We start from the raw sequence: 238,312 nt of genomic DNA, 5'->3' as shown, positions 1-238,312 counted from the left end.
TGGAAGGTTTAAATGCAGGAAAGTGACTGAGGACTGAAGTTTTGGATGGTCCTGAAAGAGGGAGGAGAGGAGTACCTGAAGCAAGATCGGTTGATGGTCTAGGTAAGGAATAGGGCCTGCCCTAGGGTTAAGCCCAGGGCTGGGAAAGGGGGGCCAGGGTGGATATGAATATCTGAGGAAAAAACCCAAGTAAGTGGTAAGATGATTTAGAGAGGAAGAAGGCATGTGTATCCCCCCCACCTGCCCCCACTTTTTTTTTTCAACTAGGTATCTATTGATGCTATTAACTGAGAAATGGAGGAAAGGAGGAATGGAGTGGTGGGGGGAGAGAAAGATGACTTCAATTTTGAATACACTGAACCCGGTTGGAACCTAACAAGTAGACACTATTTATATAGCACTAGAATGCAGGAGAAAGGTCTGGAATGGAAATACATGGAGACACACTTGCATGTGTATTATATTCAATTTGAAGATTTGACCAAGAGGAAAGGAGAAAGCAGTGAAGTCCATCCAGCTTTTGAAGATTGAGCAGAAGAGAAACTTAAACAGGTGAGTGATGTAAATAGTTTGATAGGAAGAACCCCACCCCCACCCCCCACCCCCGCCCTGCCCAAAAGGAAAAGAGGTGACCAATCCTGTCAGACTTAGTGGTTAAGGAGGTGGATTGAAGGTGAATTGAAAACAACCTTTTGATTCTGGTTGTTGAATCACGGAGCATTTTCTGTAGGAGCAAATGAGGGATCCCAGGTAAGATTGCATTGGGTCAGTGAAAGACAAGTAAGAAAGTACTGGCTTTTCTCAGTACATCTGGAGATGAAGAAAAGGAAGGGAAGAATTCCCAGAGGAGACATGGTGGTAGGATGTTTGCTTGAGTCAGGTATAGAGATAGTAGATCTGTAGGCTGGCTAACAGAAGAGCACAAAGGGAAATACTAAAGGCACAAGGGAGCAGAAAAATACTGGAGTAAGACCCTGAAGGGATATATGTTAAGGACTTCGAGGGGAGATTGACCTTGAAAAGGGAGAGAAGGACTTTTGGAGCCATTATGCAAACCCAAATGTTCATGATAGGAAGTGGAGAGGTAGGCAAGGAAGGGTCAAGAGAGGCCAATTAGGAGTGAAGGAGTGAGAAGTTGAGGAAATCCAAGTCTGATAGACTGTTCTCTCTGTAAAGATGAGGTCTTTGAATACAAAGATGGTGTAGATGCTGAAGGAAGATGGGATTGTTCTCCATCAGTATCTCTTGATCTGAAAGGGGAGTGGAACCAAAGCTGAGATTCTTGAAGCCTTGTAATTGCTCCTGCCATTATTCTTCAGTATAAGCCAAAGCATCAGTCCAGTCAACCCAGACTAGGTTCCCACTTTTCAGCCTGACTTGAAGCTTTTGAGCTTCAGCTGCCTTAGATTGGACTAAGTGATCTCTTGGGACCTTTTTTTTTTTTTAAGATTTTATTTATCCATTCATGAGAGAGACAGAGGGGCAGAGACACAAACAGAGGGAGAAGCATGCTCACTGCCAGGAGCCTGATGTGGGACTCGATTCCAGGACCCCAGGATCACGACCTGAGCCAAAGGCAGACGTTCAACCACTGAACCACCCGGGTGTTCCTCTTGGGACCTTTAATTCTGTCATTGCTACTAGTAAACCACAATCTAAAAAGCAGGATTGAGAATGGCTGAATTAGGTATAGCCATTCTGGAATCTTAGAAGTAATACCTTATATTTGGTAGTAGAACAAGAATGTGTTTGTTTATTCTAAATGTCTCCTTTATGCCTTTTGTTAAACAGACCAAGATAACCAGAATTCAGGGAAAAAGCTATAAATTCTAAGTTTAGGTAAGCTAACATTACAAATCCAAATGAATAATCCTCAATAAACTATTAAGCCCCATTTGTGACATTTTAACTTTTAGGTGTTTTAGCCCTGAAATGATTTTTGTACTTCTGCTCCATGAGGGGTAGAAGTTCAAAGTATTAACCACTTTTGTAGACTAATAATAAAATTTAGTGAAATCCTTGTTTAGAATGTGAAGAGCAGTTTGTAAAGATGAACATGTCCTCTGCTTCATTTATTATTATTTCCTACTTTACTTTGGAATGGTAGAAATACAAATACCAAGGTCATGAAATGAGCCAGTTAATTCAGGTAAAGGTGAAAAGTTTTGACAAAGTTTTTATTTCTGCAGCTGAGAAGACAGAGCTCATCAGAAGTTAATAGACGATAGCAAGTTTTATAAATGACTGCTTCTCCCTCTGCCTATCCCCTGCTCATGCTCTCTGTATCTCTCTGTCTCAAATGAATACATGATAAAAAATCTTAAAAAAAAAAAGAGGGTGCCTGGGTGGCTCAGACGGCTAAGCATCTGCTTTTGGCTCAGGTCATGATCTCAGGGTCCTGGGATCGAGCCCTGGTCAGGCTCCCTGCCCAGTGGGAAATCTGCTTCTCCCTCTCCCTCTGCCGCTCCCCTGCTTGTGCGCTCTCTCTCTCTCTCTCTCCTCTCTATCTCTCTCCCTCTCTCTCCCTCTCTCTCCCTCTCTGTCTCAAATGAATAAGTAAAAAGAAAATCTTATAAATAACTGAAAAAAGTTTGGGTGTATTTCAAGGGGTTTTGAAGAAGTGCTAACGGCTGGTGAAGCTGCTGATCAATTCTTACACTTTGAAATGCAAATTTGAAGTTTGCTTAAGTGGGATGGTGTTGAAAACTTGGGCTGAGGGAAACAGTACAAATCATATTAAAATTAATTGGTTACTGCTTAGTAAAAGATACACCTCCTCTGCAGTTTGTATCATTTTTTGAAATGCTCAAGAAACAAAAAGTCAAAGCTTTATTTCCCCAACCTCAGTGAGTTTTACCTGTACTCCACTCCAGCACTGTCCTGTCCTCCACTCCCAGCATGAGTACAGAAAAATTGTGGATATATTTTATGAAACAAATGGCTTTTTTTTTTTAAATGCTCCCAAAGTGATTGTGACGCTCAGCCTTGGTGTGTGTGTCACTGACCCATGGGTAAATGACGGTGATGCCTACAGCTGTAATCAAGCCAGGTCTGTGTTGGGCTCCAGACCCTTCTGTCCAACTGCCCGTTAGACATGGCTATTTCAAACTTCGCACGTCCTGAACTTGTCATCCCCATCTCTTCTTCTTCCTTTCATGCACCCCTCTTCTTGTCATTTTTTTGTCAATAGCACAAGTATTCCTTCAGTTGCCCAAATCAGAAACTTGCCTGTTCTCCACCCATGCATCCAGTCACCATGCCTGTTAATTCCACCTTCAAAATATCTCAGCTCCAGCTGCTGCTTCCCACCTCTGCTGCCTTAATCCATGCCACTGCCCCAAGGCTTTGTGGGTCACTACAGGAGCTTCCCAGCTGGTCTCTGTGGCTCTATATTCTAAGCAGCCATAGTAACTGTTCTAAAATTCAAATCAAGAGGCACCGGGTGGCACAGTCGGTTGAGCATCTGACTCTTGGTTTTGGCTCAGGTCATGATCTCAGGGTTCGCACTGAGTGGGGAGTCTGCTTGGGATTCTCTCTCCCTCTCCCGAACCCCTGCCCCGCCCCCGTCACCTGCGTGGTGAAATAAATAAATTAATTAATTAATTAATAAAATAAATAATTTATAAATAAATTAATTAATAAAATAAATAAATTAATAAAATAAATAAATTAATAAAAAATTATAAATAAATAAATTTATAAATAAATAAATAATTTATTTATAAATAAATAAATAAATAATAAAATCAAATAAATAAATTAATAAAATCTGATCCTATCACTATCACTTAAAACTATTAAAGGCCTCCCTATTGTCCTAAGGATAAAGTTCCTAAATTTGCTGCCTAGTCTTCATCCTTTGGCCCTGATCGTCTCTGGCCTCACTTCACAGTTGCCCCCCACCACCTCCCCCACTTGTGAACGTACCTTCGTGCTCTGCTAGCCGGTGGCCTTTGTAAGTGCTCTTTCCTGAGCCAGGAATCTCCTTTCCCCAATCCCTCATCCTCCATATTTTACGGCTCAGCTCACAGTTCACTTCCTCTGGGAAACCTTCTTAACAACCATCACACACACCTCCACACCCAGCCTGGTTAGGTGCCTCTCCAGAAATCCCCCAGAACATCTGGCATTTACTCCCATTTGCCCTGAATTAGGATTCTTTTCCTCTTGTCTGTTTTCCTCATGGGCTGTGAGGTCCTCTAGACTAGCGGCATATCATTTCCCCACCATCCCAGAAATGACACAATGGTTGTCATATGATGCATGCTAAAAATACTGAAAAATGACTGAATTTTATTTTTGACACACAAAAAACTACAAACCAAAAACCAACCTGGTTTTGGGCTAGTTTTAGTTAATTTACCTTAAGTGGAATAGCAAGAATAGAGTATTTTGAAATAACCCAGGAGTCAGGAGGGATTGCACTTTTAAGAAGTGTTGCATACAATGGCACCAGATTTTTGAAGTTTTATTTTTGAGACAAAAGAGGAAAATGCTTAAGAAATAGTTAAGGAAAAGAATAGAGCTCACAGACACATGTAATCTCCTGAAGTGGCACAGGTCAAAATGATTACTTAAGATTCTGGCTAAACCCAGAATGTTCTCTTCACTCTAGCTGGGAGGGTGCCCTGTGAGTCCTGTATTAGAATTGTCACATGCAGAAGTGACTCTTGTGGCTGTTTGTTTCAATAATGGTATTAGGGTTACTGCGGGATTGGCCAGCATGACGTTAAACATGAGGTTGATTCATTTTTGCCATGTAACCTTGTTTATGGGATGGGATTGAATTAGATGTCTTGCAATGAGATGACTGCGCGTGGGAGGTGTCTGAACTAAAATTCAGCCTACAGAGAAAGGTGGGGCGAGTTTCCTACAACTTATCTCCACTGCCTGTTGAGAAAAACTGCATCTGTTGAGGATTTTCTTTTTGCTGAGCTTTGTGGTGGCTGTCAGTTAATAGAGTGCTTTAGGTAATTTTATTGTCAAAGGAACCAAGGCTCAGAGGTGTTCAATAACTAGCCCTCATCCCGCCTTAATAGATGACAGAGTCAGGATGCCAATTTGAAGCAAAAGCACTTTCCAGGGCCCCCGTCTCTTTTTAATCAAGCATCTGGGGTGTCTTGGTGTTCTTGAAATAATCCTGCAATATCAATTTATATCCTGAAAAATCACAGCTTCTAACCAAAGTGTTATGCAATCATTAATATTCTTGAAAATACTTGTCAACGGTTTTACCAGTAGATGTAGGAAATAAGCAGAATGGGATCAAGCACTGGGCAGTGTTGTCAGCGTGGCACATTTTATTACATTTGGCAACACTTATGATCCTTGGGTAGAGGCAGATTTTTGAGCTTCAAGCTATCCATTTGGGCATCACCAGGTTCAGCATCATGAATAAATCCGAAAAAGGAAATTCATGAACATTTTAACCATTTCTGAAAGTTAATCTTCATATCATCTGTGCTTTTAGAAATGCTCCCATGTTCCTGCCAAAGAATCCATGTTTGGGGGGATGTAATTCAGGGTGAGAATCTCATGACAAACTGTCAGTATCTCTGGTTTCTTAAACATTGCTGCGCTTGCCATATAATTTAATAAACAGATCACTGTTTTGAGTGAAGAGAGAGAAGCAGAGAAGGGAGGAGTAGAGAGAGGGAGGAAATATGGAAACATGGAGGGAGTGGTAAGCATGGGCCAGACATGGACTTTGGAGATCTTAACATTCTTTAAACCCCATAACAATCTATTTGAGGTGATTGCTCTTTGGGTTTTACAGAAAAGAAAATCTAGGTTCAGTAAATGAACCAGGTCTCTGCCCTGCATTCTTTCTCATAGAACATCTCCTGAATACCTTTGGGTTTCAGCCCATAGCTAGGTGACACTTTCCTCCAAGTGAACTGTCCTTCACATAATGCATGCTCCCTGGTTGCTGGGCCAATTCAATTCTTTGGCGTCTGGGACTTTTTTCTAGTGGGGAAAGAAACCAAATGGTAATGCGGTGGGTGCAATCTTTAAGGAATTTTCAATATCAGCCAATACAGCATTTTCCAAACTGGCTTAATATTTGTGATTTTTGCCATTTAAATGTAAGGAGAATGGCTGTCTTAAAAATTGTTCTCTGTAAGAATAAGGGTGCCTCAGTCCACAAAGGCACACAGGACCCTTTAAAAAAATTTTTTTTAAAGATTTTATTTATTTATTCATGAGAGGCACAGAGAGAGATGCAGAGACATCATGGAGAGAGACGCAGGCTCCCTATGGGGAGCCCAGTGTGGGACTCCATCCTAGGACTCGGGAAGAGGACCTGAGCCAAAGGCAGACACTCAACCACTGAGCCCCCCAGGTGTACCAGGACCGTTTTGTTTCATGCATTCTTTAAGCCAGCAAACATTCACTTTATACATGCTGTGTGCCAGGGACTCTTCCAGGACACCAGATTTATAGCTGTCGTATTAGTCAACACTGACTAGTAGTTTCTGGTACAGTCTCACTCGGGTGCTATAGTGTCTATTAAAAAGTTAAAGCACAAGGGGAAGTGCTTTTTAATTCTATCCCCAGGACCTCATTGGGTAGCCATGGCTGCTGCCACCACCAAAACTTCTTATGTCCCAGGAGCCACCACACCACTGCTTCTACCTGAAAGAAGTAAATTTCCTCATTCCTCCTATGTTCCCAGTCCCTGAGCCAAAATCCTTTAAGGATATGTCGACTGGGAGATTGTGTCCCATCCCCAGGAGGGGCTGGGAAAGTGAGTCGAGCTGGGGATGGTCTCTTACACTCCTCTCTTCCACCAAGATTTGTAAAGTGGTCGACTGTTCCGACATGGAAAGGAGTGCAAGTGCAGGGTCACCACGAGACAAGGCAGAGGGAGAAGCAGACTCAAACTGATGTTTGCTTAGTCCCTCAGAGACCAAAGGAGTGTTGTTTTTTCATTATAGTAAAACACACAACTAAATCTACCATCTTAGCCACTTTTTCAATGATTTTTTAGTATACTTTATTTTTTAGAGCAGTTTTAGGTTCGCAGCAAAACTGAGTGGGAGATACCGAGTTCCTGTATGCCCCCCAATCTACATATGCACAGCCTCCCCCACTCTCAGCATCCCCCAGCAGAGGGGTCCATTTGTTCCTGTTGATGAACCTACAGTGACATCATCATCCAATGTCCATAGTTCACATTAGGGCTCACCCTTGATGTATGTTCTGTGGGTTTGGACGAACGTACACTGACATGGAACGGTCATTACAGTATCACACATTGCCTTAAAATCCCTGTGCTCCTCCTACTCATCCCTCCCTCTCCTGACCCTGGCAACCACTGATCTTCCTACTGTCTCCATACTTTTGCCTTTCCCAGAACGTGATATAGTTGGAATCATACTGTACATAGCATTTTCAGATGGGTTTCTTTCACTCAATAACATGCATTTAAGTTTCCTTCTCTCTTAATGGCTTCAGAACCCATTTTTAAAGTTGCTGAATAGGGGCACCTGGGTGTCTCTGACTCTTGATTTTGGCTCAGGTCATGATCTCTGGGTGGTGGGATTGAGCCCCATGTTGGGTTCCATGCTGCTTCTCTCTCTCTCTCTCTCTCTCTCCCTCCCCCCTCTCTTTCCCCATCTCTCACACTGTCTCCCTAAAATAAATAAGTCTTTTAAAAGAGGCTTAAAGTCACTGAATATTCCATTGTCCGAATGTACCACAGTTTCTCTCTTCATCTACTGAAGGACATCTTGGTTGCTTCTGAGTTTTGGCAATTATGAACAAAATTGCACAGACATCAGTGTGCAAGTTTGTGTGGGCATAAGTTTTCAGCCCCTTTGGGTAAATACCAAGCAGTGTGACTGCTGGATCATACAGTAAGAGTATGTTTAATTTTGTATGAAACTGCCAAACTGCCCTCCAAAGTCCCTGTACTATTTTGTATTCCAACCAACAATGAATGAGAGTTTCTGTGGCACCACATTCTTACCAGTGTTTGGGATGGGCAGTGTTCTGGATTTTAGCCATTTTAATAATTGTGTAGAGGTACTTACTGTTCTTTACATTTGTCTATCTCTGATGACATATGATGTGGATTACATTTTCACATACTTATTTGCCATCTGTGTATCTTCCTTGGTGAGGTGTCTGTTAAGGTCTGGCCCATTTTAATTGAGTTGTTTGCTTTCTTATTGTTGTGGTTAAAGAGTTCTTTGTATATTTTGGCTAGCAGTCCTTGTCAGATGTGTCTTTTGTAAATTCTTTTTCTCAAATCTATGGCTTGTCTTTTCATTCTGTTGACATTATCCTTCACAGAGCAGAAAATTTTAATTTTAATGAAGTCCAGCTTATTAATCCTTTCTTTCAAGGACTGTGCCTTCGGTGTCTTATCTAAAAAGTCATCACCAGACTCAAGGTCATCTTGATTTTCTCTTATGTTTTCTCAGCTTCTGTAAGGTTGCATTTTACATTTAGATCTGTGATCCCTTTTGAGTCATCTTACCTCTTTTAAGTGTGCAGCTCGGTAGTCTTAACTATATGGACGTTGTTGTGCAACAGATCTCTGGAACTCTTCCATCTTGCAAAACTGAAACTCTGCACCCATTAACCAACGTCTCTCCATTTCCCCCAACCCCCAGTCCCTGCAACCGCTGTATTTTCTCTATGTATTGCATTGTCTCTATGAATTTGACTATTCTAAACACCTCGTATTATCATATGGAAGTATTTTTGTGACTGGCCTATTTTCCTGAATGTAATGTCCTCCAGGTTCATCCATGTTGTAGCTTATGACATCCATGTTTTAGCTTAAAAAGAGTTTCCTTCTTTTTTAAAAAAAGATGTATGTATTTATTTATTTATTTTATTTATTTATGATAGATACAGAGAGACACGCAGAGACACAGGAGGAGGGAGAATCAGGCTCCATGCTGGGAGCCCGACGTGGGACTTGATCCCGGGACTCCAGGATCGTGCCCTGGGCCAAAGGCAGGTGCTAAACCGCTGAGCCACCCAGGGATCCCAGTTTTTTAAGGCTGAATGATATTCCATCGTGTGTGCGTATGTGCATATATCACATCTTTATCCACACACCACATTTTTCTTTATCGGTTCAAATGTTGATTGGCACTTAGCTTTACCTCTTGGCTATATTGTGAATAGTGCTAAAATGAACATAGGTATACAAATTTCTTTGAGAACTTGTTCTCAGTTCCTTTGGGTATGCACTCAGAAGTGGGATTGCTGGATCATATAGTAATTCCATTTTGAATTTTTTGAGGAACCTCCATGGTATTTTCCATTGGAGCTGTACCAGTCTACATTCCTACCAATGATCCAGAAGGGTTTCAATTTCTGTACATCCTTGCCAACACTTATTATTTTCTAGGGTTCTTTCCCTATTTTTTGTTGTTACAGTAGCCATCATAAATGGGTTTAAGGAGACCAATATATAGATATATAAATACTTTCTAAAGATTTATTTATTTTAGAGAGAGAGAACATGCACATGAGTGGGAGGAGGGGCAGGGAGAGGGTGAGAGAGAATCCTAAGCAGATTCCCCACTGAGCTAGGAGCCCAACATGGGGCTCTATCCCACAAGCCAAGACCATGGCCTGAGCTGAAATCAAAAGTCAGATGCTTAACCAACTGAGCCACCCAGGCACCCCTCACCAAGATTCATAGTTTTAATTTTGACCTGAAAATATTGTATATCTAGTAAGCTGCATCGTAGTTAAAAGTCATGTGTATTTTGCATGTCTAAGAGTGAGAAACTACTGCACAGGTGTACACTGTATGGTTTTGCTAAATGGCAGTGAGAATATAATTGGAATCATTTGGGAGAGGAGGAGTCAACGTGGTGTGGTGGCAAAAGCCTGAGGAATAGAGACAGGAGCTTTTATCTACTTTGCCTGTGACACGGAGTTGGTGATGTTCACATCAACTCCACATCTCTGTCTCTTTGTAGTGAGGATGGAAAGAACATACGTGTAGGAGAGCTGGCTGACACACTCAGACACTTCACCATGTGGCCAGCTAGGAGAGACAAAGTTCAGCATGGAGCTGAGTTCTAACGATTACATGCAGATGTTGCTGGACCTGGGTAAATCTTTTGAAATACAGATGAAATTCGCCTTACACAGCAGACATGTTGGAGAGATGCTGTGCCTATGAGAAACTGCTTTTTAATAAAGCAAATGAAAATGTAAATGTTTTCAGGGAATTCTACATGAAGGAACCCCATGTGAAGTTAAATGTAATTTGGTAATGTAAATAATGAATGTGATTGCTAAGTATATGTCTTGGGAGAGTTTGTTCCTTACCTCCCCCCTCCCCTCTGTCTTTCTCCTTTCTTTTTCTTTCTTTCTTTCTTTCTTTCTTTCTTTCTTTCTTTCTTTCTTTCTTCCTTCCTTCCTTCCTTCCTTCCTTCCTTCCTTCCTTCCTTCCTTCCTTAGAGAGAGAGAGAGATCACGAGTGCATGTGAGGGGTGGGGGGCAGAGGGAGAGAGAATTCTAAGCAGGCTCCACTCCCAGCGAAGAGCTGACTCAGGGTTGATCTCATGACCTTGAGATCATGACCTGAGTTGAAGTCAAGAGTTGGATGCTTACCTGATTGAGCCACCCAGGTGCTCCTTTCCTATCCCCTTTCAATAAGGATCTATTATGCTGTATTAAAGACAAATAAAAAATTAAAAGAGAAATTGGAGGAAGAGAAATAAAAGAAAAATTTTAAAGTAGAACAAATATTAATTCCCCAAACACACACTTTGGGAAGATCAACTTTTTGTTAAAGGAAGCATAAACAAGTTGGATCTGAGCATCCTAGCATCCAGTGCAGAGGGAGAAACATAATCTAATCCAGCATTTGCACAGTCCAAAAACTGAAACAAGCCAATTGCATAGATCTGATTAGTGATGCCTGGAAGGTTTTTTTCCTGGGAGGAATTAAAAAAAAAAAAAAAGACACAGTGTCTTGTAAATACCTGCATCCTCAATTAACTCTAGAATAAACATGGGCAACCTGGGTGGCTCAGCGGTTTAGCGCTGCCTTCAGGCCCAGGGTGTGATCCTGGGAACCCAGGATTGAGTCCCACATCAGGCTCCCTGCATGGAGCCTGCTTCTCCCTCCACCTGTGTCTCTGCCTCTCTCTCTCTCTCTCTCTCTCTCTCTCTCTGTTTCTCATGAATGAATAAATAAAATCTTTTTAAAAAAACTCTAGAATAAACATAATACTGAATTTTTAAAATTCAGTGGGGCATAGCCTGGCTTGTGTAGAATGTAGAGTTCTTTGCCTAAGATATTGCTGATCCTGTCTTGTCCTTGTGAGTTCTTTGGGGTTTTTTTGGTTTGTTTCTTAATAATCCTCAGAATTGACTCATAAAGAACAAAGAAAAAGGGCGTTTTATTGAACAGTGGGAGCCCCAGGGTTAACCTCAAAATCCTAAAAGAAATAATTGATGATGTAAATTTGATTCCTGAAAGCATTTATACTTTTGTGTGTGAACAATGCCATAAGCGGGAAGAAAAAGAACCCTCATGCACTGTTGGTGGGAATGCAAACTGGCAACACCACTGTGAAAGACAGTATGGAGTATTCTCAAAAAAGTTAAAAACAGAACTGCCTCATGATCCAGTAATTCCATTTCTGGGTATTTATTCAAAGAAAATGAAAGCACTAACTTGAAAAGATAACTACACCCCCATGTTCATTGCTGCATTATGTACAATGGCCAAGATAAGGAACAGCCCAAGTGTCTACAGATAGATGAACGGATAAAGGAAATGTGGTATATAAATAGTGTAGTATCATCCAGCTACGTAAAAGAATGAAACCTTAAAAAAAAAAAAAAAAAGAATGAAACCTTGCCATTTGTGACAATGTAGATGGACCATGAAGGCATCATGCTAAGGGAAATAAGTCAGACAAGGACAAATACCATAGAATCTCATTTGTATATGGAACTTTAAAAAAAAAAAATAGGCTCATAGATACAAGTCCTGGGTCACCTTAGCACCCTACATGGGTGTTCCATCCCAACTATAGATTTTGGCTTCCACTTAAGACTTTATATAGATAATATCTATATGTTGCCTCCTGGGACTTCTCCATGGGGATATCTCCTAGTACTTCAAACTCAATGTGTTTAAGATGGAAATTTACCTCTTCCCCTCAAACTCCTCCTCCTGTTCCTTTATCTCCCTTGGAAAATATTACCCACTCAACTCCTCCAGCCTAAAACTAGATCGCACCTATATTCCCTTCTCTGCCCCTTCCCCCAAGGTCGAATGTATTGCAAGTCTATTGATGGCTGACTGTGATCTTTTTCCAGGGTCCACCTACTTTCTCACTCCCTACTGCTCCTCATCTGGTTTGGTGACTGTCATCTTTGGTCAGGTTATCAAGCAGCCCCCTGATGTGCCTCCCTACTTCCACCTTTCAGAAGATTTTACACACAGTAGCTAGAGTGATCTTTCTCAAACGCACATCTGACTATCTCACCTTCTGCTCAGAACCCTTCAGTGGCTTAAAACTGCTATTGGTAAAAAGACCAAGCTCTTATTCTCGTTGAGTTGGGGAAGAAACAAATATATTAACAGATATTTAAATAAGTTGTATAAAGGCCATTTTGATAATGATAAGTTGCAATTGGGAAAATAAACCAGGGTGATGCATTAAATGTTAATGTAAATGTTGATGCAGTGGGATCTGGGGAGGAAGATGACATTCTTGGTCATCTTGACCTTGGTCTAAGAGGGACAGCATGATGGGGCCCCTCCCCTCCTTTCTCTCCCACCTCTCTGAAGGCACCATGCTTTCTGGCTGCCAGGCCTTCACACAAACTGCTGTTTTCTCTGCTTTATTTGCTCCTCTCTCCTCCTTCACTTGACTAAGACTACCCTTCAGGTCACTTCTTTAAGGATGTCTGCTCACCTGCTGGAACGAGGTACTTCAAAAAAATGATGCTAAGTTGCTTTGCCCAGGGTGTGTTCCAAGTCCATTCTCACTAGCAGGATAACAAAGAGCTGGTCTCCCCATACCTGTACTCCTCTGGGTGGCTATTGTCCGTTCTTTATCATCTTGGCCATTTTGATAAGCATAATGATATTTCAGTGTTGTCTTAACTTGTGTTTCTGTGATTCCAGTGAGACTGGACACATTTTTATGTGCTCAATGTCCATTTGAGTTTTTCTTTTGTGATTTTCCAGTTTATTTCCTTCACTTATTTTTCTACAGTTTTATCATTTTCCCAGCACATTTGTTGCAAGCCTACTATATATTAAGCAGTTGCTCTGAGCTGACGTACATCCTCCCAAAATTCATATTGAACCGACTGTGGTTGGGGTTGAAGCCTGAATCCCCAGACCTCAGAAAATGACTGAATTTGGAGATAAACCCTTTACAGAGATAATTAACATAAAATGAGGTCAGGGGGGTGGAACCTAATCCAGTCTGACTGGTGTCCTTATAAGAAGAGATTAAGACACAGACACACACAGAGGGAAGACCATCTGAGGACATAAGAGAAGAGAGCCATCTACAAATAAGGAAAGAAGAAAAAGAAGCCAAACCTGCCACCACCTTGATCATGGACTTCCAGCCTCCAGACTGTGAGAAAATAAATTTCTCTTCTTTAAGTCACTCAGTCTGTGCTTTTATCTTATGGAAGTCCTAAGAAAATAATACATCAGTGTTCTGGGCACTGGAGTGATACATAAATTTATTTTATGCTATATCTTATTATATTTCAAACTTACTATAAGTGGTGAAGTTCCAACCAGAGTGCAGAAGGTCAATGTACCAGCTTGAAAAAAAGCAGAGAGTAAATTCTTCCTTCCTCCACCTTTCTTTTCTATTCAGGCCTTCATCAAATTAGATGAGGCCTACCCATATTGGGGAGGGCAATCTGCTGTACTTGGTGTCCTGATTTACACTATAATCTCCCCCAGAAACACCTGCACAGACACACCCAGAATCACGTTTAACCAAATGTCTGGACATCTGTTGGTCCAGTCTAGCTGACACACAAAATTCTCAACATCGCAAGTCTCACGGATAAGTGAGAAAAATGTCCTGGCTACAGAGAGTTCAGGACCTGGAAATGAGTTCAAGGTTGACATCAGTACTTCATGACTCATGTAATTCTAGGTCCAGAAAGGACTTCAGAGGGCATCCTACTGAACCTTGTGTTTAAGAGTGTAAAGTGCTTAGGTGTTTTGCTCGGGTACATAGAGCAAATTAGTGGTGGAGACCCTAAGGGCCCTCAAATGAATGAGCAATTACTTATTACTATAATAATAAGTTCACATGTGCCAAACACTGTTCTCAGCTCATCCCCTGTATTGATGCATTTAATAACACACGAGCCCTTACTCAGACACACGGGGACACTAAGGCAAGGCCATACAGTCACCAAGGAATCAAACTTAGGCATGTTGATTCCAGAGCTTGTGTCATTAACAACCATGCTAGAACATCTGAAAGACATGCCTGACAACATTTCAGGGGCCCAGGAGAGCTTTCCATTAGACACAGCTCTTACTGGGTCACCTCGGTTGGAGCATGAGTGGCCACTGTGGGCTGGGGGAGTTTGGCTAGTTTTGGCCTCTGCAGCCTTTTTGAATTGGACTCTTAATAGATCAGCCTGATTTCCTTTTTTCCTTTTTTTTTTTTTTTTTTTTTTTAAGATTTTACTTATTTATTCATGAGAGACACACAGAGAGAGGCAGAGTTATAGGCAGAGGGAGAAGCAGGCTCCCTGCGGAGAGCCTGATGCGGGACCTGATCCCAGGACCCGGGATCATGACCTGAGCCGAAGGCAGATGCTCAACCGCTAAGCCAACCAGGCATCCCATCAGCCTGGTTTCTAAAAGAAAAACACCACATTCACTATTGAAGTTTCATTAGAAGGGGCTCCTGCCCCTTGCCCTATAGCTTTTCAGAGAGGCCCATTCAAGAAAGGAGAGAACACTTGCATGAGTCAAGTAAGTCACAGATGGTGGCTGTTCAAGAAAACGGGACCGATCTTGATTTGGGGAGCTCTCGCATGTCCTGTGATGTTTAGAAAAAGCAATAGGTAAAGCAATGTTTTGATGTCAGGGAAGGGAATGAACTACTCCACCTACTGCTCTCCAGGGACAGCCAGGAAGCTGGTCTTTGCTTCCTTCTCCTACTAACAGACTTGTTGCAGACTTTTCTTTTTTCCTTTATTAAAAAAATGAACCTGGGAGTCTATTTCCCATACTCTCATACATGTTTTGTCTAACATTTGTGTTTTTACCCATTAATGGCATTTTACTTTTATTTATTAAAAACAGCAGTGTCCTGAATCAAGTCCCTAGAAGCAGGACCTGAGACAGATGGTCTTGTGAAGGTGATTTACTCAGAGGGTGGGCTGTAGGAAAACCCTGTACGGGACAGAGGGGGAAGGGCTGGGAGCCAGGCAAGGATGCAGTCTCAAGTGAAGTTTAGGTTTGAAACAACAGAAAGAAGCAGAAACAGACCTATAAATGTAGAGAACAAACTGGTGGTTGCCAGGGGGAGGAGAGGTGGAGGATGGGCAAAATGGGTGAAGGTGAGTGGGAGGTACAGGCTCCAGGGATGGAACAAATAAGTCATGGGGATGAAAAGTAGGGCAGGGAATAGAGCTGGTGGTATTATAACAGTGTCACATGGTGACAGGCGGTATAGTAGCTACTACACTGGGTGAGCACAGCATAGTATAGACTCGTGGAATCGTTATACCTACACCTGAAGCTCATGTAACATTGTTAACTCTCTTTCAACTAAGAAAATTTTAAATTTAGGCTTGGCTTAATGCACAGGGGGAAGATTCTAGAATATCAACTGACCGTAGAACTGACTGACCTTGAAGGTCTGTTGATGACATCAGTTTGTGGCTGTGGGCAGCCCTCATGGTGAATGGTCTCAGTGGAGGTGCGGGGGTGGGGGTGGGGGTGCTGCGGGCTACCAGCTGCCACTCTGCACAATGGGCTGGTTCTGAGCAGCACCCTGCAGCTTCTACTTCACAAAAGCAGTTTGACTCCCCAGTGTCGACACCATTTCCCAATAACTGTCCTCCCTTCCTCCTCCTGCTCATTGCACAGCACCATCAGCGGCGGCATGGAGAAGGCCTGGGAGAGACAGGACTGGCAGCTGTTGGGGAACAGACTCCAGGTGGCCGTTTTGCCCTTGTCCTAACTCACCACATGCCTGGCCTGGTATTTGCACACTCATGGGCAGAGACTCAGAGTGGAAAAGCAGGAAAAGACTTGGAAGACATCTGTCTGTGTGTCCTTTGCTCAAGGGCATGTGGTAAATTAGTGATGCAATCAGGACTGGAACTTGGATCTTCGGATTCAAGGGCCAGGGCTCTTCCCCCAGCAGTACACCGCCTGTTCCGGCTCCCAAGCACCTGCTCCTGGAGCAACCAATTTGCTGCCTGAGGACCCTGGGGAAAGCCCCAGAGTGTGGGCTTGGCAAGGCTGGGAGGAACGAGGGACTGGTGGGACATCTGGTGGGATCGAGACCAAATGAAATTTGTGTTTTCATTTCATTGGTTTGGAACCCATGCTAGGTCTTGAACAGCAAGGAGCTGTTGGGTTTTTCTCATGGACACCTTGGCACTGGGCATCTTGAGCACCTCCTCATTCTCATCGGCTAGAGATGAGGCAGGTGGGATGCCCCTCAGCAGCCCCAGAATCCAAGCTGGATAGAGCACTGGTTGTTATTAATCCCACCGCCCAGTGGGGTCCAGACCAGGTGAAGCTCAGACCCCCAGGGGCCCTCAGAGCTACAACTTGGCTCTGACACCAGCTGTGATGGCCTTGTCCTTCCACTGGGGATGTGGGCCCCGGTTCTGTTTGGCAGCTCAGATTTGGTCTGGACCTGATGCCCTGCTGAGCTCTTGGATCGTTCCCCATGGCCAGAACCCTCCCGGGCAACTAAGTAGCTGGAATTTCCTTTTTTTTTTTTTTTTTAATATTTTATTTATTTATTCATGAGACACACAGAGACATAGACAGAGGGAGAAGCAGGATCCCTGCGAGGAGCCTGACTCGATCCCGGGACCCCAGGATCATGACCTGAGCCAAAGGCAGACGCTCAATCACTGAGCACACAGGAGCCCTGACCCCCATTTTTAAGATGCGGTTCCATTTCCACCTGTTCTGCTTCTCTGCCACGTGGACACCGCCCGTGCTGGGGCCCTCCCAACCTTCCCAAGTTTGGACTTCTCAGCTATTGGCTTAAATCAATTCCTGCTGCTTCACCACAGCCCCTGGAATGTTCTGTTGTACAATCTTCTGCTCATAGCTGAGACCAGCCCAATGGCTAGTTATTTCTTTCAGCTCTGACTGGTCTGGCCTTCTCTTCCATTTCTCTACTATCCCACATTTCTGAGATCCCAGCATGCCTTCAGCTGAACCTACTGGAGTCATGTGGTGGGTTCCCTCCTCTCTGTAAGCATTTCTTGAGAACCTGAAAGGTGCCAGGCACTGTGATGTGCTATGATAGGCATTAGGCATAAAAGGATGAAAGAAACCTGAGGGCTGATGAAAGGAACTCCAGAGAAACCTGGGGTTCTCTTCAAAACATTGTTTAGGTCTGAGCATGTCTGAACTGGACAAGCACTGCTGGTGGAAGTTGTGGGAAGGCAGGTTAATCTGGGAGCACCGCAGGTCTACAGGTAACCTCACGGGTGGCTGCGTTAGCTTGAGTTTAATTATCCTAACAGACTGTATCATTGGTTACTAATTCACACAGCCTTATTCCTCCTGCATGCACAATTTCTTCTTAAATTTCTCTTTGAGGGATCCCTGGGTGGCTCAGCTGTTCAGCGCCTGCCTTTGGCCCAGGGCATGATCCTGGAGTCCCCGGATCGAGTCCTGCATCAGACTCTGGGCATGGAGCCTGCTCCTCCCTCTGCCTGTGTCTCTGCCTCTCTCTCTCTCTCTCTATCATGAATAAATAAATAAAATCTTTAAAAATTTTTTCTCTTTGATCACACTACTTTCTCTTTTTTTTGGTTAGTTCTTTTTGTAGGGTTTTGTTTTTGTTTTTGTTTTAAATAGGCTCTATGCCCAGCATGGAGCCCAACATGGGGCTTGAACTCACGACCCTGACATGGAGACCTGAGCCGACATCAAGAGTCAGATGCTTAACCAACCGAGCCACTCAGGTGACCCTGATCACGTTACTTTCTTAGCATAAAAATCTCCATCCGAATGGCAATCCTTGCCTTCAGAATGGCCTAACCTTGTTGGTCTGGCCTTCGAGGCCTTTCCCACACACTCCCACTTCTATTTCACCTCCCAGTTATGGCCCATTAGAACTCTCTTCTGCAACTCGTCTGGTTGACTGGCTGACACCTAGACCGCTGCTGCTCCTCAATCCTAGATTCCCCAGCTCCTGCTGTCTAACCTTCCCTATAGCTCAAGGTTTGGCCCAGAGACCACGGCCTCCAAGATGCTTTCCTAGTCCACATCTCTCCTTTTAAATCAGTGGTTCTCACCCCTGACTGGATATTAGAATAACCTAGGGAACTTTAAAAAATTAGATGGGGTGGGGAAAGGAGCAGCAAACCAATTTCATCAGGCTCTCCAGGGTGAGTATCTGGGCATTTGTCTTTAAAAAAAAAAAATTTATTTGAGAGAGAGAGAGAGAGAGAGAATGTGTGTGTGCATGAGCCGGGGGAGGGGCAGAGGAAGGAGAGAATCTCCAGCAGACTCCACGATGAGCCCAACACGGGGCTCAATCTCATAACCCTGAGATCATGACCTGAGCCAAAATCAAGAATCAGATGCTTAACTGACTGAGCCACCCAGGTGGCCCTGAACATTTTTATTTTTTGAAAGCTCCTACCCAGGTCATTCTAACATGCAGCCAGGGATGAGAACTACCGTTGCAAATAAATATGTATTTCTTCCACCCCTCTGGCTGCATTGTTATTTAAGACATATACAAGAGAAACATTAACTTTCTTGTCAAGGTATTGCTTTAAAACACAAGATAGCCCTTTCTTTTCTTTTTTTTTTTTAAAGATTTTATTTATTTATTCATCAGAGACATACAGAGAGGGAGAGAGAGGCAGAGATACAGGCAGAGGGAGAAGCAGGCCCCATGCAGGGAGCCTGACATGGGACTCGATCCTGGGTCTCCGGGATCATGCCCTGGGCTGAAGGCACTAAACCACTGAGCCACCCGGGCTGCCCTTTTCTTTTCTTTTCTTTTCTTTTCTTTTCTTTTCTTTTGTTTTCTTTTCTTTTCTTTTCTTTTCTTTCTTTTTCTTTCTTTCTTTTTTTTTTTTTTATCATGTTCACAGCATCTTTTTCACGAAAGCAGAGCAAGTATCTGCTAGAGGGATTAACCTGTAGAACACAAGCTGCCTAGACGGAATGTGGAAATGACCTAGTGAGGTGGGTCAGCCATTGTCTTGTAGCTCTCAAAAGGTGAGAATCCTTGCCAGTGGCAACAATACAGTGATGAGCTCCTGTGAATGAAATCCTCCACTTGCACTGTGTTTTTGGACTGCTTACTCTGTGCAGGCCACTCTGTGAGGTGCCAGCATGCCTTGGGCAGATACATGCAAGACAGACCAGAGCTCATAGCCTACTGCGGGAAGGAAGCAACTCATTCTAATGTGATGTGTACTGCGACTAAGATAAGTCCCCAATATCATGGGTGCTTAGAGGAGGAAGTCACAGTCTGACCAGGACATCTGGGACTGCTTCTCATAGCAATCAACAATTTAACTAGAAAGGTCTAGTGGTTGAACAGCTTACCAGTGTATCCATTAGCAATGTCCTCGGCTGCAAGTAACAGAATGCTTAGCTAACAGTGGTATAAAAAATAATAATAACAAGGGCACCTGTGTGGCTCAGTTAAGTGAGTTAAGCGTCCGACTTGTGGTGTCAGGTCAGGTCATCACCTCAGGGTTGTGTGATCAAGCCCTACATCGGGCTCCATGGTTAGTGCAAAGTCTGTTCAAGATTTTCTCTCTTCTTCTGGCTCTCCTCACACTCACGCTCTCACTCTCTCTGTCTCTCTCTCTCTCTCCCAGGTGCCCCTGATCACACTAAATAATAATAAGCAAATATTATATATCAATAATATAAATAAATAAAAAATCTTTGAATAATAATAAATATAAATATGTATCACAATTATAAATAAACATAATAATAAATATTAAATAATAAGTATAAATAAGTAAATATATAATAAATATATAATATATATGATATATACAATACATGTTTATTATAACAAGATGACTCATTAGTCAGCAATGTCAGGGCTGAAGTTTCTGGAATTCTTTTGACCTTTTAGTCATAGTCACAGGTTAGCTACAGCAGCCCAGGCATTGTGTTCACACTTAAAGGAGAAAAATGAGAAGGAGGGCAGGGGTTACCATGTTTTCCTCTTCTATCAGGAAAGGAAAAACTCCCAGAAACCTCCCAGCAGATTTCTCCTTATAGCTCATTGGCCAGCACTGTGTCACATAATTATCCTCAGCAGTAACAGAAGCTGGGAAAGAGACAATTTGCCTTTTCCAGCTTCTATATAGCCAGCCAGGTCGAAGAAGGGGGTTAGAATTGGCTCCTGAGTGAGCCAGCTAACAGAAAGATCATTTTAAGCAGAATTGGATTTACAAAAATATGCAGCTGGGAAAGTATGTGGAATACTTAGGCTCAAATAATTTGGAATGGCCGAAGTATAGGACAGTTGGCAAGGGGATGATGGGTGACATTGAGAGAAGTTGAAATGAGATCCTTCAATTTATTTTTTTTAAGATTGTATTTATTTATTTATTTATTTATTTATTTATTTATTTATTTATTTATTTATATATTCATGAGAGACACGAGAGAGGCAGAGACACAGGCAGAGGGAGAAGCAGGCTCCCTGCAAGGAGCCCGATGCGGAATTTGATCCCAGGACCCTGGGATCACGACCTGAGCCAAAGGCAGACACTCAAGCACTGAGCCACCTAGGTGTCCCAGACATCCTTTAAATTCTTGAATGGCAGGGAGCCAGGGAGCTTGGAATTTTTCTGTAGAGCCTGGGTAACTGATGATGAAATCAGTATGTTTGGGGGGGAAAGTAGCTATAGGGTGGAGGAAGTTAAGAAAGAGAAAGATAACAGACTATAGCAATCCAGGCAAGATATGATGATGGGCCTACACTAACATTTCTTTTAGCACAGTTGCTGGGGAGTTAGCAGGATAGCCAAGAGACCAGGGATCTGATGAAAAGGAGCTGCCAAAACTTTATCTTTTGGTAAAATATGGCATACTGCTGATTCTACTTTGTAAAAGTCTCTGGGGTGTGTTTCTTGGAAGGAAGGGGAAGGAGGTGATACTACACGCAACACTGTCCCTTAGGGTTATATCAGGTTTCTAGGGCCGCTGTAACAAAGTGGCACAAACTAGGTGGCTTAAAGCAACAGAAATTTATTCTGTCATGGATCTAGAAGCTGGAAGTCCAAAATCCAGATGTCAGCAGATTTGGTTTCTTTTGGAGGTTCTGAGAGAGAATCTCAGGAGGAATTTCCTTGCTTCTCTCCTGGCTGCTGGAGGTTCCCGATTATCCATGGTACCACTTGGCTCGTAGACGCATCACACCAATCCCTGCCACCACTGTCACATGGTGTTCTCCCCAGCGTGTGTCTATGTGCTCAAATTTCCTTTGTCTTATAAGGCCCACCCTAATCCACTATGACCTCATTTTAGCTTGATCACATCTGTGAGGACCCTAATTCCAAATAAGACCATATTCGCAGGTATTGGAGGTTAGGACTTGAATGTTTCTTTTGGGTGGACACAGTTCAGCCCACTGTAGAAGTATTAGTGCTGCTCTGGTTCAAAGTGTCAGATAAGCTCTGAAGGATCCTCCCCAGAATCCTGAGATCACCCTCCATCCACCCTGGTTACATTCAGGTTTACAAAATGTGATCTCAGACCAAGGTGTCCCCCAAGTCTATGGCAACCCCACCAGAGGAGACACAGGTCACATGCCCAACCTTGTGGGTATGGAGGCAACTTGCCCAAATTATAACAATTGAAGAGGAGTATCGTGGAATGTGGGGAATGATTCCCCAGAGTGCTGCCAGGCAATGTTCTCTCTGCCTCTACCCAGATGAGGGCAGGAGGGTAAGGAGAGAAAGCCCCAGCTGGAAATACCTGCCTCTTCCTGGCAATCTCGTTCTTGCGGGCAGCTTACACAGTGGATGGGCACGGCATCTTTTGACTTACTGTTTGTGTGGTTTTGATGGACACATACCAGATGGCAATCGTGTGCTTTATTCTGTTCAGGAACCTGGCATTTCCCATCATGTCCTCACTTGCCCACAGGAGACAAAAGGCAGCAAACCAAGTTGCCCAAGTGAGGAAGCTAGACTCAGCACCTAGAACTTCTTAACCATGCTGTGCCTCCCAGGCCATGATAGGGAGGATGGCCAGCCACTGAGCACTGCGCCTCGTCCTGTGACCTTTGGGACTCCTTGCACAGAGCAGGTTCTCCCTTGACAAGCTCCTCCAGATGTAGAGAACCCCTGTCTGCCTGGTGCTCCAAACTGACCTACCTCTCCCAGCACAGGCAAGCAAAAAGCTACACGCATGCAGAGGTCCACACCTGGGTGGCAACTCCATCAACCTCCTGTTATTGCCCCCATCAGCACTCCCGGCATCTAAGCTGGGAAACTGCTCACTTCCCTCCAGCTGGCTTCCCTTCTGTGTTGTTCAACCTCAGATCTGACCACAGGCCGGCAGAGCTAGGAAAAACCCCAGGAACAACTAATCTAGGTCCCTTTCTGTATAGATGGCGAGACCTTCACTTTCACCCTCATCCATCTGTGGGGAGATGTTGGGGGAGGAGGGAGCTCATGTGCCTTGACCAGCATGGGCCTGCCGGGCCGGGTTGACCTACTGCTCCGTTGGATGCCTTTCTTCCCTTTGTCATAGGTGCACAGGGTCCCCGGATTGGCAGTCAGATATCTACCCACATATCCTTCTTTAGGACCTCGCATAGGGTGGAACGGGATATTATCATTCTCACTAACAATTTCATTATTAACCAATCGTAACAACCATCTCCACGTGCATGCCCTGTATTTAGTTCTTTCTGATCGATAGAAAAAAGTAGGTATCGCTGAAAAAGTAGGTATCCCCCTGCTATTGAGAACACACTGAAGTTCAGAGAGAGGCTGAGTATCTGTTCGGGCTCACAGACCTAGCGAGTGATGGGCTGTAGAAGTGACCTCTGTGGGGTGGCCTGGGGCTACCAGGCAGTGGCGGGGGAGGGGGTGGCAGGGGTGCTTTGACTCTTTCTCTCTTCTCCTGGCACCACCTGCTTGCTCTTCTCCCCCAGTTCCTGGCCATCTGCTACAGCCAGTTTTCTTAACCAAAAAACCCTCTATTTTTTATTCGTTTACAAGGATTTTTTAAATTTTGTAAATAATCAATTTTTGTTTTATCCTCCTCAATTTCTTCCTCTTATTCCTTAAGTTTCTTTTTTCTTTTTCTTTTTAATATATTTATTTATTTATTCATGAGAGACAGAGAGAGAGAGAGAGGCAGAGACATAGGCAGAGGGAGAAGCAGGCTCCTCACAGGAAACCCGATGTAGGACTCGATCCTGGGACCCCGGTATCAAGACCTGAGTCGAAGGTAGACGCTCAACCACTGGGCCACCCAGGTGCCCCAAGTTTCTGCTTTTTGTTTTATTTTGATGGTGGAGTGAGGTGTGGGCGGGCAGGCTGTTTGTGTTTGGCAATGTTTAGGAAAAACGTGTTTTTTTGACCTGAATTGACTGACACCGACTGTGGGAGGGCATTATGTTCAACTCCACAGGAAACACAGAGGTAGGTCAGAAACTGCTGTAGAGAATCAAGTCCCAGTTACTTGCTCTAGTGTTTAGTGCCTCTGGTTTTCTTTTCTTTGTTAGTTGAGATATAACTGACATGTCACATTGCATTTACTCTTAGTTGTAAACATGATTTGACTTATGTGTATCTTGCAAAATGATCACCACAAGTTTGGTTACCACCCATCACATAGTTATACATATTTTTTCCTGTGATGAGGACTTTTAAGATCTACTCTCTTCGAAAAAAAAAAAAAAAAAAAGATCTACTCTCTTCGCAGTGCTCAAATATATAATTATTAGAATATTAATTACTAGTTTTTACTGCACTGCAACTGGATACTGTGGCCTATACAATTTCTCCTTTTGAATTGTACGGAGCTTTTAAAAAGAATATATCTTCACTGTAGAAGTCCATCGAGAGTTCTTAAAACTATAAATCTCTTGAGAAGAAAACAGGGGAAAAGCTTCCTGACATGGGGTTTGCCAATGATTTCTAGGGTATGACACCAAAAACATGGCAACAAAAGAAAAAATAAATTGGACTTCATCAAAATTAAAAACTTTTAGGTCACCTGGGTGGCTCAGTCAGTTGAGCATCAGATTCTTGGTTTCAGTTCAGGTCCTGATCTCAGGGTCAGTGGGGAGCTGCTTATCTCCCCCCTCAATAGATAATCTTTAAAAAAGAAAAAAAGCTTGACCTCAAAGCATACTACCAACAGAATGAAAAGGCAACCTATAAAATGGGAGAAAATATTTGTAAATCATATATCTGATAAGGGATCAATATCTGGAACACATAACAAAGTCTTAAAATTTGGAATGCCTGGGCGGCTCAGTGGTTGTGTCCGCCTTCGGCTTAGGGTGTGATCCCAGAGTCACAGGATCGAGTCCCACATTGGGCTCCTTAGGGGAGCCTGCTTCTCCCTCTGCCTATGTCTCTGCCTCTCTCTGTCTCTGTCTCCCATGAATAAATAAATAAAATCTTTTTTTAAAAAAATGTCTTAAAATTCAGTAACAAAAACCAAACAGTCCAATTCAAAAATGGGCAAAGGACTGGAATAGACATTTCTCTACAGAAGATATGCAAATGACCAATAAGCACATGAAAAGATGCCCAGCATCACTAAGCAATAGGGAAGTGAAAATCATAACTATAATGAGATACTGCTTGGCACCCAAAAGGATGGATACTATAAAAAAAACAAATAAAGTAACAAGTGTAGATAAGGATGTACACAAATTGGAATCCTTGTGTTTTGCTGGTAGGGATATAAAATGGTAGAGCTCTGTGGAGAACTGTATGGTGGTTCCTCAAAAAGTTAAACAACTCGGGGATCCCTGGATGGCTCAGTGGTTTAGCACCTGCCTTTGGCCCAGGGCGTAATCCTGGAGTCCCAGGATCGAGTCCCACATCAGGCTCCCTACATGGAGCCTACTTCTCCCTCTGCCTGTGTCTCTGCCTCTCTCTCCCTCTCTGTGTGTATCTCATGAATAAATAAATAAAATCTTTAAAAAATATTTTTTTTAAAGTTAAATAGCCATCCATCCATCTCATTCTAGCCATCCCACCTCTGGGTATATACTCAGAAGAACTGAAAATATATTTGTACACCCATGTTCATAGCAACATTATTCACCATAGCCAAAAGGTAAATACAACCCCTGTGTCCATCAAGTGAAGAACAGATAAATAAAATGTGGTATGTTCATTAAATGGAATATTATTTAGCCTTAAAAAGGAATGAAATTCTGACACGGGGAAAAAAAAATTCTGATACGGTGCCACAAGATGGATGAGCCTTGGGAACATTGTGCCAAGTGAGACAGGCTGGTTAGAGATGGAAACATGCTGTACCATTCCACTTATATGAGGTACCTTAAGTAGTTAAATTCAGAGATAGAGATTAGGATGGAAAAAAAAAAAAGGATGGGGTTGCCTGGGGCTGAGGGTAAGGGGGAATGGGGGCAGAGTTTCAGTTTGGGGAGATGGAAAGTTCTGGAGATAGATGGTGCTGATTGTTGCACAACTATGCAAACATGCTTAATGTCCCTAAACCCTTCATTGAAAAATGGCTAAAATGCTAAATTTTATGTTATGCATATTTTACCACAAAAACAAGTAAATAGCTCTGAAATTAAGTTAATTTCTTTCTACAAGTCTTCCATGTCACCTTCTGCCTATGAGATGTGACCAAGAGACAGGGAGTTAAAAGTTTCTAAAATCAATGTGATATTTGCCATTTTTTTGTTCTTTGGACAGTTTTTACTTCAAATTAGTTGACATCATACTATTCAAGACCTCAGAGTCTGTGGCTGTTATTTCTTCCTTTTTTTTATTTTATTTTTTTATTTTTTTTATTTTTTTAATTTATTTATTTACGATAGTCACACTCAGAGAGAGAGAGAGAGTCAGAGACACAGGCAGAGAGAGAAGCAGGCTCCATGCACCGGGAACCCGACGTGGGATTCGATCCCGGGTCTCCAGGATCGCGCCCTGAGCCAAAGGCAGGCGCCAAACCGCTGCGCCACCCAGGGATCCCTCTTCCTTTTTTTTTAAATAAATGCAAAATATGCCTTTGTTCCATTTATACTTTTCACCTCGATTTCTACTTAGGTAGACACATTTTATCTCTCTGCTCTCGCTCTCTCTCTCTTTTTTTTTTTTTTTTTTTGGCTTGTCTTTCATTTACTCCTTCATTGGGAATTATTGCCCCTCCTGACTGCCAGGTATCCTTGTAGGTGCTGAACTTACCCTTTTGAACTTACCTTCTAGTACAGGGAGGAAGGAAGTAAAAAAGATCAATATGAAAGTATAGTATAATGTTTTCTCATCTTTTCTATTTAAAGTGCCCTCCACAGATTCACAGGCAGCAGGGCAGCAGCAACACAATGTGGGAACCCGTTAGAAACTTGGGGATCCATTCTGAGCCCGCTGAATGGGCATTTTTGTTGTAGCAAGTTACCCAGATGATTCATAGGCATCTTAAGGTTTGCGAAGCCCTGCTTGGGCCCTGCTGAGCACTAGGGTTTTAGAAAAATCAGGCAGGGAAGGGGTTGATGTGGGAAACAAAGAGGCAAAAGAAAAATTAAATTTCCTTACTACTTACAGCCCATGGACAAGTCCTTGAAACAGGCAGAGTGACCTTCCTCTAGGAACTCAGCTGCCAGGATGCTAATAACTTTGCTAAGGGCAAAAGGCAATTTTAGCCTGGACCCCAGGATCCTGTAAGTCTTCTTTAACATATAAAAGTTCCTTTGGAAATTTTCTCTATCTTTATCCTCCAAGACACACGTTGGTAAACATCCCCCAAGCAAATGGTCCACCGATAGATATATCAAGGATCTCACTATGGGGGATCCCTGGGTGGCTCAGCGGTTTGGCGCCTGCCTTTGGCCCACGGCGCGATCCTGGAGACCCGGGATGGAGTCCCACATCGGGCTCCCTGCATGGAGCCTGCTTCTCCCTCTGCCTGCCTCTTCCTCTCTCTCTCTATCATGAATAAATAAATAAATCTTAAAAAAAAAAAGATCTCACTATGAAGGTTTTATTAGAAATAAATGACCTTTTCCTAACAATAGCTAACCCCATCAAGGTCCTGGAACCCTTGCTTCCAAAATTCCTTAGGGACTGACGCTATCCCTAACCCCCTCCCAACTTGAAAGTATATAACCTGTCATCCCACCAGACCCCAGTGCTTTCTGCCAACAGGCCCTGTCTGGGGGGTGGGGGTGGGGGTAATAAAACCACCGTTTTGCACCAAAGATGTCTCAAGAATTCCTTGTTGGCCATGGGCTCCGAACCCCAACCTTCCCTACATCAGGGCACTGGAGGCCTCGCTAGGAGGGAGTCCTTGGGGTACCGGATCTGAGTTCTGCAGGTATCTGGAGGAAGAAGCTGCAGCTCTTGCTCAGGCCCGAGGGCACAGCGAGCTGCTGAAGGAGCGCCCGGTTGCACAGGACTCACGCTCCAGATTATTCCAGGCCTCCCGCTGGGGGTGTGCCCGAGCTGCCAACCGGCCAGGCCCGGGATGCAGGAGGCACCCTGCCCTGTGCTTACCTGGGGGCTCTCGCAAGTAAAGCATTTGATTTGCCTAGGGTCCCTGCCATTTGGTCCAAAGCCCCCAAGGCTTTTCTATCTTTGGCCTTCCTTTCAAAATGCAAATTCTCTGCAAATTAGTCAGGCTTGAAGCCGAAGAAATTGCGCAAAGTAAACCCTTTGAATTTACTCCTTTCTCCGGCCTTCCGCAGCCTCAACGCCTTCCGCTAACTCCGCCTCTCCCGCCAGCCCCTTCCCCTTTTCTCCCGGCCCCAGCCCTCCGCGCTCTTCAAAGAGCAGAGCACCCCAGGGGATCTCAAACCGAGCTGGGGCCCAGGGAGGCGCCCCCCCCCCCCCAGGGCTTCAACCCGCCTGGGTTCGGGCGGGAGGGCGGCGAGCCGGCTCGCATCTGCGTCTGCCCCGCCGCCCGGCTGGGACCTGGGGCGAATTCCTCTACCTCCTGCAGCTCTCATTTCCTCCCGAGCGAAAGGGGGTATCACCATCCTCCCGAGGGTGTGTGGAGGCCAAAGCGAGGTCATCCTAGAAAAACATTCCCCCTTTTATTTATTCATGAGAGACACAGAGCGAGGCAGAGACACAGGTGGAGGGAGAAGCAGCACCCCCTCCGCGGGGAGCCCCACCCAGGACTCGATCCCACGTCCGGGGGTCACGCCTCGAGCCAAAGGCAGACGCTCAACCACTGAGCCACCCAGGTGTCCCCAGAAAAGCGTCTGGGAGGTCATAAAGTGCTAAGTAAAACACACGTGACAGTGGCAGCGCCACGGTGACAGCCCAAGGGCTGGTGTCGCTCCCCCAAGCCCCCACCCCCCAGTCTTCTGGCGTCCTCCGCACCGGAGCCGCACCCGCGCTCGGCCACTGCACACGCGGTCCCGGATTCCGCGGATCCGGCCCCAGGTCCCCCCCCTCCCCGAGGACCGGCCGGTGCGGGGCACAGCACTGATTGGCTGCGGGGCAGGTGGGCCGAGCGGTGACGCGGGAGCCGGGAGACTGCGCGGCGGGGCGCGCGGGGGCCCGGGCGGGGCGGGCGGGGCGCCAGGGACCGAGGGGCGGGGCGGGGATGGGGGAGCGGAGGGGGAGGGGCGGGGCCCGCGGCGGGAGCGCGGACGGGGGGGGCGCGGGGGGAGAGTCGGGGCGCGGTGCGGAGGGGTCCAGGCGGGGGAGGGGCCCGCGGCGGGAGCGCGGACGGGGGGGCGCAGGGGGAGGCGGGGCGCAGCGCGGAGGGGTCCAGGCGGGGGAGGGGTCCAGGCGGGGGTGGGGTCCGCGGCAGGGGCGCGGGGGGGCGGGGGGAGCGCAGGGGGAGGGGCAGGGGCGCGGACAGGGGCGCAGGGGGAGGCGGGGCGCAGCGCGGAGGAGTCCAGGCGGGGTGGGGCCCGCGGCAGGGGCGCGGACGGGGGGGGGGGGGCGCAGGGGGAGGCGGGGCGCAGCGCGGAGGGGTCCAGGCGGGGGCGGGGCCGGCGGCAGGGGCGCGGACGGGCGGACAGTGGGGGTTGCGGAGGCCTGATCTCAGCCCCGGTGGCCGCGCCTCTGTTCCCGCGGAGGACCGTGGCCCTGGGGAATCGCGACTGGCCCATCGGGCAGGGGTCGGTGCGGGCGTTCCCGCGCCCGCCGAGCCTTGGCTGCTGCACTGTCGCCGCGCCCAGGAGGTTTCCGGCCTCAGCACGTTTCTGGGCGTCTCGGGGCTTCCCAGGCCGTTCTCCAGCCGCCGCCCTTCCGTCCCCGGGCGGCTGGACCCGGCGCCCCAGGTGGGGGGGACGGCGGGGTCGCGCCCCGTAGCGCCTGCTGGCTCGCTCGGCTCGGACCTCCTGCGTGCCGGTGCGGTGCGGGTGGCCGGGGTGGGGACTGAGGTACCGGCCGCCAGGAGGACTCCCGAGAGAGGGGCAGCTCTAGGGGGTCCCATCAGGGGTGCGTGAGCTCCAGCGCCCAGGAGGCGCGGGCCTTGGGGGCGACCTGGCCGATGGAGAGGTGGATGCCCGGGGCAGAGGGAGAGAGGTGATGGAGGCGGGGACTCGGGCCTGCTGGGGTGACTGGAGGAGTGGGAGGGGAGCGGGGGCTCCAGGTCAGCCCACTGCCCTGCGGAGCCTGCCAGGTGCCAGGCGACGCCCCCACACGTGGCAGTGTGACCTGGCAAACGTAGGCGCCGAGTGCTGGCGGGTAGGTGGGACAGCAGCTCACCGCTGTAAGGGTCTGTAAGGGTCTGCAAGGCACGCGGACGGAATTGTGGCGCTTTCCCCCGCATCCTGCAGCTGAATCAACTTAGCCCGTTTCCCTTCTAGAAGGAGAAAGACGTCAACTTGCGAGGCTTCTGGGGACCCTAGGAACACAGCTAAGAGCCTAATAGACCCCAACAGAATCGCTGAGTCCTCCGGAATGGGTGCCTGGCCTAGCTGGCCATGTTTCTGGGATGCACATCCCCTACAGACTGGGTCTACATGAAGGCCGGGGTCTACATGTTTATTCTTTTTAGGGAGTCTTACACATCACAACGGGGGGTAACTTACTGAACTGACTGCGCCAGCACGGACACACACACACACACACACACACACACACACGATGGCATTCTCTCTCTCATAGTTACACAGAACAACCCAGGTTATCCTCCTGGATACTCTGTTCTATTTATTGAGCTTTAACGGTAGAGACCTAACCTCGGAGAGGTGGGTGCTGCTATGTCAGAGCCCTAGACAAAACTTAGGGTACCAGCTGGGCCCGCAGTCATTGATACAGCCACAGAGCAGAGATACGTGCCTGAAGTCACACAACTTGTAGGTTGGGCTTTGTGGGATTTTGACCCTTTGTGGGATGAGTCACTGGAGTGTTGAGAATGCCCTGGTAAATCATTTCCGTGACTCAGTATCTCTACCTATAAATTAGGAGCAGGGATACTGGCTGTATAGCTTCCCTTAGGGTAGGTGCAGTCTTAAATAGCTCCTCCCACCCTAAGGCAGTTGGTGGGTGGACTGTCATTTTTGTGGGATGGTGTGATGTGCAGCCTTCCAGTGAGTTCAGTGCCCTGGTATGGCTGAGGCAACACGGAGGAGCCAGGAGAAGCCTGGCAGGGAGGGTGGTACCCCTCAAAGGGAGGGGAGGAGGAAGGCTGGAGAGGTGTGGCAGAGTTGGTGGAGAGACACATCATGATACTGGGGTCCCAGTGTTCTCCTCCCAGGGGCAGAGCATGGCTGTGTGAATGCCCGGATGCTGGCCAGGACAGGCGAAGCCCCCCTTTGTAACCGATGGGGACCCTGATGTAGGAAGTATTTGACGATGGCACACGCAGGGCTGAGCCACGTTAAATGCAAGCAGGTGTGCACCTTCTTCCTGCCTGGGTGCACGAGTCAGCCGAACCCTCCTGAATCTGGCCCCTGCCTCGTTTCCTCCTGCAGGTGGGCCCTGCTCTGACGAAAGGCTCATTCTCGGAGCTCTTCCACGGGGCTCTGCAGAAGGCCGCGCTGAGGGGGCTTGGCTGATGTCAGCTCTTGAATGTCATCGAAACACCCCAGGGAACTCTAGACACAGCACTGGCTGTGAGACCCTCTCCATTCTGGCCTGGCTGTGGTCTTCCCGGCCGTGGGTCCTCTCAGCACGATGCTGCCGCTCCTCCCAGCCAGCTCACTTCTACCTTTCGACCTATAGTTGGAACAGCCTCATGTGCACACCTAGAATATTCTATCCCTTCTCGGTATGTCCTGCCCATGCTCAAGGGCTAGTGCAAGCTCCGTCATCTTCAACCCTTTCCCGACACCTCCCAGCCTTGCTCTGGGAGCTGATGGAGCACTCAGAGCCCCTTCACACCTCGTCTGTGATCCTGGGGGGCCTGCCATTGTTTTATGTTTATGAATTTTAGTTTTTCATCCGAGTGTAGCTTTCCTGGTGGCAGAGATGCCTTTGTATTCCTACAGAGCCCAAGGTGATGTTGAATGTGTTTTGGGCTCTCACTAACTACTTCTAGGTTTAACTTCCTTCTCCCCTTCCCGGGGCCCTGGGCCATGCCCAGCGAGGAAGGTGAGGCAGGGGTACACTAGCTCCTGGGGCCCTGGGCCACCCCAGAGGTAAGATGGAGGAAAGGGGGACACTAACACGCTGGGGCCATGCTAGGAAAAGCAGTTTTTGTTATCTTTCCAGTGAAATCAACGTCCTATTCTCAAAACTTCGTGACTTAAAACCGTTTGTTTGCTCATGAACCTGCCAGCTGGGCTGGGCTCAGGCGGGTGCTTTGGCTGCCCATTTTTGCCTGGGGTCGCTTGTGTAGCTGTAGTCAGAGGGGACCCCATCGGCGTGGGTTCAAGATGGTTTCAGTCATGTGGCTGCCGTTGGTGGTGGCCCTTGGCTCTCCATGGAGCCCCTCAGCCTTTCTGTGGGCCAGGCCCACTTTTACCAGCATGGCTGCTTGTTTCTGAGAGGACTTTCTAGGAATCACTCGGTGTCACTTGTGCATTCTATTGACAAAAAAAAGTCACAGGGCCAGCCAGGACTCTGGAGGAACATGGGCCCCATCTCTTGATAAGAGGAGCAGCAAAAAGTCACACTGCAAGAAAGGCATGTGGGATGGGACAGATTATTGTGGCTGTTTTTAAAACCATACTACCTCATCATGAGGGGCAGGTCTTCTTCTTCTTCTTCTTCTTCTTCTTTTTTTTTTTTTTCAGATTTTATTTATTCATGAGAGATAGAGAGAGAGAGAGGCAGAGACACAGGCAGAGGGAGAAGCAGGCACCCTGCAGGGAACCCAATGTGGGACTCGATCCCAGGACCCTGGGATCACGACCTGAGCCAAAGGCAGATGCTCAACCACTGAGCCACAGAGGTGCCCCGAGAGGCAGGTCTTTTAGAAATACTGCTGTGCAATGGCCCGGCGGGTGGGGGCCCATTTCCCTACACATGACACTCCCTTGCACCCCGTGCTCTTAGTTCACCAGATCCACGTCCAGTGCCACGGGCTGGAAACCAGGAGGACCTGATCCACTGCCTGAGCCAGAGGCTCATAATTCTGGCTGGATTGTGTGGGGAGGGCCCCAGGTGGAGAGAGGGAGGCTCCACAGGGGATGAGGGGAAGAAGAGAGATGAGAAAGGGCTGATGCTGCCCACCTGGAACAGTTTGGTGCCAACCTGTGTGATCCAGAGGAAAAGTTAGCAACTGTTGGGTGCCATCCTGTGGTCTCTGCATCAGATGAGGACCACTTTCTTTCTGGCAGTCGAGTTCACTTTCCAGGTTTTCATCCACTAGGGGCACAGGTTCAACAAATATCTTCGTGGATGTTAAGAATTTCCTTCTAATAGAAAATCCAGAATTGCTGTGTGTTGAAATGGTTGCTTGAGACTTTTCAGGAAGGAGAAAACCTGTTGTCCCTCATCCTGATTCTTACTGAGAATCAGAAAGCAAGGCTGTTAGGTGTAGCTGTGTGATTCCAAGCCCCCTCTGTGGTGGGGAGGGCCCTTCGGAGCCAGCTCCCAGCACTATTATTCCCTCCCTGTGTCTGCGGCCTTCTGGGCCTTAACCTGCAGGTAGGAAGAGGCCGGATCCCTGTCAGGGCCCAAACGCAGCTCAGCTATCTCTGGGGTAAGATCTGGAGCAGCCTAGAAAGCTGTAATACTGCTAAGTGCTGGGGCACCTGGGTGGTTCAGTCGGTTAAGCGTCTGCCTTTGGCTCAGGTCATGATCCCAGAGTCCTGGGATCGAGCCCCATTGGACTCCCTACTCAGCAGGGAGCCTGCTTCTCCCTCATCCTCTGCCCCCTGCCCAACTTTCTCTGTCTCTCTCATAAATAAATAAAATCTTAAAAAAAAAAAAATACTGCCAAGTGCCAGAAAATGTGCTTTCCTTGGCTCAAGGAGCAAAGGAAATAATACCATCAGGCTCAGTGACTGAGTGGCATGTGAAAACTTTATTCACCAGTTGGGAACATGTGTGCAGATGTTGACCACCTGCAGCGCCTGGGGCAGGCCAACCAAGGGGAAAAGGGCCTGGCTGCGTTCTTTTTCTGTGGGGCACCGTCCTGGCCATGTGCTCTTGCTTCTGATATTTTACATGCCACACACGTGCCACCAGGTGGATATAACTATATGCTTTCACATGTAGTATCGAGGCTGGTGCTGGACATGTGGTGCTTGAAGGCGAGCGAGAAAGCCTGGCCGAAAAATGAATACAGTGCGGTCCTATTGGGTACAGGCCATCCAGGGCTCGCTCTTGTTGTTGCCCTCAACAAGCCAAGAGGAACCACTGCTCCTAGGGCAAATGGCTGGAGCAAGAAAGGACAAAAGGAGCCCACAATATTCTATTATAGGGAAGTGCTCAAAGGTCGATGGGGACATTTCAAAAGACACAGAAGCCAGCTCAACGGGGCTCCCACCCCCAGTGAATGAACAATTTAGAGATGGAGAGCTTGATTTCTTGACCTGGATTTGAATCCTGCCTCTAACTAGTTAGGTGGCCTTGGATATGTTAATTCATCTTAAAAAAAAAAAAAGTAAAAAACTCACAGAAAAGTTGCAAGTAAAACAAAAATTCCTCTTTTTCCCTGCTAAGCCTTTGAGAATAAGGTGCTCTGCTGCACCATGCCCCAGTGCTTTGGCATGTACTTGCCACAAATAAGGATCAGTCACTTGCGTAGGACACAGCCATCAAAGTCAGGAGATTAACACTACCTTACTAATATCTAATCTTTAGGCTGGAGAGTTATCTTTTGTTCTAATAACGTTCTTTATAGCAAAAGATCCAATCCAAGCTCCCATGTTGCATTTGGCTCAAAGTGGAACTGCTTTTCAGCCTTGATCTGCATAAGCTTAAAACTTCTGTAGATTACACGTCAGTTGCTTGGTGGAATGCCCTCAGTTTGGGTTTGTCTAGTGTTTCCTCTTCACTGGATTCAGGCTATGAACCTTTGGCAGGAACATCACACAAGTGACTGTGTTGCTTTCACATTGTTTCACCTATCAGGCTGCTCCTGATTTCAGTTCGCACCATTACTGGGATGATTGCTTTTGCCATTTGATTAAGGTGGTGCCTGCCAAGCTTGCTCCACAGTAAAGTTACTTTTTCTTTTTTTAAAGATTTTATTTATTTATTCATGAAAAACCCACAGGAGCCTGATGTGAGACCACTGAAGGCAGACACTCAACTACTGAGCCACCCAGGTGCCCCTAGAGTTATTTTTTCCATTGTAATTATTACATATTTTGTGGGGAGTTCCTTTGAAATCTGTTCTACATGAAACTTTAGTTCATTTATCTATTTACATGAGTGAGGGATCATGGATTCCTATGTTCAATAGGTTGTATGTAATCCATCACTACAGATTTTTTTTAAGACTTTATTTATTTATTCATAAAAGACACACACAGAGAGAGAGGCAGAGACACAGGGAAAGGGAGAAGCAGGCCCCATACAAGGAGCCCGACATGGGACTCAATCCCAGGACTCCAGGATCACGCCCTGGGCTGAAGGCAGGTGCTAAACGGCTGAGCCACCCGGGCTGCCCTGTTTTTTAGTTTTGATACTCACTCATACTGTCCTCTGTTGGGCCAGCAGGAGCCTCTCTGAGCTGACTCCTATGACTGTTGAAATATCTCACGTCCTTATATGAATGGCATACGAATATTCTAGACACATCTTATCGTCTCTTGGTCATTTGTCCCGGTAGCACTGATTCTTTTTAGCAGAGAATGAATTCAGAAACCAAGATTCGGGTGGTAAATGTGCTTGTCACTGTTAGGGTGTTGTGGCTCCCAGGCCCTCTCAGTGAACAAAGCTAGGGATACACATGAAGATACATTCATATGTTTACACCTATACACATATATTTCTGTGTCTACTGTTGAAAACAGCGACCTCACACCAATACCTCAATGCCAGTCTATCTAGCACTGTGGGATTCACTCTCTAGTTGCCTCCCTTTACTTATTTGTGGCTCTTTAACAGACACATCTGGCTTGTGTTGTGTGTCATAGGACTATTTATTGATTGCCTCCCCTTCCTGTCACTGATATCCCCTTGCCACTGTATCCCTCCTCCATGTGGATGCCATTTTCACCTGGCTTGGGTTCCAGCACCTTACTCCCACCTGCAGTCCCCTTCTTCACCCTGCTCGGGATCTCATACCTCATGCTGCCCACCCCCTACTTCCTGCAAGGTCTCCCTCCTCAATCCACTCAGGTTCTGACAACCCCCACCCCCAAGCTGGGGCACCCTCCCATACCACCGTTGACTCTTTTCACCCTGTTCTGGGTCAAATACGCCACACTGAGTCATCCCCTGAGCCAAGAAGCTCTTCTACCCTCCTGCAGACATGCTGTACATCTGCTTGGGGTGGAAGTGAAGGCTCTGACAGCCCAGTCTTGACCCTTTGCTACCCACCCCACCCCGAGTGGACACATACCTTTCTAGGTCTCAGCTAGGGGTGTTAGGAATGAGCTCTTCAGGAAAGAAAGGGGAGGAGGAAGAGCCACATGTGTTAAATGTTAGAAGTCTGATTCCTCATCCAGTAAAATGAGTGTAACAATGGCTCCCACCTAATACGGCTGCTAGGAACCACATGAGCTCAGGGTGCTTCTTCAGCACAGGGCCTGGCTCATGGTGGGCACTCACTGTCAACTGCCATCATCGTTACTATACATTAACGTTCCCATCTTTACTGCATCATTTGTCAGGAATGCATTAGAGACGCTCAAGAAAGAAGGCAGAGGTGCAAATGGCAGATGTGTCAAGAGGACTGATGCCTCTTAAGAGAGTGAAGACGCTCATATCAACTGAATTAAAATATATAAGTAAGATTAAAAAAAACTGGGAGGAAACATTTTAATGTGTTAAGAATGATTATCTTTTTTTCGGTAGGCTTATGTGACTCAAAGGTTTTTAATGTGTTTTCCAAAACATATTCAGTAAATATTAATCAAACTTAGAAAAAAGTGTTTTTAGAAAGACCCTGGTTAACTTCAACATAATTCATTGCGAACTGCTTTCAGCCTGAGTGGTTGGTTGTGGGTTGTTTTTTGTTTTGTTTTGGTTTTTTGTTTTTTCCCCTTCTGCCTGGTAGGTTCTGGAGAAAAGAGCCTGGATTCAGATCCTGGCTCTTCCATTTCTTAGCTTACCATGGGTAAGTTGATTAACTTCTCTGTGCCTTTGTTTGTTTCTTTTATAAAGTGAGGAATCTTACAGTGCCTAACTCGGGGCTGTTTATCAGTTAAATGAGATACTGCTTCTAGAGCACCTGACACAGAGCAAGCACACAAATATGTTAGCTGTTGATATTGTTATGATCTCATGGGAAGAAATGCAGTGAGTGGTTCCCCAGATGTCTCAGAGGAAATAATTCCTTCTCGGGAGTAGCCTCAGCTATGCCTCCCCCTGAGTTAGTAGCTCATGACTAACCCAGAGACTTCAGGCAGCTGGGCCTCCCATGGGGCAACAAGTGGTGGCAAGGGTGACAAACCAAGTCAGAGGAAGTGTTTTCTTCACTTCTTGGAAGGGATTCAAAGAGATTGGCTTCTCCACAGACTCAGCAGCCTGGTGTTAGGACTCCGTGACTGACACCTACAGGACGAACGATGCAGCTGTGTGTGATCTGGCACCCAGGGTGGGAATCACCCATATATGCACTCAGTCAGTCATTCATTCGGCTAGTAATTTCACAAACATTTATTAAATGCTACATGTCAGGCTCTGTGGTAAGCAATGGGATGCAAACATTAACATGCAAGTGAGAGGGGTGCCTGGGTGGCCCAGTCAGGTAAGCATCTGACTCTTAATTTTGGCTCAGGTCATGATCTCATGGGTCATGAGATGGAGCCCCGCACGCAGCTCCCCACGCAGCAGGGAGTGTGCCTGAAGATTCTCTCCCTCTCCTTCGGTGCCTCCTCCCATTCACGCTCTCCCTCCTTCTCTCTCTCTCTCTCTCTCTCAAATAAATAACAAATCTTTTTAAAAATGCAGCTGAGGGAAGCTTGGGTAGCTCAGTCGGTTAAGCATCTGCCTTTGGCTCAGGTCATGATCCCGGGGTTCTGGGATCCAGCTCCATGTTGGGCTCCCTGCTCAGCATGGAGTCTGCTTCTCCCTGTGCCCCCACACCCTGCATGTACTCTCTCTTGCTCTTTCTCTCAAATAAATAAATAAAATCTCAAAAAATTTAAAAATTGCAATTAGATAAAAAAAATACTAAAAAAAAAATACTGCAAAATTTAAAATGCAATTAATAAGGGACTCAGATATCTGTACACCCGTGTTTGTCACAGCATTATTTCCAATAGCCCAAAAGGTGGAAGCAACCCAAGTGTCTGTTGATGGATAAATGGATAAACAAAATCTATATACCACAAAAGATTATTATTCACCCTTAAAAATATCAACTGGGTTGGCATACAATAGAATACTACTTAATAATAAAAGAAAAAGCGTAAACATTGCTATCACATGGATGAATCTCAAAATAATTATGCTGGGAAAGAAAAGCCAGGCAAAAAAGAGTATATACTGTATTATTACATGTATACAAAATTCTAGAAAATGCTAGCTAATATACGGTGATAGTCAATCAGTGGTTGCCTGCAAATGAGAGAAAGGTCAGGGAAGGCTGGAAGAAAAGATTACCAGGTGGTGCAGGGAGATTTGGAGGGTGATAAATAAATCCTTTCTCTTGACTGTGGTCATTCTTGCATGGGTGTTTATGTATGTCAAAAATTCGATTATATACTTACGTATGTACGGCTTATTACATGTCAATTGCACATTAGTAAAGTTGTTAAAGCCAAAGTTAAAACAAAATTAATGTGTAGAAAAAATCCAGGAAATAAGAGGCAGGAAAATCATAGGGTTCCCCAGGGGCACGAAATGGGGCTGTGCACACAAGTGTTGGTGGTCAGATGAGGCTTCACAGAAGAAGCTACCTGAGGAAGAATAAGAGTTGTCAGGCAGAAGGCGGACTAGGACAGGGTCTTTGCTAAGGAGGAGGAAATGATTGTGGGGAGACTCACAGGCCCAAAAGAGCCTGAGGCTGGAACTCTACATGGCTGGAACTCAGGCCATCAGGGCAGTAGTGACACAGGAGAACCAGAGAGAGAAGCCGGAGTCCAACTAGAAATGTGCATTTTCTCCTGAAGTCAATGGAGAAAGACTACAGGCAAGCAGGAGGTTGTCACATGTGCAGTTTATTATTTTTTTTGAAATATTTTATTTATTTAGAGTGAGCCAGCTAGCAGGGAGAGGGACAGAGGGAGAGAGAGAGAAAAATCTCGAACACTACCTGGCACTCGAAATCTGTGCTGAGCGTGCAGCCTGATGCAGAGCTCAATCTCATGACCCTGAGATCGTGACTTGAGCCCAAATCAAGAGTTGGAAGCTTAATTGACTGTACCACGCAGGTGCCAGGCATATGCAGTTTAGAGATGCTCCAACTACAACCTGAGAAGTGGGCTGGAGGGAGAGTAGAGGGCAGGTAGGAATCTGGGAGTTAGGTGAGGACATTTAACCAGTGAGGAGTGGCCCAAGACAAGAACAGTTGGGATATGCCACCCCTCCAACCCCCAAGTCTCCTTTCAGCACCCTGGGGAGTTAAGACATTTGATCCTGGCTTTATAGAAGAGGAAACAGACTTGGAGCAATTAAGTAGCTTGCTTATGGTTACACAGCTGGTGAACAGGACATCTGGGGTTTCCAGTCGATGGGTTCTGAATCCGAAGTCCATTATGTTCACAGACTCTGTCTAATTTAAATGAAAACATCTGAATGACTCCCCCTCTCCTGCTGCCTGATTTTCTCTTTCAATGTGGTTTGTTCTACAGGAGCATGGAACATAGGATATAACATCACCTGGGCATTCAGGAGAGGATGTCTTCCTGGAGGAAAAGACATCTCACCTGAGCCCTGAAGAATTCTGAGGAGGAGGAAGAGCTAGTAAAGGAACATGGTAGGGGAGTGGGGCAGGAGAAGAAGGAGAAGATGTCCTGGAGCGGAAAGAAGAGTGTGTGTGACTGGCTAGGAGCAAACTATCATGTCGAATGCTCAAAGAACCGAGCCTCAGAGTGGCTGAGGATGGGATGCAGAGAGACACACAATTTGACACTGATTTTTAGCTCTCTGTGGAGCAGCTTAGAGAGTGGAGCACGTAGGAGAGAGGCCAGTACGGTGAACCCTGCTGATCTGATGGTGAGATCCTGCCCACCAGGTGTCTATCTGCCTTACAGTGGTTACCATGGGAACATTAGATCGTAGACCAAGAAACAGCTAGTCAGCCCCTCTTGTTAGAGATGATGACAAGGACATGATGCGGAAGTGATTTGCTGACTTTCCTACTGGCAGCAGGGTAAAATGCGTAACATCAAATTTACCCCTCTAGCCATCTTAAGTGTATGGTTCTGGGGCAGTATATACATTCATAATATTGTGCAGCCATCACCACCATCCATCTCCAGAAATTTCTCATCATTCTCATAAACCAGAACTCTGTCCCCATTACAATAACTCCCATTTTCCCTTCCCTCCCCAGACCCTGGTAACTACTATTCCTACTTTCTGTTCCTATGAATTTGACTACTCTAGGTGCCTAGAATCCTATATTCATATGTAATGGAATCATATGACATTTGTCTTTTTGTGACTGGCTTATATCACCTAGCACAATGTCTTCAAGGTTTGTCCATGGTGTGGCCTGTGACAGCATTTCCTTCCATGGTAAAGCTGAATGAGATTCCATTGTATGTAAATACCATAATTTGTTTATCCATTCATCTGTTGATGGACATTTAGGTCCTTTCTACCTTTGGACTATTGTAAATAATGCTGCTATAAAGGTGAATATACTGGAAACCTCCTTTATAGAAGTAGATTATTGGTATTTAGTGAAGAAAACAGATTTGGCTGATGAGTTTCAAGTAAAAGGGAAGGAAAATAGGGAGAAAGAAATGCTTTCCTGAAAAATCAACTTTCAGTATGCTTTGTACCTAAATACTTTATGGACTTATTCTGGGCAGTGCTCTCCTTTGCTGTTGTCCTGAATATGGTCTGTCAAGACTGCAAGTGTGTCCAACTTGAGTTAACGTGACAAAAGGAGCAGAACACCTTTCTCTTCAAGACACAGATTTGCCTTGGGACACTTCTCCTGGGAATACTTTGGGCAACAGCCAAAGACCCTTCTCCTGGGAATTCTTGGAAAACTGCGAAAAGGCTAGTTGGTTTGTTCCACCATCTACAAGAATATAGGCTCCATGATGGCAGGATCGTGTCTATTCTGTCTGTTTTATTAACTAGTGAATCTCCAGCACCTTGAACACTACCTGGCACTCAAAATTTGTCCAATGAGTGAATGTGCCTTCCACTGATCGGACCTCTGTGTGCTCCTAGGCAAGTCTTATCTCAGGAAAAGAAAAGGCCAATTAATTAGAAGCAGACTCAGGAGCTTACCCAGGCTCTGATGCGGTCTGATGTATGATGTGGCCTTGGCTTGTCCCTTGTACTACCTGATTTCTCACTGGTCAGCTGATGGAAATGACATCTGCTTGGACTGACCTTACCAGATGTCATGAGCATCGAGGGGCTCATGTAAATAAAAGTGCTATACAAATGAATGCCATGATTGGGTCTAGCCCTGGACTCTCTTTGGGACACCAGTCCTGCATCAACAACTAACCTGTCACCTGCAGGCACCTTTCACATCTCAACATTTCCCTACAAGCAGCACCCTCTCCCAACTTCCTACTTTTCTCACTGTATTGGTATTTTCTCAGTCTTTTTTTTTTAAAGATTTTATTTATTTATTCATGAGAGACACAGAGAGAGGCAGAGACATAGGTAGAGGGAGAAGCAGGCTCCCTGTGGGGAGCCTGATGCAGGACTCGGTACCAGGATTTCAGGATCATGACCTGAGCCAAGGGAGACCCTTAGCCATTGAGCCATCCAGGTGCCCAGGTGCCCCTCAGTCTTTTCTTTCTTTTTTTTGTTTTTAAGATTTTATTTATTTATCTTTTTTTTTTTTTGACAGAGAGACAGATTGAGTATAAGCAGGAGGAGCAGCAGAGGGAGAGGGAGAAGCAGACTCCCTGCTGAGCAGGGAGCCCTATATGGAGCTTGATCCCAGGATCCTGGGATTCTGACCTGAGCCAAAGGCAGACTCCTAATTGACTGGGCCACCCAGGCACCCCTATTTTCTCGGTCTTTTTGTTTGCAACTAGAGTCTCATTTAGCTCCTCCATCTCTCTAGCATCCCATCTCCTGCTCTGAGTCTGGCTACTTCTTTTCTTCGGTGGCTCTGATTTTCTCTGTTGCCAGGCCTCGTCAAGAGTCCCTCCCTCCAGTTCCACCACTGTCAAAACCTTGACCATCTTCTGCCTGTCAATTTTTCTGCTGCCAGAGAGAACCTCTGACATGCAGCTCTGGTTCATCATGCCTCTACTCAGAAATGACTAATGATGCTCAGACACAGGAGGATGCCTACTATCAAAAACAGAAAGTAACAAATGCTGGTGAGGATGTGGAGAAATCCGAAGCCTTCTGCAGTGTGGGTGGGATCATACAATGGTGCAGCCACTATGGAAAACAGTGCTGTGGTTCCTCAAAAAATTAAAAATAGAATTACGGTATGATGCAGCCATCTGAGTCTATATGCCTAAATAGTTAAAAGCAGGGACTCAAAAGAGATTTTGCACACCCATCTTCATGGCAGCATTATTCATAATAGCCAAGAGGTGGAAGCAACACAAGTGTTTATCAACAGACGAATAGATAAACAAAATATGGTCTAGAGCTATAATGGAATATTATTCAGCCTTAAAAAGGAAGGAGAATCACATGTTACAACATGGATGAATCTTAAAGATATGTTAAGTGAAGAAAGCCAGTCACACCAAAAAGCAAACTCTATGTGATTCTGCTTAAATGAGGTACCTAGACCAGTCGAATTCATAGAGGCAGAAGGTAGAATGGGAGTAACCTGGTGTTAGGGTGTAGGGAGGGAAGAGGATTTGTTGTTGACTACGTACAGTTTCAGATTTGAAAGATGAAAAAATTCTGGAGATCTGTTTCACAATAATGTGAATATACTTAACACTACTGAACTGTACTTAAAAATGTTTAAGATGGTAAATTCTAGGTCATGTGCTTTTCACCACAATGTTAAAAAATGACTGGTGGATTGAGGGAATAAATATTTCTCCTGCACCCTGCCTGGCCTTTCAAGCCCCTCCTATGTCTGTTCTCTCAATTACCTAACCTGGACATGCCCTGAACATCCTGGCCTTTCTGTCTTGGCAAGCACTGCTCCCTCTGGCTAGAGCATCAATTTTCACTCCTTCCCACTCTGTTGAAGTCCTATGCTTTATTTATTTTTTTTATATTTTATTTATTCATGAGAGACACAGAAAGAGAGAGGCAGAGATATAGGCAGAGGGAAAAACAGGCTCACTGCAGGAGGCCTGATGTGGGACTCAATCCCAGGACCCCAGGATCAGGACCTGAGCCAAAGGCAGTCGCTCAACCTCTGAGCCACTCAGGTCCTTTGGTCCCCACACTAGACTGAATTCCCAAGGGTGGAGAGGGTATACTTGCTCTGGCTCCCAGCACAGTCCAGTCCAACCAGCAGTAGGGTGTTGCTGGGTGGGTTTAGGCCGCCCTGTGAGGCCATTTCTGACTCCCTTTCCCCATCCGTCTGGGTCTTGTGTGCTGACCTCATCCCCTTTCTGGTCTGTGAGCTTGCAAAGGGCAGAGCCTGGATTTTATGCTTTGAGTGTCCAGTGCCCGGCTTGCGGGGGCCTTAAAAATGTTTGATGGTTATAAAAATGGGTGAGAATCCATAGCCACTGGTTTTGTTGCCTCTCCCTGATGGGAAGCTGAAAAGGAATCAACAGAGCTCTTCTTTCTCCTGCCCTCTCTGAATTGTAAACTCTGGGTCATAGCTCTCCTGCTGCTTCAGCATTTCATTGTGCTGGAGCAAAGGCAGCTGCCAAGACTGCAGGGGAAGGGAATGAAGGAGGCGCCTCAGACATCTCAGAGGATTGTACTTGTAGCCTCTAGTGCTACCAGCCAAAGGCCTTTTCATTAGACCAGACGTGTTGGCTCTGGGCTGGCCGGGCTTCCTGTCACTGATGGGTTCTGTTTAACATCTCAGCTGGATTTGGCTGAGTTAGAGATCCCCGGGAACCGGCCTGGTCCACCGCGGTGGGTTTGCACATTAGCCTCTTGTGTGTGTGCCCGTCTGCTGGCCTGGCGGCTTCCCTCTGCGGCTGCCTTCTCCTCGGAAGCTCATCAGCAGGGGGAGCTGGACCTGTCCATCACCTAGTGGAAACCAGACCTCCACGTACCCAGAGGAACAGGCTGAATTAGGTCTGGATTTTCCTGGAATAGTTCAGATGATGGTTAGTTTATTCATTGGAATGGAGATTAAGAGCTAAACTTAGCAGTTAAACATGATGTAAATGTTATATCTTTGTAAAGTATTTTTAAATGTAAATTCACTAATTTAAAAAATCCTTCAGACAGCCCCTTGCCCTTCCTTGTTTTTGTGTTACCTAAGCTACGTGGAAACTGAGAGATAAGATGTTCCAGCTGGGAACACAACTTCGCATTTCTGAGCAACATCAGGCATTGCCTTTAAGACAGACAGACAGCAGAGGCAACAGTGAGCCCATGTGTGGGCCGAGTTTTGAAACATTCCCAAGGTCCTTTTTGGTGAATAGTAGGTCTCTACACAAACATTTCTTATCTTCCAGTCTGCTGGCACTTTGACTTAGTTGCTGGTTCTTGTTCCTCAATCCCCACTTTGAACTGAGACTTTTGTATTAATCATGCTTTTTATTTTCTGATGTTTGACATCTGGGGCCTTGCTGATGCTGGAGGGATTGCTGCACCCAGGGCTGGCCAATTTCTAAAGAGAGCAAAGACCTGCCTGCAAGTTCGCCTTCCATAAGCAATCTGACCAATCCAAAGCCCACACCTCAACCTCCTTAATCAGATTCTCACACTTGGGGCCACTATCCACTTACCCTAATCACCCGAGGGCCAGGTATTGGACAACTAGGAACAGCTCCTATGCCCCAGAGCCACCCAAATTACTCAGATTAGCCAATCCTAAACCTACTTCTTTGCTTTGCATTTCCAGCAAAAGCCACAATAAATGCTCTTGCCCACATTTCTCCCTTGCTGCTTCTCCTTCTTGTCTGACCCTGGTGCTTCCCACTGTGGCCCTGTATGCATGCTGTGTCCCCTCGCTTTACATGTGTGTGAGTGTGAAAACTTCTTCCTCATGACAGTCACTATACCTGATTTTTAAAATCCCAGAAAAAACAAAAAACAAAAAAAACAATCCCAGATACAATTTACAACATCTTATAGCTTCCCTTTGGCTCAAATCTTGGCAGTTCCTGGTGACGCTCAAAATAGAACTTGGCTGCTTGCTCTTGGCCTCGACTCTTTAGTCAGAGATTAAGCCTGTCACCTGGCTCTTCAGACTATCTGCTTTTTTTTCAGCCTGTGTCAATCCAGACACAATAAGCAGAGCTGAACTTACACTTGGAAGAGAAGTTTACCTTCACAGGGTAATTGAAGTTGCCTTAGAAAGGCTCCAAGCCCCAAATAAACTCACCCTGATGCTTAAAATTTTCCCGTCACCAAATCATTTCTTTTGCCTTGAGCATCATCCTCTGTTTACTCTCTCTCTGTCTTTTTTTGTTTTGAAATATGCTTTCTCAATTGCTTTTCCCCTTAAAATAAAAGAATAGAGATAGGATCAAAGTGATATATGGATCTATTTCTTCTCTTATTCCAAATGCAGTGAAGTGAAAAAAAAAATGTCTTTACCAGGGAAGGCCTCCAAGTACAAACATACTAGTTCCCCTCTACCTGAATCAAGAGCATTTAGAAGAATGATGTATTTCTGGGGCACCTGGGTGGCTCAGTCGGTTAAGCATCTGCCTTTAGCTCAGGTCACAAACCCAGGGTCCTGGGATTGAGCCCACTCAGAAGGTCCCTGCTCAGTGGAGAGTCTGCTTGACCCTCTCATTCTGCTCCCCCATCCCCCCACACTGCTCCTGCTCTATAGCCCTCTCTCAAATAAATAAAATCTTTTCAAAAATGATATATTTCTGATTAGCACTAGATTTTGATGGGAAAAAATCAGTTAAAGGATATCAGTCAAAAAATAGAATCATCATGTAAAATTTCCAAATCCTTAGAAGCAAAATGCAATCTCATAAAAGCCAGAAAAGAAATAAAATGAAAACCAGAAAGCATGGCAAGTAAAATACATAAAAAATAATCAGGAACAAATCTAAGTACATCAGTAATCATAACAAATGAAATGAAAGTGGGTTAAAAAAATTCTATTAAAAGTCTCTCAGATTGAGTTAAAAAAAGAAAATCTCAAATCCAGGAATATACACTTTATAAGAGAACTTCTTAAAATAAAATATCTTTAGGATAGTTGAAAATAAAACGTGCAAAAAGATGTTTTAGGCAAATGTTAATAAAATGTATCAGACTAAAATAGAATTCAAAGTGAAAATTATTGGGAGCCTGGGTGGCTCAGTTGGAAAATTATTGGGATGCCTGGGTGGCTCAGTGGGTTAAGTGCCTGCCTTCGACTGGGGTCATGATCCCAGGGTCTTGGGATCGAATCCCACATTGGGCCCCTTGCTCTGCAGGGAGCTTCGTTTTCCCTCTGCCTGCTGCTCCCCTGCTTATGCTGTCTCTCTCTCTCTCTCTCTCTGACAAATAAATAAATAAAATCTTTAAAAAAAACAATGTGAAAATTATTATGAGAGAAGTTTTTTTATTTGTAAAAGTTATAATTCATCAAGGAATTATAATAGTTCTAAACACACAGCTAATAGTGTAGTTTCAAAATATAGTAAGCATAAACTGACAAGTATACAGAGAAATGAGAGAATTCATAATCATAGTGAGAGATCAAAAACATCTCTTTCAGATATTGACAAAGTAAGCAAAACTTAAATGAGGATGCAGAGGGTTTGAATAAATGGACACATTTTACAAATGACTATATGTTGAATTTTATACATAACAAAGAGAAACTACATTATTTTTACACACTTAACATACATGAATAAAAATTAGCTACCAAATCCCAGAGAAAATCTCAATACCAAAAATGCAGGATGGCCACAACAATGAAAATGATTGCAAATGAAAACATTCATATGTTAATTTAAGAAAGAATCAAAACCTGTTGGTAGTGATTGTTTCCGGGGGAAGAATTAGATGTGGGTCTGGAAATTTTTACATTTAGCCTCATGCATGAAGTATTTGCTTGAATTTTTTATTAGGTACAAGAGTAATCTAAGTACATCAGTGTGTAAAGTATGTAAAGTATTCTGAAGCACCTAAAGTAACAAATACATGAAGTAATAAATGAATAAGGTATATAATGAGCAAAATGCCATTCTCTTTCTTTTTTTAATTTTTATTTATTTATGATAGTCACAGAGAGAGAGAGAGAGAGAGAGAGAGGCAGAGACATAGGCAGAGGGAGAAGCAGGCTCCATGCACCGGGAGCCCAACGTGGGATTTGATCCCGGGTCTCCACGGGTCTCCAGGATCGCACCCTGGGCCAAAGGCAGGCGCTAAACCACTGTGCCACCCAGGGTTCCCTGCCATTCTTTTTCAAAACCTGAGGATGAATACAAAGCAGTAGCCAGAGGGAATGTATAGCTTCAAATGCACATATTAAAAAAAATAGTGAACATTGAGGATAAGGGAACTAAGCATTCAACTGAAAAAGGCTTTTTAAAGGCCCCCTCAAAACTAAAAGAAAGGCTAATCCAAATAAAAGTTTCAAAGGTTGAAGAGAGAAGATCATTATTTGCAGTTACTATAATTATCTACTACAAATATCCTAGAGAATCTGTTGAAACACTCACTAATCCAACAAATAAGAATAAAACAATGTGATGTTTCTACTCCTTATTTGGATAAAATTTAGAAATGTCCTCTGTAGTGATATGGGAAACGGGCACTCACACAGTATTGGTGGGGACGTAAATCGGCCCATTTTTAAGGGCAATTCAGCAGAATCTATCCAACATTTTAAAAACGCTTATCCTTTGACAAACAATTGCATTTGTAGCTAATCCTGGAATGATACTGTCGCCTGTTCCCAAAGAAACTTGTACAAGGAGTTCGTTCCAGCATTGTTTGAAATCAGGAAATTTAAGTCATCTCAATATTTATCAACATGAAATAAAAATCATCATGCATTTATTTATTTTTCTTTTAAAGATTTTATTTACTTATTCATGAGAGACACACAGAGAGCGAGACAGACATAGGCAGAGGGAGAAGCAGGCTCCTTCCAGGGAGCCCCTTGTGGGACTCAATCCCAGGACCACGGGATCTGAGCCAAAGGCAGACCCTCAACACCAAGCCACCCAGGCATCCCTCATCATGCATTTATCCTATGGAATATCATGCAGAATTTAAAAGAATGATATAAATGCACTTGCAGAAAATCTCCAAGATGTATTATTAGTTGAAAACATACATGAATAAAAAAAATAGCTGTTTTGTCAGATAAAAAATAGCTGTTTTGTCTGTCTGTTGGCAGACCCCAAAGCAATCGCCATACTGCCTCCTTGATGCCAACTGCTCTAGTGGTTGGAAGAGTGAGGTGCTTGCCTTTCAGTCTTCTGTGGCTAGAGATGGCGACATGACACATTTAGCAAATGAAACTTATTTGGAATTCTGTTGGTAGGCTTCTGGGAAATTTTTGCTTTTCTGATCAAAAAGTCAGATACAGGGGCATCTGGATGACTCAATCAGTTATGTGACTGCCTTTGGCTCAGGTCATCATCTCAGGGTCCTGGGATCGAAGCCTGCATTGGGCTCCCTGCTTGGCAGGGAGTCTGCTTCTCTCTCTCCCTCTCTCTCCTTCTGTGCTCTCTCTCTCTCTCTCAAATAAATAAATAAATAAATAGGAAAAAAAAAAAAAGATCAGCTGCAGCAGCCCTTTCCTCTTCTTCCAGCCTGAACACAGACATGTAGCAGGGGGGCTGTGGGAAGAGGAGAGTCCTCTTGCAGCTACAAGGTCACAAACATGGGTGAAAGTTCCAGAGAATCATCAGGACAGTGGTGCTGCCTAATGTCATGGAGCCATTGAGCGAATTCTAGGACTACTTGTGTCCAGAATTCTTGGATTACAAATCAAATAAAATCTCCATTTTTAAAAAATTTACTTTTTGTAAAAACTTCTAAATGACCACATTTCTAACTGATACAATAGACGTGCAACTGGATCCCTGGGTCTCCAGGATCATGGCCCGGGCGGAAGGTGGTGCTAAACTGCTGAGCCACCCGGGTTGCCCTGTTTCAAATATTTTCTTTTTTTTTTTTATTTTTTTTATTTTTTCTTTTTTCAAATATTTTCAATAAGGAAGTATTTGTGTATGAATCAGGTAATTAACAATTTTTAAGATACATAGCAACAAAATCTATTTTTTTTTAGACGGGTGTGGGGGTGAGGGACAGAGAGAGAGGGAGAAAGAGAAGCCTATGGCAGGCTCCCCATCCAGCATGAGCACCACATGAGGCTCGATCCTACAACCTTGAAATCATGGCCTCAGTGGAAATCAAGAGCCAGAGGCTTAAAGGACTGAGGCCCCCAGGTGCTCCAACAATAAAACCTTTTTTAGAGATTTAATTTTGAGATTATAGCCAAATATAAAAGAAAAACATGTCACAGTTTCAGCACAGATATAAACATTGTCTATTTGCTCTCTTTTTTTTAACTAATTGATTTTATGTTTTAGGAGTTTTAGGTTTACAGAAAAATTGAGAAGAGAGCACAGAAAATTCCTATATGCTACCCCCATCTTCCAGTTTCTCCTATTTTTAACGTCTTACATTAGTGTAGTACATCCCTGACAATGAACGAACCAGTATTGATATACTATTATTAACTAAAGTCCGTAGTTCACATCAAGTTTCACTCTTTGTGTTGTACAAAGAATCCCATGAGTTTGAACAAATGTATAAAGACATGTGTCCACTAGTGGAGTGTCATACAGATGAGTTTCACTGCCCTAAAAATTGCCTGTGCTTCACCTACTCATCCCTCTCCTCTTCCTTGCCACCATCTAACCCTTGGGCAGCCACTGATCTTTTTACTGTCTCCATAGTTTTGCCTTTTCTGGAATGTCAAATAGTTAGAAACATACAGTGTGCACCTTTTCAGATTGGCTTCTTTCACTTAGTAATATGCACTAATCTTCCTCCAGGTATTTCATGGTTAGCAAGCTCATTCTTTTTAGCATGAAACAATCTTCCATTGTCTGGATGCACAATGTATTTATCCCTCCCCCTACCAGAGGACATCTTGGTAGTTTCCAAGTTTCAGCAACTATAACTATAGCTGCTATAAATATCTGTATGCAGGTGGACACGAGTTTTCAACTCACTTGAGTGTGAATACCAAGAAGCATGATTTCTGGATGGTATGGTAAGGGTAGGTTTAATTTTGTAAGAAACTGCCCAGCTGCCTCCCAAAGTGGCTGCACCATTTTGCGTTCCCACCAGCAATGGATGACAGTTCCTGTGGCTCTGTCAACATTTGATATTGTCAGATTTTTGGATGTTAGCCATTCTAATAGGTGTGCAGTGGTGTTTCCTTGTGGCTTTAATTTGAGGTTGCCTCATGACATATAATGTTGTGCATCTGCTCATATGCTTATTTGCCATCTGTCTCCTTCCATAAAATGTGTAACCGGCTGACAGCTGGGGCTTCTGGTCCCTTGAAGTCCGATAAGATTTATTAATCCCCTTATTCTAAGCTCTGTGAAAGTGCTAATTCCTCTTTGAGAGAAATATAAACTAGATTAGACAAGGAAAGTCTGATAGAAGTGAAGGAATTTTTTTTAAAGATTTTATTTATTTATTTGAGAGAGAGCACAAGCCAGGGGGAGAGGCAGAGGGAGAGGGAGAAGCAGACTCCCTGCTGAGCAGGGAGCCTGATGAAGGACTCCATGCCAGGACCCTGGGATCATGACCTGAGCTGAAGAAGGCAGATGCTTAACCGACTGAGCTACCCAGACACCCCAGAAGTGGAGACATTTCTAATGCTCAGCACCCAATCCTGGCCCTCCTCTGGCACTCCCTGTGCATAGCACCATCCACTTGGGTACCAGAGCCCTCAGAGCCACCCTCACCTCCTTTCCCCTCATCCTTGTATTCAAGGTGTGGTCAATTATACCTCCAGAATACTTCTCAAATCCACTCGTCTCCAGTGCCACCCCCACAATCAAAACAATAACAACCTTGTTCAGGACATATTTTTTTCTCACCTGAATTACTACAAGTAAGACAATAGCTAGATTCAACATGCAAATCTCTTCATGTCACCCTCCTGCTTCCAGAATATGTAAAACCCCTAACATGGTCCCTGCTCCACAACTACACCTCCCCACTCCACTCACCGCGGCCTGATTTAGTCCCTCCTTTCCATGTCCCTCAGACCCCAGGCCCTTTGCAAGTGTAGTTTCCTCTACTTAGAATCCTTCCTTGCTTCAATACCTGAGGACACCTAATCAGTATGCATAACTCAGCTCAAGCAAGTGTCACTTGACAAGGAAGCTGACTCCCTGAGTGGGACAAGGCTCCCTCTTACAGCTCAGGCTCCCTCTCCGGTGGGACTCCTGTCACAGCTGCAATTTTGTAAAGCTTGTGTGATTAATGTAGTGCACTTTCACCATTAGACAGTGAACTCTATGAAATTGGAGATTTTGCCTGCTTTTGCTCATCATTTTGTCCCCAGTGCTTAATACACTGTCATACTCATGGTAGGCACTCAATAAATATTTGCTGAATGAACGAGGGAGTAAATGAATCACTTCTGCCTAGAATTCTACATACAGGACTGAGCCTCTCGGCTGCTGGAAAATACAGGTAAACCACCACCCCAAGGGCAGCTGGGTAGCTCAGTCGGTTAAGTGCCTGCCTTCAGCTCAGATCATGATCCTGGGGTGGAGCTCCACATCGGGTTCCCTACTCATTGGGGAGTATGCTTCTCCCTCTGCCTGCTGCTGCTCTTCTTGTGTTCTCTCTCACTCTCAAGTAAATAGATAAAAATACTTAAAAAAAAAAAAAAAACACTGCAAAATGTGAGCGACTCTAAAACACATAAATCCTATTAAACTCTGCTATGAAGAATGGCTTTTGGCTTTCTGTGAAAGGATCCAGTACAACCAAATACAGTTTCTTTGTCTCAGCACACAACTGTACCTGGAATCTAGCGCATACTTTACATCATCACCGTTTCCTCAGAGCTTAAGGAAAGCTCTCAGTATTCCAGATGTCAACATTTGGGCACATTTGTAAGATCTGCATCTCTGCACCCTACCATATGACCAGCAGGAGGGAAGTTCCTGGGTTTGGCTCTGTCTGCCTCCTCTTGCATATGGATGATGTGGACATATGATGAGTACAGATGGGCGCCTCTATTTCTTCCAGGAACTCACAGCTCGTCTCATCCAGGACAGGGCATGTGTTAGGAGAAAGTCTGGACCAGAACCTTCCTGCTGAGTCATCTGTCCTAAGACTTAGGAGCAAATCCACTAAGACAGGGCCAGTTGTGTGTGTGTGTGGCGGGGGGGCTTTGAAGAACCAAAGAATACTCTGGGTGGCTGCTCCTTTTCGTGTTCCTTCTCTATAAATTCCTCCTGCGAAAGGGGAAGGTCTGACCCTTGGTCCTGTCTGTGGCCATGATTGAATGGACCGCAGGGGGACATGTGACCAAGTGTGGGTAAATGATCTTCCTGGAACTGGGGGCTGGCATTGAGATTCTTGTAGTTGCCATCGAACAGACAAGTCAGAAGGCCGTGGAGTCAGGGCTGGTGTGACTGTTTCTTCCACGTGCACAGAGAGGTGGGGCAGGCGGACAAGCAGAGAGAAAGAGGGAAGACAAGGGACCGTTTGCTCCACATCCCCGGTTCTGGGCCTTTATGAGGCCTGGCTCTGTTTCCCATCCCAGTATTCAAGAGAGCCCTGCTTCCTTCCATAGATGCTAATTTGCACTTGAGCACTTCCTTGGCAGATGCCTGTTCCCTGTGAGCAGATACAGAGCAGGCGGGGAGGAGGGCCGTGCTGAGAGGCCTTTCAAGGAAGAAGCTCCAGTTCCCCCGACAGAGTGGACGGCGGCGCGCAGGTGGCACGGGAAGAGGACACCAACGTCGGCCCAATGCTTATTCGTACCCAGTCCCGTGCCCGGAACCTCCTGTTTATCAACTCTGTTTCGAATTTCAAGAACCTTATGCTGCGGATCTTATTATCCTTGTGTGGCCGACAAGGAAACAGGGGCTCGGAGAGGTCATGCCACGTCCCAAGGTCACACAGCTAGTAGGCGGCACGGAAACAGAGAGGGGGGTGGCATCAGAAACAAAGACGGGGACGCCTGGGGGGCTCAGTGGTTGAGCATCCACCTTTGGCTCAGGGCATGATCCTGGCGTCCCAGGATCGAGTCCCGCGTGGGGCTCCCTGCATGGGGCCTGCTTCTCATCCCTCTTCCTATGTCTCTGCCTCTCTCTGTGTCTCTCATTAATAAATAAATTCTTTAAAAGAAAGAAAGAGAGAAAGAAAGAAAGAAAGAAAGAAAGAAAGAAAGAAAGAAAGAAAGACAGTGCCCCCAGGGGCTCTTGCCTAAAAGCCCGATGGACTGACCAGAAGTGGATGGGGACAGCTGGGTGGCCACTGTCTCCCTGTCCAGGAAGGCAGTGGCATGTCTCTCTTGTCCTGGGAAGGCCTGACCGTCATCTGTCCAGGCCACACGATGCCTCAGTCACTGCCCCGTGCGGAATTCCTTCTCTGCTCCTCAGCCCCGGGTCTTTCCTCCTCTGACATGACAGGTGCAATTACCTCGGAGCCCTCGTAAGCAGATGCCTGCGTGACCGTCACTCAGTCCAGGGGAGGTCTGTGCTCAGTGTCCTTGAGGGCCTGGCACGATTCCCACTGGGGTGTCGGGGAAAGGGGGCGGGGGAGGGAAGTGGAAGGTGTGTGTTCTGGGGACAGAGCAGCAATCTTTTTGCTTTTCCCTCCTCGTGGCTTGTCTGCAATCTCCCACCTCAGGCACTACATTCTCTCAGGAGCCGGAGCTGATGGCGCTAGAAGTCGCCCTTCTGTATGCACAGCACAAGCATGGTTTCCATGGGAACGACGCAGAAGGAGGATGCTGGCATTCTGGGCTCTTTGTGGCCTTGGATAAACAATGGACTGGATGCTTCTGAGAAGCCCAGAACCTTCTCTCTACCTTCTCCAGCACTGTTTACAGCCCCTCCCACCGCACATGCAAAAAAGCCAGTGAAATGAAAAATTAAGTCAATTTGGTCTTCAGCATGTCAAAAAAAAAAAAAAACCCAAATCTGTGCTTATTTTTATAAACCGAGTATGTGTGGGTTTTAAAAACTCATATCCATCAAACCCACGTAAGAGTACAAGGAGTCCTAGGAGAGAATTTGAATGAGGGCCACTGATATTCGTGCAGACAGTTGACACCTGGTCTGCCCAGGCACTCCCTGATCTCTGTGGTGCTGCCCCTCAGCTAAGGACTCATCAATCATTCATTCATTCATTCATTCATTCCATCATCCCTTAGGGAGCACCCAGCCAGTGCCAGATACTGTACCACAAAGAACATGTACGGAACTCATGACTTAGTAAGGAAGACACACAATGGGAAAATATAAGTTGCAGGGGATTCAGACCTAAGGCAGGAGGGATTTAAGCAGCTCCAGCCCCACGTTATAACTGGACCATTAGGGGGTCTGCCCTTTGCTTCCTGTCCTGGTGACTCTTGAGTACATTGGTCCCATAGCTGGAGGAGAATGATCTTTCTCTTTCCAGATTTCCTCATAAGGACTGGAACCTGCCATTAAGCCCCTGTGTTTCCAGTACCTTTCAGCTCACTTCTCAGTACTGCGCAGAAAGATTCTGGGCTCTGAGTCAGGAATCTGGGTGGAATTTCAACCCTGTCACTTACCAGCTGGGCGAGCTGTGGGTCTGAGTGTCCTCGTCTATAAAACGGGAACTCTCTCATCAAGATTTCCATGAGGTTAAATGAAGTAGTATCTGCAAAGTTGCCGGCACAGTGTTTGGCATATGGGAAGAGGTAAATAAGGATCGGTCCCTTCCTTTCTACTTTTTAGACCCCACCCACCCACTTCCAACTTCCTGCCAACTGCTTGCCTGGCTCCCCACCTGGAACAGTTGTCATCTGGGAACCAACTTGACAACCAGATTGCACTTTCCTTCCACTGACACCCCTCCGCCGTGCAGCAGAGAGGTACCCCCAGCCTCTGGTGGACCCCACAGGTAGACTGCTTCTTGCATGTTAGCACTCACCCCTCCATCCTGCCTCGGTCCTCTCTGCTCTCTTTTGTTGCAAGAAGATGTGCAAGTATGAGGTTCCTGTGGGGGAAACCTGGTAAAATATAACGGGAGCGACAATAAAGTATGTCGAGAAGGCAGAGCAACCTAGCAAAAGTAAGTTGATGTTCTTCCCCTTTGTGAATTCAGTTGTGTTGATAACTTATGTTTGTCCAATGCCTTAATTGATCCTCCTGTTCCACTTCCCTTGGTGTCGGTTCTCCGTCTGTTACAAGGCCTTTAACTCAACGTGTACAAAGTCCTTAATTTTAAGAGAAAGCCAAAGCCCCACTGAAGTCACTTCTGGTCTCCAAAAGGGCTTGGTGTTGGGATCAGGGCTGCAGTCTGTGAGGCAGCACAGGGAGCCTCGTGTGAGGTGTGATCTCCAGCCCCCAAATCTCTCTCCTCACCAGCTGTCCTAGTGTCTAGCATTTCCGAATGAGACGACTGCCCTTCTGCTCCCCCTATTAAAATGTCTTGGCTCTGGCAAATTCAAGTAGATGAAGTTGGCATGGGAGGGTGAGCAGGGCCAGCCCGGGGCCTCCCTAGGGAGCATGTGGCAGTTCAGATGGCTTTGGTGACCCATCCCTTTCTGGGGTACTGTTCCATCAGCGGGGAGCCTGGACCCAGGGAGCAGAGGGCTCCATCCCGGTGGAGGAAAGGGTGGACACCCAACCACCTCACTCTGAATGGGAGGACACAGCTTAGTACAGACCGTGTTCATGTTTGACCATTCAGGACAGAAGCTAGGCGAGGGGACCTCTGAACTCCCTGAGGTGGCCCATGAGTGTCTTGAGGCCAGGAAAGCTAGTGTGAGGGAAAAAAAGGATACATGGGAGCCCTCAGCCAGGGCAGAGGGACAAACTCCTGAGCTAGCCAGGGACCCAAAGTCTAGGTGAGCCTGAGCCGGGTGGTGGTGGGGAAGGCTGAGCAAAGCAGAAACCAAGGCCGATCTCCTGCTGTGTCACTCTCCTTAAGGAACTGAAGCAGGGATGGCCAATAGGGTCATAAGAAGGTACTGCAAACCGAGTGGCTTAACAACAGATGTTTATTTTATTAGTTTCAGGAGTAGAATTTAGTGCTGCATCAGTTGCATTTAACACCCAGTGCTCACTACATCACGTACCCTCCTTAATGTCCATCACCCAGTTACCCCATCCCCGCCAGCAATCCTCAGTTTGTTTCCTAGAGTTAACAGTCTCTTATGGTTTGGCTTCCTCTTAATTTTCATCTTATTTTATTTTTTCTTCCCTTCCCCCATGTTCATCTGTTTTGTTTTTTTTTTAAATTCTACATGAGTGAAATCATAAAACAATAGATGTGTATTGTATCCCAGTTTGAGAGGATGGAAATCTGAGATCAGGGTGTCTGCAGGGTTGGCACCTTCTGGGGGCCGTAAGGAAGAGGCTGCTTCATGCCTCTCCCCTAGCTTCTGGTCGTTCCCGACAATCCTTGATGTTTTTTTTTTGACTTACAGGTGGATCTTTCCAGTCTCTGCCTCTGTGTCTCCCCATATGTCTGTTGTTAGGATACCAGTCATATTGGATTAAGGGTTCATCCTGCTCCAGTATGACCTCTTCTTAACTAATTCTATCTGCAATGATCCTATTTCCAAATAAGGTCACTTCCTGAGATACTGGAGGTTCAGATTTCAACATATGAGTCTTGGCTGGGGGAGGGGGGGACTTGATTCAACCATAACACCCACCTTTCCTCTTCCTGGTTCATTGGGGGTTCTAACTGAAGCAAGCATGTACCCAGCAGTCAGAAGGAAATGTAGGTGGGGACTCAGGCTCAATGAGTTGGGAAAGGCAGGAGATGAAGAGAACTGTATTGCCTATCTTTGATAATTCAAATGCATCCTTTCCCAAAGAAGCTCGGACGGATTGGCTTTGAACATTTGAATTATTAGACTTCCTTATAATTAATATTGACCTTGTATATGATTAATACTGTTGTACTTCAGGAGTACCTGGCTGGCTCAGTCAATAGAACATGGGGCTCTTGATCTCCGGGTTATGAGTTCAAGCCCCACGTCGGGCTTAGAGTTTACTTAATAAAAAATAAAAATAAAAATCAATAATGCTGCACTTTAGCACTTCTCTGTGGGACTCGCCTCATCCCCAGTGTCTTCAGATACAGAGTTTGCTGCTGCCTTATGAGAGAAAGTCATTTCCTGTAACCCACTGTCCCCTCATTCCCAAATTATAAAGGTTCTTAGTGGCAGGCAACGGAACCCATATCTGGATAACTTAAGAAAGAAATTGAGGGACACCTGGGTGGCTCAGCAGTTGGGCGTCTGCCTTCAGCTCCGGGCATGATCCTGGAGTACAGAGATCCAGTCCCACATCAGACTCCCTTGATGGAGCCTGCTTCTCCCTCGGCCTATGTCTCTGCCTCTCTTTCTGTGTGTGTCACTCATGAATGTATAAATAAAATCTTAAAAAAGAAAGAAAGAAAGAAAGAAAGAAAGAAAGAAAGAAAGAAAGAAAGAAAGAAAGAAAGAAATTGAGTGGAGGCATTTCCTCCCTTGCCTCTGACACTGTATGGACACACTTGTTTTCCAGATGCTGGGGAGTGCCTGAACCCCAGAGGGTAAGCACATCTGAAGCTACAGAGAGCTACAACCAGATAGAGTTTCCAGGGGCAGTTGTGGAAACGCCTGGTGTCCGGGCTGGAGAGGCCCAGTGGGGCGCCTGAGCCCAGGGGCAGGGAGGGGGAGGCCTTCCTCTTCTCTGCTGCTTGCTTCTCCTTCCCCAGGAGCCCACCAGCTCTCCAAAGCTGCAGACTGTGTCTGACTTTCTCAGTATCCCTGACAGAGACTGGGCCCAGGCTGAGCACAGAGCAGAAGCCCTGGGAACGCTTTCTGATCCATCTCAGGTGGCTTCCCACCGCTTCCTCGCCCTGTCCTGCGCCTCCCCAGCCGGGTCCCTAAGCGCTGCGGTGTGAAGGCTCCGTTAGAGCAGCCCATACCTTCAGCCCTGGGGCTCCCTTTCAGGGCGAGTTCCTGACACTTGAGTGCTTTCTTCCCCAACCCCCTCTCCAATCATTCATTGTTCTGGTTGCAAATGAAGGAGCAAAGCCGGCAGCGCTTAGGGAAGGCGGCTGGGCCCCGCTCTTGACACCTCCCTCGCAGAAAAGCATTTGACAACCGGTTCCCATGGCAACGGGCTTTCTTTGAAATAATTTCTTGTTCGGAGTGCCAGGCCCCCGCCTTTCTCTTCTTGAGCGAAATGGCCAGCATTGAAAATGAGATGGGATGAGACAAGGAGGGAGCGCCCAGACGGCGGAGCCAGCAGGCCGCAGGGGGCTCTCCTGGCCCTGGACGCACATCTATCTCCCGGGGCCTCCTGAGGGCCACGCTGGTGGTCACCAAAGGGTTAAAAGACGAGGTCTGTAAAAAAGCTGACAGTGGCATCAACAGGCGCTATTTAGAGCAGCATAGTAGCAGCAAGAGCTCTCTAATTTTGGAAGAGGGCCACGTTCCCGCACATTCTGAGCATCAGCTCCGGCCCTGGAACCGGCTGCCTTCCCCCTTTTTGGTTCTTTGTCAATCTTGACACATGGGCAGTGCTTTTCCCTCAGAGAAGAGCTGTCCCTGGCCCCTGCCCCCTATCTTTGTCTCCACAGTGGGGAGCAGTGACAGACCCAAACATGACTCCTGTTACACGTGGAGGTGCCCCTCACCCCCAATCTTAGGTCAAAGCCCAGGACCTTCAGATTGTGACCTGGGGAGACAGGGCCTTTCAGGAAGTCCAAACAAAGCTATCTGGCTGGGCCCGAATCCCATCTGAGTGGTGTCTTCATAAGAATAGGAAATTTGAACACACAGAAGAGACACGAGTGGTGTGCAAGCACATAGCAAAGGCCGTGTGAGGACACCGAGAGAAGACAGCCATCAGCAAGCCAAGGAGGGAGGCCTCAGGAGAAAACAAACCTGCCAGCATGTGGATCTCGGATTTCTAGCCTCCAGGGCTGTAAGAAATAGATGGTTAAGGTGCCCAGTCGGTGGTACTTGGTTATGGTGGCCCAAGCACATGCATGACTTCCCTCTGGGTTGCAGACTTAGGAAAGTCAACCTCAAATCATTCTGCTTTACAGTCCAGTTCAGAGAGGGATGGGGACCACCAGGTGCACCAGCTCGTTCACTGCCTTCACTGTAGGACATGATACACTTGTGTTTTGACATGGCTAAAGGTCTTTCTTCTCCCTGGAGGCAGCATCCTGTGACGTTGTTGATGAAGGCCCAGCCATCCACCATTCACAGCAAAAGGAGGCAAAAAGGCAGGTCTGAGGGACTCAGCTTAGGGAGGCCTGGACCACATAAATGGTCGTATCCTTGGTTCTTCCACGTACCCACCTCTCCCATATATTTAATGTATGTGAAATCACATGATGGGGTTCCTGAAGGCTGGGATGCTATCTTTTTCCCCTTTGTACCCTGGCCACTGGCACTGTACTTAGCATGAAGACACTGAGTAAGTGGTTCTGAATACATGAGTGGATCTTCTTCTGGCCAAGAGAAAGAAAATTGGTGGTATTGGGGCACCTGGGTGGCTCAGTGGTTGAGTGTCTGCCTTCAGTTCAGGGTGTGATCCTGGGGTCCTGAGATTAAATCCCATATCAGTCTCCCTGAAGGGAGCCTGCTTCTACTTCTGTCTCTGCCTCTCTTTCTGTGTCTTTCATGAATAAATAAATAAAATCATTTAAAAAGAAAAGAAAAGAAAATTGATGATCTTTTGTTCCTAATCTTTTGGGGTTTTTTGTTTTGTTTTATGTGTTTTTTGTTTTTATAAGAGAAGAGAAAGGCTTAGGGAAGTGAAATGGCTTGCCTAAGGCACCAAGAGGCAGAACCAGCACTAAAACCAAGATCTCCTGGATCTCAGCTCAGGAATCTTTCTGCTCTGCCATTTAGTAAGCCTAATGCACGGCTCACTGTGTGTACACCCGCTTCAGGAGGACAAGAACAACACCTATATTTTCAGTCAAGGATTGTCTCAGGAACAGCAAATGAGTGTGAACATATTTGTTGTATCTCAAAGGACCTACTATTACTCTGTGTACTTACCAGGAGTTACCAGTTCCATCTTTGCATTCCCTTCATTCAAACTCTTACTGACCACCAATGTCCATAGTTGCAAGCGAAGAGATTGCATATAGTAAGCTCTCAGTACAGTTAAGAAATGAATTAGTAGAGAAATGAAAGCAGAAATAATTCTTGGGGCACCTAGGTGGCTCAGTGGTTTAGCATCTTCCTTCAGCTCAGGTCATGATCCCGGGGTATCCTAGGATTGAGTCCCCGCATCGGGCTCCCCGCGGGGACCCTGCTTCTCTTTCAGCCTATGTCTCTGTCTCTCTCTCTTTCTATGTCCCTCATGAATAAATAAGTAAAATCTTTTTTTTTTTTTAAAGAAAGAATTCTTCATTCCCCACCTCCCCACCTGGCATTCACCGTTCTCCAGAACCTGCTCCCTAATTTCTAGTCTTCACAGATAGAATCTTTTGCTCTAGCTGGCTCAGTTTCCTCTCTAGTCTCAGAAAAATGCATCAGTGGTAACTCTGCTCTGCTTGTTCTCCCAGATTTGGATCACCCTTCTCTTCATTGGTTGTCCATCCTGAAGAGGCTCACATCTTCAAGTTTAACTGAAGCCTCCCTCTGCCCACCCCCCTTCTGGCCTGGTGCATAAATAAAAGCAGGAGGATTTGGGATCTGGAAGCACAGGTGGAGGGAATGGAACCTATGGGTCATCATGAAATAGGGCTGTGAGTTAGAAAGAAAGCCTGGAGAGACAGACACAGAGGTATTGCCTTTGACTTTGCCACTCAGAGAAACTATGACCTTGGGCAAGTCATAAACCCTGTAGCTGAAATTTCTTCATTTATACAATGAGGTTTTGGACTGAACAGTCTCTAACACACTCTGGCCTTGACACTTTGAGCATCAGCCCAAATAGCTGCTGTTTTCAATGCTCTTTCTTTCTTCCTCCCCAAGGCCTTGTGCACAGAGATTCCTACTCTTCAGAGACCTTTACCCTCAGTCACTCCTTTTCTATCTTCCTCTCTAATGGTTCTTTCTTATCAGCATTTAATATACTGGATACTTTTTATGTCTTTCAAACAAGAAGGTGGACTTATACTTTTGTCCATGAGGTAACACCATGACTTGTTTTCCTGCTGTAATCATCAATAAACTGGATAAAATATATTTTAAAAAATGTGTTTTCAGACATTAGATTGTAGGCAGTGCAGGATTCTGATTCCTGATAGATAGGAGACAAATGAGATGAGCCCTAGGATTGCCCTGGCTTTCTTCCCAGAGACACTTTCTTGATGAAGGACAAGGAAGGGTAGTTAAGCAGAGACAGCAGTCTCATTGAATTGAAGGGGGCCAAGGTATTGGAATTTGTCAGGCAGAGTATTAGAAGGGAGCTGTGTGGAGAAACAGCTCCAGATATAAGCATAGTATCCTCTTGAATCTTTGGCTAAATAGTTATGTTTCCACATCACCAGGCAAAGAAAGCTGCAGTCCCTAAAACTAAACATTCCTAGAGCTCACACAGGGCTTGGAGTTAAGTTATGACTAACTGAAAAAGAGAAATCTCTTTGAGCACCTGGATCATTCAGTAGATTCCAGAGGATCATGTATTTCCTTCTAGGTTTAAATTAACCCTAGTTGACTCCCTTTAAAAAAGTTTAAAAACAAGCCTCAAAAAAAAAAAAAAAAAAAAAAAAAGCAAGCTGTTTCACAAAGAATTTATCTATCTGCCAGAACTAACTTCAACACCCTTTAAAGGAAGTGAACAAAATCCAGACATTCAACAACCTAACATTCACAATGACCAGTGTATTGTCAGGGTTAAGTAGTCCAGAGAAAAAGACTGAGTAGGAGAATATCATGTATCTATCATCTATCTATCTAATTGGCTGTTGAATAATATGAGTTTGAACTACATGGGTCCACTTATACACAGATTTCTTAAAAAAATAAATACAGTACACTATTATAAGTATATTTTCTCTTCCTTATGATGTTCTCTTTTTTTAAAAAAAGAGATTTTTTAAAAAGATTTTATTTATTTATTCATGAGAGACACAGGGACAGAGAGAGAGACAGAGACACAAGCAGAGAGAGAAGCAGGCTCCATGCAGGGAGCCCAGCATGGGACTCGATCCCAGACCCTGGGATCATACCCTGAGCTGAAGGCAAACGCTCAACCTGTGAGCGACCTGGGCTTCCCCAAAATATGTGTTTATCAACTGTTTATGTTACCAGTAAGGCTTCCAGTCAACAATTGGCTATTAGTAGTTAAGTTTTGAGGAAGTCAAAAGTTTTATACAGACTTTTGGCCATGCAGGGAGTTGGCATCCCTAACGCCTGCATTGCTCAAGGGTCAGTGTGTAAGAAATCTGTATGTGTGCCTTTCAGCTGGAACCACCATCTTCCAGCAATTTGCCAAAATGACCAACACAAAGGGAAAGAAGAGAGGCAGCCACCATATGTTCTCTAAGCCTTTTAGAAAACATAGAGTTTTTCCTTTGGCCAATACATGCAAATCTACAAGAAAGGTGATATTGTAGATGTTAAGGGAATGGGCACTGTTCAAAAAGGAATACCCCACAAGTGTTACCAGGGGAAAACTGGAAGAGTCTACAATGTTACCCAGCATGCTGTTGGCATTGTTGTAAACAAACAAGGGCAAGATTCTTCCCAAGAGATTAATGTGCATATTGAGCATATTAAGCTCTCAAAGAGCCAAGATAACTTCCTGAAGTGTGTGAGGTGAAATCATTAGAAAAAAAGAAGAAAGCCAAAGAGAAAGATATTTGGGTTCAATTGAATCACCAGCCGGCTCCACCCAGAGAAGTGCACTTTGTGAGAACCTGAGAAAGGAGCCTGTGCTGCTGGAACCCAATCCTTATGAATTTGTAGCATGATAGGTATAAAAATAAAAACAAACAAATAAAAACTCTCAAGACTGTAATAATAATAATAATAAAAAAGAAGTGTGTGTGTATGTGTGTGTGTGTATGGATTCATTAGAAGAGGGTTTACATAATTATGGGAACTGGCTAAGCAAGCTTAATGTCCATTGTGCAGACAGGAAGGAGAGATCACAGCAGGCTAGAAGCAAGAGAAGAAAGAACAAAGAAGAATAATTTCAGATCCCGCTGTTGTTTGGAGCCTCTGAGGTCAGGGAGGTCTGAGCCCTCTTTTAAAGGCTTCCAAATGATAAAGTCAGGCCAACTTGTAATAATCTTCTTTTTATTAACTTAAAGACAACTAAATAGAGACTTGAATTACATCTGTAAATTTTTTTCAAAACAGCACCTAGATTTGTGTTGGATTGAATAATTTGGAAAAGGTGTTTGTGTCTTACAAAATCACCACTACTTTCCTTCTATACTCCAACTTCCATGAGACAATATGCCCTGTACCCTGCCCTAATTGGAAACATACTAGAAAAACAATTCTGGGGAGTGTAGTTCAGCCTAGCCAACCTGACATATCACAAAGCCACCTCATTCAGCAGCATCCATTAAAAAAAACTTAGACATTCAATGAAGCAGGAAAATGGGGCCCATAACCAGGAAAAAATATATTACAAACCTAGATATGATAGAAATTATGGAATTAATAGAAAAGGACTTTTAAAAATCCATAATAAACATACTTTAGAATTTAAAGAAGGCTGGCTCAGTTGGTAGAGCATGTGACTCTTCATCTCAGGGTCATGAGTTGCATGTAGAGATTACTTTAAAAAAAAGAGATAGATACATAAAACTACTTTATTTTAAAAAGATTCATAAAATTCATAAAGTTTTAAAGGAAAAACTGAAGATAATAAAATAAATAGAAGACATAAAAGGAACCAAATTAAACATCTAGAGCTGAAAATAAAATATCTAACATGAAAGATTCACCAAATGGGCTTCTTTATAGATCAGAGACCACAGAAGAAAAAAATTGATAAACTTGTAGACATAGTAACAGAAACTCTCAAAGTCGAAGCACAGAAAGAAAAAAACAGCTGAACAAAAGGAACAGAGTCTCAATGACTGCAAGTACAGTATCAAGTGGTCTAACATATGAGCAACTGGAGTTCCAAAAAGAGAGTGAAATCAGAAAATAGTTTGAAAAAATAGTCAAAAATTTTCCAAATTTGATGAAAAATATAATCCTTAATATTCAAGAAGCTCAACAAATGCCAAGCAGAATAAATACCACATCACAGCACAGTGTAATCTAACTGATGAAAAACAGTGAGAAAGAGAAAATTTTAAAGAAACTAGAGAAAAAAAATGTATTATATACAGGAGAACAAAATGAGATCTACCACAGTATTTTTGTCAAGAACAGTGCAAGCCAGAAGATAAGAAATGGCTTTTAGTGTGCTACAATAAAAAAATTACCCACCTTGAATTCTATATCTAGTAAAAATATTCTGTAAAAGTATAGATAAAATACATTTTCATATAAACCAGCTAAGATAGTTCATTGCCAATAGACTAGCACTAAAGAAACTGTTGTGTCCTCAAGCTGAAAGAAAAGGCTATTAGATGGAAACTCAACTATACACAAAAAAATGAAGACTGCTGAAAATATTAAAACTAAAAGACATTTGTTCTAATTTTTAAATCTACATAAAAGAAAATTGAACCCAGAAGACCTTTGTTTTCAACCAAGATGGATTAACAGGGATTGGATTTACTTTTTCTTTTGGTCTGAAAGAACCAGAAAAAAAAAATGAAATAACAATTCATAGGATATTGACTACCAGGTATCAAAGGCCAGTGATCCCTGAGAATTAGGAAACAAATGAAGTGATCCCCATAATTGCTCCAGCTTGCTGCCTGAAGAGAAATTCAACTGCAGTTTAGGGAGAAGGAATCCACGTAGAGCTTGGTGGGGTGGGTTCCAAGTTAAGTACATGGAGCTGGGACCACAGAGAGAATTCATAAAATTCATAAGCTGGGGTATTGCAGTTAAGAAAGCTTTCACACAGGGTGAATTCCAGAGATCTGCAGAAGGTCCCCCCAAGGATACAGCTAAATATCAATTAGTACATGTGTGTGAAGAAACTATCTAATGCTGAGAAAAGGATTACAGAGAACAGTCATAGTCCTCCTACCAGGTCCAGGAATAGTGCCTGCTTCCACAAGCCAGAGTAGAAAGTCTCTTAACTCATGGGGACTTAGGTAGAGTACTTCTAAAGGTTTTGCCTTGGTATTGGGTTAAGTTAGATTAAGCTCTATTCTTCTGGTGTTGCCTAACAATGTTTAAAAGCAAAGATCAAAAGGATAAAGCTCCTACCAGGTAACTTGTCCATATCCCAGAACAAAGCTCAATACTATTTGTAATATTAAAAAATTATTCACCAGGGAAAACTCAGAATGTTTGTCAAAAATCATCAGGCATACACAGATTTAGAAGTATTTGAGTTACAACGAGAAGAAAATAAATTGAAACTAACCTAGAAATGACTCAGAAGATAGAATTAGTAGAAGAGATCATTTTTTTTTTAGAAGAGATCATTAAAGCAATTACTAGGACTGTTTTCCATATGTTTAGGAAGCTACAAGAAAGATTAAAAATAACAAGTGGAGATATGGAAGATATAAAAAAGGCCCAAATTAAATTTTTAGAGATGGAAAACTAGAAATAAGCTGAAATAAAAAAAAATAGACTGAGATCAGTATAAGATTAGCTATTGCAGAAGAAAAAATTAATGAACTAGGAGACACAGCAATAGAAACAAACCAAAAAGGAACCAAAGAGTAAAAAGGTCACAAAAAGGGCAACCTGGGTGGCTTAGCGGTTTGGCGCTGCTTGTGGCCCAGGGCCTGATCCTGGAGACCTGGGATTGAGTCCCGTGTCAGGCTCCCTGCATGGAGCCTGCTTCTCCCTCTGCCTGTGTCTCTGCCTCTGTGTGTGTGTCTCTCTCATGAATAAATAAATTGAAAAAAATTTTTTTTAAAAAGGTCACACACACAAAAAAGCAACAATGAGTTGGGGCATAGTTTTATGTGGCCTAAAATACATACAATTGGAATCACCAAAGGAAAGAAGAAACAGACAAAATACTTGAGGAAGTGATGGTCAAAAATTTCCAGGGGTGCGTGGGTGGCTCAATCAGTTAGGCATTTGCCTTCAGCTTGGATCATGGTTCCAGGGTCTTGGGATTGAGCCTTGCATCTGGCTCCTTGCTTGGCAGGGAGCCTGCTTCTCTCTCCCTCTGCCTGCTGCTCCCCCTGCTCTCTCTCTTTCTTTCTCTCTCGTCAAATAAATAAAAATCTTTAAAAAATGTTTTCCCAAATGTAATGAAAGTTATTATATGCTTATAAATAGATCAAAGACATTTAATGGACTGCAAGCACAAGAAATATGAAGAATCTGGGGTGCCTGGTGGCTCAGTGGGTTGATGTCTGCCTTCTGTTCCGGTCATGATCCCAGAGTCCTGGGATCCATCCCTGCATTGGGCCCTCTGCTCAGCAGGGAGCCTGCTTCTCCCTCTCCCTCTGCCTGCAGCTTTGCCTGCTTGTGCTCTCTCTCTCTCTGTCAGATAAATAAATAGAATCATTTTTTTAAAAAGAAGAATCTACATGAAGGCATATAATAAAATTGCTTAATACCAGAGATAAAGATAAAAATCTTAAAAGTAGTCACAGGTAAAAGAAACATTACATGTGAAATGTGAAATGTGAAATGATGTAACATCAATTGAAGTTAGGTTGTTGTAAGTTGAAGATGGATATGATAGACCCTAAAACAACCACTAAAAGAATGCAAAAAAATAGTTTTATTTAATAATAAGCCAACAAAGGAAATAAAATGAATTATTAAAAAAAAAAACTCAATCCAAGAGGGTAGGAAAAGAGGGAAAAGGGAACAGAAAATATTTGGTCAAATAAACACCATACACCAATACCAACAATCACATTAAATGCAGATCATTTAAATGGCTAAAGAAAAGCTGAGATTGTTTGATTAAGATCCAGCTACATGAGGGCAGCCCGGGTGGCTCAGTGGTTTAGTGCTGCCTTCAGCCCAGGGCGTGATCCTGGAGACCTGGGATTGAGTCCCATATCAGGGTCCCTGCATGGAGCCTGCTTCTCCCTCTGCCTGTTTCTGTCACTGTTTCTCTCATGAATAAATAAAATCTTTTTTTTTTTAAAAGAAGATCCAGCTACATGATACATTGCAAGTAACATACATTAAATTAAAAAGATGCAGTAGGTCATAAGTGAAAGGATAGGAAAAGATCTACTGTGCTAGCACTAATCAAAGAAGGCTGGAGACAAAGTAGATTTCACAGCAATGAATACTACCAGAAATAATTACAGTAATTTCAAAATGATAAAGGGCTCAATTAATCAAGAAGACAACAATCCTATATTTTATAAACCTCCTGGCAGGGCAGCAAAATGGATGGAGCAAAATTGATAGAATTGCAAAGAGAAATAGACAAATTCATAGCTTGGTCAAAGTTTTAAAACTTTTTCAAAAATTCATTTAAAAAGTAGACAAGTTCAGCAAGGCTAGAGACAATTTGAACAATATTATCAACTTTTTGACTTAATTGACATTTATAGAACACTCCACTTAATGAGTGCCGAATTCATGTTATTTTTAACTGCAAATGAAACATTTACATATTATTAGACATAAATTAATGCCAATAAATCTGGAAAGAGTTTACCAGCATTTCTATTTATTTAAGTTTTTAAAGTAATCTCTACACCCAAAGTGGGGCTTGAACTCATGGTCCTGAGATCAAGAATCAGATGCTCTACTGACTGAGCCAGCCAGATGCCCTTGAAAAGACTCTAAATAACCATAAAGGAATTAAATTATAAACCGCAAGCAGAAAATATCTGAAAAAAATTCATAAATATTTGTAAATAAAATAATACACTTCTAAAAAGCCCATGAGTCAAAGAAAAAGTAAAAAAAGAAATGAAAAGTATTTTGAACTGAATGAAATTCAAAATACATCACATCAAAATTTGTGAGATGCAGCACAAGCAGCAAAATTTATAGTCCTGAAAGGAAAATTTATAGTACTTATATTATAAAAGAATACAAGTTTCAAATCAATGATCTTAGCTTCCACCTCAAAAAAAAAAAAAAACTAGAAAAAGAAAAATAAATAAAATCCATGTGAGCAGAAAAGAAAGTGAAGAATTTAGTAAAATCAGAGCAGAAATAAGTGAAAGACAAAGTGGAAAAACATTAGAGAAAATAAATATATAATTTAAAGTTGCTTTTTTGAGAACAGCAATAAAATTGATAAACCTCTTGCTAAACTGATCAGGAAGAGAGAAGACACAATTAACCAATGAAGTGATTTCACAGATACTAAAAGGACAGTGAGGATATTTTGAAAGATCTATGACAATAAATTTGACAACTAAGATAAATGTTAAAAAAATTCTTGAAAGAGACAAAACCTGAAACTTCCACAAGAAGGTATAGATAATCTATGTAGACCTACATATATTAAAGGAATTAAATTTGTAGTTAAAATCTTTCCTACATGTTTCCATAAAGGACGCTCCAGTCCAAGAAGATTTAACTGGTGAATTCTACCAAATATTTAAGAAAGAAATAATGCCTATTCTAACCAACTTCTTCCAGAAAACTCAAAAAGAGGGACTATACGGTCAGCATTGTTGTCATTTTTGAAACTAGACAAAGAAATTACATATAGGTGAGGAAATTCTTAAAATTTTAGCTAATCCAATTCAGCAATTTATAAGATATATATGAAGTCTAGTGCATTATAACCAAGTGAGATTTTTTAATTACTTATTTTTTTTATTTTTTTAAAAAGCTTTATTTATTCATGAGAGACACAGAGAGAGAGGCAGAGACATAGACAGAGGGAGAGGCAGGCTCCCCGCAGGGAGCCCGATGTGGGACTTGATGCTGGGACCAGGATCATGCCCTGAACCAAAGGCAGACGCTCAACTGCTGAGCCACCGAGGTGTCCCCAAGTGAGATTTTCTTAAATAAAGATTTTATTTATTTATTTGTTTGTTTGTTTGTTTGTTTGTTTATTTGATAGAAGCTGAGAGAGAGCATAAGCAAGGGGGAGTGGCAGGCAGAGGGAGAGGAAGATCATGACCTGAGTTGAAGGCAGATGCTTAGCCGACTGAGCCACCCAGGTGCCCCAACCAAGTGAGATTTATTCCAGGAATGCACGGTTGGTTTAAAATTTGCAAATCACTGAAGGTAACTCCCTACATAAACAGACTAAAAAAGAAAACCATATGATTATGTGAATAGATGCAAATGACAAAATCCAACATTCATTAGTGTTAAAAACATCCTCAAAGTGAGAGTGTATGGAATTAGTTTTCTGTTGATGTGTAGCAAATTATCACAAACTTAGAGACTTAAAATGCCACCCACTTATTACCCAACACTCCATAGATCAGAAATCAGAGTGGGCCAGCATAGATTCTCTGGAGAATCTCACATTCACAGTATTGGCTGGGCTGGGTTCTCATCTGGAGGCTCTGAGGAAGAATCTACTTTCAAGCTCATTCAGGTTGTTGGCAGACCCCAGTTTTAGGTTTTAGGTTGTAGGTAAAGATCTATGTTTTATAGCTGACTGATAGGTAGCTAGGGCCTGCCATCACCTCCCTGAGGTCCATGTTTCTTCTCAATGGCCCCTCCATCTTCAAGGCAGCAATCATTTGTCAAGTTCCCACTCATACTTTGAATCTGACTTCTCTTTTTATCAACCATAGAAAGGTCCCTAACCTTTTGAAAAGATTTTTTTTTTTAAGAATAGTTTTGGATTCATAGCAAAATTAAGGAGAGGTTACAGGGATTTCCCATAACTTTCTGCCACACTCATACAAAACCTCTCCCATTACCAACATCTCTTATCAGAGCCCCTCCTGTCAATAGCCTCTATCATTATCAACATTCCCTACATTTGTGGCAATTGATGGATCATTACTGACACATCATTAGCCCATTGTTTACCTTATACTCACTCTTGGTGTTATACATTCCATGGGTTTGAACAAATGTATAATGATATGTATCCACCATTATAATATCATACAGAGTATTTTCATGGTCCAAAAATGTCCTCTGTGTTCTGCCTATTTATCCCTCCCCTTCACCCTAACCCCAGGCAAACATTGCTTTCTTTCTTTCTTTTTTTTTTTTTTTAGGTTGTTTCCATAGTTTTATATCCAAGAATGTCATGTTGGAATCATACAGTAAGTAGTCTTTTTAAACTGGCTTCTTTCACTTAGTAATATGCATTCAGTCTTCCTCCATGTCCTTTACAAGGTTTGGAGAGCTTATTTGTCTTTTTGGCACTGAATAATAGTCCATTGTCTGGATGTGCCACAGTTTATTTACTCATTCAACTACATAAAGATATCTTGGTAGCTTCCAAATTTGGACAATTATGAATAAAGCTGTTATAAACATCCGTGAGCAGGTTTTTGTATGGACATAAGTTGTCAACTCCTCCAGAGAGTTTGATTGCTGGTGAGTATGTTTAGCTTTGTAAGAAACTGCTAAACTGCCTTCCAAAGTGACTGCACTCATTTTGCATTCCCCCCAGCAATAAATGAGAGTTTCTGTTGCTCCACATCCTCTTCAGCATTTGGTATTGTTAGTACTCTGGATTTTGGCCATTTTGATGGGTGTGTAAAGGTATCTTGTCACTTTAATTTTCATTTCCTTGCTGACATTATGTGAAACATCTTTTTACATGCTTGTCGTCTGTATATCTTCTTTGGTAAAGTGTCTGTTAAAGGTCTCTAATTTTAGGGGCTCATGTGATTAGATAAGGCCCACAGATAATCTCCCTCTTAAGGTCAATTGTGCCATATAGCATAACATAATTTCTGGAGTGAGATCTCATTATAATCACCGGTGCCAGGGCATGGGAGTAAATGAAGAATACCCAAATAAGAACAAACAAAAGCTATTTACTTAGCACTTGCAGGGGATCAGACACCATCATTTGCATTTAGCAGACATTCCAAGTCAGGCTGGGGAAGTGGAAGGCTTTATAGTGGAAAAAGAGATGGCTTAAGGTATGCTCTGACTGGAGACTTCTGGTAGAGGAAACCTGGAAGTAGGCCAAATAGAAGCAGAACATTCTATGTGGCTTCTTAGGGGAGCATATTTGGCTCATTGTTTTTAATTTGGAAGTGGGAAATAATTAGGGAAGCTGCAGTTACTGACCAAGCGTTGACTATTTTGGTCTAGTTGCTGCAGAAGTTATGGGTCAGAGTTCTACTTTTATTCATGGTCTGGGTGTTGTTTATTCAGTTTTTCAAAGGATTAGGAGGAACATCTTTGGGGAGCCATTTTAGAAATTATTCCTACTACAAGTATCTATGAAAAACCTAGCTAACATCAAACTTAATGGTTAAAAAAATGGAATGCTTTCCCCTTAAGATCAGGAACAAGACAAGAAATTTTGTTATCACTACTTCTATTCATTATGGTACTGTAGGTTCTAGCCAGTACCATAAGACAAGAAAAAGTAATGATACCCAGATTGAAAAGAAGTCTTTAATCTAAGATGACATGATTTTTTTCTGTAAAAAAATCCCATAGGAGCAGGCCAGGTGGCTCAGCAGTTTAGCGCCGCCTTCAGTCCAGGGCCTGATCCTGGACACCCAGGATCTAATCCCACCTCTGGCTCCCTGCATGGAGCCTGCTTCTGCTTCTGCCTGTGTCTCTGCCTCTCTCTCTCTCTCTCTCTCTCTCTCTGTCTCTCATGAATAAATAAATAAAGACATAAAAAAAAAGTCCTATGAAATCTTTAAGAAAGTGACTACAGGGTGCCTCAGTGACTCAGTCAGTTAAATATCAGGTCATGGTCTCGGGGTCCTGGGACTGAGCCCCATGTTGGGCTCCCTGTTCAGCGGGAAGTCTGCTTCTTCCTTTCCTTCTGCCTCTCCCCCCTGCTCATGTAATCTCTCACTCTCTCTCAAATAAATAAAATATTTTTTAAAAAAAGAAAGCTACTGGGGATCCCTGGGTGGCCCAGTGGTTTAGCATCGCCTTCAGCCCAGGGCATGATCCTGGAGACCCAGGATCGAGTCCCGCGTTGGGCTCCCAGCATGGAGCCTGTTTCTCCCTCTGCCTGTATCTCTGCCTCTCTCTCTCCTCTCTCTATGTCTATCATGAATAAATAAATAAATAAATCTTAAAAAAAAAAAAAAAAGAAAGCTACTGCAACTGATAAGTGAGTTTAGCAAGCTTGCAGGATACAAACTGATATATAAAAATTAACTGTTATTTCTATATACTAGCAACAAACAAAAGACAATATGACTTAAAATGGCATTAAAAAATGAAATACTTAGGGATATAGTTGGCACAATATGCATTAGACATCAATACTCAAAACTATAAAACATTGCTATAAAAAATTAAATATGACCTAGTGAATGAAGAAATATACCGAATTCATAGATCAGAAGTTAACTATTGTCATGATGTCAACTATCCCCAAATTGATCTATAGATTAAAAGCAATCCAGGGATCCCTGGATGGCTCAGTGGTTAAGCATCTGCCTTCGGCCCAGGGTGTGGTCCTGGAGTCCCGGGATCGAGTCCCACATCAGGCTCCCTGCATGGAGCCTGCTTCTCTCTCTGCCTGTGTGTCTGCCTCTTTCTCTCTCTCTGTCTCTCATGAATAAATAAATAAAATCTTTTATAAAAACAAAAACAAAAACAAAAACAAAATAAAATAAAAGCAATCGAAACAAAATTCCAGAAGTCTTTTTGGCTAGAGATTGAAAAGCTGGTTCTAAAATTCACATGGAAATGCAAAGGATCTTGAATAGCTGAATTGACTTTGAAAAAGAAGAACAAAATTGGAGAACTTACACTACTTGATATCAAGACATTATATTACTACAGTAAATAAGACAGTGGATACTGGTGTCAAGATAGACAAATAGATAAACAGGATACAATAGAATCCAGAAACAGGCACCTCCCTATATGGTCAACTGATTTTTGATAATGATTTAAAGGCAATTTAGTGGAGAAATGATACTCTATTCAACAAATGGTGCTGGAACAATTGGATATCCATATGCAAAAGAGATAAAAAAAGAAGCAAAAACTGGAAGAACTAAATGAGAGAAATCGACAAATCTACAATTATAATTGGATATTGTAATACTCCTTTCTCAGTAATTTGTAAAACATGTAGACAGAAGATGAGTAAGAAAATAGAAAAATTGTCAATCTTTTCAGCCAACTTGACTTAATTAAAAAAATGAAAATTAATAAAAAGAAAACTCATTTGGAATGGCATCAGGAAGCTAATAGGGGGAGCGGTCATGTCCAGCACTTGTTGTCAATTGTAAATCCAAGAGGAAGAGATAGATCTTGCAAGTCAACAGCACTATTCTGCAGGAGAAGAAAGACTTCTTCCTACCCTGGTAACAGCCCAGCTAGTGAGAGACAGTGACAGCTCAGCCAATGAGAAACAACTATAGTCTGACCTCCCACTTTACTCCAATGAACTTTTAGTTTATAATAGTCCCCCCAGACCCCCTTTTCCTCATAAAAAAAGCATTTCTCTGCTTTGTTCTCTGGGACTTGCCTATGGTTTAGCATAGTTTGCTTGTTCTAGATTCTAATTTATATAAAAACAGAAATCTATGAAATAGAAAATGAGCAAATAGAGAAATCAATAAAACCAAAATCATCTTGTTAAAATGGTCAATAACACTGACAAACCTCTAGGGAAAAAAGTAGATGCAAAATACTAGTATCAGGAATGAAAGTGGGAGGAATATTAGGGCTCCTATGGTTTTGGAAAAGGGTGTATTGTGAACAATATATTTATTATGACAATAAATTTTTTGACAAATTTGAACACTTAGATGAAATGCACAAATTTCTTGAAATTGCCAGAATTGACTCAATACAAAATAGAAAATTGGAATGACTTGAATTTCTTTTTTTTTTTTTTTTAATTTTTATTTATTTATGATAGTCACAGAGAGAGAGAGAGAGGCAGAGACACAGGAAGAGGGAGAAGCAGGCTCCGTGCACCGGGAGCCCGACGTGGGATTCGACCCCGGATCTCCAGGATCGCGCCCTGGGCCAAAGGCAGGCGCCAAACCGCTGCGCCATCCAGGGATCTGAATTTCTAATTAAAACCTTTCTCTAGGGATACTGGCTGGTTCAGTGGGTAGATCATGAGACTCTTAATCTCAGCGTCCTGAGTTTAAGCCCCAGGTTGGGCAGGGAGCCTACTTTAAAAATAATAATAATATTTAAAACCTTTCCCTAAGTCAGTTTCCAAGTCCTGTTGGCTTCACTGGTACAGTCTAGCAAACTGAAGCAAAATTTGGGTTTGAGGAGCCTGTGGAAGGTTTAAAGCCATTACTGTTGTATAGGTTGTATAGATCTTGACACTACCAAATACTTATTGAACATGCCATGGGCTGTGGAATTAGAATATCTAGTTTCTCATCTACTTCTGCTACTTCATAGTTATACAACCTTGGAAATTATTTCAGATCTTTCAGAAAACATCTATGTCACAGGCTACTGGGGAGAACCAAAGTATACATAACAGTAGTTTTATACTCTAAATTATTCACATATATGATGATACTAACATTAAAAATAACAAGCTGGGGGATCCCTGGGTGGCTCAGCGGTTTGGCGCCTGCCTTTGGCCCAGGAGTCCTGGAGTCCCGGGATCGAGTCCCGCGTCAGGCTCCCTGCATGGAGCCTGTTTCTCTCTCTGCCTGTGTCTCTGCCTCTCTCTCTCTCTCTTTATCATAAATAAATAAAAATAAATCTTAAAAAAAATAACAAGCTGTCTTTTCACAGGCTTTACCATAATTTTTTATTGATGGTGGTTGTTTGGGGGAACTTATGATAATCTTGCCTGGGCTTTTCCAGAGAAGAAATAGGATTTCTGCACAGTCAACTTTAGGAACTCGAGTTGGCTTGGATGTGCAACACAAAATACTCAGGAAGATACCTGACCTAAACTCCCTAGAAAATTATATCAAGCCAGAGGCAGGTTTTTCTTTTTAAGTTTCCTAACACAAGGGGCCGTGTCATCATATAAATGGCCAGGATCACGTTTCACTTTCAAAGAGTCCTTTTGTGATTCTGCTTTACACTGTGACTGGATATTTGTGCCTTAGGAATTTATTTTGATGTTTTTGGCACGAGGAAGCATTCTGGTTCACCACCCTGGAAAGTCTCTGAACCCTCTCCTTTTCTTTTGTTTGTGGAGGCTTTATCACATAGGCACAATTGATTAAGTCCTTCCATTGGTGATTGATTCAACCTCCTGCCCCTATCCCAGCCTGGAAATCTGGGGGCAGCACTGAAAGTTTCAACCCTCTATTCATGGTTGGTTCCCCTGGTAGCCAGCTCCACCCATCTTCAGGGGATTTTCAAAAGTCATATTATTAACATAAACTCAGTTGTTGAATGGAGCTTGTTGTGAATGAGATACCCCTTTCGCCTTTATGGCTCTGAAGTCACTTAAGAAACAGATGACAAAGAGATCAAATAGAAAGAACAAAAGATGCTTCCCGTTGTTCTTATCAATTAGGAAATTCCAAGGGTTTGGCGAGCTGTAAGCAAGAAACTGTGGCTGGAGGACCAAAATATATATTTATTACCAATCACAATATCAATAATACCTTTAATTACTTCACTTCCCTCCAAAACTAATTCATGCCTTAATGAAAAAAGTCATAATGAAAATATTTAAAATATCACTTAGCAAAATAATGGCATATAATTAAAGTTGTACTTAAACATAAATTTCTACATTTAAGTACATTTATTGAAACATCATGAAACACAGAAAACAAGGAAGAATCCTCAAGGAGATAGAAATGAAATGGGGGGGGTGGGGCAAGATGGTGGAAGAGTAGGGTCCCCAAGTCACCTGTCCCCACCAACTTACCTAGATAAATTTCAAGTCATCCTGAAAACCTATGAATTCGGCCTGAGATTTAAAGAGAGAACACTGGAATGCTACAGAAAGAAGAGTTTGTGCTTCTAAAAGTACAACTTGTTTTTAGCCACTCTACATTGAGCAAAATGACTAGAAAGAAAAGCCACAAAAGAAAGAATCAGAAACAGTCCTCTCTCCCACAGAGTTACAGAATTTGGATTACAATTCAATGTCAGAAAGCCAATTCAGAAGCACAATTATAAAGCTACTGGTGGCTCTGGAAAAAAGCATAAGAGATTCAAGAGACTTCATGACTGCAGAATTTAGATCTAATCAGGCCAAAATTAAAAATCAATTAAATGAGACGCAATCCAAACTGGAGATCCTAACGACGAGGGTTAATGAGGTAGAAGAGTGAGTGAGTGACATAGGAGACAAGTTGATGGCAAGGAAGGAAGCTGAGGAAAAAAAAGAAAAACAAAAGACCATGAGGAATGGTTAAGGGAAATAAATGACAGCCTCAGAAGGAAAAATTTACGTTTAATTGGGTTTCCAGAGGCAGCTGAAAGGGACAAAGGACCAGAAAGTGTATTTGAACAAATCATAGCTGAGAACTTCCCTAACTTGGAGAGGGAAACTGGCATTCAGATCCAGAAGATAAGGAGATCCCCCCTAAAATCAATAAAAACCGTTCAACACCTTGACATTTAATAGTGAAACTTGCAAATTCCAAAGATAAAGAGAAAATCCTTAAAGCAGCAAGAGACCAGAAATCCCTAACTTATATGGGGAGACGTATTAGATTCACAGCATACCTCTCCACAGAGACCTGGCAGGCCAGAAAGGGCTGGCAGGATATATTCAGGGTCCTAAATGAGAAGAACATACAGCCAAGAATACTTTATTCAGCAAGGCTCTCATTCAGAATAGAAGGAGAGATAAAGAACTTCCAAGATAGGCAGAAACTGAAAGAATATGTGACCACCAAACCAACTCTGCAAGAAATATTAAGGGGGACTCTGCAAAAGAAAGAGGAAGTCCAAAGAAACAATCCACCAAAACAGGGACTGAATAGGTATTACGTTGACACTAAATTAATATCTTTCAATAGTAGCTCTGAACGTGAATGGGCTTAATGACCCCATCAAAAGGTGCAGGGTATCAGACTGGATAGAAAAGCAGGACCCATCTATTTTCTGTCTACAAGAGACTCATTTTAGACCTAAGGACACCTAATGCCTGAAAATAAAAGGTTGGAGAACCATTTACCATTCAAATGTTCCTCAAAAGAAAGCAGGGGTAGCCATCCTCATATCAGATAAGTTAAAGTTTATCCCAAAGACTGTAGTAAGAGATGAAGAGGAACACTATACCATACTTCAAGGATCTATCCAACAAGAGGACCCAACAATCATCATTTATGCCCCTAATGTGGGAGCTGCCAATTATATCAATCAATTAATAACCAAAGTTAGGACCTACTTAGATAATAATACACTTATACTGGGAGACTTCAACACGATGCTTTCTGTAAATGACAGATCTTCTAAGCACAACATCTTCAAAGAAACAAGAGCTTTAAATGATACACTGGACCAGATGGACTTCACAGATATTTACAGAACTTTACATCCAAACGCAGCTGAATACACATTCTTCTCAAATGCACATGGAACTTTCTCTAGAATAGACCACATACTGGGTCACAAATCAGGTCTTAAATGACACCAAAAGATTGGGATTGCCCCCTGCATATTTTCAGACCATAATGCTTTGAAACTAGAACTAAATCACAAGAAGAAATTTGGAAGAAATTCAAACACATGGAGGTTAAAGACCATCCTGCTAAAAGATGAAAGGGTCAACCAGGAAATTAGAGAAGAATTTAAAGATTCATGGAAAGTAATGAGAATAAAGATACAACCATTCAAAATCTTTGGGATACAAAAAAAAAATCTTTGGGATACAGCAAAAGCAATTCTGGGAGGGAAATACATCACAATATAAGCATCCCTCAAAAAACTGGAAAAAACTCAAATACAAAAACTAACCTTGCACCTAAAGGAACTGGAGAAAGAACAGCAAATAAAACCTACACCCAGCAGAAGAAGAGAGTTAATAAAGATTCGAGCAGAACTCAAGGAAATCGAGACCAGAAGAACTGTGGAACAGATCAACAAAACCAGGAGTTGGTTCTTTGAAAGAATTAATAAGATAGATAAACCACCATTAGCCAGTCTTATTAAAAACAAAAGAAAAAAGACTCAAATTTATAAAATCATGAATGAAAAACAAGAGATCACCACCAATACCAAGGAAATACAAATGATTTTAAAAACATTACGAGCAGCTATACACCAATAAATTAGGCAATCTAGAAGAAATGGACGCATTTCTGGAAAACCACAAACTACCAAAACTGGAACAGGAAGAAATAGGAAACCTGAACAGGCCTATAACCAGGGAGGAAATTGAAGCAGTCATCAAAAACCTCCCAAGACACAAAAATCCAGGGCCAGATGGCTTCCCAGGGTAATTCCTTCAAACGTTTAAAGAAGAAACAATACCTATTCTACTAAAGCTGTTCTGAAAGATAGAAAGAGGGGATCCCTGGGTGGTAGGTACAGTGGTTTAGCGCCTGCCTTTGGCCCAGGGCGTGATCCTGGAGACCCGGGATCGAATCCCACATCAGGCTCCCGGTGCATGTAGCCTGCTTCTCCCTCTGCCTGTGTCTCTGTCTCTCTGTCTCTCTCTCTCTCTGTGACTATCATAAATAAATAAATAAAAATTTTAAAAAAATCTGTTGAAAGATAGAAAGAGATGGAGTACTTCCAAACTTGTTCTATGAGGCCAGCATCACCTTAATTCCAAAACCAGACAAAGACCCCACCAAAAAGGAGAATTATAGACCAATATCCCTGATGAACATGGATGCAAAAATTCTCAACAGATATTAGCCAATAGGATCCAAAGTACATTAAGAAGATTATTCACCATGAACAAGTGAAGTGGGATTTATCCCTGGGATGCAAGGCTGGTTCAACACTCATAAAACAATCAATGTGATATATTATATCAACAAGAGAAAAAACAAGAACCATATGATTTCTCAATAGATGGGGAGAAAGCATTTGACAAAATACAGCCTCCATTCCTGGTCAAAACTCTTCAGAGTGTAGGGATAGAGGGAACATTCCTCAGCATCTTAAAAGCCATATATGAAAAGCCCACAGCAAATATCACTCTCAATGGGGAAACACTGGGAACCTTTCCCCTAAGATCAGGAACACGACAGGGATGTCCACTCTCACCACTGCTCTTCAACACAGTACTAGAAGTCCTAGCCTCAGCAATCAGGCAACAAAAAGAAAAAAAAAAAAAAAAAAAAAGAAATAAAAGGCATTCCAATTGGCAAAGAAGAAGTCAAACTCTCCCTCTTCGCAGATGGCATGATACTGTACATAGAAAACCCAAAAGATTCCACCCCAAGATTGCTAGAACTCACACAGCAATATGGCAGTGTGGAGGGATACAAAAATCAATGCCCAGAAATCAGTGGCATTTCTATACACTAACAATGAGACTGAAGAAAGAGAAATTAAGGAGTCAATCCCATTTACAATTGCACCCAAAAGCATAAGATACCTAGGAATAAATCTAACCAAAGAGGTAAAGGATCTATACCCTAAAAACTACAGAACACTTCTGAAAGAAATTGAGGAAGACACAAAGAGATGGAAAAATATTCTATGCTCATGGATTGGAAGTATTAATATTGTGAAAATGTCAATGCTACCCAGGGCAATGTACACATTTAATGCAATCCCTATCAAAATACCATGGACTTTCTTCAGAGAGTTGGAACAAATCATCTTAAGATTTGTGTGGAATCAGAAAAGACCCCAAATAGCCAGGGGAATATTAAAAAGAAAACCATAGCTGGGGGCATCACAATGCCAGATTTCAGGTTGTACTACAAAGCTGTGGTCATCAAGACAGTGTGGTACTGGCACAAAAACAGACACATAGATCAATGGAACAGAATAGAGAATCCAGAAGTGGACCCTGAACTTTATGGGCAACTAATATTCAACAAAGCAGGAAAGACTATCCACTGGAAAAAGGACAGTCTCTTTTTTTTTTAATTTTTATTTATTTATGATAGTCACATACAGAGAGAGAGAGAGAGAGGCAGAGACACAGGCAGAGGGAGAAGCAGGCTACATGCACCAGGAGCCCGACGTGGGATTCGATCCCGGGTCTCCAGGATCGCACCCTGGGCCAAAGGCAGGCGCCAAACTGCTGCGCCACCCAGGGATCCCAGGACAGTCTCTTTAATAAATGGTGCTGGTAAAATTGGACAGCCATGTGCAGAAGAATGAAACTAGACCACTCTCTTACACCATACACAAAGATAAACTCAAAGTGGATGAGAGATCTAAATGTGAGACAAGAATCCATCAAAATCCTAGAGGAGAACACAGGCAACACCCTTTTTGAACTTGGCCACAGCAACTTCTTGCAAGATACATCTACGAAGGCAAGAGAAACAAAGGCAAAAATGAACTATTGGGACTTCATCAAGATAAGAAGCTTCTGCACAGCAAAAGAAACTGTCAACAAAACTAAAAGACAACCTCCAGAATGGGAGAAGATATTTGCAAATGACATATCAGATAAAGGGCTAGTATCCAAGATCTATAAAGAACTTATTAAACTCAACAGCAAAGAAACAAACAATCCAATCATGAAATGGGCAAAAGACATGAACAGAAATTTCACAGAGGAAGACAGACATGGCCAACAAGCACATGAGAAAATGCTCCGCATCACTTGCCATCAGGGAAATAGAAATCAAAACTACAATGAGATACCACCTCACACCAGTGAGAATGGGGCAAATTAACAAGACAGGAAACAACAAATGTTGGAGAGGATGTGGAGAAAGAGGAACCCTCCTGCACTGTTGGTGGGAATGTGAACTGGTGCAGCCACTCCGGAAAACTGTGTGGAAGTTCCTGAAAGAGTTAAAAATAGAATTGCCCTATGACCCAGCAATTGCACTACTGAGGATTTACCCCTAAGGTACAGATACAGTGAAACGGCAGGACACCTGCACCCTAATGTTTAGAGCAGCAATGTCCGCAATAGCCAAGTGTGGAAGGAGCCTCAGTGTCCATCGAAAGATGAATGGATAAAGAAGATGTGGTCTATATATACAATGGAATATTACTCAGCCTTTAGAAAGGATGAATACCCACCATTTGCTTCAACATGGATGGAGTTGGTGGGTATTATGCTGAGTGAAGTAAGTCAATCGGAGGACAAACATTATATGGCCTCATTCATTTGGGGAATATAAGAAATAGTGAAAGGGAATAAAGGGGAAAGGAGAGAAAATGACTGGGAAATATCAGAAAGGGTGACAGCACATGAGAGACTCCTAACTCTGGGAAACGAACAAGGGGTGGTGGCAAGGGAGGTGGGTGGGGGGATGGGGAAACTGGGTGATAGCCATGGGGGGGATACTTGACGGGATGAGCACTGGGTGATATGCTATATGCTGGCAAATTGAACTCCAATAAAAATTTTTTTAAATAAATAAAAATTTAAAAAATGAAATGGTATATTAATTCTAATCATGGGTGAGAGGAAAGAAATAATAAAAATAAGGTAAGAAATTAATGAAGTAATGAGAGAGAAGTAATGAAAATAACAATAAAATAAGAACTTTATTTATCAATAAAGTGATAAAAATATAAAACCAGCCCAAAAGCTGATTCTTTGAAAAACATTAATGAAATAGGTAAATTTCTGAGAACATTAACCCAGAAAGAAAGATAAAAAACTAACAACAAATAATATTAGGAATGAAAAGGGAGCCATAACTATAGAATCATTGATAATTAAAACTTGTGAAGAGAACACTGACTATATACATTTGAAAAACTTACATGAAATGGGAAAAAGTAGAGTATGTGAACTATGAAAGTTGAATTTAGAAAAAAATAGAAAATCTTAATATTCCAAAAACCATTAAAGAAAGTTAATCAATAGGAGAACCTGGGTGGTTCAGTGGTTGAGATGCCTTTGGCTCAGGTCTGGTCCTGGGATCAAATCCCACATCAGTCTCCCCATAGGGAGCCTGCTTCTCCCTCTGCCTAGGTCTCTGCCTCTCTCTCTGTGTGTTTCTCATGAATAAATAAATAAAATGTTTAAAAAAAAATCGAATCAGTAGTTACAAGTTTCTCCCCAGCTGTCCCAACACCCCACGTTGTCAACCACCTCCATATATATTTCAGGTTCAGATGATTTTTTTTTAATTTTTTTTTTAATTTATTTATGATAGTCACAGAGAGAGAGAGGCAGAGACACAGGCAGAGGGAGAAACAGGCTTCATGCACCGGGAGCCCGATGTGGGATTCGATCCCAGGTCTCCAGGATCGCGCCCTGGGCCAAAGGCAGGCGCTAAACCGCTGCGCCACCCAGGGATCCCGAGGTTCAGATGATTTTAAAGGCAAATTATTACCAAACCTTGGCTGAAAAACAACAAAATATCCGGTGGTTTAAAGATGTTATTGCCCTGTCTTTTGGTCTCCACGTTTTCTCATGAGAAGTCAGCAGAATTCCTATTAAAATTCTTTTGTGTGTAATATCTCATTTTCCTCTGGCGGATCTCAAGATTTTCTTGGTTTATAGCAATTTATTTTTGGTTACAGCAGTGTGACTATCATGTGCCTATATATGATTTTCTTCATACTTATTCTATTTGGGTTGTCTGTTTGTTCTTGCTTATGTTTTGTTCTACTCCTTAGGGTTTAATTTCTGTTGCTCTCTCCTTTGTTTCTGACATAGATTGGAAGTGTCAGGAGTTGGGGTGAGGGATCCCTGGTGGCTCAGCGGTTTGGCGCCTGTCTTCAGCCTAGGGTGTGATCCTGGAGTCCCGGGATCGAGTCCTGTGTTGGGCTCCTTGCATGGAGTCTGCTTCTCCCTCTGCCCGTGTCTCTGCCTCTCTCTCTCTCTCTCTCTCTGTGTCTCTCATGAATAAATGAATAAAATCTTAAAAAAAAAAGGAGTTGGGGTGAATGTGTAGGAGACAATAAGCAAGATCCCTTCTCCTCCTCTTTTTATTCCTCAATATCTATCAGTTCCAATTCTTGTGCCTATGGGGGTTTTGTCTACTTCATAAACAAAAGCCAAATTTGGGTTAATGTGCCCTCTCCTGGCATACACCACAGCCTGCCTTGTCGCAGAGGAAATGCATGTGCTCAACCCATGTGTCCAAAGTTGCACTACAACTTTGATGGATTCCTCAGCTGAGCCAAAAATATTCTAGTTGCCAGTGGATAACACTTCAGATCCATACCATTCCATGTTCTAAAGCATCAAAGAACTTTTGGGTGGGCCCTAGTCAAGGAGGAATAGCTCCCAGACAGTTCAATGACTGATAAAACTTAGTGGTCCTTGGGGGGAGTGGAGATTCCATGACTCTGCCAAATCGTCCATTTGGCGATCTATAAAAGACCATGCAAGGGCCTGAATGTGGCCTGTGGGAACCTCTAATGACTGGGTCCTCACCCTACATTGCCACTTGAAGGTCATAAACCCTGGCAGGTGACAGGAGTTGGGAGTCCAAAGGATTACTACCTTAATTTTAGACCCATAAATCACCCTATAATTTGAAACAGTAATTGGCAGTTCTGGATTGGTAGATGGCAGCACATCTAGCCAGATTTTTTAATTGTCTTAGGCTCATGCAGAAACTTTCTGTTTAGAACCTTTAAAATGTCCACTGGCTACTATTTGGAATAGTAGGGTTCCCAAGCTCAACAAATGTCATCAGAGGGGATGCCTGGGTGGCTCAGTGGTTTAGAGCCTGCCTTCGGCCCAGGGCATGATCCTGGAGTCCCGGGATCGAGCCCCACATCAGGCTCCCTGCATGGAGCCTGCTTCTCCCTCTGCCTGTGTCTCTGCCTTTCTCTCTCTCTCTCTCATTAGTAAATAAATAAATAATCTTAAAAAAAATGTCATCAAAGGTTTGCCATTCCTTGTGTAGGGTTTTACCAGGGAATGCAATGTGATGACTAGTTAGCAGAACTCAGTGTCCCTTATTCCCTAACTGGTTTCCACTGCCTTTCTTATGTTCGCTCACAATATAAAGTTTCCTTTTGTAGAAGGAAATCCTGCCATGTGTGAGCCTGGAGGACACTATGCTAAATGAAATAAGCCAGACACAGAAAGACGAATACTGCATTATCTCGCTTACATATGGAGTCTAAGAAAGAACTCAAGGAGATAGATAGTGGAATGGTGGTTACTAGGGGCGAGAGGTGAGAGAAACAGGAATATGCTGCTCAAGGGTACAAACTTTCACTTATACAGGATGCAGAAGTTCCTGAGATCTGATGGACAACATGATGACTATAGTTAATAATAATATGCTGTGTGCTTGAGATTTGCTATGAGAATAGATAGAAGTGTTCTCACCACACACACATGTGCCCATGCACATAGTAACCATGGGAGGTGATGAATGTGCTAATTAGTTTGATTGTAGGGATCATGTCACAATTTATGAATACATCAAAACATCACATTGCACTCCTTAAATATACACAATTTTTGCTTGTCAATTATACTTTAAATAAAGCTGGAAAAAAAGGAAGTTTATTTTTGTGACAATTGCTTGTTATTTCAAGAAAGCTATATTAGTAACTAAGTTAGTTGGGAAAGCTGTCGTACCAAGAAGACAAAGAAAGCCATCAGCAGGACTGCCTTTTCGCTGTGCAGAGCAGGGGCATTTCTGGGACATGATGGGATGGAGGTGAACCTTCCCTGCCTTCTCTGGGGACTTCCTGCCTAGGCTCCTAGCCTCCAGTACCACTACATAGTCTGGGTCATGCCTCCCTTTGGTAATCTTTCCCTTCAAGGGTGGGTGGGGGTGGGGCAGATTGGGAAAAAGTCTCAGCTGCTGCTTTAAGCACACCACACATTTAATGGGCATCTCCAGCTGGTGTCCTGAAAGATTGAAATCCTACACCTTTTTTTTCTTATGATTGAATTGATTTTGGCATCTACTTCTGGGGTTACTCTAGTTTTTAAGAAAATGTTCATCTGGGATGTCAAAGACCACTTGGGCACAGCGAAGGTTGTATAATACAGGTCAGGACCAGGGACAACTCCAGAGCCTGCTACAGTGGGGGAGGCTAGCTTCTGGGAAGCCCATCTATGGACACCATCTTGCACCCCAAGAGACTTTTTTTTTTTAAGATTTTATTCATGAGAGACAGAGAGAGAGAGAGAGGCAGAGATACAGGTAGAGGGAGAAGCAGGCTCCATGCAGGGAGCCTGATGTGGGACTCGATCCCAGGTCTCCAGGACCAGACTGGACCGCAGGCAGTGCTAAACTGCTGAGCCACACGGGCTGCCTCCCAAGAGACTTTCTCAATGAGTATAAGTCTTCCCTGAGCAACTCAGGGAGCTTCTGGCCCACCCTGAAAGAAAGGAGATAAGAAAGATATCTGCTCTGATCATGAGTCTTTAGACCATCTAACGATCATGCTGGTGGTCAACAAAAAATGAACTCTGAGTGTATTTGACAATACTGTCTCAGATCCTCTTGCTTAATTTCTATGTTTCATTTCAGGCTCCACTCCTTCAAAATCTAACTTCCAACACCTTTGCTTTCTCAGTCTTGACTTGTAGGATTCCCTTAGATATGGCTTACATTATCTTTTTCTTCCTACTTATTGTTGCTAGAGATAACATCTAGCCAGATGACATCCTAAATACACTCTTCACACACTGGGTTGCTTTGCCAATGTTCTGTCCAGGCTTGTTAGGACTGACCCACAGTGAGCTGTGGGGCAGAGGGGGTCAACTTATGCCAGGAAATATGTTTGCAAGTGAGGAAGTGATGATGTGAAATAAAAGAAGTGACTCCAGCACTCTTCAGTCTTTCCTGAGATGGAAGACTGAGCAGCTTCCACTCAAGAGACGTGAGAGCAGCAGGTTACCAGGAAAACCCAGGGTTCAATTAAGGAATATGGTGCCAGAGTATTTTGCAAGGACTCTAATGATGTAGGCTCATTTGTCTAGGGCTTCGTGAGTATCAGGAAGGCACACTGGAGGACCTTGAAGATCAGCACTGGGAGAAACACAATGTAGCATGGACAGGAGAAAAAATATGAGAACTAATGATCAGAGTCTTGCATTTGGGGTCGACAGTGATGACCACAGGATATGAGGCTTGGCAGTACTGGCTGGTACAGATGGAGAAGTCCGATGACACTAAGGCCTGAAGAAGCTGATGGCCATGGTGAAAAGTTGTTTTCAGCAGTGTGCTATGTAATTTTGGAAGCCTCAGACTCCAAGGGTCAGGACCAGAGACATAGTAAGTATAAGATGAGGCCAATTTTTAAGAGGTTTTTCTCAAGTGATTGGGAGAGGGTGTTGGGCATCCCTTAGGACACTCATCTTGTAAAAGGCTGATCTGCACTGTGCACAGCCCAATGATGACTATAGTTAATAATAATATGCTGTGTGCATATCTATCTCCCCCATTGCACTGTAGAAAAGTGGAAGAGAAACAATTTCAAAAGCCCAATGGCAAGAGGAATTTTACTCCTACACATTTGTAAGGTAAAAAAAGGACTTCATCCAAAAGACACAATATTTCACCTCTAGGTTATTTCACTCTTGGCAAAATAGACATGGCGAATTTATCTGTACAGTAACTTGCCCAAGATGAGTTGGAGGTCTCTGAGGGAATAGGCCTCCATATGTTGTCTCCATGTATTTAAAAAGGAAAATCGATCATGGTGGACTGTGCTCTCTCTCTCAGCCCTGGAGACAAAGCTCAAGTATTTCAGCATTTTGTTCTTAGGTTTTCCTATCTAGATGAGTTCAAGACCTTTTGGCTTTGGTTTGATTTTCTAACCTTGTCCATTAATTTTTTTTTTTAGTAATGAAACTTCTTCAAGCAATAGCTAATACAGAATCACAATACATGAAATACACAAAAAAACCCTCAGAATTTTATTAGCTTGTATTTATTTTATAACTTCATGTTTATAACATTTTACTTTGTACATGCCATTTTCATGAATACAAAAAACATGAAATTATGGTATACTGGACAACTGTATCGTTTTGGTTGAACAGCATTGAAAAATTATAACTTAGAAATGATTACAAATGGTAGTTTTAACAAAAATACTTTTCTTACAATCTCAGGATATTCTTCCTTTAAAATTATCCACAATCAGAAAGAATAATGTATTGTTTCCAAGTCAAATCACTAACAATAGTCAACAGCTGCTGGAATGCTTATCGCAAAGGTAACAGGCAGCAAGCACTGGAATATACCAGAGAAGCTAAAATGGTTTCTAATGCAACGTTGTCACAACTTGACTGACAGCTGACATATTTACTTATTACTGCATAACTGTTAGAACAATAAAGAGAACATGCGTTGAACAGACAGTAAGTATCATGAAAACCATGAGTCTTAATATATTGAAGACTTTCTATGTTCCAGACATCATACTAAGTGATTCAAAGGCATTATGTCATTGGAGCCTAACAACAACCCTATTTTGTTATGTTCCCATTTTCCTGATGAGGAAACTGATGTTTAGAGAAGTTTGTTGTATACAAAAAGCTACCGTGATGCTGTATATCAACTAGCATTTACTGAATGGTGCTCACTTATGCTCTATTGGCACACATTACATCACAGGGCATGCATGGACATGATTTAAACACCTGTCAGGTGCCATAACTCCTTAAATCTATGAACAATTAAGAGAAGTCCAGATATGTGCTCAGATATCACAAGGGAACCTTACTTCCAAGGCCTGCACAAAACAAGTCAATCTGGAAACATAAGGGGATCCCTGGGTGGCTCAGTGGTTGAGTGCCTGCCTTGGGCCCAGGGAGTCCTGGAGTCCCAGGATCGAGTCCCACATTGCTCTCCCTGCATGGAGCCTGCTTCTCCCTCTGCCTGTGTCTCTGCCTCTCTCTCTCTAGCTCTCTCTGTCTCTCATGAATAAATAAATAAAATCTTAAAAAAAAAATCTGGAAACATAAGTGAGCCTGCGGATGAATGCCAATGTGTGAACATCTGGATATCGACGCACTTGAATCTACCTATCCTTCAGTAGAGATGTGAAGAGTTTAAAATACATTTTAAAGATGGAACTGCTGAAAAAAAATCTGCAGAACTATACAGCACGACTTGAAAACCATGATTGTAGTGGCAAGAGGATTAGCCAGAGTCAGAGTTCTGTGTCCGCTCTGCTGCTTGTCAGGATTTCGATATTGACGAGACCACTTGACTCTTCTGAGTTTTGTCTTCGTTCTCCTTCAAAAAGGGCAAAATGATACCCTACTGATGTTGCTGTCTACATTAAATGAGATATGTGTACAACACCTGGCACATAATAGACCCTCAATAAATAACGAGCTCCATTCCTCTCTTCTGTCCCCTTTGTCACCACTAAAAATATTCTCTGATCAGAATGGTCTGCTCATAAAATCCAATCCTCCCTCTCTAGCATGCCTTCCCATAATGTGTACACTTTTTTGAAGGTGTCTTGCACACTGTAGATCTCTTGAAAGCAGGGATTAGGCTGAGTCATGGGTATCTTGAGGGCCTATCATAGTGCCTGGAACCAACCATCTGACACCTAGCGGACAAGTAGAGGAGTGCATCCGAAGTAAAGAAAAAGAAACATCATAGCGGAAGTGGTTGTATTCATTTGGCAATGGCGCTTCTATTGGGGTTGTGACTTTTTTACACATTAGGTCATTTAGCTTCTCCCATGCAGAGGCCACATCCTCAATGAGGTGGTAAAGCTCCTTGAGAGCATGGCCCATGCTCCTGGGTGTAGGACTCTTGCCTGCTTGACCAGTACTTCACACTGCTAGGTACTCAGAAAGAATGTGCTGATTTGAGAAAGGAAATCCACCTGACAAGTCAAAAAGCTCGGATTTTTAAATAGATTACAAAAGATATTTTGTTCCTCATGTCATTTCTTTCTTTCATGGTATGGGTAAACTTTGGTCTATTGGGGAAACTTCAAGTGCTTCAGATTCCTTCAGACTTCCTATCTCATATTTGGAATTGAATCCAGTGTTTAGTCATCATCTATATTGGGTCCAAGAAACTCTGGGATACTTTTTTTTTTTTTCTTAGAAAGAAGAATCAAGACCTGGCTTGAAAGCTTCGATTTCAGTTGCATCCATTTAAAGACAAAAATAGCCACCCGGTCTTAGCCGGATAAAAGGAAATGTCCCGAGGTGCACTGGCTGTGCACTGGCTCCAAGCTGGTTTTTAGTCATCTGCCTCGTCATCCCAGTGGCCATAGCCATCCCCTTCATCTGGCTCTTCAATATTCTCATTTTCAAAAGAGGCCTCTTCCTCCTCTTCCTCCCGGATTATCTTCATTAACTCAAGGAAGTTGGGAGGTGGGCCCTGATCCTTCAGCTCCCTCAGCCTGCACCAAAGGACTTCGCTAAGGCTGGCCCCTGCCATGACCTGCTCCAGCCGGACCTGATCTGCGATATTCCTGGGGATGGCTCGTTTCTCTACGGCCCGCCGGAGCAGGGTTTCTAACCGCAACAGGTAGGCTGAGACCTTCTCCCCCTCCTCCTGATAGGTCTTCAGGTACTTCACCTGGGAGGTCCTGCGGCTCTCGAGGCTTCCAAACACTTGCTTAAACGCCTCCAAACACTCTTCCACGCTTATGGCCGCATTGTCTGCTTGTACTATATGCATGAGGTCCAGGGCAGGGCCACGCAGGCTTTCCATCAACCACCTTTTCTTTTCTGCCTCTGCAACTGGCCACTCTTTGACGATCTCAGTGGCCTGTTCCAACCAGATTTCAAAGGGCTCTTCTTCCGGGGCAGGCACAGCGCTCCCTGAGAACACTCTCAGTTTCCGGTATCTCATGGGGAGCAGAGGCTGAGGGGCATGTGCCATCGCCTGTCCCAACAAATGAGCCAACAGCTCTGGTGATACGCAGGGCACTGTGGCTGGAGACATTCCCTCATGCCCGAGGGCTCGGAACATACCTGAGACCGTCTGCCCCTCTTTTTCCAGAAAGAGGTTCAGTCGTTCCAGAAACTCAGTGTCCTGGTTAGGGGTCTTAAAGATGACTTTCCAGATACCCCCCTTTCCCCGTACCTCACTGGGGATCACCGAGACGTCAACATCCTCCATAAGCTCCAACAAGACAGCATTGGCATTGTCCTGCTTCCTGAATATTTTGCCAAGCAGTCTATACCTGCCCAGAGACTTTAGGGTCTCCTGGAGAACCTCCTGAATCTCAGCCTCATCACAGTCCACCGGTATCCCCATAACCACCAGTGATTTCTGTTCATCCACGCTCATGATCCTGCACCAGTCCTCCAACAGCGCCAGCGCCATCGTCCAATTATCACTCACCCTAACTCTCTGGCCACCCAATAGTTTGTGGTGTGGCGAGGCACTGCCTTAGGACTCAGAGTATCCTGGGTGAGCTCCTGATCTTATTATACTCTACCAGCGACTGGGGCCTGGCCACTCCAACAGCAGTCCCAAAGGCTTCTGGACCAATAACCCTTACTTGCCCAGTGGCAAGAACTCAGCACTTCCAGTTATGTCTCTAGACCTGACCCAAGGCAGGTGGTTCCTATCAAGGTTATGACCGTGCCACTGCCTGTTGCTCTGCGGTCCAGTGGCTGCTGTGGCTCTCCCCGATGCCAGCAGCCACGTGGTGGTGTTGACCCTCCTCCGACTGCCCGAGGCACCTGCAAGAGCTGCTTTTGCCACTCTCCCAAGTCTTGGCTGCCTCGCTTCACCTCTCCTCTCGCACTAGTCACTGGGAGAGGCCTCCACTCTGGCACCCAGAACTCCTGGAGAGAAGTGTCACCGCAGGGGTGCTTGGACTCCTAGTGAAACAATGGCCAGTTTTACCACACAGCCCTTTCCTTCTGGGGGAGCATCGTGCTTTGGTTCAGGATGGAAGTAGGGGTTCCATCTCACATTGGATTTGCACCTACCCCACTGTTAGACCTCTTCTTTGCATAGGGTGACTTTTTTCTCTTGGGGACCCTCCTGCAATCTGGCTTCCCCACCATTTGCTCATTAGACATGCCAATTAATGTCTGAGCCCCAATTGTGGACAGGACTCAAGATGTTCCCCATGTTAAGAGCAAAGTCAGGTGTGGCTAGATACCTGTTACGCGATCCAATTGTTCCGTGAGAGTCACGAGCTTATTTATTCAGCTTCTAGAAAAGGAAGATGTCACCCAACTCCACACAATGGTGTGTCTGGGTCTTTCTTAGCTCCAGCCAAGCCAAACTGCCCTGTTACACATAGATAATAAGAGTATATATTTATGGCTTGATAATATCCAGTGATGAGGACTGTTAATGCACTTATTAAAAAAAATGACAGTCTTTTACAACTTAGTTAAATCTACGAATCGATATCAAGTTGCTGCATTTCTTTAATTAAAAAAATCCAGTTAGAAATCACTCAAACATTTAAAACCAATATAGGTATAACAATTTAATTTACATACTACACTTTAATATAATATAGTATAATATAAAGTAATATAGGCATAATAATTTAGTATAGGTTTAACAATTTTTTAAAAAATTGGACCAAATAAATCAAACCTGGAATTACAAGTCAATTCCCTTTTGTTATGTCTGGGCAGGCTTTACAAATGCAATGTTTTGTTTTCTTTCTTTTTTTTTTTTTTTTTTTGCGATCAATGTTAAAAATGCTTCATAGCATTTAGGCTTGAATGGGTCATTTGAAGAAAAAGAAAAACAGGAAGCCCATCCATGGAGAGTGGTGGAGTCTGGGTAACCTAGAAAGGGAAGAGCTCCTACTGTCTCCCAGTTACAGCTATGGGGTATGTGTTAAGGGGCTACGAATATTCTTCTGTAGGTCTCAAAGATCCCCATCCATCCAAACGGGGTTCATATGCCCCAGACATCAACTTGCAGCTATAGAGGCAGCTGCTCCTGCTGCAGACACATTTTCCAAGTCCTTCTAGAAGGTGCTGAAGGCCTGGGGTGTGCCGGAGGGCCAAGAGAGCAAAATACTGGGTCCCACCTTCAACCAGCAGCCCCAGGGATCTGAACCCAGTGAGCTTCTCCATGCTGCACTCTCCCTTCAGAGATACGGGGGTAACATTCCTTTCCTTGTGATATTTAAAGGAAATACGAGATGTAAAAAGGCACTGAATGCCCAGGAAGAAACATCTCCAAGGTCTACATAATAACGGCCATGCTGAGGTTAGGCTACCTGTGGGTGGCTGCTTCTTCCAAAGGCAATCTCTACCTGCAATGAAAATATTGGCACATTAAAAAAAAAAAAAAAAGTAAAATTTTGTATTTTCTTAGGTAAAGATGGGATAAGTTGGAAAAGGAATCAGATTTTCCGGGCAGCCCGGGTGGCTCAGGTGTTTAGCGCTGCCTTCAGTCCAGGGTGTGATCCTGGAAACCAGGGATCGAGTCCCACATGGGGCTCCCTGCATGGAGCCTGCTTCTCCCTCAGCCTGTGTCTCTGCCTCTCTGTGTGTGTGTCTCTCATGAAGAAATAAATAAAATCTTAAAAAAAAAAAAAAAAAAGGACTCAGATTTTCAGGTGTCGTTGTTGGCTGGATCATTTAGCTACATAGTGACCTTAGCCAAAGTGTCTCAATCTCTCTAGATCTATTTCCTGCTCTGGAAATGGGTGATGATAAAAGCACTCCTATCTCGCGTGCCTGCTCTGGGTAGGAAATGATGTAATTCGTGTGGAAGCACTTTATTCAAATGCGAAGCACATCTGGTGCAAAGTCCTGGCCCCTCCACACAAATATTCCTCTCCTTCCTCAGTCTCCCGTTCTCAGCAGGGTCCTCCTTCCCACCTGCCATGGTGGGCTCGTCTTCAAACTGTGACCGGTTGTCCTCCAAATGCAACTCCATTCCCCAAACTGTCCCTCACGATTGGGGGTGGGGGGAGCGTATCCGAACTTAATCCTTGCAGGGGCAAGAGCTGACAATGGGAGTGAATCCTTGGTCACGCTGCCCTGCACGCGGGTCTTGCGGTAAACAGCTTCTCCCAGCCCAAACCCACCCTGGTTACTGAGCATGCCCAGATCTCCGTCTCCAGTGGCCAAAGGATGGGCATCATTTCTGCAGGATTTTGCCACTATGGAAAGAGGGGCGGGGTTGTAATCGGCCAGAGGCAGGGACTGATGCATGGAAAGGACGTGGGGACAGGAACAAGCAATGAAGGACTCTCAGAGACCGCGTTCCCGGCACAAATCTAAATGCTCCTTATCTGCCCGCCAACCCAGTAGCTGTGGCTGGTTTAGCCGCCCGCACACACCCAGCCCCACGCACCCTCGCGTGGCCTCACACCATTCAAGGCACAGTCACAGGCGGCACCCGATCTCCCACCCCATCAGCGGACTCGCGCCCCAGCACTTTACATCCCAGGCACTGGGCTTCGGGCCACCTGGGGGACGCCGCGGCTCTGGCGCAGTGCGCAACGCGGGCGGGGGATCGAGGCGGGGCGCTCCGGGCGCGAGGAAGGGCCGGGGACTTGGGGAATGGGCTTCAGTCTGCGTCTTACCCTCTTTTTTGGCAGGGAAGGTGGAAGATAGCAAATGAAGGCATTCTCCCGGGCCCTTCTTGGTGCAGTGGCGCAGCTACGGCACGCGGCGCCTTCGGGCACGAGAGCAGGTCCCTCCCTACCCACTCTTACTACGAGTTGCCGTCCGTGCCAGAATTTGCAGACTGCACTTTTTGCTACACTCCCACAGCCCGCAGGCCTATGTCTTTATCCCCCCCCCCCCCTCCACGCACACACACTGGGCTACGCCCCTCTGTATTTCCCCCCGCCTGGCTGGGCGCCCCCCACCACTGTGGGTGCTGCGAGTGAGGAGAACCTTTGCGTTTCGATCTCTGCGTGGCCCCCCCAGGCCCGTGGCTAACAAGGCTCGGTGTCCCGTGCCTCGTAAGGCCCCCACCTTCCTAAACCGACTGCGCCACCCCTTCCCCATCGTCAGCGCCGCCCCTTCCCCTGCCCGCGGGTGTCCGGGCCTCACTGGGCTCGCCCCTCTCTGCCCATCCATCAGCTCACACCCCGCGTAAGGGGGAGGGCGCCCTCCCTCGCCCCGGGCCCACCTCTGCAATGCGGTGGGGGTGGGGGACAGGGGCGCGGAGGCCAGGGACTGCGCCCTCGGGTCTCCGCCCCTGCGTGCGCTGCCCCACACTTACCCCGGAGCGGAGAGCGGTCGGCGGGCCCTGCGCTCCGCATCCATTAGCGGGTGGTCTGGCCGCTCCACTTCCGGAGCGCGGGGCTCTCGGCGGCCCGGCCCTGCTCTCCGCTCCCGGGCCCGCGCTCCGCTCCCCGCCCCGCCCCGCCCCTCCCCTCCCGGCGCGCGCCCCGCCCCGCCCCCGCCCGCCCGCGCCTCCCTGCCGCCGCCGCTGCCGGGAAGCTGGCAGCCTCTCCTCCTGCTGCCGCAGCGGCCGCCCTCCCAGACCCAACTTTGCTGCTCGCGGGCGCTGGCGCGGCGGCGGGGGGCGTGGGCAGGGAGGGGAGAAAGCGGGGTCAGAGGGAGGGGCCGGGAGGGGTGGGCCGCTGCTCGCCAGCCCTCCTTCCTTTCTGTACACCTTGCGGTAGGCAGAGAGCGGCAGCCTCGGCGGCAGCCCGGGGGTTTGTGCACAGAGAGGCCGACTTAGGGACCTGCAGACGGACGCACCGCGAGGACCCTCCCTGAGCTCCCGCGCCATGGCCGAGAGGAAGCAGTCCGGGAAGCCGGCAGAGGATGAAGAAGTCCCTGCCTTTTTTAAAAACCTGGGCTCGGGCAGCCCCAAGCCCCGGCAGAAATTCTGTGGCATGTTCTGCCCAGTGGAAGGGTCCTCCGAGAACAAGACCATCGACTTCGACTCGCTGTCTGTGGGCCGGGGCTCGGGGCAGGTGGTGGCTCAGCAGCGGGACGTCGCCCACCTGGGCCCGGACCCGCAGCAGCCGCACCCCCGGCAGGGCCGGCGCGCCGGCGGGGAGCCATCTGTTGAATCGAGCCGGAAGGTGGAGATCCGGCGGGCCTCGGGCAAGGAAGCGCTGCAGAACATCTACGACCAGGTTGGTGTGGGGGTGGGGGTGTTCGAGACGCGGGACCAGAGGCGGGGGTCGCCCCTCCCAGCTCGGTGGAGAACCGAGGATGCCAGCGTGCCCTCCTCCGTCCAGCCTCGCTGGGATATTGCATCCTCGAACCCGCACAGGCACCCCACCCTCCTTGCCCCTCTTCCGTGCAGGGCGCGGAGAGGCTCGGGCTCGGCGATGGGCGGCTGTGCGCCCACAAAGGCTGCCCGCGCCTCCCCGGGCCTGGGAGGTGGGGGGTGCGGGTGAAGGAAGAACCGATCCCGGGTTGCGGGGGGGTCGTATGGCGATGCAGGGGGGGAGGGTTGAACCGATTCCATTCTTCTTAAACCCTTCTGGGCGGCTTCCGATTGCAGTTGTGGCTGGGTGCCCCACCCTTTTTTGATGCATCTGGGAGCGTGCAGTGGAGGGTTCGCGTGCAGGCCCGGGGGCTCCCCGGGGTTCGGGAGGGGCGGGGGCTTCCACAGCCGCTCCCCGCCGCGCCCTGCGCGCCCTCCCACCGGTACCTTCTCCCGCGCCCTCGGCGCCCGGGTCGGGAGCTCGGAGGCCAGGACCATGGTCAGCGCCTGGGCGGACCGCCTGGGAGGATCCGCTCGCCCTGACTCCTGCTCGCGGCGTGAAACGAGGGAGGCTGTGGAGTCACCCAAGGAACCCGAGACGCTCCAAATAGCCCATGTGGAGAACAAAGTTCCGCTAAGTATCTCAGCAAGGGCTTCCCAGAGTGCTCCCCCCGCCACTATTGGGGAGGTGCTTTGGGGATGGAGACTTAGTGGATTATGTTCAAAGGGTCAAAAGAAAAGAAAAGGGAAAAATCCCTCACATTTTGAATACATTGTCAAAGATGGACTGGACCCCCTATACCGTGTTAATGTAGAAACAAAGGAGACCGATTTGGCAAACCTTGATTTTACAAAATATTTGTTATCTCTGGCCATTGTGAACAGTGTGCATTTTAAGTGCGGTAGTCTTCTCACACCACATTTTCTTCTTTATCAGGGTGACCTTCATACTTGTGCATTTTTTTCCCCACATCCTTGATTTCTCAATCGATAAATTACGGTGTGAAATGTTTTAACACTTGTTTGCTGTTTCTCTCCCATGCCTACTGGTGAAGATGGAAAATCAGTCAATGATTGATTATTGAATACCTATTGTGTGCCTTGCCTTGTAGGGCAGGGAGAAGGTTAGCTATAAAAAGTTCAAGGTGATTTCTTCTTAAGGGGCTTTCAGACTAGTTGGGAGTGGTCTATACACATTCCCTGAATGATTCCACTAGCATTTATTTGGTATTCAGATTGTGTGCTTATAGTGAACGCATGGAGAACAATTAAGAGTTGGTGATAATGGCCAGAACACATTGCCGTTTCCTGACATGGCATAGAGTTTTGCAGCTTTTGACTTTTATTGCACCAATCCTAGGAAAGATAAACCATTAATGTCATTTTCAAAAGGTGGGGCCATTAATTACTTAGTTGATTCCTCCTCTCCCAGCTCTGTCTTCTAATTCAGTGATATAGAGGGTACCTGATATCCATATTTCAGTATGGATATTTCACAGCCAACCTGAAGGACTCAATCCAAAAAACTCACCTGAACCCAAATGATCAGACAGTTGAAACAAAAGTTTTAAATAATGTAATTTACACTGAAATGTGAGTGTGAGATACTTTCCCATGTGCATACATTGGATGAGGGCCAAACCATGATCATATAGCATCATGGTTGTGTGAGTATCCTCATCTTCAACAAGTTGTGCTGGTAATTTTACTGTCCTAAAGGGAGCAGAAAAATGCCTTGAGGTAAGGAAGAGATTATTTTAAAAATGGCAGATCAGGGGGCAGAGTTTGAGAATGGCCACCCCTATAATGATGGCAGTGAATTAGAACTTAAGTTTGAAAGGCAAAGTTTCATTGGATTGAATAATATATCTCTTTTCCTGTCCATTTGGAAGCTTAGACGTTTAAGCATCAGCTTCTTGTTTGAACACTCCCTAATTTTAGTAGAAATTTGAAATTGTAAACCTAGCATGTGTGGACGGGGAGATTTGAAGAGGAAATACCCATCCAGAACCCCAGCCACTTTTAGCCTCTGCAAACCCACATTTGCTTTAGTTGCCCAGTTATTAGCAACAGAGGATGATTCCGGCTTGGGCTTTCTGCAGCCTTCCCTGGATTTTCATTCAGTCTTGCCTTACCACATAAGAGCTGTTCCTATGGGATTGTTTTCATTCATGACTAAGAGCACTTACCAAGATCAATACTTACAGTGGTTGAATATTTCATGTCTATACAAGAGAGAAAAGGTATTTGGGGTGTGTGTGTGTGTGTGTGTGTGTGTGTGTGTGTGTGTAACAATGGTGATATTCAAAAGCACACCTAGGCCCACCATTTTGATTGACTTGAATAACCATCACTTTAATTTTTAGCTAATGAGCAGTGTGACTGCCAACATCTCAGTGCATTCCTGTCTGAAGCCCTGGGACAGAGAGAGGAAGAGAACTAGAGTGAGTGGGTCCTGGGGCCCCTGACTTGCACCCACTCTCCTCCCCTAAATCTGTATTTATAGGTTTTGTTAAAGTATGGTCGGTCAGAAGTGGTTTTGTCTACCTGTCACCCTAAGGGCCTGCTGTTCCTCTAGTAAGGATTTGGGAAAGGAGGGAACAGGCTTCCTCAGCCCAGATACCCAGATGCGGCTTGTGGGACATGGATGTTTGCATTTGCATTTACAGGTGCTAGCAGATAATCACTAGAGGTCAATGGGTGTGGCTTGGGCTGGGATGTTAGGTTTTGGTGAAGGGAAAGAGCCAGTGTAGTGAATATGAATGAGGAAAGCTACTTCTTTACTCTTTTCCTTTGTGTCTTTGGCAAGGTCCACTTTGGGCTGCAGTGGGGTTAGGTTAGATTGATTACTATCTGTGAAGGACTCTGAGCCTCTTGGAAGAGAGAGCATAGGGGAGTATTGTTGGCCTAATTCTCCCTTGCCGTGCCCAGGGGTCCCTCAGCCTCCTTCCTTCCTCTTAGGAACTCCCTCTATTCTACCTCAGACATAGTTTGAGGATGCTGGATCATGAGCATCTCTTCCAAAGATGCTCCCAGGCCTTTCTTCCCACAGCAAACCTGTGTGGCTGAGGAGTGATTCTCCATTTCTCCAGGGCAGATGCCAGTGAATGAAATATAATAGGAATTCCACTGAACTTAACAAAATCCCCTAGTCTGTAAAATGCTTTTTGGTATTCCCTGCCATTGTGTCGCCCCCCAATCCCCTCTCCAAATTGGCTAACTCCAGCCCTAGATGCCCAGTGACCCTGCTGTCTTCTTACTATTCAATGCCACCGTAACCCCATCCTGATGGTGATGCCCATTCTAGATCCTTCTTCCTCCAAAACAATGAGTTCTACAATCACTCTTCTCCTTTGCCCTCACTTCTCCCATTCAAAAATCTCTTCCTTGTGTGTTTATCTTAGCAAGAGAGAAATCCCAATGATTGAAGACTTCCATCTGTTATGTGAGCGACTGATACAGAAATTGTCCCCAGAGATACTTGTTTGATAGTAGGCTAGCCTGTTCAACAAAATGAACATCCAGTTAGCCAGGTATGTGGTAGAGATTTGGCTGAAAGCCAAGAACAAGGGCATTCATTTGATACTTTAGAGGCCACGTTGTTTCCAAAGAGGAGACATAACTATGAACATTTGTATGTTCAGGATTCCAAAAAGCCCAAGACCCATCTGGGATCACAGGGAAGAGAAGGAAATGATGATAATCCACAATTATCGGTTGCCCTTTACTTCCCAAGTCATATGGAAATAATCATGTCATTAGTTAGACTAAAAAAATGATTGTGGTGAAATACACATAACATACAATTTATCTTAATCATTTTTAAATATACAATTCAGTAGTGTAAACATACTCCTATGGTTGTGCAACCAGTCTCCAGAACTTTTCATCTTGCAAAAACTGAAACTCTGTTAACATTAAACACTAACTCCCTTGGGACGCCTGGGTGGCTTAGCAGTTGAACGTCTGCCTTTGGCTCAGGGCATGATCCTGGGGTCCTGAGATTGAGTTCCACATTGGGCTCCCTGCATGGAGCCTGCTTCTCCCTCTGTCTGTGTCTCTGCCTCTGTGTGTGTGTGTGTGTGTGTGTCTCATGAATAAATAAAAATGAAATCTTAAAAAAAAAAACCCAAACCACTATCTCTCCATTTCCCCTCCCCCCAGATCCTGGTATCCACCATTTTACTTTCTGTTTCTATGAAATTGATTACACTAGATACCTCCCATAAATGGAATTGTACAGCGTTTGTCTTCTTGTGACTGGCTTACATCACTTAGCATAATGTTCTCAAGGTTAAATCATGTTATATATAGCACGTGACAAGATTTCTTTCTTTTTTTAAGATTGAAGAAATCCCTATAATTAGTTACAAATTTTTTAAAAAGACTTTATTTATTTATTCATGACAGACACAGGGAGAGAGGCAGAGACACAGGCAGAGGGAGAAGCAGGCTCCCTATGGGGACCCCGATGTGGGACTTGATCCCAGGACCCCAGGATCATGCCCTGAGCTGATGGCAGACGCTCCACCACTGAGCCACCCAGGCATCCCAATTAGCTAAATTTTAGTAAGTCAATGATTGAAAATTTATTGCCCAATTAATAGATCTGCAATGAATTAATTATGGAAAGAAGTAAGAAGGATTACACGGGATGAGAGAGACTCTTCCAGCTTGGGGCCGGAGACCTGAATAGAAGAAAACTCTCATCAGCTAAACAGCCTTTACCATCTGTCTCCCTTGTGGCTCAAGGGTGGAGAAGAAAACTGCTGTCATTGAATTTCCAGTGGCAACATCCGGTTGGATGTTGCATAGTTCACAAACCCGTGCGCCATGGGAATCAAGAATGGCCTGGGCATTTTCTGACCCTTGGTAGAGACAGGCCAGTTTTTCTTGTGGGTCCTTTAATAGCAGTGTCTCTCTCCTCTTTCTTGAGAAAGAAAAGAGAGTCAAAATTGATCATGGATTTGAATATACACTGCCATTGGATCTCAGAGCTTGAAAGAGACCCCCTCAGTCTACGAGTGATGATTATTCAACCCCCTCAGTCTAGCAGTGGAGCAAGCGATACCCAGAAAAATCGTGCTTCCTCTCATGGAATTCAGGTGATGGTTTCTGGTTTAGGATGGAGACCTCTCACTGCCCAGTCTCACTGCAGTCCTATCCCAGTAAAACCTTGTTATTTTAGTTTCATTATATAATTCTAGAATGTACGTTTATATTCTAGAGCCAATATTTTAAAATGTGTAGAGGATAGTATTTTGAAACACATTCTGATACAGGCATTTTCCCTTTTTGTAAGTAGGGACACTGAGATTTAGTGATATTTACTGAGCAGTCCCAAGACCTTGCTCTTTAGTAAGTGTATAACCTAGGATTTGAACCAAGGTTTCCTGATTCAGTGCTGTACTACTTCTTTTTTTTAAGATTTTATTTGTTTATTTGAAAAAGAGAGTGTTAGTGGGGAGGAGGGAGGAGCAGAGGGAGAGGGACAAGCACACTCTACACTGAGTATGAGCCCAACACAGGGCTCCATCCCACAACCCTGAGGTCATGACCTGAGCTGAAATCAAGGATGCTCAACCAACTGAGCTATCCAGGTGCCCTGCTAGTTCCATACTTCTTCCAATACACCATTCTGTGACTCCATTCCACTGCCAGAGATAGTGAACTAATTTTTTTTTAAGATTGTATATATTTATACATGAGACACACACACACACACACACACACACACACACACACACACAGGCACAGGCACAGACACAGGCAGAGGGAGAAGCAGGCTCCATTCCATGCAGGGAGCCCAACATGGGACCCGATCCCAGGTCTCCAGGACCACACCCCGGGCCGCAGGTGGCGCTAAACCGCTGAGCCACCCAGACTGGCCTAGTTAGTGAACTTAAAGGTACAATTTAGTTTTGCAGGCAAAATATTTCACATCCCATTAAACTTCATATGTTCTATGCTGTAGGTTCTGTGCTAAATGCTTTATGTATGCTATCTTATTAATCCTAAGGTAACTCTATTAAGTAGGTACTACTGTTATCCTTATTTTGCAAAAGAAATATCTGAAGGTAAAAGAAACATGCAAAGCAACCTGCTAACTAAAAGCCTGAGGCAGGGTTTGAACCCAGGTCTATGTGACGAAATAGTCTTTTCCTCATTGTGAATTACTGAATTGCTTTCTACATTAATTATTTTTTTCTCGGGGATCTCTGGGTGGCTCGGTGGATTAGCCCCTGCCTTTGGCCCAGGGCGTGATCCTGGAGTCCCGGGATCAAGTCCCACATCAGGCTCCCTGCATGGAGCCTGCTTCTCCCTCTGCCTGTGTCTCTGCTTCTCTCTCTCTCTCATTCTCTCTCTCTCTCTCTGTCTGTCTCTCAGGAATAAATAAATAAAATCTTTAAAAAAATTATTCTTTTCTCATTTTATCTCCAAAGAATTAGCTATTACAAAATAGTTCTGAGTGCCTACCTTTGTTTTCCATTTTGCAGTGTACTCTTTGAAGCCATTTATAAAAAGGGCTGTTGATCTGTCTTTATCAATGTGTCCTAAACTGCTGATATTCTGTCCATTTTTTTTTTTTTAGTACAAGAAATGTCTTCAGATATCACTGGGACAGAGGCCAACTTTGATAATGTGAATGACATGCTTTTTTAAGATTAGAGCAATGTGATGACAATGTGATTTTTCCACTCAATGTAAATCATGAGCTACAAGCAAATAATGAGGGAACCATCAATAAAAGCATTGGCAGGTGGGCTGACGTACACTTGACTTTGGTTGGCTGCTGCCCATGGCAAAGGCTGATGCCACAGGTCAAGAGCTCCGCACAAATACTGCATGGAAAGGGAAGCACCTGATCTTGAAGGTGCTGGTGGCTTGGGGTATGTTTTCCAGACATTATAGACAACCTGCCTGGTCTCTGATTTCAAGGCTGCTTTCTGGCAGAAAGAACTAGGGGGTGCCAGGTGGCTCAACCAGTTAAGCATCTGCCTTGGGCTTAGGTCATGATCCTGGGATCCAGTTCATGATCTTGGGGTCCTGGGATCAAGTCCCACGTCGGGCTCCCTGCTTAGTGGGGAGCCTGGTTCTCTCTCTCCCTTCCCCCTGCTCCTGTTCTCTCTTTCTCATAAATAAATAAAATCTTTAAAAAAGAAAAAAAAAAAAACAGAAGAACTCTGAACCAGGCATCAGGAAATCCAGCTTGTAGTTCTGGCTCTGTTGTTCACCAGGTGTGTCACCTGCACAGTCTCTTAACCTGAGCTGTCATCAGGTAGGGCCTTAATCTCCAAGACTTCATCTCTCATTTCCACTAAAGAAATGAGAGAAAGCTATGCTGTCCCTGGCTGTACTTTTTTGTTTTTTCAAAACTGAAGTAAAATTCATATAACATAAAATTCTCATTTAAACCATTTCAGTCTACAATCCATTGACTTCTGATATGCAACCATCTAATTCCAGAACATTTTCATCACTACAAAAAGAAACCCCGTATTTACTCCCTAATACCCTCCCATCCCAGCCTCTGGTGACCACAAATCCATGTCCTGTCGCCATGGATTTGCCTATTCTGGACATTTTGCATAAATGGAATACTATGAAATGTGGCCTTTTGTGTCTGGCTTCTTTCACTTGGTGTAATGTTCTTCAGGTGAACCCACATGATAGCCTGTGTAGTCCTTCATTCCTTTTCCTTACAGGACAATAGTCCATTGTTTGTATGTGTTACATTTCACTTATCCATTCACCAGTTTATGGACATTTGAGTTGTTTCCATTTTGGGCTTTTATGAATAATACTGCCATTATCATTTTTTAAAAGGCTTTATTTATTAATTCATGAGAGACACAGAGACTGGCAGAGACATAACATAGGCAGAGAGAGAAGCAGGCTCCATGCAGGGAGCCTGATGTGGCCTAGTTCCCAGGACCCTGGGATCATGACCTGAGCTGAAGGCAGACACTCAACCACTGAGCCACCCAGGCGTTCCCCTATTATCATTCTTTTACAACTTTTTATTTAAACATATGTTTTCAGTTCTTTTAGGTATATACCTAGCAGTGAAACTGCTAGATCATATGGTAATTTTATGTTCAGCTCTTTGAGGAGCTGCCAAACTATTTTCCACAATTTTACTACCATTTTACATTTCCACCAACAATATACAACGGTTCCAGTTTCTTTCTGCACATCCTCCACAACACGCTATTTCTCCCTTTTTTTGATTATAGCTGTCCTAGTGGTGGTGAAGTGGTATCTCATTGTGGTTTTGATTTCCATTTCCCTAATGACTAACGATTTCAGCAGCTTTTCATGTGCTAGTTGGTCATTTGCATACATTCTTTGGAAGAATGTTTATTTGAATTCTTTGCCACTTTTAAAAAAAATTGAGTTGTTTGTCTTTTTATGGTTGAGTTGTACAATTTTTTTTTCGTTAAGATGTCTTTTTAAGTAATCTCTACACCCAACATGAGACTTGCACTCACAAACCCGAGACCATGCTCTACCCACTTAGCCATCCAGGCGTCCCTAGGAGTTCTTTGGATATTCTGGATAATAGCCCTTATCAGATATATGATTTGCAAATATCCCATTTTCTCCCATTCTTTTTTTTTTTTTAAGATATATTTATTTATTTGAGAGAGAAAGCCCATGCTCTCACATGGGAGTGGCAGCGGAAGACAAAGAATCAAGCAGGCTCCATACCACCTGGGTGGATCCTGAGGCGGGGGCTTGATCTCAGGACCCTGAGATTATGACCTGAGCAGAAACTAAGGGTTGGGTGGCTCAACCAACTGCGCAACCCAGGCACCACTGTTTTCCTCCCATTCTTGGGTTGTTTTTTTCACTTTCTTCATATGTACCTTTTGATGCACAGAAGTTTTTAATTTTGATGAAGTCCGATTTATCTGTCTTTTCTTTTGTTGCTTATGCTTTTGGTGTTAGACTACTCTTGGCTATTCTCAAAACTGCTGGATCATCTGAAATTAGCAAAGAAGTTCCAGGGTCTCATTTCTTAGAGTGATAATCATGTAACTAAATCCTGTTGCTTTATGGGAGCTTTGAAATTCATTTAGAATAGTATTTACAATGGGCAGTGCTCTTGAATGTTTTGTGTACTGCATAAGTTTGATCCATTTCATGATCCTGTTCACATAAAATAAATTTGTTTCCTTTTTGTGTATTCACACATATATTTGGTATTTTATACACATATATAATATATACATAAATACGTATTTATATAAAGTATATAAATATATGTATATAAGTATACACACGTTTTCAATTTCATTTTTATGTGTAAAATATGTGAATATTTATATATAAACATATATATATATATATAAAACCAGTTATTTGGGAGCAGCAAGGATGGTGTTGAGGAGGGCAGTGACTAATAAGCTGAATTTGGGAAAAAATAGATTTGAAAAATGGATTGAATTCAATTTTTATTTTATTCCATATTTTTTAGAAATGACATGACAGTAATGTGTTTATCGTAGATAACTGTGATGAGCACTTTTTTAAAAAAGAAATCCTTGATAATCTGATTATCTAGAAATAAGTTTGGATAGCATTTTGATAATAGTATTTTTTCCAGTCTTTTTTTTTTTTTTAAGATTTTATTTATTTATTCATGAGAGACACAGAGAGAGAGGCAGAGACACAAGCAGAGGGAGAAGCAGGCTCCATGCAGGGAGCCTGATGTGGGACTTGATCCCGGCACTCCAGGATCATGCCCTGGGCTGAAGGCAGACGCTCAACCGCTGAGCCACCCAGGTGTCTCTTTTCCAGTTTTTATACTCCCACCAAAAATGAATGAGGAATATTGTTTTTCAGCATTTCTAACATCGGTGAGTATTATCATTTTTATAGGTATTTCCCAAATTTGTAAATGATAAGTGTTACTTGCTTTTCCCCAATTTTCCTATTAAAGCATTCATATTTTAAACATTGATTTGGGGATCCCTGGGTGGCGCAGCGGTTTGGCGCCTGCCTTTGGCCCAGGGCGCGATCCTGGAGACCCGGGATCGAATCCCACATCAGGCTCCCGGTGCATGGAGCCTGCTTCTCCCTCTGCCTATGTCTCTGCCTCTCTCTCTCTCTGTCTCTCTGTGACTATCATAAATAAATAAAAATTAAAAAAAAAAAATTTAAACATTGATTTGTAAAAATTCTATATTAGAATATATATATATATTGTGTATCCACTTCAATATCAACTTGTTACACTTTTTTTTTTTTTAAGATTTTATTTATTTATTTGTCAGGGATAGAGAATGCATAAGCAGGGGGAGCAGCAGGCAGAGGGAGAACCAAGGAAGCCCGTGAAACTCAATCCCAGGACCCTGGGGTCATGACCTGAGCCAAAGGCAGCCGCTTAGCCAATTGAACCACCCAGGTTTCCCTTGTTACACGTTTTTTCCTAATTTGCATCTGATTTTTAGTAGCCTTTATATTTTTGACATCCAAATTTAAATTTTGAAATTAAATCAGTTCATCTTTTCTGATATGTTCCTGCCTTTTGAGATTATTATTTACTTATATTTTTGTCTAAAACCTTTTTGGATTCTGTATTTATATTTAGATATTGCAATCAATTTTTTAATAACTTGAACTAAGGTATAACTTAATTTTCCAAATACCCTGTTGTTCTAATGGCATATAGTGAATAATTGATGTTTCTCTTCTTATTTTTTATATACTCCACCTTTTACATGTCTGGATATGAGTTTTGGCTTCCTGCTGTTTCATTGATTTGTCTTACTAATGTAGTCGTTCAATACTGCTTTAGTTACTGTTGCTTTTAAATATTTTTGATTCTTTTCATTTTGCCATCATTCAACTGCATTTTCCATGAAAAATATTTTCAATTACAGAAACCTGATATGATTTTTACGAGAATTATATGAAATTTATATAGAGAACTAGAAGATATATTTAATTTTAAAATAGCAAGACTTTCTTTTCTTTTCTTTCTTTCTTTCTTTCTTTTCTTTTTTTTTTTTTTACTAATTAATTTATTTATTCACAAGAGACACAGAGAGAGAGGCAGAGATACAGGCAGAGAAAGAAGAAGGCTCTCTGTGGGGAGCCTGATACAGGACTCTATCCCAGGACCCAGGGATCAAGCCTGAGCCACTTAGGTGCCCTGATAGCAAGCCTTTCTACCTAAGTTTATAGTATAGGCTTGCCATTTTTTTTTTCAGGTATTTCACTCTATTCCTCTGAAATTTTTTGTTACATTTATTCCCAGTGCTTTGTTGTTATTGTGAATATAATTGACATTATACTGTGTAGTTTACATTCTGAGTGACTCTTGAGTTTTATATTAATTAATAACGGAGTGTTTTATTTAACTTGCTCTTGGCTCTAATATTTTTCAATTGATTCTCTTGGGACAATTTTTTTTTACCCCATATTACTTTTATATCTTTTTTCCACTGTCTTTACTTATTATTTTCTTCTGTCTGGCTCCATTGGTTAGAGCTTCTAGAACAATGTTGGATAATGGTGGCAGTATTAGGGTTTCCTGTTTGATTTCTGACTTTGACAAGAAGGCCTCTTTACCTTCACTAGTGTTTGAAAGTTTCTCTGTCATGTTACCTAATCACTGAATTTCTTTTCTTTTCTTTTTTTTTTTATTTATTTATGATAGGCAGACAGTGAGAGAGAGAGGCAGAGACACAGGCAGAGGGAGAAGCAGGCTCCATGCACCGGGAGCCCGACGTGGGATTCGATCCTGGGTCTCCAGGATCGCGCCCTGGGCCAAAGGCAGGCGCTAAACCGCTGCGCCACCCAGGGATCCCTAATCACTGAATTTCTGTGTGCTCCTATTGATAATGTCCTCTGGCTAGCAACCACCATGAGCACACTTGTGGTTGAATAGGCTGGGTTTATCATTTGTTGAAGTGAGGGATAACGCCCACCCTGGAGAACCATGGGGCATCTCTGTAAGACGGTATTTGAGAGAGATCTGGGTTTCACTGGGGTGTTTTGGGGGAGTGTCCGAGGAAGTGAGGGTTCCTTCTGGGCTGGGGCTGCCAAAAAGTCAGGCAATTCTATGATTTGTTATCTCAGTAAATCTTACCTATAAAAGGACAGATTAGATAGAGGCTGAACTGTGATTGGGGAAGAAGCAGCAGGCACTAATGGCAGTTAGGATAGGGGGATTTGGTACTTTGTGACTTGGACAATGTATTTTTCAGACATGATTATGGAGGGGTCTCATTTTTGTCTTGATCCATCATGGTCACTGGGTGGACTTGTCTGATGTTAATACTCTGTGAAATTTATGTTCAGCAGGAGAAAACCCAGGTCAGCTCTTGGCAACTATATTGTTTCTCAGTATAGTGTTAAAACCAAGAATTGATATGATTTCCTATTTGTTTCTGTTTTAGCAATTTTCCTACCCTCTATTGAAGATGCCAAATCATTTCTTGAATGTGTCTCTCCCACTCCTTCATGAAACCTGTCCTTTGTTCTGTAATAATTTTTGGTAAGCTTGCTATTTTTTAAATTTTGGTTTTATCTTCAATTAAAGTGAGATCCTTCAGAATCCATGCTTTTAGCAGAAAGGTGTGTGAATGGTTTTTGGCCCCAGACCACATGCACTCATTGAATCTTCTTTATTAGGCTTATAGTTTGAGGCTTGGTTCAAGCACCAGCTGCTTGTCCCATTCCCATTTTCTGGTGCTGTGTTGGCAGACTTTGGCTTTCACACTCTGGTTAAATTTCAAAAATAAATTTGGGGGGCAACCTAAGGGTTGCCAATTTTTATGTTGCCAAAATAGGGACGCTAAAGAACGAAGCAAAACAAAGCAAAAAGATCACTACATGATGTCATCTCATAACAGGGAGGACAATTAAGCCCCAAACCAGCAGAGGTAAATTAACTTTAGAATTTAAAAGTATGCATGAATTGAGCTTTCTGAAAAATTACATGTATTGTCCTTATTTTTCTCACTTTGACCTAGGCGTGTGAACACTTTGTCCCAAGCAGCCTGGCATCAGCTACCAGATCAGCATTGGCGGAGGTGGTGTCTCTCTTACTTCTCCTTGTCTGCCCTTTCCTGAGTAGCCTCTTTCCAGAAGTTGTTACCTCTGTTGGGTAAAGGAGCATGACCTCTCACAGGCTAGTATAGGCAATTGTTTCAAAATGCACCTGGGATTTGTTTTGAGCAGGTATAGTAAGACACACAGACATGGGAATGACTGTCACGAAGGAAGAGGTTTTTATCCTTACAGATCCCTAGAACAGGAGACAGAGCATGGACACAGGACTGCCAGGAGAAGCACCAGGGTAAGTCAAGAGGCAGTGGAATGATGAGAAGACAAGGGTAAGAGCCATTATTGTGGTTTCTGGGAAGGAACAGGCAGGGCAAGGAAAACAGGCTTAGTTTGGATAATTTTAGTAAGCCCTGGGGCATAGGGCCTGTCGCTAGTTGTCTGATACTTGGCCCTGGGGTGATCAGGGCAGGTGGATAGTGGCCTTGAGTTTAAGAGCTTCAGAAAAAGAGTAGATGGCTTATTGGGCTCTTGATAGAGAACATACGTTTGCATATGAAAGGTGCACTCCGAGGAGAATCTCAGAATGTAGGAATTGGCTAATCCTGTGAGAGGCAATCTTTCCAGGGTCAGTAAAGTCCCAGATGTCCCAAGCACCAGAAATACAGAACATAAAAAGACATGATTTAATATAACAATACTATCAATAGTAGACCTAAGATTATTACAAAACTCTGTCCTCAGGCATCTGTGTTCTTAGGTTTACAGAATTACTGGGCACTTTGGCATGGGTGTGTTTTTTAAAGATTTTATTTATTTATTCATGAGAGACACAGAAAAAGAGGCGGAGACATAGGTGGAGAGAGAAGCAAGCTCCCTATGGGGAGCCTGCGATGCAGGACTTGATCCCAGGACACCAGGATCACGACCTGAACCATGGTAGACACTCAACCACTGAGCCACCCGGGTGTCCCGGGGCATTTTTGTGTTCGTATGATCTTCATTAGTATTTATTTAAAATGTTCTATCTGCAATTTCTGGCCCACTGCCTTTGTAAGTCTGGAAACCCATAATCTGACTTTTAAAAACTTAATGTGGAGGATCCCTGGGTTGCTCAGTGGTTTGGTGCCTGTCTTCAGCCCAGGGCATGATCCTGGAGTCCCTGGATCGAGTTCCGCGTCGGGCTCCCTGCAGGGAGTCTGCTTCTTCCTCTGCCTGTCTCTGCCTCTCTCTCTGTGTGTCTCTCATGAATAAATAAATAAATAATAAAAATAAAAAAATAAAAACTTAATATGTGTTCAGTTATAGTCTCAGTCATTAAAAACAATGGAACCAAAACTTCATTCCATTGCTGGGCCTTTTTATTTATTTATATAAATAAACTATATTTCGTACAGGGCACGTGATCATGCCAAAGATGGTAGTGAAGATAGCTAGGAAAAAAATTGACCGCAAAACCTCTCGTCTACAGTTCTGTGTCCTAAATCTCCTCCAACTTTAGTGACAGAATTAGCAAAAACAGGATATCCAGGCAGGATCAGCTTGCCCCCCTGACTGAGTTCATCCAGTGACAGTGAGCATGCTCATCGCGGCATTATCACAGCTTCCTCGGCTTCACCATAGCACATTGGCAGAAGGGTCTCTTTGTGATGTTCTTGAAATAGCCTTTAAGTAGTCTGTGATATTTGGGGTCACATCCTAATGAAGGTGCAGACTCTGAAATTATCTTGCAGGATTTGGGAATTAAGCCCTGCAAGGCATTACCCAAGTTTGAAATCAGAGAAAGCAATGCAGAGATAGTCTAGAAGCTTCTCAGACCCAACAGGACCTTCAGCTACTTTTAGAATTCTTTCATATTTAGCATTATCACCACTGGCTCTTTTTCCTTCCTTCTGGCCATTTAGTTAGGTAAGAAGATGTACTTCCATGGGAAAACCACCCCAGTGTTGTGTGTTTCACACTCGATTCTTAAAGTGTCCTTGAATGTCACTGGAGAGCTTAGTGTGTAAGAGATTAGGGTGACTTTACCATGTTACAGCGAGCCTTTTGATTATACCAGATGGTGACTTTGAGCAAAACATCTATTTCTTAGACCTGATTTATTTCTTTTCTTTTCTTTTTTTCTTCTTTCTTTCTTTTTAAGATTTTATATTTTTATTTGAGAGAGTGAGTGAGAGAGAGAACACAAGGAAGAGCAGAGAGGGAGATGCAGATTCCCTGCTGAGCAGGGAGCCTGACGTGGGACTTGATCCCAGGACCCTGGGATCGGGACTCGAGCCTAAGGCAGACACTTAATTAACTGAGCCACCCAGGCACCCCTAGACCTGCTTTCTCATTTGAAAAGTGGGCATCAAAATAGTGACCCTGTGGGTTACTGTGATATTGTGTGGATATTGTGTGTAGAATGCTTGGCCTGAGTAAGGAGATGGACATATGTATGAAAAATTAGAGCACCACTTGGTGAGGTCTAAATAGCAAAAGTATGGAAGCACTACTGTGGGAACACCAAGGTGGGAAGGGTTTATTTTCTTTTATCTTAAGCGACAAATCGCAAATGGACATTGAACCCTTTCCAGTACAAAGACAGATATTCTACATCTTCCCGTCACTCAAATCCTATACCCTCTCCACCTGCCATCTATCAGTGGTTGACTCCATTTTACTGCCTGGGAGGTAGTGGGAGGAACAAGTCTTAAGAGAGGAACCCACATTATCTTCTTACCACTAAATGTATCACCTTCCATCCCTGGTACTATCCTGCCCTCCCGCTGCTTACAGCAGAAGAAGGGTCCCCCTTGTGTCTCTGGTCACTGGCTCACAGATGGCCTGAGTACATCACTTCCTACCTCCTGAAACTGCTCACCCTCATCCCCTCAACTGCATCGTTTCTACTACATACAAATGTTCTTCAGCACCTCCATTAAAAAACAGCAACAACAAAACTCACAGAGTCCTTTCTTGACTGCACAGTCTCCCCCAGAGCCTATTATTTTTTTACTCTTGGAGAACTTTTCTAAAGTTTGATCTGTATTTGCTGTCTTCAGCCCCTAATCATTTTTTAGAATATTAACTTTCTGGGGGAGCCTGGGTGGCTCAGTTGGTGGAGTGACCAACTCTTGATTTCTGCCCGGTTTGTGATCTCAGGATTGTGAGATCAAGCCCAGCATTGGGCTCTGCAATGAGCGTGCAGACTGCTTAAGACTCTCTCTCTCTCTCTCTCTGCTCCTCCCCCAGCTTGCGTGTTCTCTCTAAATAAATAAACAAAAATAAATAAAATCTTAAAAAAAAGAAAATTAACTTCCTATACATCACACAGAAATATGTTATTAAACACAGAGATATGGCTAAAGCCCACTTTGAACACTCTCTGCGTCATGTCTCTCTCCTGACCAGAGGTCACCAAGATTTATATGTTCCCTATGTCTCTCCAGCCCCGGTTCCACATATTTACAGGTGTCTATGTTCTTGCAAAAATATGTAGTATTTGTGTGTTTGTTTTACCTAAATGATACCACCCTGTGTTAGCAATTTGTTTCCTTTCTCTCTTTGTGTTTCAGAAGTCTGTGTTAGTACACAAAACTTATATTATTTCACATAAATTTACATTCTTTTAGCTTCTGGTTCTATTAATATTTGCTAATATTTATTGTGTGCTGACATGTCATAAACATGTCCCGTGTTTTATGCGTGGTTACTCATTTAGTCCTTTCAATGGTCCTGGGGTGTAGGGTTTATTGTCCCCATTTATTTGTTGTTGTTTTTTTTCCCCATTTATTTGTTTTAAAGATTTATTTATTTATTTTAGAGAGAGAGAGTGTGTGTGTGTGGGGGGGGGGAGCAGGGAGAGGGGTAGAAAGAGACTCTTAAGCAGGCTTCATGCCCAGCTCGAGCCAGTCTGGGGGCTCATTCTTAGGACCTTGAGATCAGAACCGGAGCCAAAATCAGTAGGAGGCTTAACCAACTGAGCCACCCAGGTGCCCCTACTATCTCCATTTTAATGAGGCAACTGAGGCAGAAAGAGACTAAGTAACTTGCTTAATTAAGGTCATGTGCTCAGTAAATGATGAAGTCAGGGTATAAATTCTGGCACTTGGCTCCAGGGTCTGTTATTAATCATGACATCGTCCTACAGTATGAATATACCGTGGCTGATTTAGTCGGGTGTTTTGTTATTGTTCATGGTTTTTGTTGATAATAAACAATGCTTCAGGGAGCATCTTGCACATGCTTGCTTGCTTGTGCAGGGGTGTGTGTTTCTTGATGGTCCTTTCACACTGGATGGTTAAAGTTCTGGGTCACGCGGTGAGCACATTTAGCATTATTATGGATATCACATCCCCTTTGAGAGGAATTGTCCATTTTATATTCCCAGCACCCAAGTAGGAGCATACTTGTTTTCCTGTGATTTCACCACAATTTTTAAAATTTTGCAATTATGCAAGTTAAAAATGTTATCTCATAAATTTCACTTGTCTTTTTCCTTTTCTTTTTTTAAGATCTATTTATTTATTTTGGTGGGAGAGAGAGAGAGAGAGTGGTGCAGGGCGGGAGAGGGACAGAGGGAGAAGGAGAGAAAATCCCAAGCAGACTCCGCACTGAGCACCAGAGCCCAACACTGGGGCTCTGTCTCACTACCATGAATCACAACCTAAGCTGAACCCAGAATTAACTGCTTAACCAGCTGTGCTAGGCACCCCAATTTCACTTGTGCTTGTGGGTGGAACATCTTTTCATATGGTCACTGGTTAGTCATAGTGTTTCCTTTATGGGCTGCCTGTTTATAAATCTTAGATGTTTTTCTGTGCGAATATTTGTTACAAAATTTCAGTTTGTAAGAGTTTATATATTTTGGATACCACAGCACACTACAGATAACTTCCATATGGCTTCCATCTCTACTAAAACTTATATAGATCATAGTATCCTTCATATAGTGGATTCAATAGATCCTTCTCTGTCATTATCTGGGGCCATGCCAAACATAGTGGGTTTGAGGCTACAGGGGTTGGTACAGGAGACACATGACCGCTAGATGGCAGTAGCCCTCAACAGTCTTATTTGGGTGGGTCCTTTGACAAGTTGCCTGAGAGGGGAAGTCGCTCACAGCAAGAGACATTCCAGAGACTGGTGGAGCCACCACCCAGAAGAGGAAGAGGGCAAGGGCATTCCTGGGGGAGAGGGACATAATATATAGTGGGGTTGGGGTCTCCGGGTCTAGGCGGTGTTCCTCAGCAGCACAGTGGGGTGTCTCTGGGTCAGAAAGTTTTTTGAAGCTTTGAGTTGTTTGTTTGCTTTGTAGCCATAAGGTTTGGTTTATCTGTGGCTAGCAGATATTGGGTGCAGTTCTGTGGGATCTGCAAAGCAGGCAGGGTCTCAGTCTCTAAAAATATGCTTTACAAAAAAATATTTACAGCAATTAGATGTGTAAAAATTTGAGTTTGGAGCTGGCGGACTTTGAGCCAGAAATCCCAGTATACTGGAAAGAAAAAACAACATAGGGACCAATATAAAGGGGCCATCTGTAACCCATTTACTTAACACTCTTTTTTCAAACACTCTTCTGATTTATATGATGCTGCAGTCAGGTTTTCCTCCTAATCATCTCTCTCGGTACTCTTTGCTGATTCACACCTTTCATCTGTCTTCTAAATCAGTGATTCTCAAAATTTTTGGACTCATGATGCCTTTAAATTCTGAAAAATTGAGGTCCCCAAAGGGCCTTTGCTTTTGTAGGTCATATTTCTCTATATTTACTGTCTTAGAAATTAGGGCTGGGGAGTTAAAATATATTTATTCATTTGTTTAACAATAGCAGTAATAAACCCATTGCAAGTTGACATTAAGTAACATCTTTTACATGAAAAGTGAGTAATAGAACCTTCTGATATATTGATTTCATTTTCATCTTTAAGTGTAGACAATATACTATACGTCTAGAAATTGAATCTTCTAATCTTTTTTTAAAGTCAACAATCCTTCCTTAGATAAAATAAAATATTATAAATAAATTTTATTTTAGAATGAAATATTCTTTTTTTTAAAAAAAATTTCTTATTTATTTATTCATGAGAGACACAGAGAGAGAGAGGCAGAGACACAGACAGAGGGAGAAGCAGGCTCCATGCAGGGAGCCAGATGTGGGACTCGATCCAGGGTCCCCAGGATCAGGACCTGGACTGAAGGTGGCGCTAAACTGCTGAGCCACCTGGGCTGCCCAGAATGAAATATTCTAAGTAATAAAAGCCCAAGATAGAATTTTTTTTATTTTAGTTCAATTTGCTGACATATAACACCCAGTGCTCATTCCATCAAGTGCCCCCCTCAGTGCCTGGCACCCAGTCACCCCCACCCCCTGGCCACCGCCAAGATAGAATTTTAAAATTTAGAAAATATTTCAAAAATCTAAACAAATTATTGTAAAACAAGGAAACAAAGTCTACTTAGTCCTAGTTATGTTTCCACATGGGCTCAAGGAAACTCTGGGATTTCAAAATAACTGTTGAGCCTGACGAGGGGCTTGATCTCACAAGCCTGAGATCATGATCTGAACTGAAACCAAGAGCTGGAAGCCCAACTGACTGGGCCACCCAGGGACCCTATTAATGACATCTTTTATATTTTGTTCATACTAAGGGCATTTTTTTTTTTAGCTTTGAGATATAATTGACATACATTGTGAAACTTTAAGTTGTACAATGTGATGACTTGATATATGTGTATACTGCAAAATGATTATCACAATAGGGTTAGTTAACATCTCCATTACCTCATATAATTACCGTTTCTTTTTTTTGGAGCAAGAATATTTAAGATTTCCAGGCAGCCTGGGTGGCTCAGCAGTTTAGTGTCACCTTTGGCCCAGGGCGTGATCCTGGAAACCCAGGATCGAGTCCCACATCAGGCTCCCTGCATGGAGCCTGCTTCTCTCTCTGCCTCTCTCTGTGTGTGTCTCATGAATAAATAAATAAAATCTTTTAAAAAAAGAATATTTAAGATTTCCTCTCTTAGCAACTTGCAAGTATATACTACAGTATTGTTAACTATCACCTTATTCATCTTATAACAAGAAATTTGTACCCTTTGAACAATATCTCCTCCACCTCCCCCATGCCAAAGCCCTTGCAACCACCATTCTACTCACTGTTTCTGTGAGTTTGGCTTTTTTAGATTCCATATATAAGTGATATCATACAGTATTTATTTTTCTCTGACTTACTTCACTTAGAATCATTACGCCCTCAATATGTTATCATAAGTGGCAGGACCTCCTTCTTTCTCATGGCTGAATAATATTCCCATGTGTGTATGTGTGTATCATGTATTCTTTATCCATTCATCCACAAGTAGGGGCTTAGGTTGTTTCCACATCTTGACCATTGTGAATAATGCTGCAATGAACACAGGAGTGTAGATACCACTTCCAATTAGTGATTTCATCTACTTACTTTCGATATATACACAGAAGTGGAATTGCTGGATCACATGATAGTTCTATTTTTTATTATTTCAGGAAACTTCATACTTTCCTTTGCATAGTGGCTGTACTAATTTACAGTCCCACCAACAATGCACAAAGGTTCCCTTTTTTTCTACATCTTTGCCAGTAATGCTGTCTCTGATCTTTTTGATAATAGCCATCCTCATAGGTGTGAGGTGATATTTTGTGGTCTTTATTTGTATTTTCCTGATAATTAGTGATGTTGAGCACTTTTTCATGTACTTGTTGGCTCTCTGTATAAATGTCTAGTCAATTAATCTGCACACTTGAACTGCACACTTTTTTTTTTTTGGTTTTTGCTCTTGAGTTGTATGAGTTCTTTCTATATATATATCTATTTAAAGATTTTATTTATTTATTCATGAGAGACAGAGAGAGAGAGAGAGAGAGAGAGAGAGGCAGAAACACAGGCAGAGTGAGAAGCAGGCTCCATGCAGGGAGCCCAATGTGGGACTTGATCCCGGGACTCCAGGATCATGCCCTGGGCCAAAGGCAGGAGCCAAACCACTGTGTCACCCGGGCTGCCCAGTTCTTCATATATTTAAGATATTAACCTCCTATCAGATGGTGGCTTGCAAATATTTTCTCCCATTCTGTAAGTTGCCTTTTGGTTAATGGTTTCTTTTCTGTGCAGAGAACATTTTAGTTTAACGTAGTCCCAATTTTTGAGTTATGCTTTGTTGCTTGTGCTATTGGTGTCATATTCAAAATAGCATTGCCAAGATCAATACTGAGGAGTTTTTTCCCTTTTTTTTTCTTCTGGGAATTTTACAGTTTCTAGTCTTATATTTAAATCTATAAGCCAGGATCCTTGGGTGGCTCAGCGGTTTAGCACCTACCTTCAGCCCAGGGCATCATCCTGGAGACCTGGGATCAAGTCCTGCATCGGGCTTCCTGCATGGAGCCTGCTTCTTCCTCTGCCTGTGTCTCTGCCTCTTTCTCTCTCTCTCTCTCTCTCTCTCTCTGTGTCTCTCATAAATGAATAAATAAATAAAATGTTTTTAAAAATCTATAATCCATTTTAATTTTTTTCCATTTTACTTTTTGTAAGTACTATAAGATAAGGGTCTAATTTTATTCTTCTGCCTGTGATTATCCAGTTTTTCTAGCATCATTTATTGTAGAAATTGTTCTTATCTCATTAAGTATTTTTGACTTCCTTGTCAAATATTCCTTGGCTTCCTAGTACCAAATATGAGTTTGTTTCTGGGCTCTGAATTCTGTCCCACTGGTCTATGTGTCTTTTTAAGCTAGTACCATACTGTTTTGATTATTATAGCTTTGTAGTATAGTTTAAAGTCAGAGAGTGTGATGCCTCAGCTTTGTTCTTTCTCAGGTTTGCTTTGGCTATTTGCAGTTTTTTTGTTGTTCAATACAGATTTTACAGTTGTGTATTTCTATTCCTGTGAAAATGAATCTGTAGATGACTTCGGGACATTTTAACCATATTAATTCTATTGATGCACAAACACAGGATATCTTTTCATTTATTTGTATCTTCTTTAATTTCTTTCAACAACAAGGTTTTGGTGTACAGATCTTTTACCTCTGTGGGTTTTTTTTTTTTTTTGAAAACCAAACCTCAAAAAAGCCACTTTAATTCTGGCCTAACAGCGCCAGGTGCAATGTCTGGGGACACACTCTGGGTACAATGCTGTGTGGTGACCACTCACTCACACACAGCTCTGAGAAGGCCCCTGAGGGAGACTTACCTTCTGGGGGCTGAGCCAAGGGGGGAAGGGGTGGTCCCAGAGCAGGGGGCAGGAGCAGGCAGGGGGGGAAAGTGCTACTTCTTGGCAAAAGAGATCTTCATGGCATTGTTCTGGGTGATCTTGAAGCCCTGCAGTGTGTTGCGAGTGGCCCCTGCCTGTATCTCATTGTCAAACTCCGCAAAGGCAATGTCGTGCCACCCAGGGACCAGTCGTACCTCCTTGAAGCCAGGGAACTGGTTGAAAAGCATGGACAGCATGAGCTCATTGGTCTCCTCGGGCAGGTTGGTGAGGAATAAGATGTGATTTGGTGGATTTTCTGAAAGAGGCTGGGCTGGTGGCATCTGCCTACCTCTGTGGTTAAGGTGGCTTCTTGGCTATTATGAATGGGATTGCCTTATTTATTTATTTATTTTCAGATCAGCAACTCTGCCAGTAGCTCCATCATCATCATTTAAAAAAAACCATCTCCATAGGTGTTCAGGGCACGTTACACATACAGAGACCTCAGCCCTGCCTCCGCAGACGACTAGTCTGAGCAAAAGCCTAGCAATCAGCATAAAAACATTGTTGCATGATTTGAATGCAACTGCTCTTGAATATTGGGAATGCTGCTCTAGGAGCTGGATTCAAACAGTCCTTTATAGTGAGGCTGACACACCACAGGCCATGTTTCTTTGAGAATTAAGTTATTAAAAAAAAAAAAAAAGAATTAAGTTGTTTGCCAGTAATTGGTAGCATTTAAAATTAGGAGTTTCTTTCCTTCAAACTCTGCAATTTGGAACATAAGCACCTTCACCCTAGAATTAGGGGGAGGTTTTAGACCCAGCTGCCTTTTTTCCATGGAATTGGGGTCCTTAGAGAAATCCATGTCAGGTAAGAAGATGGAGATGCGGAAGGAAGGAGAGGACCGAAACCCTGGCTGCCCAGCTCCTTTCACCTACCCAGCGTCAGACTAGATACGTCAGCTGTATTCTGTGGAGGCAGAAACTTACTGATGCCATTCCAAGATGAAACCAGGAGGAAAACAAGTAATATAAAGGCCAGAAAAAGCAGAACTCCCTTGAGAAAAAAGATCCCATATGAAGCTGAAGCTTCCATCTCAGCAAAAATCTGTCTCCTCCCCACAAGGTATGGAGATCCACAAGAAGGAATGTGCGCAAGACCTGAGAATAGACTACCCTAGAACAATCAGATTAAGATTTCACTCCACTTCCTTTGGACGCTGAATCTGCATGATGGTAGATTTGTAATGTGTGCAGGTATTTACATGCCTGTTTCTGCATTTCCAGGGTGATGCTGAGAAATGCTTTGAACTAAGAGACATACAACAGTATTTAGTCTTATGGAAATGCGGGTACCCTGGCAGATGCAATTTTAGGGTATGCTGGAGAATCGGGTTAATTCAATCTATTCCTGCTCTTTGATTTGATGTCTGCCTATTCTTTGTAGGGGCTGTTCAATATACGGCTTTATCTGTCTCCGTGGCTATGTATGAGCTTTACTCAGAATCTGTTCATTCATCTGTTCATTCAATAAATATTTATTGTGCATCCACTTGTTAGTGTATAGAAAGAAATACAATTGATTTCTGTATGTTAATTTTGCATCTTGCAACTTTACTGAATTACTTGATTAATTCTAACAGATTTTTGGTGGAGTCTTTAGGATTTTCTATACAAAAGATCATGTATCAGCAAACAGAGATAATTTTGCTTTTTCTTTTCCAATTCTGATGCTTCTTATTAAATTTTTTCTTGCCTTAGTACTCTGGGTAGGACTTCCAGTACTAGGAAGTATTGAGTATGATATTTGCATTCCTAGAATAAATCCAACTTGAACATGGTGTGAGATCATTTTAATGTGCTATTGAATTTTGGTTTGCTAGTATTTTGTTAGAGCTTTTGCATCTATTTTCATCAGAATTATTGGCCTATGGTTTTCTTTTTCTTGTGTTATTAACTGGCTTTGGTATCAGGGTAATGGTGGCCTTGTAAAATAAGTTAGGAAGAGTTCCCTCCTGTTCAATTTTTTGGAAAGGTTTGAGAAGGATTGGTGTTAATTCTTTAAATGTTTGACGGAATTCACAAAGAAAACCATCCAGTCTTGGGCTTTTCTTTGTTGGGAGAGGTGTTTTTGTTTTTGTTTTTGTTTTTTTTGTTGTTTTTTAAAGATTGATTGATTGATTGATGAGAGAGAGGAAGGGAGAGAATGGGGGGAAAGGGCAGAGGGAGAGGGAGAGAGAGAATCTCAAGCAGATTCCCCACTGAGTGCAGAGCATGATGTGCATGATGTGGGGCTTGATCTTACAACCTTGAGACCATGACCTGAGCTAAAATCAAGAGTTGTTTGCTCAACCAACTGAGCCACCCAGTGCTCCTTGTGGGTTTTATTAGATTCAATCTCCTTACTCTTTAGTTTGTTCAGATTTTCTATTTCTTCATGATTCAGTCTTGGTAGGTTCTATCTTTCTAAGAATTTATCAATCTTTTCTAAGTTGTCCAGTTTATTTAAGTATAATTGTTCCTAGTAGTCTCTTATTACCTTTCATGTTTGTGTGGTATTGGTTGTCATGTCTCCTCTTTCAGTTATGATTTTTGTTTGAGTTCTCTTTAATTTTTCCTGAGTTAGTGTAGCTACAGTTTTGCCCATTTCTCTATCTTTAAAACAAAACAAAACAAAACAAAACAAAAACAGCTCTTAGTTTTGTTTTCCTATTGTTTTTTTTCTGGTCTCCTACTCATTTATTTTTCCTCTGATCTTTGTTATTTCCTTACTTCTAACTTTGGGCTTGTTTGTTCTCCTTTTTTTCTAGCTCCCTAAGGTATAAAGCTAGGCTATTTGTGACCTTTATTATTATTTTTTTAAATGTAGCTGTTTATTGCTATAAACTCTCCTCTTAGAACTGCTTTTGTTATATCCCACAAGTTTTGGTATGTTGTATTTTCATTTATTTAAAGATATTTTTAAATTTCCATTTTAATGTCTTCTTTTAAAAAAAATATTTTATTTATTTATTTGAGAGAGGCAGAGAGAGCATGAGCAGGGGAGGGGCAGAGGGATAAGCAGACTCCCTGTTGAGCAGGAAGCCAGACCCAGGGTTTGGTCCCAGGACCCTGAAATCATGACCTGAGCTGAAGGCAGGCACTCAGCTGACTGAGCCACCCAAGTACCTCATTTTAATTTCTTCTTTAGGCCATTGGTTGTGCAAAAGTATGTTAATTTCACATATTTTTTAATTTTACAGTTTTTCTCTGCTTATTGATTTCTAGTTTCATACCATTGTGGTTGGAAAAGATACTTGGTATGATTTCAGTCCTAAATTTGCTAAGACTTGTTTTGTGATCTATCACATGAACTATTTAGGAGAAAGTTTTGTGTGTGCTTGAGAAGAATATATACTCTTCTGCTGCTGGATGGCATATTCCATATGTTCTGTGGGTTAGGTCTATTTGGTCTAAAGCATAGTTCAAATTCAACATTTCCTTGTTGTTTTGTGCAGATGATCTATCCATTATTGAAAGTGAGATATTGAAATCCCTACTATTTTTGTATTGTCTAGTTCTCACTTCAGATTTGTTAGTATTTGCTTAATATATTTAGGTGCTCTGATGCTGAGTATGTATATACTTATAATTGTTATATCATCTTGATAAATTAAACCCTTTTATCGTTTTATAATGACCTTTGTTTTTTGTTACTGTTTTTGGCTTAACATCTTATTATGTCTGGTGTAAATATAGCTACACCTGCTGTCTTTTGGTTTTCACTTACATGAAATATCTTCTTCTATCCCTTCACCTTGAACCTCTGTGTGTCCTTAAAGCTGAAGTGAGTCTCTTGTGGGCAGCATATAATTGGGTCTTTTTTTTTTTTAAGTTCTTTCAGCCATTCTCTGCCTTTTGATTGGAGACTTTGATCCATTTACATTTAGAGTAGTTATTTATAGTTAAGGACTTATGGATGTCATCTTATTGTTTTGTGGCTGTATTGTAGTTCCTTTGTTTCTTCTTTTCTTGCTGCCTTGCTTTGTGAGCTGATTTTCTATAGTTGTACAACAATTATAATACACATTCTAGCCCCTTCTCTTTCTCTTTTCTTTCTAGGATTCCAATAATTTGTACAATTTTTTTATAGTTTCCCATAGATCACATAGGCTCTCTTCTATCTTTTTCTTCATTCTCCTCTGACTGAAAAATTTCAAAGGTCCTGTCTTATAATTCATAGATTCTTTCTTCTCCTTTATCTTTTCTGTTGTTGATGTTCTGTATTGTATTTTTCATTTCTTTTCTTTTTTTTTTTTTGTATTCCTCAGTGCCAGGATTTGTTTGGTTCTTTTTTATGATTTCTATCTCTTTCTTAAACTTCTCGTTTTGTTCATATATTATTTTCCTGGTTGGTTGAGTTGTCTTTCTGTGTTTTCTTGTAGCTCACTGAACTTCCTTAAAACAGCTATTTTTTTTAACAGCTATTTTGAATTCTCTTTTTTTAATTTATTTTAATTTATTTTTTTAAATTTTGAATTGGGTAAATTGCAGGTCTCCATGTCTTTGGGGTCAAGGTACTAGAAGATTATTTTGATTCCCTAGTGGTGTTATGTTTCTTTGATTTTTTTTTTTTTATGTTTTCTGAAGTCTAAGGTGGCTGTCTTCATATTTGAAGTATGAGTCACCTCCTGGTGTCTTTTTTTTTTTTTAAGATTTATTTTTTTAATTTTTAAGTAACCTATGTACCCAAAGTTAGGCTCGAACCTATAACTCCAAGATCAAGAGTTGCATGCTCCACCAACTGAGTCAGCCAGATGCCCCTCTTCCAGTCTTTACTGACTTTGGGAGGAAAGTGCCCTCTGTCAGCCCTGCTAGGGATTTTGCGATTCCTCAGATCTTCTGTGGATATATCTGCTCCACACTTCCTACTCCCTCTTTTGGCAGAATCCTTCAGCTTCTACGCTTTCTTTTGATCCTGCAGTGTAGAAGTTAGATTCTGATGGGTTCCCTTTTGCTTTCCCAAGGGTGGAGCTAAAGCTCAAGTTTGTGGTCCTCTCCTTGTCCCACAAATTTGGGTCAGCTATCCACATGTGCTCATTATTTGTCTGCCAAAGCTTTCTCTCGCCACTCTTGCCACTGTCAGGATCATGCACAGGCAGCCAGCCACAGAGTGGGATGTGTGTGGGTGAGATGCTCACAGCACTGAGGGTACCTGTCAGCCAGCTGGGAGGGTCTACAAGTGAGGCATACCCAGGGGCTCCTGGGGTGGCTTCTTGTTACATGCAGTTAATACTACTTTAATGCATTCTTAGTGTCTCATCTGCTGCTCTTCCAGCCTCTACATACCCCCTAGTCATGCAGCTCAGGACTTAGTACTCTGGATGAGAGAGAAAGGGCCTGTTTGGCAGCATCCCACACAGCTAGGAAAACTGGGAGCTCATTCATATGTCCTAACTTTTCTCTGTGGGAGAAATCACAGCCCAAGGAGGGCTCATAGCACAGAGCTGTGCCATCCTGGGGCACGTGTGAGGCAGGTAAAGTCAAGCTGTTCCTCTTACCATGCCAATGCATCCAAACTCATGGGTTTGTTTTTTTCTCCAGTGGTATGCTGGAACTTCTCTGCTAGAAGCCTGGGCTTACACAAAGGCTCCCTTATCTGTGAATGATTGTCTAAGACAGTGTTCTCCAGGGGGTTCTTGGCAGGGGCTAAAAGGGACTGGAGTTGCTTACTGGGCTACTGCAGAGTCCACAGTTGGGACTGAAGTCTGTGTACCTGTTATCCAACACACAGGGGAGCAAAGCTACTCCTGGATCCCTACACACATGGTGCTAGATGTCATAGCTCCCACCAAGGCACTTCTATCTGTAGAAGGATGCTAAATTGTTGTTTTTGAAGGGATATAAGTGAAGGAAGTCTTATTTGTTCATCTTGTTGCTGTCTTTCCATATCAAGTCTTTGAAATCTGGTGTATATCTTATTTATATTTACAGTGTATCTCAGTTTGGACTAACCACATTTCTTTTTTTTTTTCTTCTCCTTCTCCTTCTCCTTCTCCTTCTCCTTCTCCTTCTCCTTCTCCTTCCCCTTCCCCTTCCCCTTCCCCTTCCCCTTCCCCTTCCCCTTCCCCTTCCCCTTCCCCTTCTTCTTCTTCTTCTTCTTCTTCTTCTTCTTCTTCTTCTTCTTCTTCTTTGAGAGGGAGTGTAAGGGAGGAGCAGAGGGAGAGGGAAAGAGAGAGCCTTAAGCAGGCCCTATGCCCAGTGCAGAGCCTGATGTGGGGCTCAATTGCACAACCCTGAGATGATGACCTGAGCCAAAACCAAGAGTCAAATGCTTAACTGACTGAGCCACCCAGGTACTCCCTACTCTGGAATGGTTTAAATAACATTAGGTTTACCTGTTCTTTGAAGATCTGATGGAATTCTCCTGGGGGTTCTCAACAGGGAAGACATGCATAGACGTCTGTTGTGAAAAGATTGTTCTGGCATAAAGGTAAGGGATTTATTAGATGTAGGAAAGTCTGAGGGCAAAATGACCAAAAGAAATTAAAAAGCAGCAGTTGGAGAAATAAGATCAATAGCAGGCAGGTGTGGTATCATGGTACATAGAGCACTGATTTTGGAGTCATCCAGAGCTGGAGTTGAGTAGGTTATTTAATCTTGGGCCTCAGTATAACTAATCTACTGGCTTTGGAGCCATATATGAAAATTAGAAACAGTTCTTTTTTTTTTTTTTTAACCTGTCTCAACCCCTATTCCATACCATCGTTCAGGTTAACCCAGAGGATTGGTGGAAGTACAGTACCTGGTATTATCAGGTACTTAAGAAATGGCTATTGTATTTTATGTAATATCATAAAAGTCAAGATAGGAAGGGGAAAGGAGGACATTTCAGAAGGTGCAAGATGGTCAACAGTGTCAAAGACAGAGTCAAATGAAATAGGATGAAACCTGAAAGGATAGCACAGGTTGGCTGTTAGGCTTTGGATCTTTGAACAAGCAGTGGTGGAGGATGGGTGGCAGCAGCTATGTGGTGTGAGGTTGGGGAGATTGGAAGTGTGGTGGGGGTGGATGGAGGCATCTCATCTTGATGTTCTTAGGGAATACAGGTAGTTTTCTGGGGAGGCAGGCATGGAGAGACATCTTCTGTGTTTGTAAATTTATTTACTTTGGTACAGTAGGAAACCTTGCTCACATTTGGGTAGTGAGAGGAGAGCCACAGTGGGAGAGCAGTATTGATAGAGAGGGGGGTTGTGGTCTTCTGAGTAGGAAGGATGGATTGGCTTCAAGTGCAGGGGTGGATGTGGTTGCTTGAAAATGATCAGGGCTTTCTCTTGGACTTGGAAAGACTGTGTGACCAGGGATGGGGGTGAAGGTGAAGGGAGGGCACTTGAGGGAGTTTATGTCCCGTGGGCTTCATTTTTAGGTAAAGGAGGAAGGGAGGGTGTCTTCAAGGGAAAATGAGTCCAGGATGCACTTCAGGAGAGACATTTTTTTTATTGAGATATGATTCATGCACCATAGGATTTCACCTCTTTAAAGTGTATGATCAGTGATTTTAGTTTTTTCATAAATTGTGCAGCCATCACATGGTCTACTTTTGAGGCATTTTCATCACTCCAAAAGGAAACTGTTAAGCAGTTACTCTCTATTTCCTCTACCCCCAGTTCCTGGAAACCACTAATTTGTTTTCATCTCCACTGATTTGCCTATTCTGAATATTTCATACAAATGAAATCATACAATAAGAATTTTTTTGTGACTTAATTCTTTTCCTTGGTTTTGTAAACTGCATGTTCGTGCCCCCCAACAGATGTATATGTTGAATCTCTAACCCTCATTGAAATTAAAGTAGGAGGTGAGGCCTTTGAGAGGTAATTAGGTCATGAGGATGGAGCCCTCATGATGAGATTAGTGCCCCTTCTGATAAGAGAAAGAGAGCTAGTCATTTCTCTCTCTCTCTTTCTCCCTCCCCTCTACCATGTGAGGATATGTTGAGTAGATGACTGTCTATAAACCAGGAAGAGGACTTTCATCAGAATTTGACCATGCTGGTACTCTGATTTTGGAATTCCAGTCTCCAGAATTGTGAGAAATAATGTTACTTAACCCACTGAGTCTATGGCTTTGTGTTATAGCAACCCAAACGAATACACTTTGCATAAAGTTTTCAAGATTTATCCATGTTATAATATTTATTTGTACTTTATCCTTTTTATGGCTGAATGATATTTCATTGTATGAATATCCCTCTTTTTCTTTATCCATTCATCAGTTGACAGATATTTGCATTGTTTCCATTTTTTGGCTATTATAAGTAATGCTACTATGTATATCTATGTATAAGTTTTTGTGTGGACATATTTTCCATTTTTGAAGGTATATATTTAGGAGTGGAGTTGCTGGCTGATATGGTAACTCTATATAACTTTCTTTTTTTTAAGATGTTATTTGTTTACTTGACAGAGAGAGAGGGCCAGAGTGAGAGCACAAGCAGGAGGAAGAATGAGATGCAGATTCCTCACTGAGCAGGGAGACTGATGTGTGGCTCAAACCCAGGACCCTGGGATCATGATCCAAGCCAAAGGAAGATGCTTAACAGATTGAGTCACCCAGGGCCCGCTGTGTTTAACTTTTTAAGGAACTTCCAAATTGTTTTCCATAGTGTAGAAACTCTGTGAGGGCTCCAATTTCTCCACATCCTTACCAACACTTGTCACTGTTTTTTTGATTGTAGCCATCCTAGTGGATGTAAAGTGGTATCTCATTATGGTTTTAATTGCATTTCCCTCATGACTAATAATGTTAGTACCTCTAAATGTGCTTTTTTGGCCATTTGGATACCTTCTTTTGAGAACTGTCTATTTAAGTCCTTTACCATTTTAAAAATTGAGTTCTTTATTGTTTTAATATTGCTATAGGAGTTCTTTTTTTTAAGGTTTTATTTATTTACTTGAGAGAGAGAGAAAGCATGAGCAGGAGGAGGGGCAGAGGAAGAGGGAGAAGGAGAAGTAGACTCCCCAACTGAATTGAATTGAACTTGACACAGGGTTCAATCCCAGGACCCTGAGATCATGACCTAAGTCGAAGTCAGACACTTAACTGACTGAGTCACCCAGGCACCCCAGAAGTTCTTTTATATTCTGAAGACTAGCCCCTTAGAAGATATATGATTTGCAAATATTTTCTTCTGTTCTATGGGTTGTCTTTTCACTTTCTTGATAGTGTCCTTTGGAGTTGAAAATCTTAAGACTAACAACAATCATAGCAGCAACAATACTGGTTATTAGTATTATTATTAACAACTAGTATTTGAAACCTACGAGGTGTCAGACACCATGCTTCATTTATGTAGACTATCTTTTTCAATCCTTACAAAGATGAAAAGTGTGAGGTCTGGTGTCAGCTGCTTGGCTTCATATTGGCAATTGCTACTGCTTACCAACTGTGTGACCGTGGCCAATTACTTACTCTTTCTATGCAGTGTTGCCAGTTTTCACAAATAAAAATAGAGGACCCCCAGTTAAGTTTGGATTTCAGATAAACATCAAGTATTTTTGTGTATGTGAAATAATTTTTTACTTGGTTTAGTTTGTCTCATGAAATATTTGGGACATACTTATACTAAAAATATTATTTATTATTGGCCTGAAATCCAAATTTAACTGGGTATCCTGTATTTCATCGATGGCAAATGGTATTGGTATTTCTGTGACTATTTCCTTGCTTAAATGAAGGTAAGAACACCATCTAAGTCTTTAAGTGTCTTAGTCTATTTGGGCTGCAATACCAAGTAAAGACTGGAGGGCTTAAACAACAAACATTTATTTCTCACAGTTTTAGAGGCTGGAAGTGTGAGATAAGGGTGTTGGCTTGGACAGGTTCTCATGACAACCCCCTTCAAGTTGTCGGGAGCCAGCTACTCCCTGTGTCCTCAAATGGTGGAAAAGAGAATGAGCCAGCTCTCTGGTTTCTTCTTATAAAGGCACTAATCCCATTAATGAGGGCTCCACCTTCATGACCTAATTCCTTCCCAAAGGTGCCACTTCCAGATACCATCACACTGGGGGGTTAAGATTTCAAAATATGAATTTTGAGGGGACATAAATATTCAGTCCATAACATTCATTCCATTAGGGGAACTAAATGTCTGATACATATACAGTTTTTAGAGCATGAGTTGGCACATACTAAAAACTGAACTATTACCTCTGATACTGTGTGAACTTTTCCCATTCGAGTCTGAAACTTGAATTCATTTCATAGAATATAAGTACAACAGTTGTGGTAGAAAACAATAACAAAAGGAGAAACATACTATGTTTCAGGCCTGTTCATGAACAGTTAAAGACTGAGATTTGGATTTTTTTCAGGGGTCATGTAGGACAATATTATGAATTGGGATGTAAACTAGTTATTTACTTAGATGAGCTGGTCAAGATGAGATTGTTAATTTGTTGGCATTATCTTGAAATAAATGTGCCAGGGCACAGGGTCAGCATATTTCACTTCAGCAAGAACAGGGACTTTATGCTAACACACAATGCTATTATCGTTTCACCCTATCATTACAAGTTCAGATAGCTTTCTTTCATCTAAACAATAAGTTCTCTGTCGGTAACATGCTTTGAAAAGGTAAATTACTGGGTGGGCTAGACATGAATGGTGGAGTCACGAAGGACAGGAAATTGTGTTTGAACAAAAAAGAATCTGGAAATAAGTCTAAAAGAAGCAAAACAGGAATAAAAGAGAAACATTTGCATATGATAGAGAAATGGTAAAGATCCTGACTGCAGATTTATTGACAGCAGAGGCGATGAAGACACAATGAGTCAGATGTGAAGTATAGCCTGATTTAGGCCGCTGAGCGGACTCTGTTTGGTAATGCAGGAAAAAATGCCCATTAAACCTGATGTCCCTTCACAGCTGATAGGCATGCAAAGGGAGGTCATGATAAGTAAAAAGGATATATTTAGGGATCCCTGGGTGGCGCAGCGGTTTGGCGCCTGCCTTTGGCCCAGGGCGCGATCCTGGAGACCCGGGATCGAATCCCACGTCGGGCTCCCGGTGCATGGAGCCTGCTTCTCCCTCTGCCTGTGTCTCTGCCTCTCTCTCTCTCTGTGTGACTATCATAAATAAATAAAAATTAAAAAAAAAAAAAAAAGGATATATTTAGGGACGCCTGGGTGTCTCAGATGGTTAAGTCTTTGCCTTTGACTCAAGTCATGATCTCCAGGTCCTGGGATCGAGCCCTGCGATGTCAGGTTTCCAGCTCAGCTGGTAATCTGCTTCTCCCACTCCCACTGCTTCTCCCCCTGCTTGGGCTCTCTCTCTGTCTCTGTCTCTCAAATGAATAAATTAAAAAAAAATTTTTTTAAAAAGGATATATTTATTTGATAGAAAATTTTAAAAATTAATTTTCTAATTATTGGCTTAAGTACATTTGTTTACAGCTAAATTTATGTTAATGGACTGTAGGAGCTAAAAGTAATTCTTACAGAAATAATTGGGCAATAGTTTCTTCACGACTGTCTAAATATTTGGATAATTAGGGCAAATAATTGTTCTGGGAGAAGCTGGGTGATGGCTTTGACTCTCCACTTTCTGATTTAGTGGAGCTTGATTTGGGCGGTTTGCCCCAGCTCTGCAGAGTTAAGGCAAATGCAGCAGCTGCAGGATGATTCAGCGTAGGGTCCCTTACTCCAGGCATTGACTAGTTTTTGTTATAGCTGCATGCAGTCCTTATTATTATTTATACAGTATTTAATAAAAATCAACTTCTGCTTTTAAGCTATTTTTTAACTTTATATTTTCAAGTAATTTAAAATTTAGAGAAACAATGCAGAAATAGTACAGACTTTATGTATAACTTTATTCAGTTTCTCTAAATTGTTGACATTTTACTACATCTGCCTTACTCTTTCTTTCTCTGTCTTTAAATACACACACACCCCTATATGTATTTTTTCTGAGTTATTTGAAAGTTATAGATATAATGTGCATTTTTCCTTAATACTTTAATGTGTGTTTCCTAAAATACAAGGACACTCTCCTCCATAACCAAGCATAACCATCAAAATTGGAGAATTAACGTTGATACAGTACTACCATCTAATCTTCAGATGCCATTAAAATTTTGTCAATCATCCAATAATGTTCTTTTTTTGGGTTTAATATCCAAATCTTATTTTATTTTATTTTTATTATTTTATTTTTTTAGAGAGAGAGTGAGAGCAGAGTGGGGAGCGGCAGAGAGAGAGGGAGGATCTTAAGCAAACTCCATGCCGAGTTGGAGCCTGACCCAGGGCTCAATCTCCTGACCCTGAGATCATGATCTCAGTGAAGTCGAAATTAAAAGGCAGATGCTTAACTGACTGAGCTGCCCAGGCACCTTGCAAGTCAGGTATTATACTTAGTTTTTATCCCTTTAATATTCTTCAATCTGGAATAGCTCATGAGATTATATGAAGGTGTAAGTACCAGCAGGAAGGGGCTACTGGGGGGCACCTTGGAAGTCTGCCTACCATAAAGAATAATGCTTCTTATGTCAATGTATAGCATTTTATAATTTTTAGGTCTTTTTCCTATTTAATCCTCATCATACCCTGTGAAATTGACTAGCTTGGGGCTCAGCAAGGTGTTGCTGGCCAAGGTGACACAGTCCATTTCTGACATGGGCAGAAATAGACCTGGTCTGGGTCTCCTTCCACTATGTCACACTGTTCCGGCTGCCCTCTGCCTCCCCTGGGTATCCTGTGGTATAGCCTAAGATCAACTCTCCCCTTTTCCAGTCTGAGTCTCCTGTAACCCATTCTCCACACTGCAGGTATCTTCAAAACACACATCTGCTCGTTCTTTCAATGTCCCTTATAGTTTGTAATCCTAGCTTCTCACTTCATTAATGTGACTAATTGTCTATTTCCTTTTCTAGTCTGCAAGTTCCTAGATAATAGGGACCTTGTCTGTCTTTACACGCTAAGGGTGTAGCAGCTTGCTTGGTACATTATTTGTTGAATGGGCTGGAGGAAAGAAGGGAATTGCAGTGTCCCTCATGAAAAGCAGAGGCTGGGGTAGACAGATGGGTCTCATCTGATGCAGTCTTTGTTCTTGAAGTTTGGGTTACTGGCTGCTTGGATGTGGGGTGGTAGGTATTCAAGTGATCTGTCTTGAGCTCTAAGGTCAGATTTGATCTCCTATAGTAAATGGGTAACACCAGTACCAGCTGATTATGCTCCGTGGAGTCCTAAGGCTCCTCCTCATGGTTGAGTTTGTCTGGAGAGGATGTCCTCTGAGGATTTCATGAAGTCCAGATCCTGGCAGCTGGTGAGCTTTACAGCAGTTGGCCTGCTCTATAGTACCCTAGACCCTCAAAAGACCATGGATTCCTCCAGTCTTGAGCACTGGCCACCTAAGTGGACATACAAGCTCTGTGGCAGATGAATTGTGAAGATAGAATGTGTACATAGACACCATCTAAACTTATGATACCAAGTTTTGCTACAAGTCAGACAAAGGGACTTACAGTCATGTTGTCCCAATAATTTTTCATTATAGTTATTTAAAAGTCATTCAAATGGGGGTAATGGGTCGTTGAGATCACCATAGTTAGTTGTGACCAATTTTTAAGAGAGAAAATATTTTGTTTTATTTTAGTTGCACAGACACATATGTATGTTAGGTCATGATGTAAAATGTTTGTATTTACTAAGAATCTTGGGCAAATGTTTGCAAAATATTGGTCTGAAGTCTTATGCTAGATGAATATATGGGCCACAGCCTGTTATAGAGACAAGCAGTAGTGTGACCTCAGCAGTGGATAATGTAAGAACAATTTAGATTTGACCTTGAAATGTTTTCTGTGACTTCCTCCCCCAGCTACTTTGCATTCCTACTTGGTCTGCTTTTAAAGACAATATCTTTGTTTATTTTGTTATAGAAGTAATATATGCTCGTTGTGAAAAAAAATCAGACATTATAGGAAAGAATAAAGAGGTGACTCTCACCTCTAATCCCACTCTAAGGGTAACCACTGGTTAAGTGTGCAGATGCTGCAGACAGATTGCCTGGGTTCAAATACTTAGATGAATTACTTGACCTCTCTATGCCTCAGTTTCTTCATCTATAAAAATCAAATGACAATAATATCAAATTATCTTTGGGATTGGTGTCAGGAGTAAACAAACTATTTAAATATTTAAACAATTATGAATTTAATAATCACTTAATTATTGAATTAAATAATTAATAATTTTAAATAATCATATAATACCATTATAGTTATGACATATAATATAATAATTAACTACCAAAGAGAGCTTAAAACAAATCTTGGCACCCAGTGGCTGGTCAAGAAATACTAATAATATTAACATTTTAGAGTATATCCTTTTAGAGTCTTTTAAAGGAATTTATACACATGCATTTATTTACATTTATCATGTGTATATACACTGTGTATATTGCATTAAAAAGAAAACAGAATCAGATGAGAGGGTTTTCAGTTTCTGGTCCAACATGTTAGGAGTCATGACTTCTGTTTTCACAATAAGAAAAGAGCTGAACAAATGGAAAATCAGCAGTTCTTTTTAGATCAGATAACCCAGGTTGCAGGTTAAACTTCTGTGCCCACAATTGGAGAGATAAACTAATACAGAGAATCAGCTTCCTGGGGCAAAAGTCCACCATAAGAACAAGTGTGGATTACTTTACTCAGGACACCATGACTGACTTTCAGCAAAAAATTACAAAACATGCTAAAAGACAACATAGTTTGAAGTCACAGAACAAACATCATAACTAGACTCAGATATGACAGAGATTTTGGAATTAGCAAATAGGGAATGTTAAATAACTACAATTACTATAACTAAAAGCTTTAATGGAAAAGATGGAAAACATACAAGAACAGATGGATTATGTTAGCAGAGATATAGAAACTCTAAGAAAGAATAAAAGGAAATTCTAGGAAGTAGAAATACTGCACTTCAATTGAATTCATTGAATGCCTTCAATGCACTTATCAAGAGACTAGACACAGCCAAAATAGGATCAATGAGTTTGAAGACTCTTTAATAGAAACTTATGAAACTGAAATGTAAAGAGAAAAAGAAAAGAATGAAAATGACAGAACAGTATATACAAGAACTGTGGGACAGGGCACCTGGGTGGCTCAGTCAGTTAAGTGTCTGACTTGATCTTGGCTCAGGTCATGATCACAGGATTGAGAGATGGAGCCCCACATTGGGCCCTGTGCTCAGCCTGCTCGAGATTTTCTCCTTTTCCCTCTGCTCTTCCCCCCACTCCATGCTCTCCTTCTTTAAAATAAATAAACCTTAAAAAAAAAAAAAAAAACAAGAACTTCGGACAGTTATAAAAAATGTAACATAGATGTAGTGGGGATACCAGAAGGAGAAGAAAGAAAGAAAGAAAGAAACAAACAAACAAACAAACCCCGGAAGAAATACTTCAGGCAGTAACAACTGAAATTCTTTTCAAAATCAATGATAGACACCACAACACAAATCTAGGAATGTCAGAGGACACCAAGCAAGATACATTCCAAAAATTTATCCCTAGACCTATCATATTTAAAATGCACAAAATTCAAGAGAAATAAAATCTTGAAGGAAGCCAAAGACGGGAAGGTACAGCTTACATAGAGAGGGACAAGAAATAGCATCAGATTTCTCTTCAGGCCCATGCAAAGGAGAAGAGGATGCAGTGAAATATTTCAAGTGGTGAAGAAAAATAACAACAATAACAACACCTAGAATCTTATATCCAGTGAAATTATTCTTCACAAAGCAAGCAGAGGGGTATCTGGGTGGCTCAGTGGTTGAGAGTCTACCTTTGGCTCAGGTCATGATCCCGGGTCCTGGGATCGAGTTCCGAATCAGGCTCCCTGTAAGGAGCCTCCTTCTCCCTCTGCCTATGTCTCTGCCTCTCTTTGTGTCTCTTATGAATAAGTGAATAAAATCTTTTTTAAAAAAGGCAAAGAGAAATAAGTACCTTCTCAAACAAAGTTGAGGGAATTTGTTGCGAGTAGATTTGCCTTGCAAGAAATGTTGAGGAATTCTTCAGAGAGAAGAAAAATGATACAGGTCAGAAACCTGAGTCTGCATAAAGGGAGGAAGAGCATTAGAGAAGGATAAATAAGGGTAAAAATGAAATCATTTATTTTCCTTATTCTTTGTTGACCTAAAAGATAACTGCTCAAAATAATAATACCAACAACATATTGGTAATGACAGCTTTATGAAGTGAAATGAATAAAAGCAGTGATATAGGAGATGGGACAGAGCAACCAGTGGGGCAGCTTAGTGTTGTTTGAAAGCAGACTTGGATTAGTCGTAAATGTGTATTGCAAACTCTATGACCACCAGTAAAAAAAGTAAAGAAGAAGCAAAATTGATATGCAAAGGAAGAGAGAAAATGCTCAACTAAAACCAGAGAAGGCAGCAAAAGAGTGGGGGGGAAAAACAACAAAAAAGAACAAAGACAGTAAATAGAAAATAACAGCAAACATGGAAGGATATGAATGCAACTGTACTGAATATCAATAATCACTTTAAATGTCAATGGTCTAGACACACCAAATAGGAGACAGACACTGTCAAAGTGAACAAAAGAAACAACACCCCACTATATGTTGTCTGTAAGAATCTCATTGTAGATATAAAAAAAACAGGATTAAAAGTGCACTTGTGATGAGCACCAGGTGTTGTATCAGGTGTTGAGTCACTATATATTGTACACCTGCTACTTATATAACTAACTGGCATTAAAATAAAAACGAGAAAATAAATATAAAAACAGACATAGATTTTAAACAATTTTTTAAAAACATTTTATTTATTTATTCATGAGAGACACGCAGAGAGAGGCAGAGACACAGGCAGAGGGAGAAGCAGGCTCCATGCAGGAAGCCTGATGTGGGACTCGATCCTGGGACCTCAGGATCATGCCCTGGGTTAAAGGGAGGCGCTTAACCACTGAGCCACCCAGGCGTCCCAAATCTTTTTTTTTTTTTTTTAAGATTTTATTTATTTATTCATGAGAGACACACAGAGAGAGGCAGAAACACAGGCAGAGGGAGAAGCAGGCCCCATGCAGGGAGCCCGATGTGGGACTTGATCCCTGGGCTCCAGGATCATGCCCTGGGCTGAAGGCAGGCACTAAACTGCTGAGCCACCCAAGGATCCCCCAGAGATAAATTTAAAAGGATGGAGAAAGTTATACCATGCCAACACAAAGCAAAGGAAAGCTGGACTAGGTATAGTAATTTCTGGCAAAGAACACTTCAGAGCAAGGAATGTCGTCAGGAACAAGGAAGATCATTGGATAATGATCAAGGAGTTCATTTTCCAAAAGACACAACAATCTTTAATGTGTCTGCATATAACAGTAGTGCATCAAAATATGTGAAGCAAAAATTGATACAACTTCAAAGAAAAGTAGAGGAATGCACTCTTATAGTTGGAGATGTCAATAGATTCCTCTACCAGTAATTGACAAATCCAGCAGGCAGAAAATCAGTAAGGACATAATTGGACCAAAGAGAACCATTGATCAACTAGATTTAACTGACATTTATATAATACTTTATACAACAACAGCCAAACACGTGTTTTTCTCAAGCTTGCATGGAATATTTACCAACCTTCACATCTGGGCCATAAAATACTCAACAAATTTAAAAGAATTGAAATCATACAACATAAGACCACAGTGGGATTAAACTATGTCATTAAGAGAAAGATAGCTGGAAAATCCCAAAATTCTTGAGATTAAGCAGTACACCAGCAAATAATACATGGGCCAAAGAAGAAATCTCAAGAAAAATTAAAAAAAATAATGAACTAAACCAAAAGAAAAATACAAAGTACCAAAATCTGTGGGAGGCAGAAAAAGCAGCACATAGAGGGAATTTTATAGAATTGCATGTGTATGTTAGAAAAGAAGAAAGATCTCAAGTCACTAGTCTAAGCTTCCACCTTGGGAAACTAGAAACAAGAGAACAAATTAGAATCCAAAGTAAGCAGAAGAAAGTAAGTAATAAAAATTGGAGCAGAAATCAATAAAATTGGAATAAGAAATGACTAGAGAAAATCAATGAAACCAAGAACTGTTATTTTTAAAAGAATAAATAAAATTGATAGTTCTCTAGACATGCTAACTGAAGACAAAAGAGAGAAGACACAAATTACTAATATCAGAAATGAAAGAGGAACCATCACTACTGATTCCAGGGATTTGAAAAAGATAATAAAGAAGTATTATGAACAATTCTGCATCCACAAATATGATAATATAAATGAAAAAGACCAATTCCTTGATAGGCACATGTACCTAAATTCACAGAAGAAGAATGCATAATCTGAATAGATATATCTATTAAAGTACTGTAATCAATAGTTAATAATCTTATAAAACAGAAAACACCAGTGAATTCTATCAAATAAGAAGAAAGTGTACCACTTCTTCACAATGACTTCCAGAAAATAGAAGCTGTGGTACTTAGCCTAATACCAAAATCAGACAAAAGCATTACAAGAAAAAAAATCTATAAACCAAATATTTCTCATGAACACAAATGTAAAAATCCCCAATAAAATATTGACAAGTAAAACCCAATAAAGCGTAAAAACTTTCTACACCATAACCAAGCAGGATTTATTTCTGATATGCAAGTTTGGCTCAGCATTCAAAAAATCAACTAGTGTAACCCATCACATTCATGGGCTAAAGAAAAAAAAAACATTTGATCATATCTATTGAGATATAGGAAAAGCCTTTGATAAAATCCAACATCCATTCATGATAAATACTTCCAGAAAACTAGAAATATAGCTAACATCATAGTTAATGATGAGAAACTAAGCCCTTTCCTGCTAACATTAGGAACAAGCCAAGGATATCTCTTCTCACCACTTCTGCTCAATATGACATTGGAAGGCTTAGCTAATGCAAGAAGACAAGAAAAGGAAATAAAAGGTATATAGATTGGGAAGGAAGAAATAAAATGATCTTTGTTTGCATATGACATAATTGTCTACATCAGGATTTATATCCCAAAGAACCAACAGTAAAGAAAACCCATCTGGAACTAATAAGTTGTTTAATATACAAAAGTCAATTGCTTTACTTCAGCAGTAACGACTAACTGGAATTTATTTATTTTTAAAGGTTTTATTTATTTATTTGACAAAGGAGAAACAGAACAAGCAGGAGGAGTAGCAGGCAGAGGAAGAGGGAGAAGCAGGCTCTCCACTGAGCAGGGAGCCTGATAAGGGGCTGGATCCCAGGACCCTGAGATCACGACCTGAGCTGAAGGCAGACACTTTTCACTGTCTGAGCCATCCAGGCGCCTCAACAACTGGAATTTTTAATTTAAAAAACTGTACTCTTTTTATTAGCATCATAGGTATAAATCCAGTAAAACCTGTGTACAATCTAAATGAGGAAACCAATAGTTCTCTGATGAAAGAAATCAAAGAAGATCTAAATAAATAGATAATCCATGTTTGTGGATAAGAAAATTCAATATTGTAAAGATGTTATTTATTCCCAACGTAATCTATGCAATCAATGAAATCCCAATCAGTTATTTCATTAATATTAGCAAACTAATTTTAAAGTTTTTATGGAAATGGAGTGCTGTGTGGCTCAGTCGGGTAAGTGTCTTCCTCTTGATTTCAGCTCAGGTCATGATCTCCGGATTGTGAGATAGAGCCTTGAGTCAGGCTCTGGGCTGAAGGTGAAGCCTGCTTAGGAGTCTCTCTCTCTCAAAAAAAAAAAAAAAAAAGGAGTCTCTCTCTCTCTCTCCTTCCTCTGCCCCTCCTTCCTGCTTGTGCGCTCTCTCTCTCTCTCTCTCTCTCTCACACACACACACACATACACACAGCTTATATGGAAAGGCAAAAGATTTAGCATTGTCAATACAATATTGAAAGAGAAGAATAAAATTGAATGGCCAATACTACCTGACTTTAAGACTTAATATAAAGCTATAGTAATCAAGACAGTGTGGTACTGGTGAAAGAACAGACAAATAGGTTGAGTGAACACAATTAAAAGCCCAGAAATAGACCCACACAAATAGAGTCAACTGATCTTTGACAAAGGAGCAAAGGCAACTCAATGAAAAAAGTCTTCTTTTCAAGAAATGACACTGTAACAGCTGGACATCTATATATAAAAAATGAATCTAGACACAGACATTGGCCCTATACCTAACACCTTTTATAAAAATAAACTCGATATGGATTATAGACCTAGCTTTAAAATACAAAACTATATAAAACTCCTAGAAAATAACATAGAAGAAATTTTTGGTGACCTTTTGCTTGAAGGTCACTTTTTAGTTACAAAACCAAAAGCCGAATTCATGAAAGAAAAAATTGATAAGTTGGGCTTCACTAAAATTAAAAACCTCTGGTCTTCAAAAACACTGTTAAGAGAATACAAAAAAATAAGCCACAGACAGGGAGAAAATCTTTACAAAACACTTTTCTGATAAAGGATTGGTATCCAAAATCTACAAAGAACTTTTAAAACTCAACAATTCGGAAGCAAATACCTCAATTTTAAAAATGGGCAAAAGATTTGAGGATACTATACAAAAGAGATAAAAAGATGCTCAACACCATATGCCTTTAGGGAAATGTAAATTAAAACTAATTAAAACGATGATTTTCTACACCTTCCAGAGTGGCTGAAATCCAGAACCTTGACAACACCAAATGCTTCTGAGGACGTGGAGCAAAAGGAACTCTCATTCATTTTTGTAGGGAATGCAAAATGGTACAGCTATTCTGTGGGAGGCAGTTTGGCGGTTTCTTATAAAAACTAAACATACTTTTATGATCCAGCAATCACATTCCTTGGAATTTACCCAAACAGGTTCACACAAAAACCTGCACACAAATATTTGTAGCAGCTTTATCTGTTGTCATTGCCAAAATTTGGAAGCAAAAAGATATCCTTCAGGAGGCAAATGGATAAATAAACTGTGGTACAGCCAGATAATTAAATATTATTCAGCGCTAAAAAGAATTGAGCTATCAAGCCATGAACAAACACAGAAGAACCTTAAGTGCTTATTGCTATGGGGAAGAAGCCAATCTGAAGGGGCTACACGCTGTACAATTCCAGTACAGTTGTAGGATGGAGACAGTTAAAAAAACACTGGTTGCCAGGGGTTCAGGAGGAGGAAGGGAATGATAAATAGGCAGAACACACCAGATGTTAAATGCAGTGAAACTATTCTGTAATACTACGGTGATGGATGCTATCCTACATGGGTCCAAATCCGTAGAATGTGTAACTCTAAGAGTGAACCCTAGTGAACCCTAGTGTAAGCTATGGACTTTAGTGAATAATGATGTATCAATACGAACCTCATCAGCTCTAACAAATCTATCCTCCAAATGCAAGGTGTTAATACGTTGACAATAAAGGAACTGTGTTTGTGGGAGGGGAAGATGCTATATGAGAGCTTTCTGTATTTTCTGCTCATTTTTTCCTGTAAATACAAAGCTGCTCTAAAAAAATAAAGTCTTTTAATGTAAAAAATGGGATTATATTATATAAACTTTTGTAGCTTACTTCTTCCACTTAATACTATGTTGCACACACTAAAAAAATTAATAATTGCATGGTTGGATATATCATGAATTTAAACATTTCTCCATTGTTTCTACTTTTTTACTATTTCTAATGGTACTGCAAAGAACATCCGTAAACATGCATATCTGCCAATGATTTCCTTAGGATACATTTCGAGAAAAGGAATCATTTTATTTATTAATTTTTTAATTTTAATTTTTTAATTTAAAAAAATTTTAAATGATTTTATTTATTTATTCATGAGAGACACAGAACAGAAAGAGAGGCAGAGACAAAGGCAGAAGAAGAAGCAGGCTCCATGGAAGGAGCCCGATGTGGGACTCGAACCTGGGAATCCAGGATCATGCCCTGAGCCACTCGGGTGTCCTGAAAAGGAATCATTTTTACTAAACGATTTTATTTACTCATTCATGAGAGACACACAGAGAGAGGCAGAGACATAGGCAGAGCGAGAGGTAGGCTCCATGCAGGACTCAATCCCAGGACCCCGGGATCACAAGCCGAGCCGAAGACAAGATGCTCAACCACTGAGCCACCCAGGTGCCCAAAAAGGAATCAATATGTATCAAGGGATATGCATATTAAAAATTTTACTTGTTTTTTTCCTCTATAAATATAGTGCCAGTGTACTTCCTGTGAGGAAGACAGACACAGGCAGAGGGAGAAGCAGGCTCCATGTAGGGAGCCCGACGGGGGCTCCAGGATCAGGAGGATCAGGCCCTGGGCAGAAGGCGGCCCTAAACCGCTGAGCCACCGGGGCTGCCCCTATTTTTTCTAAATAATAGTAAGGTTAGACATATTTTCCTTTTTGTTTCTTCTCTTATGAATGTGTATTTAGTTTCATCTTTAAATACACTGGAATGTTCACTTTTATTTTATTGTTCTGTAAAGAATTAAATGAGGATATTAGTTTTTCACTGTCATAGGTTCTAAATGTTTCATAGTTTGTCATTTGCCTTTTTTGTTAGGATTTTATTCATTTATTAGAGAGAGAAAGAGAAAGAACAAGAGAGTACAAGCAGGGGACCAACAGGAAGAGGGAGAAGCCCCAATGTGGGGCTTGCTTCCAGGACCCCGGGATCACAAACTGAGCTGAAGGCAGATGCTTAACTGACTGCACCACCCAGGCACTGTGTCACCTGCGTTTTAATTTTATGTATAACACTGAGACATTTCTATGAATCTTTTCCTTTAAGGTTTTTAGTTTTGATGTCATGCTTTGCAAAATCCTCTCTACCCGCTGCTCATTCTTTTGTGCTCTGGCTCCTATAAATCAGTTCCTGCTGGAACTTCCTCAGAGACATAGGGAGGAGTGCCCTGGGTGTGCAGTGGTCCAGGATGGCCCACTAATCCCTGGATGAATAAACTGTGCTGGATTGAAACATCCCATGGGAGACCTTTATTCTCTTCTTGCCTTACATCTCAGCTCTCCTACTGTTAGTCCATAGGAGATGGTTGACTCAGCTAAAGACCACGCGTAATTTTATATCATGAGCAGACCCCGCCATGCTCCACGGTCTTGGCAGGTAATCCTGACTGATCTCGGGTGTGTGTTTTATAACTTTCACAAAACTAGGTTCCTTCTTTTCTTTCTTTCTTTCTTTCTTTCTTTCTTTCTTTCTTTCTTTCTTTCTTTCTTTCTTTCTTTCTTTCTTTCTTTCTTTCTTTCTTTCTTTCTTTCTTTCTTTCTTTCTTTCTTTCTCTTCTTTCTTCCTTCCTTTCTTTCTTTCTTTCTTTCTTTCTTTCTTTCTTTCTTTCTTTCTTTCTTTCTTTCTTTTCTTTCTTTTTTCTAGGTATGTTTCTATTCTCTAGGCCAGGCCACATTTGGATTCAGTACAAGTCTTGGGACACTTCAAGACAGAGCTCCTTCAAAGAATCTGCTTTATTTACTGCTTAAGATAACATTTAGATTTTATTCACAGTGGTTGCAGCCCTCTGCTGGTGAGATGAACTTGTGTCTGAAAGTCTGAGAAGTTCTGGATGTCCACTGACTTGATCTTGAGGATGGACATAAGAGAGTGTGTCCACAGCTCAAACCAGGCTCTGTGGGGTAGACTCAGGGAGAACTAATCAGGGAAAGCATTAGAGCAGATACCCAATAATGCCTTGGTGACACCTGATAATGTTGCTTGAGGCAGGCTCATCTCTGTTCTTTAATAGAAGCATTAAAAAAAGTGAGCAGCCATAATTTCAGGGTACAGGGAGATTTTCTATGGGGATTTTTCAAGCATCATATGCTCTGTTTCTGTCACGGATATGATTTATCCTTTTGGTAAAGGTGCATGTGGGCCTCAGTGTGATCCACCTATGTATCATTGGCAGGAGTTACAATTTGCAGATCCTCCTCATTTCTCACCAGAAAGGAAAGAACATCATTAGTTTTACAAATGTGGGGCCTCCGGGTCTAAAGAGGAATTTGAACCTGAACTGGACTCTCCCAGAGAAGGGGAGAGAGCAGCCGCCCATGCATAGTAATGACACCCTATCTTATCCCATTGCTGTAACATCTGTGATCCCACCACAGCAGCCTTCCAGAAGCAGAGGGATAAATGGAAAGAGAAAGGTTGATCCACGAGACTGTCACTTGGTGTTCCTGATGGGATGCACCAGTGGGTCGTCTGAGTGGGGATATTCTCCAGCCTCCCGGCAGCCTTAGCAGCACTTACCTGAAACATGGCTTCTTTTGGTGCCCATCACACCACACCCCCCTGCCTATCTCTCTGATCTCTCCTTTTGTGTCTTCACAGGCAGATCTTTTTCTAATTGCATGGGAAATATGGGAGCTGACATGTCTTCTCTCCTCCATCCTCACTTTGTCCCTAGATGGTCTCATAGTGTCCTCTAGCTTTGACTACTGCCCTAGTTCATTCAGGCTGCTATAACAGGACACCACAGACTGGGTGGCTTATAAACAACAGACATTTACTTCCCACAGTTCTGAAGGCTGGGAAGTCCAAGATCAAGGCACCAGAAGATTGGTATCTGGTGGGAGCCTGCTTCTTGGTTCATAGATAGCTCTTCTCACCATGTCCTCACATGGTGGAAGGGGAAGGGAGCCCTCTGGGACCTCTTTTATAAAGGCACTAAACCCATTCATGAGGGCTCTGTCCCCATGATGCAATCCTCTCCCAAAGGCCCCACCCCCTAATACCATCACACTGGGGATTAAGATTCAAGTACAGATTTGAGGAGGACATAGTCAGTCTATAGCAATTACCATCCATGAGCTAATGACTCCTAAACAACCTAAACCTTGACTTCTCACTTGAGCACTTTATTATTTCCACTCGGTGTCTAAAAGGCATCCTCAAATTACCACGCTTCAAATGGAAATTCCTTCCACTCCCATGGAAATGTTGACCAGGTGCATATTCTCACCCTCCCACATCAGCCTGCTTCTCTCCTTGTCTTTCTTATGTTGACCAGGAGCACCACCATTCTCCCACAGCCTCCAATCTAGGGTTCACTTGTGAGAGTTTTCTGGCACCTACCTACATCCAATCCAGCTGTGGCTGCTGTTGCCCGTAGCCATGAGAAAGGACATAGACTCTGATCTGGCCCCAGAGTCTTGATTCCTGGCTCTACCACTTACTAGTTTTGGGTCCTGGAGAAAATTCCTTGATCTCTTAATGTTTTCCCCCCCACCTCACAGGGGTTTTGTGAGGATTAAATGTAAGTTATGAGGATTAACCTGAGTTAATACATGTAAAGCACTTAAAACAGTGCCAGGCAGGGTAATTACTGAAAAAGTGGTAGCTGTTAATATCACCTTACCTGCAAAGTAAATGCCATACCTCTCCATATCTCCCAGTGCTACCTGCCCCCACCCTACTCTTGACCATGATCAGCTTCTCCTTCCTATAGACTGTGTCCCAACAATCCTCCAACTATGCAGCAACCAAAACAATATCTAGAAAGCATGAGTTGGATTTTCTAGATTTTATTTTCCTGATTAAAGGACTCAAATGGTTTCCTTTTATTTTTTTAAAGATTTTATTTATTTATTTGTGAAAGACATAGAAAGAGGCAGAGACATAGACAGAGGGAGAAGCAGGCTCCCTTGGGGGAGCCTGATGTGGGACTCGATCCTCGGACCCTGGGATCACACCCTGAAGCTGAAGGCAGATGCTCAACCACTGAGCCACCAAGGTGTCCCAAATGGTTTCCCTTTAAACACAGAATAAAATCTAAATGTATTTCCATGGCCTAGAAAGTCCTCCACATGTGGCCCCTCCCTACTGCTTTCACTTTAGTCGTACAAGGGAGATATTGCTGCATAACAAACTACCCCAAAATGTAGTGGCAAAAGCCAACGATGGCTTCATTAAGCTCAGGGATCCTGTGGGCTGAGAACTTGAATACAGTATAGGAGGGATGTATTGTCTCTACTCTACAATGTCTGGGGACTCATCTGGGGGAACTTGTGTAGCTTGGAGTGATTTGAACAGTTGGGGATGGAATCATCTGGCGTCTTGGCGATGATGGCAGGAAAGCAAGACTCAGCTGGGACTGTCTGTTGGAATTCCTATGTAGTTTGTGCTTCTTGACATCATGGCAACCTCAGGGTAGTTGGGTTCCTTACGTGGTGGCTCAGAACTCAAAACGTGGTCTTTTATGACCTATTCTTTGTCTCTCTCTTCTGCTCACGGTTTTCTAGTCATGCTGGATTCCTTTCTGTTCTAAAAACACACCATCTGGGATCCCTGGGTGGCGCAGCAGTTTGGCGCCTGCCTTTGGCCCAGGGCACGATCCTGAAGACCCGGGATGGAGTCCCACATCGGGCTCCCGGTGCATGGAGCCTGCTTCTCCCTCTGCCTGTGTCTCTGCCTCTCTCTCTCTCTCTCTGTGACTATCATAAATAATAATTAAAAAAATAACTTTAAAAACACACCACCTAATCCTTACCTCAAAGTTTTCCCACCGTTTTGTACTCTCTGATGTGAACTTTTTTCTCCCAGATGATTGAATGGTTGGCTTCTTCTCAGAGTTTGGGCTAAGGCTTCATTTTCAAGTCACAGAATAACTTTGAAACTTTGCTGCCAGTGATGAAGCTCTGATATCTCCTTCCAGAGATGAAGTTCTAAGTTTATTTTCCAGTCAACTGACTTTTCCCTGTGGGGTCTAAGTTTTGACCTCTGCTGCCTGAGGCTAAGTCCGGAATTTTCCCTCCAGAGGCAAAGATCTGATTTTTGCTCTGGGGATGAAATCCCCACTTAGATGTCAGCTGCCCAGAAAGCCCTTCCTAGACCACCATTTCTAAAGTGCCTCCATCTTTCCATGCTCTGTTTATGTCATCGATAGTGCTTAGCACAATCCATAGGTATCCTGTATATGGTTCTTTACCTGTTCATAGTATGTAACTTCCATGAGGGCATGTGTAAGTTTCTGGTTTTTTTTCCCCCCAAAACTCTATCCCTTGGAAAGTAGGAGGCACTTAATATATCCTTGTTGGATGAGTGAATGAAGGTTGGGAGGGGTCAGAGATGAAGATTTGGAAGTCAGAAACATTTAAGTGGTATACTTTCTGGTTAATTATTAACCATGGCACAGAAAGAAACTCAGGAGATAATGTCAAAGATCAACAATATTTACAATGGGGTAAGGATGAACATTGAGATACAAGGGGCATAGGGACCCCTGGGGGGCTCAGTGGATTGAGCGTCTGCCTTTGGCTCAGGGCATGATCCCGGGGTCCTGGGATCAAGTCCTGTATCGGGCTCCCTGCAGGGAGCCTGCTTCTCCCTCTGCCTGTGTCTCTGCTTCTCTCTGTGTGTCTCTCATAAATAAATAAATAAATAAATAAATAAATAAATAAATAAAATTTTATAAAAAAAGAGAGAGAAGAGGCATAAAGATAGGGGAGACAAAGGGAAGGCATCAAAAGAGCAAGGGAGGGGAACTTGAAGAAAAACAGTAGAGGTGATGTTAAGTATCACAGGGAGGTCAATTAAGATGAAGGCTGCAAAATGTTCCTGAGGTTTACCAAGGAGGGGGCTCTTTGCTAGAGCTCTTTCAGTGAGCTAGGGGAAGTACCAGATGACGATGGCTGAGAAGCATGTGGGAGCTGAAGCTGAGGAGGTGGAGACACTTGACTATGAGGGAAGAGCAATCCCAAGGCATTAGCTGGTGAGAACATAGGGCCTAGGAGGGTGGGAAAGGCTGCGGAGTGTTCCCAAGCTGACGGGAGCAAGTGGCAGAAAGGATGAGGTTCATAGGAAGAAGGTGGGACACAACAGAGATTAATAAAGAACCCTTCAACAAACCGTCCTCTTCCAATGAGACTGTAGACAAGGAGAGAAGACAGGCACACATGAGTCTCTGCTAGGAATAGTCATTCCACGTGTAGTCCCTTGCTCAGCATCTGCCTGGCCAGTCAGACAATGAAGTCCAAGAGGGCAGGAGATGGTAAAAGTCATGGCAGCTGCTGAGACACACAGCTGAGGGTGTGACCCAGTCAAGGGCTTTTCTGAGATTATCTATCCCAATCTTTAAGGCAGGATAAGTTTTCTCTGGCATCCTTTTACAGTATTGGTGCAGGAATAGTGAGTTTTGGGGTTGGTCCAGGACCCAGAGGTTTCAAGGTAAGAGGAATAATGGAAGGATGCTGCTGAGAGTCAATCACGTGATGGTCTGTGGAAGTCAGCCAGGATGGAGATGACTCAGCTGGCCTTGATGATGCTGTGTGGAGCTGAGGCTTCACCAAGCCTAGAAGCCATGGCTGAAGATAAGGGCAGGCCAAGGTTGCTGGAGTCAAGAAGGTGAGGGAATTGAGAGGTGCATGTGTGTGTGTGTGCATGTCACAAATTTTAAATCCAAACAGCATTATGATAGAAGTTGATAGAAAGACTACTGCTGCTGTAACAATTAGACCCCAATACATACAATGGCTCAAGCACAAGAGGAGTTTACTTCTGTATTATATTCATGATGTTTAAGGTGTGTGTTCCTGATTGGCAAGTGGGGAGAGGCACAAGGTCCTTGCTCTATGCAGTTAATTAGAGACTCAGGCTGCTGATGGCCCTCCCGCCAACACGTAGCTCCCAAGATAGTCTGGGGAGCATCATCTCAGTCATCCAGAAGGAAAAAGGAGCATGGAGGAACATAGAGTTCTGTTTCTAGAAGAAACAACCATAGGTCTCCCCTTCCTCCCATTCAGGTTCAGTTGTGCTAGAACCCTGGCACATCTAATAGCTAAGTAGGCTGGGACATGTGGTGCACTTGTGTATCCTAGAAGAGGAGATCATGGATTTTGTGAACAGATAGCAGCCTCTGCCACACTGCGGGGTCACAAAGAGAAAGACTGGTCCTATCACTTATATCCTGAATAAATATGGAGAAATGGCCTGGAAACTGATTGATGCCAGTGCACTGGAGGGTGGGGCTTCTGCAGGATAATGGGAGTGTGATGGTCTGGAAATGACTTTGTCCGGTGGACAGATGGAGTACATGGGAGTCAGATTTATCTGTTTGAATGTTGGCTATGTTACTTTCTGGCTATCTGAATTTGATTCAGTTATTCAATTTAATTATTTAACTTCTTCCAGCCTTTAGTCTCTTCCTCTGTAAAATGGGATGGATGCCACTGACTTCACAGTATTAAATGAATAACATATGTAATAATTTTTAGTGAATAGCAGCTGTTTCATAAGTTATTTTTCTTCTGCTGCTTATTTAAGGCTCTTCAAAGTCACAGACAGAGAGGAATCTTGTTCAAGAAGTTGGGTGAGGTCTGTGGTTGGCTAGGCAGACCTTACTTACATCAAGGCTACCTGGAGCCAGGTGGGTAGATGTGCAGCAGTCATGAATGAAGAAGGTCCAGGTAAATGCTGGATAGTAACTGAAACTCAGCCTCTGTGTGAGGGTGGCCGGTGGGGTGTGTGGAGATCAAAGAAACAGAGCTCAGGCCCTTCTCCAGGGACAGCTGCTACCCTGTTCCAGCCACCTGATGCCACCTATGAAGAGACACTAGAGTTGCCTGGAGCTTCTGAATTTCCAAAAGCACATAAAAATGTGGCTTTTTCATGAAAAGTATCCTCATTTTAAAATCTTGGCCAAATTAAAAATCCATTGAAAACACTGTATGGTGAAACAAAATATGTCTTTGGGCTGATCTGGCCTATGAGCTACCAGTTTGTGCCTTGCATATTCTCCAACACTTAAGGCCAGCTACAAGCCTTGGCTTCGGGATCTGCACAACCCAATGCAATACCTACAAGGAGCTATTTAAGTTAAAATTGGTTTAAATGAAATAAACTAAAAATTGAGGTTTCCCCCCCCCCCACCACAGCATCACACTAACTGTGTTTGGAATACTACACAACCATGGGTGGGGGTGGGGGTAGTGACTACTGTGTTGGACAGAATAGATATAGAACATTACACTCATGGAAGAAAGTTCTTTTACAAGGCACAGCTCCCTGGATGGAAGGCACATGAAAGGTTGTATCATGTCACAAATCATTCCTTTTATTAGACATTTGTTATATTTTGTCTATCTTGATGAATTAGGTGTTGTCACACAGCCAAGATGGGGGTCAGAGGAAAGACTCACAGAGTTTCCTGTTGTCTCATACACAAGTGTAATTCCCATCTCTGGGCTGCAACTTTGGTGAGTTATGGAGATTTGATGGTGTCAGATGGATGTAGACTCCTCCACTCCAACTTGGCTCTATCCACTGCACTCTGAATGTACAAGATGAGATACACATCCTGGGGGGGGGGAGGGGAGAAGGTATCACATCTTAACACCTTTCAGGTGGAAGACTTGGTTTCTCCCATGGGAAGGGTGGTGATCCTTTCCCTAGGGTCCTCCTATGCCATAGGCTAGGTCCTCCTACGCCAGAGTGGATATGTAAGGAAGGTGACTGTCAGGCAGAGATTGGGACTGGTGCTTTAGTCAGGCAAGTACAGTCAATCAAACAGTTCAGCTCTCGTGAGTCCCATGTCAAGCAAAATGGGCAGCAGTGGCAGTGGCTGGTGGGGGTGAGGGGGATCGGCAAGGTGCAAAGGCAAGTGGTCCATCAGTTAAGTAGAGCCCTGGGATGGGGTTCAAGAGTAGGTCACTCTAAGAAGCACTAGCTGGTAAGGAGACAATAGCCATTCTGCAGGAGACCTGCCATTTCTTGGGAGGTCTTCTGTGCATATCAGATCCCAGTTCCTAGAATCCACTGGGCTGGGTGCAGGGCTGGACTTCAATCCTCAAGAGGTAAACTAGCAAGAACCAGGCAAGACCCAGGCCATAGGGGTTGATGGCACCTGGGAGGGGCCTGGGACCCATCTCCAACTCCCAGGACCCACCACCCTCCAAAGGTACCTGTGGGGGGAGGGGAGGCAACAATCACTGAAGAGAGTGGAACAAGAACCCACTGTTAGCTGCAAAATAAATCCCATCTCAGAGGAAAACACCTAATACACAACCCTGACTGTGGCACCTTGCAACACTTGCATCCCATTTGGACTTGTCTGGAAACTGAAGAATGTGCTTGACAACATGAGGCATTCATAGAATTGGGTGCAGGTATGGACATTAACAATGGCTTTGAGGCAAACCTCATAAACCTGATGGGAAGGGAAAAGGAGAAAAAAAATGAGACAAGGAATAGAAAGGAAGCCCCCAACATTTGACAAAAGATCTTTTTGGTCCTCTTGGTATCTGCAGAAAATTTGAGGCAAGAGAATAATAATCATACAGAGAAAACTAATGCCTGGAGGGTTCTTCTAAGATGATGCAAAGACCAGCAAAGAATTTTGTTCAGTTCTTCCCCTGGAGCCTCTGTCTTGGTGGCTTTGGTAGGAAGAAATTGAAGCCATTTGGGTCACCCTATTCCTCATGCTTTGATGATTGCCACAGCCTGTAATGTTCCAAACGACACTGTCTCTCTCTTGGGGATGTGTTAGCTGGTTGGTGTGGGCAGACACAATGGCCACAGGAGAGCTACTTGGTTTATGCATTAAATATGGAGGAAACTGTCAGGAGGTCCCTGCCACTGTCGGGAGAGGGAGAACCAGGCGTTTGGGCAGGTTGCTATCCTAGAAAGATGATGGATGCAGAGGAGGGGTTGGCCCACGGTCTACTGACCTGCTCATTGCTATCATCCTGAGCACCAAATTAACTTGCACAAGCTAGTGGGGGAAGCTTCCAGATTGTCCCAGTAAGAACTATGCTGAGCATTAACCTCAGTGGTCTGAAATAATGATGCAAGCAAGCTGCATTTTGGCCACCTGGCTGTGGCTATCCATAGCTGAGGGGCCAGCTTAAGCCAGGAATGGCCTAGTGTCCTGATACTGCATGCTCTATTTTTTTATTATGATGTTGCAGCCTTACATTTTGCCGTAGCCTTGCTAGTTAAAACTACAATGGCTTTGATCTATTCTTCCCTGCTTCTTCTCCACCATCTGATTTGGAGGTTGTCCTGTGAATGCCCAGATCTAGTCTCCTCAGGATGGGAGGACTCAGGAAAGTGTGGGGCTCATGCTGTTTCTCAGCTCTGGTCTTACCCCAAAAGGGGCTGAAAGGGAAAGTCTTAAACCACTGGATTCCCAGGGGTCACAAGTTTAGGATTCAGACCCCTGCAGTTTTAGTGATATCCTTGGTTGTCCACAAGATGATGACTACTTCTGGTGCTTTGTAGGCAAAAATGACCAAATGACTTAATAAAGCAAAACAAAACAAAACAAAACAAAACAAAAAGATGAAAAATAGTGGAAGGGGGAAGGATAAGGGATAAGGAATATTTGTACTGGATTGAAAGAACATTCTACAGTGTATAAACTTCTTCAACCTGCCTTTGCCTATCTGAACATTCCCCCATACCAACCAAGGATATTTGTCACCCTGGGAGATGCCAGCATTGTGAAGATGTCCTTTCTTCAAGGTCTCTTATCCCGTTTGCATTAAGGAGAAGTGTCTGGAGACATGTCTGCTGATCCTTGACTTTTCTGCAGCATGAAGAGTATCTCCCAGAAAGTGCCTAATCCATCCATGAGTACACAGTGGTGCTGGTAGCAAGTCAGAGGTACCCAGGCCCAAGTGGCAGTTCTGTAGTCTTCTCTGGCAGGACTGAATGGCTGTCAAGAGTACCCACTGGTCTTCCTGGGAACTTGAAGTAAACAGAAGGGGCTGAAGACAAAGCCTGGTTGTGAGCTTTGTGCCTTAGAAGATCATTTTAGACTCAAGTCCCTGTGTAACTATATAACTGGGACTTTTGTTCAGGGAGCTTATTCATTTACTCATCTGTTCATTCTTCATCCATCCATCCATCCATCCATCACCCACTCATCCATCCATTCATCCATCTGCCCATCCATCTATCCATCCACCCACCCATCTATTCATCCATTCATCCATCTGTCCATGCACCTGCCCATCCATCCATTCTTTCAGAATGTGTTGTGTGTGTATGCATGGCCTTATGGTTCATGCTGCAGAAAGAAAGTATAGTTTTCTGCCATCAAGATGCTTCTTGTCAAGGAGGAAAGGGTGCATAAAGAAATTACACAGCAAACTGTTTCAGGCCCTCTGCTAAGAGTCTTTATAGGGCCCAGGGGTGCACAACAGGAGTGGTCAGCTCTACCTGGTGATTGTGGAGTGCTGCAGAGAGGAGGTGTTGGTGTGAGAGGTCAAGGAGGGGATGGGGTGCTGGAAGAGGTGGAAATATGAGTAGAGACACAGGCTACAAACAGCCTGGCATACCCAGGGAAGGTGAAGAGTTTGATGTGGCTGGAGCACGGGGTGTGGCCCAGGGATGCGGCACAGGGATGCAGACGGCGCTCAAGAAGGCGAGAGAAGTAGGCAGAAGCCCAACTATGCAAGAAGCCTGGACACAGTGCTAGGGATTTCGGACTTTGTCATGCAGGTATCATGGAGCCATGGAAGCATTTGAAGAAGAGTAACATGGTCAGATTGCATGTTGGGAGAAGTACTGATTTGGGACAGCATAAGATCCAGAAGCAGCAGGGCACTTAATTCAGCACAGGAAAGATGGTGACACCCCAAATGAGGCCGTGGCTCTTAGTCTCTTAGGCCCCCGGGATTACTGTCTTCCTGTCTCAGCCAATCACCTAAAAGGGGCTGTTTTACTAATTTAACTTTATTCCTAAATTCCTGAGGAAGAGAAGGGAACTCCTGTGGCACTCAGACTCCTCTTCTGGTTTGAGTGCATGCTACACGAAGTCAGCGTGGCCCGTGGATGTAGAATCCGGTTTAAAGGCCCACATGTGTGATGGGTGTAAATTTCAGTGACTTCCTTATCTGCCTGGTCCCATTGGATCTTGTTCTGCTTCTAGAGGGAGGCCGGGCATGCTCAGAAGTTGGATGGTGCCCCGTCTTTGGTGAGGGGACATTGCAGAGGCCCAGGCCCAGGGCAGAGGAGCACGGCTTCTCTGGAGCCCGGGAAGCAGCGTGTCCCCTCACCCCATGGCCTCACCGTGCGCAAGGCCTGACAGCCCAGGGGGCTCCTCCTGTGAGGAGCTTGTGAGCTCGCCTCCCCATTACCCTTTGGTTTTTCTTGGGCTGGAGCCCTGTGATTGGCAGGGGAGAGGGGAGTGAGGGCGGGGGTGGAGGGGGCAGCGGAAGACCAATCTGATGAAGGGAAAAACCAGCAAATCTTTAAATCTTTACAGTATCCAAATGGACTACTTCCAAGAATTCACAGACTAAGCTTATAAATCGCCCCCAAAGAGGTCTCTAGGGGACCTGTGTGAGCAACCGGGCTAGAGGCACACAGTATGTTTTTGAATAAGTTAGTAATTCTCAGTCTTTGATTCTTCTAAGAGACTTAAGCTCCTGACGTATTGTTTAGACTCTCTGGACACCCGGTTGACACGTTGTCACAGCCCTCTGTGGAACTGACAGCTTCTGAACCAAAGAGGGCCCAGACTGACGAGGATGGGCTTTATTTCCTAAGTGTGTTGCAGCCCAAGCCCAAAGCGTAGGCTTGGCCAAGGGACTCACCTGCAGCTATCACAGGCCAAGCTGGTGGAGTCGTGCTTGGGGAAGGCCAGGCCCGGGGTACCTGAAGGCCAGGTCCCAGGGGGAGAGAAATCTACACATGCTGCCACAAGTAGCTGGTCCTCAGGTCACTTGTGACCCAACCCAATGAGGTGAATTCTTGCCATCTAGCATTTTAAAAACTTGGGTGAATGAGGACTTGTGGGGTGGCAGGTGCACATCAGGGAGGCAGAGGTGGAAGGTGAGGCCTGGGTCCCCGGGCTGGAGGACTGGCATGGTGGGGCTGGGAACCAGGTGGCTCAGGGAGTCTGCAGATGCGAGTGGGAGATTCCAAAATACAGATGTAAACAAACACGCCAGATACTTCCCACTGTTGATCGCTGCTCTTAGGCAGCTGCCAGGATAAGGAAGGTAACAAATATGTGGGCTGACTTCACATAGGGGTCAAGGAGAGTGTCCCAGAAGAGGGCACTGACTGGTGAGAAGGAGCCCTCCCTGCAGTGAATGGAAAAAGTGGAGGGGACCACAGCAGCAGCAGGAACCAGGGGTGCTGTAGAGGCAGGGAGGGCAGGATGAGGCTGGGAAAGCAGGCAAGCCGGACAGTTTGCCTGGCCTTTAGGCAGGAAGCCCATCGGGGCCTTGCCCTCTTAGCTCAGGGGTAGCATTGTTCAGGGTTCATTGCTCATTGAAACCTTGGTGTTGATCTATTATGTTTCCAATGAGAGAAACTGACAGAAACTGACAGAAACTGACAGAAACGGAATCCTGCTGGGTACTCAAGAAAGGGGGATGGAGAATTGATTTGGAGACAAGGGGAAATGGGGAAGAAGTGCAGAAGTCCTTGGAGCCCGGCGTGGCAGGGGGGCACTGGGAAGGGGTAAAGAAAGACCCAGCAGGCCTCCTACACCCACCTCCTTCACTAGCTGGGTACTAGTTTCTGCTAAAAAGTACTTTATCATTTAAAGAACTAGCGCCTTGAGCTGTGGGGGTCGCAGGGGCCTGGGTTAGCATCCTGCTCTCACTCTCTCCAGCACCTGGGCCTGGAAGAAAAGGTTTGAGTTTTATTCTCTTCCTTATACAATAGGGATACAAAGACTTCCCTAGTAAGATTTTTGGGGAGGATTAAACAAGATGTATTTAAAAGCTTTGCGTAGACTACAATAGGTGCTCAGTAAATGTGAATTGCCTCCTAAGGACTGCATAAGGAGTGTTTTCCTAGGAGGCAATCAAGTGGAAGGATAGAGGGAATATTTACCACTCTTTCATAAGATGTCCCCATGGGGTGAAGAGAAGGGCCATCCCTGTACTTTGGGGAAGGAGAAAAAGTCCTGCGTAGGCCTGAGACCTGAGTGCAAGCTAGTCCATGTTTTCCCAGCTTCCTTTTCTCTAAAAAGCAGGGTGTGGTGGGCTCCTGGCCAGAGGTAGACTGGGACTTATCTCTGGAGATTCAAATCAAGAGGGCTGAGTTAGGGCCCCAGGTGATTCCAAAGCAGAGGCAAAATCACTCCAGGAACCCTGGGACCAGGCCCTTTGCTGATCCTGAGTTGAGGACGGAGGGGACCCAAAAACGCACTCTCCTCATTCACCACCAGAGGGCGGGCCGCAGGAATGACGGCCAAAGCAAGCTGCTGCCTGTCTCCAGCTGGGGCAGAAAAGACCCCAGGAAAGATCTGTGGTCACACGGAGGATGATGTGCAAGGTAGGTCATGAAGGCCTCATCAGAGGAGAAAAAGCCGAAGGCTACTAGATTTGAAGTGCATGCTTTCCTCTGTGTCCCAGTGTCCGAGAGGACTGGGACAGAGGAGCCTCTTGTCTTCACCCAGTTAGGACTCAGTCGGGGTGCTTTCATCCCCAGCTGACCAGTAGTCTTTCCAGTGCTCGCAAAAGCAGCATCTGGCTCAGAGGGCCTGTCACTTCCACCCCTCATGGGTCACCAGTCTGCAGCCCTGGATAAAGGATGCACCCACTGGAAAGGCTTGGACGGGCCAGCCGTTGGCTGTCCCTCTGCAGACTACCCCTTCAGGGTTATGCTCACAGAGATGGCCGGATTCCATCTGCAGGGAAGAAGGCATCACTTCCAGCTCAAGTGCCTCATCAGTGCCCTTAGTTTTTGGCAAGAAAGAATTCTGGTACTTTCTCTTTACCACTGCATTGATTTTAACCTCCTCTGCAGACTGCATCTGAGGCTGTAGCTCTTGGTGGCAGTCCTGCAGCAATGTGGGGACTTGGGGATTTCTCTTCTTTGCCATGTCTGGGCTCTGCTCTTCTGGTCAAAATGTATGTTGGGGGGGCTTCCCTACTCTGTGACATCCTGAATGTCGCACTTCCACAGAGGGAGGCCCAGGGGGGCCGCAGAAGCAGAACTGGCTACTGCAGCCTCCCAAAGGGGGAAGATGAAACCGAGAGAAGTGGTGGGCCTGGTCTGAGACGGCTGTGGAGGAACTGGAAACAGCCCAGTCACCCTGCAGTGCCCCGCTGACGGGACTTCACGTCCCCACCCCCAGTTCCCTGCAGGCTGGGTGATTTGAAGATCTTAAAAAAAAAAAATCCTGACTGGATGCCATCACTCATACATCTCTCCTGGTGGCCCATCCCTCTAGACACCACCACCACCTCTAGGTGCCACCACCCTGTCAGGCCCTGTAAAGGGTAAGACATGAAGAAGTCTCAAAGAGTTCCCAGTCTCTGTGAGCTCAGACTCTCAGGGGAAGGAAAATCCTGCTCACCTCATCATGGTATAGGTGAGGGTGGTATAGGGTAGGTGGTGGAACACGATAAAGGGTTCCAGGCAGGCACGTACAAAGAATAATGGAAGGGTGGAGAAGAGAATGATCTGAGAAACGGGTGCTCGGGGCGGTGGGGGAGCGGGGGTGGGTGGTGGAAAATGACCAGAGACGCCTTGTAGGATTCTAGAGCTCTGAACTGGATGCTCTCTCCTGTATTTGATCAGGCTTGGTGGTATGTGGCAGCTTTGCTTAGGGGATCCTTGGCTTAAAATTAAGGCAGCTATGCCCACACCAGGAATAATGAGCTGCATCATTATAATAAGGTTCTCCTGCAGTTTCTGGAACTTGAGGGGGGAGAAGGAAGACCCAGCAAGGCGACAGGGCTATGAGAACGGCTGAGTTGGGGGATTTTGTTGACATTCAAACTCACCCTGGCAGTGACACGGAAGGACTCTTTTCTCTTGGAATAGCAGCGACAGCATTTAGCTGTATATCAGACATTGAGGGCCCCTGCCACAGGTCAGGATGTGTGTTGGTCACCGCACAAAGAGAAATGCAAGGCTCTTAGCTTTTAGGAGTCCTGTTCGGATCGAAGAAAAGCACAGTCACAATATGGGAGGATGGGGATCCCTGGGTGGCGCAGTGGTTTAGCGCCTGCCTTTGGCCCAGGGCGCGATCCTGGAGACCCGGGATCGAATCCCACATCGGTCTCCCGGTGCATGGAGCCCGCTTCTCCCTCTGCCTATGTCTCTGCCTCTCTCTCTCTCTCTCTGTGTGTGTGACTATCATAAATAAATAAAAATTAAAAAAAATACAATATGGGAGGATGCAGGTCCCAGTGGCGGTGAACACAGGAGGTTAATACCACAGGAGGCAGCAGGGAGGTGGACTTCCCGGAGGTGGTGAACTTTAAGCTCACTTTTGGAGGGAGGGTTGAGGGAAGAGGGAGGGAGGTTAAGGGAACAACATAGGGCAGGGCACAGATTTGAGAAGGCACACGGCCTCGAGGGGCAGCGTGTATATTGGTCCACGTCTGCATGTACCCCATGTGAGCGTAGGGAGGGAGGCATGGGTGTCAAGAGACCTCTGTCTAGCTGAAGGCTGTGGTCAGAGACTGATACAGAACCTGGGTAGTCTGCTCTTTTTTTCATGTTTGATATGCACTGAATTCCTTAAAAGTCTAGAAAAATCCTGCCCAAGAACAGACTAAAATATTTGGTTTGGGGAGAACGATTTGTAACCTGACAGGAATTTTCATCAAGTGTCTAAAGACAATATGAAAAAAAACCAGTGTATATTATATAGGTCTGTCAGTGCAGAGTGGGTGGAAAATGCTTCCCTGCCCCCTTTATTTTTCTGCAACACACTGAGCAGGAAGCCTGGCAAGAAACTCGGATTGTAGACAGTTCCTTGACCAATTAAGACTATTCGGTATCTTCTTTGTGCTAAATACCCTTAGGCCCTAGTTAAACTAATGAATTTAAACCCTAAAGCTTTGGATATGTAGGAGTGGAAATGTCCATCATCATGGACTAAGAACCTCGTATCGATGGCTCCAGAAATAAGGCTGATGCAAATAAGACTGACATAAAAGCTTTTATTACAGAGGCGCCTGGGTGGCTCATTCTGTTGAGCGTCCTGACTCTTGGCTGCTGCTCAGGTCACGGTCTCCAGGTCCTGGGATTGAGCCCAGCATGGGGCTCTGCGTTCAGCAGGGAGTCTGCTTGGGATTCTCTCTCCCTCTCCCCCTCCTCTCTCTCTGAAATAAATGTATTTTTTAAAGCTTTTATTACAAAACAAACTATTCAATGGCAAATTAGTAAATAACAAGATATAGTTAAACCTGTTAAGATCAAACCGTTCAGGAGCAGGAAAATTTAACAAGAATATATTAACAAACAACTTAATTAGAATTCAATCTGTTTTAAATTAATTTGAATCTCATTATTTGCTTGCTTGCTTAGTGGTATTTTACTCATGATCTAATAGAACACTTGCCCCTGCCCGGGTTGGAACCTACAGTTGGCTTTCCCTGGTAGGAGGGCACATTTTAGCTTTCTCAGACTTGTGACTTTAACCCTTACAGGCTGACACTAATACCTGCTGACATTGTCATTTTGCTCTTAGCACATCACATAGTCGGAGGGGGGAGTGCTTCTACTTTGTTTTCAAGATGCACAGCTAATTGGAACTTGAATGAATTAACCAGCTCTGAAGCTTGCTGCATGCCCCCACAGCTCCCTTCTGGGACTTTAGAATTTACCAGAAAAGGAGTTGAAGAGTACAGTCTTACACCTTCTGGACAATCATCCAAAGCAGCCACATGCAGAAAGACATTGGAATGCGGGGCCACAGTAGCCCCAGGATTATTTTGTATTTATCTGGCTAATCTTTGCTGAGCAGGTATGAGCCAATTAAATAGATTCCTTTTTTTTTTTTTTTTTCCACGGCTGCCTGATGGCCTAGATTATGGAAGGATTCTATCTATTGTTTGATCTGAAGCAGAGAAACCCAAAGCCATGAGCCTGTCTAGATGTTTCTAGTCATTGTACCTGCTTGGGCAGTATCTCCAAAGAGATGACCCCCTGGGAGATTGTTCTGGATCAAGTGGACCGGCTCATTTCTCCTACCGGGATTCTGCAGGAAGAGCGCTAGTGCGCTATTAGGACCAGCAAAGCGGGTGGGTGGGTGGGTGGCGCTTCCAGGCCTGTTCAACTGCTGGCGCCAAGAAGAGAGGCCTTGAACGCCGTTTAAATCGCGACTAGCACCTCTGAGCGGGGAGGCAAAGAGTCGCCTATGTTTTTAACTCGGATTCCGGAGGGTTTCTGCCTGACTCAGTTTCCCCTTCTTGGGGGGGGGGGAATGTAAGATCTTCCGCTCCTCCTGCTTTCCCCATCTCCTCTTTCTGTCCCATTGTATGATGCGGAGGCCCCGTCTACGGCACTCGGATCGCGAGTTTTTCAACAGATCTGCAGGCCCCGGGGTGGAATGCGCCCCTGTAATCCCCCAAATGGGCGTGGGCGGGACTGCTCGGGAGAGCTGGGCCCTAGGCTGGGCCTCGACCTCAACCTGCGGGGGCGCGGGGGGCGCACAGAAAAGGGCTTTCAGGGCGGGGTGTGTCCCGTCCCTCCCATCGCTCTCCCAGCTGCAGCGCGGCCTCCCTCCCCGCTCGCAGCACTAAGGGCTTGGGCGTCTGCAGCCGCCGCCAGGCCCGCGCGCCCCCGCGGCCAGCCGCCCCTCTCCCGGGCCCGGGCGGGCCCTCCCCGCGCCGCTCCCCTCCCCTCCCCTCCCCTCCGCCCGCTGCCACCCCAATTCCCCGTCGACGCCTGGGCGGGGGCCGAGCGAGCCTTCGCGAAGGGCGAAGGCGGCGGGAGGAGGGCCCGGGCGCCCCTCCCGGGCTGCGCGGCGCCGGCCGGCGGTGCAGTCGCGCGCTCGCCGCCAGCAAAGCCATTGGCTCGGCGCAGTCACCCCACGCGGGGCTGCAGCGGCGGCCTCCGCGGATTGGCGCGCGGGCGGGCATCCAGCGGGGCGCGCGCGAGCGGGTGCGTGCCGCACGGCTGCAGCGGAGCCCGCCGTCTCCGGGCTGGGCTGCCCCGGCCGGCCAGGGCCGCCCCTCCATTGTCCTTGAGCCGCCGAGGCTGCGTGTGGGCGGCTGCCAGCCCCGGCCCCGGCCCCGGCCCCGGCGCCCCGGCCTACAGAAAGGGCGCGAACGGCGCGCTCCCCGCTCGGGCGCACGCCCCGACCGCCGCCCTCGGAGCCACACTGCGGCGTTCGCGCTCTCGCGCCGCCCCCTCCCCGCCGGCGCTCATTTGCATCTCCCACGCCTGTGGCCAATCAGGGCGCGTCTCTCTCGAAGCGGATGGCTTTTGCCTGAGAGGAAAGGGAGTGGCTGGCGGCGCATGCGCCGCGGTGGCCGACTTGAACCGAGGCTTTTATTGCTGTAGTTTATTTCCACCCCTTCCCTCCTGTTCTCTCTCTCTCTTTCTTTTTTTTCCGCCCTAGCTGGGGCTGTGTTGGAGCAGAGGAAGAGAGACAGAGGATTGCATTTATCCCTTAACGTTCCTGAAATCTGCAATCAGCAAGACCGGCTAAGCGAAGCGGTTGCACCTTTTCCAGGGCTGCAAAAAAAAAAAAAAAAAAAAAGAAAAGAAAAAAAAAAAAAGAAAAAAATACCATCTCTTTCCTGGCAATTTTGGCTTTAAAGCTGTCCTCTTGAAATTATTGTTATTATTTTTTTAACCGAGAGACAGAGAGATGTCTTATCAGGGGAAGAAAAATATTCCACGCATCACGGTGAGTTTGGTACTTGGGAAATCTGCGATCGGCCAGCAACCTTTTGTGGCAAAGAACATTTAAGGGCTTTGTTTTTTTTTTTTTTTTAAAGGAGGGGGAGGAAGAGGAACCCAACTTTTCTTTTTTTCTCCCCCCCCCCCTCCTTTTGCTAAAGAAGGCGATGGTGGTGGTGGTGGGAGATGCAATCACATGGAATTGTAAGCTCCATGATTTGTAAGGCATTAAAATGGGAGCGTAAGTGCATGAAAGGACGTCTTGGGTAGCGCGCCGGAGCCGCCGTATCCTTTTATTGTCAGTCCGAGATGCTGCAGTGCCGGCCTGCGGGGTGTAAGCAAATGGATGCCAGATTGAATATGCGTGCTGGAAGCTCGGATATTGTTCTCCGGGCTGCGTGCTGTGAGGCTGGGCTCCGGGAGCTGGATGGGGAGGTGGTGGAGGGGGGGGTGGTGGAGGATGGAGATATGGATTCTCCCTGTGTCTCCCGCCCCCACCGTAAAGGCTTTCTGGAGCTTTCCTCGGGCTTCAGCCCCGAGGCGTCATGACAGCAGGGGGATGCTGGAAAGGGCAGGGAGGACCAGGATGATGTGGAAAGGGGAAGGAAAAACAGGGACGCGGTGATGAGCAGACCAGGGTGCGGGGGCGGGGGGGGGGTCAGGCGTGGGCTTTTTGTTGATCAGGGACTGGGTTTGGGTGGCCCTCTCGGCCCCCTCGCCCACGGTGTCGGGGGGGGGGGACCCCGGCGGGGCTCTGGGCTCGCTTTCTGGGCGTCTTTCTGCCTCTTCTGCAGCCGAAGAGGCGCACACAAAGCGGGCTGGGAGGGTGGGCGCTGGGGACAGCGCCGAGCCGGCTGCAGAGCTAATGGCGCTGCGCGACGCGCGGAGCAAGCAGATGGCCCGGCCCGGCCTCGGCCACACAATGATCGCAGCGGCCGAGGTGTCGGCGCGGCCCTGGGCCTCGGGCTGCTCGTGTGCAAATCGCGAGAAAAAGCACCGACGCGGCGAATTTGCGGTGCTGCAGCGATGAACCGCGGGTTCTTGCTTTCACCAAAGCTCTCCTGCCCCCCCCACCCCCTCCCCAGTCCTGGCTCTCTGCAGCCCCGAATAAAATCCCGGGGAGGGAGGAACGCGAGGGCAATTCATTGTTATATAATGATGTGCAGTTGGAATTGGCCGGCTGGCGGCTGGGCAGAGACCGAAGAATCCTGGTGAACTCGAGGTGCTGAGGGCTGGATGGGAGGGCGCGCTTTGGCTCTGGTTTCCTCCTCAGCCACGGACACCCCGGCTTCCTCTGGATGCACAAGGGCACACCCATCCGCAGGAGGGAGACGTGGAAACAAATGCACAGGGGAGGGGGCGTGTGCTCGGAGGACTGGATGGGATGAGCCAGGCTGTGCTAGGCGAGGGTGGGTACTAGCTTTTTCTCGAAGGCCAAAGACTCAGGATCCGAAAGGGCTGGGCTCAGGGGGATGCAACGTTGTGTGTTCCCTGCTCTGGAGGAAGGAGTCTGGGGAGTGGGGATGGGTGGGGAGCAGATTTGCTGCAAAGCTTTAAGTAATTTGCTGTCTTCTTGAATGCAAAAGGCAGTTTCATTTTGACGGGGTGGAGAGAAACACATTTAAAAAGCAAACAATCGAGACCTTATTTATTCTTTTTTTTTTTTTTTAAGAGCGCCCCCTCTACGCTTAAAATCTGTTTGTATTATCTTAGGACCTATAGCATGGTTTCCCTCCCTCCATCATCATGGCCAGCATCTTATGTAAGAAGCCTTCTGGAAGGCACTAGGGTGGACGGGGCTGTGATGTCTCTTTTTTTTTTTTTTTCCTTAGCATGATATTGGCTCCAGGATTCGCAGTGTTAGCTGGGACAGGTAATGGCAGTGACTAGGGGAGCTAGTTGTGAAGGGCAGGGCTGCTTCATGCTTCCTGAGGCCAGGAGCTGGATGGAGACTAGGGGGCTGGGGGATCCTTATAGACAGAGAAAAGTACCCTGGATCAGGTGACCTTGAGCAAGTGGCTTAACCTCTCAGCCTCAGTTTGCTTATGGTCATAGAAATGAAAATCTGGCCCCACCCACCTCACAGATGTGTTTTGAGGCTTTGGTGACTTGGGTACATGGCAGGATTTTGTAAAGATCTTTACATTTACCTTGTACAAGTGCCAGAATTATTGTTGACTGTTCATTCCCGTTCAACTTCCTGAAGTCTATAGCAGGATGAAGGACCCTACCATGTACAAAATTAAAAGGATCTTACTGTTTTTCAGTAAGAAAATAAAATAAATACTTTCCATACTTGGCTGTGTCTGCATTCATATGTAAAAGTATCTTTTTCCCTAGGTACCTAGCAGCTTACATATTTTTTATTACTTATTTATGTAATTTATATTTTTACCTCTCATCCCCTATATTTTTTTAAGGATTGGTTATAATTTTCTTTTTTTTTTTTGATAGGTGCTGAATATAAATAACAGTAAGAATATTGATTTGTAACTGGATTTTAAGTTAGCCATTATCAAAGTGAATGTCATCTTCTGAAATGTTTTGTATATTAAAAGAGCAGTCTGTGGTTCAGCTGGTAACTGAGTCTGGAAGAACACAGGTGCATATCCACTGAACACACACCGTTAATAATCTCATTCTGTCAACAGCATTTGGGATAGAGATGAGTCATAATGTAATATTTCTGTTGTATTTGTGGCCTTCATGTGCTGCTTGTCATATATATACACATGAACGTATTTTGCACCAATTAAATATAAAATATAAGTGCATCAACAACGTAGATTTTGGAACTTGCCAGTTCATCTACTTGATCACAAAACTCTACCTTTTTCTTAACAGCTTAGTAGTGAAAGTAGTGTATGTTTGAAGTATTTTTTCCTCTCTGTTACAATCTCTGTGATTTACCTCAAAGATAAAAAGTGAATATACAGAACATATTGAAATGAAACTTTGCAGTGGTCGAATCAAGTGTGTTTGTGTAGAGTATCCCATGACAACAGACTTGGTTAATTTTTCCCCGACACGAAACTTGCCAAGAATTGACTTCCCTACATGTGGGTGTGTATATATATATATATTTTTTTAATGACGTTTAACCTAAAGCCGTTTAAAAAAATATTGTCTTCTTTATCTGAAATGTTTCCACTGCTCTTCAAAGGGAGATTGTTCTTTCATTTTCTTTCTCTTTTCTTTCACTGGAAAGGGATGGTTTTTTTTTTTTTGGTTTTGTTTTGTTTGTAAACCTAGGATAAGCTTTGAGCTTTTGCCAGTGTTTGACTCATCAAGTGATGAATAAGTTGTCACATCAGGTTCACCTTTGTCCCTAAAGCTTTTCCAAAATTGACATATTTTGAGCGTCTCTTTTGAATAGTGAAAAATACGTCCTTAGCTCATTGTCTCATTACCAGTGTTTCTCATAGATCACGTGTGAATTGTGACTTTATTACTTCTTTATTTCAGAGTGATCGTCTTCTGATCAAAGGAGGTAAAATTGTTAATGATGACCAGTCATTCTATGCAGACATATACATGGAAGATGGGTTGATCAAGTAAGTGTAATTCATCATATAGACAAATTTGTGTACTTTCCAGTATTCCTAAGCAGTACCTGCAATTCACATTTGTAGCATCAAACTTTAATAAGGACTTCAAAGGCTTACTAACTTAGGATCTGTTTAAGCTCATTTTGATTGGTGGTAATTAGTGAATTTGAAAACTCAGATTTAGGGAATTCAGAGCCACAGTTAAATGCACACCCATTTCCTTATGTGTTATGTAATTTACTATTTTCACCGAGGTGACACAATGTCCTCTGGTTGCCAGTTCAAATACTTGGTTCATGATCTATTGAATACATTAAAGGTTTTCCTAGAACGTAGTTGTTTCAGTCGATTGCCCCATCGAAGACACAAACGTGGTGTACAGCCTCTTCTCTGAAGATAACACATCTGCTTTCTTAATTAAGAATCCAAGTTGCTGGGGCCAAAGGACACCAAATTGATTACCAAGTAACACACAAAGTACTGCTTCATCCTGAGGGAATTTTGGGTTTCATTCTGTAAGTGGCAACAAGCACAAAGAAGACTGCCCTTGTGCTTATTGTATATTGTGTGGCAGAGGAGAACGGACAGAGGGTTAAGTGAGCTGAGTCTATTGAGTATATACCAGTAGCCTCCTGCCCTCCTCACTGGGGCAGCTCACAGGGCCCTGGAGAAGGAGCGCATCTGTTTAAAGACAAACACTGTAGCATATGACATCTTTTAAATAAGCAGCATTCATCAAGTGCTAGCAGCAAACCAGTTTGGAGGAGTGGAAAACTGAAGTGGATATGTCTGTTGCCTGGAAACTCACACCCTGATTTATGAACCTAAAATAGGTCTTAACATTTCCACATTTAATGTTTTCTCCATGTGTGTTTGCTTGTGACATTCTCCGCTCCAGGCTCTCAAATACCATGACTTTCATGTTCCATTTTCCCCCAATTAGAAGGCAGCATGATACTGGCCTAGAAGTGAGCAAGCCTGTGTCCTATTTTTAGTCAACACTGATTTGTTTCAGAACTTTATCATCTCCTCCTTGATTACTTTTTCCTTCTGAAAAAACTAGTAGCGAGATGTAGCCCAGATGTTTTTTAAAAATTGGAAACAAATCCATGTCCCCCAACATAATATTAGTTGTTCTGTCCTTAGTATCTGAGTAACTGAGCACGTGCTTCCAAATTTTTTTTTTTTTTTTAAGATTTTATTTATTCACGAGAGACAGAGAGAGGCAGAGACAGATAGAGGGAGAAGCAGGCTCCCTCAGGGAGCCTGATGTAGGACTTGATCCCAGGACCCCAGGATCATGCCCTGAGCCAAAGGCAGACGCTCAACCACTGAGCCACCCAGGCACCCTGCTTCCAAATTTTTAAATAGTTGTAATCATTATGTTCCTTCCCCCCCCCCTTGTTCTACTGCTAACCTTTCCACCCCTGTTTTCTTGGGGTTAAAAATAAATGTAAAGTATAACCAGGTGTGGAGAGAATTGCTATTTGATAATTAGTTCAGGTATATGTGTTACAGAGAAAGTGTTGGGGCCTTTTATATAAATATCTTGGGGCCTTGTTATCATTTGATCTTAGGGGTTTTTTGGCAATTAAACCTCTTCAATCAGGGCTTCTGGTACTTTATTTAAATTGTGTTTTCTAAAAAAAAATTTTTTTTTGTTTTCTAGTATGCTCTGCTTTGCCTCTTAGTTGGGAGTAGGGACTGGGGAAGCACACATAATATGAATATGAACAGTAATCCAAAAAGTCTGCAGAACCTAGGGAAGGATAGTATATGGCTTTGTGAAATGTCCTGTCAGATGCCATTTGGTTCAGGGATGGTTTATTGACAACTGTTATCATCCATCCTGTTTATTTAGGCAAATAGGGGAAAACCTGATTGTGCCAGGAGGGGTGAAGACCATTGAAGCCCATTCTAGGATGGTGATCCCTGGAGGGATTGATGTCCATACCCGCTTCCAGATGCCTGACCAAGGAATGACCTCCGCTGATGACTTCTTTCAAGGCACCAAGGCAGCCCTGGCTGGGGGAACCACCATGATCAGTAAGATAGCTTAAAAATAATAATCTTAGAGCTTGGGAGCCATTATTATTTGAAAATGAGTCTTTGTTGTTTGATTCTTTCCTTCAAAAAGTTGCTGGACTGAGCAGGGGATTGATTTACCTCAGAAGTGGGTGGGAGTGGGCCAACCATTTGTCTTGTGTCCTTGTCCTCATTTTCTGTCTGACTTGGAGTCATCCAGTTGAACTTGAGAATATGGTTCTAGAGAATTGTGGTAGGGTAGAAGGAATGGCTTCTTGCTTCCACCTCTGGAATTTTTATCTTCCTTAACCTGAAAATGTGATTTGATGGTGGTCACTTTAAACACACAGCGTTGGGAGCAATTGTCAAAGCTCTCAGTTTTGAGTCTTTGCTCCAAAGTATTTGAAACTTCATTTTTAAAGAATTCCTGAGGGTGCCTCTTCCTGGGATGAGGATGGGGTGTCATAAATGAAATGTGGAAGGCTGAACCTCTCTATTCCACTGCTAAGAAAATCAAATGGGAGGAATATATCCTGGCCTGGCTTTGACATAAATGAAATTGGGTGGTCCTGCTTGGAGAGGGAGCCACAGATATCATTAAGTGTCATTTAGATATGAAAATTGCTGGCACTAACAGCTGGGTATCCTTCATGTGTTGCTCCAAAGAATTCATGCTTTCCATTCAGCTGAATCTAAAGTGTTATTTCTTGGAGTCATAGCACACATGTTAAGAATTTGCTTGTAGAATGTCAGTTTCCAATGTGTCTCTTGATGTCCCTGTGACAGATCTTATTTTGTCTTTGAGAAGGTGGGCCTACACACACAGCGGTCCATCAGACACATAGGTTAAAAAAAAAAAAAAAGTTTATATGAGAGCGAAGGTAAATACATAGTCTTTAAAACTTACAGTTCAATTCAGAAGAGGGTCAAAGTAGAAAGAATTCAGCTGTTTTTATACTTTAGAGAAACCTACTGCTTGTTTTTCAGAATAGTGGTCTTTTCCCCTTACAACTTCAGGGTCTCAACTTCCTTTTTTTTTAATCCTACTGCCCAGGGAAACATTGCCTTGCCTTCCCCTCTTCGTCTGATCCTCCCTTGCATTTTAAATTGCATGTCCCTGGTCTTCTGTGAGTCCTGGTCTTCAGAATGATTGAAGGATTAGGGAACGTTCTCTCCTGTTCAGCTTTCCAATGACACAGCCTGCAGATTTAAGCCTTGTTACCTCTCTTTTTTTTTTATTTTTTATTTTTTTGCGGGGCACATCACCTTCTAACCCAGTGGGGCTACTCAAGGTGGGGGTGATCCTCCACACACACCTCAGGACCCTAACCTGGAGAAGGCTGCCATTTTGTCCGTGGTATCTGTTAGGACTCGCTTGGTACTGGTGGGCATTGCTACCTATCCTCCAGAGCCGGCTGCAGAGCCACATTAGAGCTTTGAGGAGCACAGGCTGCTTGGGTATAAGCCTGCAGGTTATAACCTGTCTCCATCTAGAGTTCACATGAGGGCCCTGTAGGCCCCCACATTGGTCACAGGGTGTTAATAAGCCACAAATAATATTCCTGAGCGAGTAGTCAGGGATGTCTCATTGGAGGGATTGCTGGGCAGGAGCCCTCCACGGGGGAGAGGCTGTTAACCAGGAGTCTGGTGTTCTGGTCTCCCTCCAGCATTAACTTGCTGTGTGACTGTGGGCCAGTCACCTCGCTTAGCGGGGCTGCTCAATGTGCACAATGAAGAATATGCACCATATGACCCTGGATATCCCTCTCAGCTCCCCACACCTGCTGATTCACTGAGCTCAGAGACCGTTTGCCTTTGATCAAATGCACTTTGCTCAGCAGATGCATAAAAACTGTTTTCTCTCAGACTTACTTGAAAGACCCCATCATTCTGTTTTCTCCTCTCTTGTGTCCTTGAATGTGCCTTCCACTCCTTACATGTGACCAGTGACCCATTCTTTGGCCTCATTTTCTTTTTTTTTTTCTTAATAAAGTTTTTATTTATTTATTGATGAGAGACACAGAGAGAGGGGCAGAGGCACAAGCAGAGGGAGAAGGAGGCTCCCTGCAAAGGAGCCCAATGTGGTACTTGGTCCTGGATCTTGGGGTTACGCCCTGAGCCAAAGGCATACGCCAACCGCCGCCAACCGCCGAGCCACCCAGGTGTCCTGCGATCATGTTTTAATGTAGGGTTTGTGATGCAGTCAGGCCAAAGAGTAGGGGAATTCAATGAGCAAACCTCAAAGAGTGAAAGTAATCAGCAGTGGTGGGGATATGGTTGGAGTTGTCACATCCCAAACTCCACTGCTTTTATAGCCTGATAAAAATATTCCTTACAAATAACCACCCATGGTTATTGACGTCTATATAATTCCCACTGGCCTGCCCTTCCCTCAAGATGTAAGTGGTAATAATACGGGTTTGAGGAAATCAGGATTTTTTCTGCTTGCTGGTCATGCATTCTGCATTGCTTCCAGTGAGCGCCCGGCACGGGCACTTTGCGGAGACTATTTTGCAAAGAGGGAGAGCTAGCTTGATATGACTTTGTTGGTACCTTTGACCTGCTCCTTCATGGAGACTGTAGCTTCTTCAGTGAGTATTGAGGCCAAAAGGAAATGCTTAGGGCACTTGGGTGAAAACTCGGAGGAACAGGCCATCGAAGTAAATCAGTGCACCACTGCCCACACCCCCTTGCTCCCATCTTCCCGCATTGCTACAAGCACATGCCCTTTGCTGTGTGCTCCTCAGGTCCGTCTGAACCGGCACTGCCCAAGGTGCAAATGTAGCAGAGCAGTCCAAGTTTAAAAATGGAGGTGACGCGTCAGCAGCAGAAAATAATATTATTGCCATCAAACAGAGCCTCCCATTGAGACTGGCACAAGGAGATCTTTGTAAGGGGCGTTCAGTGCGGGGCAACTTTGCCCTTTCCATCCAGGGATGGGTGGGCGGAGCCTCCAGACATGCCCTGCAGGAAGCTTCTAGACTGGCTGAGGGGTCAGGGAGGTGGCGGGAGTTGCAGCTTGGGGAAAATGCTGCTGGCTCCCTGGGAGCTTTATGATCATCAGAGTTAAGACCCAGCATCTCCTGGGAAGCAGATGGGAATGGTTACCTCCATTTTATAGAGGGGAAATCTGAGGCCAGAGGGAAGGGCGTTATTTGCTGACACCCTGTGTGTTGGTGTAAGTGGCGGGTGTAGACAATACACCTACATTTCCGGCTCTACCATTTGCCTTCTGTGTGACTTTAAGCCTCAGTGGTCTCATCTGCAAAATGCGTAAAGTTGTTACAAAGGTTGACTTGGAGACATTGGAACAGTACTTGGCCTGTAGTAAGCACTTGGATATGGTAAGTTAAAATTTTTCCATCTCATCTCTGGATCTCTACTTTCCTAATAGAGCCAGAGAAAAGAGCTCCAGCTGCAGGAGGGAGCGGGGTTCTCCGAGTGTGGTCATCAGCTTGTGTACTCCAGTGTCACCTGCGTGCATTTTAAACTGTGCAACTTCTTGGGCTCCACCCAACCTACTGAAGTAGAGAGTGTGCTGGTGGCACCTGTGAACTTGTGTTTGAATCTGGTGATTGTCACATGCACTTGAGCTGTTCGTGAGTATGGATCTCAGGGATCCAAGCCAGATCTCTGCATTCTAGATGTCCAAGGGCCAGGAGCCACAGCTCAGAGAGGAGAGCCTGACTGTCACTTCTGCTAACCTGAACTGCAGGCTCTCTGGAGGGGCGGAGCCCCAACACCATACAGCAGAGACCGGGGCGGGACTTGAGTACAGAGAAGTGAGGACAGACTGCTGCTGCTGAGGGCTGGTGAGCACTGGAAGGGGCCTCTCTGAGTTCTGGACTTGTCACCTTTTAGATGCGGGCCCACTGGATGTGCCTCAGGCATCTCCATCTAGCCATCCCTCTCTTTTGGTGCACAACTCCAGACAGGGTGTTTGTCACAGTCATGCTGGTTTGAACCCATAAAGTCACCCTGTGCAGATTTGGGAGGATTTTATCTCTTTGATCTCTTGTACCCACTCCACGACTGCAACTGATGCATTCATACTTTTGTTGTCTGTAATGGATTTTTGCCCCAGCCTCCTGAAGAGTCTCACTTGCCTCTGGGATCCTGTCTCTATAGCCTGCATGTCTCCTTGCACCCTGGGCTCTTTGTCTGGCATGGTGGGCATCATGCCATCTCCCTCCGGTGAAGCCCTCTGGCTCTCTCTTGTCTGGAGAACGCAGCTCAAGCAACAGAGCCCTCACAACCTGACTCAGTCCTGATGCTCCAGGCTGGACTCATGTTGTCACCTCAGCCAGGGATGCCCTTACCTTCTTTTCTTTGCCTCTAGGAATCTTAATTACCCTTCAGCTAGGTGTTACCTCTGTCCTAGAGCTCCTCCAGAGCCCCGTTCACTGTAATATACCATGGCCTCTTTGTCCCTTGGCAGACATTGGGTTTTTGTCCCATGGCCAGTATGGCATCCATCCTGTGTTACAGCTTGATCAAGACCTCCTTCTTTTGAGTACTCCCTACCCGCCCAGCAATATCTCCCCCCTCAGGTGCTCCACTGATGGCTTCCAGTTGAATGAATGAGTGAATGAATAAATGAATGAATGGAGACTCTAAGGGGACTTGGTTTCATGCTTCATCTGAGCGTGATGCCAGAGGACTGAGAATCCTGGGGTGGGGTTAGCATGTCTGAGGTCCATCATGGTCATTTCAACTGAAGCAGATACCTCCAGAGGTGACCCCTTGTGTCTGCTTCCCCCACCCCGTAGTCACCCAGGGCAGCAGTTGAGGGAGGGCAACATGAGGGGAGAGCCCGGGGCCCATGCATCAGCCTAAGGTCGTGATCGGGCAGCTCCCTCCTCCCCCTCCGCCTGGACTGTTCTTTCAGGAGGAGGCAGGGTAGCACACACTCACGCGGTCCTCCTGTGGGAGATTGGGCAGTCATACCCTGACACACCTTGGGCAGGTCCGTCCCAGTCCTTTCTGGAGTCTTGCCTCTGGAGGCTGGAGGCCTGACGGAAAGGCGAGGAGGCTTCCCACGGCCCTGCTGGCTGGGCTTTCCTCAGGAGACGTGGCTCCGAGTGTCACTGTGGTACATTCACTGCTTGTCATTTTTTCATCCATGTGGCATTTGGGTTAACTCCCTGCTTCTGATGAGTACACATGTGTGAACACACACACACACTATAATATAAATCGCCTGTAATTGATACTTTGATTATTCCCTTTGCACCATTCATTTGACTCGGGTTAGAAAGTGTTTACAAAAACGGCTGACCACATCAGACTGAAGTTTCAGAGTCCAGGACCAAAGTTGCGGCCACAGAATCTGGCCGCGGTCTGGCGATTAGAAAGCCACGTTAGCCGATGGGCTCTCGTCGCCTCTTGCCCTCCGCTGCTCTGTCTCCCCAGGCCCACGTGGGTGAGGTCACTGTGCGAGCAGACACCAACGGGGCCTGCACAGGTGGTGCCAGGACTCTCAGCCATGACCATCTGTCTACTCCGGGCAGGATTTTGGGTTGATCACCTAACACCTGCTGAGCAGAATGCAGGAAGGGAGGGAAAAGATGAGGAGACCCATTGGGTTGGGCTTGACCAGCCAGCCTTGTAGCCCTGTGGGTTTGGGGTAAGGTCCCTCTAGAAACAGAGGTATTCCCATTCGGGTCTCTAGGCCCTGTGGATATTGTCATGATTATCCTAATCTACTCGGGGGGTTCTTGCTGGCTTCTGGCTCTGAGAGCTGGCAGTTCCAACTTTGGAATTCATCCCTGCCTGCAAAGGGGGTGGTAGGCCTTTATCTCCTAAGAAGGCATCTGCATCCTCCATGATCCGGTTCTGGCTCTGTGTGTGAATGCTGTACACGGAGTTTGGGGAGTCTCAGTACTCGGATGCACCCAGAGCCTATTCTCTGGCTTCCCATAGAGCAGGATGTTTAGACTTTTGGGAGCTTCCTGTTGACTCTGTTGCCCACAATCCACAATGGCGGCTGGAGCCAGGAGTAGTAGCAGGGGAAGTGGAAACGTTGCACTCCAGCAAGGTCTTTCCAGTCTCTAGATGTGAGGGATGGGCTTCAGGGGTCAGCATCCTGAGGGATCAGGGTTCCATGTGGCTATATAAGAGCCTGAATGACACAGACATGTCCGAGGACACCCTGGCTCTGTGTCCTGGCTCTGTAAGCTGAGCAAAGATTTCTGGAGGGCACAGATAATGCCGAATCTGATTGTATATGGCACCTCGCATACGTGGAAGCTACTAATAAAGAGCTGAATGAATCTGGACCTACATCTGGACTGCATTGGTGCTTCTACCTTAATAGTTTCACATCATTGTCCTGGGACACCTCTTCTCATGTGAAATCCTACATGGACAGGCCTCCCCTCTCCCCCTTCCTGTCCCCTCTACCACCTGGCAGATAAGGCTGATGAAGATGGAGCTGCTCTGGCTGGAACAGTGGGCTGTGGGAGGGCCCAGGTCTTCGCCCCCTTTCTCACTGTGTTCCCCATCTTGGCAGCCTTTCTGCCTCTGGGGAATCCTTAGCGCTTGGGGAATCCTTAGTGCTTGGGGAAGCCTAGTTCGGAAACCACCCCATTCCATTACTGCCTTCTCCATTGCTTCCCTTCCCTACCTAGCCATGTGACTGCTCCCTGCCTAGCTCCATGTTAAGTTCTAGGAGAAAGGGTGTTCAGTAAGAAGGGACTTACCCACTTAGTCATTTAAGAAACTCCTAACTACACTGTAACTTTGGGGTGGTTTTGTGCAACATATCTTTCGGTTCAAGACAGGAATTGGGACAGAGCACCCATGTCACTTCTCCTGCATAGGTTTGCACTGCTTTGCTTGGATTTTCATGAAAGCCCATCATAGGTAAACATTCTGTCCTTGTTTGCAAAATTAATGATGCACAGTGTTTTAAAGAGAAAAATGCCTGTCTGAGGGAGTGGCTGGCCTAGGTGTTTGCATTTTCCGACCTACCATTCATAGTTCTAGCCCCACATCACTCCTTTTGGGCTGCTTTTCTCTTTTTTCCTCTTGGAGAAGACTTCCCTGTTTCTTCTTGGAAAATGATTATTTCTTTGGGTTTCGAGGGCTCTGCCTCTGACTTTTCTGCTCTTGTTAGGGGAAGCCATTTACCCAAATTTCTTGCTTTTAATCCATCCTAACTGCCATGGTAATGATAAAGGGTAATTACAGTGAGTAGAAATTAGAGTCTTTCTGGTTAACCCATTTGGGAGGCAGCTCTCTTTGAATGTGACTAAATGTTCCCCTAATGATAGAGAGGATGCAGTGGGGGGCTGGGGTTCTGGCCGAGGCTGCCTGTCCAGGGAAGGGAATTTTGCAGTGAGCCAGAGCAGTAGTTATAAACCTCGGTGGCGCGCCTAGAATCCCCTGGGGACTCTTCATAAACTGCAGAGACCAGAACTTCTGACTTTATTGTTCTAGGTGGCCTGGGCATTAGTTTTTTTAAAATTCCAGGTGATGGCCGGGGTTAAGAGCTGTGGATCTAGGTGCTTGTTCCAACAGCTGGTCTTCAGCTGAAACTGAATGAATATCTGTCAAGGTTTTCTTTCTTTCTTTCTTTCTTTCTTCTTTTCTTTTCTTTTCTTTTCTTTTCTTTTTCCTTTCCTTTCCTTTCCTTTCCTTTCCTTTCCTTTCCTTTCTTCCTTTCTTCCTTTCTTCCTTTCTTCTTCCTCCCTCCCTCCCTCTCCCTCCCTCCCTTCCTTCCTTCCAGAATTTTATTTATTTATTCATAAGAGACACAGAGACATAGGCAGGGGAGAAGCAGGTTCCCTGCAGGGAGCCTGATGTGGGACTTGATCTCAGGACCCCGGGATCATGACCTGAGCCAAAGACACTCAACCACTGAGCTACCCAGGGCCCCCACTGTCAAGGTTTTCTAAAAGCTGGAGATGCCCTCTGCCACCATTTCCTGCTGTATCCTGTCCTCTTTGTGAAGGGAGGGGGAGGGGGATTGCACTGTCATGACCTGGGGTGTGTGGATTTTGCAGCCAGCAGGTGTCCTCCAGAAGCTAATGAAACATGGTGGGGCTGAGCTAATGTCACCAACAAGGGCCTCCCTTCAGTTGCTGTCCTTGGTGTGCTGGAAGATTGTACTTGGCTAATGCCCTAGTAGGGCACTGGTTAGGACTTGCAGAAGTGGGGTGGAAGGTAGGTGGGGAAGGAATGCTGAAGGTCAATGACATGGCCCCATGGGCCACCTGCTGGGCTGGTTTCCCTGAGAAAACCCTAGTGCCTTTAGATTGAATCAATAGTGTTTATGACCTAATCTCCCTCTAATGATAGGTCAGAACTGAAATCCTTCTTTGTGGGGAGCCTATGAGGGAGAACTCAAAAGAGCCTGGTAATAACATAGAATCAGAGACTTTAGGCAACTGTTCAGATTTTCTGTCCTGGCCTCTGTCTTTCCAGTGGGTGGAATTTACTGGACCATGCTTCAGAGGGCAACACAACAGGGCTGGGGCAGCCGAGCTCCAAGGGGCCGAATACCTCAGTTTAGTTTCCCTTTCTAGTACTCGCTGCTTGAGTATGGTCATGTGATACCTTAGTTCTAGATGGCAGTTTCCACGTCTAGAACATGGGGACAATGCTGTCCTGTATGTCGGACTTACGTGCGCAAAGCAAGCAAGGTTGTTTGTACCACTCTTTGGAAATGATTATTGTGACACTTTTGGTACACGTGTGGATCGGTTGATCTATCTATCTACTTAAGTACTCTATTGTGTGTCTGTCTCATCTCTGTGTCTGTCTTTCATTTATCTCCTCTCTCATCTCTATATGTGACATCATCATCTATCTATCTAGTCTGTATGTCTAGCTATCTAATCTCTTGCCTAGCATCTAGATAAATCTATATTATCTGTCTGATGCATCTACGCAATTTAATATCTACCTACTTATCGAAGGGTCTGTCTATTGATGTGCTCTTCATCTCTCCTGCTCCAAGGGTGCAGTCACATGCCAGCTAATTCCAGATGGCTTATCTCCCTTTGCTGCCACTTGGTGAGTTCAAGGCTTATTGTGTCTTCAAGCCCTTTTGTAATGGACTTTGTATTCTGAACATAGTAAGAAGAACGACTGTCTTGGGAAAACGACCATCTATCTGTCTACCTATCCATGAAGCCCTCTAAAATGGCTTCTTACACAGAAATTTAAAATTGTACTTTTTACTTTCTGCTCCACCTCCAAAAAATCACTGGAAAACTTGGAGCTCGAATTTCTTGACAACACACTCCGCCCCACAGATGCAAAGCGATGTCACCAGGAAACAGCTCATCAAGTCAATAACTCTTGCTAGATTGGAATTCTCAGCCAAACAGGAATTCAGATGAGGCCAACTTTATACTTGGTTGTCACCGTGCTGTTGAACACCCAGGCCTCTCTGTTTCTTGTGGTGGATTCATTACAGTCTCTGCAAGGAGGTTGCATTTGTTGCTGAACCTGCAGAAACCCCTCCTTGCCCTCAGTTCACCGAGCTTCCCGTGCCCAGCCTAGAGTCATGACCCTGGCATCGGGGACAAATTCCTCCCCAGTGGGTGTCCCACTTAGGAGGGCTTTAGCCATATAGAGCCCAACACTCAGAGCATGGTGGGAGAGTCTGGGCAGAATGCTGAGCTTTCTCCTCTCCGGGCAGGCATGGGGCATGACCTGTTTTTGACATCAAGTGAAAGGACCATGTCAGACCCCTTGGAGATGAAAGCACTGGTCCCTGATCCGTCATCGGCCAGTTCTGGCAGATAGGAGTAGCTGCTTTTCCCTCAACTGGCACATCTCCTGCTGCTTTCATCCAGCTGGGAGTCTTTATTATTTATAATTTATTTATTTCTTGCGTGGATTCATTAGCTACAAAATCGTGGGTGACAAAATACAAGTAGAACAAACCCATTGTGAAGGCAAGAGGAGAATTTACATAGAAAACCATTCCCTGAGGGGTGGACAGATATTTTGGGGATACACAGAGCTCAGTGGAGGGGGGTGGAGTTAGTATTTTGGAGAAAATAGAATTTTTGCTTTAGAATTTTATATGCAGATCCAACAGAGTGTTGCAGCTCAAGCCCAGGAGTGGTGGTATGTTTTAAGTGTCATTTTATGCCATTATATGGGGGCTTCAGCCCTATAGGTGGAATGGCCATCTCAGTTTTTGTCCAGGTGAATGCACGTGTGGGAGCGAGAGGGGGTGCTCCTGAGGACAATGGAGTCAACCATGGTGGTCTCAGGTAAACCCAGATGAGCATCACTCTTCCTCTGAGGGGCTTGCCTTGAATTCTCTTGTCCTCAGATGAGCTTGAAAGTGAATGACCCAGTGGCTGCTCTCTGGACCATGCCACTGGCCTGCAAGGACTCGCAGGGCAGAGCTGCATGACTCTTTTGCACTTGAGATGGTTAGAAGAATGTGGGGTAACTCGGAGTGAGCAGGTAATTGGTGTTACTTATTGGGGCATCGGTGCCGGGCCAGCCCTACACATTCCATTTCTAGTCCTTCCATTAGCCCTGAAGATAGGTGGGCTTATGCTCATGCCATAAATGAGGAAGTGGGAAGCCCAGAGAAGCCAGGTGACTTGTATAAACCCACGGGGCTTGCAAATGTTGGGACTGGGATTCTGAGCCAAGCTCTGGGCTGACGGCACTTGCAGATCACAGAATAAAAGGGTACTGTTTGCCTTTTAACAATTAAAAAGTGTGCTCATGAATGCTCCTCTGTGCCAGTGTTGTCGGGTGTTTCACAGATATCCCAGATGCAGCCCCCACCTAGAGTTTGTGGTCAGGCATTGGGCTACTATCCATCCCCAAGGAACAGAAAGATTTTGGTGTTAAAGCTTTATACTGCTCTTTGATCCAACTTTATTTACTTATTTAATTTTTTTTAAAAAAATTATTTATTTGAGAGAGAGAGAGAGAGAGAGAGCGCACAAGTAGGGGGAATGGCAGGCAGAGGGAGAGGAAGAAGCCGATTCCCCTCTGAGCAGGGAGCCTGATGGCGGGGTGGGGGGGGAGGGGCTCCATCCCAGGACCCTGAGATCATGACCTGAGCCCAAAGCAGATGCTTAACCGACTGAGCCACCCCGACGCACCCCCAACTTTCATTTAAAATTATTTTTTTCTATAGTATCCAGGGAGGGAGTGATCAGATAGTGACCATCTTCCTTCCACAGGAGGCTGTGTCCAGTGGGGAAAGATGCTCACCACAATGGGGGTCGAGGGTATCTTGCTGTCCAACAGAAGCACTGGATTGATGCCCTAGATTCCCCCCCCCCCCCGTGTCCTGGGGTGTATCTGGAGAGCAATTGAGAGGAGTAACCGATGCCATGCATTCATCAGCTGAACTTACCCCTGGTTCTGGGAGGCCCAGGAGCTCTTTTCCATGTGGGCCAGATTGTGCTGAGTCCTGTCACGCAAGCTGCTTCAAAGGTCTCCTTGCCCTTGCCTGGGCCTCGTCTTTCCTCCTTTTTCTGACTCACTTTGGCATGGTCCCCTGCGAGGTTCACTGGGCTCAGCTCTTTGCAAGGCTGATTGGGAAACACCTCGGGCAGATGGCATTGTTTTAGGAGGACCAAGGACAGGGAGGAAAATCTGACAGTTTTTCCGAGTTGAGATTGCTGTTCTGCACATTGTTTTTTCCTTTATGGAGATAATCCAAGGAGCACCATGAGGTGTAGTGGAAAGAATTTGAGGCCTACACTTCTTGACGACACATCTTCATGACGCTAGGAATCCGAGACCTTAATTCTGGAATTGACCCTGCTGCATATTTATTAGCTCAGGCAGGTTGTCCCTTATTTCTGTCTTGGTTTTGTTGGTTTCCTGAAGGGCCTGGATCAGACTTTCTTGCCTGCTGGGGTTGCAGAAAGGATTCAGTGGGGGCGATGTAGTTGATTGGGCTTGGGCAGGTTAAGTTTGAGGGAGGAATGGGCCCTACAGCCCCGTTTTGCTCCTAACAGTTAATATCATGACACCTGGACACTGAAGTATTTGAAGGGATACATTTGTAGTGATTGACTTCAGCAGTTACCTCACATTTCATCATATATACATCTCTCCTTCCATTGAGATTCGCTCAAAATGGTCCGCATAACTCTGAAATCGTATTGTTTTGGACATTATAGCAGCACATCTTCTCCATCACCTAAACTTCTTTTCTTGCTGAGAGCACTCAGCTCTGTTATTGGAGAGTTCTCCTCTGGCACCAGGAAACATAGTTTACATCTTACTTTGGGAAAGAAGGACTTGCTTTGCTGAATTTTATATCCTGCTTAGTGGGAAATTTAAGCTACCCAATCATTTTCTCCCTTATATTCTAGAAAAAGGCCCATTTGTTTAATTAGAAAAAGGTACTTTTAAATAATGGCTGGCTCCAAGGACAGGTAAAATTTTAACACCAAAGTCTTTGTTACTGGGGGATGGAGAGTGCAAGCTCCAGGTGAGGGCTGTGTCTTAGAGATTGTTTACTGCTATCTCTTCACTTTGCAGCAGGGAATCCAGAGCTCAGGGGGTGATGTGACCTTGGGGACAGGTCTGAGACTGCTGGTGTGCCCTTTCTCTCATGGGGCATGTTTATATCTGTACTAGCGTGCCTCGTGTGCATTTTTGTTCACTACCAACGGTGAGTGCTGGCAGTTCACTCACTCTTAAGAAGAGAAGCTTTTCCACCATGCAAAGCTCATCTCCACGAGAAAGCTCACTTTCTGGAGACTAGCTGAGCAAGGTATCATTCCTCTTTGTGGCAAAATGGGGGTCTTCATGGAATGGCAAGATATCTCAGCAAAAGACAGACTGGAAAGGCTGATAAAGAAGAAAGAGATTCCCCTATCTAGGGAGATGGAAAATTTTTATTCAACTGTATTCCTGCTGCCTTTGGCTTGAGTGAATAGGCATATGACTTTCATGTCTCAGTTGCAAGAGTCAGGTGATCCCGAAACCACATTCTGCGCAACATTTCTGTTTCTATGACATAAATCCCCGATTTCCATTGTCTCCTTGCCAGTTAAAAGTGGCCCCTAGCGACCGATGGGTTTTCCATCCATGACTGTGCCAGAAAATGTTATTTTCCTGATTGCATTCCCTCTTCATGGATTGGCTTGACCCTTGCCTTTTCCAATTCTCTTTGTCCCGAAGGCAGTTTGCAAAAAACCCCTGCCTATCCATTCTGCTTGTTCCTAAGAACTTCATCAAGAAAAGATGCTGTGTAAGAGTCTCATTAGTTAAGGCTTCCTTCCTTCCTTCATTTGTTGATTCATTATTTATATGTTGGTTTGCACAAGCTATATTAACTCTCTAAAAGCTAAAAAAAAAATATGTATAATTTATAGGCCATAAAACTTACTCTTTTCAAGTGTTCAATTAAGTAGTTTTCTGTATATTCATAGAATTGTGCAACCATAACTCCATCTGATGTCAGAACATTCTCACCACCTTCAAAAAGAAACCCCATACCAACTAGCAGCTATACCCGACCCCCAACTCAGGCCAGAGACACTCAGCTACTCTCCATCTCGGTGGATTTGGACATGTCACATAAATGGAATTACATAACACGTGGCCTCTTTTGCATCTGGCTTCCTGCGTTTAGCAGAACATTTTCAAGGCTCATGCGCGTCGTAGCATGAATTAGCACTTCATTCTTTTTTATGGCTGAGTAATAGTGTGTTGTATGGATAGACCACATTTCGCTTATCCATCGGCCAGTTGATGGCATTTGGATTGTTTCTACTCTGTGGCTGTTGTGAATGATACAATGTTCGTTGGTGGACAAGTTTGTGGGTGCACATATGTTTTCATTTGTCTTGGGTATATATTCAGGAGAGGGAGTGCTGGGGTTTAAGCTAATTCTATCTTTAACTTTCTGAGACCCTGCCAAACTTCTCCAGTGGCACCAATTTTCCATTCCCACCGGCGGTGTAGGAAGGCTCCGATTTCTCCATACCCTTGCCAACACTTGTTATTGTCCATTGTTTTTACCCTAGCCATGTGGGGAGACGTTGAGGAGTGAGGTGGTATGTCATTGTGGTTTGACTTTAGGCTTTATTTTGAGGCCACTCTGCTTGTTCACTGACTCCTAGTCACACTTCTCTTGATCTGTGATGTGAGAGCTTGGTTTTGAGTCTGTTTTCCTAGCCCTGCATAGGGGCACCCGGTGTGACCAGTACAGGGATGCTCCTAGAAATGAAGTAGAATACCTGGAATCAGATACACCCCCCAAAAAAGCAGGGTTCACTGTCCTGGTTGGCTGCTGTGGCTGCCTCTGCCCCCTCTAGATTTGTTCTGGTCTCCCCACATGTTCCAGAGGGAATCCTGTTCTGCTGCCTCGGTGACCATCCTTCATTGTGCTCTCCAGGGGGATGGGCAGGTAACTGCCCTGTGCCAGGGAGGGAAGTTGGCAGAGGCTCTTTAGCCTGCAGGCCTGGGGAACTCCTGGCTGAACTGGAAATCTCCCGGGCCAGTCCATTCCTGCCTCGGGTGGGCATCCCCCACTTCTCCATAGAACAGATAATTACCTTCTGTGCTGATTGGTACAAAGCCCTTTACACACAGCTGCTTTCTCCTGGGACTCTCCTTTTCACACTCCATAAGATAAACAGGGTGGGAAGTGTCCCCCACTTCCCATGAGGAAATTGCAGAATAGAGAGGTTAAGTGACTTGTCCAAGGCCACCCAACTGATACCAGGCCAAATGCAGACTCCTGTCCTGGTCATCTGGTGGCATGTTGCTGGGCCTCTGTCCTCGGGCAGGGGGACATCAGGCATGTGAACATGGTCTCAGTATGTGCTCTCGATTTGAGGTGCTCTCGATTTGAGGTGCTCTTGATTTCTGATGTAACAGTAGTGAGGACCTGCTGGATCCGAGAACTGACAATATGGTGCTAGGTGGCTGTGGTTGCATTCATGTGGGCTGGTGGAGGGTGATAACGGGGATGTGGTTATTTCCCCAGTGCCATCACAGCTCTTACTTTGTTTAAACAAAGTTAATTAGCGCTGTGGTTTCTCTGGCTAAGAAAACCCTGTTCATTCATCCATTCAGCTGATGTTTCTTATGCCACGTGATAGATACCCATCTAGGCAGTAGAGCTGCAGATACGGTTCCTGTTCTCAAAGAACTTGCAGGCTACTGAGAAGACCCAACAAATAAAAGCTTACCATATAACATGATCATCCCTATACTAAGGTTCAGGGGAACCTGAGGAGAAGAAATCTTTAAAATCTGCCTGAGAGGGTCAGGGGGAGACCTCCAGCGAGGCTTGAAGGCAGTTCAGGATTTGCCCTGGAGTCCAATTGTGGGGCGGGCAGCAGGACGTGTCCAGCCAAAAGAGAGGCATGGATGAATGGATTGAGGCATGTGGGCTCTGGTAAATGAGAGTCTGGCATGCTTTAGAATTTACAAGTAAATCAGTATTGTTGGGTATTTAATTTTTTTTTTTTTTTAGCCTGCGGGGCATGGGGAGAGTCTACAAGGAAGGGGAATGGGGAGGAGAGGCCAGTGGAGAAGGGGACCACGGTAGAGAGCATCCTGTTGGTGCAGCAGGAGTGTTGCCACCTATCTCTGGGTCAGAGGGGAGCCCCTGCCACTTATTTTTTTTTCTGCTCCTCTCCAATCTCTATTCCCTTCCATTTATTATCAAAATCCAGCCTGTCCTGTCCTAGGCAATGCTGAGAAACTCCAGGTTGTAGAGAGTCAGTTCCTGGAGGGCAGAACCAAGCCATTGATGGGAAACCTTCATTCTGCAAGGACAAGTCTTGGGGAATTCCAGCCTTAGGCATGGGGCTGGTTGTAGGGAGCTGTGATGGAGGGATGGACTCTGGATTTGGCTGTATGGTGTTTGAATTCTCCCTTCACTGCACACCAGCTGGGCAAGCATTTTTTATTTCTCTGAGCCACAGTTTTCTATTTCTTCCTTCTTTCCTTTTTAATTTATTTTCTTAAATTGCTCTAACACATACATGAAGTTGACCATTTTGACCATCTTTAAGTGTATAGCTCAGTGGCATTAAGTACGTTCACATTGTGTGTGACCATCACCACCATCCACCTCCAGAACTTTTTTTATCTTCCCAACCTGAAGCTCTATACCTGTTAAACACTAGTTCTCTGTTCCCCCTCCCCGCAACCCCCAACAACCACTATGCTACTTTCTGTGTCTATGAATTTGAAATTCATAGAATTTCATTGTGGGATTGTTGAATCAGACACATTTGTCTTTTTTGTGACTGGCTTATTGCACTCAGCTCAGTGTCTTCAGGGTCCATCCGTGTTGGTGCAGGTGTCAGAATTTCCTTCCTTTTAAAGGCTGAGTTCTAGTCCATTGTATGGATATTCCATATTTTTCAGTCTACTCATCCGTTGACGGGCACTTGGGTTGTTTCCACCTCTTGGCTATTGTGAGCAATCTTCTATGAGCAAGTATCTGTTGCAGTCCTTGATTTTAATCCTTTGGGATATATTCCCAGACATGGAGTTGCTGAATCATATGGTAATTCTTAGCCACATTCTTCTGATATGTAATATGAGGTTTCAAGGTTACTGTGCAACTTACATTCGATAGATTATACAAACTGCTGAGTACATGCTTGGCACGCGATAAATGTTAATCCCTTCCTTTCTGAGAGGCACCTTCCATCCTCTCCTGAAAAATTTACCCTTTAAAACAAAAGCATTTTTAACTATTTTGATGAAAAATACCTCTTCAAAGTCACCTGGCCAGCTTAGTTGGTGGGAGCATGTGAATGTTGATCTCGGGGTCATGAGTTTGAGCCCTATGTTTGGCATAGAGTTTACTTAAAAAAAAAAAAAAAAAAATATATATATATATATATATATATATATATATATATATATATAATTGCTGTTCTTATACACTTAAAAAAACACCTCCTCAGGAATAATGCCTGGTCCCTTCTAAGTGAAGGGAATGGGACATAATTTAAGCCTCTCTTGATGGCTCTGCGTTTATTACTAGGATCTGTTAGAACGCTGTGCTGCTTTCAAAGAATTGTGTTTTAAACAACTCCCACAAATGGTCTCTAGTTGTTGGGAATATTTGTCTCCGTTTCATCATTTTCCTGCCTCCTCCCTTCCTGTCTTTCTTAGCGGTGCTAGTGTATCTGACTGTGGTTGCCACCCTCCCTCATTTATGTTCATGTTTCAAGTCTTCCTTCTACTCGAGGACCAAAGGAGTGAGATCCTCACTGCTGTATGAAAGTAGAAAGAGACAGGTGTTGATTGAATTCTATAACCACCCTTCCCTGAGAGCAGTTTGTTTTGATGGAATAGAAGTTTTTTTGGCAGTTTTATGGAGTTTGAGTGAGGAATCAGGTGGCCAGATTTGGATAGATGTCCTTGTGCCTTGGAAATTATGCCAGGGAGGAGGTGAAAGCCAGGTGCGTATTCTCCCAGCTTTGAAGAGCAAGTGGACAGCTTCCATCTGGACGGTCTTGGAAGACTTCTTAGAGGAGAGGGAAATGGGCCCAGTTGGGGAAAGGGGTGGTGAATGAATGCATGGAGAACGTCAGAGGAAGCACAGAGCAAAGAGATCAGCTGCTGGCTGCCCCTTGAGCTCCATGGCAACTGTGCTTTGGCACTCCTTCACGGCAGGACCCAGGAAAAGTCTGACATCCGGCCATTTCTATTCTAACCCCCTCCCTGTCAAGTCTTGTATTTACCTTAGGAAATAATTAACATTGTCTTCATTTGATCCAGTATCTTATATGTTTCTCAAAGGCATTTTTGTTCAGTTGTTGAAAGTGTGTAGAAGCTGCTGTCTTCTCTTGCTTTGAACTTTAATTTTGCATCAAGTCTGTGGGCCATGGGGCTCAGGCAGGAGCACTAGTGCTGACCCACACATACTTCAACGTCTCCCTCCCTGCTAAGAGACCAGAATGCCAGTTATTATCTCCAGTTATTGTTCGGGGAAGTCCTAGCTAATGTAATAAGACAAGAAAAATAAGTGGTAAAAATATTGGAAAAGAAAAAATAAAATGGATGTTATTTGTTAGATGGTCGTAAATATTCAAAGGAATTGACTGAAGGGAATATTCGATTTAAGAAGAAAGTTTATTAAGATGACCAGTTTAAAAATATATATTCAAAATTAACAGCTTTCTCATATGCCAGAAATAGCCAATTGGAAAATGTAATTTTAAGAATCCCATTCACAATGGTATTCTTAAAATTACAATAGCTATACAAAATATAAAATAACTGGGAATTATAAGAATACATTCTTAAATATGGGACCTGAGAGAAGACATTAATAAAAAAAAAAACAACCCCACATTAATGAATAGAAAGACCTAACACTGTAAAGAAGCAAAATCCTTAGAGATTAATCTAGAAGTTCAGTGTGATTCCAAGCAAAACCTCAAAAGGTATTTTATTTTTTGACACTTGACTAAATGATTCTGAAATTCAGGTGAAAGAATCAACAAATATTAAAAGCCAAGAAAATATTTTAGAAGAAAATAATGAAGAAAGGCAGGAAGCTATGCTTAATGGGATATTTAAAAAAACTAAAAAATGTCATAATTCAAGTGGTAGGGACTAGCTCCAGAAAAGACATCTACATCAATGACATGAAGTAGAAAATTCATCAGTGGAACCAACTCTAAGTATTTAACATGTGAAAAAGGAACATATCCAACTCAGGGTGAAATGATGGCATAGTATAATATTATGCTGGCATAGTTAACCATTTGAAAAACAAAGAAAGATAAATTCCTTACCTGACATCCTATTTCCAAATACCTTTCAGATGGGTTAAGTTAAATTTAAACAACAAAGTCAAAATGAACAAGAAGAGAACACAGATGAAGAGTCCTGTACTTTATGTATTTTATTGGAGGGAGAATCAGGTAAGACAGAGCACTTGACAATGTAGAAAGACTTCATCAGAGTAAACTAATTAAAAGGAACACCAGAAGTAGGAATTTAGATTTGCCAAATATGATAAAGGGTTGATGCATTGAAAATATGAAATCTTAACATTTCTTTTTTTTTTTTAAAAGATTTATTTATTTATTCATGAGAGACACAGATTGAGAGAGAGAGAGGCAGAGACATAGGCAGAGGGAGAAGCAGGCTCCTCACAGGGAGCCTGATGTGGGACTCGATCCCAGATCCCAGGATCACAACCTGAGCGGAAGGCAGGCGCCCTATCACTGAGCCACCCAGGTGTCCCTTAACATTTCAATAAAAAGGTGAACACTAATAGAAAACCTAAGGGATATGAACATGATATTCACAAAAGAAGAAATAATTCTACCATTAAATTTTTGAAAGAATATTCAATTGAATGAGTAATATAAGATATAAACTAACAATGAGCTAAGTTTTTGTTTTCTAAATTTTCTGATATTAAAAGGGATTGTAATCCTTGTTGATGTGAAACGGGCACTCTTAAACTGCTGCTAGGTGCTCACTTTGGTATGGCCTTTCTGGAAGGTAGTAAGAAAATATCTAACAATAGCTTTGATGGTTTATAAGCAAGAGACACATCCCCTTTGACTCTGAAATACCCATCTGCAACATTTCCCTCTAAAGGTGTTCATTGTAACATTATGATGAGAAAAAAATTAAAAACAAGCTAAAAATGAGTAAAATAGATTGGTTAAGTAAATGATGGCCATTGAAAAGGTAGTATGTAGTCATTAAAAAACCACAGTGGAAAATATTTATTAATATGAACATGTTCGCGGTATATTGATGGAAGAAAGCAGACCATGATCATTATGTCCAATTTGATGCTATTCTTTTTAAAGAGCTTCATTGAAATATAATTTACATACTGTAAGTTATGTAAATTAGGGCACCACTTTTGTAAAGAATACATATGTGGGTGTGTTGGTGGGTAGGAGAAAAGATTGGGTAGACATACATCAGTGTATATTTTCTTTGGATGATGGAATTACAGAACATTTTGGGTTTTTCCTAAATTCTTTCCTAAATTCTTTCTTGTTTTCCAGGTTATTGACATTTAAACACTTTTTCACTTAAAGGAATTTTACAAAAAGAAAAGTTTCCTTGGAACTCTCTTTTGCATCTGGGGTATTATCTCTTACTCCTGTCATTCCTGGGGAGGAAGAGAGCATAATGTGAGGAAGTGTTTGAATTTTATGTACAGTGGCAGAGGCTGGCTTGTTTGTGAACTTTCAGCTACTCATACAGTTGTGAGGTTTAATGAAAGGCTCCCTAGGGATGCCTGGGTGGCTCTGTCGGTTGAGCATCCGAATCTTGATTTTGGCTCAGATCGTGATCTCAGGTTTGTGAGATCAAGCCCTGTGTCCGGCTCCACGCTGAGGCATGGAGTTTGCTTGGGATTCTCTCTTTCTTTCTCTTTCTGTCCCTCCCCCACCACCCAACTTGCTCATGTGCACACACTCACTCTCTCTTTTAACAAAAAAAAAAAAAAAAAAAGCTCCTTGAACAGCTGGTTCCCTTATCAGGCTTAAACCTCATTGTCCAGATACATTGGCTGTTATTCAGAGTCTTATTAATCAACTAGGGGAAAAAGACCCATTGAACGGTTAGCCCTCAGCCTGAGATAGAGAGCACATGATGGTACAATGACCATAGTTCAGACTCCAGAGATGTTAGGCTATGTTTTTGAATTCAGTCCAGGTTCCTAGGAGGAAAACACCCGTCAATTATATTGGCTTTAGATAGGGCTCAGTCAACATATGACATCACCAACTCTTCTTTCCTTGCCCAACTTTCTTTGCAGGGGCTGCAGGGAAGACCGTTGTGCAACATTGGAATAAACAGAATAGATACCAGGCTCCTCAAGCTTTTATTTCTGGATTGAGCTCCAATCCAAGAGCTGATACATTCTTTTCCAGATACAGTGAGACTCTGTCAAAGCAGCTTTGTACAAGGGTGGATTAGTTAAGAGTCCTGCGAACACATCAGTTCTTTTTTTTTTTTTTTTTGAACACATCAGTTCTTATTTGAACTAGGCACTCTTGTCTTTTTTATATAACTTGGTGCATGTGCATAAATGATGTCTTAAAATATAGTGGGCGTGAACATCACGTCTTTTATTTCAGACCATATTTCCGCACAAAGATGATTATATTTAGGTCATAGGGTTTGTCAGATTATCTACTTAAATAGGAATGTAAACATGGCTGTTTCTTTAATTTGCTTCCTGTTTTTTCCTGTTGTTGACCTTGACCTTGGGTCTTTGGCTGTAGCATTTGACATAGTTCCACCCGTTAGGTGAATACTGGGTTTCTCTTGGTCTCTAACTGGGAAGCTGCAGGTCCTTGAGTTTATAGTTGAATCTCCTTTCCAATGAGGGACCAGCAGGAAGGAAAATTGAGCCCAACCCACTCTGCACGTGAAAGCCTGGCAGTGTGACTTTTATTTTTTTGTGATGTTCCGCACAGCCCTGTAATCTCTTATTTTTGGCAAGCCAGAGCTGAATCTGTGGTCCGGTAGCCCCGGGCAACCAAAAGCTGAGACAAACAGAGGAAGTGTCATTACTCACATGTTTCCCCAGCCACCTCATCTGGGCCTGGTGCTGCCAGCTGCCGCCCCTCTTGCGAGGTGGAGCTCTTCAGCATGGAGGCAGACCAGGCCCCACATGGAGACTGTGCAGGGTGTCATGCCCTGGCCTCCTAGTGCCCCTAGCCTCCCTCTTGGCTCCTTACTTCTCTGTACTCTTTCTGTAATTTGTTTGTAGTCTGGATTTTATTTTATGGCAGACTTTATGGTGAAAACAGGGAAGTATCCATTTCCTTCAAGCAGCCTGAAGGCCTCGGGGGGATCACGGGAGCTCACCTCCCATCCCTTGGTCCCTATCATGCTTACACAGGCGTGCACATGCACATACACACAAACATGTGCATGCATGCGCGTGCGCGCGCGCACACACACACACACACACACACACACTCGTACATACTCTTGAGTCATCCTGTTGATGTCCAGGATATTGTGTCTTATAAACAGAGCTGATGGAAGCGGGTGTGCTCAGGAAATCTGCAGGCCCTTGAGCTGCCTTTGCTAGCAACTCTTAGGAAGCTCACCTCCTGCTGGGTCCTCTCTTTCCCAAAGGGGAGAGGGGAGAACCAGATCATGGATCCCAGCCTGTGGTGCTCCTATCCCTCTGGGTTTTTGAAAATATAAATAGTTTCGGGCAGCCTGTGTGGCTCAGTCTTGAGTCTCTGCCTTTGGCTCAGGTCATGATCCTGGAGTCCTGGGGTCAAGTCCTATGTCGGGCTTCCTGCAGGGAGCCTGCTTTTTCCTCTGCCTGTGTCTCTGCCTCTCTCTGTGTCTCTCTTGAATAAATAAATAAAATATTTGAAACAAAATAATCTTAAAAAAAAAAAAAACATAGTTTCAGGGTTTTAAAAGTCTGCTGGAGATTCAACTGACATTTCAGGGGTAGGCCCAGGTTTCCTTGCTTATGATTGGAATTGCATGGACTCTGTTAGTGGTTTGTGTTTCCTGTCCTGATTGGGTCACTTTTCTTGCATTTGACTCATAATAAAATGGGGGATGAATTTATTCATTCCTAATACATTTCATTTGATAGGAAGATTATTTCCATCACTGTATTCAGGGCTTAAAAGGAGTTGGGGAGGGATGTTCTCTGGGAGGTGACAAGTCTCCATTTATGTTTCTTGAAAGAGGGTCTTTGATTCTTCCTGTACTAGCATTTACTGTCTCTTATTTTATTTTATTTCATTTTTAATAAAGATTTTATTAATTTATTCATGAGAGACACAGAGAGAGAGAGAGAGAGGCAGAGACACAGGCAGAGGGAGAAGCAGACTCCATGCGGGGAGTCTGATGTGGGGGGCTCGATCCTAGGACCCTCGTATCACCACCTGAGCCAAAGGCAGACTCAACCACTGAGCCACGCAGGTGCCCCTACTGTCTCTTATTTTAGAGCCAATGCCTACTTGCTATGTCAACAGGACAGATTTGTTTTGCTTGTCTTGGTCTTACTCCATTTTATGCAAAAGACAAAGTTCCATGCCTTTCTTGTGGCCCAGGAGCCTCCGGTCTCCTTCCAGTAAGGTCTTTATCCTGACCCTTCCCATATATAGGACTCCTCGTGGGTTTGTTACCTTAGCGCACCTCGCCGAGCCCTTCCACTGCTCCCTGGCCGACAAGCAGCACTTGGGAGAAGGTCCTCAACCTCCTAGATTCTCTGCCCTTAAGATGACCTAAGCCCTGACTGCCTCCCCACCCCCCACCATGTGATACCTCTTAGTAAAATGGAACATTTAGGGAAGACCAACTTCTTGCCAGGAACTGGTTCAAGCAACCTTTTGTCCTCAAGACAATCCTATTTTGCTTTTAATTTAATGAATACTTATGTAAAACCTTCTGCGTAAGCATTGTCCTAAGCCCTTTATAAATACTATTTCATAACAACCCTGTGAGTGGGTACTATTACAATTTCCATTTTACAGGTAAGGAGACTGAGGCCCAGAGAAGGAGACGGTTGCTAAGGTTATCTAGCTTGTGGATGGATGCTAGAGCTGGGGTGCCAGCTCAGGCAGTCTAACTATGGAGTTCATGCTTTTAACCCCTATCCTAGGAAGTAGCCACTGTTGCTGCTCTTTTGCAGATGGGGAAACTGAGGCATGGAGGAGGTGGTTTAAGTTACTTGCCTAAGGTCCTAGAACCTAGTCAGTGGCAGAGCCATGACCTCAACCCCAGAGAGTTGAGCTGTGGAGCCAAGCTCTGCACTTCAGCAGTGCTGCACTGCCTGTGGGTTTTCTTTCTTTCTTTTCTTTTCCTTTTTTTTTTTTTTAACAAAGATTTTATTTATTTATTTGAGAGGGAGAGAGAAAGCATGAGCAGGGCGAGGGACAGAGGGAGAGGGAGAAGCAGGCTCCCCACTGAGCAAAGAGTCCCCCTGGGGCTTGATCCCAGGACCCTAGGATCATGACCCTAGCTGAAAGCAGATGCTTAACCAGCTGAGCCACCCAGGCGCTCCCACCTGTGGGTTTTCATCATACCTTGTTTCTGGCGCATTCGGCATGGACACTCACAGCATCAGAGACTGTTCCCACACAGCACTGTGTTTCCTGGTTCTCTAACACTTCCTTCATGAGTGAGAGCCCAGCTTTGCAGGCAGTGGTGCTGAGGCCCAGTGGTCTGAGCAGGGGTCTGAGAGCCGGCCACCTGAGGGGCCTCTGCAGCCCTGTAGGGACGAGTCACTCCCCGGGGCTTCGTGATGCTCTGAGGAATCCCAGGATCAAAATGCTAGCCTGTAGCCAACTTTGTGGTTCTCCCACCGGTGCAAGGATAGGAGATGCCATAAACCTGGCTTTTCTTCAGACTCCGAATGCCTGTCTAATTACAGGAAACAGAACCCTCCTCCCGCTGTTAGCCAACGATTTCAACATCTCTTGGAGAAATTCTCGGTGGACCTGAAGTTTGAAGCTTTGCATTCTAATGAATTTGGCTGGGATTTTCACCTTTGGCTCTCCTCGCCTTTTCCCTGGGCCATGATTTCATCATCGTGCTTTGGGGATGGCACTTCCTCTTGAGTGTCTGTCTTTCTGTGAACATACATGGAGCTGAGACAAAGCGCAGCCTCTCTGTGCACCTGGGGCCTTGGGGAGGCTGGGGTTCTCTCCAGCTCTGCTGCTGCTCTGCCTACATCTCAGATGCTTGGCAAGGCAGCCTGAGTGGGAGTCATCTTTGGGCTCCCGAGACAAAGCTGCGAGATGGGTTGAGGGGGGACCAGAGCTAAGATGGTGGATATGGCCATTTAATCATGGTCTTGTTAAATCGTCAGTGACTTCTTTGTACAGCTGGTTGGTCTGGTCTCTCACGGATTACGCAGTTCCCTATTTGGGTCTTGGAAGATGGCCATTTATCTGAGACAGAGAAGATGGCTTAGCAGAGTGAAAAGATCTTTGTTTCCTACCCCCTTAAATAGTAAGCAAATAAAATGAAAACCCCAGCACTGGCTGGGGTGACATCCTGGTGTGTTGCTGGTTGGCAGTGTGAAGGGGTGACACTTTTGGAACGCAACATGGTCATCTGTGTTAAGAACCATATAGTTTATCCCAGCTCTGGGGCCCTCTCCAGAGAAAAGCACCAAGAAAAGGAGAGAAGGATTTGCATGGCTGCACTCCTGAGAACATTAAGTAACATGGGAAAACTGGAAGCAGTCTATACGTTCAATAGAGGGACGTGGTTAACAAAGTTCTAGAAGATTCCCCCCAGCTAGCTCTTAGAATAATGGTATTATGAAGATTGTAGGACGAGATGGTATTAAGGAAAAAGGCATCATGCCCTGTCATTACCCCCCATATAAAATATATCTACAAGACCAATCTGGAAGATGATACAAAAAAGGTTTCTGGTCACTATTAGGGTGGTGGGGTTTAGGTACTATTTTCTTCTTTTATAAAAGAACAAAGTGAAGGCCACAGTTCAGATTTTAGCTTCAGACCTCAGATTAATTCTGGTGTTACTCATCTCGTGTATCTTTTAGCAACTCTTGAAACTTCTCTGGGACTCAGATTCCTCATCTGTAAAAAGACAAAACGATTTCTAAGTATCCTGGATCTGAACCTGATTCTTGCCATGGATACCTCTTCAGGTAGAATAAGACCGACATCTGGGCACTCAGGAGCATCGTTGATCACCACCAACAGTCGGAGACAACTTTAAACATTTCTGGTGTTTAAGTGGTGCTCCTGCAGATTTGTTCTCACCATTCATGGTTTGATAGAACCTTCCCCCATGGCATGTCCTTTCTGAGTGAATTTAGAGCAAACTACCAAGTACTACCCCAGAGGCTGAATTTGAAGTAAACTGTTCCTGGTGAAGTGACTTTCTTCTCTCCCTCTCCAACTCCACTGGTCAACTCTGATGGACCCTTCCTGGGAAGGTTGAGCTCATGTTGCCTACAGATGGGCTCTCACACTCTCCCAGTCTCCCCATGTCTGCTCCTGCTAAGTCAGGGAGAGGCTATCTGCCCATTGTGTGGTTTGTCGCTCTTCAAGGATTTACACGTTATAAATGACCCTTCATCGCCACACATAGATTTCATTAGCCTGGCCTTTGATCTTGTGTGCCATGTGCACGCTGGGCCATGTGCAGGCTATGCCAGGCCTCAAAGAAAAGGGTTTTACGAGGTGCTGACATTTTGACAAGCTTTTTATCTGACACCCCAAGTTGACTGTCACCGGCTCACATTGGCCATTTCCTCCTCTGTCCACTAGGTTAAGGTCATTAGCTGCACACTTAAGTGAACCTGCATATGTTTTTGATGATAGAAAAAAGCCTACGTTTGAAGAGTTGAGGTGAATGGTTTTTGTAGAAACCCTGGGAAGGTGGTGGTTAGTAAAGGCGGTAAAACACGGTAGGTTTGGGCTCCGGCTCTGTGAGTTTGTGTCTGCAGGACTGCAGGCAGGTCTCACAGCCATGGTTCATCTGTGCCACCAGCACCATAAATATATCTGCCTCCCTATTAAAGCATCCAATGAGGTAAGGCATATGGTAGCACTTTGTGAATCGCTGAAAAGCTGTACCCATGTGAGGTCGATACCATTGCCATCACATAATGCAAACAGTGGTATGAACTTATGACACGGTTCCATTGTCCCCCTGGAAAAGACTTCTACAGGGGTGGATATATTTCTCTAATGCGGGGAGCTCTGGTCATGCCTGTGTTCTATTGTGAAAAAGGAGGAAAGCTGAGGATGTCTTTCTAGGATCATCTTCAGAGTCCGAGATAACACTGGGTTTAGAAGCTGGGCCTTCTCTGCCCTGCTCCCCACTTCTCCTTTCCCATCCTCAGACTCCAGCTCTGAGCCCTCGACTCCCAGAGTCAATCTTCCAGCAACCTGGAAAGAGTGTGATCTCATTCCAGCGAGCACAGGCCACAGGAAGGGAAATGGGTGGACAGGAAGTGTGGACTGCATGTGCCCGCCCCCCGCTTCTAGATGGGCAGCTCCCATCACGTGCAGAAGCCAACCCCAACAGGTGCTGGTGCCTGCGGGTCTCCCCTGCTTCTAGCTGCTCATCCTGGGATTCACCTGAGACCCAGGAGAGTCCCAGACCCCAGATCCATCACCCATCGAATGTTGAGCCTGAGATGCACTGAGGAAGATAGCAGGAAGCAGAGGAAGGAGGAGGACGGAGATCGGGAGGGAGGAGAGAGAGGACATGGCTGGGGACAACGAGACCAGAAAAGAAACAAGAGCAAGAAATAAGGGGCCCTGTGCAGGCCAGCTGGAGGAGGGCCTGCAGTTCTGTGGTTCAGATCCCCGGCCCAGGACCTTTTGAATAAATGTCAGACATGTGAGTGGAATTGAAGGATGTCGGACGGAGCTCCTGGGACCAGCAGCATTGAAAACACTGGGGCAAAAGAGGGGCCAGGGGACAGTTGTTGAGAGAAGCTGAGGCAAGCATGTGGGCTGTCCAGAAGCTGGGGTGGGTGTGGGCAGCCGGAGCTGCGGGCAGTCACACCAAGGCCTTGGAGGGTGGTACTGGTCCCCAGGGGATGGGGAGAAATGAGAGCTGGTTCGGGGGTGTCGGCACACTAGAGCCAAGGGTGCAGTTGGCCACGAGTGAATGGGAGGTGACAAGGTGAGGCATCAACAGCATTCAGCTCTTTGCAGAGCTTGGTTGAGAAGGGAAGAGTGGGGATGTGCAGTAGGCTGAGGATTGAGCAAAATCCCTTCCTCTGTGCACACTTTAATGCCTTTTTTTTTTTTCCCCCGAAACTAGATTTTAAGCATTTTAAGGGTATGGTTTGTATCTTCTACCTCTTTGTTTTCCTCCAAAGCTGGCTGGTCATCAGATCACATAAGAGGTTGTTTGCTTGTTTTATAAATACATTTTACTGGATCTCGCTTCAGCCCTTATTCCCTCCAGATTCTGGCTTAATGATTCTAGCAGCGATCACTGGATGCGGAACAATTACTCCTGGCTCAGCTTGCTTTGTATGACTATACTTGTTCAGCTTTATTTATTTTTTTTATTTTTTTATTTTTTTACTTGTTCAGCTTTAAAAAGAAAGGTTACATTAAAGAAAGTTTGGCAAAGAGAAAGGGATTACCCAGGTGTCTCTAAGGTCAAGCACTTGGGAGCATGAGTTAATAACCCTGTGGTTGTTAGGCTAATTATACCATTTTCTTTTTATTGAATTAATTGAACTGCATGCTGTAGTTATAAAAAATAAAGGGATAAGGCTCCATTTCCCTTCTCAATGATCCATTCCTCCCCACTCTTAAGAGTAGAGGTTCTGGAGTCAGACTCTGGGGTCACATTCCACCTCTGCCTGTCAACAGTTGTACTGGCTATGGCCACATTATTCACACCTTCCAGAGTTCTACCAAGGGCCTTGCTTGCCAAGGCACACGCGGTATGAATGTTGCAGACCTTCTGTATGTATCTCTGCATGCTAAGTAATACGAGCAGGTTACTTAACCCCACTGCCCTCAGCTTCTCCACTTGAAAACTGGCCCATGCTGGCCCAACGTAAGGGTTAAACAAGATAATCCACAAAAGATGCATGGAATTGTACCAGACATAGGAAGTATTCAATAAGGATTATTTTTACTGTTACTCCCATTTTGAAATGTGTGAATTAGACTTATGTTAAAGGTAGTTTACTGTGGTGGGTCCCCTTGCCAGCATTCAGGAAGGCTGGGATTTAACAACCATGGCAGACAGACAGGAAAGCTGCAGGCTCCAAGAGTGCTAGGGATCCCTGGATTGGAGTGTTCCATCCCAGAGCCCCATGGCTGGGCCTCTTGGAGAAAGAGGTTCCTTGGTGCTCCAGTCCTAGGGTTGGCCACGGCCTTTCTTGCCAGAGGCATGTGTGATGTTTGGTCTCTCCTCTGCTTATTAAGCACCTTCTGTATGCCAGTCCTCCTGCTTGATGCTTTAGGGGGTACAGGGAAGAGGATGTGCTCATTGGAATAGCACTTCGTTGTTTACTAATACCATCTTACTGGGCACTAGCAAAAGTGCTATGAGATGTGTTATTGGCACTGGTTTGTAGATGAGAAAAATCAGGCACAAACATTCGAGGCAGTTCCAGCTCTTGGGAAAATGCTTCTATGTATTACCAGAGAAGCGATATATTTGTGCAAGGCAGGTAGGTTGCCCCAGAAGCTTGTGCTTTAGAGGCACCTGAGATACTTCACAAAGGGGTTTATGTGTAGCAGTTTTCCTTACAAAGGAGTATAACTGTCCTTCCGCTGGTGTTTGTTGAGCACAGCTCTGAGGCAGGCATCCTTCTAGGAAGTTCCCCTGTCATCTCATTTACATCTCACTGGATCCCTGAATTCCTGGTGGAGCAATCTGAAGGCCAGAGAAGATGAGTATCTTGAAGAAAACCTCATGATGAAAAGGTGGAACTGACCAGGCATAGGGCATCTGACCCTGGTCCTTCCTCTACTACCTCTCCTCTGGGTACCCCTTATGTTCCTAAGGACAGGTGCTTTCTCTTCCTTTTCTGCTTTTTTTCTAGAACAAAACCATGTTATTCTAACTGGCAGGACAGGGGCTTTTATCTCTCTACCAACAAAAGCTATTCTCTGCTGAATAGGCCACTGGCATTTTGCTGAGTAGATGGCAGCTCGATGCCCTCATGGATGAGCCAGCGGTGGTTTCTGTTGTCATCTCCCTGATGGTTTGCTTTTAATTCAAGCCCACTGATTAATCTAGGACAAGAAAGGGAGAGGCAGACGTACGGACAGCTAAGTGACGGGACTAGAGAATGAGGCAGTGATGATTCTGGAATGGGAGGCAGGAGATGGGCAATTCTGATAGAGTAAATACCACTGGGAGTGTGGGGTGGTGTGTGTACTAATTGGAGTTTCTAGAACTGCAACTGTGTGTGAGGCTTCAGAGAGACTGGGGCCAAAGGGGAGCCCAGCAGAGCTATCCCCCTCTTTTTCCTGCTCCACCTGCTTATCTAACTGGCAGACTTTTGAGATGTGAGTCCTGCTCAGCCACTTCAATTCCCGAACAGGGACCATGATGATGACTTTTCTGACATCTCTATGTGTTTTCAGTAACGTTGGGTCCCTTGAGAGCTGATCAGAAACACTAACTGCTTGGGGTTTTGGGTTATGTCCATGTGGACATCCTGGTTGTGAAGTGTTAAAGTGAAGCAAGTGTTACCCCTGGGGGACAGTGGGTGGAGGGGCTGAGGACTTCTTATAACTGTGTGTGAATCTACAGTTACACTTCCAAGTAAAATGTTAAAAAAAATACGGTCTTTTAAATCCTGCAAACTCCAGAGGAGTTCTTTGTTTGAATTTTCAAGCAGCAGCTTGTTTATTGTGTGTCCAGCACCTTGCCAATATCCTATAAATATAAAAATAGGGTACTGAAAGCGCTTGGGGCGATAAAAGAGGAATTGGAGGGCTGTTGTGGGCTCCAATGTGGATGAACCTTGAAGACAAGATGCTGAGTGAAGGAAGCCAGACACAAAAGACCACATACTGTATGATTCCATTTACACAAAATGTCCAGACTGGGCAAATCTCTAGAGGCAGAAAAAAGCAAATTAGTGGTTGCCTTAGGGCTGGGAGCAGCAGGCTTAGGAAGGAATGGGGAAGAATTGTAGATGGGTATGGCTTTCTTTTTTTGGGTGATGTTCCACAATTAGATTGTGGTGATGGTTGCGCAACTCTCCGACTGGCCTAGAAGCCGTTGAATTGTACCAGTTTAAATGGGCGCATTGTGTAGTATGAATTACATCTCAGTAAAACTCTTTATAAAATTTGGGGTCTTTTGACAGTTTCGAGAGAAGTAATAGTAGCCCTTTGGAAAGAGCTGGTGTCTTCTAGGAGTAAGTACTTCTGCGTACTGCCTGTAACGCCTCAATTCAGGCCACCGTCCCAGGGCATGTTCTTGGCTCCCTCCTAAACCAGATTCGCAGGCCTACCACTGGAACCACAGTGTGTTTCTGAGCATTCAGCTCAGGGGAATGAAGACTCAGTGTGTGCCAGACGTTCTTTCTGCCAGGTGCTTTCATACATGCTTTCTTCAACCTCCTGCAGCTCTGCACGGTGGGTAGTTTCGTGCCTATGTTTTATGCATGAAGGCATAGAGTTCCCAAAGAGTATATACAGCAGGGTAGAGCTGCCCTGAGAACCAGCTTTTTAACCCCTGGATCGTTAACTTTACTGCCCGGTTGGAAGGCTGGGTTGATGAGCTTTTTGCTCACATCTTAAACAAGGGGAAAAAGTCAGCTACAAGGCAAGAGCCAGGCTCTTGCAGGGGCAGGTAGCTTAGGAAAATCACCAGATTAAAGGCCTGTGAGTTCTGGGCAAATCCTTTGCAGGCTGGTGTCTTCAATGGGGGAATTTCTCTTTCCTCCGGAAGAGAGGATGACTTTTTGCCCTGTTCCCTGGAGTGGCTCTTCCCAGGAGACAGCTCCTATGGAAAGAGAACTGTGGGAAAACACGAGGAGGCTTTTCATGGACACTTTTCTGAGTGTCATTAGTTCTTAGAGGAAACATGTTTATTTCCCTGGAGTCCTCAGCTTTGCCTGTGCCCTGAGTTTTCCAGAGTTCGTAAGGCTAAGAGCTGTTTTTGAAAATGGAGGGAGGCCATTTTCCTGACTGTATTACAGTCAGGGAACCTGGTGTTTTTTTGCAAGTGAGAATGCTGTTGAGTAGTGAGACGGGACCCTCCTGGTAAAATGGGCATGAATGAGCGTGAATTCAGGTGGTAGGAGAAGTAAATGGGAAGAGATATGCACTCAATTAGTGATGTTCAGAGTGGTCTAAGGCAGACATATCAGCTCCAAGAGAGATTATTAAAAATGCAAGTTCTCAGGTTCCAGCCCAGACCTACAGAATCTGAAATTCTGGGGATGATGGCCAGGAACCTGTGTTTTAGTAAGCTCTCAAGAGAATTCTTAAACACACTTAAGTTTGAATAGCTTAGCACCAGACGACCTCACATATACTTGAGGTTGAGCAGAAAAATCTGGTCATGTTCCCAGTAGAGCACCTCCTTCTGCGCTTGACCTGATCTTGCAGGGAGGAATGTGAGCTGGAAGGGAGCATTGACTCATTTATCGAAAACATTTATTGAGCACTTCCTCTCTTGCAGGCCCTCAATCCCTGCGCCGAGGGAGTTCACATCTAGTGGGGGAGTCAGATAGCAAATGAGGGGAGCGGGTGCAGAAATTACCACAGATGGGGATGTGATTCTGGGATGGAGGCGTATACCCAAGGAGGCAGAGATGCCCACGTAAAGAGCCAAAGGAATGGGTTTCCAGAGAGGGAACTGCTGGTACAAAGGCCCAGAGGTGGGGAGGAGTCAGGCAGGTCCCTGAGTGAAAACAGCTGGAGGCTGATGGTGGTGAGCAGGGTTAGGGGCTGAGAGTACATTGGTGAGATGAGACTGGGTCCGTAGGAACAGGGAGGGGATTTGTTTTTTTGGTTATTATTATTATTTTTTTTAGATTTTATTTATTTATTCATGAGAGACATAGGGCGAGGGAGAAGCAGGCTCCCTTTGGAAGCCCAGTGTGGAACTTGATCCCAGGACCCCAGGATCACGCTCTGAGCTGAAGGTAGATGCTCAATCACTGAGCCACCCAGGTGTCCCAAGGGAGGGGATTTGAATTTGACCCTAAGGGTAGTGGACACCTATCGGAGGATTAATCAGCAGAGTGATGGGATCTGGGTAAAGATTTAAGAGGATCATCTGGCTGCTTATATGCAGGCTGGTGTGGCCGGACGAGGGATGAAATCAGGAGTGTGACCAGGGAGGGTCTGTCGAAATTATGATTGCCACAAAATCATATTTTCTTCTCCTCCTCCCCACCTGCCTCCCTTCTTCTTCTGGTGTGGGGGGACACAAGAAAATTAGAATTGTTTTGTCAAGGTTTCTGTGTCAGCATTTTACAGATGGAACCGACTTGCATTACAAGTGCGCATCCTCATTGCTTTCATTAGATAATATGATGTGTGTTACAATACCAGCTGTGCGTGTACCCATTTAATCACATATACTACTGCTTATTTTTAAAAGTACATGTCGTTGAAAGAAAATTCAGCTTCGTTGTCCACATTTTTGAGACCTATAAAACCAAGCTCAATTTTTTTTTTTAATTTTATTTATTCATTCATGAGAGACACACAGAGAGAGAGGCAGAGACATAGGCAGAGAGAGAAGCAAGCTCCCGTGCAGGGAGCCCGATGTGGGACTCAATCCCGGGTCTCCAGGATCACACCCTGGGCCAAAGGCAGATGCCCAACCGCTAAGCCATCCAGGGATTCCCCCCCAAGCTCAGTTATTACAGTTCAGCAGCATCTGCAAGATTTGATCCATTTCAGAAATTCGAGCTCACTAGCGTTGCCGGGGCTGGCATTTTCTTAGCCGAGAATTGCTTACCCCAGTCTAGAAAACCTAATGTTTTATTTAGAAGAATGATTCATTGCTTTAGGTGTCTAGAGTCCTGGGTTTTATCTTTGTTTGCCTAAGTTTTTTTTTTTTTTTTAAGATTTTATTTATTCATGAGAGACACAGAGAGAGAGAGAGAGAGAGAGAGTGAGAGAGGGGCAGAGACACAGGCAGAGGAAGAAGCAGGCTCCACGCAAGGAGCTTGATGTGGGACTTGATCCCGGGACCTGGAATCACACCCTGAGAGAGAGAGAGAGAGAGAGAGAGAGAGGGGCAGAGACACAGGCAGAGGAAGAAGCAGGCTCCACGCAAGGAGCTTGATGTGGGACTTGATCCCGGGACCTGGAATCACACCCTGAGCCAGAGGCAGATGCTCAACCACTAAGCCACCCAGGCGTCCCTGCCTTCCTAAGTTTGGTTTGACCTCGGACAAGTCATTTCATATTTTAGTGTCTCTGTGCAGAAGATTGGGGGTAATTGTTCTGGTACACCTCTCATCATCAGGGTTACTGGGCAAGAGCTCTGTGACTTAGAGATACAGTACGTCTGCAAAGGCCCTGTGGCAGAAGGGAGCAGGAACTGGAAGTTAATGTGGTTGGAGGGCAGAGTGCAAGGTGGAGGTAATCCAGAGTGATGTAGAGGTAGACAAGGACCAAGCTGGGCCGAATCTTCTTGGAGACTTGATTCTTTATCTTAAGAGCAAGGGGAAACTGTTGAAAGATTTAAATAGGGGAATGACAAAAGATCAATAGATATGCTGTTTCATTTAATCCTCATGAGAAATGTGTGTAGCAGCTAATATTCCCATTTTAAACCACTGGAGAAATTTAGGGTAGTGGAGATTAAGCAGCATACCCAAGAGCATGTTGCTGGTAGGTGGTGGAGCCAGGAGACCAACTCAGGTCAGCCGGAGTCCAAAGTCCCCTGCCCTCCATCTCAGGCTAACTCAATAACTATATAACAATAACCACTGTTTTAAAAGACACTTTGAACTCTTAAGATGAAAGATCTCCCTTAAATGACAAAGTGGTATTATGCGGCAGAAATATGAGCGGTGAGGAGAGATTGGATATGCCTAGAACCTTTCAGAGCCCCAGTCTGCATGGCTGTGGTCCAGCATCTTCAAGTTCCTTGCCGTCTGGTGAGGGGCGTCTCACTGGCAGCTCTCAGCACACAGAAAGGGTTGGCAGCTCCGGCCGGCCATTCGACACTGCCATTGTCCATAAGGACTCATTGTCCAGGAAATGTGCCCGAGGTACGAGCTTTCAGGGCTTTTGAGCTGGGTGATCAGATCCGGGCAGTTCATGCATGGTTTCGCTGGAGTAATCAGGCCATGCCAAGTTTCTGCTTTCTGCTTTCTCCCTCTTGGGGAGTCAGCTGGTTTAAGTGGATTCTTAGAAGCAGGTTATAGAGATCACCATCTCGATTTTGAACCTAAGAAGTCTTGCTCAAGGTTGAAATGGGAAAACAGCTGTGACCCATGGCCCTTGAGACTTGTTGATAACTGCCGGTGTCTCTTCTTTTCTAGTTGACCATGTCGTGCCCGAGCCCGGGACAAGCCTGCTGGCAGCCTTCGACCAGTGGAGGGAATGGGCTGACAGCAAGTCCTGCTGTGACTATTCTCTGCACGTGGACATCACTGAATGGCATAAGGGCATCCAAGAGGAGATGGAGGCCCTGGTGAAGGACCACGGTAGGTTGTGCTGACCAACAGCTCTGGGGATATTTCCATTTCGGTGCATGAGCTCTGGTGCAGGTCTGTGAATAGCACTTGCAGATCCCTTGCATGCCTTACCTCTGTGCCTGCTAGGAGAAAGGGTTGAGCTGTAGCTGGTGCCCATTGGAGGTGACCAAACCCGGGGCAGCAACAGAAGCTTTCATTGACATGAGAACCTGAGCTATACCACAGGGACCAGTTCTTAAGTAACAACTACTCACAGCTTACTGGTTTGAGGGATCTGCACCCAGCTAGGTTGGAGACTTGAGGCCAAGAATGCCTATCCTAGTGATGATTCTAGGTGATCATGGGGAGGTAGGTGCCTGGGACACTGAGTGGGGGACTTGGGCAAGCTCTTTTTACAACCCCATAAGAACCAGGATAGATTTGGGGATGAGGAGGCTCTGGGACAATGAAAGATACCTTTTTATTTCTTTTATTCTTCCTTTTTTTTTTTTTTTTAAGAGTTATTTATTTTAGAGGGAGAGAGGGAGGTAGGGGGGTAGATAGGAGCAGAGGGAGAGAGAGAGAGAGAGAATTTAAACCAGACTGCCCACTGAGCTTAAAGCCTAAAGCAAGGCTCAATCTCATGACCCTGAGATCATGACCTGAGCCGAAACTGAGAATCAGACAATCAACTGAGCCACCCAGGTGCCCTGGGTCTTTCTTATTCTATAGGACTATTTTAGGAAATAGGATTCCAGAGGTTGCGTCCTGGAAGATTCCCGGGGAGTCTAGGGGAATCTAGATGACCTCAAGGTGCCTCTGGGACCCTTTTGTCCACAGGATCCTTGGGAGTTGAGGTGGTATTGCCAAGTTCTATCATCTTCTGGGGTCTTCTTGAGGTTGGCTATAGACTAGACTCCTGGGGTGAGATGTTGATCTCCCTGGATCTTAACTGTCAGGGAGACTTCCTGTTGCTTTCATTTTCTGAGATTTCTAAGCTTAGAAGTACCATGAGCTGTGATTCAATAGCAGGAGGGAAATCTCTAGGCCCGAGTACAGTAGGTAGATATCCATAGATACAGCAGAAAATGCCCCAAATGAAAGTCTAGAGTCTTAAATTTTATGAGGCTCAATTAAAAAAACATCTCTGTTTTTTGGTATTGGGTATTGGACTAGAGGGTATTGGACTAGAATATCCTGAGATTCCTCCTGGTATGAAGGTCCCACCCAAAAGAAAATAGGTTACCCTTGACCTTTCTTACTTTTGAGAGAATACTGAGGCTTGAGGGGGTTTAACTTTCCATATTTTAAATGAATCGACTTCAAATCAGCTAGGAGAGTTACCATAGCAACTGTTGCCTGGTAGAAGAGAAAGGCTGGGATGTCCTGAGCCATTGAACCCAGACAGCATCCAGCACCCCCAGGTGGCTTGAATTAAGCTCCAGGACTAGAAGATTGTCCGCTCAGTTGTTTACCATTGTGATGGATGTGGGGCAGGGATGTTTGGTCTGGTGTCTCGGGTGACGAGGACTCTGAAATGCCAGGGGGAGAATTGCGACATCAGTTTGTTGGACCCTGTCTTACTTAAAAATGTTTCTTAAAAGTCAGCTTCAAGCGCAGTCTGTTTACCAAAGAAAAGACATTTATTATAGATCCGCATCCACAGAATCTTCTAATTCACGTTCTTCTTAAAGTCCCAACAGTTGAGGGCAACTTTTGTTTTTACTTTTTTAGTTTTTTAAATTGTGGTGAAATACAGCACAGCATAAAATTTACCATCGTAGTCATTTTTAAATGTCCAGTACATTCACATTGTTGTGCAACCATCACACCAGCCATCCCTAGAACTTTGAATCTTTCCAAACTGAAACTCCATCCCCGTTAAATATGAACCCCCCAATCCTCCTCCCCCAGCCCCTGGCAACCCCCGTTCTACTTTTTGTCTCTCTGAGTTTGACCTATTAATGGAATCCTCCTTATCTGTCCTCTAGTGACATTAGCATAATGTCCTCAGGGTTCATCCATGTGACAGGATTTCCTTCCTGCTTAAGGCTGAATAATATTCTGTTGTATGGCTGTATGACATTTCGTGTCTCCATTCATCTGTCAGTGGACACTTCTGCCCTTTGGCTGCTGTGAATACTGCTGGCTGTGTATTTGGATGTACAACACGGCCAACTCTGAATTTCGATATAGTTTTAAACTTAAGAGACAAGCTGTCAAGATATTAAGAAGAACTTCTGCACCCTATTCCCAGATTTTAAAAAAAAATTTTATTTATTTATTCACGAGAGACAGAGAGAGAGGCAGAGACATAGAGGGAAAAGCAGGCTCCACACAGGAAGCCTGACGCGGGACTCGATCCTGAGACTCCAGGATCATGCCCTGAGCCAAAGGCAGACGCTCAACTGCTGAGCCACCTGGGAGTCCCTATTTACAGATTTTTTTTTTTTTACTAATTCTTAGTATTCCAGCCCATTTGTTTTATCCTTATTTCTCTGTCTCCACCTCTGTCTCTGTGTCTCTCTCCTGCTCCCCCCACCACCGCCCACTATATACATGGTATATATATATATATATATATATATATATATATATATATATATATGCATGGTATTATACTTTTCGTATTCTTTTTCCAGTTTATTTGGTTTGTTTATTAAAGCCAGGTCTCTGCCTCTCTATTTTGTCTCTCTGCTAGGAGTAAATTCCTTCCTTGTGTACATGGCTTTCAAAGATCGCTTCCAGCTAACGGATTCCCAGGTAAGAAAAGGTGGCTTTCCTGAACAGGCGCCTTGGCATTTGGTACCTTGGGACCAATGCTCTTGTCTGGGAAGCTGCCTCCAGTGTATGTATGTCCCTTAGCTCCGTGGGAAATGGTTAATGGATGAGGCCCCTGGGTGACTTTAACCTTTAGGGAGGGTGTGATCCCAGTGCCCTGGCCCTCCAGGACTGGTGTTCTCCCAGGCTCTGGAGTCAGCCTCCAAGCTGCCTCTTTGGCTCAGAGCCACCTCAGCAAGCCTGGTGCAGGGCCAGTTGTCCTCCATGAGCCTCCCCTACTCCGTGTCCTTTAGGTTATGCTGCCTCTCTTGGTTATTGAGTGCTCCTGCTCTGCCAAGTGTGGCCAGTAGCTTTGACCTTGGGTCATGTCAAAGGAGATAGCTGTAGTAGTAGCAGCCAAGGGTGCATTTCTGACCCCAGTGGCCGGCAGGGAAGTGGCTGTGCTTGTGTACAGGAAGATGGACACCCCGTCTCCTCTCTGCCCTCTCAGATCTATGAAGTATTGAGCGTGATCCGGGATATCGGTGCGATTGCCCAAGTCCACGCAGAAAATGGTGACATCATCGCAGAGGTACGGGGCTTTCCTCTTGTGTTTTCTTCATGACCTGCGGGGTATGAGGCAGGCTCGAGAAAGGGAAGGCATTCTGTAGCTCAGCTGTGAGGAGGAAAAGCAGGGTGACCCAGGGCCACCATCTGGGGGCACAGTGCTAGCAGTCTTACCGGCAGCGTGGGTGTTGGTGATGAGCGTGCCTGCCTCCCTGTGTCCTGCGGGACACACAGACTGTTCCCTTTCCACAGAGAAGTCATTTCCCTCTGTGGTCATGCAGCTGCCTCGGAGGTGGAGGGCACATGTGGGCTTTCAGCATCCCAGGGGAAGAGCTGAACACACTTGGGAAAGCTCAGGCAGGACTGGGGACAGGGTAGCGATCCCTTCTCTTCACGAGGTCCTGGGATGAGGGCTGTGAGGGGTCAGCAGGACTGTCTTTATGTCTTGTCCGAGTAACTTTTTGGATCAAAGATCTCTAGCAGTCAGAGCCATCTGGAGTCCAGCTCTCCCTGACGGCCTCGCTTTCTTTAACCTTGCAGGAACAGCAGAGGATCCTGGATCTGGGCATCACGGGACCCGAGGGTCATGTGCTGAGCCGGCCTGAAGAGGTGAACATCTGTTGAATGGAATGTGTGACTCGGTGTCCCTTGGGTGCTTCCAGAGCCACAGAGAACCTACTTCTTGCCTGTTGAGATTGGGGCTTCTCAGGATCTGAGTTTGGGCCCTCTGAGAAGTCACAGGTTACATGCGTACATGCGTGGGTGTCTCTGTGGGCAAAGTGAAATACTAGTCCGAGCCTGGAGATTCTTCTCTGTGTCTGATTCTGTGTGTGTGTGTGTGTGTGTGTGTGTGTGTGTGTCTGATTCTTTAAGCCCTTCCTTGAGTGGATATGAACAGCTTTTTATTAGCATCCTGCAATTTGGGTTTCATGGTTCACAGTGTGGGCCCTCCAAAATCTCACCACCACCAAGACATCGTCATGGGGATCTGAAAGCTCTTTTACATTACTAAAAAGCTTAAGGGGAATTGTAGGTTTTTCCATGGAAAGTCTGCGCCAGGTTTCAGCAGAGAGTAGCAGACAATCTTTCAAACCTGGGAGGGATAATTAAGATCCAGAGCACAAGTTGAGGGTCACGGTCATGGATGTTGAGTCTTGTAAGACAGAAGGGAGGTGCTCACATCTTAGATGGTGGAGAATCTGCTCTTCTAAATTAGAATTTGTGCCCTTCTCGGAAATTGGCTCATTGATGAAAGTCTCAAGGTCAGACTTTTGACGACCTGGCTGCCCTGAGCAAATAGAATGCTGGGGGGAATCTCATGGAAACAAACAGACTTTTCTTCTTAAAGGAGAGAAGTGACAGGCAGAGAAGGGCAGATAAAATCCTCAAGGAACTGGATGTTGGCTTAACAGGATTTTTCCTTCTGGAAACAAGTAGAGGGAGATGCTTGAGAAGAGCATGAATCGGACCCATGCCCCCAAAGCACAGAACTTTAAAATGGGAAGGTTCCCCCCGGCTCTGGGAAGTGTTCACTCTGGGAGCCACGATGCAGGGAGCATCAGCTCCCCCTAAGAAGAAAATAGATTGTCCACGTTGGGGTGGAGGGCATGGTATCCACAGCCTTTTCCCTCTGACTTTGGGGGAGAAATGAGGCTGGAAACGGAGAAAGAATGTCAGAAAAAGGGCAGAAAAAGAAGCAGGAGGCACTTGGAATTTCCTGCACATACTGAGGGTTTGCACTTCCTTGTCCTGTCCTAGCTGCACGTGCACACACACAGACACACATAGACACATACACACCAGGGTACCGAAGGTACCATCTGTGGCTCTGAAGACACTTTCCTGTTGTCAGTTGAAGGACAGAAGCTGTGGCATTTTCAGTGCTGTCTGGTCCCTGTCCAGGCCTTGGGCTGTAGTTCCTTTCACACCATCCAAGCTGCCCACGCACACTAGAAAGCCACAGGGATGAGCCGGAGCCAGCGCACAGGTGAGGGAGGTTGAAGGTGGCATCTCTCGGCCCTTGTGTCATAGCTGCCTGCTGTCACGAGTAAATACGTGTACACATGTGCAGTCCCATACATGTGTACATTGTAATGCTCACACTTGCACACATGCACACCTGCATGTGCACACACGAATGTATACATGCGCATACGGCAGTCTCATATACACATATATTGTAATGCTCACACATGCACACCGAGTGTATACATGCACACATGTGCAGTCCTGTACACGTGTACATTGTAATGCTCACATGCACGTTTGCATGCATGCACATGTGTATACCTATGCATGCACACACTAGTATTTATGTGTACACATGTGCAATCCCATACACATGTAGATTGTAAGGCTTACACTTGCACGTTTGCATGCATGCATATGTATACACCTATGCATGCACACACTAGTAGTTAAGTGTACACGTGTGAAGTCTCGTACATACATACATTATAAGGCTCACACGTGCACATTTGCACGCATGGACATGTGTACACCTGCGTGCATGCACACACACGCCCGCGGGAGCCTCAGCTCCCCATATACCCGATGGGCCCCTGTAAGCAGGTGATGACACCCAGGGCCAGACTTAGTTAGAAAGTTTGCCCTCCCCCTCATCCAGTTGTTTGTGCTGTGTGTTACCTTGTTACACGGGGGGGCTACCTCTGAGATCCATGCTCTTGTTGAACCTATAGGAGTCTCCCTGGGGCTTTGCTTTCCTCTCTCCTTCTGTCTGTTCTCCATCCGTGGATCCCTGCGGACTGGAAAACAGTGCAAGCCCTGCGTTTACAGAACAGGCGAAAGCTATCGGAGGAGAGTTCGACAGAAGTCAAGCCCATTCTTCCGCGGTTCGACCCAGGAGATGTCTCTCATAGCCGTGGTTGCGTGGAGAAGTTCAGAGTCCCCAGAGGTGGATTATGAGACCTTGTTTTGGGGCCATCAGACCTGGGGTGCCCCAGTTTGAGGAGTTTTTGGCTTTTGGGGAGGGTCCTCTTGTCTCACAAAAGGCTGTTTTAGGTGCTTTCCGGGGTCAGCTGCTTCTTAACTCCTTCAGAGGCACCTGCTCTCCGTCAGCCCCCATATTTGGTACTTCCCCTGAGCTTGCCCATCAATGGTGCCCTGCACATGGATGATTGGGCCCAGTTGGGACAGCCAGATGAAAGAGGAAGGGATTGAGGATGAGTTGGAGAGGAAGAGACCGGTGGAAAGTAACTAGGGAGGGTAGAAAGTGACAGGGGCTCTGGGCTGAAAGACTGGCATTCTGGAAGAAAGTTGGTGTTTTGGGTGAGGGTGATGGCCATGAAGAATCTTTCTCAGAGAAGGGAACTTTCCAACTGGGCCAAATGGGAGCTGTAATTAGGGTATGCATACAGTTAGGGGGCTGGGCCATAGAGGGTCTGTTGTGTATAAACGCTGTGTGTGTACAGGCACTATTGTGTATTGGGATTTTTTTTTTTAAAGATATTATTTATTTATTTGAGACAAAGCGAGCGAGCCAGTGAGAGAACTAGCATGGGGAGAGGGAGAAGCAGGCTTCTTGCTGAGCAGGGAGCCCAATGTGGGGCTTGATCTCAGGACCCTGAGATCATGACTTGAGCCGAAGGCAGACGCTTAACTGACTGAGCCAGCCAGGCGCCCTGTTGTTTGTACGGACAGTGTTGTGTGTTCTGACACTAGTATCCAGACACTACTCTACCAACACTGTTGCATGTTCCTGGACAAGTGGCTTTCCTCTCTGGATCTTGGGGGTGTCCGATCTTAAAAATCAGCAGGGCTAGGTAATAAACCCCAAATCCTTGATAGCTCTGTAATGAGACAAAATGTTTTAATTTTTAAGCTGTAATATTAATTTCATAATATTTTAAGTTGGTCTTACTTAAATCTGTTCACTGTGTGTAAGGGGCATGGGCAGGTACACACCGAAGGATAAATGTGGATCCTTCTATGGTTCTGGGTGGAACGCAGAGAATTGGGGATTAGGGACCCTGTCTTTCCAGGGGGTAACCTTGTAGTCAGGCCTGTGCCCTCACCCATTTGTGCGCTGGGACAGAAGAGGGCTCAGAACTCGCCTTATGACTGATGAGCGAATCCAGAGAGGGCCCTGGGAAGCCAGTCCTGCCGGGGGCAGCCCCCCCCCCCCCCATAGAACTGGCACATTCGCTCCATTTACTTCTAATTAGTCTGATTCCACATTCCAGTTCACCCAGGACAGTCCCAGTCCACGCCCATTTCTCCCATGCAGTTATTAATAGTTTTCTGTTCACTTTCTGAAGTATTTGTGTTGGGCCAATAAATTGGGTAGTCATTGGCGCCCCCGGGAAGCCGTGAGGATTCTAGAGGAGTCCTTTCCGTGCTTCACACTATGGGGACTTTTCAAGTGACTGCAGGGATTCAGGCCATCCCTCTTCTGTGCTCCCCCAGGCCAGAGGCACTGCTGTTGTAATTGGAGTCACGGAGAGGGAGGGCCAAGAGGGAGGGCCGGGAGGGCCGATGCCTCAGCTATTCCAGGAATTAAAAACATTTGGATGTTTAATGAGCTTTTTTCAAGAGCCATTTGGTTTACCTTTGAATTTTGAGACCTCTCTTGTCGCATAGTCGCATAGTTGATGCCCAAAAGGGCAAACGTGAATGAAGTTGTCTTCGTTTATTAAATTAGATTACCAGTTAATGCAATTACAGAACTTCATCTCTTGGCCAGGGTCCTATAGAAACTCGGTTAGCTAAGATAATTCAGTTAGGAACTCAGCTATTTCTTGTGAAAAGTAGCAGCTCTGCATGGCACAGCCTAGCTTGAACCAGTAACAAAATAAAGTTAATTTTTTGGTTCAGTAAACATTTTTGGGCAACCACTGTTGTACCGGGCATTACACTGAGAATCCTTGGGGGTGGGGCACGGAGGATAGAAAAATTCTGAGTCAAACCCAGCCCCTTGCCTTGAGTGGAAGCCACAGCTTTTGCCAGGATTTGAGAGGGAGCAAAAGGCTTTTGGAGATCCATCATTCTACAATTCCATGTATTCTTCTGGGGCCAATTCTAAACACACATATCTGTAGGATATCCCTTGGTCTCCAAAGTCTTACCTGGCCAGGTAGTTAATAATAATCACTTGGGCTCTTTGGAATATTATTCACTGAAGCATCGGGTTTAAAGAATCCTATTAATTAGAGCAGCTCTCCCATCTGGTGCTGAAGGCCCTACCAGTTTGTGTGCAGCCACATGTTTCCCATATTGGAGACCATTGCTTGACACAGATTTGCCTGCTCCATTCCCAGAGGCTTGTGAGGTTGCCTTATTTGTTGGATTCATTTGTGGGTGTCGGACAGAAGCCTGGCACAAAAATCTCATTGCTGGATGTCTTGACTCAACACCGTGCAGCTGAAATGAATGCACTGGTGTGGGAGCAATCCGTTCCTGTGGCTGGTGGTTTTCTCACATGAGCAAGCATAAGTCAACAGGAGCTGTTAAAACGACCCATGTTCTGGGCCCCATCCCCAAAGTTACTGATCCGTTTGGGACTGAGAAGGGCCTGAGAATCTGTATTTCTTCCCACCCCTGGGCAGATGCTGCTGTGGTGGGTCTGCCGGGCACCCTTCCAGTGCCTCACTCGGTCTGGGAAGGAATTGCCCCCTTCTATCTCCACCCATCAGTATTGAGCGACACCGGGAAAGTCCCATGTCCCTCCTGTGGTGCCGCTCAGGGTTCAACCTTGAGGACACAGTGGCCTCTCATTCCTCTTGACCTCTTGGGGGTGGGGAGGTGGTTGAGCATAAAGACGGGCTCATGGAACAGGTGCAGATCGGGCAGGGTTCTCACGTCCACGTGCTCCTCTGTAGGTCGAGGCCGAAGCCGTGAATCGCTCAATTACCATCGCCAACCAGACCAACTGCCCTCTGTACGTCACCAAGGTGATGAGCAAGAGCGCGGCTGAAGTCATCGCCCAGGCCCGGAAAAAGGGTAAGTGTTACCTTACCGGCTGTCTGTCGGCGGGCAGGTTCAGAAGGGAGGAAGGCTTCTTTTCCAGACCTTCATGCCAAGTGGGCTGCTTTCATCACGTTCCAGCATTAACCTAATTACCGCGGCGCGAGGCAGGGAGCTCCAGTTTCTCCCTCGGTGCCGCCGCCGCCACCACCCTGTCCCTATCTACTTAGAGCCGCACACCGCGAAGAGTGGGCGGGCGGGCACCTCTCCCTCCTGCCCCTGCTTCTGGAGCAAAGTTGGACTTGGTTCGATGCAATCTCCATAAACTAGACACATACACAGATGGTGTCAGCCGTCATCTGCCCCAGAGTCCTTCTGGGGAACGTTCTGTGGCCACACGAGTCCCTGTTCCGTGGCTGGTAGTAATTGCTGGCCCGGTAAGTAAGAGAGTTTACGGGGACAGAAGGGCAAGAGATTTTGCCCCGGGGCCTCCCCAGGTCCAGTTCTGCAGGAGCTTGAATCACTCCCTATCAATTATATTGACATATTCGGGGCTGAGGCTGGCACCGTGTTAGTACTTGGGAGACCATTGAGAAGGTTCTTGGAGACTAATTTACTAAGTACAGTTTCCCCTGCTGCTTCCAAAGGCTGGTCCGTGGAGCTCCTTATACATTATGAATTCAGCAGAACCCTCTCGTCACCTGCTGTTGCCTGTGAGCTTGAGTGGTCACACCACGTGTCCTGTGCTTGGGAGTGCAGCTCATGTCCAGCTTGATGGTGTGAGGTTGACTTCATGAGTGTGCATCCTGGGCCTGCTTATTTCTCTCTCGTTTTCTGTCTAGCTTTCTCCTGCCCCCTCCCCCCCCATCTGTTTATCTCTTTCTGTATTTTTCTTTCTCTGTCAGGAAGGGAGCAGTTTGACCTCTATGCTTCTGTTCCTAGTTCTCTGCGGGATGTGACCCACATGGATAAGGAGGATTGTAGGAGTTTTTCACTGGTGGGTGACTTGGTACAAAACCTAGAACAGATTGCTCAATGACCACTGAGTCAGCTTGTCCCCAGAGATGATTACTTCCAGACGGACACAGCACTTCCTGACCCATGTTCCTTGGAGCTCTCCCTTGGAGCTCTCCCAGAGGCCTCTGTCCTTAGGCTTTGCGGCCCATGGTGGCTAAATTCGCATCTTCCCGGAAACCTGCCCTCTCCTGGCAGCTAGTAGAAATTGCCTTTTTGACATAAAGGAACATTCACCCAAGTAATAGCATCTGCTCAGAATCAGCGTCCAGTTGTTTTCTGGAAGACACCATGGATGATGACTCACAGGGAGCATGGGGGCAGTTGGCACAGTGTCTGAAAAGGAGGAGTTAGCGGGTAGCTTAATTTATTTATTTTAGTGACCATACTCTACCCAGATGATGATAATAAGTGAAGAGGTAAACATTTTAATATAATTTTAATATGATTAAACATTCCAATTAGCAGAATTTAAAAACCAAGGACCCATTTTCTGATTCAGTTATCACTTGTCCAAATTATAGGGTGGAGGAGTCAGTCTCTCTCTCTCTCTCTCTCTCTCGACCCTGGCCCTTTCAGGTGGCACTAGCCTTGGTCTCGGGCACAGAGTGCTGACTTGTGAGCTGGCAGTGCTGGGGGTTCTCCTTTCTGTGCCTCAGTTTCCTTATTTGAAGGTGTAGAGCTGGAGTGTGTTACTGTAGAGTCCAGGCCTGCTCTGGTACTCTACAGTTCAGTGCTTGATGATGTCCCTCTGTCGTCTTTAGGACTTTGACCCTGTGTGGGCAGTGAGCACCAAGAAGGGGCTACTTTGGTCTATTTGTCCTAGAACTTTCCGCATGTGAGTGCAGTGGTGCCTGCCTGCATCATGGTTACTGGGGTGGCTTTTGCATTCCAACTGTTCCCCTCTAGTCTGTGAAACCCTTTGCTTTAGATGGGCCTGAGCTGCCAGAAAGTAATTTTTGGTGCATTTGGCTGCTAATGAGCAAGAATGAGAGATCCTTGCTTGCTTGTGGGCTCTTAAGGCTTTATCCATGTTGTTGGAACTCCATCATAACAACTTTGAGAGGCAGCCTGGGCAGGAGTTTTTTTTTTTTTTTTTTTTTTTTGGGCAGGAGTTTTTGTACTTTGTTTTACTTTGCAGTTGGGTAAACTGAAGCTCAGAGCTAATGAGCGGTGGGATTGGGTTTTGATTGTCAGGTGCCTGACTTCAGGCCTGAATAGCCACGTGAGTATCTGAATTACCTTCATGTTTTGAGATTATTTTAATATGAGCAATGCAAGTATCTGCTTGGATTTAGTTTCTTAACAAACCTGGTAGAAACTGGAGCTTGACACCTAGTAAAGTCGTGTATAATACAGAAGCAAAGATTCCCAAACACCCAAGAAGGAAAACAGGATAGGTTTTTATTATGCATTTGCACTCTGGGATCAATGTCCTTTCCTGGATCAAATCCCAGCTTGCTTGTGTGCTAGCATGTGATGCTGGATAGCTCCCTTAGCATTGCTAGGTCTCATTTTCCCATCTGCAAGGAGAGGCTAGCCATAGTGACTCATCTCATAGATTGAAGATGGTACGTAACTGAGATAATGTGTTCATAAAGATGTATATCACAACTATACCCACTGTTCTCTCGATTAGAGAGTAAAGCATTGGTAGAAGTACAGCAATGATGCCTGCTGACCTAGCATAGGGGTATTTTGCTAAGGATGCTTTTCTATTTAGGTGAATTCTTCTGGTCCCTAGTGGCAAGTGTTAAGGCACTGCCAACTTTCTGCTGCTCCCATTTCTTCATCTGTAAAATGGAGAGGTTCTTCATTCATTCAGCAAACTTTTTTTTTTTTAATTTTTATTTATTTATGATAGTCACAGAGAGAGAGAGAGAGGCAGAGACACAGGCAGAGGGAGAAGCAGGCTCCATGCACCAGGAGCCCGATGTGGGATTCGATCCCGGGTCTCCAGGATCGCGCCCTGGGCCAAAGGCAGGCACCAAACCGCTGCGCCACCCAGGGATCCCTATTCAGCAAACTTTTATTATGTGATACTTCAGGCCTTTGTGCTGGAGATGAGACATAGTCCTAGCCCTCAGCTCCTTCACTCATAGGGGCGGGACACTTGGATAGAAAGTCACAATGGCAAATGGTCAATGTTAGAAAAGAGGTGCAAGCCCAGTAGGGTTAGAGCACAGAGGAAAGAGCCACCATATATAGATGTACACCCCACCTGTCTCGGAGGTCAGGCTGCATAAGGAGACTCAACATTTCTTACAAATGGGAGCAATTGGAAGATCATGATTTTATATCTTATTAATGTCTTTGTGCCTCCCCACCTAGAAACATGTTGGTCCTCAATCTAAAATAGGATGTATTATTAAAAAAAGAAAAAGAAAAAAAATAAAATAGGATGTATAGGCTACCAAGGATGTGAGGTGAATTTCAATGTGAATATTTTCTATGCACATTTGACCCACCACAACCACATACCATCTTCCTGGAGAGACTGCGTTGCTCGTGCTGTCCCCTCGTGCTGTGCCAGTCAGCAGGACCATGTGTCATCACCCCCCACTCTGCAGACAAGGCCATGAAGACACACCCAGGAAAAGAATATTTTAGGCAATTTTTACTCTTCAAAACAACTTAGATGTTGGTCAGTTTATTTTTTATTTTTATTTTTTAAAAGATTTTATTTGTTGATTCATGAGAGACACAGAGAGGCAGAGATATAGCCAGAGAGAGAAGCAGGCTCCTCATAGGGAGCTCAGTGTGGAACTTGATCCCCAGACCTGGAATCACCCCTTGAGCCAAAGGCAGACTCTCAACAGCTGAGCCACCCAGATATCCCAATGTTGGTCAGGCAAATTTCACGGAAGAGAAATTAAAGTGCAGAAAATAAATATCTTGCCCCAGATCATCCAGCCCATGGTTCCAGACATTTGGCCACCTCTCTTTCCATTAAAGGTGAGGATTTGTCTAGAATGAGTTCCCTCAGACTATACTTTGTTCATGAATGAAATCTACTGTGGCTGCTGGTACCTTCTGCATATGAATGGTAGCATGTAGGCAGTGCCTGATAACCTCATCTGACGTCTGATGGACATTCTTCTCCGTCCTCCTCCTCGCCTCACCCCCGTAACTCAGATGCAGAAATGTTTAGAACGGCTGGTGACTGCCGAGGGATGTTATAAACCCTGAGAACCCAAACTGGAGCCAGTACTTTCTATGTCCCGTGGGTCAACTAGAATGACTCTGGCGTAATGAGAAAACTGTGTTCATGGGGCTTGCAAGGACCACCCCAACTTGGGGATGAAGCCTTAGCATTAAGCTAATGCACAACCTCACTATCTTGAACCCAAAGAGGGGCATATGGATTGGCTTGGGAATGTTGTAAAATCTCACCAAAATCTGGGTTAAGGCTCTTCAGAGAAACAGAGCCTATATATAGAGAGAGGGAGGGCGAAGGGGGGTAAGAAGAGAGAGGGGGAGAGAGAGAAGGAGATTGATTGCTGCTCTTAAAGAATTGGCTCAGTGGTTGTGGGTGCTCTCACTTCTGATTCCGCAGGGTGGGCAGGCCTGGAGCCTCAGGGAGGAGTCAGTGCTGTGGCCTGAGCCCGAAGGCTATCTGGAGGCAGACTTCCTTCCCAGTCAGTGCCCTTGCCAGGTTGTGAGTTCAGTGTGTCATAGTACAGCTGGCTTGCAGGATGAGACTCTGGGTTTGGTTTTCAGCCATTTAAACTCCAAGATTCCTAGAGATAAGGCTCTCTTTCAGGACAGATATGGAACCCTTCCGATCATTTCTATAGCACTTGGGCTGGGAGTTTGAATCCCTGGACTCCTTTTCTTTCCTCACTTTGTCTAGCATGATTAGGAACAACCAGCCAATCTTGATTATACTCAGTTGGACAGAAATGTCCTAAGGAATCAAAGCCATGGTCAACCCAGATTTAGCCTCTTAAGAGAAGTATTTGATTGGAGTATCCAGTGGTCGATATTTTGTGCATCTCTATTGCCCCAACACGCCATGACCTCTCTTTACTACTAGGAATAGAGGCATTAGTGCCTTTGTTTTTTAGAAAAATAAAAACATTTTTATTTTTTAAGATTTTATTTATTTATTCATGAGAGACAGAGAGAGAGAGAGAGAGAGAGAAGCAGAGACACAGGCAGAGGGAGAAGCAGGCTCCCTGCAGGGAGCCCATGTGGGACTCGATCCCAGGACCCTGGTATCACTCCCTGAGCCAAAGGCAGACGCTCAACCACTGAGCCACCCCGGTGTCCCAGCATTAGTGTCTTTAAATCAAATCAAATTAGAGTGGTAATTTCTAGAAACCCCAGAACCAGTTCAGGAAACTTACAATTCTCTTCCTTTGGAACCACTCTTGGTTATCTGACAGGTTTATCTATGGATAGGCCCTAGGTTATGGAATTCTGGCCTTGGGCTCTCTTGAGAGGAGAGTGTAATTGTGTTTGTGTGTGTGTGTGTGTGTGTGTGTGTGTGCGCGCGCGCGCGCGCGCGTGTATCCCAGTTGGTTTTTTACTGTGCTTTTGTGGCTGCGTTTTGAAATCTACATACATGGTTTTCCATTGTTTCTACTCTGAATTTGTTCTCCTTCTCGTTCATGGGAAATGACTTAACTGTCAGAGCTGGGAGCTGTCAAACATTTCTAAACCCGAGCCTTGCATTTATTCTTCATGAATGCACTCAGGCTCGTGGTGAATAAACACCACCCCCCAGGGCCCTTCAGTTCCCGGCCATCCTGGAGAGCCTGCCAAAGGCTGGCTCGGGGTCACATCCTTCAGTTTAGACTTTGCCTAGAGAAAAAAATCACAAAGGTCTAATTGCCGCCAAGAAAGAGTCAGCAGTGTGTTTAGAGGAGTATGTAAAGGCCATTTCAGCTTATTTCATGTTTTATTATTATTATTATCGGTAATTCTTTATGGCACACAGTTTAGTGGTGTCTGGGGTGGCCTGACTGAGGTCCGAAAGCTCATCCACGGCTCCCTCCAGTATAGTGTTTATAAAATGGGAGAGATGCCTTGGGAAGGTGCTGGGAGCAGAGCCGGGCCCCCCCGCCCCCCCGCCCCCCCGAGTTGTGATCCCACATGTCCCTGGAGGTAGAGGCTTCCACAGGATGGTTTAACTCCTGCCCTGTCTTTGGGGGGCTAAAGAAAAGAAATCACCTAAAAGCCAGCAAGGACCTCTGAATCCCTTGGAATTTGAAGAGGACAAAGCAGAAATGAGCCACAAGATGCCTCTGTCCTCCAGGATCCCCATCTTAGTTCAGCCTCGGCCTCAGGAGTCAGGTTCTGGTCTGCAATGGCCTTGGAGCTCTGACCCAGTTCTGGGCTTTCCGGGGGCTGCAGGCTGGGTTCATTCCTTTGCAGTGAGGTGTGTGTTCCCAAGCACAGAGTGAATGGGGAACCCCCTAACCCACCCCCGCAATCTGAGCTGTATTTTGCAGAGTGAGATGAAGGCCACAGTCAAGGGCACTCACACTCGTGGGATCCAGGATGTTGTTCCAGGAACCAGATCCTCCTTGTTCTAAAGTTTCCAAAGGCAGGACTGAAGAGCAGCTTCAGGGAGAAGATGACCCATAGCAAATGACAGGAAAATCAGGGAAGTGTTTATGCTTGCCCACGGATCTTCAGAGACAGTCTAACCACTCTTTTTCTCTGAGCAGTTCCACTCTCTCGACCCTATTCATGTCCACAGAACCAGGAAACCTTTGGGGTGACAGATCCTTTGTTTCTCTTGGCTCTCTAGGGAGACCTCCCCTTTGTGTGGCAGTAGTGGGACCTCCAGGCTTGGCTGGGTCAGAAGAGCTCTCGTCAGCTCAGCTGGGTCCTGCTGATGTGCAAACCAAAAGCTGGGAGCCCGGGGGTCCTATGAGATCCGGAGAGGGAGGCCCAGTGCTGCTCTGCTCACCCATCTGCATTTATAAATGGCCCTGGCAGCAGCTAAGGCCTTCTCATTATGCCTTGTTTTTCCACTTTGGGATGAACTGGAGCAGTTTGTGTAGCCGCCCAACTGGCTCCTGGGACTGCATCCTGCTCCGGGAGACTTTGAGTGGGTCAGGAACTCAGGAGCCCTTCAGGTGATTCTGAGCATTGGCTCTTTTCTGCCTGGGGGTGTCCTGCTGTGTGAGGCTTCCCCGGGGGTCCTGGAGATTCTGGAGCTCACCCTCCTGCCTGGGGATTTTTTCTGATTTCCTCCAAGTGAGCTGCCTGCCCTGGCCTCTTAACACTCCCTGGCTGGAGAGAGGCTCCTTTGTGAAATTCCTGAGGCTGGAGGGGGGCGCCTGGGAGGAGCCAGCTCTAGAGCAACAGGGGAGGGTGTTGGGGTGTATTATCAAGAGCTAAGTCCTTGAAAGAGGCTGGGGAAAGGAGAGGAGGTGCATTCCTGACTGGGAAGTGTTTGGCCTCGAGGACCCTGTGTTTGGAGAAGAGGGATCCCTTGGGTGAACCACTAGGGGAGTGGTCAGCCCTGTGCACAAGGGAGGAGACTGGAGAGGTGCATTCCTGGTGGTGGTGAAGGCTGGCTGAGGTCAAATTCCAGCCCTGATGCCCTCGGCTAATGAAGTATCACACCCTTTCATCAGTGTGACACACACTTACTGAATGCCTACTGTGTGTGGGCGGGCTCACTTTCTTCCAGAATTCTCCCATCAGGTGGAGAATAAAAAAAATTCAAAACTGGGTAATCGTTGGGGTATTGGAGGGGAGAACTGGATGAGTTGTGAATGATTTTTTTTAAATTTTTTTTTTAAATTTTAAAATTTTATTTATTCATGGGAGACCCAGAGAGGTAGGCAAAGGCATAGGCAGAGGGACAAGCAGGCTCCCTGCAGGAAGCCCAATGCAGGACTTGATCCCAGGACCCCCGGATCATGAGGGCAGCCAAAGGCAGATGCTCAGCCACTGAGCCACCCAGATGCCCCAGTTGTGGATGATGTTGAGGAAGAGATGAACTTTGGTAGGAAGCTGGATGATGAAGGGCATCAGATGCTTCTGTGTCGAGTTTGTTTCAATTTTTGAAGGCAGAAGGGCTGCTTAGGAGGAATGGGAAGGCATGGGAAGATCACTCTGGAGGTATCCTAGGGAGTGAGCAGAGGGGTGGGGAAGAACGAGGAGAAAGCAAAAGTAAATCTGAACTCCAATTGAGAGGCTCTGTCAGAATGGGCTGGGGAGAAAGGAAGAGGCCCGATGGAAGGGAAGATGTGTGGGGTGGCCAGGGAAGGATGTGTTTAAGGGATTGAAGCACTGGCATTCCAGTGGCATTATGACTCCTGATTTTCTGGGTTGCAGCAGACACGATTTGAGTGAGCATCAGGGAATTGACATTCTCGGATGATGTGTTAACTTAGACTAAGCTTCTGGAAACACTGACATCCCGGTGGTATAACCATGCAGGACCCTTCATTTCTCAGTCTTCTATCGGCAGTGCTGCTGGTGGCTCTTGGGGACAGCTGCCATTCAGAGATCCAGGCTGTCCCTCAGACCTACCTGGAGGGCTGTAGATGAGTTCCCGAATGCTTCAGCCCACTGCTGTCATGTGTAACTTCTCTTGCAGCCCAGGAGCCAGAAAGGGCAAGTGCAAAGGTGCTGGGCAATGTTGGGAAAGAAGGGAAAGCATTTCGTGAGCAATGAAGTTAAGCTTGAGGTCACCCCAATATAAGAGTTCAGACAGCATTTGGGAGTGGGCATTTGAATGCAGTGTGAGTGGGAGATTGTTTAGTAGACGTGGGGATCAGCAGTGTCAGAGGTGGAAGTGTGTATTGGGGTCGAAGAGTGGGGCTCCAGGTGGAATCTTAGGGAGCACATGTTGGACTGGTGACTTTGGCTGGTGGTATCTGGCCATCGGTGTCATCATCTGTGAGAGGATGCTGGTGCCTCCTTCCAGGAGAGTGGGGAGAGTGTGTGGCCTTCTGCCAGGTGGGTAGCGACTCCCACCAGGGTGGTTTCCTTCCCCGGTTGCATTGTACTCAGCCTTGGTTTTCTGTTTGTCAGGAACCGTGGTGTATGGGGAGCCCATCACCGCCAGCTTGGGAACTGATGGCTCCCACTACTGGAGCAAGAACTGGGCCAAGGCCGCTGCTTTTGTCACCTCCCCGCCCCTGAGCCCTGACCCGACCACTCCGGACTTTCTGAACTCCTTGCTGTCCTGGTGAGTCTTGGCGACTTGCTTGCGCTCCCCATTCTCAAGGTACAGCCTGGTGGGCACAAGCAGGCTTGCAAACAGAGAGACCTTTGTTTTCCAAATTCAGATCACTAAGCGAGAACAGGGAATTATGGCTCTGATGTTGTTCTGCTGGGAACTTTCAGATAAAAACCTGGGCCGTCTTGAAAGCCAGGCAGCGGGGATGAGGTATCAAAAGGGTTCCACTGGGGTGCAGTCTCACTGTAAGATAAGATACCTCACAAAGTGGGTTTAGACATGCAGCATTATATTGAAGTTTCCTCCTGAATTTCCTATCTCCTGGCAGGGGTAGGGGGAAGGATAGGCTATTTCAAGAGCTTTCAGTGGCCTAGAAAATGAAAAAAAAAAAAAAATGTCCAAAGTGATTTGAAGTCGAAGATGAGTTAAAAACCAGTTGTGTGTTTTCCTTCCAGCGGAGATCTTCAGGTCACTGGCAGTGCCCATTGTACATTCAACACGGCCCAGAAGGCTGTAGGAAAGGACAATTTCACCCTGATCCCCGAAGGCACCAATGGCACCGAGGAGCGGATGTCCGTTATCTGGGATAAGGCTGTGGTAAGGAGCAGGGGCCTTGCTCATGGACTCGTGTCAGCTTGCCCCTGCCTCCCTGTCTGATGGTCGTGGGTCTCACGTAGGCCTTGAAATGGTAGTTGAGAAAACTCTAGAAGCTGGTCCTTGCGTGATAGTACTTTTTAGGTTTGGGAATCCAACATCACTGCTTATAGGTCATTTCCTCCTAAATACTATATGTATTTCTTACTGTTGTCATCTGTGGATCAATGGAAGCTGAAAACAAACAAACCCAGAGACTTTTTAAAATAGGACTTTTTTGATCAGTCAGGAAAAAACTTAGCAACCTGGTGACAGTCTCAGTCAATCTGTTAGTTTGGGGAATGGATTCTGTTTCCTTCAAACTGTCTTTTAGGGCTCTCTGGAGCTGGCATTACTGCCCACTGCAGGCTTCTGGGAACCCTGCTTTGAACGTATATTGACCTTTCAGGGGTCCTTTGGGATTTTTCATTTTCAGTGTTTTGTTTTTTGAAAGATTTTATTTATTTATTCATGAGCGACACCGAGAGAGAGAGGCAGAGACACAGGCAGAAGGAGAAGCAGGCTCCCCGCAGGTAGCCCAATGTGGGACTTGATCCTGGGACTGGGATGATGCCCCTGAGCCAAAGGCAGATGCTCAACCTCTGAGCCACCTAGGTGTCCCTCATTTTCAGTGATTTTTTTTTTTAAATAAGATTTTATTTATTTATTCATGAGAGACACACAGAGAGAGAGAGGCAGAGACACGGGGAGAGGGAGAAGCAGGCTCCATGCAGGGAGCCCGACGTGGGACTCGATCCCGGGTCTCCAGAATCAGGCCCTAGGCCAAAGGCGGCGCTAAACCGCTGAGCCACCCGGGCTGCCCCTCATTTTCAGTGTTTTAAGCATAGTAGCAGGAGTGCTTCGGTTGTTCAGTTAAACGTCTGCCTTCGGCTCAGGTCATGATCCCAGAGTCCTGGGATCAAGCCCCACGTTGGACTTCCTGCTTAGTGGGGAGTCTGCTTCTCTCTCTCCCTCTGCCCCTCTTGTCCACCGGGCTCGTTTGCGCTCTGTCTCAAATAAATAAAAATATTTTTTAAAATGTAGTAACAGAACAGATTTTCTGGTTCTTAATGATTTTTTTTAGATTATGGGAACAATATAATCTCATTCCAAAAAGAATAAGGAAGTAAAAACCACTCATTTCACACCATCTTTCAGATAACTGCAATGAACCTTTTGGCAAATGTCTTCCCAGTTTTTGCCAGTCCAAGAGCACACGTGTGTCTATGACATGTATGTGTGTGAGTGTGTAAGAAGCACTGGCATTATCTATACTATTTTGTGGCCCATTTTATTGAAACAGTATATCCTGAAAAGTCTCCATATCCTTAAGTATACTTGAAAAACTTGGTCTTTAGTAGCTGAAGATTCCATCTTAACCCTGGATTTGTAACTCTTTGAACGTTTATGTTATTTCTGATTTTTTTTTTTCTGAGATGAACATCTTCTGTAAACATCCTTGGACAGATCTTTAACTGTGGTTGTAGAAGAAATTTCTAGAAGTGGTATTCATAGGTCAAAGGGTGTGTATATGTTTAAGGCTATTGCTATATATCGTCTAAATTCCTTCTAGAAAGATTGTACCAATTTTTATGCTGCCAGCCGTGCATGACATTGTCTTCTTTGAGGTCCAAATTGGTATTATATCAGCAAAATAGAAGTATTGCTGATCTGGCTGGTGAATTTGTTTTACATTTACTCTCTCCAATTACTGATTAAAATGAATTTTTTTCACGTCCTTATTGGCTGTTTGTATTTCTCACTCTCTTAATACTTGCTCATTTTCTTTGCTCATTTTTCTACTACCTTTAGAGTGGGTTGCCTACAGACAGGCAGTCATTTCCTCAGATTCTGTATGTATGTATGTATGTATGTATGTATTTATTTATTTATTTATTTATTTATTTAATACAGAGAGAGGGGGGTGGGGCGCAGAGACACAGGAGAGGGAGAAGCAGGCTCCATGCAGGAAGCCCGACACGGGACTCGATCCCGGGTCTCCAGGATCATGCTCTGGGCTGAAGGCAGCGCTAAACCGCTGAGCCACCCGGGCTGCCCCAGATTCTATATTTAAAGGGAAGAGGAGGACAAGTGGTAGAGACGAGAAACAGCAGGGAAGGATGTGAGGAGACTGGGACTGGCACCTATGGCATGCTGTGGACACCCAGACATGGCCTTGGGACCTCTAGGTGTCCTAGACTGGAGACCTAGGGCTGTGCCTGTGGTTTTGAAAAGCACAGTCATTTGGGCCAAACGATGTTTCCTGAAGGGCTCTGAACTTTTCACTTGGAAACAATTACAGATTCAGAGGAAGTTAACAAAGACAAAGAGGGGTCCTGTGTATAGTTCATCTGTTCTCACCAATGCATAATTCTGGCACCATATCAAAGCCCACGGAGTGACAGTGGTGCAAGGCGTGTGTATGATTCTGTGTCATTTTGCCATATGTGATTCATGTAACCACCACTACGGTCAAGACACAGATTTCCTCCATCACCACAAGGACCCCCTTTGTGAGGCCCTGTGATTGTCACACTGACCCTTGACCCCTGGAGGAGTCTCCACCTCGCCCCTCATCTGTCCTCCATCTCTGTATCTTCGTTTTTTTGAGAATGAGATTATTAAATAGAGTCATATGGTATGTGGCCTTTTGAGATTGGTTCTTTCACTGTGCGCAATGCCCTTAAAATCCATGCAAATTGTTGTGTGTTTCCAAAGCGTGTTTCTATTTTCGCTAAGTTGTATTCCACCCTTCAACTTTTTAACTTGCTTTTGGGGTATGTGTCACACTCTTCAGGTCACTGGGAAGATGGATGAGAACCAGTTTGTGGCCGTGACCAGCACCAACGCAGCCAAAGTCTTCAACCTTTACCCTCGGAAGGGCCGCATTGCTGTGGGATCTGATGCTGACCTGGTTATCTGGGATCCCGACAGCGTTAAAACCATCTCTGCCAAGACCCACAACAGCGTAAGTCCAGTTAATTGCATGGACCCAGTCCCCAACGAATTATAGTCCCAGAAAGGGATTGAGGCAGGGAGAGTCCCCAGAAAGAGCTTGTTGTGATAGGAATGAACTTCCCCCAGGGTATGTTGTAACTTGAGGTTTGCTGAAAAAAATAGTAGCTATCTTATCTCTCTCTGGTCAGGACAATAAGAATGTTAACCCTTCTCAGCGTTTTGGAGTTCTTTATAGGTAGAGGTCTTTGTAGACCTTCAGAGCCTCCAAAGTTATGCCAGGACATCAGAAGCTTCTAGAAGTCAGGCGCCATCCTATGTGAATGGTTGGGTGCAGCACCTTTCATGGCGGTGCTGGCCACAAGGGACCCACAACAAACATTCAGATATCCACTCCTGAGGTGCCCACTGGGCACTTTTATTCTTTTAAGCCACTGCTTTCTCATGTCAGTGTTTCAGGACAGAAACCTCAGTGACAGATGCTCTTGGTGGTCCAAAAGGAATGAATTGACTTTGAGTTGACTTTTTTCCTTCTTCCTCACTGGCTGACTTAGCTTCGCAGCATAGCATTACAGCCACACCTACCCTTTTTTTTTTTTTTTTAAGATTTTAAAAATTTATTCATGAGAGGCATAGAGAGAGAGGCAGAGACATAGGCAGAGGGAGAAGCAGGCTTCCCATGGGGAGCCTGATGTGGAACTTGATCCCAGGATCTCAGGATCCCAGGATCCCAGGATCACAAATAGCCAAAGGCAGACGCTTAACCACTGAGCCACCCAGGCGTCCCCAGCCACACCTACTTGTAACTTAGATCACAACTCTTGGGGTCTCAGAATGGCCCCTATGGGCAGAGCTCCTAAGGTCCTGCCCGGTGAACCTACCTGTTCATATGTATTAACAACACAGCCCCATTTACTTTTTACATGGCCTTCTCAGTAAAGAGATGGCTCCATTTACCCCAGTTACTTAGTGCGAAGATTGTAAATGGAAGCTTCAAGAGCTTACGTGACCAGTTTGACATTATATAGCTACTTTGTGGTAGAGCCAGAATTAGAACCCCAGATTGTCCAAGGTCCTTCCCTGCCACACTGCATATGTAGCCTCTTGGCCAGGCTTACCTGGAGGGAATGCTCCCCTTCCCTTGTGGCCCCTTCTACAGAGGTGATGCGTGAGTTGGACTCATTATTTAAGTTGTGGATGACCCAGCTAGGGAGTTTACATGTGGAGCCCTTTCCAGGCCGAAGAGAGGACGTGAAGGAGAGATGATTCAAGAAGACATTCCGCCCTTCACACATCATTGCCAAACCTTTCCAGAGCAAAAGCACTGCCCTACCTTTACGTCCAGGCAACCCCGTGTAAAGAAAGTACCTCTGTTCTGTCCTCACCTGATTCAAAGAGTCCACACTAAACACATTTGTGCAGCATTAATCATCCAGGAAAATACAAATGAGAGGTTTTCCCTGCGTAATACAGTGTTTCATACCACTGGGCTAATTAGCTTTAATTTGGAGCATTTAGCTAACTATTACTGAGCCCTGCTGCCAAGCCTCTGCTTGGGTTTTTCAGGCATCCAGCCAGATGAGTAATTTCAGAGAGCCAGGGCTGGATGTAGGTTAAAAATGTCTATACCTGGTGAACAACGACGCCTCGCTGCCTCACGGTTTGATAGAAAGTTGATTCTGTATACCCTGAGCTGTGATCTGACCAATGGGCTCGTTCATTTAAAGTCACATAGAGTCATGGGGCTGGTTCCTCCCATCTTTTAAAAATGGGGAATGGCTCAGAGCCCTTTTAGGCTTTTGTGATCTGTCCTTTACAAGCGATTAAACTCAACATATGCGTCTTATGATGGCTTTGTCACTGAAGAGCTCGCAGTCTTATTGTGAAACGACAATAAAAAACCAGACAGTGGATGAGCGAACATTTCTTAAGTGCCTACTCTGGGCCAAGTACCGTGCTGGATGCTTTTGTTCATTTTATTTCATTGAGTCTTGGCATCATTCCTACAGGGTAGGCTTTATAAACCCCGGTAGGTGAGGAGCTGAGTCTCAGATGTGTAAAGAACTTGTCCAAAGTCACAGCTGGGGTGTGGCCGACCTGGGATACAAACCCAGGGTGGATTTGTCCCAAGTGGTCTCCAGTCCTCCAGTAGGGTGCAAGAGGAGCTTGTAGAGTGTAGATACTTAGCTGTGGAGTGACACGGAAGAGCTGGGGCTTGATGCCCTCAGGATGACGTACACCCTGTAAAGGTCACTTTGGAGATGACAGGATTCAGACTTTGTGATCTACGGATGTATGTTGGTTTTGTTGTCATGTTCACATAAGCCTTGGGAGAGAGGCAGTTGGAGAACCTGTGGTTCTGAGGCAGGATTCAAATGATTGGCTCAGGGTTCCACGCACAACTCCTAGATTTCACCAAATCTGAGATGCCTTTGATTTGAAGCTATTCCCTGCGTTCATTCACTACCATGAAAGAAAACACACCAATCTGAGTCTACTATGAGACTCCTTTCCAAATACACTCTGCTACCTAGGGCTTGCCTGTGCTTCGCATAGGATAACCATGAGGTGAGTCTGCCCTGGAGAAAGGGGGGGACAAAGAATCTTGTGTGTCTCAACATCAGCATTGGGGGCTGAGCAGGCAAAAACAGCTCCTGAGAAGATGAGCTGCAAGCTGGTACTCCTGCAGGTTGCTGGCGATCTGAACTCCTCCTGCCAGAGTGGTCTAGAGAAATGTCAGGCTGAGCAATTCATGTAAAATGGCCTCAGTGTGGCAATCCCCCAGGCCAGTGGGAAAAGCAGAGCTCAATTCCACTGGCAGAGAGCTCTGTTCCATGTGGACTGACAAGGGGTTGCTCAGCTCCATTGTTGTGAGACACATACTGATTCCAGGGAGGAGTGTCTTTAAAATGATGGAAGACAGTCACAGACTTGAGGACACATGCTTTGGTCCTGGAATGAATGTGTGGGATCCCCTCTGATCCCCCTGGTGCCTCTCTGCCTCGTTCCTTGGGGAGCTTCTACAGGATTCTTTTTGAGGCTCAGAGCAGTGCCAACAGTCCTTCATTGCAGTTTTCTTTTTCTTTTTCTTTTTCTTTTCTTTTTTTTTTTTTAAGATTTTATTTCTTTATTCATGAGGGACACAGAGAGGCAGAAACATAGGCAGAAGGAGAAGCAGACTCCTTGCAAGGAGCCTGATGCGGGACTTGATCCTGGGACCCAGGGATCATGACCTGAGCCAAAGCAGACACTCAACCACTGAGCCACCCAGGTGTCCTTCATTGCCATTTTCAATCAACATCACTGCATTCTGATACTGAATGCGAGCTGTTAAGCCAACCTGGGGCTTCCCCTGCCTTCTGAGCCACTACGTCAGGCAGAAATGTTCTCCTGAGCCATACTGTACCCTATCAGCTCTCTGTTCACAGACTCTTCTCTGGTGCTGTTAACCTGTCTGACTTTCCCCAGAAAGCCAAGCTGCTTTGTATGGTGAGGGCTCCCTCTTCATCCTCCAGCCACAGCCATTTGTGCCCATGAACAGGGCAGGCAGGAAGAAGTGAGGCATCATGAAAGCTGGGGAAGTAGCAAGGGGTGAGCTGAAGCTGTAGGATGGGGCTGTGGCACGTGGAGTAGCGCCTCCTCTTTTCTGTTACCTTCCTCTGCAACAGCAGACTCACATGCATGTGAAGAATCTGCCTGTTTTCTTTTCTTTTTTTTTTAAATTTTATTTATTTATTCATGACATATACAGATAGAGGGAAAGAGGCAGAGACACAGGCAGAGGGAGAAGCAGGCCCCATGCAGGGAGCCCGACGTCGGACCTGATCCCAGGACTCTAGGATCACGCCCTGGGCCCAAGGCAGGCACTAAACCGCTGAGCCACCCGGGGATCCCTGATCCTGCCTGTTTTCCAAGAGGTCGCCCAGCTGGGTCACTTTGCAAAGCTTGAAGCTAAAGGGATAGCTGCATAGTCTGGGTGTTAACTGGACTTCAAACATTTTATTGAAGGCATGCCTCGAGTTCCCTCAGTCTTTTTCATTCAGGGATTGCTGTTGAATCACATGGCTAACAGATTGGAAAAACAACTGTGACTGGGTGGCTCAATCGATTAAGGGTCTGCCTCCGGATCAGGTCTTGATGTTAGGGTCCAGGGATCGAGCCCCACATTGGGCTCTCTGCTTAGTGGAGAGTCTGCTTCTCCCTTTCCCTCTGCCAGTCACTCCCCTTGCTTATGGTCTTTCTCTCTGTGTCAAATAAATAAATAAAATCTTAAAAAGAAAACGATTGGAAAACCAGGAAATCCAATGGGAAGATCTGCTCATGGATGGTGTATTTTGCAATGAAATTTAGAACTCAGGGACACCTGGGTGGCTCAGTGGTTGAGCATCTGCCTTCTGCTCAGGATGTGATCTCAGAGTTCTGGGATCAAGTCCCACATTAGGCTCCTACATGGAGCCTGCTTCTCCTCTGTCTGCCTGTGTCTCTGCCTCTCTCTGTCTCTCCTGAATAAATAAGTAAAATCTTTAAAAAAAAAAAAAAGGAAGAAAGAAATTTAGAACTTGGTCAGAGAAGGCCTTTGGATTTTAACTTGATGGGGGCTTGAATCCGTGAGGATAGAGGTGCTGCTAATATGAGGAATCATTTCCTTTATATTTGTGTAGCATTTCCAAACCCTCATGCTTTTCCATACAATGTTCCTGTTTAGCTCTTTTTCCCCAAAGTTTTTGAGAGACAGGAAAGACTATTCTGTATTCTAGACAGGGAAATCAAGACCGAGACATTAAGTGCCTGCTGGAGTGGCCAGTCAGGACAGGGACTTCAGTCTCTGGGCCTTTCTTTTGTCTGTGTGATCTTGGGCAGAGTGTATGCTAATGTTTACGTATTGTCTCTTCCTAGGCCCTCGAGTACAACATCTTCGAGGGCATGGAGTGCCGTGGCTCTCCACTGGTGGTCATCAGCCAGGGGAAGATCGTTCTGGAGGATGGCACCCTTCATGTTACCGAAGGCTCTGGGCGCTACATCCCCCGGAAGCCTTTCCCTGATTTTGTTTACAAGCGTATCAAGGCGAGGAGCAGAGTGAGTAGCTTCGATCCTTACAAATTGTCTTTATCATGGGTTAAGTTCAGTTCCATAAATGTTTACTAGGCACTTTGAGTTAGAATAGTGAGGTGGACATGGAGGGAGGGGGTAGGTTAGGAATAAGGGATACATGATTTTTTTATTTCTGGAGTTCAGAATACCAGTGGATGAGTCAGGTATGCCCATAGCCAGCCCCAGAAATGAAGTAAAGAGTGTGGCATATCCTGTGATGAGAAGTGTAAAGTGAGGTTCAGAGGAGGCAGCCATGGCCATTGCTCTGGAGTCCTAGGCTGAAGTGTCATGGGAAGAGGGCCCTTTGAGTTGGGTTTTGAAGGTTAAGTAGGAGTTTGAAAAGCCAAAGGGGGGTACACAAGGGAATTAGAATGCCATGATTATGGAAGACATATAGTGCATTCTGGGCATGGTATAGCACTGGTACTTGGGACTGTGAGGCAGAGATTGGATGGAACTGTGAGGGAATTAAAGAGAGTGAGATTGAAAAGAAAACTGGGGGGGCCAGATCTTGAATGTGAGACCAAATCTCTTCACAGTATGTTTGGAGTTTTGGCCTTGGGTATAAGTTAAAGTGCTATGGGGGAAAGATGGTAAGAAATATTAGTTTTTAAGGTAACTAGTACCCATGGTCTGTCTTCTGAGAATGTTGGCCTGGAGTGGTGGGGGCTGGCTCCTCGCTGACATCTGTCCCTGCTCTATGTGTCCATAAGGGGAACCCTTTTTCCGAACATCTCACAGGCCCGTCCTGACTGCCACTCCTTCCCCATTCGGAGGGTTGCCAGGGAGATGTCCTCTGCGAACGCAGCAGGAGTCAAGGGGCTCTTGTGTTTTGCAGCTGGCAGAGCTGAGAGGGGTTCCTCGTGGCTTGTACGACGGACCTGTGTGTGAGGTGTCTGTGACACCCAAGACAGTCACTCCGGCCTCCTCGGCTAAGACGTCTCCTGCCAAGCAGCAGGCCCCACCTGTCCGGAACCTGCACCAGTCTGGATTCAGCTTGTCTGGTACGGTTATGGTTTGGGTAGGGCCTGGTTCTGCAGGGTTCCTGCTCATGGAGCAGGCAAGTCAAGAATTGATTTTGTTAAAGGGGCAGAACTGGAAAGGAATGATCTTCATGAGAAATATGAATATCCCCAGAGACGTAACTCATACCAATGACCAGTTGGGTTTCAGAATCTTGACAGGAGTTTACATCATATATGATGTTATGATGCATGTTCTCTGTGTATTTATATACAACCTGGTATAGTAAGAGGGCGTTTCTCCAAAGTCTTGTGTCCGTTCTAAAAAAGGGTATTGTATTTCTGAATTCTCTTTGCCCCCGTGCATGTGGTATATTGTAATGGTTCAGCTTATGGAGTCTGGAGTTTGAATAGCTCAACTCTGTAGCCACATGCGGCTCTGCCTCAGTCCCCTTGTCTATAGAATGGGCATAAGAGTAGTAGCTACCTCATGGGGCTGTCGGAGGATTAAATGAGTTAACGTACATGTGAAATGCTTACAACAGAGCCATTTGATAGTTGTGAGTTGTTTGTGTGGATAAAATGTGATGTCAGGGAAGGTGAGAGCAAAAGGTCCAGATTTTAAGGCTTCCTTACTTGAAACTTCCAGTCCTCCATGTGGCCCATGGCTAGAAACCTACTTTTCAAGCTCTCTGTGCCATAGATATGTATCCAGATCTCTATGGCACGTTAAAGAAACAGTTAATCTGATAGATTTTTTTTCTTGTCAGATATACTGGTTTTCAGAAAGCTACCCAGTATGTATATATGCATTACCAATTTTCAAAAAAAAATTAATTATTTAAAAAATTGAGGAGGGGCAGAGGGAGAAAGAATCTTATGCACACTCCCTGCTGAGCACGGAGCCCCACACAGGGCTCCATCTCACCACCCTAAGGTGGTGAGTCGAAACCAAGAGTAGGAGGCTAAACCAACTGAGCCACCCAGGCGCCCCTACCAGTTTTAAAAATTTTAGTTTTGTCAGAAAATGAAATGAGCATAATAATGTCTGTGCTTTTTTCTTTTTCTTTTTCTTTTTCTTCTTTCTTCTTTCTTCTTTCTTTTTTTTCTTTTTTCTTTTTTCTTTATCTGACCAGGCCATTCCAACCTAAGGAAGCATCATTGCTCTTACTCTTGATTAGACAGCAGAGGTGCAGAGTTAGGGGAGTAGAATGTGGCAGAGAAGGCTGTTCAGGCCTTCAGAAAAGCCACCCTGGGTCTGACTAATGAAGAAAGGGGCAGGATGTAGTCTTGGGCAAAAGATGAAATAGTGTTATTTTTACATATAGTTTTACTCTTTCAAACAAGGGAGCCAACCAGCTTCTGCAAAGACTGCTTTACAGGGTGGGTGATTTCTTTGGCTATTTTAAGCCAGTCCCTTTTTTGGAGTTTAAACTTGCAGTGAGGTTTTGAGAGAGGGATAAGGTACATGGTATGGGCCTGGCCCTTTTTCTCCTGGGCTGTGCTATTTGTTTATTTTTATTTATTTTTAAAGATTTTATTTATTCATGAGAGACAGAGAGAGAGAGGGGCAGAGACCTAGGCATTTGACCACTGAGCCACCCAAGTGCCCCTATGCTGTTTTGGTTTAAAGCGGGAACTCTCAAGTGGGAACTCCCTCGTGGGAACCTTCTCCTGGGAACTCTCGAGAACTGGGGGGAACTGGTAGGACTGCTTTTGACTGGACTCCTGTCTCCTCTGCAGGTGCTCAAATTGATGACAACATTCCCCGCCGCACCACCCAGCGCATTGTGGCTCCTCCTGGTGGCCGTGCCAACATCACCAGCCTGGGCTAGAGGTCCTGGCCCCGCAGCCTACGTGGGGATGGGGGATGGGACACCTGAGGACATTCTGAGACTTCCTTCCTTCCTTTTTTTTTTTTTTAAGAGCCTGTGATAGTTACTGTGGGGCAGCCAGTTCATGGGGCCCCCTCTAGGGCCCTGCACTCCGTCCCTCACCCGGAGTCACTGATTTTGCCACCCACTTCCCTATACATCTACGAATATCACACCCAAGTCTATCCACCAACCCCATACACGGAACTGCATCCAACACTCAGACATGCGAAACAAAGCAAATCACAACGAGGGCGTTTTTCATCTCTAACCTCTGTTGTACTTGTTACCATCTTCCTTTTTCATGGGGGCGGGGAGGAAGATAAAGTGAATTGCCCAGAGCTGCCTTTTTCTTTTTAAATTTTTAAAAGTTTTCTTCATGGGTCTGGGGAGAAGGTGGGTGGGGGCGGGGGGAGAGTCTTTTTTTTGTTTTTTGTTTTTAATACTAAATTGGGAAGCCTATTTCGATGTTAATACAAGGGGTTTGAACTGGACATCCTAATGATGCAATTATGTAACCATCGAGCTGCTTCAGGGTGGTTGGCAAACTCTTGTCCCTCCTGAGACGCTCCAAAATGGCCACACTGCATTCCATCGTCTTCTGGGTCAACTGTTGATAAAGGGCAGGTTTTCTTTTAGGCCTAGATTTTGCTGCAGATCACATTTTTTGAGGATTCTCTTCTCCTTTCTTAATATCTTTTCTGCTCTCTCTCTTTAGCTTTTTTATTCATGAATATTCTCACGTGTGTCCCTTTCTTTGTGTTTCCTTCAGCCCTTGTCTCTGAGACCGTGTTTTTCTCTCCGTCCCCTAGTGTCCTCTCAGATGACCGGGTCTACTGTTTTAGTGTGGTCATAAGAACCTGCCTGGAAGAATTTGAGCTTTGTCATTGCAACCATAGTAATATGCTGTCCTAATCTGTACACGACTGGTGCTACCCACCCACCACCACCAGGATATGCGTTTGACTTTGGGATGCTTCCAGGTGCAGTGAAGGCTGAGCTACCCACACTATCACCTGTGGGCTCAGAATAGAACCTCAAACAGTACTGAGATGTTGCAGAAAGAAACCTGAGGTTATAGGACATAAGGTTTTTCCTCCATGCAATGCTAAGTAGCTAAAGAAAGACACCCATCAAATCAGCAAATTGAGCCCCCCATGACCCAAGCAAACCATTCAGCCTCAAGTCGGCCGCCAGCACAATGTTGAGCTGGGAGGAGTCTGACCCTCACTGGGGCTTGCTGTTTCCCAGCCTAGTGTGTCTTTTGGGATTCCAGAGCATGCTGGGACTTCTCGCTTCGGGACAAAAAATATTTTTTTCTTGTTCAACTATTTTGGAAGTTATCCATGCAGTACAGTGGTGCCCCCTTCCACACAGGGGGATACATTCCAAGACCCCCAGTGGATACCTGAGATCTCGAATAGTACTGAACTTGTTTTATCCCCCATACGTACTTGTGATAAACTTTAATTTATAAGGCACAGTAGGAGGTTAACAACAATAACTGATAATAAAACAGGATAATTATACTCTAATAAAATGTATATGAATGTGGTCTCTCTTAAAATATTTTATTATACCATACTCACCCTTGTGATGACATCAGATGAAAGGGTTATATGATGGGATGAAGTGATGTGAATGACGTAGGCGTTGTGACGTAGTGTTAGGCTACTGCTGACCTTCTGACAGTACATCAGAGGGAGAATCACCTGCTTCTGGACTTCAATTGAAGAACTGAAACCGCAAAAAGCAAGACGACAGATATGGGGGGGGGGGGTGATGCTAAATAGCAAGGCCTTCTGAACTCAGAAAATCTTTGGGAAACTGGACTTTGAGTCCATTTTACCTTGTAAGGGGAAAAAATTTGTTGCATGAGCAACATGTCCAGTCACAGCTGTTGTGGGGAGAAGAATCTTACAAATCAAACGTATGGCCCCCATAGAGACCACAGATGACCCTGTGTCCACATCCCTACCCTTGTCTCCGGGACCCTTCCTGCTAGCTGCCTTCATTCCTGGCCCTGTCTTTGCTGATTTGTGTTGCATTTCCTTCCAAACGCGTTTACAGGTTCTTAAGCAATGTTAACGTATGCAGGCTTTTATCAAACCAAATCTGCTTTTGTAAAGCATAACATAAAAAAGTAGATCACATCATTACACTAGTCTCTCCACACATTTTGCCTTTGGGGTTATGGTTGGGGTTTATTTTTTGTTGTTGTTGTTGTTTATTTGTTATTTTAAAAGTAAATTGCACTTTTAAAGAATAATTGGTTAACTTAATATATTTGCTTTTTTCTCACCTGCACTTAGAGGAAATTTGAACAAGTTGGAAAAAAATTTTTTTTTGTTTCAATTCTAAGAAACACTTGCAGCTCTTTTAGTATTCACTGAGTCTTCCTGTTTTTCCTGTACCAGGTCATGGTGATTTTGGTTATTTTAATTGTTTTCTTAAAACCATTTGAAACCTGAAGATTTCTGCAGGCTGTGTAAGCATGTTTACCTGTTGGCTTGCTTTGTGTGTCTGTTAAATGAATGTCATATGTAAATGCTAAAATAAATGGACAGTGTCTCCGAACTGAATAACTACAGTGACTTGATGCTCTAAAACAGTGTAGGACTTAATAATAGATGGTTTCTAATCCTTGGAATTGTGATTGTGACCCATGAGTGGAGGAACTTTCAGTGCTAAAGCTGATAATGTGTGTAGCCAGGAGAGTACCTTTTTTTTTTTTTTTTTTTTTTGTAACCACTGTCTTAATGGCAAAATAATTATGGTAAAAAAAAAAGTCTCGTGTTTATTATTCCTTAAGAACTCTGTGTTATATTACCATGGAACGCCTAATAAAGCAAAATGTGGTTGTTTCAGGGGCGTGTCTGTGTCGAGATGTTCAAGGAGGCAGTTGCTTGGCCTCACCCACCCGAACCTTCCCTTCCTGAAACATTCACAGGCATCTATGGCCTGGCTTTGGTGATGGCACCAAGTCAAGAGTTTTCACTACATGTTGTAAACTCATAGGCAGCTTTGAGCTTATGGCCAGGCCCCTGAGGTCTATTGCCAAACAGAACTGTGTGGCAGAGCTGAGTGTCACACCTTCATAGACCCTGCCCTAGAGAGGGCAGGATATCTTTCAGAATCAAGTTGCAAACACAAGTTTGGAAGTGGGAGTCTAGGGGGGGACCATATAGGTTGGTGTGGTGACCCCTGTGCCCTCTGCATCCATACAGCTGGTTCACCCTGGAAAATCTTCAAGCTATAAGGAGGCATACAAAATAAGAGATGAAAGTGTGTTGACTTGCATCTGAGGCCCAGGAAAGCAGGACAAAGTACGTGTTCTCCACCCCCAGAACAAGGGCCAGGAATGCACACTGGGGGCAAGAGCCATGCCAACCCCAGCTGGCTGGCTGCTTGGTTCTCACAGTTACCGTAACGGGGCACTGGTATATTGGTTCTGAAGACACTGAAGTAAGTGTGTGCTTGGGACTCCCCTGCACAAGCCCACCCTGTGATTGGTGAAGTCTTTCTTTTCGTTTTCTATCCAGCCCTGTCCAAACAGGATATGAGGTGGTTTACAAAAATATATACACTAAACTAAGCTTTATAAACCAGAGTGTTGGAGTGAAGGGGGAAATGAGAGAAGGAAAAATAAGGTAAGGCCTCAGTGGGGTTAGTACCACACACCTGCCATGAGGTTGTAAACGTGGAAGCGAGTTCTGAGCATTCCAGCAGCAAATACAAAAAAAAGGGAAGCGTGGCCAGAAGACCATAAAACATCTATAGTTACCAGAAGTACATTAGTCCAGAAGGAAAACCGAGATTATCGGTCCTCAGCTCTACTGGCAAGGCTTGGCGACCCCTGGAACCACCAGTGTTGTGTATCTAGGGCTGGCTCTACTGCCTTCGCTGTATGTGGTAGCAGATCACCATGATCCCGGAAAATCAAATCTGTCCAAGAGGGGAAGGGAGGAAGGCTCACCCTAACCTTTATTGGACCTGTGACAACAATGGAAATTGCAGGCCCAAAACCCATGCTCCTATTCCCACCTTGGCTCCATCCTACACCAAGAAGGTGCTCCTGCTCATGCCTGTGGACAACTCGGCCCCATGTTCCAGTAGGGCTTCCCAATCCCTAGCAAACAGCCACCCCAAGTCTGTCCTCACCGGCTGTGAGGTCTGCTGTCTGGAGAGGCCCATGTAGGCCCTGGGAGAAGGCATGGGTCCATCTGAGGGGAATTGTAGGGTGGCCAGAGCAAGTGCTCTGAAGAGAAAATCCCATGGGTGCCACATGGATAAACAATGAAACCAGGTCTAGAGCTCTTCTGTGGTGTGATATAATCCAAAGATAGATTTTATTATTATTATTATTAAATTTTATTTATTTATTCATAAGAGACAGAGAGAGAGGAAGAGACACAAGCTATTTATTCATAAGAGACAGAGAGAGAGAGAGGAAGAGACACAGGCAGAGGGAGAAGCAGGCTCCAGGCAGGGGCCCCGATGTGGGACTCGATCCCGAGACTGGGATCACGCCCTGAGCTGAAGGCAGACACTCAACTGCTGAACCACCCAGGCATCTCAGTTTTATTATTTTAAAAAATATTATTTATTTTAGAGTGAGGGAGCATGAGCAGGGGCGGGGTGGGCCAAGAGAGGGAGGGAGAAGGAAAGAGAGAGAGAGAGAGAGAGAGAAGCACACTCTGTGCTGAGCGTGGAGCCCGACGCAGGGCTCTATTACCCCCCTGAGATCATTACCTGAGCTGAAATCCAGAGTCAGAGGCTTAACCAATTGAGCCACCTGGGTGTCCCTCCAAAGATTTTAAAGCATCTGGGAAAAACAAGTGAAGTGGAATGTATATCCTTCAGGAAGGGTTTCTGTCCGGTGTTGCTGTGAATTGAAAGTTCTATCTGCTGGCAAGTTTCTATAGCATGCATATTCTTTATGAAAAAGCAGATTTATCCTTTTCTCCTCAACTGGGATAAGTTTTGATGGTGCCACTGATGAGGTATACATCTTTTGGAAAGCTTCTATGGGCCTTATTTACCTTTCTGCAAGATAGAGATGATGTTATCTTGTCAATCTAACTCCCAGCTTAGGACCAAACCGGAAAGGACAAGCTGTAAATCAGATATGGTGCAGAGCAGAAGATTGCAACAGAGCAATAGGAAGCTGTTGGAAACAGTGTCCTCAGTGTCTGTCCTAAAATAGAACTAGATTAGCAGATGACGGATGACGGCAGAGGTCTTTAGTTGAGGGCAGGGATTGTAGAACCATGACACATCAGAGATGGTGTCGATGGTCAAAGAAAACAATCTGTTGGCTAAAGTCATGCTGACAGTAGCTAGCGCTTATTATTATGTGACAGGCACTACTCTAAAGGCATTGCACGTATTAGCACAGTTAGGCTTTGCGGCAGCACCCTGACAGGGGACAATTTCTTATAAGAAAGTTCTGGCTTAGAAGCTCATGAGAAAGAGAGAAGGGGGGAAAGTGGCAGAGAATGAGCCTGTGCAGGCAGTTAGGCAGACTCACGGGGGGAAGTCATGGACAGGTGAGAGCTTGGCGAGAAAAAGCACAGTGATCTCATGCAGCTGGCACCGATTGGGAGACATATGGGCTCTAAGGAAGAGAAATGAAAGGCCTAAAAAAAAAAAAAAAAAAAAAAGAAAAGAAATGAAAGGCCTACAAAATACACAGAGCTAGGAGAAAAGTGGTTCCGAGGAGAGCACCAAGTGTAAAGGAAAACAATAATGATTTCAGTACAGTTGAGTTTTATACAGAAGATTTGGAGAGATTGTATTGATTTGGTGAAAAATCACAAATCGTGTATGCACCCAAATGTATGTAGAGAATTGATTTTATAAGGATCTGGAAAGAAAAAAGTCATGTCTATTGAAAATACTTTGAGGGGCACCTGGGGGGCACAGCTGGTTGAGCACCTGACTCTTGGTCTCAACTCGGGTCTTGATCTCAGGGTCATGAGTTTGAGCCCTGCCTTGGGCTTCATGCTGGGCATAGAGCCTCCTTCAAAAAGAAAAGAAAAGAATAGAAAAGAAGATACTTGGCAAAGGAGCAAAGGGACTTAGACACATAAGTGCATTGTTGTTTTTTGAGGATTGGATGGCGAGAGAGGACTGGTGCAGTCAGGTTGGGGGCAGCAGATGCCACCCTTAGCAGTGAGGAACGTGGCCTCCACTCAGGGCTTGAAGCCTTGCAGGACTGAACATAACATGAGGGGCTCACAGAAGGAACTCTGGGAGGATTGAAGACCAAACACCACAGCACATAAGGTCTTATGGTCAAATAATATATTACTTTGAGAGTTTCTGTGATTAATTTTGGCAGCTAAGTGTTGTCTGTGCTGTAGCTGCACAAACTGTTCTCCTCCTAATAAACCTCATCCCATAACATAGAACTATCTGGAAACAAGGCATGGGCTGGAGGTCTGAGAGATGTAGCCCGTCCTCTTCCGGCGATGACCTTGCTGGGGACCAACTGTTTTCAGCCTTATCTTACAACTGTGGGGACCCCAGGGACCCATGAAAGGACCCAAGTGTAGATGCCTCAGGGAAGAAGTGGGCCAGAGGGGAGAATTTCTTGTATGCTGTTCACAGCTCTCAAGAGTTGATCCCTCTTCGGAGAAGATCAGATCAACAGTGGACTTTACACTGAGACTTTCCATTTCTGGTGGTTATTCCCCTTGATTTTTCCTATCACTCCAAACGGTTGCCATTTTTATCTGTTAGCCTTGGGAAGGCCTCGGAGTATACAATGAGCCTATTACAAGTCTGCCGATCTGTGGTGTTGCGCTCCCTCTGCTGGAGACAAACATCCTTTATCTTTCCTTAGGTGTTCGTGAGAAAGCACAGAATGTAGCCAAGGACTGCCTTGTTTCTCAAGAGAACAAAAAAGGAGGGTTAGCTGTCTGCTGGGATAGACTGTGAGTGTCCTGCCTAGATGTAGGGACATGGGTCCCCTACATCTTTATCTTCCACTCCTTGACCAGCATTCCTATGCACCCACTTGCACTATACCCATGTTTCGACGTCATATACCTTCGGTCTCTTGACTCGCTTGTTCTCTGGCTATTAGCCTCCCCCTAGCAACCCACCAGGACCTCTCATTTTTATTTTTTAAAAATATTTTATTTATTTATTCATGAGACACACACACAGAGAGAGAAACAGAGACATAGGCAGAGGGAGAAGCAGGCTCCACGTGGGGAGCCCGATGTGGGACTCGATCCCCAAGACTCCAGCATCACGCCCTGAGCCGGAAGGCAGCTGCTTAACCACTGAGCCACCCAGGCGTCCCCAGGCGTCCTCCACCAGGACCTCTTAGCAGTCACTTGAGCTCTCTTATTAGTTCCCTCAATTTCTTTGAACTGGTGTCTTTGAATTGTACCTGTTGAACAAACCCAACTCTGGATTCCTGATCATAGCAGCCCTGCCAGCCAGCAGCCCTGGCACAGCTAGGTCTTGATCCAGAGCACCAACCCCAAAGGACAAGGACAACTACCTGAGGGTGAAGGCTCTCCTGACAATTGCCTAGTTGCTCCCTGGCATCCGCGTCATGTACCAGATTGTGAGGAATGAGAATTCATGATCCGCCCCCTAGGCTACGGCTAGATTCTGGGAGGCCCAAGTGCTATTGTGTAAGAGGGGACATCTAGCCTTCTGTTCTTTTCTCACTTGTGTTCTTTTCCCACAGACGTTGTTCTGGGCATCTGTCTTCTTCTGTGCTTCTTCCCCTTGACCAAACCTCCCACTCTCAAACTCTACATTGTGTTTCATGACCAACAAACTCACTCAAATACTTCAATAAACTCTTATTTTCACTGAACATTCTCTTCTACAGCTTTGATTTTTTTTTTTTAGATTTTATTTATTTATTTGATATATAGAGAGAGCACAGACGAGAGAAAGCATGAGTGGGGAAGAAGCAGTTGGGGAGGGAAAAGCAGTCTTTCCATTGAGCAGCGAGCCCAATGTGGGGCTTGATCCCAGGATTCTGGGATCATGACTTGAGCTGAAGGCAAATACTTAACTGACTGAGCCACCCAGGCACCCTTATAGCTTTGATTTTAAAAGAAATCCTGGTTCTCTTTTCTAAGGATGAAATTTCATCCTTAGTCTTCTCAAGTGGAAGTTCCTTTGTATCTCAATCCTCACATTCTCCAGGGTGGTAAGGGGTTGATGTGCTGCTCAAACTTCTATATGCCCTTCATCCTCTCCATTTGGCTCTGCTGCTCTCACACCCTACTCATTGCTGTAATCTACTGATTCGGAGGCACTTCTTGTTTATGGAAGATTTGGCATCAAACCATGGTGTAGCTTTGCCCTCTACCACAACCCCTGTCATCAGTAGGGGTTATTTCAACATCCATGCTCCTGCTCTTTGGCAGCACCAGTTCTCCCTGTCCCTCATTCCATCTGTCTTCTTCTTTCACAAGCTTCCTCCTGTCTTCCTTCCCTATCCATGGTACATGATTTCATTCTTCTCTTTGTCAACATCCTAATTCCTTGACCTTTTGTCCTTTTTCATGGTATCCTTTTTGTCAAACCACAATCCCAAGCTGAACCCAACCAACCTTCTCTATAACTT

The 238,312-nt window shown here is 44.5% G+C and overlaps 2 protein-coding genes and 2 long non-coding RNA genes across 8 annotated transcripts; 3 read left to right on the top strand and 1 right to left on the bottom strand.

Annotated features, from left to right (window-relative positions):
- Positions 1–28,660: 28,660 nt before the first annotated feature.
- On the top strand, positions 28,661–41,461 carry LOC144296511 (uncharacterized). The gene is made up of 2 exons (XR_013363610.1): positions 28,661–28,858; positions 39,672–41,461. It is a non-coding gene; the product is annotated as an uncharacterized LOC144296511 (long non-coding RNA).
- A 45,752-nt stretch (positions 41,462–87,213) lies between these two features.
- PNMA2 (PNMA family member 2) lies at positions 87,214–94,597 on the bottom strand. 3 transcript variants are annotated; one of them, XM_077868773.1, is made up of 4 exons: positions 94,450–94,597; positions 92,486–92,521; positions 91,400–91,530; positions 87,214–91,112 (listed from the first exon to the last, which is right to left on the bottom strand). In XM_077868773.1, exon 4 carries the CDS (start codon positions 90,607–90,609, stop codon positions 89,515–89,517), a length of 1,095 nt encoding a protein of 364 aa, XP_077724899.1. In that variant the 5' UTR covers positions 90,610–91,112; positions 91,400–91,530; positions 92,486–92,521; positions 94,450–94,597; the 3' UTR covers positions 87,214–89,514. The 3 variants fall into 3 exon arrangements, with proteins under 3 accessions (XP_077724899.1, XP_077724900.1, XP_077724901.1); XM_077868774.1 differs by lacking the exon at positions 92,486–92,521; XM_077868775.1 differs by lacking the exons at positions 92,486–92,521; positions 94,450–94,597 and adding an exon at positions 93,803–94,002.
- A 286-nt stretch (positions 94,598–94,883) lies between these two features.
- DPYSL2 (dihydropyrimidinase like 2) lies at positions 94,884–232,577 on the top strand. 3 transcript variants are annotated; one of them, XM_077868769.1, is made up of 14 exons: positions 94,884–95,317; positions 162,656–162,744; positions 164,600–164,784; positions 199,649–199,813; positions 202,485–202,546; positions 203,055–203,135; positions 203,651–203,719; positions 208,948–209,068; positions 218,048–218,204; positions 218,651–218,792; positions 221,626–221,796; positions 226,680–226,859; positions 227,713–227,878; positions 229,580–232,577. In XM_077868769.1, the coding sequence occupies exons 1-14, from the start codon at positions 94,964–94,966 to the stop codon at positions 229,669–229,671; spliced, it is 2,034 nt and encodes a 677-aa protein (XP_077724895.1). In that variant the 5' UTR covers positions 94,884–94,963; the 3' UTR covers positions 229,672–232,577. The 3 variants fall into 3 exon arrangements, with proteins under 3 accessions (XP_077724895.1, XP_077724896.1, XP_077724897.1); XM_077868770.1 differs by lacking the exon at positions 94,884–95,317 and adding an exon at positions 158,750–159,197; XM_077868771.1 differs by lacking the exon at positions 94,884–95,317 and adding an exon at positions 159,575–159,593.
- Positions 159,604–162,642, top strand: LOC144296007 (uncharacterized). The gene is made up of 3 exons (XR_013363148.1): positions 159,604–159,828; positions 161,023–161,063; positions 161,645–162,642. It is a non-coding gene; the product is annotated as an uncharacterized LOC144296007 (long non-coding RNA).
- Positions 232,578–238,312: the final 5,735 nt, after the last annotated feature.

This window comes from Canis aureus, chromosome 24 (assembly GCF_053574225.1).
Source record: "Canis aureus isolate CA01 chromosome 24, VMU_Caureus_v.1.0, whole genome shotgun sequence".
NCBI lineage: Eukaryota > Metazoa > Chordata > Mammalia > Carnivora > Canidae > Canis > Canis aureus.
This window is presented reverse-complemented; position numbering and strand designations above follow the sequence as displayed.

What these genes read in the sequence shown, in the direction of transcription:
- PNMA2 (XM_077868773.1), bottom strand. Translation starts at nt 90,609, where the DNA reads ATGGCGCTGGCGCTGTTGGAGGACTGGTGCAGGATCATGAGCGTGGAT.
- DPYSL2 (XM_077868769.1), top strand. Translation starts at nt 94,964, where the DNA reads ATGGCCGAGAGGAAGCAGTCCGGGAAGCCGGCAGAGGATGAAGAAGTC. An exon ending in TGCAGAACATCTACGACCAG is followed by an intron (nt 95,318 to 162,655) that starts GTTGGTGTGGGG and finishes TCTTTATTTCAG; the next exon opens with AGTGATCGTCTTCTGATCAA. An exon ending in GTCTGGATTCAGCTTGTCTG is followed by an intron (nt 227,879 to 229,579) that starts GTACGGTTATGG and finishes TCTCCTCTGCAG; the next exon opens with GTGCTCAAATTGATGACAAC.